Source organism: Cygnus olor, chromosome 20 (assembly GCF_009769625.2).
Source record: "Cygnus olor isolate bCygOlo1 chromosome 20, bCygOlo1.pri.v2, whole genome shotgun sequence".
NCBI lineage: Eukaryota > Metazoa > Chordata > Aves > Anseriformes > Anatidae > Cygnus > Cygnus olor.
The window spans coordinates 3,030,203-3,278,983 of record NC_049188.1 but is presented as its reverse complement, the minus strand read 5'-3'; the positions used below and the strand labels follow the sequence as shown (position 1 = coordinate 3,278,983).

Genomic DNA, 248,781 nt, shown 5'->3' with positions numbered 1-248,781 from the left:
GATTATCTGCTGAATGGGATGCACTCGGTTACAATTAGAAGATGAAGATGCAGATCTTAACACTTAAGCCGCGTTCCTCATTTATTACTTTTCAAAGAGTTTGGTGGTTTTTTTTGTTGTTGTTTGTGTGTTTACAAATCCAATAACAATCCTCATTAAGAGTTGCAAAACATGAAGCCATTTTGATCCCAGGCAGATGGCAGCTAAATGAAGTTTAATTAAAGAATGAGCGCTTTGATTCAAATCATTTTTAAAAAGTATAGTGCAACGAGATGCTAGAGAACAGCATAAACAGCATCTGTGCCTCCATTCAGAGCCCCGAATCCATTTGTGAGCGAACGCTTTGCGAAATGTTGCAGGGAGACGGCGAATGTGTTGCAAACCACTACTGCAGCCACGCCAGAGGTCTTGTTGCTTCCCTACCCCAGATAAGCAGCTCTTTGGTTGTATTTTTATTTATTTATTTATTTTCAATTTTTGAAGAGTTCATTGGGGCGCGCTTTGTGCCGGTGCACAGGACCACGCATGGCAGAAGAAAACCGTTCCCATAGCAAGATGTCCATGGTCCTAACGTGGGTGCTTTCTCCAGGACGCTGACGATTTTTTTGTTAAATGCACATCTGAAACAGCTGCCTTGGACACAAATTAACAGCTCCATGGGGTACAGAGGCAGAGGGATGTGGCCTAACTGAACTCAGGCTAAGATTAATATCTTTTCATCAGTGGGTTTTGGGGAAGGAGGGGGTTAAGTGCAATGAAACCCTGTGATCATTAAAATTTTGTGGTACTTTTTCACTCGGTAAGACCTGGGAGAGAGTCCTCTGAGGTGGGACAGGCCCAGGCTCTGCAGCAGCCTCACCAAGGTGGCTCCACGGCCCTCGTGGTGGGACTGGGACCTGCACATGGGACCGGGACTGGGACATGGCCGGCTCGGCGCCAGGCAGCCCTTGCCTTGCTTTGCCATTGGGAAAGGGGCAGAAAGACTGCCAGACAGTCTTTCTGTGTAGCAACTGTGTGCCACAGGAGGGCAACGAGGCTCCTCGTTAACCTGCATGTTAATAGCCCTCTGGGAAGGGCTGAGGCAGGAGGTTTCTGAGGGGTGTGGAGGTGCTTGCTCCTCAAGGATCATCTTGGGTAGCGACAAAGGGTGTTGTGGAAAGCCTGTGAGCTCAAGGGGAGGCTGGAGAAGCCTGGCAGCAAGATCTGCTGAGGACTACCAGGCTGGTAAGGCCCATGGGGACAGAAACCTCCTGGGAGAGTGTCTGGGGAAAGCATTGCGTGTGCTTGTCCTGCTCTGCACAACCACTGTGGTGTCCCCTGTGCTGCTGGCTGGCCCCCTAGGCTGTGCTTGTGTAACCCAGGGCTCACCCTGGGCAGGGAGGCTTGTTTCATGGCAGCTTCCTGCTCTTCTCCATCTTCCAGCTCTAAAAAGCACCTGCAGGTGTGCCCGGCTGCCCTGCTCCAGGGGCTTGAGCTGGGGGGGACGCAGGTGGCCTGTGCTGGGGGAGGCAACGTGGGCGCCTTTGGTTGTGCCTCTGTTTGTGCTGGTCCTACTGAACCCGAGCTGAGGAGTCAGAGCTGCTCTGGGCCCATTGCTCTGATTCTCTTGGGTCCTGTGTTGGGTGAGCACCGAGGGATCACTTCCAGCCCTTGCGTGGGGCTGTGCAGCACCAGTGCTGCTCGCTGGGGCCTGGCTGTCACTGGGAGCCCTGCGGTTGGGTGCCTCGTGATGGTGGCCTCTCCTGTCCCACTTCAGCTTCTCCAAAACGTCCTTTCCCCTTATCCCTGACTGAATCAATGCGATCCATTTGGAAATTAATGAGGGAATTAAGAAAACAGCCACAGGCAGCACCATCGCTGCTTTGCCATGGGGTGGCACAGGACTTCTCTCACAAAGCCCCGCGTAGGCTGGGCCGGAGCAGTGTTGGTCTGGGGGAGCTGACCGCGAGCTCTGAGGCTGAGATAAGATCCTCAGCAAAGACCTCATCTGCAGCCATCAGCCTGACCGTTGCTCTAATGATGTTAACGACTCATTTTAAGCTGCTGTTTGTCCTGCTGATGTCTGCGTCAGTAGATCAGTCTTCTACTGCAGCCAGAACAAAATAAAGTAAAATAAAATGCCAGTCTTCTTCACACCCAAATGTCGATAGAGTGCAGACTAATTGGCAATAAGGATGCACTAAGTCAGTGATGTTCAGAAGTGCCAACGGATCGGCAGGCGGGTAAGTAATAGTGACAGCCGAGCACGTTCAGCCCAAAACTAAATAAAGGGGTTTGCCTGGGGAAGGCACCGAGGCAGGTGGCACTGACACCGCTGTAGGAGCGTCCACTCTGCGCTTGGTCCTAAGCTGCTTCACCTCTGCATCGGGTGGGCTCAGCTCCCTTGGGAGGAGACGTGGGGAGGGGAGAAGGCCCAGGTAGAGCAGCACTACCGAGGTGTCAGGGAGCCCAAGAGGTGACCCCAATGGCAGCCAGGCTGCCATCCCCATCCCTGTGAGCTCATAAAGCAGGAACATGCATGGGGAAGAAGGGCTGAAATAACAAACTGGATGCACGTGGCTCCTGAAGTTGTTTGTTGGTTTTGTTGTTATTTATTTGTCTTTGGTGTAAGTGCATATACATAAACATACATATTACAGTTTAGCAACAAAATAGTTCTGTAATATATATATAAAAAAAAAAAAAAAGCTCCCAAAGTCCTTCTTCCTAGAAATGGAGGTCATTAGAAAGGTCTTCCTTCCTTTATAGCAAACAAGTGCAAGAATCCCTCTTCCAACTTGGGTGTTGTGGGTTTTTGTATCAAACATGTAGGAGAAAATTGTGGTCTGTTTGTCAGCAGCTTGGGCTAGGCTTCGTGATTCTGCTGGCAAAGGTGGCTTGGTGAGGAGCATGGAGGAGGAAACAACAGGCAAAACAAAAAACAAAAACCAACCTCAGATGATAAAGCCTTGTTGGCAAACTCCCAATCTAATTTCCTCCTAATAACTAAAAAAAAAAAAAGATAAGTAATTTTGTCTCAATAAGTTTGCAGCACCAGCTGAATACGAGGCACAACCACGCGATGTTCACATTTACTGCTGTGCTTATCCAAGCATCTCATTGCACGGATCCGCCATGTATTTCCTGAGAAGAAACTGCTTTTGTGCTTGAAAGAGATGCATTTAGAAGTCCCCAGGACCTATTGCTGGCACCTGCAGTTTCAGACGATGTGTCAAGTTTGGTTATTTTTTGTGAGTTAGTTTTTGCTGTTGTTGTTGTTAATCCTGATATTTAGAGCAGTGCATATTTACTATGACTGTAATCCTCTGTCACAAAAGGCAAATGATTTTAAAATGCTTTCTTCTTTGGAAAGACTGCAGCACAAGAGCCACTGCAGGATTCCTGCCTGCTTGGTGGGCTTTATAGAGACATTAAAACTAATGGCAATGGGAGGCTCCTGAGTTAAGGTCATCACTTTGGAGGGGACAGCAAGGCAGATGTGTTGGAGAGGGACAACCAAGAGCACCCTGGAGTTGGGGTTTGCTGCCCCATCCTTGCTGAACGCCCCAGAGCATCCCTAACTGAGGGCAGAGCAGCAAGCGATCGGAGAAAACTGTCTGTGCTCTTACCATCCAAATATTTGTACTGCCTATGTGTTCATCAGCCTTATTGTGCACACCGTGTTTCAAGTGAAAATACAGGATGTCCTTACTTACTGTTTAACAGAGGAAAAGCTCAGTGAAAGAGAACTGCGAAGGAATCGAGCCAACTGGAGCAAAGGAAAATGAGTAAAGGCACATGGGATGAGCATGCCTGGAGCTCTGCTCTGCAGAGATGTGGCCTGCAGCAGTGCGGCCCCGTTCTGGTCCATCCTGCACCAGTGTTCTCAAATGTAGAGTATGTTGCTGTTTTTGGCTGTTGTGGAGCCATAGTGGTTTTGGAATTGAAATGTAAAAAAATAATAACTTGGGAGAAGAAAAGACATTACATCTAGATGTAACAGAAGCACTGCACAGCGGGGAGCTCTGAACCCTGTGCTCTCAGGGACTGACAGAGAGGCATGGGGTCCAGACAGTGAAGTGATCTTCTGCACAGAGTATAAAAGACAACATAACTCTGCACTGGTTTTGTTCCCTGATGGGCTGAGACTGCCTCCCTCCTCTCCTCTGCCCAAAGGTTATGCTGTGAATCCTGAAACAAAGCTGTTTGGAGAGAAAGATGGCAAAACACCCGGGCTGATAACCTGAGGCAAATAAATGGCAATACCTGTGGAAAGAGTTGGGATCAAATCTGTAACAAACCCCTGAGAAGTTGTGCAGGGCAGAATGCGTCTGCCTGGAGAAGCAGCTCTATGGGGAGCAGCGAGGATCTGGCTGGCTTCTGCTCGCCGTCACACCTCCCCCAGGTTTTAAGGACTCAGTAGTTTCAACAGGCACACACAAAGGTTTTCGGTCTCAGATGCTAGATGTTACGATGTAAGTTGTCAGGAATATTTAGATTTACCCATAGAAATCTGAAGTGTGAGCTGACTGAAATCCCCTACACTCTGCCTAGCTGGAGGTTAAATTTGTAACTCACTGCATGTGTTGAAGCAAAGCCTGCTGATAAAGACAGCCTAACTCTTTTTAGTGTTAAAGAGAATAATGCATGTTTCTGGGGATGAAACAGAATAATTTCCACAACTAATGAGTAAGCTTAAAAAAAAAATCAGCCAATCAAACAAAAACTGTATGTATTGGTCTCAATTTGTTTTCAGAAGGAGACTATGAACTTCAAATAGGATTTTTTTTTTTTTATTTTATCGATGATAAAAATAATTCTAGATTCTACCTCTCTTTTCTAACAGTTTGTTTTTACAGTCTGGCTGCCCTGTTTAAGAGAAATGTTTTTCTTGCCTTGCTGTGTGAAATTCTTGGTCAATCTGTAGTTGAAGCTCAGCTGGTTAACTAGTAGAGGGAAAAGCAAAGTGATACAAAATGCTTTAAACCAAGGAATTTAGACCAAAGTATTTTCTGCCAGAAGACTTGCCTTTGAATTTTAAGCCTGGAAAGTATATCAAGATGAACTGGTCAGATGTTTCTATATAACTATCAATTCAGGAATCTGCCGGTAATAATCCACGGAGGCTGTGTGTTGAGTTCAATGTCTTTTTTTTCAGAAGGAAGCTGCTTGGATTTCCAGGGTCTGAATTGATGGAGAGATTCTTGCGGTCCATGGTAATAAGTTACAGTTGTTAATTACTGTAGCTACTAAAACACACAAGATATTCCTACTCTGAGCATTGATTTACAACATCCAGCGAATGTCTCTGATGGATATGGAAGCCTTAAGGAACTAATTTTTCAGTTAGTCGGCTTGTAACCACAATTGGTAAACATTATTCCAAATAAAGCATGACTCAATTCTCATTATGCATCCCTTTTTTCCTGAAGGGTGCCCAGCCCCACAGCTCATGTGGCTGGGTCAGGTGGTACAGAGAGATACGGAGGAGTGGGAAGGATCCTGTCCCTGAGAAATACCCAATTCCCACTCCCATGAGGGGCCAAGTGGTAGCCAGTGAACCAGGCAGGCAGCAGCTGCCAGCTATCGCTCCCATAATCAGAGAGCGGTTGAGGTTGGAAGGGACCTCTTAGGATATCTAAATCTGTAAGAAATGAGGTGTTACCTGTCAAAATCTCCTGTGCTAGCTAAAATACCTCAGTGCCCAGGTGTACGTTACTGCCTGCAGCTGGGCTGCTGAGCAGATCTCTGTTACTCTGCCCTCTTTCAGGGCAAAGTTGCCAGCATCGGCGTGAAGTAAACCTTTCACAAAAGCAAACGAGCCACAGTCCCGTGTCTCCTCACTGGTCAGGGCTGTGTGTGTAGTGTGGTACGGCTGAGATGCTAACATGTGCTCACCCTGGAGTAATGGCTACCTCTAATAAGGACATTGCAAGTGGAAAGAGAGCTGATGCATTCCCTCAGAAAATAGTTGTGGCAGTTTAGGAAGTTATTCCTGCCCTCCTGATTACAGTCCTTCGCCAGAGATTATGCCCTTCCCTGCACAAGAGCTGAAAAAGGAACCACCCCAGTGCCGCAGGGCAAAATCTTCTGGTTTAGGTTCAGGTGGTGATGAAAGCGGTGGTTTGCCTGTGGGTTGTGATTTTTTTTTATTGTTGTCAGGCCGCTGCACATGCTTCTGTCCGCTTCCCCACACCATAAATTGTTAGAGCGTTGGCAAGGAACCGCTGAGAGCCACGACGCCTCCAGCCACTGCGTGCTGTGGGTCGGCACTGGCGGACTTGCTGCGTGCAGCCTGAAGCCATAACGGGCTGGTGAGATCCCAAAATCTGAGTGTTTGGGGCTGCTCGTGACCAACCACAACAAAAAGTGTTAGCATTTCCAAAGTGCTGCTAGCTTTATATACACAACAGCCGTACTTATTAGAAGAAAGTAACAAAAACGTCAGCATTTAGGAGAATTTGAGGTAAAAGCTGACAGCGGGGCTGAGGCACGACGGGGACAGCCTGAGGGGCCGCGCCGGGCCCCGCCGTCAGCACCAGCACCCCCCCGCCATCTTCCCCCCAGACCCCTCCGCGCTGCCCGCTCGAGCGGCCGGCGCCGCGCTCCCCCTGGGGGCGCTGGGGTCGGGCCGGCCCTCCCCGCGCGGGGCACGCCGGGAGCTGTAGTCCTCCGCCGTGCCCACCGCCCTGCGTGGTGACGGGCGGCACGTACGAAGAAGAACTACAACTCTCAGCGGCCCCCGCGCGGCTTGCGCATGCGCAGCGTGGGCAAGTCGAACAAAAAAACCTGCCCCCCCCATCTCCGCTCCCCTCCCCCGGAGCGGCGCTGGGCTCAGCCCGACACCGTGAGGGGGACGCGCGGGGCCGGGCCCTGCCAGCGCCTCGCCGCCGCCTCCCGGGACGACAGCCCGCTGGCCTCGGCCTCCTCGCTTCCAGCCGGCGGGGCCGGGACCGGGACCGGCAGCAGGAGCGGGCTGCCCGAGCCCGGCAGCGGTGAGGGGACCGCGAGCGAGGGGGCGGTGAGGGGCTCGGGGCGGTGTGGGGGGGTGTGAGGGGCCGTGGTGCCGCGGCTCCCTGCGGGGAGAGGCCGCCCCCTGCCTGCGGGGGCACCGGGCGCTGCTGGGGAGGGGCCGCGGCCTCCCCGTCCTCCTCCTCCTCCTCCTCCTCCTCCCCCCCCTCAGCGCCCCCCTCAGCGCCGCTCGCGGGGGCGGAGCTCCGCGCCCGCCCCCCCCCCCTCCCCGAGGACCCATTGGCTGGCGGGGGGGCGCGCACGTGCCGGGGCTGCGCGAGGGGAGGTGGTGATTGGGTGAGGGCGGGGGGTACGCAAATGAAGGGCGGGGGCGGGGCTATGCAAATGAGATGTGACATGCAAATGAGGCGGGGCGGGGGGGGCTCCTGGTGGTAGGGCTGGGGGGAAATGGCCGCAGGTTGTGTTGGGGAGGTTCAGGGGGAATGGCCTCAGGTTGCGCCAGGGGAGGCTCAGGTTGGAAATGAGGAGACGTTTCCGCTCAGAAAGAGCGGTCAGGCGTTGGGACGGGTTGCCCGGGGAGGTGGTGGAGTCACCGTCCCTGGGGGTGTTCAAGGGAAGGTTGGACGTGGTGCTTGGGGACGTGGTTTGGTGGGTGACAGTGGTGTATGGGGGTGGTTGGACCAGAGGATCTTGGATCCAGCCTTAATGATTCTAGGATCCTTTCTAATCACCTGCCTGTGCTGCTGCCCATGTGTATAAACCTTGGGGTCAATACCTTGCCATAAGGAGCAGCTTTAGGCTGTTCTAACACACCTGTTTGTGCTCATCCGCACTTAACTCTGCCACCAAAATAAAATACGTGCATAGAACACTTAATAAAAAACATCAGTGATTCTATTAAGTAAATTAGATGGCATAGGAGTTTGTCCCCTGCACATCCCAGTAACAGGCTGCCAGTTGTTCTCTGACTTGCCAGGACACGAGCGGCTCTGCAGGGGTCTGGCCAAACCACCCACCGCTCTGGGAGGGCTGCACGTGCATCATCTCCTGGCAGAAAGCTGCTGGCGTTCCCGAGCTCTTCCTTGTGGCACTGACCTTTATTCCTGGCCTCAGATCCTGTCAGCAAGGCGAGGAGAGATTTCCAACAGCATTGACACACGTGCTTTGTTTAGGGGAAGGGCAAATGTCATCAGTCCCATGGAAATCGGCGTTCAGTTAAATACAGTAACAGGAATGAGGGGGAGACACAGGGGGAACTGATGGCCAGGCGGAGGGGACTGGTTGTTGCCGTGTGATGGTGAGCTTCATGTGCTGCTGTCAGCTAATTCCAGTTCCTTACAAGGTGTTAAAGCCCAGCTGGGTGTGTTGTGTTGGTTAACTCTTTGTGGGAGTCCCAAGAGTTAAAGGGGTTTTTGGTTTGCCCTGAAATTATTTTGGGGCTTTTGCTTACAGTGCAACACAGAAATCCCAAGGGCCAGCCTGCTGTAGTGAGCACACCCGCTTCTCGCTCTAGAAAACATGCCAGCACCACCTTTGTTATAACGCCATTGGAGTTCAGACTAATTAACTTCCCAGATGTTACGTGGTGTTAGTGTTGGTGGACACGGGGAGCTAAAGCAGTAGTTATTTAGCATCATCATCATGTTTCCTAAATACAGTAAAATGGGTAAAGACAGGAATTATCAGACGGTCAGGCCTGCTGTGATTAATATTTCATGTTGTTTACATGGCTTAGCTGTAATTCACGAGCGCCTGCGTGCTGCTGTAGGACATCGCATACCTAAAGACAAAATAACTGTTCCCTGGGCCTGGCTTTAATACGGAAATGAGCCTGATGTTTGTGGTTTCCTAACACCTCCAAACCCAGTAATGTGCCTGCCTGTGAGCAGTGGGGTTAGGTGCTGCTTCTTCATTTCGTCTGAAACTTCACGGTTACATGTTGGTCTATAGCAGAATCTCCAGAAGTGGTGAAAATCAAGGTTAAGTATCTTTTTTCAGGCTTGTGAATGAGAGGGATCAGAGGTGCAGTTAAAGTACGCGGTGTTGGAGTTGGTTCATTTTTCAATGGCTCTCGAGTAGCGGAGGCAGCAGGCCTCCTGGGCTGGTAAAACGCCATCACGCGTGGCTGGGTGTCATCAAAGTACCCGGAAAAGTGGAAATTAATTCCTGGTGGTTTTGGTGGGGGGGTTGGAGCTGTGTAACGAAGCACGTCTCCATCCCAGCCCCAGCAAAACACTGCTGGCACTTGGAGAGCTGGCTGCGCTCAGCACCCGGTGTTTCCCCTGGGGAACTGTTCGGGGCTCTAATGTTACTCTGCCCTTCTGCTGCCTCAGAGGAGGGGAAACAAAAACTTAAATCCCTGAAGGCCCCAGCAGGGATTTGGGGCAGCGTGTGGGTTTCCAGCAAGCTGATATTTCCGAGCGGCGTGACTCTGAGCAGCGCCGTTACCTGCAGCAGGATGCGGTGCTGCCAGCAGTGCTGTGGGGCTGGCTTGGGGTGAGCCCGGATGCAAAGCTCTCGGCGCTGCGTCCCAGCGGTCCTGCTGCCGTGGGTTAAATCCCCGTGGGGGAGGCGGATTGAGATGGCGACAGCGAGTGTCCTGGCTGCTGTGTTCAGTGGGTCGGCGTTGCTGAGCTCCGAATGGTGTCGTGCGCGAACAGTGATCGCAGGTTTACCAAGAAGCCCACTCCTTGGGCAGAACTGGCCGGTGCTGGGGCTGTGTCTGTGCTCCAGGACAGGCAGCAGCGTGGCAGAGGGGTAAGCGCACTTAATTTTAGTGAGCAAAAGGAGTGTAAGAAGGGTGATTGTAACCACCACGTGCAGGCTCTTCCTGTAGCAGCTGCTCCAGATAAGAGGCTGGGGGGAAAAGCAACAGGGAGCGGAGCCTCTCTGGCACGTTAAGGCTGCTAGGCTCTGCTTGAGAGTGATGTATTTATTTTATTTATTTATTTTTAGGGCAGTTAATAGCCTGGGCTCAATGTTAGCTAAGAGCTGACGGTGTGTATTTACCTGGTGCTGCTCTTTACCTGCTGCCCCAGGGCTGTGCCTCCAAGGGAGCCAACCTCTGTCTGGAGAGGCCAGTGGTAAGCCCGAGCAGGTGCACCCTGCTGGGTGTGGGGTGCCCACATCCTTCCCTCCTGCTCCTGCTGGATTATGGCTGGTGGAAATAGTTCCTTCCAAAAACCAGTGGTGTACCTGAAGGGCGAGGTGTCGCGCAGGCTGGCTGTTCTTCTGTTGTTTGTTGTTTCCAGTCCGCATGAGGAGCGGTCTAGTGGCTGCAATTAACCCAAACCTCTTGCTTATAGAGTATCTCTATAATTTTAAGATGATTAATGACATAAGAAAGAGAGGTCATCGTAACTGGTTGGCGTAGGTCAGAGAACCTTCTCACCCATGGGTGCTGCAGCGAGGGTGGATGTCACCTGGGAAGCTGCATGCAAAGGGGAGGCAGCAGCTTACATCCTGGTGGTTTCTTTGCTAGGTTATCTCAGAAACATCAGGCTTAACTTCTTCTGAAACAGGATCACTGAACCATATTGTAGGGAAAAATATCAGATTGGTTTTTTTTTTTTTTTGGGCCAAGTTCTGTTTAACAAGATTCATTTGCGCTTAACAGCTCGTGAGCGTTAATCTGTGCAGTTACGAGACGGAGCCTCCTGCCCTTCCTCTGCAGGCGGGTGTTCGGGCAGGTCAGCGTGCTGCGCTGACTCCTCGGCCCAGAAGGCAGAGAAGCCAGGGGATAGATATCAGTGAGAGCCAAGCAGCAGCCTGGCTTCCAGTTAGATTTGTAATGTATGCTTTGTGTTCCTTCTCGTTCTAGCTTTGGAATGAAATGCGTGCTCTTGTACTAGAAATAATTCTTTCAATATCGAGCAGCCCGCGGTGAGGCAGCAGAAGCCGGGCTGCTTTCCCCAAGGGAGCCCCGGGTCTTCGGCAGCCATGCATAAGGATGCGTTCAGCAGGCTCGTGCCCAGCTGTGTTTTGGGGTTCGGTGCCTCCCCGTCGGGGCAGTGGGGTTTGTTTCAGTGCTCCTGCTGGGGTACGGGAGGGGGGAGGCTGCTTGGCTTCCACGGCTGCTTTTCCAGAGAGCAGCAGACAACACACAGATGGATTGCTTTGGGAATATCCGTGTGCATTACGTCTGGTGAAAAGTAAAAATGCTTCTGAAAAACATATTTTGGGCTCATATTTCCATTATTCTCCGTGTATATTCTTTATATCCTTAAATAATAATTTTTCTTCATAAAGCTCAACTTTTTGTTTTTTGTGTGCTGTGTGTTTGGCAAGCAACTAGTAGAGAGAGTATCCGTTACTGGTGGCTTTAACAAGATTGGCACGTGTGCCTCTGTGTGAGCACAGGGAAGATGGAAATCGGCTTGTGGTTTTGCTCTTTCTTGCCCTGAGTATTCCTAATTTTTGGCTCTCAAAAGTAGAAGCCAGCAGGAAGCACGTGGAGCGGGATGCGTGTTGGTTTGATTTGGCTTCCTGAAAGCTACTGGGTTTAGTCTGTCTTTTTCGTGGTGAAATGAAAACATGGGTTTATTTGCTCTGTGTCACGGTGACCCTCTCATTGGGCAGGAATGGCTAAATGCTACATCCTTGGTACTCTACCAGTGTGTTTTGTAATGATTTGCTCGTTTTTACAGGCCTTGATTTGGACAGGGGTTCATCTTGGCACCGTAAAGCCAAAGGATTTAGGGGCAATTATACCAATATTAAAAAAAAAATCTTCCAGAGCAGCTAGTAATACGTGATTAATAGGTGCATTACATAGGAGTGCTCAGGCAGCCAGCTTCTGGCTGCTCAAATGGTGTTTAAATTGGCCTTTTTGTGTCGTACACGTGTAACACCTCGCTCAGTACCAACCCCAAAGCGTTTGCATGGGGTGCCACGAGCTGTGAGGATCCAAGCTTGGAAACGCAGCCAGGTTTGTTCGGGGTGCTGAACCACAGCCCGCTCCGTGTAACCGCAATAATCGGCGTCCCCTTGTGCGGCTGCGGCCCGGGAGTGATCCCGGGAACTTCTTTGGCCTCTCGTCTGGAGCGGTGCCTGTGCACAGCGGGAAGGAGCTTGTCCTTGGTTGTGCCCAGCCTGAGTTCTCCCATGCAGGAGGGGCTAGGTGCGTGTGTGCGTGCCCCTGCTGGCTTAGGGGCTGTTAAAGGGACCAGAACAACCGCATCAGGCCGCGAGTTGGCATGGGAGAAGGGCAAGGCAGACTTGTGTTCTGCTTCATCTTTTATATTGGATTGTTGCTATATCGTCAAAAATCTACCATGGTGTACAAAATCCTATTAACATGCTAACCCCAAAGAGTTCTGAAGATGAGCTTGGGAACTCTGTTGGGTCCCAAACTCCGTGAAGACAGATTTTGATGTCACATCAGTCTCCCTTTCAGCTCTGACAGTCCCTAGGCCATCCCTCAGCGGCTCCCCCTCCTCTGGCGGGCGGTAATCCCGTCTGCCTCCACATCCCCAGCCCCGCTGGCCTGCCCACAGCTCCTGGCAGCTTTCCCTGGTCATCGGGGTGATCAGCGTTGGTCTTCCTTTGCGTTCGGTCCCCAAGTTCAGCTCTTTTGCCTCAGGCAGGACCTGTTGTCAGCTCCGGGCTGTGAGAGGTGCCAGCATTTCTCTTTCCTTGCAGACGTCCTCAGACAGCTGCAGGTTACCTGGCTGCAGTTCATCCCCAGCTGTGAAGCCGTTTAAACCTCGCTGGCCGGTCTGGAGAGTCAGAGGGCTGCTGGATGTCTGCTGGGATCACAGAATCATTTAGGTTGGAAGAGACCTCCAAGATCACCTAGTCCAACCTGTTATCTTGTGCCGTTGGTGCTGCAGGGTCCCCCACCCCCTAATTTCTGTTCTGAAGCGCTCTGAGTCCTCTCAAAGGAACAGCTCGATGCCATTTTTCCAATGTGTACACGTATTATCACCTGCAGTGGTTGTTATTCGTGCTGCCCTGACATGCCTGCACACTTCACAGCATGCACATCACCTTGGAGAACCCGAGCTGTGCTGCGAGCCCAGGTTCTGCAGGAGCAGCAAGGTGCTGTCAGCCTCTTGTGAAATGTCTCGTTTATCTCACTTTGACTTCTAGGTGATTTTCTCAAGGTGCATGGAGCTGAGCAGAGCTCCACGCTGCGACTTCTCTCCTCCTGCAGGCATGTCAGCTTATTGCATTAGGTACATGTAAACATCGGTTGCACCATTCCAACAGCAAAACGTGCTCTTAGCAGCTGTCAAAACTTCCTTCTCAATATGTTCATTGCTGTCTATAGACAGTTCTGCCAGCAAAAGCATAAACGAGTCCTGATTATTACTCAACTAAGTTGAAAGTCCTGACTGCTGTACATAAAATAGGTTTAAATCTTTTTTGTCACTCCTGAAATTTGGTTTTTAATTTTAGCACTTTAATTGGGACTTCTTAGCTATGACATTAATCCTGCAACTGATGAATACACAAATAAAATGTCCTGTTCTGGTTGCTAATACTGTAGTTTGAGGCCGTGATTTTGGGGCAGGGGGTTGTTTTGAGTGAGACAGTGATGAACTTGTACTGAAAATTACAGGGGAGTTGTTCTAATACCTGTGCCACAACTGTTTTTTTGTCGTTCCTTTTATCACACCGTTAATTCCAATGTTTTTCGTCTCTGGCTATTTGACTGAATTTACACTGATTTTTCTTTCTAAGCACGTCTGTAACTCTCGCAGTCCAATCAGTTAATATGTGTCTTTCTAGGCACAAAAGGTGTTTGGTCTAGGCATGGCACAGCATTTTAACTTTCAGATGTTTAGCTTCCACTTTGGATGAAACAGCAGAAAGTATAAAAGAACAGAAGAGCGAACACTTGATCCTGTTACTTTACCTGCATATTTGCTCATGGGGGTGGTTCTGGGTTTTCGAATATATAAATATATTTCTTCTCTTGCATGAGGGAGGGCTTAGATTTCTTGCACAGCTCTGTGTATCTGAACAGGTTTTATGTTTGATTTTATAGGAGGAGAATGGCCCAAGCTACAGCCCCAGCAGTGTCCATCCACGATGAGGACTCCTCTGAAAGCAGGATGGTGGTTACGTTCCTCATGTCGGCACTTGAGTCAATGGTTAGTAGGCGGGCTGAGCAGCTGTGTCACAGCTCTGTCTAGGCACGTGCAAGATTACAGCAATATCTTGCCTCCCCCCAGGGAGCTGGAGTGTAATGTTATATCTGTTCCTTAGCGTGTGCTATCCAGCTTCCTGTGGCTCTGCTTGCTTGTGGAAGCTCATGCTAGCAGTCGTCTTGTTTTTTGTTGCGTGGTGTTTCTTGTTTCTTCTTAGCAATAAAACTTTGAATGGGATCTGTATAAGAGAATTGGTTTCAAACCCCCTTTTCCCAAGGGGTATAATCAGCTCCTAAAGGTTTTGCCGCTTCATCTCATGCAGCAACTACCGTGTCTTTCTAGGTTATAGCAAACTCTGAGTTCCTAGGAAAAGCTGACTTTTTATGATCACTTCTTGATGATTACCCTAACTTTCTCAGGATCTTGCTGTCTCCTTGCACTGTAAGTTTCCTGACTTCCTTGCCAGCGGTTTCTCCCAGCAGCACACACCTACACGTGTGCAGGGAGGGTGTGATCTTTCCCTTGCTCTGGAGGAATCCACCTGAGCCAGAGCACCGCCGGCAGGACAAAGACTGTGGGCAGCCTTCCTGCTTGCAACTAAAACAGCACAACTTGCGTTAAGTGTGCTGTGAAAGAACGAGACTCCTGTACACTCTGCTGAAAGCTGGAGTTGGTATAAGACAATATGATTGTTTAGTGGTGAAGTAATAATTTCCAAGAGAGACTAAATCATTTTAATTAGAAACAGTGCAATCTCTGGGTCTAGATGAAGCTAATTTCGCTAATGTATCTACAGTGCTTTTCAGATTCCTTGTGGAAAGTACTCCAAACGTATAAATTATCCTTTGCTGATGGTTGATGTGATGTTACTTGCAGCATCTTTTGAGATGTGAATGCTGGCAGCAGAAGTAATAACTGTTTTAAATGATTCCGCATATGTTCTATTGACTATACTTTATTATTATAAACATTTTTTTTTTCTTTTTACAGTGCAAAGAACTTGCCAAGTCCAAGGCAGAAGTGGCCTGTATTGCTGTATATGAAACAGACGTGTTTGTAGTTGGAACTGAGAGAGGAAGAGCCTTTGTCAACTCTAGGAAAGATTTTCAGAAGGATTTTGTTAAATACTGTAAGTTTCAACATTGTATCTTTGCATTTCACAAGCTGCTTAATGTTTATTGCATGATACTAATATCTTCTGAGAGCAAAGTTCTGTATGTCATGGCTGCATCTTATAACTGCTGGCTGGGGCGAAACCAGATCCTAAAAAGTCATCAGTGACAGTGGTCTTCAGTGCTATTTCAGCTGTGACTGACTTTTTTTTTTTTTTAGAAGTATGACAAACTAGCAAACAATAGGAAGTGCTATCCAGCCTTACAACATTTTCTGTATTTTGTAGTTCGTGCTAGTTTTCCTTTGTATCCCCCTCCACTAGGTGTGTTTTCCCCTCTCATGAAGTTTAGTCAGGGCACAGAAAAGGTCAGGGACTGTTTCAGTCTACTTGGATGATCCCTGTTCTTCAGATCACTTTGTTTCTCTAAAGCAGATGTGAATTTTTGACAAAAAATTTACATACCTTTCTTGTATCACTATAAATCACTATACTATAGATGCATAAAATTACGTCTGCATTACTTTTGTTCTTTACATCTGTGGGAGGGTGTTTTTTGGTTAATTTCATTTTTATAGTGAAATGGTGGAACTTTTGTTTATAAAACATGTTCCATTGTGTACAGGGCAATATTTTGAGTTCACTAGTTCACTTTGAAAGATTCAGTGACTCTTTGGGGATTGTTTGTGCTCGTTTAGCAAAGGGTTGTTGATGGGCACTGCTTAATCAATAACACAGTACCTTTATCTGCCTAAGGGAAGGGAGACAATGCAGGTCGAGAGGAGGATATGAAAGAAGAATCAGTCTGTGAGGGAATTTAGAAACAACAGCTGTAAAATGTTCTGGCTTGACTAATTAAATACTGCTTGCAAAGCAACTATCTTTAATCTGTAACAGAAACATTTACTCCTAAAAATGCTTTTGCTGCTAGCTAAAACACTCCTGAAGGGTTTGTCTGAAGAATTCATTTGTTTTTGCTGGAGCGCTGGATTTGCAGCGGTCACACGCACTTGGACAGTGACTTTCTGTGGGCATAAGTATATTTACTCTAAGGAAAGTTGCTGTAATGTTGGACTGTAATAAAGATATGAACTGATATGAAGATGCAGAATTAGGACCTCAGTGAGGAATCAAAGATAAGATAAATCCATTCCTTTTTGTTTGCCATTTTTGCAGGGTTAGCAGTCTCATACTGGTATTTATGAAAACTTTTAGCTGAGTAACGGAGGGAAGTTCAGTTTTTTCACCTGTTTTTTTGTTTTCAAAGGGTTTCCCTGAGATTTCAGATACTTTGTTTTATCGCCAGTACAGCGGTATCGTAGGCCCTGCAGTGCTGGGGACTCGGCATGCTGTGCACATCTGGTAGAGGAGTAACTGGGTTCTGATGCTCGATCTCTCTGGCTAGATCTGTATTTCTGGTTCTGTACCATGAGGAGCACTGCCTGCTCATCCGTGCTCGTGTGGCTGTACTAGCTGTGGTTTCTATAGAGGTGCATGTGTTTATTTAAATCTTACGTAAGTTTGATAATCCTGATCCTTCGCTTTATTCCAGTTACAAGATATTCGTACTTGTGCAGCGTGTTTATACTGTCAGGTAGTCAAGATTAAACAATATCCACTTTGAAAACAGGGTGTTCGTTATGCTTCCCCCCAAACATTATGGGGTAGATCTGTGTGAATAAAGCCAACCAAACCTCGGTCATTGCGTTTGTGGTTTTAAGTGCAAGTCCCCCATAGTTTCTGGGGATCTTAGTGAGGGAGATATTCTCCTGTTGACAAAAGTGTTGATAATTCCAGAAAACCTGACTTCAAAACACCAGTTTTTAGGAATAGTAGCATTACATATTCCTGGTGATGCTGATTCCATCACCCCCTTTCACAACTTCAAAGACCTCATGAAGTTTATAGTATAGGATTGGTTGGTCTAAGACATAAAACTGTGGAGGCAACAGTTCTACAGTGTGAGTTTCCCCTCACACCTTTGTTTCTTCAGTTAAATATGAAATTTAGCAATAGATGATGATGGTTTCAATTTTATTGTTTTTTTCAGAAAAATCCAGGAAGGCTGTGGTTCTGTGTTCTTTTAATAAGCTATAGTGATGCCCTTGTTCTTTTGTGATTAATACAAAGGCTTCCAAGAGGTTTTTTAGGTTGCTGTTAAAGTTAAACCTGTATAATTTCAGCTGTGATGTCATTCTCAATATTGACAGCAACACATGTTCCAAGGACTTGGTATCGAATTGTCTGGATCTTTCTTCTTAAGTATGGAAGCAAATGTAGTTACTAAGCTATGTCTGACTTCTCTTCGGTGACAAGCCACTGTGTGCATCTCAGAACTGCTTCATTTCCACTTTTCCCATAGTTCCTTTGTGTAGTTCATGTAAATACGAAGAGTTTTAGAATTTGGAAGGATGAGGCTTCAAACCTGCTGCGTACTTTTTGGTAATGAGTATAACTTAGTGGGCCAAACTGAGAGACGTATGAGGGTTGTGAAGGAAGCAGCATCAGTATTCTCTAGCAGTCTGGGACTGGCTAAAAACCAGTGGTTCATTGAGCAGCAGAGCTGGAGTTTGGTTTCCTGTGGCTGTCATTCACAAAGACTTTCATCCACATGGATTCCCTAATGCTTAGTGGCAGGGGAAGGAGGAAACCCCATGCATACCTCATGTACCTTGTTACCTTAAGAACATGTGTTAGAAACAGACTATAGCAGTGCTTCCTTTAATATTAGTATATGTCGTGTACTAAATGTTGAAGAACCAGACAAGAGGCATTAGTTATTTAAGATGGGGTCAGATAGTACTCTTCCAAACTGTGCTTAACTAAGATGGCTGTAAACCCTGTGTTTCAGTGAAATCAGATGTTTCAGTTGTGCCTCCTACTGTAGAACTGTATGTGCTTGTATGTGTAACATGTAACATGGGTAACCTGCGGTGTCAGTTATTCTAAGCCAATGTAAGTTTGTTGTGCATAAAAAGGAGATATTCTTGGAGTGCCTGCTCGTACAGAATCTGGACAAGCATGGTACTTATGCACTGTAAGCACCCAAGCTCATACACCTCTTGCCCTAGCAGTACCTCTTTGTTCTAGTTGCTGTTTCCTGCTGAAGTGTATTGCACGGCCTATGGCAAGATGAAATGCCTGATTGCTTGGAGCTCTGGGTTATCAGCCATCCTGAACAGAAGCCTGGGGTGCCTCAGGAGTGCTGCTCCCTTCCTGTGTTCATCTTTGTCATCTTGGCAATTTCCCTTGAGGCTTGGTCAAGGTTTGGCACCGGCTCTGTGGAATTCATTCTCATTCAAATGGAGCTGGTGGGGGGTTAAAAAACAAAAGGAGGGGAGAGCAGAAGAGGCCTCAGCTCATCCCTGGGTTGTGTTCGCCTGTCAGAGCGGACTTTGAGAAGAGCTTGTTGACTCAAACACCCTTTTGGTCATCTGCTCTGCACTTGGAAAGAAACAACAAAGCGCTGTGTGATCCATCCCACCTGCCAAGGAGCTGGTTGTTCTCCAGGAGTCCCAGCGGCCTCTGCTAGCATACCACTGGTACCGGCCGTTGCCCTGTTGGTACGTAGGGTGCATGGAAGCATAGCCCTGCTAGGTCTGCAGCTTTCTGTCAGCTGTCCCCATCATGCTGCTTTTCCCCCTTTGGTGCTAGGGCTTTGGCTCTCTTTTGGCTCACTTGCCTGTGGTGGGGCCGTCTCGCACCTGTGGATTGCTCATCCTGAATGAGAAGTCCTTTACTCTTAGGAGCCTTGGTTTTTCTTCCCGGTGACCCCACGATTCCGTGCTGATCTTAACGCATCTGGTGTGGGCCAGAGTCCTGCTTTGGGTCCTGCTGGAGGCTTTGGCCTAGCCACTCTCCTTACCTGTACCTCCATGTCCATCTAGCCACAGGTTGCAAGAGCTCCTTGTAGCTTCAAGAACGATCAGAATCTGAATGATTTTAGTGGGCACAGCTGTTTCTCCTGCTTGTGATGAATGAATGCCCCACGATGCTCCAAAGACCTTACAAGAAAGATTGCTCAGCTTTTGCTCACCACTATCTGTGGTATGTGGATTACTGTTCCCTCTTGGATATCCATCATCTTCTCTAGGCAAGTAAAATGACTTGTTCCATAAGTTAGGCTATTGTGGACCTACATGAAGATCTGTGGCACCCGTCTCATAGAATCTGCAGTCTCTGAGTGAATAGAACGCATCAGGTTTTCCAGGGAATTGTTTTCTGACATTGTGCTCTCTTGCTGCTTTGACTTTATAACTAATTTAAAACATCAGCAGTTTAAAGTGTGTGTGTGGGGGGGGGGAAGTAAACTAACAGAACCATGGAAAGCTAGATCTTAATGTTTTTTTGTTTTGTTTTTTTAAATAAAACTGGCAAGTTTCCAACTGGATTGTCAACTGTTGGACTTAAGGGGCCTGCTGTGATTTCCATCTGAGTAACTGAAATTAGCATACCTGGGCTATGTAGTAACTTGCCCCTATAGTCCAAGGAGAATTAAGCACACCTGGCTGAAGTTACACCATGTTGGGGTTCTTGTAGTAGAAGCTGCTGGCTTCCTATCCTGTAGCTGCAGTTACGGGCATGCAGGGACTGCCGTAATTTGAGGGTTTGGCTTCTACAGAAGCTGCTGTTCCCTGTGCAGGATCTCCCCTCTACAGAGAATGAGCTTTTTATCTTTGTCTAAGAAGGCGGCTAATGCATGAAAATGCTGTAGAGCAATCTTTCGATCTTCAAGGATGGCTGTGCAAAGCTGGACTGCGAGTAGTCGGTTTGTACATCACGCCTACACCGGAGAGCATTGGTCTATGTCATCCCTAGCTGTTCATCCCCACAGGCTGGAGATTCCTGTGCAGCATTAAAGCAAACCTGTTACCGCCCTGACCTTGTGTTCCAGGCAGTGTCATCCTAGCTCTGCCCAGGAGGTACAGCTCACTTCTGTCTCTGCATTCTGTGTTCCCTTTAAGTTCGCTAGGCTGGGTGCTGTCTGTACTGGACACCAGAGAGTAAAAGTATTGCGACTCTTATCTCAGTTCTTCCTCCCCTCTTTACTTGCTTTCCCGATCTGTTTGTAGGGCTTCTTCTCTAGAAATTCTACTCTTGCTGTTTGTTCTGAGTGACAGACATAGTTTGCCCCTATATTCAGTGTTCAGATTAAATCACCCAGGACAAAGTTACTCAGGTGCTCCAGGAGGCTGCCATGTGTCCCTAGCTGTGATACCCGCAGCAGAGTGGCAGTGCTCAGTGAGCAGAGCGCGCTTCACCAGGGCTTGGGCCAGTGTCTTGCTATCACGGATGCAGTGCCAAGATCCTGGACAGCCGGAAGGTGATCTTAATGCTCCAGATACGCTTTTGTCACAAATGGTGGCACGGCTCCCTTCAAGAGACCTCAGCAGCAGTGAGTAGGAGCTCCGTAGCTGCTCTCTGTGCGAGGACTTTCCTACAGAGGATTCTGTGGCACTGGCTGAAGTCGTGTCCCGTGGAAACTGCAGATGGACGGTACAGCCCCGAGTCCCACTGTTTGGGATGCAGCAGCTTCCTTCTGCCATTCGTTTGCCTGTTGTTATTTGTCCTCCACTGTTTCTTAGTGACAAGAGGCACAAGTACTCCAAATTGCCTGGCTACTGTTCTCTTTTCAAGCTATAAGTATTGTGTGAAAGACAATAGTCAATACTTGCAATTGAGGTTTAAAACATGTCAATATTGTTCATTATATCACAGTCATTGCAATTACTTCTAATAATGGCAATAAAAAAAGGCAATGCTAGCAACAGAGCCAGATTTACAAAGCAGTGTAGCTGCTTAAAAAATCTGGAGTAGTGCTTTTGAAAGTTTCCATGCCATCTACCTGTAGGCATCTAAATAGCTCATAAATCAGTATTTTTGTCTTGTTTTTTTTCCTTTGTAGCTGATATTCAAAAAGCATGGCGTAAAAAATCACAACTTCATTTTTTTAACCAAGCACAGCGAAGTGTATGGGATACTGGTATAAATAAAAGCCTCAAACATGCTAAAGCTCCGACTGGCATGCTTTGCTGCTGTCTTTCAGTTTCTAATGAAGAAGCTAGTTACATGCTTGATCCAATCTGTGCATCGATATGTACCTTCAGTGTAAGCAGTGCTGAACAGACTGATGATACTGCAGAGCTGAGGACAGCATGCACAGCGCTTGTATTTAGGAGATGATGGGTGGGAGTCAGGCTACGGCAGCGTGAACATTTATTAACTCAGTAGCTCTGGGTTAATTTTAGCCCTGTGCTTACAGATCTTTAATGAAACCTACCGAGGGTGTCTCTGATCCTGCAGCTTGCTGCTGGGTGTGTGTAACGCTGTCAGGCTGGGCACAGTCCTTCTGTGGGTCTCTATCTGGGTGCTCCAGCAACGATGGAAGCCATGTATGAATACAGCTGACCTGTGTCTTCCGTACCGTTGTGATTACCCCTGGTTATGTTCTGTTAGGATATATATTTCTTGCTTGTTGTGACTGTGTGAATTCAGAAATGGTCTCTGAATGGGACGGTTAGCTTTTCAGCCACGAAGCAAAATGTTTGCAGTACAGACTGGATCCCCTGACGTGTATGCAAAGAGCCTAATACATTTTTTCAGCATTCCTCTAACAGTAGAGATTATTAGTGGCTCTAACTGCTAATGATCATACCTGTTATAAAATCTAAAGGATAATCGTCTGTGTGCCAGGGCAAATAGTGGAAATAGCGTGCTGTAACTGGCTGACATCTTTCTGTGTTGCTCAGAGGCTAATCCCTTGACACTAATGCAGCTAATGTAAAAATACCAGTTCTTTTTTGATGGTGATGCGCCAGTGGGGGAACTGGTTTCCCACAGTTGTTTTCTTTGGCCCTAAGCTATTCTGTGGTCAGCTGAGACTTCCCTGGCTTTTGCTGCTCCTGAAGCTACAGAATCTTTTGGAAGAGAAAAGAATCATTAAATCTTAGGCTTAAATAGCAAGTGAAAGAAAAGCAGTAAGAGCTGGGCTGAGGATTAATCCTGACAAAACACTTGGGGAGCTACATGCATGCCATCCCTAATCTGTTACCTGCTGTAAATGCAGGTTTTGGGGCTGGGTCTGCTAGGGTTCTTGCCTTTTCTAGTATGCTTCAAAGAAAGCATAGCAGCAGAAAAGGATGTTGGAATAGAATTTTAAGGCTGTACTTATCGGGATGTTTCCTATTACCCCACTAGAGCTGTTTTACACCTCTGTAGCGCTTGACCTCTTTTTTTTTTTTCATGCCAGATTTCTTTTCAGCAATGTGGGAGTGGCCTCTTCAAAACAACCTCTGCTGAATGCTTATTCTGCTCGGATATCTGCTGGAACAGGCAATTCCCAGTCAGTCTTAATGGGAGCTCATTCATTTGCGACTCTCGGTTGTGTCCTTGAGTTTTCCTTCTCCCCCCCCTTTATTTTTCCTCAGCAGCTGACTTGGAATAATTTCCACTTTGCAAATTGCGAGAAGGGAGGAGACTGACAGCTGCTCCTGGCCACGCTGGCTGTAGCCTGTCCCCATTTCCCAGCCCAACCACAATGGTGCTGGTTAATGATACCATATTTACTCCTGCGTGGCTGCCACCTTGGAGCTGAGACCTCACTTCCCTGCTCGTGGAGGGGACCACGTGAGTGCTCCCCTGTCCGTTTCGTGCTCTGTGAGCCAGGTTGCGTCATGCCTTTTTGCATTATGCTTTCTTAGTGGTGTTTTGCTAACCTGGCTGGCTCTGTCTGGAGGTAATTAGGGAACGGTTTCATAATCTTTTTGCTTGAGAGGTGTGGGCATGATAACTGCTCGCTTCCTCTTGTATATTTCCTTTTCCTGCTCTGTGCAGCTCTCTGCTAAGATGCGCTTTTGCTTTGTGCCCAGGGAGGCCTCTATGATTGTAGAACGTTAGCACTGTGGTTTAGTTCTGGGGTGCCTGTCTCCCAAGGAGGTGAACATGATACACGGAGTGTCCTGATTGCTAAAGGTTATGTGGTACGGTCTCCTTTTCATTTTTGATTAAAAAGCATGAAACCTTATGTTCCTCCTAGGAAGGTGAGATGCCTTCCTGCAGGCATCTTGGCTACTTCCAGCACTCCGGGCTTCTGCTTTCCCAGTCTCTTGAGTTTTTACATCATACTCTTTCACCCCTGCCCCTGTTATTTGGGGGAGTTGCAGTTGTAACCACTTTATAAACTAGCAGAACTGCGTTCAATCTTGGAATCCCCAAGAGCTTTTTTAGAGACTTGTTTCAATCACTTTGTTTTGTATTTTCAGATTGTAGCTGTGAGTTAGAGCATCCAACTCTGAAGACTTGATCAGTTTATTCACAATAAATCACGCGCTACCAGATTAGTTTATTTAAAGATAACATTCCCCTAGCACTTACTGCTTGTAACTGCAACTGTTGGGTGACAATAAAACCCAAAGTAATCATCCCCTGTCTTACTGAGAGCTGCTATTTTGCCACTGCTGCCTGCATTTCAGATTACTTAAATGGTTTGGCTCACAGTCCCCTTCTGTCTAACCTTTTTTGAAACACACGTAATGTAATTCTTGAGCTGTCCCATGCTGCACATCTCCTAAACGTTGGTGTGTTCATTAGCTGAACTCTGCGTTAATAATCCAGGTTTTTGTGAAAGGCATGGAACCCGTCCTCATACCTTTTTAGCTTTGCCTTGTGGCCAGCCTTACTGTTTTACTTTTCTCCTTTGTGGTTCTCCTTCTCTTCCTATTTCCCCCCAACTCCCCACGTTGGCAGAAGGGCTTTACCTGAAGAGGATGAGTGCCTGTCCTGGCCAGCTCTGCATTTTCTGATTATCTCCTTTGTAGCCTCCCCACTTCCCTCCATAGTATTAGGGATTACTGTTTTTACTAAGCTTTACATTACTGGCAGTTTCCCTCAATTTAAAAAATAGTTTATGCCTTTTCGCAAATTCTTAAAATAAAAATAACTTGTGTCTAATTATCTTAAATGTTTCAAAAATGTATTTTTGTTTTAAAAGATCGCAGGCAGCCCGGATGCCTTTTCTTTCCCCCACCTTCGGCTGTAGCGGTGCCCTAGCCAGCCCTGAGCTCTGTGCTGGTTTACTGGGTTTGTTCAGCGCTTGGCTGGTCTCCTTTGTATCCTTATTAGAGCTGGGGTGATTGGCAGAAGCCTTTCATGCTTCTTTCTGGCTAGCCAGTTGAAGCTTATGAAGCTAGTAACTACTCTTTTTCTCTAAAACAAAATAATAAAAAAAAAAAAAAAGCTGCTAAAAGTGCAACCACACTTTGGTGGGGACCACCCATCTTGTTGCCTCTAGATGCAAACAAACGAAGTCACTGTAGATAGCTGATCTCTTTCATATTCCCTGGCTCCTAAATTCTGCCTCAGGTGATCTGCTTTTCTTGTGGTTGAAGTGATCCTTTGATAAACATGAAATGATTTTTCTTTAATTGGAGGTTATTGTCCAATTTCCTGAACTGTAGAACTGGCTGGGTTTAAAAAGCTCCCACATGAACTGGGTGGATGAAAGGAAGCAAAATGCTTTTAGCTACGTATACGCGCTTTCCCTTTGCTTGTTTGGAGTTACTTTTGGAGCACAACTTTCTAATAAAATACAATTTTCCTTCAGCACCACCACTAAAATACACGTCCCTGAGTGTCATTACAAGGCAGTGGTTGGCCTTAAGTTGCCTCTCGGGCTGTCTGCACGTGGATGACATTCATCTTCTTACAGCCATTTCCTGGTTTCCCGTACTTGAGGGATTAAAATCCTCCTGCCGTTACAAGATGCCTTAAATACCATAGGGCTGATTGCCCCTTTGCTGGAGAAGTGTTAAGCTCCATCAGCTCCCAGTAGCAAAAAAAAAAAAAAAAAAAAAAAGAGATCTTATCATTTTGAATATTCTGTTTGTTGCTCTGTCACAAAAAAAGGAGGGCTTTTCTTTCAAAGCAGCCTATTCAGCCCTTAAAATAAATAAATATATATATATATTATATATTCTCCTTATGAGGGTGGAGACAGCTGCATGCTGCTTGGGTGCTGTCTTTGCCAGCCCTGTGGCAGGCTGGGCAGGTTGTTCTGTCTAACAAACACCTGGGTAATGCAAGGAGATAAGAGGCACTCAGCCATGTGCAGATGCTTAGTGCAAAATGAGGATTACTGTACTTAGATCAGTGTAGTCCTGCTGAACTTTGCAGAGTAACGTGACTAATCCCACTGTATGCTCCCAGCTGGGAAGAATAAAATTCTTCCACTATATGTCCTTCCCCACTCTTACGGAGCCTTTTACTTTACAAATTTAGCTGGCCCATCCACCTTCCCTTCCAAGTCCTGTTCCAGGCATCCCCTCTCCCAAATCTAGCCCGAAACCTCCTTTGTGCCTTAGTAATTTTGGTAAGAGCTGCAGAGCCTTTTTTAGCTTGTGCAGCCTCTGACCTGCGGAGGTGCCCCTGCCAGCGCTGCCAACTGCCAGGAGGAGGCAAATGGCTAGTGGGTTTCTAAAACTTGCTGTCTTTTGAGACCTGATGAAAGTTTGTCTTTTTTTCTTTTTAATTTTCATGGGAATGTGAGCAGTGTTGTCATTTTTGTTTTGCTTATTATTTTTTGAAGGTGTGAGTACACTTTAAAGAGCTACTGACAACGAAGGCATTTCAGTGGATCAGTCGTTATATGAAAAAAGCCAAAAAGCCATGCTGCCTGGAAACTAAGACCTTTAATCCCTTAGTCCACAGGCAAACCTTATAAACTGTTGTTAATTAAGCCCTTGTGTTATGGGTGAATAATAATATTCTACTCCCGCGTTATTTTTGTTACACTAGGCCCTGTCACATCTCAGAGAAGGCAAAAGTTGGGCCTGAAGTGCTGATCTGCTGCTCAGTGTCCCATGGGGATGGGTTTCCAGGGCACAGGATCTGGCCTGTACAGGAAGGAATCGATTCTTTTTTAAACGAAGAAATGAGTTTTCAAGATGACAAATGCATTTTTACCATGGAAGTGTTGCCAGTTCATTTCACAACCGTTTATGCTCAGTTCAAAGCGCTGTTTGTTTGTCCCTGTTCACGAGATCACTGCGAGCAGTGCTGGTGGTGCAGGTCCCAACGCTTCACGTCCTTGCTCACGGTGAAATCATGATGCAGTTTCAGCGTTGATTGCACCTAGGAACATAGATCTGTGTCTGTTGCATGTGGGGACATAGATCTTCCTCGCTTTCTCTTCCATCACAGAATCTATCTGTTGTTTCCCCCTCTTTTTGCTGGGTGATTCTCGGTAAAACATTGCAGCAATAAGAAGGGGAGGCTGCAGCCTAAAACAGATCGCTTCTGTTTAAGATCAAAGAGTTGTTATTCTCCTGCTCCTTTTGCAATGACTTTCTCAGAAAACGGAACAAGGTTCAGGACTGAAATCTCCTTTTTATCTGTTCCGTTGGTGGCAGCTTGTTTGCAGCTCCTCCCATCCAGCAGTAAGAGATGTGCTTAGATGTCTTGTGGCAGGTGGAAGAGCTGCGCTGCACAGGAGCTCTTGTGTCAAAAGCCAGATCCCTTCTATAAAAGATCCAGTTAAGCACATAACAGCATAAACAAACAGGTTATAACACAGCTGCTGAATGAGACATCAAGCATGGTGCTAGAGAGCTATGAGACTCCACACAGACATTTTAAATATTCCTTGGTGACTGTATCAGTCCTTTTTTTCTTGGCATTTTTGCCTTTTCTTTCTACTGTATTACACTCTCCTGGGATTTGTAATGTTTTCTGCATCTGCATTCCAAAAAAGGCCTACTCAGTTGTGTCTCTAAATCATTCTTATACCGCAGAGGGTGATATTTACAAAGGTTGTAGGGAAAATAAAATCATTTTGGTGTAAGTTTAAATTACCTGTTGCTTGTGTGCACAGGTAAGTGCATTTGCCTCTAAGGTGAAGAAGTTCTTACAGCTTCCCAGCAGGAATCACTCTGAAGTGTCTGTAGTCTAAACCGGAGGGACTTGGTACTGGGTTTTTTTTTAGTAACTTACTATTTTATTTTGTCTCATTTGTATAAATAAACTTTAGGTGTTACAGAAGAGGAGAGAGCTGCAGAGCTGCAGAAAACAAAGACTGTACCACCTGTAAACAGGCTGACAGTGGATATCATGGAACTGGAAGCTCTCAGAAAGTCTGTGGAGGACTTCTTCTGCTTTTGCTATGGTGGGTGCTTTAAAGTCTTCAAAATACCTGTTCTGGATTTCTAAATTTTTATTCCAGTTGGGAAGGAGGTACTGTACAGTCTTAAACTTTCATCTGTACTGCTGTTAAGGTAATAAGCCTCATTTTTACTAGCTGATTCCAAAGCGTACACATACTTTGGGTAGTGGTTTATTTTTTTAATGTTTTGCAGGTTATGATTTTGGATTATTGCACAGTACAGCCCCTTTAGTTTTGTTTTAAGAAAGCCTCTGTACCTTGGTGGGTTCCAGTGAACGTTGGTGTGTGCAGTACTTGGTTTCCTGCAGAGATTTGCATCTGCATCTTGTTTTCTCTCCGGTCCTCTCCAAAGTAGTGGGTTTTATGAGGCACAGGTCCTTTTGCTAACTTGCACCCTTCTGACCTTGTAACAATCTCATTTTATTTTTAGGTAAAGCTTTAGGAAAGTCAACAGTAGTACCTGTGCCATACGAGAAGATTCAGAGAGACCAGTCTGCTGTGGTAGTGCAGGGCCTGCCTGAGGGACTCGCGTTTAAACATCCAGCGAATTATGATGTTTCAACCCTGAAGTGGATTTTGGAAAACAAGTCAGGGATCTCATTTATCATCAAAAGGTTATTTGCTGCCTCCTCTTTTCAGTGTGTCCATTAAGTTATTGTACTTAAATTTGCGTTCATTTTTTAATTAAATACATTGCAGCCTGTTTTGCTTAAGCAGAAGTGTTGCCTTTTTAATTTTATACTCTGCTGTAAATATTGATGTCTTTGCTAAAGCTATGTGTTTTGTTTGTTTGTTTTTCCCTTTATTTCCATACAGGCCATTCCTAGAGCCAAAGAAACACCTAGGTAAGTTATTACTTATTCAGACTCAAAAATAGCTTAAAATTCTACTTTCAAAAAGGCAACATCATTTTCTCCAGTACTTGGCAGGACAGCAGTGTAGATGCAAGATTTGGTCATTTGGAGAAAGGGGCAAACTGTGGAAATTCCTAGACTGTGAGTTGCCTCACTCACTTTCGGAACTATAACCTTTTCCTTTATGCTTTCTGCTAGGAGCAACTAATTAGAGATAAATTTGTTCTGTTGTGTTCTTTGTCCTTTTACTCAATTTAAATTTAATGTGAATTGGATAGTATCCTAGGGAAAAGAGAAATGAACCGATGAAAGTCTGTGCATTGCATTTTTAGAAGATGCCTAGTCTTTGCTGTGCTCTGTGTTCCAATATGTAGCTGATTTTGGCATTTATATCTCATTTTAAAAATTGATTTAATCTTCTGAAGTGGTTAGGTGTTGCAGTTCCTATGAAAGCCTATACATTTTAAAAAATCTGAGCTAGCGTAGTTTTTTTTTTTAAGAACTCTGTGAAGATTCATTTCTAGCTTTGAAGAAGCCCCTTCCCCTGTTCCAGCTGTGAAATTATTTTGCTTTACTTGCAAGATGTACATGTGAGGATTTGTTTTATGAAGAGGATAAAGCATGTTGTTTACCAGAATCTCTATAGGAATGTAGTCAAAAAAGAAAAATTTCACTTTCTGATGTGCAACAGCTAGAAACTGAAGCTTGATTAGTAAAATCAGAAATGTGTTGCCTGTGCCTAGTAAGAAAACTAGAGAGTAGGGAATTACAGAGATTCCAGTAATTAAATATTTATATTGATAAAGCAAGGTAGGTTTCAGTGAGTGAATGACTTATTGAAAACAGAACCCATTTGTGTAGCTGTAATTTAGGAATAAACTGGAATCTCTATAAAACTATCCTCCTCCTTTTAGCAGTTTAGATGAGGGATTTGCTTAGCTTTGTTTCCCAAGATTTTCACTTCAAATCGTGAAAGAGAGCAGTGAGAAGCATACTGATAGGCACATTTGAAGTAATTTTATATCGGTGTTAAATGCAGTTTAATGAGATCCATCCTTCATATCTGTGTATAGAGAACATATGCACATACCTGCCAAATTTGAACAGGTTTTTGCTTCGTGAAATCAATGTTACATTTTCAATTTGTGTTTAAGGTGAATGGAGTACAGGAAATTCAAAGGTTGTCTTTTAACTTTCAGGAGCTCATATGACAGATCCTTCACATTCAATTATACCTCCAGGTGGAAGGTGAATTTAAAATAATGTAGTTTTTTTGCCTGTCTTTAAATATTTCATCTACTGAGAAACAGACGAGCTTGTGTAGTGTGATTTGATGTTGGTACCAACTGCGTGTTTTCATATAGTTTATCTTAATGTGCCTTCTCTGTCCAACTGACCTTTGGATAACTTTTGCTTGCATGGGATTATAAAAAGCATGAAGTTGAATTTTCTCTTTCTTTTGACCAATATTTGTGGGGAAGCTGTTACGAATTAAACAGATGGCAAAGTTTCCCCTCAGTTTAATTAGCCCAGCGAGTGTTCTTAATTCACGGTCTGTCAGTCAGGGATGTTTGTCCTGTTGTGTGCTGCCGCAGTGATGGGGAACAGCTGTAATGCTCCTGCCTTCCCCTCCTCAGTTAAAAACCCAATACATATATATTTGTTCTTCAATGAAGAGATTATATGTGGAATAAATCAAAAGTTGGTTAATGTGAAAACAGAGCAAAATGGCAAATGTTTCTGTGGCTCTGAGTGCACTTTTCATTAAATAGTGAACACTCCTGAATATTGTGCACATCCTGAGAATGTAGGGACGGGAGATTCCTCCCCATGCCCTAGAGATAATTCAGATAAGCCAAGATGCAATGTTTTTTACTTCTGTTTTTCTAGTTTGAAAACAATACAGTGAGGTTGATTTTACTAGACAGCTTGTAAAGCTGAAGGAACTTTCCAGAAATGTGATTTTTTTTTATAATGTCAGTGTTTGTTTTGTTTATTTTTATAGTTGTCCTCCTATTCAAGTGAAAACGGAACCAAATGAGGATTCTGGTATGTTCAAAATTTTGTCCTCATTTGCAAAAAATGAACAATCAGCTTCTGTTCAGAAGGTTCTATTAAGGAGTGATAGGAACATCCAATAAAAGCAGCAAAGAGCCATCACGTGTGAAAAAGAAAAACTTTACTTAAAAATGCCTACTTTCCAGTTGCAGTTTATATATATATATATATATATATTTTTTTTTATTTTTTCTTTACCTTAGCTAAAGTTTTCCGTTTCTAGATGGAGGAGATTTGTAATATTTTGTAGACTAAAATCATTTCTTTGTAAATACTTGGAAGTGGAGAAGAGGAAGATCCTCAGGTCTTTATTTAGTCCTTATTCAAGACCATTTTATCCCTAATGTGAAGAGAAAAACTTTGTTTATATACAATAATATTACCAGAATATCAAAAATTACAGAATATTGAATGTCATTTTCTAGCTAAGATGGAAATAAATAGCCAGATGTGTTTATTGTTTAAAAAAAAAAATAAATAAAGCAATCCTAAGTTACCCTGCTCTTAGGACAGGCTGCTGCAAGGCAGAGTGGTCTGCTGCAGAGCAATGTTTAAGTGTGTGCTTTGAGATAACCACGAATGATCCCAGGGAGGCTACCAGTCTGCTTGCAGATAAGCTTGTGACCTTCTGCTTTGTTAGGTTGGGCTACACTGCTTGGCATTTTGCACAAAACCAAGATTTTTTGTTTAGTCCAGTATTTTGGTTTAGTTCTGTTTGCTTCATAACTTGGTGTTGAGTACCCCTTAATGGTTAATATTTAGCTTAACGCAACTGAAGAGTCAACTTGAGCTTTTTGCCAGTCTCTTTCCAGTGCTGCTTTCAAGACATTTGAAGTAATTCTTTTGCCTGAATGTGTTGAAAGCATTTTAGGGAATGGGGAGAAGGCATACAGAGGAAATAGTTTGCTTTGATGAAGCCAAGAGCAGTTGAGGCCTGTCGGTGTTGCTGCCTTGAGCAGCACAATTTAGACTTTATCTGAAACTAGGGATACAGAGGGGTGAGCTTGGAGTAGGTCTAGAAGTACTTGAAGTACTTTTAGCACAAGAGATTAAAAAAACTTTTTTTTTCCTTTTTTTTTTTTTCCACTGGTAGTGGGCAAAAAGGAAGGAGACCATTCTTTGTAATTCTTCAGATCTGAGATAGCAGTTTGCAGGGATGCCTGTTTGTAGGGAAACCTTTCATACTGAGTCACTTCTGATGATAACCACCCAGACACAAGAAACCTGAAGCATCAGCATATCACTTTGTTACGGTTGTTTTAGCTCAACAATTATTTACTTCATCAGTACTTGAATTTTCTTTTTCTTTTTTTGGACTAGAGACCAGCTAGAATCTTGGTGATGTTGTGATTTTTTTTTTTTAATTTCTTTATTAGTTTTTAAGAATTTGGTTATCAGTAGTTTCCTTATTTGATTCCTTTGTTGCTTCTACAGGAATTTCACTGGAAATGTCAACAGTAACAGTGAAGGAGGAATCAGAGGATCCTGACTACTATCAGTATAATATTCCAGGTAATGATGCTAACTTTTGTACCTGCTTATCTCCTGAATGGGTGGATTGCTTAAGTCTTGCTCTCTCTGTACCTCTCTTTTCCCATATCAGTGGCTGTTAAACATGTAACTGCTCAGCTCTGTTAGTATACAACATTTCTATGCTGGCTTCCATTTAAGTTGTACTTCAGGTCTTCCAGTATTCTTCCAGTACAATGTTGGCACAACAATATAAGTGTGTTTGGGGCTTAAGGAGAAGTTCTGGGTGTTTGTTATCTTCCTGGAAGTCCAATATGCAGACTAAGTCCACTGACCTCTTTAAACAGGAAAGAAATTGTCATGTTACTGTTCAGAGCACTGCTTGAATCTTTACAGTTTCACTAAATTGTATAGTGTATCAATCACTTTCCTTGTATAGAAGGACTAATATGTGTCAAAAATGTTTTGAAAGTTATAAGATATATTTCTGTCCACAAAGAATAGCAACATCTGTGAGGTCCATGACTGGGCTTGAAAACTGTGTGTTTTTAAATATTTCTCAGTTGCTTTGCCTCACCTATACATATCTAGTTAAAACAGTGCACATTAATCTCTAAGTGAATAAAGAAAATCATAAGAAATTATTTCTGTAGCTTGAAATAAAACAGTAAGAAGACCTAAATATAAATGGCAATATAAAATAAGTAGAACCCTGAATGTATTATTTCAGCTTGCTTGCATCTACTGTTAGGTTAATTGTCTGAGCAATAAAAAAAAAAAAAAAAAAGAAAAAAAAAAACACAGGAAAGCTGTCATGTGTCTCTGAAAGATAACTGTATGTTCAACAGCAAAGCGCAAAACAGCACATCCTTTCATTTTGTAATAATATTTATTATTGAGACAGCATTTTTGTGTGTTTAGACACAAAAATTCTTGAGATTATTTTAATACGTGTTTTAATAACTAATTACAGGATTGTAGAATCGATGTTCTCCTATTGGCATGTCTTAAGTAATGTAGGAACAAACATTGCTCAGAAAGATCTTAACCATATGGCGTACCAAAATATCACTACTCTGGTGCGGAATTTGAAAGGTGAATTCTCTGGGGTTAGGATTATCTTTTCTTTGTGTTTGTAAATTGCCTCGCCTCAGAGGTCTGTGGGTTTACAGGCATTATATAATGCAATAATAATAGATGCCTTTTTGGAGACATCCTAATCACTGTTACTTCCAAAGCCAAGCCCTGTCATCTCTTTTGCTTTTCAGCCCCTTGTGGCTTTCCATTTCATGCATAAAAACAATGTCAGAATTTGGCCAGTAGCCTGAAATGTAATCCGACCCTGTTTGAGAAGAGTCTGTGCTGAAACCACTTACTTACAGCGCAGTAACCCATTGTCGTTCAGCACGCTGGAACTAAAAAATTCCATTTGTACAATATGGTTCCATAGCAAAGCCTAAGCAATGTGGATTTCTTGGGGGATTTCTCTTGTCTTTCTCTACCTATCTCTAAATTTAATCGTTCTGATTGGTGGAAAGTAATATGGATTTTTTTCAGATAGACACATAACATCATACCTGCTTAATTAATAAATCCCTCTATGCTCACTCCCAATCTCGCATTTAAAAGAAGACTAAACAGAATGTGCTGTTAGAAAGGATGGGGGTGCTGTGAGCCGGGAGAGGTATTACAGTGTTGTGTTGTGTTGCCTTCCCCTGAAGGAAAGGAGCTTCCCCTTTGTTTCTTTGAACTTTAAGGTTCGAGCCAGAGGTTGTACAAAGTGCAGAAAGATAAAACTTCAAGAGGGATGTAGGGGCTCAAGTGTGCATGAAGATGCTGTGCAAAGAAGTAAACCGTAGAAAAGTACAATTATAGTAAGGTGTGCCTTTGAAGGAAGGGGTCTGTCTGCCCAAGCATTTCCTTTGTAGACACATGCTGCAGAAAGAAAGGGAAATAGTCAGGGTCATAGTTATTTCTAAAAATACCCTCCAGCAAAAGCTGGCTTTATCGATTTATGAGAACAAACAACTTGACTGTTAGAGAACAGCAATGTGCCAGGGGTCTCCTGGAGTATATGATTTCCTGGTGAAATTTCACAGTTATTGTTTTTCTCTGAGTGTTTGCTTCTTCCCACAAACCCGGGATGCTCACCAAAGGCCTGTGTGCTTTGGTGGCACGCACAAGTTGCCAGTTAATCAAAGGGGGCAAAGATAGAGCTGGGGACGGGCGCTCTCTTCATCTCTTATCATCTGCTAATCCCCTGCAGCATTTGGATGTTGCCATGAGTTAATGCTGAATTACTAAATTTAGAGATGTGTTAGCAGCACGCAGTAAGAAGGGTAGGAAATGGGAACTTCTAACCACCAGAAATTTCATGTGGGTGTTCTGATATGGTATGGGGGCAATTTTCCATCGGTAGGCAGTAGCAGTGTGGCAGTGGGTGGTTGTGGTCCAGTATTTTGGGCAAATGTGAAGGTCACTGCAGTACTAAATGGTTTGTCTGACATCAGAGACAAACTGTTTTGGGAGAAAGGTCCAGATTTTGACTGACTAAATGAGGAAAAGGACAGTAAAAAAAAAATAAAAATTCAGGACTAAATAAAGCATGCGGGAGCATTCCAAATATAACATTCCTGTATATACCTGATCTGTAAGTACCATTTTTTAAGGCCCTTCTGAAAGGGGGTGTTAGTTAAAATGCTGTTCTTAGTTTAGTGTCCTTGAAACAAGTACATACATCTGTGTCCATGCCCATTTCCTTGCGTTCAGGAGGCTGTTTAGCTGATGTGTAAATGTATTGGTCAGTAAAAAGCCCAGACCTTTTACTAGAAGGCTATCCACAAGATCCAAGCTGTCTTGAAATCTTTTCGTTGAAAAGAACGGGGTCAAGATACTGTCAGTGCCAAAAGGAGAACAGCTCTGAAGCAATTAACAGAGCAGAATTGAGCTTCCATTTTTCTTTTTTCCAAAGAAGCAGGGGTATAGTAAGAAAATTACTCAGGCTCTTCATCAGCACAGACTGAAACAAGGCTTTTTGGAGGCGTGGCCCTTATAGCACTAAGCAATTTGCTGACTTAAGTACCAAGCACTTCATGACAGAAGCATGATGTCTGATGAATTTTATGGATGCAAGTCTTCAGGTGCCTTGAAGTTCGTAGGATCACAGAACGGTTTGGGTTGGAAGGGACCTTCAAGACCATCTAATTCCAGCCCCCTGCCATGGGCAGGGATGCCTCGCAGTAGGGCAGGTTATTCAAAGCCCCATCCAGCCTGGCCTTGGAAAGTGAAAACAAAGACAATGAGAAGCAGGAAAAGGCTCGCAAAATACCTAGTTTTAGTCTGAGCGGTAAAGAATTTGTAAGCCTCTGTGTTGCACAGGAGAGTTGCTGTTAGCTGGTAAGTGTGCTTGGCACTTCTTCTGGTACAAGGCAATACTACGTGGCTCTGCCTACAAATCAGATGGTTTAGGCTCCTAAGACTTTACTGCAGGATTTTACTTCTAGTGTAACTGCTTCCTGGGGTTTTAGCAATTAAGTTTTGCACCTTTGTGACCATCTTTCCTCCACTGTCCTTGCGGCACTGGAATTAAATTCTTATCTCTTGAGTTTTCTTCTTTATTCGTTTTTGTGATTTCCTCCTACTTCTCTTCCTAGATGGAACCCTTTTTGATCTCATTATCGCCCTACTTGGTTTTGGCTTTTCTAGCAATGGGAAAAGCTCTTCAAGTTCCATAAAATAATCTGTGTTGGTCACATTCTAAAAAACCTGAGTTATAGAATAAACACAGAAATGTATGCTTTTGCCTGTAATGGGATGCATGCTTTCATGTCAGTGCATTATGAAATACAACAATTGTATATTCAAGAAGAGCTCTTAGGAAGTGACATACTTGTCTGCCTGCATACACTAACTGTGTTTGGTCAAACAAAAGCAAATTTAGGCCACGGAGACATACTCCAGCACATCCAGTGAGTGCAGGATCTATTCCTGCTTCCCCCTAACAGTTGCAAGTCCCACTCTTTTGATGAGAATTTCTTGTCTTGTGTCTTTGAGCACCAGCAGTGTACTCCAGCTTCTTTCTTACTTTTTTTTCATCGTATGTCATAGTATTTAATATTGTATATGTACTTTCAGTAGACTGAAATATTCATTGTCTGATTGTGGCAGCAGTCTTTTCTAGCTTTTCTCACTGTGTGGATGAAATAGAGTTTAAAATAGTTCACTTGCCTTGTGAGTTAACAGTAGCCTTTCCTGCTAAACTATTAATGTTGATTGCTGGTATCCTTTTAGACCTACCTGTAAATGGCCACCATTTCTGGGGAGCTGTACGATGCTCTGCAGACTGTATTTGCAAACTAACGCAGAAGTGATTCAGTTTATGAGAACAATTATTCCAAATCCTTCCAGTTAGTCCTAGGATGGTATTCCTGTCTGCCACACTTAGGCTAGTTTTATACACCTATGCTGTGTCTGTGGTAGGAAATGATCTCTTGCTCAGTCGGTGGGTCCCTCTTGCAGTCTAGATGCAGTAGTGCCAACGCATTAAGCAGTAGGGGTTTGGTGGTGGTAATTTTACCTTCTGGGCTTCTGCAGCAGCTTTTGTAAAGCAGTCTGTACGTGGAGTCAAAAGAGCTGTTGTGATTAAAAGCAGAAAAACTTGTAGTGCTGTAAATGTTTTCAATCTTTCTGATTTTGTCTATTTAATGTAGGTAGAAATTTTAGAGTCAGAAAGGACTTGCTGGGAAAATAAATTTTAGCACATAGGGAAAAGATCGAGCTAATTAAAAGGTAATTGGAAAAAAATCAGAGCCATCAGCATTTGATGTTTTAAAATTAGTTTAGTTTATTAACACAAATACAAAAACTGAAAACCTGCTTTTCTATGTGAGTCTTTCTGACTGTTTAGTAGTGCAGGAAATGCAAGCACCTTCCATTAGCCTCTCAAATTTTTATTTTGCTAAACTGAACGAGTAAAGACTTAGAGGTTGTTGTTATTTCACAGACTTTTTCCTAAGTTAACTTTACAGAAAGTATGAAATGAGCATATGATATGTGAAGATAAGAGTTATTTGGCAAATTCCTCTATGGACTGGGAAAATGCGTTTGTTGTGAGAGACAATTTAAAAGGCATTCTCTTTGTTCCCAAGCAGGCCCTTCCGAAACATCAGAGATGGATGAAAAAATTGCTCTTGCAAAAAGTTACACAGGTAGGCCTTACAGTTCTATTTTTTTCTCACAAAAATCTTGTAAGTTCATTATGTGAGTTTTGCTTTTCAGGGCTCTGCCTCTTTGATTTGAAGAGCTAGGGTGTTGAAATTTAAACTTTAAAACAGAATTGAAATTTTCAGATGCCTTTATTTTCAGGTATCCAAGTAAAGAGACATACAAAAAGGAATCTTATTTCTGTTATTTCTTTTCTAAAATCGAAAAGGAGCATCAGGTTGACCACTCTAAAGCAGTAGTAATTTATTAAAGCGCGACTGTATGTTTCTCATGAAATTCAGTCTGTTTCATAATTAGTTAAAAAATTCAGTGAGCCTCTGCTTATGTATTGTGAATAGAACTTGATCATTTCTTTCATTTAGCTGGGTGTGAAGTGAGCAGACGCATACACAACCAAGCATACAGAAAGTTTGTGTTTAGGGGAAGCAGTTCCTTGCTGACTCTCAACAATATCTGAAATGAGTTTACTTAATTATTTTTTTCCAGCTTTTCCGGTTTGAATTAAAAATACTGTTTTGCCCATTTGCTGACATTAGAAAAAACTAATCTGTGTTTCAAGCTATGACATTCCTCATATGGTCGGAGTAGTCATGCTGTCATGAATTTTTGAGATTCAGAAGTTGAGTCGTCTTTAGGTTTTCATGTGAACATTATAATTCTGGATTTTTGGCTTCTGAAAATCCTTGCTTTGAATACTCAATGTTTTTTTTTTTTTTAAAAAAAAAAAGGTTTTTTGTTATGGTATGTTTTTACTTTATATTTGTCTAAAGGAAGCCACCAGGGTTCTGTTTGCAGTGAAGGAACAGATGTGGAAATACTGGTAGAAGGTTAGAGATACAAAATATTTTTCATGAAAATAAATAACATCATTGGATTTTTCTTTTTACAGAAATACTTGGAAAGATGGCACCTTAATTAGAGCTGTACCTCTTCTCCAGCCATTCTCTTTCCACATGGTTGTCTTTTTTTCTATTTTTTTTAATCTCGTAAACCTTGCCACTCTGTGGCTTACTACAGGCAAGTTGGGATGGAGTTGTCATTCTTGTAAATCATAAATTGCATTGTGAGGTGCCTGTCACCCACCATTTAATGCTTTGATGTGACATTAAGAGTACATCATTCTGCAGCTAGTTTCATTCTAAGCACCTGGCCCTCGAACCTGAGGCATGATATTTTTTTTGGACGTTTAGGCCACGTTGTGCTAGCAGCAGTGCTCATTCTTGCAAATCTCATTATTTTTGCTTTGAAGATAAGTATTGCCATAGTTAAGGGTACCATTACATGAAATTCAAAAGCATTTCTCTTGATAAAGGGGAATAAAGTTCTTTGCTCTTGCTGACTTCACAACTAGCACTACTTTTTTGGAAAAGAAATAAAAAAAATCTAGGTGCTTTGTTTTCCTAAGCATAATGCCATGAGCCAATGTGTCTGGTTATGAAGAGAGAGCCTGAGGGAAGTGTTATATAAAATGACCGAAACTCTTGACTTTGCTTTTGTTTTTGCCTCTGTAGAATTTTATAGCTGTAGATGCTGAGTGTGGCCCTTTGTGTCACAATATGTTTTTTCCTACATTCTTTCCTCAAATCTGTTCTGCTTTGCAAGCTTCTGTAAAAAGATACGCTGAAAGTTATACCCTGATTTTGCTACATAGAATAAATCTGTTGTTTGTGAGGGTTGGTGTTTATCAGAAGATCTGTGGGCAGTTACAAAAATTGCACCTAACAGTCCAACTTAGTTTTCATTTTTCCTTTAATAGGCATACAGTGTAGACAGTCTTGCCTGGATTCTGTAAAATAAAACTAAATGTTTATTGTTGCTCCTCACAAACAGGAGTAAGGAATTAAAATCAATGAATGTGTTTGGATTTCATGAAGTCTTTGACAAATACCCTGCTAACTATTATTAAAGAAGTGTAGATAATAGGCATTGAAAGTTCTTCCAAAAGTTGCCCTGAAAATTGGGCTGTGATGTAGCAGATGTGCAGAAGGTACTGTTTTCTGCATAGCAAAAAAAAAATAGTGAAAAAATACCTAGCGATGATAATACTTTGCTTAAAAAGTACTTCAGTGTTTAAACTAGTTGGTTTAATATGGTTTAAGAAGAAACATCTGCTCCGGGAGTTTCCTTCCAGAGCTTTGTTACCATCTGGTTTGATATTTTTGCATGTTTCTTTTAACTGGGACTAGTTCTCAGGGATTTGGTACTGCACTAAATGGCCCATTTTCAGTCTTCATGGCTGTTTTTAAACTTCCACAAAATTTATCCATTGTATTTCTTTTTCAAATATATATATATTTACTTTTCTGATGCTTCCAAGAAAGGTTCTATGCAATCAAAAGACATGAAATTATTTTTATGATACTTCATGTTCACACGTAGTAAGAGAACATTGCCTATTAATTCATTCTGTTTGTTGTGGTTTGCGTTTGCGAGTTATCTACCAAGCACTCAGTCTGAATTAGATCAAAATACCATAGTGTGTTTTCCATGAACCTGATGATAGTCGACACGATTTGAATGTACTCCAACTGCGGTATCTCACTAGGTGTTTCTGAATCTCTGCCATACATGGCATCATGTGAAGAGCAGTGAAAAGGGGACATTCCTTCAGACTTGCTCCCCAAGTGATATACAGTGATAGAGCTTAAAGAAACCTGAAAGAAGTCATTCTTCAAAGTGTACACAGAACTGTTTGAATATATTGCCAGAATAATTATTTTCCTTCATACATTTCTACTTAATTTTGAAATAGTTTCCAATATAATTGGCTTCACTTTTTTAAACTTTATTGGAGTTAAATTCAAATTGCTCTTTCTCCTACAGGGTACAGATAGGCCTAATCCTGTTTATTGTATTGGTGCAGACTGCCCCAACACAAGCATTGTGATTATGCATTTCCCTTTCATTTTTTACTGTTGGCCTTGCAGCCTGTCAGGGAAATCATGGCAGCGCAACAACTATAAGTCTGTATAAATGATGAAGAAATATATCATCTGTAGGGGCACGCAGCCTTTGTTTATGTTTTCAGTAATCCTTGATAACAAAGAGAAAAATATTTATGATTCTATTAATCCTATTAAGCCAAGAATAAAGAATTTCCTACTGTCATTAATGCCAACTCTCTGCACTGCTGCACACGCAATTTAGCATGTATAATCCCCACCTCCTTACCCGTGTCTAGAGTTGCTTAAAGGCTTAGGGTAAGATGTCTTTGCTTCTGTTTTTGTTGCACACTGTGAATGCAAAATGTTTTGTTGAGCCAGAGCGCTTCTTTGACAGGTGTTAGTTAAAATACAAAATCATTGAGCATTTGCTTAAAAATCTTTTCTGTGCCAGTCATTCACCATTCACCAGTTGTGTTTCTGTTCCTTCAGATTCCTCCCAGCACACCCCTTCAGAAACAAGTGAGGATCCTGAGGTCGAGGTCACCATCGAAGGTGAGTTATCCAGTTCCTTTATTTCAGTCCATTGGGCATTTTTAGGTCAAAAAAATGCTGTACCCCTGCCTGTATTAGCACTGAATAAATAGGATTATGAACCAGCCTTTGGCTGCAGTTTGCATTGTGCACTGCTTGGTAAACATCCCTATTCTGGTTGTTTTATAAGAAAAACTACAGCATGCTGAATCATATTGGACTTACTGGGTCAGTCTGGAAATAATGCCTAATAGAGATGTGTTTTTCATATATTTTTCAAGTATTAATAACATAGAGTACTCATTATTTAACAGCCATTAATTTAGATTTTAAAAAGCTTTTACAACATTCATTCTGAAGAGCATATTCTTTTCTAAGCACATAGTAGTTATATCCAATTTGTAGTTAACGCCAGCTGCTGGGAAGAATTGCACCATACCGGAAGTGATTTTTGCAGGTGTTTTTAAGTGAAACTTCAATTTACGGGTCTGATACTGATAACCATGAGATAAAAACCTTTATACTTACCATTTCCCTTTTTCATCAATATGTCCAGCAGTATAGCTGTAATGAAAATAGCACTAAAGCCACTAACTAGTATCCAAGTTTCTTTCATGCTAGGATATTGCCTGGAAGTCAGCTGTATTTCTTATATTTGTGAGTTACATATTCTATCTATAATTGCATTAAGACACTTCTCAGATTGACTTTGGCTTGGCATTGCTTGCTTTTGGAATAGGTAAGATTAAGACCACCAAATTAGCAACTTAGAAATTAGGCAATACATTTTAGGACAGAGCTCTCACTTGTTGGGATTACTTTTATCTTTTTATAATATGGCAATGAGAAAATTCTTACATGACTTCAACAGAAGAGGTAGTTAGAATAGTCATTAAATTCTGTGTCTATGTAAATTACTTTACCACAAAGTAATACAACTGTACAGGTGCAAGAGATGTCAGCATGTAATGTTATACTTCCTAAGTCAACATTATGCCTGGTGACCTCGGCATGAGGTATTCTGTATGGGAAATTAACATCTTTGTATGATATAACCATTTATTTTCTCTAAGAATGGAAGTACTGGTGATCAAACAGTTTTCTTAAACTTGTAAATTAGCAGGGAAACTAGTATTTTGGATTGGGAATTGACTGGCTGAGTAACATCTCACTAAAAATGACCCTGAGGGTTGCAGGTCTGCACTCCATCTACTTGTATGTCTTTGAGATAAGGCAGACCTTCTGTTAGATTAATATCAGTTAAGTACATCAGTTTTACATTGATTTGAAATTATTTTTAGCACCTTTGAGCTCTTCAAGATCAAACTTAGGTATTGTGTTTCAAGACTTACTAGTGGAAGATTACTTACAATTAGATACAAAATTTAGTCTGTCTACACAGTATATTTTCTTTTGCTGTTGTATAGTCATTTTGTGATCATGAGATGACTAGTTGCATTTCAGAACACAGTATTGTTTTCCTTAGGAAGTGCAGAAGAAGCTTTGATTTTTTGCTTTGTTCTGCTTTGTGCTGGTGTGCTTCACACAAACTGTTAGTACACAGGCCAGTAGCTTTCTAAAGTTACTCAGATCAGTAGTTTGTTGCAAAATTTGAAGCTCTTACCGATGATTGATGCTTGCAGAACTTGAAATTCAAACAATTCCAATATTGCTTGTCAGTTCTCTGGACATTTAAAATAGTGATATCTTCATGTTTCTTTCAGATGATGAAGACTACTTGCCCCCTAACAAGAGACCGAAGAACACTGAGTCAGCAAATGAAGCTGCCAATACTGGGAGAAGAAAAGTGAGAGAATTCAATTTTGGTAAGATAAAAATTAAAGGTGATTTCTTCTCTCTGCTTTGTTTTTTAAAAAAGGTATTAGACAATTTCACACTTCCAGAGTAAGTATGCACAAGTGCATATATTCATTTGAGAGCCCAGGGCTATTTGCAGACGTATTGCAGCAGTATAATCATCTTTAGGCTACCTCTGTTTTTCATTAGTCAAAGTGGCCACCAAATATAGACACTGTAAATAATTTAATAAAAATAACTCCTTTATCAGCTGATTTCTTGGGCAAGAAAATCAGACCAAATTCACTAGTGTATTCAGCTATAGCAAGCCTTAGACCAGGAGCCTGTCTTGCTGGTCTTTCTTGATACGTGGTGTGAACAATGAAGATGTGCTGAGAAGAGCCACTCTTGAGAAAGTAACCAGTGACTCCATTCTGCTGAGTAGCATGCCTTCATCCTTGTGGATATACAAAAAGTTGAGGTGGGTTTGGTAGTGTTCTTCCATGATAAAGTTCTCACTGTAGAAATGCATCCACACACTGTAGTTATTCTCCTCTAAGGTACTTCGTATGTAATTTGTCACAGTCCTGTACCTCTCCTTTATCTTCTTGATTTGGGTGGGTTTCTGGGCAGATATCCCATGAGTCTGTGTACTTCTGTAAGGTTCTGCACAATCAGGAATATGCCATTTGACACAGTGTTTAAGATGATGATTAGGAATGCTGGGATTTGGTGTCAATTGAGAAATCTCCATAGAATCTCCTGCGACATCTGTTTTGTGTGAAACATGCTATTTCATGCTGCTTTCAGTGAAAATGAAAAAAAAAAAAGCTGTATGCTCAAAGATCATTGATGTGAATAGGCAGTTCCACATGTAGCATCAGTTAGTTTTGGTCAGATCAAGAGAACACAATGGCAAAGTTCAAGAAGAAAATTGAGCAGTTAATACCACAGAAGCTTTTGCTAGAATATATTCCCTTACTAGAAAACAGTATCTAACCTTGGCAGGCCAGCAGTGTTTGAAGGGAATAAACAGTGAGGTTGACTAGACACGGAGAGCAAAGGTAGAAAAATAATTGGGTGATAAAAGCTTGAGTGGACCTTGCATTGTTGGAACACCACAAAACGAACGTGCGAAGCTTCAGAGGAATAAACTGCTATATATAGACTTGCTACATTGAAAAGAGGAGCAACTGTTGGTGGTTGTAGCACTGGCATTTGGACATTTCAGAGGATTTTGCATTTTTGTCTAATGAAGTCTCAGACAATTCAGTCAGACAGGAGAAAGGTGGTGTTTAATTACACCACGAGTAGCTGCAGAATGACGATGGCGTGTGCACTCAGCAGACTAGAAAGGAGGTACAGATGCTTGAGAGAGTAGTCTGTCTTATCTGATCAGGGCTTTCAGTATTTTACATAACGTTGATGAGTTCCAGATGTCTGATAACTGTGAGCTGGAGACATTTCCTGTATGTCTTGATTGAGCCAGAGATCAGGTACCCCAAGAGGCCAGAGAAGCAGGGTGAATGATTTGCTGTGCTCTTGGTTTCATGCAAACAGGAAGCTGGTGGAAAACAAGATAATTGTAACCAGAGGGAGGATGAAAAGTGTCTGGTAAGATGCTTGGTGGAAATTGATGATCTTTAGGAAGGAAGGTTGGATTTCAAAAATATTTCTTAACCAACCACTAAAAGTTAAAAATATCTTTGCTGAAAGGAACTGTCATTGTCAGTAAAAATATCTTCCCACAACATTTTTGCTTTCTGGGAGACTCAATCAAAAGCTCAGAAGCTTAAAGACCCAAAACGTCAGTGCAGTTGTGTCATAGCATTTTAGGGGAAAAATAAGTCCCCATAGCTGTTGTCTCAAGGTGATGTCTATGACACTGATGGAAACTGTGTGTAGCTCTTCCCCATGCTGACATGCTGTTGAACATGGATTTTCTCAGACTACAGCATGCTTCAAGTGGCTGCCTGTTGGCCATTTTATTTCTCCACGGCATGTTGATGGGAGTAGGAATGTGCTCAGTATGTGAGTGATTTTGCGCGCACTGTGCGGGTTGCCCCCAGTCTGTTGGATGTTACCTGGAGCCTGTCTCCAAGTGGCAGAGAGTAGGCTAAACTGAATAGACTGTGGGCAGGCTGGGGAAATTGTCGGGATTGTTATTTCCTTAGGGTGTTGTTCCAAGGTCTCAGAAGGTATTTACAGGGATAGAAGGAAACCACTACCTATCTAGGTAGCTGCAGAATACCTAAACTACTTGGCAGAGTGTTTACCAAAGCAGAATGTGAGCTTAGGTTTGAGGTAGGTCTTCAGCCTTCCTATGTGGGCATGAAGTGTGTGACAAAATGTTTCTACAGTAATTGGTCCAAATCCAAGGGGTTAATAATGCTGACAATTTGCTTAAAAACGATGCCAGCTATCTGATAGCCCTTCCGAATTTTGAAATGACTCTGCAGCCTAATATGGCAATTTACTCATAAAATACAGAAGTACCTAAAAGATCAGTGTGCTGATCAAAATGTGAGCCAGATATTTTTTTCAGTTGCTTATTTTTTCTGCATCCAGCATTCTGAGTAAGCATGCCCATATTGAAATATATTTGATTATTAATCTTTGTAAGGTTTATGTTGAAGAGAGAAGGGCATGGAGGTAGTTGATTGACAAGATCCGCATGGAATATTTGGACAGTGATTGTGGGATTTGATAACTGAAAAAAAATGAACCCTTGACAACTTAATGGCTCACGTAAGAGTGCTCTCTTGAGCGTGCTAATGAGCAAAGGGAGACAAGTCTGGGTGGGAGCAGCCTCTCCTAAAACTGCAGTAATAACCAATATTCAAAACAATATAATTTAAATACTTTTATATAGTTGTTTTGTAATGCAGCATTACATTCTTGCTGGCTGTTCTCCCTCTGAAGAAAACCAGATTGAATTTTAGAGGTCTTTTGCTGAGTCAGCCTCAGACCTTGATGAACTTGAAGGGAGCTCAACTCTGTGACAGTTTCCCCCCGGGTTGCAATCTAGAATTGTGTAAGTGCCTTTCAAAACCCTTGTCCCAGGACTGTCTGTGTGTGTTCACCAGCTCTGTGCAGTGAAGCAGGGTTTCCCCTTCAGCCCAGTAAATTCAGACTCGGATCTTCCTGACTTACTGGTAGAGCTGCTGCTAATCCACTGTTCTGTAGGTCAACAAAAATGCTGTAAGGGGTTGTGTTGGAATCAGAAAGAAGTCTAGCTGGCTATGCATCTGTGGTTAAAGGGGGAGATATTATATGGTCAAAGTGACACTGGAGTGGAGAATATTGTGCTGGAGACATTTAACAGCTAAGAATCTGTGCACTACAGAGTAGCAGTAAAAAGGGCAGCAGAAGCAATTATGTCAATTTATCTACAAGCATGCAATTTTAAAATACAAACAGGTTAGTTTATGTAAATGATTTGCTAGTTAACTAGAATAAAGAGTTTATATGGATGCAAGGCAGCATGCCAAAACAGTCTTTCCTTAGGTCTTATTCTTGCCCACATCTGAAGTATGCTGTCCTCTTGATGTCTACAAAATTACATTTAAAACTTCAGGCTTAAAAATGGTGATCAAAGTTGTATACATTGGTCTGAGAATGAATATTTAAAATTCTTTTGATATGGACTCACAATTCTTCCGTTTCGTCTGATACAAAAGCTTTTTGACAACAGGAAGTGTAGTAGGTTGAATGGCCTCATATTTTGACCTCTGCAGTTACTAGACTCAAATCTTTGGTGTAAGAAATAAGCTGCAGGTAAACTTGCTTATTAACTCATTTTTAAAGGCCAGCAAGCATCTGGTACCATCTACAAAAGACTTGTGGCATTTTCCTTAAAGCATAGAGATGGTACAAAAAGCTGTGAAAATGTGTGCTCTCTGTCACAGGCAGAAAATAAGATGTTAAAATATTGCCAATTAATCCAGTTCTCCAGGGAATACACAATTGAAGTAGGATAACTTCTGTCTTGCAACCTGCATCTTACTTCAGAAGTGGGATTTATGTGGATATCTTGCAAAATCAGGATTTGGGAAAATGCTGGATTAAGGAAGAGGATGGCATGATGCCTCCTGTTCCATATAGTTGTACAGATTTACACAAAAAGATGATCGTGTACTCACTGTAAGCTTTATGAAGCTTTTCAGGCCCTGGCTTCGGACAGCTATCACCAGCAGCTCAAATTGCCTTTTCCCTTGATGGTAGTGAGAGCTGCATCAAAGAGAAACCAGTTTTGGGCAGACTTTAGCCTGGTTTTTGTCCTTTTATGGTTTTTAAACTTGATTTTACATCTGCACAAGTTTGGGAGGCAATCTGAAACATTTTAATCTGTGCTTTTTCTTTCTGAATGTACCAATATATTTCGAGGTATAGGCTATGCCATACTCCCCAGGCATCTGCGTGCAAGCGAGCAATAAAAACAGTGTGTATTTCAGTTAGTAGTTACAGATTTAACAAGATTCTCAGTTTCATCTGTAGTCTGACATGTCCTCTTCTTTTCTTTGCAGAGAAATGGAATGCTCGAATTACGGACTTGAGAAAGCAAGTTGAAGAACTGTTTGAGAGAAAATATGGTATGTGTTATGCTCCTTTCCAAACAATTGGCTCTAGTCCTTTGACTCTGGAAACCCCAGCATTTTGGCATGCATCTTGTTGTGGGCTCTGGAGCAGACCAGGATTGACAGCACCAAAGGGTTAAATGTTGTTAGAAGGCTTAAGACTGGGAGCAGGAGCTTTTTGATGAGCAGAGTGATTTTGAAATTGGGTGACTGTGTTTGGCATCTTAGTGCAAAACTTGATTTCATTTTTCAGTTGTGCTCAGTGTCCTGGAGCTTCAGTCTGCTCATGTCTTGGGCAAGCACATTTGAGTAGTTGGCATTTTTCCTGTAATTACATTGAGTTCTTAAGTGAAATAATCTTAGGAAATGTCTTTGGGGAGAGGTTACCAATGATTGATTGTTGCTTTCTGATTATGATTGATTTGCAGTGAAGCAGCAATTACATTTTAGTGGTTCCTGGAGAGAAAAAGAAACACGCGTGTTAGACTCCGGAATGTCTCCAGATGTTGCACCTAGACATATTTTGTGACCACATGTCAGAGTAAAATAGCATCAGTAAAAATTTCAAAATACATAGTGGTGCTCCTCTGCCATCAGAAGTGGAGGCATCCTTGGAATGGAGCTTACGATATGTTAAAGCCATTAGAAGTTTCAAGTGTGACTATCAGCTGACATTTAAATAGCCCACTGAAAGCAACTCACACCAAATAAAAGCAGCTCAGAATCTGATTCACGGTATTTATTTCTTTCTTTCTCTTGAAAGGAGCATCATTGAATTCTGAGAATTACTTTAATTTTGGTTTTGTTGTTTACACATAGCCAGTCTAGAAATCTGTGGAGTCTGTCTGAAAGAGCTATTCCTGACTTTCTGTAGAATGTCAAACAGTATTAAACCACCCCTTTTTCCCTGTGGATGACAACATATCATTAATTCATAAACCAACCCATATCTGATTCCAGTTCTTTCTATTTGTATGGGCATGCAATTTCCTATTTCCTGAAATTAGTTATGGATGTCCAGAATTCTCAGAGTGCTTCTCTTGAAAATACATTGATTTTAGTGTTTAGATGTAAACTAATGGAATTATTTTTTTATGGTGTAAATACAAGAGAGGATCTCACAGATATAGGCAAATTTATAAAAATAAAATCTATATCCAAAGAAATTTCTAAGCAAAAACTTGTAAATCCAAGACATCTCAGTGCAGACTGTATTGCTGATTGTGTACCTTGTCTGAAGAGTATTTGCTAAAACATTTCCTGGTTTAGGTGAAATAAAGACTCTCGCTTGTTTAAAAAAAAAAAACAACTTGTTGTTAGGTATTTATTTATTTAAATGGGATTTTTGTTACTCTGAAGCTCTGGAATGGTCTAGATTTTAGTGATGTACTTGATTTTTGCCCCCTGGCCAGTTGTTGTTCCCAAACAGTTCTTTCCATCTGAAACTCGGCTGCTGGATTTGTTACGCTTTTTACTACTCACCACAACAGCCTCCAGGGCTGCAAGTTTTGTTTGAATTTCTTGGAAGAGGTATATGACTGCAATAAAAATCTACTTTAGCGAAGGACTAGTACGATACACAACAGCTCATTCGGTGATTGTCCTGTCTCTGACAGTCGTGTTTGGACAGGTTTTCTTAGTCTGTTTGCTAAGAGACATCTTCAAGTCATGTCCCTCTCTTTGTACATATATATTCTGTCTCTAGTTTTGGCCGTGTTATACGTAGCAGTTGGAATCAAGCTGGTTGAAACAATTCTCACAGTTTTATACATTTTTATATGTAATGCTCATCAGAATATAAGACAAAGATACATGCGGTATCTTCAAAGCTTCACTTTTTAGAATCATAGAGTCACAGAATCATTAAGGTCGGAAAAGACCTCCAAGATCCTCTGGTCCAACCACCTTCTACACCAATGTCACCCACTAAACCATGTCCCTAAGCACCACATCCAGTCTTTCCTTGAACACACCCAGGGACGGTGACTCCACTCCCTGGGCAACCTGTCCCGATGCCTGACTACTCTATCTGAGAAGAAATGTCTCCTCATTTCCAACCTGAACCTCCCCTGGCACAACTTGAGGCTGTTCCCTCTAGTCCTATCACTACTTACCTGTTAGAAGAGGCCGACCTCCAGCTCCCCACACCTTAATTTCAGGGAGTTGTGGAGAGCAATAAGGTCTCCCCTGAGTCTCCTCTTCTCCAGACTAAACAACCCCAGCTCCCTCAGCCGCTCCTCACAGGACTTGTGTTCCAGGCCCTTCACCAGCATTGTGGCCCTTCTCTGGACATGCTCCAGTGCCTCGATGTCCTTCTTGTAGTGAGGGGCCCAAAACTGAACACAGCACTTGAGGTGTGGCCTTATGTGATAAACACACCTAGAACCAGTCTGTTTCCACATGGTGGATAGTGTTATCCAAATGCCTTTAAAACCTAAATTGTTGTATTGCTTTTAAGAATCTGGGAGTTAATGTGAGCATTTTGCGTATACCAGTGTCTGAACCACTGTCTATGTGTGGCTTGAAGAATTGCCTCGAGTAGTTTCGCTTTCAGAAATTGCGCGACACATCACTGTATTATTCTGGTTTGGCCTACCTCGGGTTGCTCCACTTGGCATTTAACTCTGTGATCATGTTAGATCATGATGTTAGACCTCACCTGGACTGTCCTTCAGTGCCTTGCAGAATGTCCAGCGTGAGAACATTTCTGTATGTGGGGTTTCACAGTGCGGGGTCAGTATGGGGAGCCCAGCCCATGCCTGGGCCGTGCCCTCACAGGCTTCTCCCCATACAAGCCTGGCCTTCCCCAAGAGCTGGAGGAGCTGAGTTAGACACCTGGAATAAATTGCTGGAAACTTAGTTATGACCACACTGTTCTTGTTAATTTAAAAATCCTTGAGAAACTTTTTTATTGCTCCAGTTGGCTGAATATCTTGCAGTGCTGGTGAAATCAGTGCACTGTCCTTGTGAGCTTTAAAGGCCAAATGCTGCCCCTCAGATCCATAATTACATTCAACAAGTTGCATTGAGGGCACCTCTTTGATCTGTTAAAATGTTTTTCTCCTCAACTCATTTCTTGCATTTAATTTCCATAGCAAAACAACAGAACGTAGCACACTGTTTGCGGGCTGGTCAGATGCTAATAGAGAATTCTTGTTGCATGGCCTACAAAATTAACATGCTCTTGTAAGTATAAAGAAATTAGCCCTCGGTATTTGCAAACCATCCTGCTGTTCTCCAAGGTTTGCCAGCATGATAGGTGTATTAATATATGATTAAGGTCCTCATAACTTAAAGGAATACATTGATTTTTTTTTTTCCCGGCTGTGTGTGAATCTGTTGTTTGCTTTTCATTTGCTCCAAAGATTTCATTAGTAGGGCCTTACTTTTCTGGATTGTGTTAGAGGTGTACTGTTGAGTTTATTGGTGATTTCTTGCATTTCTAAAACACACCAAAGCTTTAGGAATTCACTCAAAAGAATGGATATGTGTCCCCCCCAGGCATCGATGACGTTTGTAAACCATTGAAAGTAACAAATGATGATAACAAGAGCTAATGAACTGAAACATGTTTGGTGTATCATTAAGTCTAGATAATTTCATATTTCAAATCATGTTTTTAAACAAAACTAAAATATTGTGAAACTTCATTCTAACAAGTGCAGTGTCTGTTATTAAACGTTTACAGAGTAAATGCAAAAGAAGAAATCTGCATATGCATGCATATGTATGCAGGTCTCCACCTTCTCTACTGTAAATTAGAGTGATTTGCTGGGGGGGGGGGGAACCACAAATATGAATGCTTTCATGTTTAAAATTGCTGAGAGGTTGATCGCCTGTCTGCTAATTTTAATGTTTTTCAGAGTGGTATCAAGCTTGGATAGAGCCACAAGCTAGTCTAATGATTTGATTTTCCTTTTCTCTTAAAGCTCAAGCTATAAAAGCTAAAGGTCCGGTGTCTATCCCATACCCACTCTTCCAGTCACACATGGAAGACCTTTATGTGGAAGGTCTGCCAGAAGGAATTCCCTTCCGAAGGCCATCCACGTATGGCATTCCCCGTCTTGAGAGGATACTTCTAGCGAAGGAGCGGATCCGGTTTGTGATTAAAAAGTAAGGAATTTGTCATTTTTGTCCCTTTTTTACACGTTGGTTTCTTCGGGGTCTGCTCTGCTTGATTTTATCTTCAATCAAACTGATTTCTACAGAGGCATTCTACTGCTGTGCTGATGGGTATGTTTTATTTCAGGTTCACTTGTTGATAAATTCAGTTTCTCACATCACCAGAGCACCACGGTGGTGGCTAAGATCTGCATACATCTCTTCAGTATTACAGACTTTTTATCACGGGCAGATCTCTTTGTAATATTTTAATCTCAACGGCTGTAATGTGTGTTGAAAGCCATTGACCTTGGCACATGTTAGGCTATCTGAGGATCCTGGCCTACATTTCAGCTTGTGCTTTTATTTGTCTCTTGCTGGAATGGTGTAGATGTGTCTATGGTGTTATCTGTATATCATATCACCCAGGACAGGCTTGAGGCCAAAACAGCAACTGGTTCTTATGATTTAGTTGCGTGTGTCCCCTTGGGGTTGTCTTGATCAGATAGCTTCCGTGAGGGAAGACCTTAGATGTGCTTAGAAACTGTTTGCCTGCCCTATGGCCCTGGCAATGTATCATCTGTCTTTAAAGTGAGGATGTGAGACTTACACGATGTGCTGGGCTTCTTTCTTTCTCTTCTTCTCATCTCTGGCCTCAGTGTCTTTTCTAGAAGAACTCTGACATTACTTGCTACAAAGACAGGTGGGATTTGAAGGGAGCCTGAACCTAGTGTGAATTCAGGATACACATGGAGAAATGGTAGAGATGCTGAGTGCTGGATCTCAGAGCTGCAGAGCACTTCCAGATGTTAGCAATGTGGGTTCCACTTCGGTAGACTGATAAGCAGATTTGGCAGTGTGGATATTTATCTTTTGAAATTTGTTGCTTCACTTTAGGCAGATGTGTTGTTTCACACCACAGATGGGCATTTACAGTTTAAATGAAGCTACTGTTAGTAACAGCTGACTTTTTCCTATTGTGCAGGAGTGTAGGGCCTAATCCATGAACTTTTGAAGTGGATAGGAATCTGCTGATTGCAGTGGTCAGGCTCAGCATCAGTGAAAGTGACAGCCTTTGTCTGTGCATGCCACCTTTAGCAATGATGGTGGTTTTTGACATTTGAGGAGTTACATGTTCCAGTTTCTATCATCCTAAAGTTTGCAGATAATCAGAAAAGAGGGAGAGGTGTAGATCTACCTTTTGTCTCATCTAAAATCAGACACTATGCATGGATTTTAATATTAATGTAATGCTAACACTGGCTCTTGTCAAATTTCTCTTAGTTGCTAACAATAACTCATTTATGTTGTTCATCAGTCTTGCAATCTGTGGTAACGAGAATAGCTCAAAAACTAGTTCATCTCTGTGAGAGTTGTCAGAATTTCAAAATTTGTCTTTATTCTAGTATGGATAAAACCAGATGTATTTGGAAAACAGAAATACCTGTTTTTATGTTTGTTTTTAATGGTTAAATTTTCAATTTGGATCTCTGTTTCTGATGGTGGTTTGGCTGGGAAGTGCATTTAGCCCCAGAGATAATTTTAGTGAAATGTATGTGTTACCACGAAATGTTATGGCTCACGTGAATATGAGTATCAGGGACGAAAAATGTTTTTGTCAGGAGGGTTCCAACCAGTTTTTATAATACTTGGGTATTAAGTGGAATTTAATATCATGAATCTCGACATCCCTTGTTTGTTGGTTGTTTTCTTTTTTTCTTTTTTTCTTTTGATCCTTCAGTGATAACTTGTATTTGGTAGGTGTGTTTGCTACAGAGGCTGTAACTATGGGCTCTGACTTCTGGTTTATCAAAGTCTGTCACTGTTGAAGCATGTATCTTAAATCTCCTAGGCATGAGCTTTTGAATTCGACAAGAGAAGATGTACCCTTGGACAAACCAGTTGCAGGAGGTAGGTCTTCAAATGTGTGAGTTGAGTACAGGATGATTTCCTGTTTGTCTGTCAATCTTAGTGATGACTACCATCTGCTTTTACTAATAACACACTGCAAATAATTCCTGGTGTTTTGAATTTTCTTTAGCTACAAAGAAATTGACAGCAATTTTCCAGTAAAATCTTTGGATCCTGGAAACAATTTGGAAATCTAGTAATTTTTCCCCAATGTTTGTTCTTTATTCAAGAGTACAATTCTTTTCTAAGTTAATATAGTTAGACTTAGGGTGATATAAAATTTTTCTGATGATACGCTGTCCCAAAATGTATGAACTGGCAAATGTTAATCAATGCCATATGTAAAATTTTAAATGTTTGAGTGGGAACAGGCACATTTTAAAGTACCTTGTAATGTGCTTTGATCTGCTGTTTGGAAGTGTTATGTAAAAATTAGGTGTTACTTTTTTTTATTTTGAAAACAGGAATACAGCAAGGAAACCTTTTTCAAGAGTTTAAGAAGAAAATCAGGAAGGTCAGGTTAGGATGTGAAAAGTAACACTGTCTATCCAAGATTTTTTATCTTTTAAAAATATAACACTAATGCTAACACTGCCATCTGTTTTGATTCATCTGGCCAGAAAGAAAAATAATGAGCTAAGTGCTAGTCTGTTGAAATATAGAGAAATGCCAATAGTTCCTATAGTTGATACGGTTTAATGGCTAGGGAACTGTCTGTATCAAGGAATATTTGCTTACATGTGGTATTTGCCAAAATTAGATTAACTTGAATGCAGTAATGAATGTACTGGTTATAGAGACAGAATAGCCACGTGACTTGCTCGGATGTGACTTGCTCGGATGATGGGACTTTGCTTTCTAGTAGTAGTGTAGTGGCAAAGCATTCTAACCACCCGAGTCTTTTGCCATCAGCAGATGCCTGCTCTTAGATGTTTTGTCCATTGAGCACCCACCCAAAGATAACAAAAATGGATGTGTAAAAACAAAACTGCAAGAAAAGATTTTTGTTCCAGTTGAGGCCACCAGTCCATTTCCCCACAAGCTGGGAGGGAAAAAAAAAAAAAAAAAAAAAAGAGTATGGAAAAAATGAAGTTTTGAAAGAATTGTGCCTTTGCAAAGGCAATAATTGGTAAAGTAACTTGCCTGGACTTGATTTCCTTCTCGGTTGTATTTCACTGTCTCTTGGGCTTCAAGGCTTTTTTTTTAATTGTCCAAGTAAGCCAAGTGTTGAAAGCTTGTATGCATGAACCAATGGTAACAAACAAATCGCTCCCAACCCCAAAATGCTTACTGGCTGGCAACCTCAGCCTGGCTGAACTGTGATTTTTTTTAGTAATACCAGAGCAATTCCGAGTTCAGACGGGGACACAGCATGTAAATGGTGGTATCTGCACTGCTGCAGCACCATTATATTGTATTACATACTCGTAGTCCTCTGTTATAAAAAGCATATCAAGGACTGTACTTAAAATGAACATTGAGGATCTAAATTAAGCAAAGAAATTATGTCTGAAGGATGTCTCTTTAACACATGCAGAAATTAAAGCTTTTCTGCAGTATAAGTTAACCTAGTGTTTTGAGTCTTAATAACCTACTGTTCCTTTGAGCACCAAATTTGACTATAAAATAGTAGGTAGGCTAATGACTGAGTCTTAAACCTAACTGTCCTTTTATGTGGGTTTCTGAATTAGCCCTTTTCTCTGTTGTTTTTAATATGGTTATTATGAAGACAAAGCAGGTACATTACGTATCCTGTAAAAGCCCTGTAGCTAAGAAAACCAGTGGCAATCCGTTTGGATTGCAGTGCTATGAGCAGTCCTGTTAAGGTGCCTGTCTTCACAAATCTGTAATGATGCTGATATCCACGTGTGACCTCGGTGTTACTTCTGAGAGGAGAGAACATCTGTGAAAGCTGCTGAAAACATCTCAGGGATCCCACCTCAGCACACAGCAGTCTGACCCTCATTTCCCTCGGTTTTCTCCCTGTTTGGATCCCCCCTTTCACAGTAGGTCAGCATCCCCTCAGCCACGTGCTGCTCCGTGCCTGCATAGCCCTGCTAGCTGTGTCCCCAGCAGGAGGGGAACGGGGTGGGTATGGAAGGCGTGTTTATGACTGGCAGGAGGAAGATGATTGGCATTTGTGTTCCTGGGGGAAATAGGCTGGTCAGGAAGGTTCTTAAAATAGCCTCAGCCCTGAAGCCCTGAGAAGACTGATTTGGCTCAGGAAGTGAGTGAAGTGTGAACAGGTGCCTCTGAAGATAACGCAGCATGGTGCAATGCAGTTATGCAACAGAAGTTGTTGTTTGTGCATGCTAAAAACCAAAGCCACAGCACGGCAGCTGTCTGGTTTCTTGGTAAAAACAGAGTTACCTGTGCTTTGATCCCCGATGACAAGCACACATGACAAAACACGAACAAAAGCTGTTACCATTCCTGCTACCAGTCAGACAGAAATAACATCATCATTGTGCTCTGTTGGTCTGCTGGAGCACCAAATCTGAAGCATTCAGGTACAAAACTTCGATGGACTCTACTGAAGATGCATATGTATCAACAAATGAGCAAAGAAGCTCAAGTGATAAAATGATGAAAAATTGCTTTATTTCCCCAGGATATGCTACTCTACATAGCTGCCACATGCTGGGTTGTGCCTAAATTATGACTTAACTCATGTCTTAAGTATCGTAAGGGAACATTTCAGAGAGTTGGAACTGAGCTGCTTGTCGTTCCAAGTTGAGTAACAAAATCACTGGAGTCATTTGGTATAGCTGTTAGGGACCATTTAATAAGCATTGTGCACAAATAATGGGAGGAATAGATGCGGGCAGTTCAGCATGAATATACGGCAAGGAGCAAACTGATACTGCACCTATTGTAAAAGCTTGCTTAGGGATTTTCAGTGCTTAGTGAAAATTCTATGAAAACAAGTGTTCATACCATATGCTCGCTCAATTCTGCACAGAGTATCAAGATAATGTTTTAGGAGATGAAACTGGCAAAAAAAATTAATCCCATCTACAAAAGGGATTTACAGATTGAAGGCAGATAAAAGCATTGCAGTTTTTGATGCCAATTTGCTGTGTGTGTTTTCTAGCAAGGGCAAGTCTCTGGTTCAGTGGATATTTGTACAGCTTTAATATTCTGTCATTTTTGATAAGCAATTTTCGTAATTGGGGATTGAATCCATACTTCCCCAGCAGAGTATTTTCTGGGTTACCTGATAATGCATCATGGTTATGCCTACTATAAACTATGCAAGTGAAAATATAACCAAAATAATTAGGGAATGTTATCTTTGTTTTGTGTTACTCTCAAATACAGTGAAAGAGGAGTGGTATGCTAGAATCACCAAGCTGAGGAAGATGGTAGATCAACTCTTCTGTAAGAAGTTTGGTGAGCACAGAATTATTCTTTTATTTTGTTTTATGGCTTTGTATTTCTTGAGGGTTGATTTCATTATTTCCTTTGAATGTCGACATGAATGACACCTTTGATCGTCATCTTTTTAAAAAATAAAAAATAAAAAATCCTGGCAGTTGACTGAAAAAAAAGTATTTACTGTTTATACAAGTTACATTCATAGTAAAAGAAGGATATATAAATCTTAAATGTATAGTTCTTCTAATTGCTTTTAAATCCTTACTATTTTTTGGTTGTTGTTTTTGTTTTCCACCTTTGATGGTGAATAAAACAACCATTTACTTATTTATATCCATTGCACTACCATAAAATTAGTATCAGAACATTTCTGGGTTTGGTGAATTTTTATGTTCTCTCCAAAATAAAAAATGGTCAGCTTCATAAGAGCTTGAATAAAACGTTGCATGTTGCTCAACGATAGTTTTAAAAATTTGGATAAAACCACTGCATTATGCCCAGGGAAGAATCCATTAACAAAGTGCAGTAATATGACTGCCCACTGTCAGCATGCCACAGTATGATAAATGCTTGTGTTCTTGATGTGCTGAGTCTTTAAACTCTTTTGGATTTAGGTATCCTGCATTGTCCCGGGTTCTAAGATCATGCTTGTAATAGCATGGAGATTTTGTGGCTTCTAATAAAGCTAGTTTTGAATAGAGAGATGGCCAAACTGTCCAGTTACTGGATTTGTTTTGTTTTAACAGCCGAGGCATTGGGGAGCACCGAGCCTAAAGCTGTCCCATACCAGAAATTTGAGGCCCATCCAACTGACCTCTATGTTGAAGGTCTGCCAGAGAACATTCCCTTTAGGAGTCCATCCTGGTATGGGATCCCTCGCCTTGAAAAAATAATTCAAGTGGGCAACAGAATAAAATTTGTAATCAAAAGGTAAGCATTTGCTTTAGTACCTAATTTTTTTTTTTAAAGAGGCCAAACAAACACCATTTGTGTAATCAAGCACTCGGTTTCATTAAGTCATGAAACATTCAGTCTTTATTTACTCAACAGGCAATATTAAATATTCTGCATTTTAAAGTGGGTATTTGCAATCCACACAAGTCTTCCAAAATATCGTTGTATCTTCCAAAATATCTTTGTAGCGTTTTCACAAGTGTGAAATGCACAATAGAAAAATCCAAACTTTTCACTTCATGCAATAAAAAGTATGTATTATGTATTTAGTTTGAAGCGTTGGCAGATTATTTGCTTTGTGTTTGCAGGCCGGAGCTACTAACCCTCAGTTCAACCGAAGTTATTCAACCCAGGACAAACACACCAGGTAAGACAGGTGCTGTCGCCAAGTGGCAATGTAAGGGATCGGTGCAGAAACAAATTTGGATCAATACAACATTATTCAAGAAGTGATCCTTCTGTGATGAGTGTCATGACATGATTTTCATGAGTTTTTAACAAAATAAATAAATCATCAAGAAAATGGGTGGATTTCTGTATTGCGGTGCAGTCTGAATAACTAGGATGGATCGTATTCACAGCCCGGGAGAACTAGAACTGCTATCCTGGTCTGATACCAGGCTCGGGCGTTTGCATTTCATAGCTCATTTTGTTGGACTTTTTTCAGGCCTCTGTTTGTAAGGAATTTTAATGACTTCTTGAAAGTACAAAGTACCTTTAAAACAGGAGAAGGATCCAGATTAATTTAGCTTTTTATTTCCTGAGACAATAGAATGCTCTTTTCTTGCTACAGAAGTGTATAGTCCAAATCTTTTTCTTTTTTTTTTTTTTTTAAGTGTGGATTGGCTTGTAGTAATAACACAAACTGAGACTCGGGTTCATAGGTTTTTCCCACATATTTCACCGGATAAACGAACTGTGACTTCAAGAAACAATTGTATTGAGTTCTCTGCAGGAAAAAAGGGCAAAGAACATGATTCAATAATCATGTAAGCAGTAGTCTTCTTGTATAGTCACTAAGTATTGTGGATTTTGTTTGAATTTTGAGGGGAAGGCTCTTATTCCACAAGAGGGTAGCTCAGTAGAAAAGACTGTTCAGTGTGGAACAGAAGTATAAGGTAGCACTGAGTTTTGTTTTGTTACCAAAATCCTGTTTATTGTCAAATTTGACAGTATAACTAACACTTTGACAATAGAATAATAACAGCAGATAAAAACTACAGCAGTAAAAAAAAAAAAAACAGCTAATAAAATCCTCTTTTTGAGAGAACTGACATGCAATGGTCATGATTCTTAAAATGCATAAATAAATAAATAAAAATCCAAAAATATGGTTGGACATCTGATTCGGAAATAAATGAAAAAAATCTCTTTAGAATTCTTTATGCGTGCTTTCTACGACTCTGAATGGTATTCACTGCTCAGTAACAGTTAATTGCTATTTGTGGGTTATGATGAGAAGTAATGAATTATGCTGTTTGTCAGTAAAGGAATGCATTTTATTGCTGCTAGAGCATCCTTTGCTCTCTACCTAAGCTACAAATTGTCAGCTCTAGCTAGCATTCCTGTAATTGACTATTTGTAATACAAAATAGGATTGAAGGTTATTTTTTAAGCCAAGTAAAATTTTTAGTGGAGCACTTTTTAAATCTGTGTCTTCTGTTCTAAAGGGTGTTATCCTTATGCACTGGAATTAATTAATTCTAACTTTGTAAAAGCCACTGGAATGATTCCTTCCTGCATCTAAAGGCTCTGAAGTACAAGTTCTCCTACCTGGGAAAATGTTTGACATTTCTAACCACATTTAAACAGATTTTCCATTACAAAAAGGGAATTACGTGTATCATTTAAGTTGCCATTGTCATTACTTATTGCATGTCCCTGCCTACTCATACTTGGTTGTGTTCATAGTTTACAAGTTCTTTTGCTGAAAAATAATGTGTTCAAATGTATCTCTATCTAGAACTGGGTAATAGTTTATCTATTTCTTGTTTTCAGTGAAAGAAGATTGGAATGTTAGGATCACAAAGCTAAGAAAGCAAGTAGAAGAGATATTTAATATGAAATTTGGTAAGTTAAATGTTAAATTAACTGTCATATAATGCTGCTGTGTTTTAAAACAATTTTGTAAAAAGAGTTTTAATTTTTACTGCACTTATTTAGGCATCAGAAATGTACTAGGACAGATGGAAATCTTGACTTCTCTTACCTGCTTTTTACTGATTCTTCCCTATAACTGATATGAATGACTTTATAGCAACATCCTAGGCCATAGTTTATCCAATTGTATGACATAGATAATTTTCCAATTGTATGACAAATGTACAGAAAGCTTTTGGATGAAAGAATTTCTCAGAAAAACGTATTAGATACAGCAGGCTTAGGTAACAGATGTTATCTATCTGTAGCAAGAGGGACAAAGTCCCCACTTGAAAATACTCTACAGAAAATAATAGAAAATCTATTTAAATATTTCTCTTGGGGTTTTTTTGGTATCTCTGAGTAGAAGAGCTTCTGTACGCCAAGCTTCTTAAAATCACTTGAGATAAAATACCACCCATTTGAGTGTGTAAACTGTCATTAAATCTTTATTTTCAGCCCAAGCTCTGGGGCTTTCAGAGGCAGTGAAGGTTCCCTATCCTGTATTTGAATCAAACCCCGAGTACTTGTACGTCGAAGGCTTGCCAGAAGGAATCCCCTTCCGGAGTCCCACATGGTTTGGAATTCCACGCCTTGAAAGAATTGTCCGTGGGAGTGGCAAAATCAAATTTGTTGTTAAAAAGTATGTTTGTAATTTAGTTATTTTTACTCATGATTTTGAAGTTAATTAATTTTGTTCCCAGCAACTTTAGGTTTTAAATGCTAGCTAAATTCTGTTTCCATGAAACAGAAAGAATATTTTGCACATAAGTTTATCTCATAAAAGAATGTAACTTCCTTATAAATTTTAAATGCATAATTTGTGTGTTCTGTGCATCATGGATTTAGGGAAAAAATGGCCTTGTATCTGGAAGCTTTATTGCTTCTGTTTTCTTTTTTTCCTTTTTTTTTTTTTGAAGTAAACTCAGAAGAAAATTACACAACAGAATATGTAGCTTTGCTTTCTAACTTTTTCTTGTTATAGTAGGTGGTGAGTCACACATGCTTCTAGCAGGATTTTATTATAGAGAGATGATATTTTGTAAATTTGAACCTGACTTAACTCCAAGAAATGTGTGATATTTTGCATATGTAATTGATGGAATTGTATTCTGTTCAATTTTTAGGCCTGAGCTTGTCACTTCCTATTTGCCACCAGGACTGGCTAGTAAAGTAAACACTAAAGGTAAACAATTAAGTATTATTTGCTGCCATCAATTCATACATACTTTGGGTTGGAAGACTTCTGTGGTTCAAAAACACAGGTGTTGCAATCAAAATGTATTACTTAAGGTAAATTAGTATGGTGGAGTCTGAACCTGATATTATTAAGTTACTCAAATTTACTTTTTTTCTTTTACTTAAGACTATTCCAATAGAGAAAATGGAATTTACCCAAGTTCTAAAACTTTTATTTTGCTACTAACAGTCTAAAATATGTTCAACATACAGCTTTAACATGAAGTAAATAACAATGAAGATTCTTAAGAAAATAATAAAAACGTCTTTTAAGTTAGTTGTCTATAAACAAGAAAATTATCAGCTTCTGATTTTTTTTTGATAATAAAAAGTGCAGAAGCCTTCCCTCACACTTAGAAACAAAAACGTCTTCTGTCCTAAAATAATGGAGCGAAACTTTAGGTATGATACCTGCCTGGTTCAAGAGTACTAAACCTGCTTTTTAAGGACATGAGCTTCACTATATTGTTCAGATTTTACAATGTAGACTGTACTTAGTACAGGCACAGGTTATTCAGTCTGTTAGAATTTTCAGAATACAGTGAGGTTTTTTGTTAGCTTTGCAAGCTATGCATTGTAGAGTGTGCATTACAGCTTTTACTATATTACTTTCTAGCAATGAGTCCAAAGAGTTCAAAAAGATCACGGAGTCCTGCAAGCAATTCAAAGGTCCCGGAGATAGAAGTTACTGTTGATGAAGGTACGGAAGAAATATTAAATACTCTTCTTACCTTTTTCTATTCTTCTAATGTTTTATTCTATTCTTCTATGTTTTCATACCCTATAATTAACTTCTATGCGCACCTCATGTGCCAAACAGTTTCATTTCAGGGCTGCAGATACATTTCAATATGGAAACAGTTTTATCTTTCATTTCTGAATAATACTGGATTCTGTGCGGATGATGGTTATATAAAATGTTCAAGTTTGACAGCTTGCTTGGGCCTTTTATTCCAAGCAGAGATGTGGGAAATGATGTAGTCCTGAGCAGAGAAATGATAGATGTGAGCAATTGTATCAAATGCTTAATTACAATCCTTGAAGAAGTTCTAAAAGACTTTTTTTTTGATTCAGAAGTTAAGCTTTCTCTAGTAATCAAGTTTGATTTGTTGTTTTTTTTTGTGTGTGATGGCTTACTTCTGATCTCTGTATGTAATATCTTTTTACAGGTCTCAATAAACCACAAGCAACAGATGTTCGAACTAATTCTCAAACCAATGGGTCCAATGTGAGTTTCAAGCCACGAGGAAGAGAATTTTCTTTCGGTAAATATTGTGGGAACTAGCATGCATACGTTCTATTAATGTTGGTATTGAAAGTTCTGGTGATTTCACATCAGGGATATTTTGAATTCATTCTTTATTCTAAAGGTAAGAAATGACTGAACTACTTATTTTCATGTACATTCAGTTCTCAGTCACTTAGAATAATATGCCTCAGAGATATCGTGGGTGATTTTTGGAGAATGCTGTACAAATGCATCATGGATCCATTAAAATCTTATTAACCTACTTTCAGAATCAAACCCTCCAGACTTTTGCTGGTCTGCTATTTCATAGTACAGCAGACTTGGATTTGTTGTCCGGTGCACGGTACCATGAGGGTGTTTAAACTGAGCTGAGATCTTACATTGTGCATAAGCTTAATAAGTCCTCCACGAACCTCAAATACTGAACCTCACTGTGCAGAGAGGGATACATGAGGAGTACGTAGGAACTAGGATGGATCTGAACTAACATTAGTGAGCCATGCTCTGTCAGAGCTGATTTTGCAAGATCAGCTTTAGACCTCTCCAGGGTTGCCAATTCCGGAAAATCATTAAAGGCCAGACAGGACTGGAAGTGACATCAAGAAGGACATGTGTCTTAGGGTTATTTCACTGAATGTATGAAGAGTTTTCTGCCACTATTTTGGGTGTTGGTTGAGATGAGTAATTCTTTGCTGGGTATTGTAAATTTTGATCACTCTGGGATTAATTTCAATCGTAATGACATTACTTAATAAATATCCTTCAAGGACTGATTCACTGTGTGAGTGTTGATTTAATTTTTCCCATTTCCTTCTGACAGAGGCATGGAATGCCAAAATTACTGATCTAAAGCAAAAAGTTGAAAATCTTTTTAATGAAAAATGTGGTAAGTTTATTAATTCCTTTTTACTGAGATGTCTTTCTTATGTACGTACATACAGTTAGGCATATGACAGATATGTTCACTCGTGTCTTCCAAAGGTCCTACAATCCTTGCATATCTAGGCAGTTTTTAGTTCATTCACATGTAGGTTAATTGCAGTTCTGTGTCTCATTTCCACTAGTGATTTTATTTGGGTTTGGAAATGGAGAAGTTGTGGTTTGGATACTGCTTCTTTAATGACCCAGAGAGACAGTGATTCGACATCCTGCCACATCTTTTTGAGCATTCTTCACCCTCATTATGAATGGGAATTTGTATGACTTCAGCCTCTGCGTGACTTGATATGTTATGGGTGATATTTGGAGAGGTGTGTGCCCATCATATCCCAGTATTTCTTTTAGCGAGGGTCGTTTAGAATCTGAAGTCATTAGTCTTACCAGTGCAATTCTTGGAACAAGAGCACTAATGTCACTTGCCATTGGTGCTACTCTCTAGGAAAGACAGAGACAGAATATATTGCCTGTAACAAAGTGGGGAGTACAAAGGATAGTCTCATATGCAGGCCAAGCCAGTGGCATAAGCTGTCTATAAAAGCTAGTATTTTCAACTGCTAATTGTGATCTGATCTACTGCAAGAGAATGAGTTATGTTTGCGACTGTTTTTCTTCTTGCCTACTTATAGCTGTCACCAAAAAAATCAAAGCCTGCTTCTTCCACCTAATCTAGTATGTATGTGCCAACTATTATATGCTATTTGTACCTGAGGTGTTTTCCACTCTATAAACACATCAGTTGCCTAGCTGGTAGATTACAGGCTCTGTTGCATTTCAGGGGAAGCGCTGGGGCTGAGTGAACCAGTGAAGGTGCCGTTTGCGTTATTTGAATCCTTCCCGGAGGTTTTCTATGTGGAAGGCCTACCAGAGGGAGTGCCATTCCGACGACCTTCTACTTTTGGAATTCCAAGACTAGAGAAGATCCTGAGAAACAAATCTAAGATAAAATTCGTTATTAAAAAGTAAGACTCCCACATCTCTTTGATAATCCAGTCTTTTAGAAAGGAATTGTAGACTGAAAAATAAACTTATGATGCCAAGTTACTGAATTACTCTCACCAGTCTCATATACACACTGGAATATTTGTAGTAAATGAGCAAATATTCAGAAAGCTCTTGTGGAGGTGGAGCGTGTTATAGTCAGCTCTTTTTGTTCTGACTCGACCTGTTTAGGGAGGAAGAGCAAGTCCAGATTTCTTAGCCCATTTCAGTGCTCACATCACTGTTTTAGTTCCTGTTGACTTACGACTTAGCCAGAGCTAAAATTTATCAGCAGTGCACTAAAGGCTGAGAATTGGGGATTTATACTGGGTGTTGTAACAATTGATTTTTCTTACCTGGGATAGATTCAGATATCCATGTGCCAGTGTAGAAACAAGCAGGGGAAGTTTTGGAGCCTCTCAGCCATTGCATTCCTGTCTGTCTGTTTGACCTAAAGAAATACAGCGTTTATGATATCAGCTAGTTCGCGTCTTTAAAAAATGAATACTAGAAAATGGCCTTTAATACTGATGAAATGAATGTAATTTTAATGTTGCACATGAAATCTTCAATCTGTTTGCAGGCCTGAGATGTTTGAGGCGGCAGTTAAGGAAAGTTCTGCTAAAAGTCCCCAGAGTGAGTTTCACATCTGCTTAATGTCCTAGATAAGTCTCTTTCAAGGATTGAATACAAATCAAGAATGCTGCTTGGTGTTAATGAATTCCTGAAAGACTCATTCTATAATGTGGTTGGTTGGTTTTTAACTTAAAAGGAAAGTGTTATCTAAGCTGAATTTGAGGCCCAGCCTAAAGTACTGTGCCACTGGTCCATACCCACAGTAGATCTCTTTCTCTCTATCCCCACCCCCCTCACACCTTTCCAAACTATTGTATTTCTTGTTTTCTGCATGGTTCACTAATTCTTGCATTATTTCATCTTCTGGCGTGTCTTTTTCTGGTTTTCTGAGCAGCTATTTGTAACCGAACACCTTAAAAGCATTAGATACATAGGTTATGTTATATAAAGCATGTTACAGTGCTTTCTCTTCAGCAAAAGAATATGGTATTTCAAAACTCTTGGCTTCTGGATTGCCCTGATGAGATGGGAAAAACATTTAGAAGCTACCCTTTGAATATAGCTTTAGGAAGAGTATTAAAACCTTCTGTGTTATCCACAATAAAATTATCATGCCTAATCCGTGCTTTATTGCCTTTCATCAGAATGTAACAGGTGATGTGCAATTCACAGAAGTAGTTCAGCTTTAGAGATAAATTAATTGCTCCTGATATGTAAGTCATTCCAAATGAGAAGTTGTGGTTTTACTCAGCTGGGCAGCCAAGCTCCACCACAACCTCTCTCTCACCCCCCCATCCTCAAAGGGAAAGAGGGAGAAAATACGATGCAAAGGGCTCGAGGGTTGAGATGAGGACAGGGAGATCACTCAACAATGGGGGTCCACGTGGGGTCCCTCCCACGGGATGCCGTCCTTCCCGAACTCAGCCTGCGGGGGCTGCCCACAGGCTGCAGCTCTTCAAGAACTGCTCCCACATGGCTCCGTAACAGGGCCCATCCATCAGGAGCAAACTGCTCCAGCACGGGTCCCCAATGGGCACCTCCTGCCCTCCTTCTGCACTCACCTTGGGGACTGCAGGGCTGTGTCTTACTCCTCACTCTCCCAGGTGCTGTTGCACGGCAGTTTTTTTTCCCCTTTCTTAAATCTGCTCTCACAGAGGTGCAAACAACATGGCTTACTGGCTCGGGTCTGGCCAGCAGCGGGTCAGTTTGGGGCTGGCTGAAACTGGCCCTTACCTGACAAGGGGCAGCTGCTGGGCTCTGTTCACAGAGGCCACCCCTGCAGCCCCCCGCTACCAAAACCTTGCCACGTAAACCCAATACAGAAGTGTTCCACAGATGATGTGCACAGATAGCCAGCAGGAAATTGTCAGAGTTGGTTTGACTAACTCCACTGAGCTAGTCAAACTGTGCTAGTTTGTGCCACAGGACCATGTGGCTCCCAAATACAACTGCAAGAGATTTGTTTTGTGAATGCATGGATCAGTAGGTGTTAACTGAATTAACTGCAAGTACTGCAATTTTTCTGTTAATACAAATAACAAAATACATGTTCCATGTAGTCTTTTTTTTTTCTTAATAGTCTTTTATAAAACCCACTAGGTAAAGATTAACAATTTGTAATGTAGTCCTTTCTCCTCTTGGGTTTGTAATTGGAAAGACAGAGTAGTGTGCATCTTCAATAAGTATGTCTCATTGGAAGATGGCCTCATTTTGGAAATGAGATTGGATCTGCTTTGAAAACTTCGCAAATATCTGTTATTTTGCAGTATTTGCTTTATATATAACATTGAATATTTTGGGCTCTACAACTGTTTTTTGAATCTCTTTCAGGGAAAAATAATTCATCTAATATAGCCAATACAGCAAGCTCCACAACGAATACAGTGGTAAACACAGCTGCAGGTGTTGAAGATCTCAACATCATTCAAGTAACTATACCAGGTGTGTATACTGTCTCGTTTCATATCACACTCCTTGTGCTTACGTTCTTCATGACACTTGTTTCATCCGTTGGAGTTTTTCTACAGTCTAGCTGGTTCACAGTGACACAAGTACAGTCTACAAAGAGCATAATTTTGTATTCTGTTTCTACTGAGATGTTAAATGTTTTCTAACTTTTATGAGTATCTATTCAGTGACATCTTTAGAATATTCTTGGTCCAGCCCGTAGTCAAGAAGTATCCTCATTTTTCCCTTTTTATCTCATGTAATAAATTAAATACTGATTTGCAACTTCCTTGGCAACTTCAAGAGATCCAAACTTGAAGTAAATTGAATAACCATACAGACCGAACTGGTTTGTCTTAAACAACACTGATGACTGCTTTCTCAGGCATATACTGCATTCATTAGAAACAAGTAACATGGCATGCTATGGCCATGTATTGGATCTGACTTTGCTTTTAACTTTCCATCACCATCATATGCAATGTAAGAAAATAAAACACTATTTTTTTTAGATTAGGTTTACAAAATCATCTCTAAATAATAAATCTAACATTGGTCATGTAAATATGTAGAAGCTTCTCATGGATTTCTTCACAACCATCCATTTTTGCATATTTGTACAATTCTGTGGTACTGCTAAAACTAAGAACAAGACATGGTCTGTTTTTGAAGCACTTGGATATGCCTGCTTTGAGTAAACATGCTCAAAAAAAAATCTGCTCAATTCTAATGCTTTTCTAACAATTTCTTTCAGATGATGAAAGTGAGCGGCTTTCAAAAGTAGAAAAGGCCAGACAATTGAGAGAGCAAGTAAACGATCTGTTTAGCCGGAAATTTGGTAATTGCTTCTTAGTCCCATTTTTACATAGGTGTGAATGGAACAAATGTTGTTCATGGGGATGCTACTGAATCATCACTTTCAGTGGATGATATATATTATCATTAAAATGAAGAAATTTGAGAATTGTGTATGAGAGTTGTGCTCTGACCTCAAAAAGAATTTATTATAAGGGAAGTGGGTTGCTTGGTGTTTTGAACAAAAAATCCCAAGAGCATAGATAACTTTGTTCCCCCCACATCCTGTTTCTTTCTGTGTAAACATGGATGAAATAGTTACTTTGTTTGCAAACCATGATTCTTGTTAGGGCTTCATGGTCCCGAGCTATTAATACTTGAAACTAAAGTAATTTTTAACATGCAACTTACCCTTTTGCTCTACATAGTTTTCTTTATTTTTTCTGTGTATGTGCACTGTACAATAATGACCTGAGCTTCTTTATCTTAAATTCCTTTGCTAGTGCTGTGTTGAATTGCCTTTTGTGGGCATTGCAGGAAATTATTATTTTTTGTCACGTAGTTACTTTCTTAGATAGCCTGTTCTATACCTTTTTTAGGAAAAAAAGAGAATCTGAGTTCTTTATATGGTGAGCTGTCAGACTTGGAGTTTAAATAATCTTGTAGTAATGTTCATGAGTGTAATCTAAAACATCTGTTTCTGTCACTGTAATGATTTAATAGTCAAGTGGATTTTCAGTTTCAGATCCAATAGAAAGCTTGCGTTTGCATTTAGTTTCTTAATCATCTGTGTTTTCTTTTCCTTCAACGTAATCATAAATGTATAAGCTTGAAAACAAACATGACCTCTCTCACTTAGGTGAAGCCATTGGTATGAGTTTTCCTGTGAAGGTCCCGTACAGGAAAATCACCATCAACCCTGGCTGTGTGGTGGTGGATGGGATGCCTCCTGGCGTGGCATTTAAAGCTCCCAGTTATCTGGAAATCAGCTCAATGAGGAAGATTTTGGAATCATCGGAGTTTATCAAGTTTACTGTCATTCGGTACGTAGTTGTCACTGATTAGATTGTACAGACATTGTAAGGACAGCCCCGTAGCTTTAATAAATTCAGATTGAAAGAGTAGAATTTGCAGTGCATCTTTAAATAGTGGAAGATACGGCTCTTTGGATAACAGCACATCAGGTCAAATGAAGCCCAGATGTTCATAGCAGTGGGACAGAGGGCATATTATTACTACTGCATATTAAAGCAAGCTGTCTTCTGAGATGCAGTCTATTCCTACGATATAATGGAGTCCTAAAGTGCTGTGGGCCTTGCTGTCCCATTTGTAAGATCAAGCTCTGAGACAGTTTCCTGGTCTGAAATTTGTTGGCTCATGGCAGTAAATAGTATGTTTGTGGTAGTATTACTATTTTTGAAGTATTTTGGTTGTACTAAGATTCCTGAGTTAAGGTAAGCTTTTTCATAAATATTTTTTTCCTATAAAATGACTTTGTCTACAACATTTTTAAAATACAGTATTATACAATTACAATATAAGTGAATTTTAATTTATATGTATATTCATATAGACACATACATGTGTACGCAAAGTATATTTGTCTGTGTGAAGCAGAACAGATGAAATGTGGAAATCATACTAAGAAGAGGTTTAGGAACTAAAACCAAAAACGTATTAATTTTTATCATTTCTCAAATCATAGTTTGCTTCACAAGAAACAGAAAACTTCAGTTTCTTTAGAGAAAGATTTCTTAAATATTACTAAGGAGTCTGAATTCTTGACCGTTAACCAAGAAGAGTTCTAAACTGAAAGGACTCTTGCTAGATACGTTCTGCTTAACTGAGCTCTGATGAAGAGATGATTTCCCTGTTGATTAGTCATGACTGGGGGAAGGATTTCGATTTTTTGGTGTATGTTGTTTCTCAAAATGCTAGTGAACAAGCCACTGTGCTCAAGAGATGTTCCTCCTGTTTTGCTCTACTTTCTGTTAGAGCGTGTGATCTCTGTTACCAAATTGCTGGGTGAGGAAGTCTTGAGAGAGAGACCCCATGCAGTATGTTTTAGAATCAGCATGTTTTGTGTTCTTTTGTCTTTTTTTACAGACCATTTCCAGGACTTGTGATTAACAACCGTAAGTAATTATGTGACACTGATAGCAAATGTATTTTTGTAACATACCAAGATCAGCTTTCTACATTTTGGCTTTGTGGCAGGAGGCCCCATCATGGTTAAGTTCTACGTACAGCTCTCTTGTCTCTGTCATTAAAATTGAAATTCCTGGCTAAAAATGCGTGTGCAATTAACATAAGAGCAGTGTGATGAATTTACAGACTAGTGTAAGATTGGCGTTAACTTTGATATGAAAATGCAAGGTACTGATTTTGTATTTTTCAGCTGCAGAGTCCCAAAGAGATTTAGGACCCTGACTGTGCAACAGACTTAGATGGGAGTGTCTGCATTTTAGGTTCGGATCCGTCACAGTACCAGCTACTAAACAAGAACTTTCCAATAGCTGCAGAACCATGTTCCAGTGAAAAACTCTACATTCTGCTGAAGTTGTAACAGCTTAGAGAGGCAGAGTGTAATTACCAGATGTGCATTTTGACAATGATGCTTGAATCTTATTTGAAAAATAAGTCTTAGTATTTTCAGTTCTCTATAATAGTTGTCACCTTGTTTTTTAACATCTTATTTAAGAGAAAAAACAAACAGCAAAACACTGTCATTACCCTTGTGTCATGTTCTCTCTGAGCCAATGTCAGATTAGAAATTCAGAGGCCAGGTAACTCCGTCATTAGTTTGGCCTTACCCAGGCTGAGCCTTACCAACCCAGTACTCACTCACTTGCATTCAGCCACCAGTATATTCCAGCTAACGTGCTAAGGTCTGTGAGTGGCAAGGACAAAGTGTTCTCAGGAAGATGTTATAGTTAGTAACTCATATTGACCTGTCCACCAGTCCTAAGTACACCTTAGCTGGGAAAGAGATCCTTTTGTATTAGGGAACCTTCCAGGCAGATAAATATTTAATAGCATTTCCAGAGAATTGACTTAGAAATGAAAGAATCCATTTAACTGTTCTCTGCAAAACTTTTAGCATGTGATGGGATTGACACTAGCTAATTAGCTGAGTAAGAACAACATATATACCTGATCATATTCCATCACTGGAGCAGGAAGCTGGTTACTGAACGTGTGATTTTTATGCAGTATCTATGTCCATTAATTATGATTAAAATGAACTGATATTGATAGGTATCGAGGTGAATTATTGGAAGCCTCTGAGCCTACTGCAGGTGTGATACATTATTCTCGCTCTGAAGAACACGTGAGAACTTAGGAGGAAATTTTTGGTGCTTGCAGATAGGGAATACCTTTTCTGTAACAAAAAATACTGAACTGCAGCTTGATTACAGTGAGTGTTTAGTAACCTGTTAATACAACAAGTTTTAGGATTTGCAGATAGAAGAGGTAAAATCGCCCTTGTGTTTACATGTGGGACCATTTCTGTTGTAAAGTTAAACAGTGATCATGTCTAATCTTAGAGCTGATGGAAAAAGCTGAAGCAGAAGCACCACCACCACCAGCAGCACCCGTGCTACCAGGTGATGCAGAGTGTGCCACGTGTCCTTGCAGAAGGGGTAGGGCATGCAGTTCGAGATCTTACTGACAGATGGTATTAGTAGTTATGTCCTGGGTACACGCTGCTTATGATGAGCCATTTTATTGTGACGTGGCCTGCAATGGTGACATTTATAGCTATTAAATATTAATAAATCGATAGAACCATTGCGTCCTTCAATATGTGTCATTGGCATGTTCCTTAATTTGATTTTTGCACTTGATGAATGAGCTGAAAAGAAGGATCAATAGGGGCAATATATAAAGCCAGTTCAGTATCAATTTATTGATGTCTGCTTAACTCCAAGTGTGTGGCTGTGCCAGATTGTGTTCAGCCAAGTCAAGTTTGTGTAACATACAAGAGCCTAGAACAGAAGTTCTGATGGAATTTCTGTCCCCTGCATACAGCACTGAACCCCTGCTAGCCGGTGTCCAGACTGCACGCACCTCAGCTCTTCCAGTCTGAACAAATAACTTAGCGTTATGCTCCAAGTTGCTGAAGTAAATGTGATTACACAGCTTCCTTTTGACACAGTGTAGTTTCTCAGTGTTCGCAGACCTTCTAAAAATGCGCCTATCAAGTTGTCTGCAGTGCAGGCAAGATTTTTGCAATTGACTGGACAGGCTGTTGCTCAAAGAAACTGACAAACTGAGAGAAAACATTCAATAAACATTTCAAAGTAAGGGGCACTTCTGTGGTGGGCAGAAAAGAACCCATTGCCTCCTCTGCTTACATTTGGAAGTGCTGGGAGGAAGAAAAACAGAGAAAAGGAAGAAAAAACTAAACTTCTGTTCAGTGAAGTTGCTGTAGTATATCTCTCCTTAACTCACCCGCACTGTTAAAAGGGTTATACACCTTCCCAACACCTATCCATCTATAATCCATCAATACAGACCATAGAAAAATCATTCTGGAAGTAAAATGTACTTTTTGCCCTGTAGTCTCCAGCTTCTCCCTCTCTGCCTAAGTACACGTACTCACCACTGAGAACAATATTCACCAGAAGCAGTGACATCTATTTGCAGTCCAGATTTATGTTCAAGTAGTTTGAATTAAGTTGGTCCCAACTTGGTATATTCTGTGCAAGTGCATGTTATGTTCAGCTATGTTCAGTGATATGTCTGCTACAGTAACCAATCCTCTGAAGAGAAAGTGTTAATTATGTAATGTAATAAATGTTTGGGTACTTTTTATACTTTGCTATAGAGTTTATAGAAAGTTGCAGACCTTTATCTGAGACAAAGATAATTTAGTTTGATTAGAAGAGGAAAAAATGAGGCCTTTTTTTTTTTTTAAGAGTAAACTTAATTTCCCTAACTTTTGCTAAGGTACTTTTCTGTTTCATATTGTTGAAACTGTATGCGTATTCATTAGACTATATTTTTTTCATTTAAGAGCCAGCTGAACCAAGCCAAATAGAAGTATCTGTAGGAGGTGAGTGTTTGTCTTCAGTTACTATCAACAAATATTTTTAAGTCATTTTGAAAGAAGCTGCATCTTTTTTCTTTTTTTTAAAGAAGGCAAGTCAATCAAAACAACAAAAAAGGCATTTATTGGTTCCCAGGAAGTTTTTTTTCATCTGTATTAATATCATGCTGCATTGCGTGAAAGATAGTCTGCAGCAAAAGTTATTATTCAAATAATTTTACAAAAGAGTTTTATGAATTGTTGTTCTGGGGTGGTGAGTCACGACTATATATAGGCTTTGAATGATTGCTCATATCCTGAGCGATGCATCTAGTTATTCTACGCGGTCCTTTTCACAATTTATGCAAGTGAATGATTGCCATCATCAGGAAATTTGAACAGCATACTGGGTTGAATATACTTTTCCGGTTTTCTGGGGGATTTTTGTCGTTCCTCCAGAACTTCACCTGTGAGAAGTGTCAGACTTTCCTGTTGTCCAAGAACAGACCTGAGCTGTATTTTTTGGACAATGACCTGTGTGAGACCAAGGAGGCTGTAGGACTTCTAGCCCCCTTACGCTTTTGTGTATGGTCTTGGAGCATTAAGAGTACAGAACTGACCTGACAATTTGGATGCTGTTGTCTGTCGTGAATGGTCCATTAAATGCTGCCCCTGCTAGCCCCAGCTTTCAGCATGACCACAGGCGGCTGCCCTGTGAGTGTCAGAAGTGATGGGAATGTGCTGTGACAGCTGAAGGACAGCTGCCTGTGTGCCAGGCAGTGCTGAGCGGGGCGCTCTGATGTAGGAGCAGCAGAGCCTGCAGCACTGGGAGGGAGCTGGCTGCACATCGGCACTTGTGTTAAAGCTCTTGAGCTCATTCTCTAATCCTGCTGAGATTCCCCAAAACAGAGAGCGGCAAACCTCAGCACTTCCGTTCTTCTGTACCTTTCCAGTCTCCATTGCCTCAGTTTCCCTGGCAATGTCACTGAACTCAGAGACTATCCAACATACAGGTCCAGAGGAGGCCAAGAAGATGCTCAGAGGGCTGGAGCACCTCGCCTATGGAGACAGGCTGAGGGAGCTGGGGTTTTCAGCCTGGAGAGGAGAAGGCCCTGGGGAGACCTTACAGTGGCCTGCCAGGGCCTAAAGGGGGCTGCAGGAAAGCTGGGGAGGGACTCTATGTCAGGGGGTGTAGGGATAGGACAAGGAGGAATGGCTTTAAACTAAAAAAGGTAGGTTTAGGTTAGATGCAAGTAGGAAATTCTTTACCCGGAGGGTGGTGAGGCCCTGGAACAGGGTGCCCAGAGAAGCTGTGGCTGCCCCATCCCTGGAGGTGCTCAAGGCCAGGCTGGATGGGGCTTTGGGCAGCCTGGTGTGGTGGGACATGTCCTGCCCATGGCAGGGGCTGGAATTAGATGGTCTTGAAGGTCCCTTCCAAGCCAAACCATTCTGTGATTCTAGTATGCTCAGCCAAAACTGGCATTACGAGCTCAGTTACAGGTACACCCTGAGTGCTGTGAGTAGGAGTCTAGATGAATCCTTTTGTAACCAGCAAGAGGAAAAAATATCTGTGAAAAAGAAGAGAAGCGTGAGAGCTGTAGAAGAGCTGAGCTGCAGACTTTAAGCACGCAGTTACTGAAAGCTGAAATATCAAATGTCTTTATGATGCCAAAACTATGTGGGATTGCTGAAATTGTCAGATGGAGTGGGACACTTGTTTCTGAATGCTCCTCAAGGGGGAAGTCTAGCTATGGGTCCTTCAGGAGATTGTTTAAAAGAAATAGACGAATGTGGTTTTGAATTTGCCATCCAAAACTGCATTCAGATCCAGTTACCGGAGAAATGATCTTGAGACAAGGCTGAAGAACACACAATCACTTCAGAACCAGGCTGGGAGGTGATCAAGTGGTGAAACAGCTCAGCTTTGCTGTGGAATTACCCTAGCCCCAAACCTTGCAAACAGCTTCAGTGAAAAACGAATTTCCTTCCAACATCATCGTCTCTGTTTATGAAAAGAACAAAATCAGGCTCCGGGTCATATAGGCAGTACTATAAAGACACACAATTTCTTTGATTTACCTTCAAGCATCCCTGTGAACAAAAAAAGCAAAGATTTTGTAATGAAGTCTCCTGGAATTGAAAAAAAATCTGTATGAAAAGATGATGAATGCTTTACCTGACAAGATCAAATTTCTTTTTTTTTTTTTAAGCATCTAATAATGCCTTCCTGTGTAATACATTGAAGAAGAAAAATTAGATGAGGTCAAAATTTCTTTTGGATAAGACTGAAATATAATAATGTCTGTATGTAGTTTAGAAGAGCAGCAGTTTTATAGATGGGAACAAAAAATGGTCAGTGCTGTGAAAACAAGTCTGTGCGATGAATGTTAGTTGGGTAACTGTCACAGAAGGCATGACTTGAGCTCAGGTATGGTCAGATGTTAGCTTTTAGACAGCATTTTAAAAATTGTGAAGCAGCGGTCATGCCCTAACACTTTGGGTAAAGGAAGCCATCCACGAGGCTGTCTCTGAAGCCGTGGGCTGCAGACTTACTTGTGAGCACTGGGAAAGCTTCACCCGGCGTCAGCAAGGTGGGCTGAGGGAAGAATGGTGCTGGGGATTGACAGAGGGAGCAGGACTGGAGGGTAGGATTCAGACCAAAACAGTGATATATCTGACGTATGTTCACTGATTGTGTGGTTTCTTTTTGGATTAAGTTATAGAATCCTAGAATCATTAAGGTTGGAAAAGATCTCCAAGATCCTCTGGTCCAACTATCCCCGCTACAACCAATGTCCCCCACTAAAAAACAAAGAAAGTTCCTTTCTTACCAAGGTTTTGAGCTACATAAAAAGCATTTTGAAGTTTCATACGCTTCTAATACCAATTTTTGTGCCTTAAAAAATAAGAGTTCTCTAAGATCTCAGGCTGTTTTACGTTCAAGTGGATATGCTAATTTCCACCAAATCAGATTATTGTAAATATGTTATTTGCTGTTAATAGTTTAAAAGGATAAATGAATGCTTTTCATATTTTTGTAATTTTTTACTTACTAACTACAATAATTATGACAAAATTGGTTGACTAGTTTTTTTCATTCGTTACTGCTTTTTCAACAGATGTTACAGAAACAGAGGAAAGTTCTCAAATAAAGCAAGAACCAGACCCAACGTGGTAGACCTCATCAGTACTATGGTAAAATAATCTAGTGTTTCTTGAAGGCAGTGTTTGTCAAGGAATAAACACTTGTCAAGGAATAATACTTTTATAATTTGGAGTGAGGAGAAGCAGGCTAAGATAGAGGGCTGAATGCCAGAAGGTGCCAGTCCTTTACTTGACTTCTGAATTATTTCGTCTCAGTTTTCATCTATATAATGTAGGACGTTTTCGGTACCTCATCAGAATACAATGTAAAGCAGACTGCGTTCTAATTTGTGTGGCAGTCATTCCTAGGAAAATGTGGGCTGTAACAGCCTATAAATAAAAATGGGTGATGGTAATTACATACCTCAGAGGCAGAGTAAATGAAAGCTTAGGGAATTAGTGTTTACAAAGAGCTCTGACATGGTTGTGTGAAAGAGCATTATTCTTGGTAAAGCCTATGTATTTCCAAATCGTAATGGGGCAGGAAGGCTCTCCACTGTGATTGCAATATTGTCTAAGCTCAAGACAATTGCTAAAATGTTAGCCATGATGACAAACCAACTAACTTGAGAAGTTTTGCTTCTTTTCTGTTAACTTTATGTAAAGCTTAGTTTAACTCACAGCGCAGAAATGTCTGAATCTTTTTTCTTAACCTATTTTTTAACTTCGCTTACTCCTAAAATGGCATTTTGGTGGTGGTGGAGAGCAGTGCTAGCAATGTTGTTATGTCACCAAATGTAAAGGGGCTGACCCACACACATGTGAGTTTGTATGCTTCATTCAAAGAAAAAGGCAATTTTAAGCCATCGCAGATCTTTACTACTTTTTCTAATTTCAATTTTTTGGTACCAAATGCGTTCCTCATTATGTAGTTTTTGATACTTCAGTAATTGGATTGGATAGACATAAAATGGGATGTATTTGTGTGGTATGCTCAAGTTGCAATCTGTCTAGTTTTAGTAAGAAAAAGACATTTTATTCATTACAGAGAAGAAAATTCTGCATACTATTCCAGCTCTGAGGGCACAGACAGGCAATCAGCAAAACCAAGCCGTGGCTGTTCACCATTAATTTCTGCTGGCCTGAGCAGATGAGACTGGTAATGCATTCGCCAGCTCGCATGAAGCAGTGGCTGGGGGAGCCTGTGGATATCACTCCTGGCACCATCTGGCTTTTTGGAGACAAGGACAGCCAAGGCCATGGCCCTCTGTCAGTGCAGCGCAAACACAGACTGATGGAGGCAATGATGCTCCCTGTTGGACGCTGTGTTTCTGTTCTTGGTCCTTCTAGCATTTCAGGTGCTCAGGGGAAGGTTGTGCATATAGGGACGTCCCCGGTGATGGGTTTCAGCATGGAGAAAGCAGCTTTGTTCTCTCTGGTGCTCTAGACGTGGTGAATGTTAAGATTTGACTGGACAGGGCCAACCTAAACTATCGCTAGCTGTAGTCCTTAGGGAGGGAGGCTGGACTGTGTGACTTCCAGGGTCGCCTGCAACCAGCATTTCTGTGCTTCTGTAGGGTCTGCTCCATCCCTTGTGGCAGTGACCTTGGACAGCCTGGCTCCAGAGTTAAGAGGTCCCTGTCTCCTTTGTAAAGGAGCTTCAAAGCTAGCTGCAGGCGTGGTCTTCGCTGCCAGTTGTTTGACCATGGACTCGTGTTCTTTGCCTTGGTAGTTTCCGTAGCATTTTGGCCTGGGTACTTAATACTTGGCGCTGCAGGACGTGCAGCCCAGGACAAGCTTCATTCCTAAACAAGGGCAGTGCTTTTGGCTGGAGCAGACAGGCCGTTTATTGAAGGGAAGATACCATGGCTTGTAAAGTTTGAGGGAAGAATACAAAGATGTCTCAAGAGTACACAAGTGAGGAACAAGAGAGCCTAACCCTGACCTGCTCAATAAACAAAAAAAACATTTTCATACAAACAAGTAGAAAATGTAGCCTTTATCACTGAAGATGATAAGGAGGCCCCAAAAAAATCATTCACAAATGGATTAGGGAAGTTCCTATTTATTTTGTGTCTATTAAGCATAAAAGTCAGATTTGGCCTCTGGCTCAGAAGGTCGCTAAACAGCTGGAAACTTGGAGGAAGGAGCAGGGCTGTATCACCAAGATCCTCATGCTTGGAGCGCTGAGTCTTTGGAAGGCGGGTGGGTGGTATGGCTGCTTCCAGGGGTTAGCAAAGAGCTAGCACGTGTAGAGCTGCTGAATGCGCTGCGATGACGTAGTGAAGGGACAAATCCAGAAAAGAATTGGTAGGAACTGGCAGAGATTGACATATCAACGTATCAACCATCTGTGCCCTGAGAACTTGAAGTACAGCAGTAGTCTTTCTAACAAATTGCTGAATTGTACTTTGGAAATGTTTGTCATAAAGCTGAGCACGTCATTAGAAAATATATCATATTATTTTTTTTTTAATTTTTAGTGGGGAGCACTTCACCTAATAGAGATATAAAAAGACATCTCATTTGTCCATTAAAGGTCATGGAAATTTTGTCTGAGCAGTGACTACACAGCTTGCTGCTGCACTGCTCTGGATTTTTGGGTACTGTAGACCATCTACTAGCTAGAGAACGTGTACTAAAGCAAATATTCCATCTAAACTTTTACAGAGTGTATCCAAGCATACATTTAATCTCTCATTTATGGAAAGCAATGTTCACCTTCTGCATGCTTTCTAATTCTAAGCCTAAGGAACTCAAAAAAAAAAAAATCTACTAGTATTTGTGATAAGATGTAGAGCTGCAATGAAACTAACTCACTTCTGTAATTTTTTTTGTCTAGTCAGAAGCACCCAGTTCTGTGAAGAGCTTGTCAGGCCTGTCCTGATCTGTGTAATATAACTGTATAAGAGAAGTACCTTCTATACAAACCCTTTTTGTACTTTTAGATAGAAATGTCTACTTTTTCAGCAGTTCTGTGAATTGACTTAATGCAAAGAATGACTGTAGATTTGGAATGGCTGGTTTTACTTTGGAATATATCGTGAGGACTAAATATGATGCAGCAATGCTGGGGAGATGACAACGATTAAAATCAACAGGGACTTAACAGAGGCTGTCTGCGTTTCCCAATAAAGCTGAACTTCACTGTACCTGAATGCATCTCAGCTTTTCTAATGAAGAAAAAAATCCTTCAAGTAGTTCAGTTTGTTAGTTTTACTTTGAGAAAACAAATCACTAATTTTTAGTTATCACTCCTTTAATGGCTGCTTGGACAATAGTATCTGTATATTTGAACTAATTTTTCCTATACCTACCACAATTCATATGTTTTTCATAAATAAAAGATGAACTGGTTCACTTGACCGTTAGTATGCATTAATGAGGTGGACAGTATTTCAGCGTATGGATTAGGAACCAATTGAACCCTTCTGTAGTTTGTTCTGTTAACTCGAAGTAGCAACTGCATGTTTTATCAGAGTATCATGGTTTGTGTATGAAGGGTCTGGTCCTGCAGTCCCGATATAGGCAAAACTCACGTGGACCTGTGCAAGAGCTTTTCTCCCGAAGGCTGGGGGGTAAAGCCTTGCTGTTCATCTAGAGCTAGTTATGGAACCTTACACTACAAGCTGCTCCAAGTCCTCCTGTGTCAAAAGTTAAGTCCCCTACAGTCCTGGTTACGCCGCACATGATGTAAGAGACTCATGTATGCATTTTTTTTGAAGTTTCACAAACCATAAATTTGTAAGGTTCTGGCTATATGATACTCTCTATAGAGAAGATAGAGATTATTGTAAAGGTTTCTCTTTCATTGGCATGAGTTTGGGATGACTACATTATGCACAAATACTAAACCTTATTCACTCATTAAGAAATAAAGACATTTCTGATGGTTTTCACGACTGTCCGTGCAGTATACGTTTATATGTGAAGTCCTAGCAGTAATTTTGTCGGCAGGTAGAATACACTACAGCGTAGCTACTAATTCCAGTGAAGAAAGTAAGTTCCTGTCATGTCCTTCAGACAGAAAAGCAGCTCTGGGTGGGTGAGGTTGTTGCATCTAAAAGAAAAACTTTGAAGACTTGAATGCAGTTGGACATGGTGTCTGTTCCCAGGAACACACAGCAGGAGCAAGCTGAAACTTGGCAGATCAGTTCAGAGCAGCTCCTACTCTGCCATTCTAGAGGCAAGGGAGAGCTACAGCCCACGTGCAGGTGCTCTCACGTTTGCTTGGGGTAGGTCTCGGTGCTCCCACTGAAATATTGGATGTTGTGCTGTTGGTGGCAGCAGCAGCAGGGTTAGCTCCACGCTGAACCATTACTTTACCAGACACTCTCAGTTACGTACCTCCAGAAATAGGTTGTTAATGGAGTGACAGCCAGTTTCACGATTGCTGCTAAAAATTTTTAGAGTGGGGAAATGAGTTCATGCAGCCTTCCTTGGGCTCCCGACTTCCCCTGTTGAAAAAGCAGAAGGATGGTCCGTCCCTTCTTCACTCTCAGCCCTCTTCGGGAGGCACTCTGCACAGCTGCCTGCCCAGCAAGGCTAAATATTGCTAACAGAGCCGCCAGTGCTGCCACAAATGGAGGGAGAGGCATCAGAACAAAAGAACTGAGAATTAAGGAGTTCAGACTGCTGCCTTGCATGGATGTCCTGCAGATGTATCATGTACTGTGCGTATGAGAGCTTAAAAAATGAAGCGAAAACTGATGACAGTGGTTTAACTGGAAGTACTGGAGTAATTCCGTGATGCTGGGAGCTCGGGTAGTGCTGTGCCTCGTGTCCGTCCCGCTGGGGGGTTTCGATTAGTGCCGATGTGCACATCAGCATCAACACTGAAGTCTCTTTTTGGTCTCAGACATTTTGAGTTATAACCAGTAGAGAGAAATTAGACTGACAAAATAATTGCACCAATATTTATACCTTCTAAATATCAATTTTATATTAAAAATGATATATCTCTATATATAGTCCTAACAGGTAGCAGACTTTTAAGATGTTGACCTTGTATGAAAATCACACTCGTTTCCAAACTAGTAATACATGAGGTTTGTCACTCTTCGGGCATTGACTGATAATGCCCTAAAAAGCCTTGGCTGTACTAATTAACAAGCAAATAAATAAAATTGCAACAACTTAACCAGAGCTCTGGATATTTTTTCTTCCAGTAGAGAAACCTTGTGGCGATGAAGTAGCAGACAAGCCTCTCTCCTCCCTGTATTGCTGAACCTAAAAATCCTGTCCTGCTCCTTGGACCAGTTCCTTTCTCTCAAATGGGAGTTTGGGTTCCAAGAGGCGTAGGGCTCGAGGCGTTGACCTTGGAGCGTGGTGTCCCGCGGGTAGGGCACCACAGTTTCATTAAGCAGTAACCACTAGGTGTCAGATGAGGTCCAGCACGGTCCTTGTGCAGCCATTGGCCAGTGCTTTTCCTTCGATATGAAGCTTTCCACATACAGTTTCGTTTCTTTCCGTATGCCTTATCTAAGGGAGGGGACAGACTTGCATCTCACTTTCCTGATTTCGCAGCAACTGCTAGAGCATTTAATACTGTTCAGACATGCAGCAGTTTGCTATCAGTGACATCAACGTGGCCTCCCTTGACTTGAATTAAGCTTAAATTATTAACAATTAGATTTTGAACAAAATGAGGGTGGCCTTCCATTCATCAGATTTTAATTTCTAGGAGGCTTTGGTACTGCTTGTGGGTGGAGCACAGAAAAGAGTGACACTGTTGCTGTCACCCCTGAGGCCAGTGGAAGCTCTCAGCACCTCTCAAAAATCAGGTCCTGCCTTCAGGTGCCAGCCTTCTTTTCCGGATCTGAAAACCTGGATCATCTCATGAACTCCATAAATCAGCTTATTTCTCAGCTGGGTCATTATTCTTCCAAGAATTTTCCTCTAAAATTATGTTTCTTCCTTTGTAGTAACTATAGGGCAGTTAGTGGAAACACTGAACAACGTGTCATACCGCGTTACGTGCTGCATCACGTTGTAAGCTAACTGGCACCAGCAGTAAAATCTACAAAATCCATTTCTCACATCACAAGATGAAAAATGAGGAAACAAGAAACATCCGAATTAAGTGTTTCCAGTAATGCGCTGCCTGTAACTCCGTTTTAAATTTAGTACAAGCATCATTATGAAATGAGCTTTCAAGCAAATGTTGCTGATGGTTCTGCATATGAAACAGAATCCAAACAGCCCTGGGTGTGGGGTTTTTATATATAGATCACTTGTTGCATAATTTTGCCCTGTGCAGGGAAGTCCTTATCTAAATGAAAAAAATCTGCTCGGTGCTGGGAAGGGCTGGACTGTACGGGCAGGGTGCTCACCTTGCTCGGCTTCTGTGAGGATTCCTGTTTGTCTGTGCAGGACACAGCCCTGGATCCCGCGTGGAGGCTGTCACCAATCCCTTTGATTGATTACAATCCCTTTGATCGATTGAATCAATCGATCCCTCTGCAGCCCCGTCTCCTGCTCTCTCCTCAGGCCCCCATTTGCTGGTCAGCCTCAAGGGCCACTCGAGAGCCCTTTGCCAGCAGCTTTTTGGGGAAGCTGCAGGTGGCGGAAAGGCAATGCTGAGACAAGGGCAGGAACTCTTGCACGGCAGCTTGTGGCCACCCAGTCCTGCCTGCGCCATGCCCCAGCTTCCCCAGAGAGTGCCCAGGAGGACAGTGCTGCTGTCCCTGGGCTCGGGGAGCTCCACGCGGCACCTTCAGCTCTGCAGGGCAGCAGGGAAAGGCTCCTGCTCCCACTGCCATTGCCGGGGCACTTGTCCTGCCCGTGGCTGCTGCAACAAGGGCACTGCAGTGCCTGTGCATCACGGGGCAGCGGTGGCGGGGACACTTGGCTGGTGGAGGGGACACTGGGCACCACCTCCCTGCTTCCCCTCTCCCCGGCGCCACCGAGGGGGCTCGACTGGAGACTCCCAGCGGGAAGCACCCGGCTCAGTACAAACCACAGCGGGTAAACAATTACAGGCGCGATTGCAGCGCTGCTTCCGCTTTCCCAGGGGTTTTAACAGCGAACGAGCGCGGGGCGAGGGCAGAGGGGAGGAGAGGCCGAGGAGGCACAAGGGGAGGCAGGAGCACGGTGCAGAGCTGCAGCAGCCATGGGGGACACCTTCATCCGGCACATCAAGCTGCTGGGCTACGAGAAGAGGTTTTTCCCCAGCCAGCACTACGTAAGTACGCCGCGAATACCTGGCAAGTTGAGCAGCGAGGACTGGCAGGGGCAGGAGCCTGGCCAAGGCATTTCTTGAGATAAATTTGATGAGGGCTTAAGAGCATCCCTTTTTTTGGGGAGGAGAGGTCATGGCTGGTGGTATGAGCTGGCAGCAGCCAGAGGTTGAAATGTCTTAAACACACAAGATTTTGGGCACCACCTTTTCAAGTTCTTGGTTGCTTCTCAGGTTTGGAAAGGGCTTTTTGTGGCTCTGCCCTCTGATCCCCACCCAACCTCGTGTTTCTGTCCCCTCTCTGTTCCTGCCGCGTGTCCCCAGCTCCCAGCTCACCCGCTGCCTGCGCAGAGCTACTCCTGTGCAGGGGGGAGCAGACAGAAAATACACAGTTTAAAACAAAGCATCTGCGGGACGCCCCGGGGGCTCAGGCCGCAGCAGGGTTTGGGGGTCCCGGCTGCCCCTGGAGCTGCAGCACCTCTGCTCTAACCCTGCAGGTCTACATGTTCCTGGTGAAGTGGAATGACCTCACCGAAAAGCTCGTCTACCGCCGGTTTACTGAGATTTACGAGTTCCATGTGAGTGGCCCTGGGGTGGGCACCAGCCCCTGTCCCGGTGCACTGGGGCTGGCAGGGGGAAAAAGAGGAAAAGGAAGAAAGCAAATTACAGCTGAAATTCCCACAAAACAAACCTGGCTCAAGAGAGGCTCCTGGGTCCCAGCGTTTCAATCTCCTTCACGCCTTGAAGGGGGGAGCTGCCGGCCCTATGCCCCCCAGGGAGGTTTCTCCTGGTGTCGATCCATGGGGTGCAGCCGGGAGGGGGCGAGCAGCAGTCAGGGTGCCATGGGGGGGGGTCCCTGCACCATCCTCACGGCCCTGCCTGGCCCTGCTCTGCAGAAAGCGCTGAAGGAGATGTTCCCCATCGAATCCGGCGACATCAATGCGGAGAACCGGATCATCCCGCACTTGCCAGGTGAGGGGCAGAGCGCTGGGGGCTGAGGCTGGGACAGAAACTGCCGCTGGCTGGGAAAGTCCCCACCGGCCGCGCTCTGTGGGTGCCTTTGTGCAGGTGCTCGCTGCAATTTCTGTTCCTGCCTTCTGGGCTTGAAACCAAAACCCCAGCAGGGGCTGCCTGAATGGCGGCTGCTTCCCCCAGCAGAGGCTGGCCGCAGACCCCATCCATCCTCCCTGATATCGGGTGCCCCAGGAACGTGTCCCTGAGTGTTGGCTCCATCCCCAGGTCAATGCAAAAGGGAAAGTGGCTTTGGGCAGCCTCAGCTGAGCAGAGCTCTCCTTCGGTGACCCATTCCCAGGATGGCTTTTTGTGCCCTTACGGCAACACAGATACTGTACGAGAGGAAGTGAAGCAGTGTGAGTTCAAGGAGAGGGAATAAATTGATCCAAAGAGCTGGTGGTTTGTACCCAGGCAAGGTGTGGTTCAGCAAACATCCCTCTTCTGGAATTTCCTGCTTCAAATGGGGCAAGAAGGAGCATGAAAAATAGCCATGGCTTGTGACCCACTGGAGCAGTGAACCCGCAGCTCACAGCAGGGTAGCTGCTCCCCATGGGGCCGGACATCCCCACCGTGCTGGGACCCTTCTGTCCTACTGCCGCCGTGCCAGGCTGCTCAGAGCCTCCTCTTGGGGCACAGGGCCGGCCTGGCGCAGCGCTCCGCTGTGTTTGGGGAACTGAAAGCACTGGGGGTGGAAGGAGACAGGGGTGGGACAGCTGCAGGGGCCGGGTGAGCCACGCACACGCACACCCTGATGCGGGGTTCAACGCTGAGCCATGGGTTGGGACTGCCGGTGGTGTTTTGGGGCCCTGGAGCTACCAGGGGCTGCAGTGGGACACGCGCTGTGGCCACTGCCTTGGTCATGGCTGGTGGGACGGAGGGACGTCCGTGTGCCCCGCAGCTGTGGGCTGGTCCCCTGAGCCCCTCCTTGTGCCCCGCAGGGTGGAGAGCTCTTGGTGCAGCTGGGCTTGGTGAGAGAATGGACGTGGAGGTTATCCCATAGCTGAAATGGAGTCTAATGGGGTCTTTTCAGGGCTTGTAAGAGCTTCACAAGGGCTGCAGGCTGCAGGGTTGAGCCTGGCCACACAAGCTCTCCTCCAGCTGCCTGTGGCCCTGGGGCCGCACTCACGTCCCCAGCCGCACAGAGCCAAAATGAGGAAGGGGCGGCTGCAGCACTTTGCAAACAGGCCGCAGCCTGCAGCAAGCTTCCCTGCAGCTCCTTCGGCTCCCCATGTGCCCCACGTGTGCCCCACGTGTGCTGGCCACAAGGAAGGAGGCTGGGACATGTCCCTGGAGAGCTTCACCTTATGGGCACCACGCACCAGCCTGGAGCCAAACCCGCTTGTTTTCAGGGCAGCATTAACGATGCAGAGCAGCCTGCTCGAGAAAGCGACAAAAGCAAGGCTCTCACCTGCTTGTCCTGTCTCCTTTCTCCTCTCCACCAGCCCCGAAGTGGTTCGACGGCCAGCGGTCGACCCAGAGCAGGCAGGGCACGCTGGCCGAGTACTGCTACGCGCTGGTGAACCTGCCCCACAAGATCTCCCGCTGCCTGCACGTGGTCAACTTCTTCAAGGTGCGGCCCGACGACATGAGCCCCGTCACCGACAGCCAGTGAGTACGGCTGCAGCAGGGCACATTCTGCATCTCCAGCCCCGGGTGCTGGCACCTGGCATTGCTGAAGTGGTGCAGCACCAATTAGTCACCAGATGATTAGCCCTCGGGACCCACTGTGAGGTTAGGTGGGCAGGGGCGTGTGTGGGTTTTACATCCTGCTCCCCCTGGCTCAATGCTGAGGACGGCACCGCCGCTGTGTCCAGGGGCTGCCAGCACTGAGCTGCCTTTGCTCTCACCCGTCTAGGATCAAGAAGCCCGAGGTGTTCCTCCTGCCAAAGGATGCCAAGAAAAACGCCAGTGGTAAGAGTCCTCGGAGGGATGTAGGTGGATTTTGCTTTAGGCTGTCCTGGAGCTTGGCTGAAATAGGGTATTTCTGGGCTGGGACGGAACGTCTCTCTCCTCCCCCGCAGACATCACGGGCCCCATCATCCTGCAGACGTACCGAGCCATCGCCGACTACGAGAAGAGCTCCAAGTCCGAGATGGCTCTCAAAGCTGGGGACATGGTGGACATCGTGGAGAAGAGCGAGAGCGGTAAGTGTCCGTCCCTCTGAGGGCCAGCCCCATCCTGGCCACCACCTCAGCAGGGCTGGGGCCAGCCTTTGCATCTCGTGTCTGAACACAGCACCCCACAGCATCCCTGGGGCGTTCCTTAGAGCAGCGTGTTGGCAGAGGGGTGGGAGGCTGGCTCGGGGGTCTCCTGATGGAGAGCAGAAGCTCAGCACTGAACCCCGCAGCCCTCCCTGCCCCGCTGGGGTACGATTCACTTTCACATGGAGCCACATGACGGTCGGTTTGGGCCGGGGAGGGTGTGAGGCAATCCTAGAAAAGCCTGCAAACTCCCCGCACGCCTCCGCCTGTGAGGTTTCCTGCCCATGAGGAAGCAGGGTGAGCTGGCCGGGCTCCCCGGTCACAGCACAAAAACAAACCGTCCAGCCAGGGGACACAGCCGGTGCCGGCCGTCCCTGCGGTCCCTGCTCTTGCCCACTCTGCTTTCATTGCAGGCTGGTGGTTTTGCCAGTTGAAGAATAAACGGGGCTGGGTGCCAGCTGCATATCTGGAGCCGATGGATGGTCCCGATGAATCTGAAGAGCAGGAGCCCAACTATGCAGGTAAAACGTTCAGAAAACCACGGCGTCCCCAAGAGCACCGCCTGTCCCCAGGCTGGTTCATGGCAAGGCAGGACTGACAGTTGCTGTAGGAGCTGCCAGGAGGGATAAAGCTCATGGTTCAGTGCCTCATGTTTGACATCAGAAGCCTCCCATGACCTGCAGCTCAGCACTCTAAGCTGGTTTTGGCTCATCAGAGATGCACATCGTCATCCAGTGCCCATCCTGAGCTAGGGGGATGCCTGCTGAGCTGCTGGGTTAGCCAACGAGCTCAGTGCAGCACCCGAGCCGAGGCGCAGGCTGTTCCTCACACTGAGCTCCTGCGCTCCCCTTACCAGCCCTCTGCGTCGCCTTGCAGCCAGAGCGGGTCCGCACCACTCTGAGCAGGGAGGCATCCTGCACACTCATGCTGGTTGCTCTCAGGACTTTGTGGCTTTCAAAACACTGCAACGGACTCTATTAGCACAACACTTCCTTGTTCCTCATTTAGTCACCCAAGTTATAAACATGTTCTTCACCAAAGAAGGATATCCTTCCACTTGTTCTTGCCAGCTTTCTCCTGCAGAGGTGCTGGAGGGGCCTGGATGAGCCATAGGCACGGGTAGGGCTGGGGAAGTCTCAGCCCAGGCTTGGAGACCTGAAGCCCCCTGGGTCTTGCCAGAAATTTTTGGGTTGGTGCTCTGGTGCCTCCGGGGCTCAGTGGAAGGGGACACCGAGCCCCATTGCTGGGGGGTGACGCACAACCCACCCGTCAAACGTCCCCATTTCACATGTACAGGTGAGCAGTACGTGGTCCAGAAAAGCTACACAGCCGTGGAGGAGGACGAGCTGACGCTGACAGAGGGCGACACCATCGAAGTCATCCACAAGCTGCTCGATGGCTGGTGGGTCGTCAGGTGAGAGATGCCGAGAAGAAACCAGGCAAAGGGCCACGGGCAGAGGGAAGGGATGAAGCAGAGGCCTCCCCATCAGGGCTGTGAAATCTACGGACCGTTTGGTGCCGCTGCCCAACACTTCCTTTTGCAGGACTGTTTCTAGTAGCCTTGTGGCTTTGCAAAGTGCAACCACATTGCAGCTGGGGCTTCCTCTGCTGGGCGCCTCAGAAATATCCAAGAAGGCGTCAGGTGGAAAAAATGTGTCCGTTATTCAGCATTCTGGCACACTCTGACTTGCACAACCTCAGCTTTCATCCCAGCCTTGGCCTGCTCTGTGGTCTTGGACTTTCCCAGGGGGAACCCAGTGGCATTTGTGCTCTGGGGATTCACAGACTGTGCCTTCGCAGCAGGGACACGTGGTAGCTACAAACCCTGGGAGGAGGCCCTGGCCGATGCATCACAAGCAAAAAACAAAACAAAACAGGAGATAATAGAGATAATACAAGCTGGTGAGACCTGGAAAACTGTGAGGCTTTGCTCTGTCTGCTGCCTACTTGGTGTTGGGACTCAGGCCCCAGTTTCAGGGAGAGCCCCACGCAGACATGGTGGGGGGACAGTCAAAGCTCCCACCCCTGCAAGCAGCATGAGACACCCGGCATCAGGCTGCTGGGGACAGGTGCGAGGAGGTGGTGGCCACAGAGTCACAAACTCAAGCCATGTTGCCTTGTGTCACCCTGCAGGAAGGATGAAAGCACGGGTTATTACCCCTCCATGTACCTGCAGAGATCAGGGGAGGCGAACACCCCCAAGAAGAGCGAGCTGAGGAACCGGAGCGTTCCCCCCCGCAGGTAGGAGAAGAGCCACAGGAGGGAGGGAGGAGGGTGAAAGCTGTTCTTCGAGGGGGGTGAAATGAAACCAGACAGTGGTTTTGTGGTGTCCCCTGCTTGGCCTGGCGATGAGGAACTGCCCAGGAGAGACGTGAGCAGGGCAGAGAAAGAGCAGGAGGCAGATCCTGCAGGGCTGCAGCAAAAATAGTGCTCCTGACTTCCACGGGCAGCTGGCACTTCTGCTGCAGCGCAGCCTCCAGTCAGGCACATTTCTCCTTGTCCTTCTGCAAAGTTTCTTTTCTGGGCTAATCTCGTTTAATTTTCAAATTAGATTTTTTTTCCTAAGTGCATCCACTGAATCTTTGAGAAGCGAGGAGAGATTTGACTAATCAGAGTTGCCAAATGGCCTAATCTGATGGGAGGATTTGAGCTAATGGAAGGGATTTTATATTGATTAAAGAGATAAAAAGCAATAATAGCTCATTAATTCTGATGCAATGACAATGGCTAGGAAGGGCAGAGCTTGCCTGGATCTTTTCTTCCCTACAAGAAAACAAGGCGGCCTTCTATAAAATTTCTCAAAATCCAGCTCAGCTGGAGCATGGTTGAAGGTGAGCCAGTGTAAAATAGCACAAATCTACTTATCTGGGTGCAGTGACACTGCCTGATACCTTTGGGGAGGTGAGGCAGTGAGGACAGTGACTTGCTCCTGTGGCAAATGCCATCCCTGTGGCACTGCTGATGGCAGCAGGCAGCAGCAGAAGAAGATGGAGGCTGGGGTGGTGCTTGCCAGGGAGCGGCCAAAGCATGAATTTGGGCTCAGAGCACCCCCATTTCAAAGGCTGTGATCTGCCCTTGCCGGGAAGAGCTTGGCTACGAAATGGGGCACTTGTTGAAACCAGGGAGGGGCTGAAGGCAGCTGGGCACTGCAGAGTGCTGCAGGTGCCTCCAGCGGAGCAGGACGATGCCGTGGGCGGTTGAAGCCACCTCTTTCATGCTGGTAAAGATGACAAAGAGGTGGCTCTGTCCACCTGCCTGGGGACGGTCCTGCACGCTGGGACTTTCCCACAGCAGCATGGCTCTGCATCGCCCCAGGGCCTGGCCTTTCACTTCTCTCTGTAGTTTCTCTGTTGCTGGCATAGTGCCGCACAAACGGCTGCACAGGCACCTGTCCCAAGCTCTGTCCCCCAAAACCCCACACCAGGGAGCTTAGTACTGCAGCCAGGAGAGATGCCATATGCATGTATCCATCCATCTGTGAGCAAACCCCTACATCGCTTCCAAGGCTGTCTTGAACTCCAGGGAAAACCTGATGCATATCTCGCCCTTTCAGCATTATGCCTGATCTCTCTTGCCATCCCCATCTCCACCTCCCAGGCTTCTGCTCAGGCTTCACCCACCAGTGCCTGCTTCCAAAGCACCTCTCTAGCTGCCTCTGTACATGGCAGCTCACCCGCAAGGGCTGGCATTCACCTGCTGCCTTGTGCCAAGCAAAAAGGCAAAGCAGGTACAGGTGTTCTGGCGAGGCAGAGGGGGAAGCACAGCATCCAGCTGCAGTGGGGCTGGGAGAGGCAGGGCCAGGGACATCCTCAGCAAGAAAGTGATGGAGTGAGAGTTGCCATCGTGAAAACTGAACATTTCATTTCTGACTCACTGCAGATCCACCATCCGCAATGCTAAGAGCATCCACAAGCAGAGCCGGAAGCAGATCAGCCAGGAGACCTACAGGAGGAATAGCAGGAAGTATATCCAGAGCCGGAGGAACATGAAGGCCAATTTGCAGAACAAGGCCAACATCATCTGTAAGTTTCAGTGGGGCCTTTGCCCCAGATGCGTTTGAAGTTCTGCAGACATGGCCCGTGACCCCAGCAGTGGTTGCTGGAGATGTGGTGTGAGCAAACAAACCTGGGAATCTCTATGCCACACTGAAAGATCTGTGGGAAGAGAAGGAAACAAGTCTTTTCTCCAAAATCCTCTGCACTTCATGCCCCAAGCCTTGGGCTGTCATTACAAGGTAGAACGGCCTCCAGCCTCTGCCCCATCACAGGAGGGCAATGATTCAGTAGGACAACCCATGCGGGTAGTCATTGCCTGTCCACCCTTCTCCTGCTATGGGGAAATTGTGTGCAGGGAGGCGTTTCTTTTCAACAAATTTTCTCACCCCTGGTTATAGGTCTCACAGAGAAGGAGCATGAAGGAAAGTGGTGGCATTTCTGCCCTCAGTAGGTCCTAGTGGGAGGTCAGCCCACTGTTAGGACCACTGCTTTCCTCTGTGCACTCCTATCATTGCCCATATTGCTGTTACTGTTACTGTGCATGTTAACTGCAGGACGATTTGTGGTCCTTCCATAGGAAGCCTTTGAACTTGTCCATAGAGGTTTGGGGTGGTGCAGAGCTCTGACCCGTCTCTACATCTGCTTTACCCATAGCTGAGAAAAATGAGCAAGAGGAGAACAAGTCCAAGGCTCAACCTGCTGTTCCTCCCCGGCCCAGCAAAGACCTCATCATGAACCGCTGTACAGAGAGCACCAGGAGAAAGATCATGTGAGGCCCTCAGTCCCCAAAACCAAGCGAGCAGATGCTTTATCTCCACCAGCTCCTATGCAGTGGGGACACAGAGACAGACTGGGGGATCCGCATGGATCCCACAGCAGCTGAGAGCCTGGGGAGATGCAGCCTGGGGCCCCATGTTAATTCCATGGCACAGCAAGTCCAAGATGTGCTGGTGAAGCCCTGAGGAGCGATGTGAGCACCTTCCATCAGCATCTTTGGGGGATGAGCATTCCCATGGCCTGCTGAAGATTCCTCATCACTAGGTCCCCTTTTGTACCATATTTGTATTCTGAATGATTTTATGGATTTCATCAATAACCGGCATTGTGTACAGTGTGTTTTGAGGGCTTCAATTATTGTGGGAAAACCTTAACATGTAAACAATGTGTACAAAGACCAGTGTAGCACAAAGAGGCACTTTATGTATGGATTTCACGGCTTTCACACTGTCTGCATGGCTGATCAATAAACTCATCAGCAGAAATTTCTGCATTTCTGCACTGTCTCCCATGCGTTGCATGATGGCGTTTCTCCTCATGCTTCCAACCTGCTCTGGCCAGAGGGACAGGGCCTCATCTTGTACAAGATGTCGATGTGTAGGAAATTTGTTGGGGAGGTTAAACAACAGCAGCTCTCTGATGAAAGCTTTCTTCTCTGCTCCCTCTAGTGGGAAACCAGGGCGGGGGGTGCAGGTGTGATATTTGCTGGGGCAAGCCAAGCCTTGAAGGAGGCCGTGAGGTGGGGTGGCCATGAGGCAGGGAGGTCATGAGATGAAGAGGCCATGAGGTGAGGAGGCCATGAGATGAGGAGGCCCCAAATGATGGTGGTGTGTGAGGGGAATAGGGTGACGCACGGTACTGCCAGTGGAGCAGGACTGCAGGGCTCCCCACAGCCACTGGTACTGCTCAGCAGCGCCCAGCCCATCTCTCTGTCTGCTTCACAGCCCAAGGGCCACCATGCCGGGAGGCCGGCAGCCATCATAGGGCGGCCTGACAGTGCAGGGAACAGTGCTGGGACAGCACTGCCACACCACATGGAGAACAACACTAGGACTATGCGCGGGTGACACCGCACCCAGCCGTGCCAGCTGTGTTGAGCTTGGGTTTGCATTTCATTTGGGATTCCCATTTATGCTGGGGGGCTGTATGACGGGTCTTGCTCTCCACAACTCCCTGAAATTAAGGTGTGGGGAGCTGGGGGTCGGCCTCCTCTCACAGATAACCAGTGATAGGACACGAGGGATGGCCTCAAGTTGTGCCAGGGGAGGTTCAGGTTGGAAATGAGGAGACATTTCTTCTCAGAAAGAGCAGTCAGGTGTTGGGACGGGTTGCCCGGGGAGGTGGTGGAGTCACCGTCCCTGGGGGTGTTCAAGGGAAGGTTGGACGTGGTGCTTGGGGACATGGTTTGGTGGGTGACAGTGGTGTATGGGGGTGGTTGCACCAGACGATTTTAAAGCTCTTTTCCAACCCTAATGATTCTGTGACTCCATGAAGGGCCGGCATTGCCGCTTTAAGACAGGCATCGCCTCCATAGGGCGGGACAGCGCCGCGCATGGCGCACGCGCAGAGGGGCGGTGGGTGAGGGGGCGACAAAATGGCGGCGGGCGCGTGAGGCGGCGATGGCGGCGCTGAGGCGGGCGCTGAGCGGGGCCTGGCGGCCGCCGCCGCCACCCTCTCACCGCGGCTTTGCCCGGCCGGCGGGGCCGCCGAGCTCCCGGCAGCTGCGGGAGGCCGACGAGGCCGCCCCGGTGTTCCAGTACGCGGGGAAGGCGGCGCGGCGCCGGGGGCGCGTTTTCGTCTGGGGCTTCTGCCTGGCGGGCGCCCTGGGCGTCCCCAGCTTCGTGAGGCCGGACGCGGGCTGGAAGAGGCCGCGGCGGGTGCAGCCGACGCCGTACCGGCTGGAGACGGACGGGAAGGTGCCTGCGGGGGGGGGGCACTCTGTCGCGACAGGCGATAGAGGTGTGGGTGGGCGTGTGTTCTCCCGACAGGCCCCTGACAGCAGGAGGGGGGTTGGTTATCGCAGCAGGAGTGGACGGTTTCAATACCTTTTTGGGGTTCTTTGAGGGAAAATAGAAGCTTCTGCTAGAAATCGTATTTCTTGCCTCCGTGCGTCAGGCCTCGTGCTCTGCTCACCGACTTGAGGCAGGGCAGAACGGCTGGGCCTCCTCGGGCAAAAAGAGCAAAACGGGGCTGTTACTCCCTTAATATCTTCCCTTTTTTATTATTTAAATCCACTGATGTGGGTCAGCAAATAGGTTTTGCTGCTGTGTCTGAATGGGTCCAAAAGCAACTGTACAAACACAAAAGCAAAACATGAAAGCAGTAACGTTAGGCTTGTGGTTAGCACAATGGTGTAAACACTAAACGTTATTTTTGATTGTTTTCCCAAAGATTATGAATTTGGGCTACATTTGGACATGGCTTAAAGAGTTGCTAGTGACGAAACAGTCTGGAGTGGAACCTATTTTTATAAACAGTATTTTATTACTGAATGTTGTGCTTCTTTTTTGCCTTCAAAGATAACCTCTGCTGCCTGTGGTTATGGATTCACGCTGCTGTCTTCTAACACCACTGACATCACCAAAGTGTGGGGCATGGGGCTGAACAAGGACTCCCAGCTTGGATTTCAGAGGAGCATAAGAGACAGAAGTAAGGATCGAGGTCTTGTAAAGACTGACGGGGCAGCACTGCGGGATACGTGTGGTATGGGTTGGGGGCATGGAAATGTACTGGTTGCCCTGATGCAGATCACAGGGCCTCACTTCTTTTTAAATATATATATATATATATATATATATATATATATATACACATATATATTTTAATGTGGCTGTTGTTTTCACTATAACTGTTTGAGAGATCCATCTGTTCTATATGCTGCACTTGCGTCCTTACCTGTATATAACTAAAGTGGAAGCAACTGGTTATTCTGCAGAAGCCCATGTTTGTTGGTTAGGGTGCTGCTTTGGGTCTGTAGTTTGATAGTGCATAGTGTAGTGGGCTCATTAATAAAATGGTTTTGGCAAGATGATTTGCTCACTTCTGTTGCTTTTGCATCTCTGAACTAACTCTCTCCCACAGAATTCTTCTGGCAAAGTCAATGGAGGCTTTTGTGAAGCTGTAGGTTTTCTTTTTTGTTTTAATACAAAATCGCATTTTGTAGGAAAAACACTTTATTCAATCATTTGGTCTTATCATAAACTTTCAAATATATGTAAGAAGATGGTTTCTGTGCAGAAAACCACTTATTTCCTCTTCATGCCTTGTAAGAGCCTAATCCATCAAGGTATGGTGTACCTTTTATAGGCAAAAGGTTAAATGTTGTGGCAAACCAAAAGAAAATGATTGCTGCTATGGAGAATGCTGAAGTTTACAGTGGAACTCTTGTGTATTGCTGCTAGAATCTGGTATAGAGCTCTAAGAGTTCGTGTGCGCAGCAGGTGTGTGTGCTTAAACAGCAACTGGAAAATGATGGGACCACAGAAGCCTCCATTCACCTTTTGCTTTTAAAGGTGTCAGCTGTTACTCTGAGTTCTGTAACTGCTCACATCTCAGGTGTGTCCTGTCTTTTTCTTGGTTTTTCTCCGATAAATCAATTATTTCTGCTAGAGGATACAGAAACAGGTTAAATAACTATGCAGTTAAAGCCCAAAGTAAGGGAGTGTACAGTGTTTGGGGAGATCTGCTGAAAATGATGTGCAGAGTAGTGAGATTGCTGCTACTCTGTATTTAACTTCACTCAGACAAGCTTCCTTTTGGATAAGTTGCTTGTTACTTGGTTTATTACCTGCTTGTTCCAATGCCATGTCTGTGTAGAGCTGTTTCCAGGAGAACTTACAACCTGCCAGCTTCCAGGTCGTTGTATTTCATGGTCTAACTTCAGCTGTTTCTAAGCTAAACTACTTACATTTTACGCTAGCCATTCCCTGCCTTAGCTACCTTGTTGTTTCTCTTCCTCCAAGATCCTTCAGATATCGTCAGTGATGGCACTGAGTTCATTACCACAGATTCCAGTAGCTTGCTGGCTCAACTGGAAGGAACATGGGGGGAGGGAGAGAGAGAGAGAGAAGGAAAAGTTCTCTTGCTTTGTGATGTCCATGTCTCTTTAGACACATACAGACCTTGCTGTCTTTCCTTCCCTGCTGCGTTGTGTGCCAGGCTACTTGCAAACAGCCGGTTGTGACCCCTCTCCTCGCATCAAGTAGTGTCTTACTGTAAGAGTAGTGTAGGTGTTCTGTTTCTTTTTCTAATCGAAGGCAGTGAGAACTAGTTAAAATGCTGCTACATGGGAGCAGAATGCTGCGTCAGGTCTTCTGGGATTTGCTTTCACTTGTTCAAGTGGTTTTCTTTGATACCAAAGCTTTTTATCTCACCTTAACCTTTTGCTGAGTACTGATTATGTTTTGCTGTTTTTTTTCCCCAGTTGACCATAACTGATTGCATATTCTTCAGGTTACTAAATCTGTTTGGAGTAGTCTGTCATTTTCTTTCTTAAACCTTAGATCTCTTATCCCTCATGGAGCCCTGCTTGTTGATGTTTCTTACATGCCTATTTCTGAAAGGGTCTTTAATCTGCTCTTCTTTAAATATGAAGCCCTAAGATTTTTTGTTTGCCTTTCATGCTGTCTTTTTGTAGTTGCTGATATTATACCTTGTTTGCAATATCCCCAGTTGTACAGAGCACGTTAGTTTGTGCTTAGCGTTAGGCTTTCTAGTAATCCAGCTTTATTCACCAAAGTGGTTGAACATGTCTGAAAGCCTCAGTTTCCCAGTTGTGGCCACCTGAAGCCTTAATATTGTTCAGTCTCTAGGATTTTTGATTAGGCTATGATTCTTGGCTTCAGTCATCACTGTTTCTTTTAATCTCTTCCTCCCAGTGGTGAATATCAGTTGCCATTTTATTTCGTTTAGCATCCTGGCTTTCTAAAATATGTCTGCTTTTGTAACAAAATAGGGATCAGTTTGTGTGTGCACGATGTAATCAACAAATATTTGATGAATTTGTTTTATAGAATCCACTGACTTTCTAATTTTTCTCTGTTCCTTAAGCTAAAGGCTACGAATATGTCTTGGAACCATCTCCAATTCCGTTACCACTGGAGAAGCCACAGCAAACTCGAGTCTTGCAGGTGTCCTGCGGCAGAGCCCATTCCCTGATCCTGACGGACAGCGAAGGAGGTATGGTATTGCCTGCTCTGGTGACAAGGGATGCCTGACTATGCTTTCATTTAAAAAAATCTGAGAAGGATTGCCTTATATCCTGGAGAACTAGACCCCAGATGGGCTGTTGCACTGTAAATGTAGTGCAGGTAGCTGCTGGCCTTCATGGGATTGCTCCCAGGAGGGAGAGGCCTCAGCTGATAACCAGGTGTCGAGTTCTGCGTGCTGTTTGGCTCAAGCTGTAAATGCGTCGGATGCTTTTTCGCTACAAGTATTGCAAAATACGGTTTGTTTATTTAGCCCCAGGCCTTGTTGAAGTGTAGGCTATTTGTCTCGTTCAGGCAGGTGTGTTTTTGAATTCCGTTTTGGATGGCTATGCCAATAGTTGTGTGTTACTTTCCCCATGGAGCCCCTGAGTGCTGCATTTATAAAAGCCATGAATTAATAGGCCTTCATACAGAAGATCTGCTTTGTGAATTGGCTTTCCATGTCTCTGGTAACTCTGGTGTAGTGGCTTCAGCGCCGCACAGAGCAATCCAGTGCTGCTTATCGCTGGGTGAGCTGGCGGACTGAATGCTCCTGTGGGAGGCTGATCTATTTCGGAGTCTCCTTGGCAACGGCAGGATGAACGAGGCAATTAGTGAAAAACAGCCACTGGGCTCCAGGTACTGCCTCGTGCCTGCAGCACTACCAGCAACATATTGGTGGCTAAAATGGCTTTGGGCACTTGGATTTACGTGGACTTGCTTTGAAGAAAGCTTATGCCAATTTTTACAGTACCGTGTTTGACCTTTTGTGCTGAGGACCTCATGAAAATATTCTGTGTACCTGCAAAGAAGCTTTCATGAGGCTGGGCAATAATAAAACTCGTGCATTTTGTTGTTGTTTTTCAGTCTTCACCATGGGAAACAATTCTTATGGACAGTGTGGTCGGAAGATTGTTGAAGATGAAATTTACAGGTGAGAATCCAAAGAATCTGAGCTTTCTTAATGTTAAAAACATTATTGCATGAAAATAACCCTTCAGTAAAACCTGGAGGTAGGAAAAGTCTGGTGGTACAAGGGTACTGTTCAAGATTAAAGAGTCTGAGAACAGGCTTTTATGCTGCAGACATCATAAAAAGGGTCTGGCTTTAAACCCAAGCTGGGCACGAGTGCTCTTTGACCATGTTCATAAAATAGAAAAAGCTGTCGGCATCTGACAGCTTTCACAGGGCATGGTGAGGAAAACCCAACCTTTGTAACTAGCCCGAGGTAATCAGTGTTAGCGGTCCTTTTTCCCTTTAGCCTCTCAGAGGGGTGTGCAAGTGCTGTTTCTGAGGGTGTTAGAAATGCCATGTAATCATGAAAGAGAGATCTTTTTATTGAGTCTCTTTGCTGTAACTGCGTTTGAGTCTCTACAGCTCTTCCTTTGTAGTGTTTTTGTGGACTGCACCAAAGCATATGCTCAAAATACTTGATAAGACACTAGTGATGTAAGTGGGTAGTGGGAATATGTTGAAAGTTACCGATTCCCTGGCAGGGCCTATAGGAGATCTTGCTGATTGCTCTTAGATCCACAGGACTTGGCCTCTGGAGTTTAAGAAAATAGCTGTAATTTAACTAGCTCTCTTTCACCTGGATACTGGAATTTAGTCATGGGATTGTTCAGAACTCCTATTTTTATGGAAGAATAAAACGAATGCTAACACTGCATGCTCTGGGGTTTAAATGTGGTCAGTCTGTAATTAAGCGTAGCGTTGTATAGGTGCTGCAGTATTAACAAATGTCTGTGCTCATCCCAGGCTAGGGAAGGTGTTTGAGAACTGCTCTAACCCCCAATTCCAATAAAAGATTATATTTAAGTAGTGACAGTTCTTAACTTCTTAAAGAGGAGAATGAATTTTAGAGTGGAACTGTGCTTTCTGAACATATAAGAATGTGAAAGAATCTCTCTTGTCCTGGCGAAGGGGCTTTCAGTAGAGGCAGGTCTACCTTCACACTTACCAGTTGCAGTCCTCTGAATTCTGCTGTGTTGCCTTTTCTCTTTTCGGTTGTTGCTTGGTGGTGTCCAGTGAAAGCCATTTAATTCACCAGCTGAATGATTTCGACAGCAGAGTTGTCCAGGTAAGAGGATCTTCTGAACGTAGTTCTGAAGGTGGGTTGAAAACTGGCTGAACGGCTGGTCCAGAGGGCGGTGGTCAGAGGCACAAAGCCCAGCGGGAGGCCGATAATCCCCGTGTACCTGGGGTCAGTACTGGGCCCTGTCCTGTGCAGCAGCTTCGTTAATGATCTGGAGGGGTGGGGTGTGCCTTCTGCAAGTTTGTAGATGATGCCAAGATGGGAGAAGCACCAGAGGTTGTGTTGCCATCCAGATGGCCACGGACAAGCTGGAGAAATGGGCTGACAGTGGCCTCCTGCAGTCCTGCAGGGAAGGTGCTGGGTCCTACCCCTGGGGAGGAACAGCCCTGGGCACCGGGACATGCTGGGGCTGGCTGGCTGGGGAGCAGCTTGGCAGAGAAGGCTGTGGGAGTCCTGGTCACTTGGGAACTGCCTTATCTTGAGTTTTGTCTTCCCCATATCAAAGGTGAGCTGCGAGATCTGCCTAGGGACTGCAGAGCAGTGTATGTGACACCGATTCTTTGCACCGCTGCAGCATTCCCAGGCATGGGAGACGTTCACTAGTATGGCTGTGCGGCTGTAACTGTACTTTGTGTGTATGTTTTTCCTGGCCCAGGCAGTGTCCTCAAAGGCAAGGATCATTTAGGTCAGCGGTATGAGAGTCCACCGTGGTACATCCTAATTAAGTCTTGATTTAGGCTCATAAACTTGTGTTTATGCTCTTCATAATTTTTTTGAAGGGAGTTGAGTAAGTGATTCCTGTTTGTACTTTTGCAGCACCTACATGCTTAAAATTATTGGTAGTCAATTTCTTAATTTGTGGGTTAAATCCCTTTAATCTTTGGCTAATTTTTAGGCTCTGTTTTTTGAAGACATTGGCTTTAACTTAGGCCAGGCCTATGCCAGACATGATTGCTGATTCAACATAAATGTCAGTTTGAGAACAGATGTGTTCTTAGAGCGCACTCATGGCAGGGGATCAATGGCAGTTTGTAGCTGGCACTGGGAGCCACGTGGTAGCACTCTGGGAAGGGAGAGCTCTTTTTTACTGCTCTGTTACGTTGCGCTGCTGAATTGAGCTTTCTGTTAACTAAGCCTTGTTTTGGATCTGAGACCAAGTCAGCTGCAGCAACGCTTTCCACGAAGAAAATTCTGTTTCTTGTGCTGTCTCATGCTGTTCGTAGCTTTCCCTGTCTGTGGAGCCACTGGATGTGCAGGGAAAGGTCAAAATCTGTGCTGCTGGGCATTGTAGGGGTTCATTGCTCCATTTGTCTGCCTGTAATGCTTCATTAAATCAATCTTGAACACGGGACCTTTCCTGACCAGCTCTGGCTTCTTGTTTGTGTGCAGGTTGTGTGTGGCCAGGACCACAGTCTGTTTAGAACCAAGAAAGGCACGGTCTTTGCGTGCGGTTGGGGAGCTGATGGACAAACAGGTAGGAGCTGAGCTCAGCTTGCATTCTAGTGACTGACTATAACGAGCTGTCCTTATCCAGAGCTCGTGATGGATGTTGGTCTCCGTGTGTGGATGCAAAGGAGCTGGTGTGTTTCCAGCTGTGTGCAGATGTTCCTAATGCTCTTGGGTTACCACATTGGCATCCTAAAAATGAACTGGTTTGTCTCATACTGGCAACCCAGGCATGCAGCTTGAGGAGAACGTGTTTACTGTCTGAATGGAGAGGGGATGTGGAAATGGCACGTGAAAGTTAGCTCCCTGGTTCTGTGCATATCTTGCTTCATGATGCTCATTTCAGGGTCTGTTTTGCTTCCTGCTCCTTTTGAACTGACAGAGACCTTTGGTGTGGCTGCTGCTGTCTTAGTATGGGATCTTTGGCCTGGCTCTTGCTGTCAGAGGACTTTATCTGAGCATTTCCTACTGTTTAGTCCTGCTGCTGCTCCTGAAGCTGGATTCTTCCTGTGGTTTTCTCCTGCAGGCATACTGCAGCCCATCCTGTTTGTCATCTGCTTTCTGGCTTCTTGTCCAGGCAGCTGTCATGCAGTGTGCTTGCTTCCCAGCATCTTTTGCTACTTCACCTGTTGTTGTCTAAAATGATTGCAGAGTGTGCTGTCGCTCATGGTTGTCCTCGCAGAAGACACAGTGCAGCAGCTTTATGGAAGTCTGCCTCTCTCAGGGTAACTGCCCGGATTGGTTAGTGCTCTCAAACGCTTGCAGACGAGTGCCCAGAGCCTAGACTGGTTTCCAGGTGTGATTGTGTAAAATTACTTTGTACTCTAGAGAGCTAGCTTTGGTTAGCAGAGCTGGTGTTTGGGGCTGGTTGTTACGGACAAAGATGAGTGGTCTGTAACATGACAAAATGGTCCGATGTGGGCATTAAAGTATGTCTGGGGAAAAAAAAATGTTGATCACCTCTCTCCTCTTTTCCTTTCAGGCCTTGGGCACTACAATATCACCAGTATTCCTACGAAGCTAGGTGGTGACATCGCCGGAGTGAACATTATCCAGGTCTCTTCCTATGGGGACTGTTGTCTGGCTGTCTCAGATGAGGGAGACCTCTTTGGCTGGGGGAATTCTGAATACTTGCAGCTGGCGTCTGTCACTGAAACCACGCAGGTCAGTTGGCTGGGGGGGGGGTTTACATGTTTGTTACGCTGCAGTTAAAAATTACACATTTCTCCCAGCTATGCGTGTTTTTTTAATTTGACAGCAGTGTAAATCAATATAAACTAACACCAGTAGCAGGCTGATTTTTCCCAGTGCTTATAAAGCCAACCTGTCTGAAATGGTTGTTTAGCTTTAGGGCAGTATGTTAGCTAGCGACAGGCAGAGAAGTTTGGGTTACCTCACGCCAGTTTGTCTGTCTCTTACAAAGGAAGAGCACGCCCTGTGACCTCATCCCCAGTCTGCTGACTTCTCACCAAGTGAGATCCAGTTTGAGCGTTTGTGCTGGTTTCTGGACAGAAGAAGCAGGATTTTTGGCTGGTTAATCAAGAATTTTGAATGGCCCTGCTTTGAGCAGGGTTTTGGTCCAGGTGACCCTTGGAGGTGCCTTCCAATCAGCCCTGGTGGGATTATTCCCTCTTTAGGGACTGTGTGGTTCTCTTTAGAGTCTGACACAGTAAAGGAGCACCTGAACTCCTTCCCCACCCCAGAAAGCAGCTGGTGATAAAAAGGAAGGTGATAAAACAAGACATCTTTGAAAGTGTGCTTCACAGCAGCATTCATTCCCAGTACCTTCTGCCTTAAATAATGCTGTCATTGTAGCCACCGACTTACAATTTGAGGTATAAAGGCACCTTGCTAAATAGCCAGCCCCAGAAGTGTAGTAACTTGATTTTTGAGGTTGAAACCCCACGGACTGGATTGGTTCTCACTCACTGTCAACATTGAGTGGGAAATTCATTGAGAGTTTATAAACTGGTTCTGTGGCTGTTTGTCGTAGTTTCTTGGGCACTTACGATGAATATTAAAGGGAAGTAAAGGGGAATTGCCTTTTGATTTTTCAGATTTTTGATGTTTTTTTGTGACCGGCAGGATGGAATATTGGGCTGTTGGCTAGTGTACATGGGGACTACAATCTTGCTACTTGTAAATTTTGAACAGAGATTTTTGCGGCACTCTTAAGATCTGTAGAAAGAAGAAAGTATATTGCAGAAGAATCCATTGAAGGCACTGTACGCAGAGGGTCTTGCTAGGTCTTCAGCTGCTTTAATAAACTCTAATCAAGGTTTTGTTGAGACACGTATAATACAGCAGAGAAGCTGCTTTCTGTAATTACATACTTCATAATGTTGAGCTCTATGCTCTGGGCCTGAATTTCTCACCAGCTACTTCAGTAGGTTTATAGCTGACTCCTAAACAAATCCCAGTGTTTTGAAGATACAAGTTGTGTTTTTTTTTTTTTTGGAGCAAGCTTACATGGGGAAAGAATATAGTGCTGACTCAACGCTAAGTGTTGCAGTACTGAGGTCATCAGGCAGTTGGTCTCCTAGAGGTAGTGCAGAAAACAGTCAGGGAATTCATAATACTCAATATAATACTCAATATTCATGGCAGAAGGCTAAGAGCAGGCAATTGCATTAGCGTGGCTTTTATTAAATAGGTACCTTTGTGTCCCCTGCTACTCCTGACCTACCCTTACTGCAGGGCTAATTGCCGGGACCCGGGAGGCCTGAGGACAGTGGCTGGGTTAAGTAGCGTAGCACCTTCCTGGATGCGTGCTCCTGACTGAGGTCGGAGAGGTGTGAGGCAGATGAGTGGCACGCCTGCCAAAGCTGGAGTTCTAGATACCACATAAATAACATCCAGATTGTGAAATTGCAGAGCTGGGTGTTACCTGTGATGTCTGAGGTCAGTGACACCTGGCAAGCTCTGTAGGTTTCTGCTGTACCAAACCCTACTGAATAAGACTGATATTCTTTGGGTGGTTTTCCTTTGTGTGTTCAGAAATGCCGCTGCAGAGCATTTCGGTGACTTTGCCCACTGGGAGGCCTTGGCAGGGTGCTCACGTACTGACATTGGTGCTCTGTGACCTGCAGAGCTGGGGATACCAGCAGGCCTTAAGTGCTCCCAGCTTTGCTGCCCCGTGTAGGCTTTGTGCTGGGTAGCTATTTCTGGTATGTCTGCGCTCTCAACCTTAATGAATTTCATGTAGTTCTTTTAGTCTTGGGACTTGCATTCGTTCTGTTATTCAGGCAGCAAAGGCTGTCTGCATTTAAGTTGTCAGTGTATGCAAGCTCTAACCAGAACCAGAGAACAAGTTAAAAATGTATGTCTTGTTTCCAGTTTAGTACTTTGTAACGACTCTTTGCAACCTCAGGTCAGCGTTCCCAGACACTTGCCATTCAAGATTGGGAAGATAAAGGAGGCGGCGTGTGGAGGGACGGGCAATGTTGTGCTGACAGGTCAGGTCACTTCCACAATTGTCCTCCTTAATGCAGGGCCCTGCAGTGGGTGGGCTGTAACTTACTGGAGCGGGCATCTTGTTCGCTGGAAGCAGGGCTCGCCCTCTGTGTGAGGAGAGCTGGGAGACTGAGAACACTGTGGTTGAAAACGTTCTGGAGAGGCTCTGCATGAACCATGGAGCATCTCTTCTAGCCTGTGCTGCTGGGAAGCGTGTGTGTGGTGGTGGTGGTGCTTGTGCCAGCTAGGAGAGCACGGTCACTGCCTGCTGCTCTGATCCCTTGTTTTCTCATCACGTGGGCCATGTGTGGCCTGTGTGAAGATGAATATAGGAAGGAAGGCAATGCTTGAGAGGGAGAACATCCCTTCAGACTCCGTATAAGTCTGACATGTAAATAAACCCTGATAAACCAGGTTGGAAAGCAGAGTTCTGAGGACAGTGAAACTGCAGCAGGTTTCTTACGGAATAGTTTTGGGGATTGCCAGTGGTGCACAGCTTGAAAGTCGCTCAATAAGGGATTGAGGGAAAGGATCATCTTGATGAAGAGGTTCCTATATATATACGGTGCTGTTGCTGGGATGACATGGGAGCTGCTAGCATGAAGGCGGTGGAGCTGGCAGTCGTAGCAGCTTATTCTGTCTTACGCTGTCCAACTGCTGCCTTTCCCAGGCACCCAGCTTGAGGCAGAACGCCAGGCAGGGCCACCAACCTGCCGCTGCTTTGGCTGTGCCTCAAAGGAGAAAGCAGTGATGATAACTCAGCTTTTAGCTGAAGTATTTTACCCAGTCTGCACTATGTCGTCACTTTTCCCCCATGAAGCTTGACTGGCTTACACAGCTTAGGAAAAAAATAAGGCATCCGGATGGAGATGCATTGTTTGCTACTTCTAAATGTTCAAAAGGAGTTAGTCTGCTGTAGGAGGCAGAATTAGCATACCTTTTGGATCAGATGAACTTTTGGTCATGGTGTGAATTTCACAAGCGCAGACTTCGTTACAGAATGTGTTCTTATTGTGATGCAGAAGAAGGAAATGTTTTTGTCTGGGGATATGGAATTCTTGGGAAAGGACCAAACCTAACAGAAACAGCGGTGCCAGAGATGATCCCGTCCAGCCTCTTTGGCTGGTCAGACTTGAATCCGGACGTCCGCGTTGCTCATGTTCGCTGTGGACTCAGCCAATTTGCAGCACTTACAAGTAAGTTTCTACTTCTACTGTCAGGAGAAAGTCATGTGGCTATATTATTGGCAGCTTTGAAAGCTAAAAAGTCTTCCTTAAACCACACTGGAACGCAGCAGGAGGGACAGACAGCATGTTCACAGTTCTCAGCGTGGTCTCTAAGCATAGGTACTGCTGCGACAGAGCCTGTTACAAGGTGAATGTAGGGCTGTTACCTACTTGTCACTTCTAGGGCTGACTTAGAAGAATAACGCTTTCTTAAATAAACCCTAATACAAAAAAAAAAAACTCAAACAGGAAACCCAGGAAGGTTTTTTAATTTCCTTGTACAGAGTAAGTCAGTCAGTTACACTTCAGCAGCAAAAGGAGTACATGCGATAAATGGGCAAGGTAAAAATGAGTCTAAATCAGAGGGAGATGTCGGGGTTTCTTGCCCCTTCTTACCAATTCAGTTAGCAGGCTCAGGTGGAAAGGCCTACACTTCTAGTATGCTAAAGTTAGGACAGTCTGGAATGTGCACGGTGTATTTGCCTGTCTTTAAAGGGAAGTTCTGAAGGTGAAGGTCACTTAAAAATGGGCAGCAGGGGGCAGCAACACAGAACCTGTGTGCTCGTCAGCAAAAGTAATAGCTTACTCATGAAAAGTGCTCGGTGCTGATGTGCTTGGTCCTTGTCGGGAAAGTTGTGGGTGTGACACTGAGTCTGGTCATAGGGTGCTTGTAACTGCTGTCTGCCGTTAGCCAGGAAGAGTTACACACTAGGTGGTACTGGTGGTGTTTTAGGTTTAGTTGTCTGTGCTGTGGAGCTGACTTCTGAGATCTGTGTGCTGAGAAGCTTAAAAAATGGTCTCTCTCCAATACAGCTGAATACAAGCGTTTTTCTTTTCCCTGTTACCATTAGAAGGTCACTTCTGTCAGGCAGGTGATGGCTTGGGGCGGATTTCACTGCCTTGTTTACCCCCGTTTGCTGTGCTGATAGCTCGTGGGGGTCAGCTGTAATTGTTTAACTTCCAGTGCAGTTGATTCACTTCACTACAAATGATTCCCTGGAATCTCTTCTGCTGCATTCTTTCTTCAAATAAAATTCCAAAGCAAGAGCTGTAAGAAGGGAAGGCAAAGGCAGAGTTGTGCCCAGAGCTTGCTACTTGTCCTGCTCGTTAGGCATCGCTTTTCCCAAGCACAAGCACATTTATTGTGGTTGGAACTGAACTTTAGGGCTTTCACGCTGCATGTATAACCCTTTATACTCCCAGCAGCGCTGTAGTCACACTTGCCAACATCACAAATAGACCACTCTCATTAAAAAAAAAAGAACTATTTTTATTCTTTTTTTTCCCCTCTTCTCTCTACATAGACAGAGGAGAACTCTTTGTATGGGGCAAGAACCTAAGAGGGTGCCTGGGAATTGGAAGAATGGAAGACCAGTATTTCCCATGGAGGGTAAGGATTAAGACCCAGAGTGTACTTTTTAGCTAGCCTTTGTTATTGTGAGGCCAAGAAACATTTGCTGCATAGTTTGAAGTAATTTTGGAAGAAGTAGAAACCTCAGATAACTGTAGGACTGCTTTCTTTTCCAGAGATCCTTGCCTAGTGTGCTCTAGGGGTGGAGGTGTTCAGTAAATCTGAGTCTTCTGGTTCTGCTCTTTCAGTATAGATTTCAGATCCCAAAGCAGGACCTGGTGCTGTGCCATCACTCCTGAACCACAGGAATGGCATCTTCCTCATGTCTGCAGCCTTACTGCCTCTTCCCTTCCCCTCTAACCTGCGCTTCATTTCTATGCATACTGCAAAGAAAACCGCCAGCATTGGTCACCTGTGAGCCGTAAGACTTGTTTCACATCTAACTAGGTGAATGTTTTGGTCGTGGCAGTCAGGCTGTGCTGGCAGCAGGACCAAATAGCAGTGGGCTGCCTGGCCCTGCTCCTTTTCCAAGCCAAGCATCTGTGGCAGTGGGTCACTGGGCTGGCTGTAGTTACAGCAGGAGGCGCTGAGCCACTGAGTTGTTTTCGTAGCTGGTTCACGGTTCCGCTCCCTTCTCTCGGTTGGCTTTGAGAGCTAGACTGGGGGTGTAGAAAAGCTTGGCTCTGGAGTTCAGCGCTCAGCCCAACAGATGTTCCCAGTCTCCACCAGGGGCCACGTAAGAGAGGAGGGAGGCGACCAGTTGGACCACCCTGCAGTCCCTTTCTGTGTGCCTGAACTCGCAGTGGATGTTTCTTTGGCATGTGTTCTCCTCCTTTTAAAAAGGAACCCCAAAAACCATCTCTGGAGCATCTGACTGAAATCACACCGCTGTGGCTGAGTGGGGTCTCTGAATGCACCAAGCGTGGAGTGTCCACGTTTCCCTAGGTGGACGCTGACGGTAGTTCTCCCTCCAACAGCCAGCTCCTACAGGAGATACCGAAGTATCATGGTACAGTGGTGTAACAGAAACAAGGGCAGTTACCAGGCTTTTTGCCTGTCACATTCTACTCCAGAGCTAGCCATCTCTACATTCCCTTAGCTCAGAGGAAAAGCTTGCATCTTGCCCTTTGTAGCTTCAGCTTTCCTTGAGCTGTAAGTATACTTAAAGTGGAAGAACTGAAACTGTACTGGTGGGTGAGCTGGGTCTGCTTAGCATCAAAGCAAAGACTGCCTGAGGCAAAGCCGAGCTCTTGCATCTCTCCTGTCCTTGCTGATGAGAGAAGAGGCTAATCCTTGTGGGGCTTGGGCAGGCCCTCTTCCTCTTGTCTGCATTATGCTCTGGTTGGTCATGCTGCTGCTGAGCAGATGGGCTGAGGCTTTGTTCTCCTCACTGGCTGCTACTGGGATGGTGCTTTCTGTCCTTCCAAAGCTTTGTGCCCTCCTGGGAGGGGAAAAGGGGAATATTTGGCAGCTTGATGCACAAGCACGTCTGGTGCTGGATCTTGCTTTCTCTGGGTTCTCAAGATGACTAGTCTGTTGATACAAGTTCCTGTAAAAGCAGCTGGTATATGAAGCACAAGGAAGAATGAGAAATAGGAAATATTGGGTGCAAGATACCAGCTTGAGAAATAATCTGCTCTTGTGCTCTGATCCAGGTGACTGTGCCCGGTGAGGTGGTGGACGTTGCGTGTGGCGTGGATCACATGGTAAGCATGGTTAAATCTTTCACCTAGCAATGCTGCTGGGCCTCAGCGCTGCGCTTTGAAGACGGGGGAGCTCGGTGATGAGCTTCTGGGAAAGGAAGACTCGCTCCATGGAACCGGGCAAGAAGTGACTGTGAGCAGGGACAGCCCTAGCAGTGCCTGGGTGTGCTCTCATCTCTGCATTGTTGAAATGCTCCGGCCTGGCTGCAGGAGGGAAGGATGCTCCCTGAGGAGGGCAGCAGTGCACGGAGTGCTCTGGCTGCTTCCTGACAAACTCCCAAAGAGGCTGAGGCCCAGCCCGCAGCTGGTGCGTCCTGTGCCTAAGGATGAAGAGATCTCCCTCAGGGAAGACTGGTGTGAGGTGAAATCTGTAGCACAGGGCATTCGTTGACGGGTGCTTTCCTTGTCACCAGCTCTGGGGTGTCAGCATTGGACTGAGCCAAGCTATTTCCCCAGGGAAAGCTTTGTAGTTACTAGTTTTTTATGCAGAAGAAAACTCATTCTGGCTGTTGGAGTCCAGCACAGCTGTGCTCGGTGTCCCCTACCAGCTGTGCTCTGCCCAGGCCCCTGTTCTCTGCAGAAGCTGGATGTGGCCAGGGGCCTGCAGGCAGGTGGCGTGCCCGTGGCCCGGGCTGTCACAGGCTCTGCGTGCGCTCTGAAGACTGAACAGCCAAGGAACATCCAGGGAACACGTTTGTTAGACTGGGAGAGTGAGAATTTGTCTGCAGGGGGAAAGTGCTGCTGAATAAGACCACAGGGAAAGATAAATATGCTGCTGCTGTGGAAGCACAGGCCGAAGGGCAGTGGCCAGCCCAGCCTGTTTATGGAAGTAGGCTGGAAACAAAGGTCCCTCCAAACTGCACGTAGGGCTGATGTTCAGGCAGTGGAAATAAGCAGCACTCACTGTTTGTCACGTAGTGGTCTCCGTGTGCTGATCACAAACCGCTGCCTTTGATTTTTGGGGAGTCCTGGCAGTCCTTCTCGTCCCTGGGGTTACGGTGGCTCTGAGTTGCAAAGAGTCCTCTTGGCTTAGCCTGGCTTTCCTGCAGTGCGTGAGCCTTAGCGGGCAGTAAGCACAGCCTTGTTTCTTGGTGCCTTCTTAGCAGAGAAGTTGCGTTAAGCGCATTTAGGATGCAGTAAGCTAAAGGAGATGGGAAGCAGCAGCTGGATGTGCCTGTAGCAGGCATTCAGCAAATCTCACACAGAAGTGTGGGAAAGTTCCTTGTGAAATGCTCCCAACCTCAGGCATAGCTGTGTCATTTATGTATGGGATACTCCTGCTTTGTCAAGGAAAAAAATTAATTTTATTATTTAAAAAAAAAGTTATTTTTGCAAAATCCAAGCAATTGTTTTAAATAAAGCGAGTGTTAAGTCTTTGAATCTTTGTTTCTTAATAATGGAAATGTTACTTGACTTCACACGGGCTGCTCTGTCTTGCAGTCTGCATTTAAACTTTGGCATTTTGGTATGGAGTGGTGTGGCAGGAAACTTCTGTCACCTGAGACAGGAGGAGCCCTGCACCAGGAGGAGCCCTACTGCTTGTGTAGCCCTGCCCCTGAGGACACCACGTACTTAGGTTTAGCTCCATTAGCCGGAATTCTGTACCAAATTGGTTTTGTCTTAGCCCGATCAGAGCTTGGCGCCAAGCTCTATGCTAAGGCAATAACTTATGGAGGGCTTTGCATAAACTGTAGGGAAGGTGAAACAAAGTATGCAAACAACCCTCTGTACGTGCTGCTCTTAACATCACTGTGTACCTTGTGTTGTGGTGGTGGGCTGAGGCAGAGCAATCAGCGAGTGAATGTTAAATTGTGACAGAACTTCGCTGCTGTGCCTTCCCATTAAGTGAGCCTTGATTTATACCTTCTGCATTGGGCAGGAGCTGCCCAAACATGTTGTGTTGGCCTCCTGGGAGCGGCTGTGCCCTGTTTACATGAGGAAGCTTATTATGGCATTGGAAATAAATACAAAAAAGGGTGGCAGGAAAGGTGTTTGTAGCAACTCCCTGGGGCATACTGCTGTTTGATGGGGCTGCAGGATTGCAGGTCGGTGCCTGGGCCCTCTGCAGGCCTGCAGCTGCTCTGCCAGCAGCGCTGCTCGGGCCTCTTGGACAGCTGGGCTGGGGCCTTGTGCCATGTCCTACCTGCTTGTCTTGCAGTCTTGCTGTGCAAAGACAGAGTTTGCAAATTGCAAATTTGCAATATAAATTGCAAAGTCTGTGTGTTAATCAAATGCCAGCAAGGTCTTCAGCCCTAAATAGAAGTGTTACACGGCTTAATGCACTGGGGAGGGTTGCAATTTCATTGCAGTGGCCATGGGCATTTGCTAATGCACAGCGTGGTGGGAATGGAGTTCGTGGCACTGACCTGTGGTCTGGCAAATACCACCCCAACCCGTTTTGGTTAGAGGGGGCATTGCTGAAGTGTTTAGAGCCCTGAGATCAGGCTAGAACTTTTCAGAGCCGCTAGCCTGGATGTGGCACCTGTCACTTTGTTATTCAGCATCTTGCACTGCCTGCAAAATCAGGGGTTGGCTTAGAGACCCGGGACCAACCCCAGTTCCCCTTGTACTTGCCAGTGAAATACTGCACTTGCTTGGCAGTTCATGCACCGTGGTCTGCGGCCGAACGGCTGCCCGCAGGATGCGTGCAGGGGTTGCTCTCCCGCCCTGCCTCCAGCTACCTCGGCATGTCCCACGTCAGGCCCGAAGTGCTGAGGGAAGGGATGAGCTGAGCTCCCGGGCTGCTCATCACACCCCTTGTCCTAACAGCTGCTGAAAGCTGTGATGGCAGCACTGGGCTGAGGCTGAGCCCCTTCTCCTCTGGCTGCTGGGGAAATAAATCCAGGTGGCAGGAGGCTACTCAGGCTGATAATGGAAAGCAGAATGGGGCTCCTGTCTGCAGCGCTGCAATTCCTCATTACCAGCAGGCCTCTGTGAATGTCAAAGCGCAGGTGGGAGAGGGGTTGGTGGTGTTCGCAGCACAGCTCCTGCCCCTCGTGTCCTGCAGCCCAAAGGTGTGGAAAGAAGCCCCCCTGCTCCCTGCCAGCCTGCAGCGTGACACTGAGGACACCAAAATCCATCCAGCCCCTACAAGCAGCAGTCACAGGGAGGGCAGCGTTCAGCTGGTGTCTTTGCGCCTGCCCAGCGTGTGGCATGGTCAGCGTGGTGTCTGCCCGAGGACACACACAGGCCTGGCACTAGCGAGCAGCATCCTCATAAACCAGCAGCAACCTTCCCTGCACTGGTTTTCTACTGAGAAAGTAATAAAAACAAACATATTAAAATAAAAAAGATGCAAATAATAGAAAAATAATCACTTTCGCCCCCCCGGTCAAAGGAAGCTATGTCCTGAGGGGTTTATGCCGCCCCCAAGATAGGTCAGGGCCGTGTCCGAGTGCTGCCAAGGCACAAGGCCCCCTTTGGGGAGCCGGGAGCGATGAGCTGGGAGGCAACTTTACACCATTTCGTCCTGCAGAGCCGCAGACGAGCCAGCCCTAAATATACATACCTGCAGCAAGGGGTGGGCGCAGGACACGCACGGGGAGCAGCTCAAATCAGAGCTAAAATAACCTCCTTGATTTTGCATTGATTAGCAAGAGTAATTCGCCCTCCAAACACCATTGCGCTGTCAGTTCGGGCTTAAAATAGCCTGAAAGCAGCCTGGGACGAGCCTTGAGCAGAGCCGTGCACGTACCATCCCGAGCACCCTGGTGGGCTGCAGCAGGGCAGGGCGAGGGACTCACACCCGAATTTCCACGCCATAGCCAGCCTGGCAATGGGACACATCAGAGCCCCCGAAACCAAAGTTATTTTAGGCACCAGCTACGTTACGGTGAGCTCTTTTCTCCACAGGATCCTTCAAAAACAAGTGACTCAGAGAACTAATAATTAGCCTGGGGTGTTCAAAACACCGCTGGAACGATGTTACTTTGGCGTGACTCATCACACTCCAGATTTTGTGGTGTTTTTTTATGGTGTGCTGGGCCACCCCCCAGCGTCTGTGCCTCTTTGGGTAAAGGCAGACAACCACTGATGATAAGGCACCGTCAGCACACGCAGTCTTAGGAGTCTAAGCTCCAGTTCTACAGCCAAAATCGTGCACATTTACCCCGCCCCCAACCCCAGTCTCTTCTGTGGGTAGCCACGGACCAGGGAGACCATGAGCTTGCACAGCAGCGTGGGAGCTGGTTTTCTGTTGCAATGGCTTTTTCTCAAAGCAAAGTATTAAGGTTGCATGTCACAAACACCTGGTGCTTGCTGCCAGATGAAAATTTTCCAGATTAACGATCCCAGACTAAATTCTGGGATGGAGCAAGCTCGGGGCTCCCCGAGAGCAGCCTGGGGCATGGAGAAGCCCTCGGGGCTGAAGCACACCCTGAGGTTGGTCCCATGGGACGCCGAGAGCCCCAGACTCCGAATACAGCCCAGTGCAACCAGGGGTTGAAAAAAAAGCGAGCTACATCTTATAAAGACAATGCCAAGCTCTGCTTTATTTTCATCAGTTTGATCAGTACAAAAGCAGACAGCGTATGTTTCATTTTTTTTTTCTTTTTCATTTTAATTAACACTTTACAAAGTACAAAATATACTGTCATTTGTTTTGGAACATTGTTTTTTTTTTTTTTCCTGTGTATGTTTTGTGTGTGTTTTTTTTTTTTTTTCCCCATACAGTACATAAATCTCAGCTTTTCAGCATAAGACCAGCAAAGAAAAGAAGCGTGTGCACTCGCTGGGAAAGCAAAGCATCCACTTCTCAGCTCCACGCATCGCACCCGGGGCACCATGCTGGCCGCAGACCGGTCCCCTTGAGCAGTGGCGGGCACGAAGGTGTTGATGCACCAGGGGCCGCCTGTGCCACGTGCCCCCCACCCTCCCCCGGTCTTCCTGCGGCTCAGGGTGAGCCCCTGCCTTGGTTTGCATCAGTCTGGTAGTTAAAGGGGGGGAAAAAAATAAAAATGCTTTTTTTTTTGTACTGTACCAAAGGAAAGGGTCCTGAGCAGGGCTGCGGGAGGTCGAGGGTGTCCGCGTCCCCAGCCTCTGCCAGGCAGGTGGGTGTTGGGGGTTGGGAGTGGGATCTCGCTCACTTACAGAGACAGTGGTACCTAAACAAGGGGTTTTAAGGTCCCCAAGGTCTGTGCGCCCTTGGGGCTGCCCTGCTGGGCCACCCGAAGCAGCGAGGGGCAGGCCCTGGGTCACACTGGGCAGATGCTGCACCAGGAGCCCCTCTGCTTGCTGGAAATTTGGGGCAATGCTATGACTATGGGCAATCCTGGGCGTTTGGGGAAAATCCGGGCTGCTTCTCAAGTCCGAAAGAAGCGGGGGGAGAGATGCTGAGTGCTGCTGAAGCCAGGTGAGACACCAAGGGGGTGGCGGTGCCCTACGGCCGCTGACCTGCGCCCATCCAGTGTGATGGTGCCGGGTGCGGCACAGCTGCAGCGTGAGCCCAGAATTACCCCAGGGCTGACAACACAGTGCATGTCAGCCCTGGGAACCAACCCAAAATCTGTCCCTAAGCACCGATGCGGATGATTAGGTTCCTCCATTCAACACCATCCCCCAAATTAACCCTCCTGGGTGCATTACGGTGCCCTAAGAGCAGGAGACAAGCAACAGGAGCAAGTGAGGGCCTCGCACCCCCTGGTTTAGTGGGAAAAAAACATGGGGAGAACAGGCGGGTGCACGGCTAATGGAGGTGGAAGGAGACAGATGGCTTGTCCAGAGGCTTAATCAGGGCAGCCACACCGGGGCCCTGCTGCAGATCCCTGTCAGGCCACCCCTTGCCTGTCCCAGCCCCACTTAACGCCATCCTCACAGCCCCACTGCCCACAGCCACGGGGCTGGCACTGGGGTGTCAGCAGCAGCAAGGTTTTGGGGTTTCCAAATGCGGACCAGGGCTGGCCTCAGCACCACATGTGCCCCAGGAGGGAAACCACAGACGTTCACTCCCAAAAGGAGCTGTTCAAACCCCAGCGGGTTCTCCAGCACCAAGACTGACCGAACAGACCAGAACCGCTTGTTCCCCCGCGACACCACCCAGGTGTCCTGCCCCCAGCAGCCTTGCAGCTGTAGCAAAACTCATTGGGTCACTTTGCTGATCTCAACAATTCAAAAACAATCACAAGCCAGGCATCAAAACTAATTACAAGAGATAATGAAGGGCAGTGGGGTTTTTCTCCTAGGCCCTAAGAACACAGCTCCCCACCTCTTCCTTCGGCTCTGCACAGTGAATGCTCGCCGCCTTCTCCCACCAGTGGAGCACTCCTGCTGCCAGCAGCTGCGCTGGGACAGCAGCGGCATTCCCACAAAGGGCAGGGTACTCGGAAAATTAATTTTTTTCAAGTCACAAAAGAGCTGGCAGGAATCCTTGGGGGGAAAAGAAAAGGCTTATCACTGCCATCGCAGAAGGGTTCAGGTCCTCGAGGCGCTGAGATGGCAGCAGGGAGGTGGGGGGAAGCAGGGCCCCAACTCCAACTCCCTCCCAAATGCGCCATGCAAGTGACATCACCTCTGCCACATCTGCACCGGGGGAAAACCAATCGAGCCCCAAAATGAAGGAGGAAGAGAGCCACATTTTGGCATCAGGGTGGGGAGGGCACTGGCACAGCTACTGGAGAGGGACCTGCAGCACCCCATGGGCTCTCAAACCAACAGCCCTGCCATGCTGACCCCAGCCACGCCGTCCGTCCCCAGTCCCAAATCCACCCCCAGGTCATTTAGAAAACAGAGGGGATTACAGAGTGGGGGAAGGCTATGACTTGTGGTCTGAAGGTAGCCTTCAGTCCCAGCCCTCAGCATAGGAGTTAGCTTCCCAACCAGGAGAAATAGCTGGTGCTGTCTAGAGAGACCAAGAGAGGGACTTCTTGGCTATATGTGTTCCAAAGAGGTATGTTTCCCTGCACATTCACACCCTAAAATTACAATACACTTTGCTTGATACATACTTCATTTGATTTCCCCTGCCAAAAACAGGGTCTGTGCATTGCTCCACGTTCACCAGAGCTTCTGCAGGGGCAGCTGCAGCATGAGCAGCCTCCAGTGCTTGTGCTGTATTGCAAACACTTTTCTTCCCCTGTGCTAATTAGAGCTGGTATTTAAACCGAGTTGTGCTTAATGAAGATTAAGTGAAGGAGGCAGCAGGGAGATGGAAAGGGGCTGAAGGCAGCAGAGGAACTCAGGATTCACAGTCAGGGTCCCCCAGCCCATGCTGGGAGAATCACCCCGAGCGTTTCCACCTGGACTCAGAGCCCCCACAATGCCCACAGGGTAATGTCGGCCCCAACATGAACAGCCCATGGGGGGATGGACAGACGGACAGATGAATGTGTGGGGAGGAGGTATCTAAGTCTGCGAGGCAGATCTGCACATCTCGGCCAATGTAAACACACCCCAGCACGCATGGTACGACGTAAATACTATTTGGCAAAAGGCTTACTGGGTTTTACTCTCTAGCAGGTAATAAAAGTTTAATCCAGTCCGGCATTTGCAGTCAGGATGGAACAGGTAAGTGAGATGCCTTAAGCTGCTTACTGGAGATGTCCACAGCAGCAGTAATAACAGAAGAAAAGAAATCCTCATCAGGGAACGATTTCTTGTCCATCACCGAATGCTGCAGCAAGACACTTTTGCTCAGGAGCTAGCAGCTGCTGCTCAGGCTCGGGCTGAACCAAGAACTCCTCCCATGTCGCCATCAGAAAATGGCGATCACCCAGCAACAGGGCAGGAGCTGCTCACATTGAAGCAGTGTGAAAGGAGCACCGACATGGGACCCGGCACCCTTCACCAAGGATCTGCTGCCTCTGAGCACGCAGGGACCCGCAGAGGCTCTCCCCAAGGCAGAGGCTGCACATTGGAGGATTTCTGAGGACCGGGGCTTTGGGAGGGCCCCTGGCACCGTGGCTGGGACCGGGACGAAGGTGCCCCCAGGGAATGAGAGGGGAGCTGGGCAGGGAAAGGAACTCTGCTTGGTTCAAATTGGAGAAAGAAGAAAAATGGTTTTGTGCTCACAACAAACGAGCAAAACCGCATACCTTCATATTTGCTCAAGTACAAAGGAAATGACAAATGCCCTTTGCACCAGTTGGTGCCCCAGCCGTCCCCTCCCATCCTCCCACGGGGAAACAGCCCTGGGGCTGCTGCGGGTCAGCTTGGACCAAGAACGTGGCCCCAGGGCAGGCAGGACAGTAACGGGAAAGGGTCCAACACTGACAGACCTGTGTTAGGGGCCAGGGTCGGTTCATCTCCCCCCAGCAGCGTTCCCCACCCATGCCCGTGGTGCTGGTAACACTGAGCTTGGAGTTCAAAGCTAGCTTGGAAGCAGCAGCACGGCGTTTACACGATGAATGCCCTTTATAAACAGCGTTGCCAGTAAGTCAGTCTCAGTGCTAATGTCACCCACTGCAGGAGCCACAGTCTGCTCCAGCCAAATCCAAATGCTTCTACTAAAGCCTCCCATGCAAGGATTATCGCACGCCACTCAGAGCACCGAAACTCCATCACCTGCAAACCAAACTGACTTCAGTGTCCAAGAAGAAACAGAAAGCTGCACAAGGCTGCTGAAGCGTGCAGTTATGGGACAGTGACCTGGAGGAGCCGAAGGGCAAGCGGCCAGGAAGCATTTGGTGCAGTGTGACTGCGGGACGATGGTTGGGGTGAGAGCCTTTTCCCACACAGAGCCTTCTCAAAGCACTCCTGGCCAGCAGGGAAGGCTGATGACGAGATGCAAAGCCCACGCATTTCCAGTTACCGAGTTCAGGCAGTCTCTGTTACTCGTAATGGGAGAAGACCCTCCTCCACGTCCATCTATTAAAAAATAACCCACTGAGTTAATAACCCACCAATTTAAAGCTCCTCAGGTCAACAAACACAAGCTACCCAATAAATACCAGACATCCGTAGTGACAATGGGTTGCCTTCAGGCCACCAACCAACCAAAACCTACACCTCCTCTGCCCAAACTGCCCTCTAGATGAAAAACAGGAACCCCAGATCAGCCAGGCATTTGCGGAACAGGCACGGGCAGCCCCACACGGAGATGCTGACGCATTCAGGACAGCAACTAAAAACCAAAAAGGAGCATTTTTTTCTGAAGTCTTTGTGCCTGAGGCACTGAACTGAAGAGGAACCGGGTGTTTCCAAAGCAGGCAGGGAAACCCAGTGCTGCGGCTGCACCGCGCTGCGCATCGGGGTTGGGCTCTGCCCGCCTGCGGCAAGCGGAGGAGCCGCAGCCTTGCTCTGAGGGGGCTTTGCCGCTGCTCTTTGCTAGAAACGTGTCAAGAAATCCAGAGTATAACTAAGTATTTGTATTGCCTATATACTTGAATTAAAAATATATGTTGAGTAAATGTGTGTATACGGCACTTACTGCGTCTGCCCAGAGTACACACACACATACTCATGTGGTATATATTAACCTATATTGCTCAAGTATATATGCTATGTACAGTATACAGCCATACGAACATAAAACACAGGCATTTCTACATGTGTACAACAGGGACATACTATTCCTACAGAAACACTACACACTTCTATGAACATACGCGCACTCTTGCACAGTAGAAAGGAACTTGCAGCCAAAATCTAACCGTGCGGAGAAAGACAAAGAACCCCAGGCAGTAACACGCAGCATGAGAAAAGTTTCAATTGCTAAGAAACGAAGGCCTCGGAGAAGCAAGGAGGGTGAGCGAGGGCTGCTTCCTCCTCCCCTGCCCACCCCTCCTTGCAGGGCTGGAAATGCGCTTTGCATTGTGCCGTTCGGTGAAGTTTTGTGCACCGAGAGGAACCCCGGGGGCACGGGGCGGTCCTGCGGGGTTGAGGGGTCCCTGATCAGCAGCAACCATGGCCGTAAAGAGAGAATACTCCAAGATGATGAGCACGGGGCTTGAACACAGCGCGGGCAGCTGGCACCTAACCTGGGTTTTCAGCGCTGCAGATGCCCAGACGTAGTCTGTGCCACGGGAACATTTTCTTCCTTTTATCCAGAGTGGCAAAGAACCATCACAATGCCAGGGATGCACAGAGACATGAGTATCGTAAGGCATTACAAAAGAAAAAGACCCTTCCATTTTCCCCCACCCCAAAGTGCTGGCGAGGAGGAGCTGTCAGACAGCTTGAAGAGCCACTGCTTTGAACTCATTAAGTGTGCTCATTAAATGTGATATTATTATTTTTTTTTAACAAAGCCCCCACAGCCCCTGTCTTGCCTTACCCTCGTATCAATACTCTCACAAGTAATACCAGATCCCAAGTTGGTGCTGATCTGAACCACACGCAGGGTCAGCCCCGTTCCCAGCACCGCAGTGAGGCAGGGAGCACCAGAGGGAATCGCCCCTCGTCACCTAGAACCATCTACTTGGTTATCAAGACAGAAAGAGAGAGGAAATAAAAATGTGAGTCCGAGGATGACGGTGGACACAGGAAGGCCCCCAAGGGGTTTTCCAGCTTGTGACATTGTCAGGGCGGGACATCAACCTGCTTTGTGACATTTTGAAGCACCCCGGAGACATCCACAGATTTCACAGATTTAAGGCTGACTCCCTCACGGAAAGAAGAGGAAAATGTAAATGAAAAAAAAACACCCTCTAGAATAGCCTGAGTGCAAAATTTTAAAAAATAAAATAAAAACTAAATTTTTTTGCTTTCTCTTAAGGCTCAGTAAAGCTGCTGCTCATTTCAAGTAATCCCTTAGTGTTAATGTCACGGCCCTCAGCAAGCGGCAGTGGCACACGGGGAGGCCAACGCACGCCGCTCTCTGATGCACAAAGGGGCCAAATGCCCATTTTTTCAGTGGCTGGCAGAGCCCAGGAGTGCACACAGGACCTGTCCCCCTGGCACTGTCCTTACACGCAGGGAAAGCTCAGGCTCAACTTGGCTGACCAGAAAGCTCGGGTGGCTTTCCAGAGCTGCAGACCAAGCAGCGATGTTCTGGCTTCCATCTTCAGAACAACTGCATGACCCCACAAACAACCTGCCACCCCAAGGAGAAACCCTTCAATGTTTTATGTGGTGAAAAGCTACTGAGCACCCCACTGCAACCTTCAGCACAGCTCACGGCTGCTGACGCCACGCAGACTCACGTAAAACATCTCTGTTTTTGTTTTTGTTTTCTAATATTGCACCACACGGCCTGTGCCAGCATCCTCACGGCATGTGGCAGGAAACCGAAGCATCGTTCTGAGCAAACATCCATGGTGCCACACCGGGAATATACCTTTAGTCCAGAACTCTGGAGTGAATGTTAGGTATCACACGGCAACTCTGAAAACCCATGTAACGGAACAGCGAAACACACTGCTGGGTAAAGCATTAAACGTGCCCAAGTGCTCCTCAGCCGGGATGCTTTAATGCAGTTGGGGCCTAGAAATAAAAGTTACCCATGATTCTGTTTGTGGATGCTCCGATTCCCTGCCCAGCTGCCACACAACACCACACTGATCAGAAAACAAAGGGATTTGAAGCTCAATGTCTGGGTCCAGCAGCACCAGAAAGCACAAATATAACTCAAATGTATCTCAGCCCTCCAATGCCACGAAGGGGGAACTAACCAGTGAGCCGTACGCCAGGGTGAGCGCCTGCATGTCCTGCACCCTGCTATAAACCTGGCTGCTTGTCCTACACACCAACACAAACCATGCCCACAGCGCAATCCCAAGAGCTTGCGTACTGCCTGCAGCTTAATGCAAAACCCTGCGAGATGCAGCCTCACGAAATCCATGCTAGAGGCTGTCTCTTCAGTAAGTCCTCATTAAAACTCTGAGACTGCTACTTCTTCATGTCAAAGACAGGAAGAAGCCCAGGAACACAAGAAATACTCGGGCTCCTTGCTGTAGAAGCAGAGGCCTGCAGGTGGCCTCCCCTCTCTCTGCTCGGGGTGCCATTTGCTCTCCCGGTGCTGGTCACCGCTGTCCCCCGTGGCACCTCAGCACTTTGGCCCTGCCACCTTGTAGCTGTGACATGAGGCAGACACAAACATGCCCCAGGGGAAGAGCCATGTCACCTGCCTGTGGCGGGGCCAGACAAAACACCTTGCTTTTCAGGAGCGTTCAGCACCGTGTGGCTTTCAAAGGCCTGAACCCAATGGAAAGACCCTGGGAATCGAGTCCCCAGGCAGCAGCAATTTCCACCCTGGTGATGAACGAGCTGATAAAACCCACCGAAGGGTCCTGGCAGGGTTTGGGCACCCTCCTGGCCCTGCAGGGGACAACCTGCTGTGGGTCTTGGACAAGATGGCCCAGGCTGTGCGGGGTAGGGGAGGAGCAGCTACTGAGGGGCCCTGGGCAATGCTTCATGCCCCCATGAATGTCCAAAAATAGGATGGGAAAGGAACGGAGGGGATGTGAGAAGAGAAGCCTCCCTCCTCCTCTTCTGGCCCTGGGGGACAAGGGGACAGCTGTGACGTGGGGTGAGGGGACAACAGCTGCCCCAGCACAGGGGACACACTGGGAGGACACCGAGGGTGGCTGGGGAAAACTGAACTAGAATGGCCGGGTTTCGAAGCAGACAAAGAGGTGGTGGCACCACCTGGGAGGCAGGCCAGAGCAACATGTCCACCCCGGGCTTACTCCAGGCAGCCAGGCTTTGACTGCGAGGAGAAAGGAAAGAAGGGGACAACTCAGACAACAGGATACTCTCCCCTTTTCCAACGCCAAAGAGTTTTGTCAGGGGAAACAGAACCCAGTCCCCATCCTATCTCAACATATGCAACGACAGACGGTCCTCAGAGAAAGGCTGATGTGAGGAGACAAGCCAGCACTATGCGACGTCTTTTCCGTTTAATTCCATATTTCGTAGTGTTTATGGCCCCTCTGCTCTGGCCGTGCCACCAAGCCCTTGGCAGAGCGCCCGCAGCCGTGCCGCCACATTTCAGGGAGACACCGGTGTCCCCGGGGCGCTCCTTCCACACCGCCAAAGGTCGCCCTTTGCCTTGGGGCTGGGCCTCAGGAAACTGTCTGAACTCCCTTTCCTCCTGCCCCTCATTCATAAAGAAATTCAATAAAATAACAATAATAATAATAATAATAATAATTAAAACAAAGGCTTATTGGAGCTGTTTCTGCTCAACTTTCCACAGTCTCTTTTCATGTCACTCTCTGGAATCAGATTTTTTTCGAGAAATACTGTGAGAAAAAAAGAATAATAATAATAATAATAATAATAATAATAAAAAGCATCTGGAACCAGCTCAGAAGATTTCTAATGCTTTTCAGCTTGACTGACTTGGAGTGCATTGACCACACCGTTTATATTTTCTTCAGGTACCTGCAAGAAAACAGAAAAAGAGAAAGGTCAGGCTCTAGCAAAAGCCAGGGTCGGATGATAAGGAAGAGAGAGGCAGGAGACAAAGCCAGAAGAGCCCCAGGGTGCCAGGTGGGATGCTGGACACCTGAGCTCCACTGAGAAAGGGCTTCGTCTACAAGAGACACCCTCCGGCGCGAAAGTGCTGATGTGTAGCTCCCGTAGGAGCAAGTTTTTCAAGTGAGAGCTGGCTATTTGCTGTCTGCTGGTGGGGAGACGACAGTTTTGGGCCTTTCCTTGCCTTCTCTTCTCCCTCTCCCCTCTCTTCCCTTGCTGTTGTTGGCAAAGCACCATGCTGGGGCGAGCAATGCTGCCCCTGGCAGGAGGGTGAGCAGCTGCTCCCCACCCAGGACTGCAGAAAACACACCACCACCTTTGGTGCTGCCACTGCTCCAGCATTGGGTCTGGCTCAGGAGAGCCACTTTCTGCCCCAAAACCACCTCAAACCTTGCAATTCCGTGTATGGATTTCACAGGTGGGAGGAAAGGGGTAAAGCTCCGAGCCCTCGTGGCTCATTTATCCCGGAGACTTGCTTTATGCGTGTGTATGCCGGGAGCTCACTCGCACATGGTGCCTGCCTGATGGATTTATATACCTGCCTGAGAGCCCATGAGGCTCTCCAGGGCATCCTACAGGTTTGGGATACATGAGCGTGGGTGGGGAGACCACATCAGGTGATGAAGGGACCGTTTGTCCAAAGAAGAAGAGGCCTGCCCATCTGTTTGTGGTGGGGGTCCCAGATGGTGCAGCACAGCACCTGAGAGTTCTTACTCCGATCTTGTGATGAAACTTAACCACAGAAGTCCACACACAATATTATTAGTGGGTGTCTGTTCACACTTGGTGCAGGAAGAATCCCTTGTAACAGAAGATGCAAAAGATCTTGGAGTGATTGTCATCAGTAGAAAAGAATATCACAAGTAAAGTTACGTGAGACAGAAAAGAGGCGTCTGACCGTTACATAAACCACGGATGACACTCAGGGGACAGGCAGCTAACAGCTCCTGGAAAGTGGAGAGGGGACTGAGGGAAAAATAAATTATCTGTGAGCTGCTGCAAGAAGCCAAAATAATTCACGTTAAGTAAGTTGAAGAAGGGACTGCTTCGTCTGTGAGGTATTTGAGTCCTTGGCCAGGAGCACAATACCTGGATTCATTGGAGACCCTTCAGAGCTCAGACAGTGGAAATAAAACTGGGCTGTGATTTTCTGCAGGGCTTTTAACAAAACTGAGAAAAATTAAAAAAAAATAAAAAGCCATGAGAAATAACAAGAAAAGCATTCAATTTTCCAGTGGGAAGATGGAACATGAGCTGCTAACTCTGATGATGTGTGAACGAAGGTCAGCTGGGAAAGGAAGAAAATAATCTTAAAACAACCATATAGCTATTTTTTCTGGGTTTGGAAGAAAACTCCAGCAAACATCCACCGCATGAAATAGGACTATGAGACAGGACTCTCCTCTGCTTCTCTTTCATTTTTTTCCCCTGTACATTGAATACTGCAGTGGGAGATGCTGTGTGGCTCTTTGCTTCTCCAGAAGATAATGAGAAAAGACACAGGAACCGAGTTTGCAGAACACATTTCCTTAGCCAGACCCAGCAGAGGATCAGGATCTCTCCATGTGCTCCTTTAGGGCAGTACAGAAGCAGCAGGAAGCAGAGCTGGCTTTGACCTGCACCTCCTTGTTTAATTAAACTCAGCAGGCTGAACCTTCACTCACTGCAAAATGCTTGACGCCCTTAATGTCAAGGAAATATCAATCATACCACGAAGGTTTCGGCTTGATTTTCTCCAGGACAGATGTGCAAACAGTTTTGATTTGTAGGCAAACATCCTGGTTTGCCACCAGTGGAGAAGTCCTACCCCTCTCTGCCCCTTAGAAGAGATCCCTAAACCAGGGCAACTGGTGTAGCACGTTCACTTGTCAGCCAGAGGGCAGATCAAAGCATCCACGAAAGGCAGAGCAAAGCTCTAAACTACCTCCCAGACATTGCTTCAGCCTCATCGGATGCAAAATGCTGGTGAAGAGCAAGACACCTCCCAGCATGAGGCAATGAGAGCAGAGCACCTGGAAAAGCTAAAAGGGACCCTTCTCACTTGCTCTCTCTAGACATACCCTAGAGGGAGCTGGAAACCATAGCTCTCTCCAGCCCAAAGGGACCTCTTCTGAAGCACAGCTCCTGGTTTCCAGAGCACACTTCTACTGCTCCAGCAATGCAGGGAGACCTAAGTATTAACAGCCAGGTCAAATAAAAAAATAAGCAACAAAAAACACCTTAAGATGGACAGGAGGATAAAGATCAGGTCTAGGGGAACAACATTTTTTTATAAAGCACTCTAAATTGTTGACAGCAAATACTGAATGACCTTAAATAAAGAAAGAGAGGATGCAGAGAAAGGATTCAGGATGCTCTTAGACCTTGAGAAATGCCACTAGAAGTCAAGGTGTTTGCGTAGCAAAAAAAATAGTTTAAAGTTAGGGAAAGCATGCCAGAATCTAGGTGAGGTTCTTGGCTAACCAAACCAGCCTAGAGCCAGAAAGCACACAGCCCAGCCACTGCTTCTTGAGCAAAGTCAAGCAAAGGAGGGCTTGAAATACACCAGCATCCAACATGTTTTGGTGAAAGGTTTTGACAGCTAGAATAGCACCATCCAGATGAAAAGGCTTTTAAAACTGTAAGAAAAAAATCAACAAGTAGCAAGAAAAAGGATAAAATACTGATTTGAGGAAGGGATATCTGCAAGACCTTAATGCACGGCCAAAATTAACACCTTGTCAGCTGCTCAGAGGCAGGGAGCTGCTGGGCTTGGATGCAGCAGGGAGAGATGCTTTTAAAAGGCGGAGCTGCTGCAGAGTCATCACAATTGTATGGCACAAGTTTTAAGTGAAAAATCTATTTTCAGCAGCAGGGTTTAGCTCTCCAGATATCGCTTGACAATTAGAAGCACTGTGCACCCTGTGCCCTGCACAGAAAGCATGCTCCTGTGGCCACAACAACAGGTAGGAATGTGAGGCAAAGCTAACAGTATTGATTTTAAAATGGTGTTTTATTAGCTTATCTTATCAGCACAGTTAATATTCAAGAAAATAAGACAAGCATATATAACACTCTGACCTTTGCTATCTAGAATAATATTTACCTTTTACTCTTTACACATATGACCTACGGGCTGCAAATGGTTCGTGCCAGCTGTGAAAAACCAAAGTAATTAGCTGAAGGAAAAACAGTGCAAAAAAAACCCCTTGAACTCCTTGGAGCTTCTACAGGTCAAAAGTAGGACCTGGACAGTGAATTTACACTGATAAAAGGAGAAGTATAATGCAATAAAGGGCATATTTAAGAAAACAAAAAGCACAAAACAGCAGAGTTTTGTTAGTTTTGTTAGTGCATAGGCTACTGACTCCCTCCCTAAATACTTGAGGAACAGGCTCCAAGTGAAATGCCATCCTGTTCGCAGGCACAGGTGTAGCAATCTTCCCTTTTCAGGGAAATTCCTCATTTTTGAGGGTGTCCTATAAAGCCGAAGGAAGGAGCAGAGGTAGGCCCAATGCCTAAAAGGTAAAGTATCTGCTGATATAAAAGAGAAGAGAGCCAGAGCCCCACACGAACGACAAGACAATGCCTGCACTGCAACTGCTACAGATGCTCACAAAAACACGTCCTCAAAATCACCTGCCCTTGCCCGGCTGCCAATTATTACTCCCTACGAAAGGTCTACACCAGGAGGACAGAGCAGGAAGAGCAGAGCTAACTCTGACTCACAGACAGATCTCAAACCGCAGAGGTTAGGGCCATGCAGGCACCACGAGATGAAGGCAGCAGGGTGCTGTTGGTGCAGGACGGTTCCCCCACAAATGCACCATGCTCCAGAGAGTCTGCAGCCTCTGACCATGACTGCAGGAAAATGGAGTGGGTCGGTGGCTGTTTCTAACAAAGGACAGTGATGCACTGGAAGAGACTGGGAAGATCACGAAGTCTCCATGATTCTCCAAGAATGACAATCCCTAATGAGGTTTTACCTTGGAGTAGGGCTGAGCTTGGTTCAGGAGCCTGTGACACAGGGCCGCTGCATCACAGAAAAGGCCCCTCAATGAGTTCTCCGGACGGGAAATGTTATTCTCTTCGTGGTTTTTCTCCCACGGAAAAAGACCAAAAGACCTCCCTTACCCCAAAGATGCTTCCTTAAGACTCACCAACGCGTGATCAAACTTAAAAGTACTGATGTAGTAGGCTGGGATGTCGGCCGCGGCCAAAGGCTCAGAAATCTGAGCGACAATTCCACATTCATCTGTAGGGGAGATAAAAAAATGAATGATTGTTCATTTCACTGATACAAATTAAACACCTCAAGTGGATTCTAAGCTAACATATTAAAATATTGCATACTTAGGGGACTGGCAGGCTCTATCAATTAAATATGCTGGGCCATTTCTACATATTTTGCCTCTGAGGTGCATTAAAAGAAGGTGCATGAAAATTTCCTTCTTGCATCATTTTTTTTGTCTGGTGTAGAAGAAAGTACTAAATAGTACCAAAAAAAAAAAAAAAAGAAATTTTCAGAAGTTTTCTTGAAGCCTGTATTTTGGAACTGTTACAGAAACTATGGGATGGAGCCCCAGTGTTTTCTGACTATCATGTCTTTATTGCAGAACTCAGATTGGACTCCTTTATAATTGCAGGAGACATGAAAATAACACGAATACTTCTGCAGATGTGAGGTATTTGCTCTGTGCTACTTAGGCCCAATACTCTTTTCAGTAGAGAAAACGTTTGCAGCACTGGAAGTGAAACAGGCCTGTGAACAAGACCCTTGCTTGGGCTGCTATAACTCAATACTCAACCTAAGGCCCCAGAGTTTTCCAAGGATTGCACTGGACTACAACAGTGCTTTCTGACTGCTGCTTTCAGTACCTACAATGCGTTCCCATGCTGCCTTTTTGTCCATTTTTAATTTTTAAACAGACCTAGCTGTATCTACCTCCAAAGACCAGCAGATGAATGTAATTTAGATGGAGCTGTCAAGCAGGTAGCACTTTCAATAGTATACCTGGAAGTCTGACTTATCAGGTAGGAGTCAGGCTCTACCTATTTGAAAACCTCAGCTTGCAAAGTCAAGTTAAGCTGCTGGCTCTCAAAAAGCCTCAGTCAGATGGATTTTTCCATCACCTTTGAAGGCCCTGAGGCAAGTGACTACCTGTGCACCAACTGATCCCCCAAATGTTTACCTACCGAAGCCAAGAGGCTGCCCACCAATCCGCACCATCTTCCAGAGTTCGCCAGATGCACTTGTAAACAACAAATTATTAGGAAATCTGCAAAAGAAAAGGAACACCAAATGCGGCAATTAAAACACAGCGGTGTGCCGGATTCTGCCTGCGGGTATGCTGCTGTTCCTGTATCCCTTCCCTGCTTGAAGCCAGCAATAGCAGCAGCAGCAGCAGCTCGGTGAAACTGAGAAAAGTCAGGGCAAACGGCACAGGTGCACCTGCCTGCCCCTCCAGATGTCCTACACTAAATAAGCATCTGATGCTGGAAGTGTGCACAGGCACTCAGTGAGGCACAGAAAAAAAAATCCTAAGCAACAGGCCATGCCCCAGCTTTAAAAACCTTAAGACTTTTAATACAAATGCTTGACTTGAGCTGTGTTTTGAAGCACCTAGAGGTGGCAGATGCTTCTAGACACACTCTCTTTGGTATGTGACAGTGCCCAATGTTTTTGTGTCTGAGCATCACCAGTGCTTTTTTCCATACCATCCCTGGGAGGCCCCTGAGAGCCCTGCAAAGATCCCAGTTCTGTAGTGAGGAAAGAAGGCTGGTTGGTGGCTACGTGACTTGCCCGAGGTCAAGCAGGCGGTGCGTGACAGAGAAGGAACTGGCCACCCCGGTTCCCCAAGCACCAGGCTGCTGCTCCAAGCCTCAGGCCTCTCTTGAAGGCAGACAGAGGTTTACCCCAATTAAGGTCGAAGAAACTTTCAAGAGGGCAATTAATAGTTTGCAAAACAAGTCCCTAGGGCAGGCAAGAATCAAACCAAGCACTGCACTGTGTGTCAAAAGCAAACCTATGCATCACATCTCAGTGCAGCATGCTGTCTAGCCTCTAGACCTCAGAGACTCCTGTGACGTGGAGCTGCAGAAGTACACACACACAAACAGGCTGATATTCGTTCCCTAGCTGACTTTTTGCCTTGCCAGACAAACGAGCCATGGGCTCCCGCTGCACAGGGATGACTCAGTACATTATCATCACAACCAGACTCTGCACCAAGCCCAGCCATGTGTGAAAGTGAAGTGGGAGGACAGTGCCACTGAAGTCCCCACCCCACTCTCAGTTTTTGGCAGTAAATCTTCAACCACATACACCAGATTTTTTTGGTTTTTGCTCTTAAAATTACAAGTAATGAACAATGGAATAAAAATGTCAAAACCACTTTGCTCCAGTGTCCCTCTTTCGAAAGTGAGACAGCTCTTGGGATCCTACATTACACTGGCTTGTTACTTCACCAAGGGCTTGGACAGACAAGGCCAAAATTCTGGACCTGGATCAACATGCCAGACTGCACTCAGTAAAGTGACAGGATGCACAGGCATGTGACAGCCACACAATGAGGCTCCCCAGAATTAACATGTAGGAGCTTAAACGACTTCCTGCTCCTTTAAGAACATCACAGGTGTTTTTTGGGAGCTCAGGAGACCCTAAGACCAAAGCTCACCTCTGCTGTGTCTGGACATCCATGACCAAGGAGATGTAACCCTCAATGAGAGAAAAGGAGAAAAAGCGAATGTGTCCCGAGTCTTCGTTGCCGACCACTGAGTCTTTTACTCTGAACACACAGAAAAGAACAACATTAGCTGTGGCTAGAAGAGCACAGGAAGGCTTTTAAAGTAGATACAGCCACTGAAACCAGAGATGTTCATACACTGACTTAGGGAAATGACAGTGAGTACTGACACATCACACTGCTTTTCATTCTTTTGATTTTGCAGGGGAAAAAATGCCAGTCCCCGCAACTGACAAAACTCTCCCACCCCTGCCACAAGCCCCTCCTGCAGGAGAGCAGTGGGCCAGGAGCTGCAGGCACCAGAAGGGTGCAGCATAACCAGCCGTATACCCTTGGGATCCATATGGATTTGCAGCACATGGATCAGGTTGCTACTCTTAGCTTAAGTCTGAAAACACTCACCTTTGCAAAGCCAAAAAAAAAAAAAAAAAGCCAAAGTCTTTGGGCAACCTCAATCTCCTGCTCGCCTTCCACCTGTCAGGACAACCCTCCTGAGCCTGTAAAACCTCCCTCCTCTCTCTCCCTAAATGCAAGACACCAAAACAGCGTAAGCAGATCCCAAAGCATCCCAGAGGAGCAATGTAAATTTGTGTCTCTGCACACCACCCATACCTCCCTGGGGAGCCTGTCTCCCTGCCACGACCTACCCATTGGAGTAAAACATGACATCCATTAGGAGTGTAGCAACAGTGGGAAGGGTATCTGGATCCAGGCTGGTGACGCAGAACATATTACTCGGACTGGAAAGGGGATGAATGACAGGCCTCTGAACTGGAAAAGACACACAGACACACACAGCTATGAAGCCACACCTGCAGCAGGCTCACATCCCACAAGACATTATCCATGCACACACAGAGAAAACTGGCAGTGTTTTCAAGGTAAAAGCAGAAACTTTCTCATTACTGAAGCCCTGCGGGCTCTCAGACAGAGACCAAGGAGCCTGGGGACAACCTCCTCTTGCAGCATCCTCCCTGAGGTGTGGGCTGAGGGCATCCCAAGTACTCTGCCCTGCATGGAGCACAAGTCAGCTCAGAGGGGCTTTCAGGCCACTGGAGTACACTCACAGGAGACCAGGGGCAGCTAAAGGTGGCAAGATAAACTGTACAGCAGAAATAAATTCAGGCTTCCACCATTCAAAAGGACTATGGAGGACATTTCTCTGGCTGTGATTGCTGGCAGTACACCCTCTTTTCCCTCCTTTCTCAAGGCCTATTTTGCTGTAACACTGACAAAAATTAAAAACCAGCTGACACGCAGCAGCTTGGCAAACACACTTGCAGCCAGTGGCTACGGGGCAGCCAGTAGTTAGACATTAAACTGTTAAACACAGCAAAACAGCAAATTGCACACCTGTGCATGCTGTTCACTGTGCCCTTCCTTCATGCTTTTTGTATAAGGCTCATTTTCTTAAGAAGATGATCTACAGCTTTCGAGTGATGAGGCTGAGTGGCACGTCAAAATAAATGATCCCTGCTTTGTTTGGTTGTGGGCATAAAACTGCACACAGGTGTGTATGTAGACATATGTATTTAAGGAGTTCCTTTTCCTGATTGTGCCCTTTGCTTGATGCTTGTTCCTGTACACTGGAAACATCCCAACGTTTTGTACGGCCTAGGGCTCACTCTGGCCTTGATCCTGAGCGGTACTGAAGTGCGAAAGTTGAACAACAACATTCTCTATGTACCAACTGCTCCAGTGCATAAACAAGCCTCTATATAAGCTGTTTTCCTTTGAAATGTTAAAACATGAAGTATGGGCTACAGACAATGTCATTTTTGCAACTGAAATGAATTGTTTTAACCTTCTGTCCTACAAGAGGCATGTCTCCTCTAGAGACATTAAACTAGCATTAAAAGCCTCAAATTCAGCAAAGCTCATCAGCATTGCTCAGAAAGTTAAGCACCTACTCAAATCCTTGGTCAAACTGGGATAGATTCAGGCATGTGTTAAGATGGTTTATTACCTTACAACAGGATAACCATCCGCCAAAACGCTGAAGGCAGCTAGGAGGCAGACTCCTCACCCCCACAGAGACAAACTCCCCAGCAGGTTGGGCCTGCGCTGGTCCTTACCCAGTTTTGGTTTGACAAATCCATTTGTTATCCCAAGGTCATCGGCAGCCACCGTCTCCCCGTTCACTACCCTGAGGATGGTGAACTCGGCAGCCAGCGTGTGCATGACGAAGGGCAGGTCTCGCTCACGTACCTGAAGGTGACAACAGGGTTAGCTTGTGATGGCATGCACCAGAAATGAGAGCGTGCTGCAGTGGAGGCTACGCACTCTCAGGGCACAGAAGTGTGGACACATCATTCTGGTTTGAGCCAGAAGGTGCATCAGGATAATTGCCATCTAGATCTGTGTCTAGGGAAGCATTTTTGGTGCTTTTACTGCAAATATCAGTAGGATTAAACACCATGGTGTTCAGGTCTGTGAAAAGCCTGTGGAATTCTACAAGCTTGAAGCAGCTTGCAGTGACTAAGAGGGAGATGTTTCACCTCTTTTCCAGCATCCCTTCAAGAATTTAGCGCTGCTTGTTCTTCAGCCTTGTTCCCTAAGGAAACAGATCTTATGTGGTTGTGCCCTGTGTGCGTGCACACACATGCACACATGTGAGGCAGAGTCTGCTCATCTCCAAAACAACTTCGGAGCCTCTTGTCCATCACCAGGCAACCTGACAGCAAATATGTTCCTATAATGCAGAAAACCAAAGTCAGAGGGAAGGTGGAAAATGCTGCCAGTGCCTCCAGTAAGGGAAGGACCACTCTCATTAGAGACCAGATAACCCATACCAACAAATGCCTCATGGCTTTTTGGGAATGGGAAAAGCTTCTGAGATGCCAGAGAGCCCAACGGCATGGCACAGAGCTCTGGGGAAAGCAGGCTTTGGTGTTCCTGCTGCTCCTCAAACAACTTGTTGCCAATAAAACTCTGCCCAAGTGAACTTTCATTTGGTGGCAGGTGCCTGCCCAGTTCTCTCGTGTCCTCTTACCAGGATGAAGTCCGTCTGATAGGTGGAGAGCATGAACACTGAGATGTTTTGGTCAGCTAGTGGTGCTATTACTGACTTGGCAATTTTGGTCACACCGATGGGCTGGGAGCCAGAGAAGCCACCTCCACCAGACACCACGTTGAGGGCAAGCCATGTCGCATCGGCCACGCTCAAGTGTTCTGAGGACGGGAGCTCTGCAAAGAGACAGAAGGGGAGGACAGAGGTTTGTTTTAGCAGCAGAGAGAGCCATGTCCACTATCTGATTTGTACGTGGTTAGCATAGACCTCAGTGCAAGGAATGAGATGAGCCCACTTATCCAGCCAGCCTCCTGGGCACCCTACACTGCTTCACAGCCTGGTGCTGTGCTGCTTCTTAGATAAACCAACCACACCAACTTCACTGCAGGATTCACACAGATTTCCAGGGATGACAGAGGGCATTACATGAGCCTCAGCTGTTTGCTTGGATGCTGGTGACCCACACTGCTGACATCCACGCATGGAAACAGCCTGAGGTCTTTGACTTCGGTCTCCTCTACCACCCTATTTCTCCAGCTGCTTTACTCAAGCTTTTCTCCCTTTTTCTTTCTTCTTCGTTTTTTTTTTTTTCAATTTACTTTTCGTGCTCTAAACCCTTTTTGTTTCCTCCTGGACTTGATACGGAGGTTGATGGAGGAGCCTGGGTGCCAGGGCAAGGCGTGGGAGGTGCAGAGCAGGACCCCTGTGCATCTGCAGTCTGCTGCCTCCATCTCTAATGCAGAAGCCAGGAACCCCACAGCTCTAAGGGACGGATGGTGTAACACACGCACTAGAGATTACAAGGTGATAACACACTGAGGTAAAGGAAATCGTTTTAAGAATAACCCCAGTTCCATTCCATTTGCTTCTAGTCTATTGTCATTAAGGTGCTCAAAATTTGTACTTAAACCACTTAATACAAATTTCTAACTGTTTTAAAGAAACCTTAATGTATTAACTGCCTGTAAAACCAGACACGGACTCTGGAATGAAGGTATAACCTTCTCTAAGATTGTCTGGACTTTGGATTTTGGTTTGGCAAATTGCAGAAACAAACAGTTCAGAGCCAGAGCCAGACTCACAAATGCATAATCCCAGTTAAATCTCCTTGGCTTAAGGAACTTGACCTCAGATGCAGATTCAGCCAGCAAAGACTCAACGGAGGTCCCAGCGGAAAGCTACACACTTTGCTAGAGGTTAGAGCAGCCCAGCAGTCTGAAAACATAAATTGCAGTACTGCTCCTCTTGCACTCAACCCTCAACACCACAGGCACACTGCCCCATGTCCGTACCCACGTCTCCTACTCCATCCACCCACTCCTGGCTCCTCCATGCTGTATCCTTTCCTTCTCCTTCAGTGAGGCCTCTGGGAGCTGTTTCTGTACAGCTCCACACACCATGTAATAAATTCATAACCTCACACCCCCTGAATCCCCAGGCACCGTTGCTCTGAGACAAGGATAGTGCTGAAAACCCAAAAAGAACTGAATAACAAACACTGTTCATTTTGCCCTCCTCAATAACCTCAGTTGTGTGTGGCATGAAAATAACCCTGAGCAAACACACTGCAAACAGTGGGGACACTGAGGGTTCTGCTTTTGCATTTTGATGTTTAGCTTCATAGGCCGATGTTTCTTTTTTACTGAATAATCAGAGCTTGCACGGAATGAAAACTGGGCACCAGGGAGATTGGGTAAGTTTGTGCATTAATCAACAGCATGTTACCTCGGAGAGACCACTGCAAGTTGCTTGCAGAAAATTATGGCAGCAAAATACCATTTGGTGATCAGATCGCTCTTCACATCAGGAAGGTACCCCCAAAACAAAGCTTACTACATCAACTGGCATGGAGTAGCTAGGGCTCAAAACAACTGCTACTGATCTAATAAGCAGCTGACACCTTTTTTCTTTTATTCCCAGCTCTACTCCTTGCCTGAGAAACAAATAAAAAGGAGAGAAAAAAAAAAGAAAAAAGATGTGTTCCTTCTTTGGACATGTATTTGCTCCCTGGCACCACGGAGCAGGCAAGTGCAGGAAAGGCACCTGCATGTCATCAGTATTTACACTTCCATTTCCCGCATCCCAGAGCCATTAAAGCAGGCAGGCATCTAAACCACCACAGGGCCAAGTGGCACCTCTCCTCTCTGCAAAATCACCCCCAAAGCAGCGGGCAGGGTGGTTGCCCCAGTCCCTGCACTCCATGGCCTGTCCCACCCACAGCCGGCATGTCCCCAGCACGCCCAATTCTCCGAGCAATTTGCCACCAGCAGCGAGAAGAGATCACAGCTCATTTTTCCTGCTGTGCATGGGTGACGTGATTACAGCCCGTTAAATACCAGTAAGCTATTTTGGGTTGGGGATGCGATGGCAGATGCAGCATTGCTCGGTGGACGGAGGCATTACTGCAATTCCCTCCGGCAGCTGTGGTGCTGGAGGACTGCCCCAAGAAGACCTCGTCGACCTGTTCATTACGGGGCAGGGAGGCCAATTTGCCAGTTGCATTTGTAATTGCTGGGCAGTGTTGATCATGTTTGTTTTTATGGGTTTAACAGGCCCTGGGAAGTGTGACAGGGTCATTTTGTTCGTTTAAGTAACCTGCTTCTCATAATTCAATTAATTGTGCAAAAGCTATATAGTGACTGAAAGCATCACCTCTGGACACTGTTCCCACTAGGCAGCCAGATGGAAAGGTACAGCCCAAACTTTATTGAAACAAACCCAGGCTAGAAGCTCAACAAATTCATCTAAATAGCACTGAATAAGCCACGTGGGAAGGTGCTTTGCCCAGGAAGCTGTTAAAGGCACCAAGCATAAGGGGAGCTGAAAACACCAAACGAACATTCACGCAGACTCAGTGAGGCAGATGAAGGTAATAAATAAAGAGCAAAACGAGGAACTGTCCATGATTCAGCCCCAACTCACCAAATCCACCACCTCCATCATCTCCCCCATCTCCTGATGCCCTGTGGCTTTGGCACCGAGGCATTCCCCATACAGGACCGGCGCACAGATCCCTCCATCGGGCTCTCAAGATCCCCTCACTGCTGGCTCATCACTCCTGCTTCTGACCAGAGGGGACACCTCACCTGGGGCTGAGAAGGACCTCTACAAAGTCAGGGTTGAGCTCTGTTAATTACGAGCAGGGTTTTGGAGCCTGATGTGGAGCGAAGCCTTTTGGTTTTGGTGTTTCGGCTGTGTAACACTTCACAAGCCTGCTGCCAGAAGGCCCACAGGAGCGGTTCTGCTCCTGTAGGCTCCATCGTCACTATTTTCTGCCTGCCACCACAACCACCACTGGCAGGTCACACACTCCAGCTGCCATTTCACCCACCTTAGCTGGCTTCCAACCCCACCAACCTACGCAAGCTGTGATCATCCAGAATCTCGCTGGCCCATTTGGCAGGCGCAGCTGAAGGAAAGCAGCCTCCGTGGCACACGCCACGCTGGGCCGCGAGCTGGTTAGTGTCGTACCAGCCATAATTGGCTCCTGAGCACAAATAATCAATACCATTTCCAGTGAGGACAACAAACCTTGGCCGAGACCCAAGCAAGGATTGAGCAGCTGCCTCCAGAGCACTAGGAAATGCTGTAAGCACAGCGAGCCGGGCTCCCCGTGGCACTCTGAAAATACCTTTGGGAGGACGCCGGGCAGGATGATGAGCTTCCAGCTCGTAGGGAAAGCAGGGAAGGAGTATCCTTGCTTACAGCTGTGGGAGAACAACAATGTTTTGTGCTTTCCTGTCCTGTTTCCTGGGACCCTTAAGCCTTGTGCACCCTGTGGGGCAGGACGTAAAGAGCTGGGAGAGCCCTCCTGCCGGAAAATGGGCAAAATGCTCTGAAAGCACATCACCACCAGAACTCGTCTTCCTGCACCTCATTTAAATGGATTCAATTTACTCAAAGGGCTTAAATTAAGGGGCCACGACAGTAACTGGAAAATGAAGGGTTCCACAGTGCAAATGCACCTCCCCATTTCCTGCAGAGTTTGTTCCAACTTAACAGCAATCAGATACGCACTTGAGGACACCTATTAGCTTTCAAATGAAACCATAGATATATGATGGATTTATTGTGGTGCTTGGAGGGAAATGAAGGTGCTAAGCTGGTTTGTTTCTTTGGTGTGATACGTTGGATCATTTCCTAAGCACCTACCTTCTTCACTCGGTACAAAAATTTTCGCATTATAGCAGAGTACTCTGGGTGAAACAATTGCTCATTCAATTCATCATTATAGGGCTTATGTTTTCAGCCATGGCCAACTCTGAATGTTGAAAAATAATGAAATTAAAAATTACTGTGCCTTTTTTTTTTTTTAGCAGCCTTCTGGCTTTAGATCCCTTACACTGTACTTATTTCACCTTTTATAGCCTCCCTCTGCAAAAATGACAGCTAGAGTCCTGCTTGCATTAAAAAGATAAAAGGAAAAAGCTCCTGCAATAGTAGGACTCCAATGGTCAGGCATTAAAAATAAAAGTGCTGCCAACTGCAAAATTCATGATAAATTGGGAGAGCTGTCACCCATGCCTCTATGTGGCAGCACAGTTTATGTACATATATTTTTAATATGACTTTTATGTTTATTAAAAGGTTCTCTTCCCGCTGCCCAGTGGAAGCTGTCCATTGCTCCGCAGTTTTAAAATCCTATCTTATAATGAAGCGAGGGATTATCTCGGGTCGTAAAGCCTGATCCAAAGCCCGGGCATCTCTCTGACTTCTCGATCAGCTTTGTCACGCAGTCACCGAGGAGGGGATGAGATGCCACCAGGCGCTGCAGCTGGGTGCTGCCAAGATGAGCACACAGTAGCCAGAGCATCAACGAGCCCATGGGGAGCCAGGATGCCCAGGGTGGGTTTCCAGCACCCACTGGCCTGGTTTCCCTGATACCTAACACAGTGTATGTGTTTAAACTGGATGTCCCTGCTCAGAAAACCTCTCAGAGGCTTCTTATTCTTGAGAACACCATGGAAACTGGCCACACGAGCTCTTGAGAGTGGGAAGAGGATAAACACCTGAGACTCACATTTTTGGAGAGATTATGCAAAGTAATACTCCTTTAACGCTAAGAAATGGGGTGCTTTGTTTCTCTCACTTCCAGAAAGCAACGCAAATGGGTTGAAATTGGGGTAGAGATGTCATTTTATCAGTTTCTGTGGTGTGCTAAAATCCAGAAACAGCTCTGGAGCCAGTGCAATGCCCAGCTCCTTGTGTCCCAGTCCTCACCACCCCAGAATCACCTGGGTTATTGCTGCAGTACACCCCATTCCTCGCTTTGCTCTGCCACAAGCCGAAGTGATCCACTGCTGAGCTTCCCCTACAGGGACCCCACCAGGGCGAAGAAGTGTCTTGGAGATGTTACAGTGCCAATCATAACCTGTCAGAGGATGCAAATATCCTTTTTTTTGCATCTAGGCACGTGCACCGCCAGCTTCACACTTAATAACTGGGAGCAAAGGCAGTGTCGTCGCCACACCAACTCTCAATAAGCCCCGCAGGCGTTTCCAGCACGGTGCGAGATGGCTGCCAGGCAGAAAGTCCTCTGAGTCGGTTTGATTCGAGTGCCACGGAGTGCTCTCACAGCGAGGGACTTAGCAGAGCACAATAGCCGGGTGAGATGAAAGCGCATCGCCTGGCTTTGTGCTGGGAAACAAGGTGATTAGGTCCAAAAAGTTAATGCTTCTGTGCAGGAGAGAAGGAAGAAAATCGCACAGCTCTGATTCAGCTGAAATCATTCAATGAGTCTGAGCTCGTCCTGGGAAGAGGTCGGCATGCTTGCAACCAAGCAGCTTTTGCAAATTTTTTTTCTCCTTTTATGTTAGTGGTTTGGTCAACTGCCACCCTCTTCAGAGGGTGATGCTGGAGATGATGGGTGCCAGAAGCAGGCAGAGGAGAAAGTCCTGCCAGCACGAGTCACATCACAAGGAATGTGATGCCTCCAGACCCACACGTGCTCTGGGTCATCCCTGGAGGCACAAGCTGGCAGCGATATGTCTGATCCTGCAGGACATCAGGGATCTTTTAAGTGCTGGTTGCTCCAAGCATTTATTAGATACCACATGCTACCAGGGAATGGGATGGCAGATTTCTCCAGGACCACAGTGGACCAGAAAACTTCAACTTTTGTCTCTTTTATTACTCTTCTTTGCCCCATATTTTCTCCTGATGGGATGCCCAGGCACCTCTGCAGGGCTGCATCGACAGCCGGGGATCCTCACCATCTCCAACTGCCTGCTTCTGTGTTTTTGACATTTTTATCTAACAGAACATGCAGAACTGAGTTTCTTATTCCAAACTCCCTCAATAGGGAAGCTGTGAAACCCGTCATCTCATTTTCCTATTTAGGTATTATCCCACTCACAAAACTGTCAAAAGAACATTGTTAGGTTCATAAACTCAAACACTCTGCAGTGAGGAAATGACAGCTTGACATTTTATATATTTAACCTCAATGCTTCTGTGCCTCAGTTTCCTACCTATAAAGTGGGTACAAAAAATAACATTTCCTCTAAGCCTTGCTCTCAAGAAACAGCTGACCTGTTTAGCTGGGGTTTGTACACATCTCACCATCAAAGCATTTCACAGTTAATGCAAAAATCAGCACTATGGAGAAAAACAGCATGGAAAATTTCTGCCCAGAAAGGGAATTTGGCAAAGATTGAAGTGTCTGAAAACAGAATAAGAATGGGAAGAACGGGGAAGCATTGCTCTGGCCTCTTTTGAAGATTCTTCCAGGGTGATGTGCTTTCTCACTGCTGTGGGAGGAAGCTGTTGGTGCTAGTGCTATTCTGGGGTTATTAAGGTAGGTTTGAAAGGCAAAGGTCTCTCACTTTCCACTATCAAGACCATGAAAGGCAGACAAAGGGAAAGGACGAAAAGAAGACAAGGAAGGGAAAACAAGCTGCCAGAGCCTGGCAAAGTCTCCGTCCCCAAGCCCCAGGCAGCTGAAGCTTGCAAAGCACTCAGCCCAGCCCAGCTCTGCCCAGGTCTGCACCTCCTGTGAGCACTCCCGAAGCACGTCAAGCCATGCAGCCACTTCCCACGTGTGATTTATCTTCTCCTGGTCCCTGCCTGCCGTTATGAGTTTTCCTTCAACTACGGATTAACTCAATCTAAAAGGCCGTTCGTGGGTTTACACCAGAATGGATGAACATACCCAGTGCAATTTTCTTGTGTTTTCCTGGCAGTTCCATCAAACTCTACCCAGTGTAATGACCAGTTTGAATTTCACACTACTTGTGCGAACAGGACAAATCGCACACACAGGGGATTGCACACAGTGACTCCAGGTCCCATGTCCATCTGACAAACTACTGTTATTACTCAAAGGAAGACAGCTATCCATGCCCTTCACTGGAGAGGAATTACAAACATTCTCATCCCCCCTTTACTTTCTAAAAATCGGGATACCTGGCTCCCTGCCTCCCAGATCACCTTGCTCACCCAGGGCAATCCTTCAGGCACAGTGAGGAGTAGCTCCTAGCCAGAGGCAGCAGCTGAGTTAATACAGAATATTTTTCAGGAGCAACTGGAAAGAGACTGTGTCAGCTCAGCAATAAGCACCAAAGCTTCACTGTCCCCATAAACAATTTGCAGGGGCACTTGAGTATTCTGAATTTTCAAACAACAGGGATGTTTTTTTGTAAAGCATCTCTGGCTGCAGCCAGAGAGTGGTGGTCACTGTCTCCATGTCGTGGAGGCTGGTGACAGGTGGTGTCCCTCAGGGTCTGTCCTGGGACTGGTGCTGTTTATTATCTCTATCAATGACATCGGCAGTGGGATCAAGTGCACCCTCAGCAAGTTTGCAGATGACACCAAGCCGAGTGGTGCAGTCGATACAACAGAAGGAAGGGAAGCCATCCACAGGGACCTGGACAAGCTTGAGAAGTGGGCCCACGTGAACCTAACGAGGTTCAACAAGTGCAAGGGGCTGCACCTGGGTTGGGGCAATCCAGATATGAGCACAGACTGGGAGAAGAACTCACTGAGAGCAGCCCTGCAGAGAAGGACTTGGGGGTTCTGGTGGACAAAGAGATCAACATGAGCCAGCAGTGTGTGCCTGCAGCCCAGAAGGGCAACTGCATCCTGGGCTGCATCAACAGAGGAGGGGAGGGAGGGGATTGTGCCCCTCTGCTCTGCCCTTGTGATCAGAGGGCTGGAGCACTTCTCCCGAGCAGACAGGCTGAGAGAGCTGGGGATGTTCAGCCTGGAGAAGAAAAGGCTCCGGAAGACCTCCTTGCACCTTTTCAATACTTAACAGGGCTTATAGAAAAGATGGAGAGGGACTTTTCACATGGACAGATGGTAAAAGGACAAGGGGGAATAGCTTTAAACTAAAAGATGGGAGATTTAGATTAGAGGTTAGGAGGAAATTCTTCACTCAGAGGGTGGTGAGGCACTGGCACAGGCTGCCCAGAGAGGTTGTGGATGCCCCATCTCTGGAGGTGTTCAAGGCCAGGCTGGACGAGGCCCTGGGCAGCCTGGTGTTGTGGGTGGCATCCCTGCCCTTGGCAGGGGGTTGGAACTGGATGACCTTTAGGCCCCTTCCAACCCAAGCCGTTCTGTGGTTCTACGATCTCTATGACCTAATAACCTAACCAACCCCATCCACTGGCACGTGAAACACAACTGCTTCTGCAGGCGCTACAGCTGAGCAGCTCTTGAGCAAGACCTTTGTAAGAGTTTGTTGGGAAGGGGGGATGTAACGCTGTGCAGCTTCTCACTGCTCCAGATCTGCCCACGTATCCGCATGCAGTAAGTGGGAACGTCGTTTGACAGCACTGGAGATGTCATGCTCAAAGGCAGAGAAGTCAGTGTATTTTTACCACTTACGTACCGTTACCAAAACACATCCCGGGTACAACTTCCATGCCATGGATGATGGAAGAGGACAGTTTATTGCTGCTTCTCTTTGCCTATCTGGAAGACACGTGTCCCTTTTTCAGCAGATGCCAAAGTGATCTTCACCTCTGCGTACGTGGCCACGGCCCACGTGGATTTTGAGGAATGAGATGAGGTACGTGCTGGTGCAGCACCTTCCTGGAAAGTTCCCTAGCTAGGCTGCTGAAAGCAGCAGAAGTGGCGATGTATTTACACTAGTCACGGAGCCTGGGAAGGAGTACGTGCTAATTAAAATTATTCTTTCTGCTCAGCGTGTCCTCAGCTGCGTTTGTACAGAGCAGAGATGACGCCATGTGGCTGACTGATCTATTTACACCTCTGGAGTCCCCTGCTCATCCCCATCCCTGTTTCCCAATTAAGGGTGCAGACAGGAGTCTGGGCTAGTTCCAGCAATCAAATACTCCTGGCTCACCGCTGGGGCTGAGGAGACAAGCCAGTGACTTTTACCCACCCCAAGCCATTCAGGATCTCTCTGCTGCCTGAAAACAGCAAGCAGAGGAACCTGGAAAGCCCATTCCTGGGAAAGAGATAAAATAAACTGGATATTGTTATCAGACGCTGCCATGTATGTAAAAAGCCTCCAAAAGCCAGGTTAAAAATGTCTGCGCTTTTCCTTCCTTTAAAAAGTAGAGGCAGAAAGATTCATCTTCACACCCGTGCTGCATTCCTCTGCCAACAAACGGAGCACGCAGAGCAAGCAGTCCCAGCTACAGCTGGACCGAGGCGCACAGCCGGCATCACACGCTGCTGGGCTGGGTCTCGCAGTGCTCTCGTTTGAAGCCCAGCGCTGCCGCAGCGTGCTGCACCCAGAAATGCTCCCGATACCTCCAGTTCATGATATGCATGTGCTTGAGCACTCATCAGTTATCACCTGGCACCACTGGGCCAGAACTGGAGTGCCCCATTGCCTGGCAATGCTCGCCCACTGTGCACAGCCCCGGCCAGCTGCAAGCCTGTGTTCCCCCACCGTAATGAAGGTACCTTAACGTTTGCAAAGACTTCTGCTCCTGTTAAAAGAGACGGTGTGGCTAAGAGTGTACAGACTCATAGAATCTTCGAGGTTGGTAAAGATCTTCAAGATCACCAAGTGCAACCATCAACCTGACCTACCCAATCTCATCACCAAACCACGTTCCTTAGTGCCACGTCCACGTCTCTTAAATACCTCCAGGGATGGGGATGCCACCACTTCCCTGGGCAGCCTGTTCCAAGGCTTGATCGCCCTCTCCAGAAAGAAATTCTTCCTGATATCCTACCCAAAACTCCCCAGGAGGCTGTTGCCTCAAAAACTATCATTTGTCACCTGTAAAAAGAGACCAGCGCCCTGAATGATCCAATTCAACATTGCACTGCAGATAGAGAGAAGAAAGCATCTGGCAGACGTGCCTTCACTGGGCACATTGGCACCTCAGGGCTTTTGCTGGCTCCCCACTGAAACACCAGCGGCTGCAAGAGAGATCCTGGCACTCTGCTTTCTTCTTGCAGGGATGGGGCTGTATCTCTGCACCTCAGGCCTCTCAGCACGGGCTGCACTTCTGCTGCCTGCTTGGCACAGTGATCCAGCAAGCAAAGCGAGGATTAAAGAGCAGCTGGCCACCAAGGTGGTGAAGAGTAAGCACAGGGGATGAAAGTCTCCTGCTGCACTCTGCCTTGCTGCTTTTGACCTCGAAGACGTAGGTGCTGGCAGATGCCCTTCCAAGCTGGAGATGTGGGTCCCATCCTGCCCGCAGTGCCCTGCAGACGAGGTGTTTGCAGGAGCTGCTGAGGGCAGGGATTCCTCCAGCAGAACACAGCTCACCTGTACAGCTGCATGCCTGGGTTTGGTGACCATCCAAATTGCCACCAAACAGCAGGCAGATATTCGTACAAGTTCATGGAAGCTTCTTATGGGAGAAGGGTGCACTGATGAATACAGTACTCTTCAGGTAGGAAGACTTTTTGTCACTGAAAATGTGTAATGAAATGCTGAGGGGCCCACGTAATTTCATCAATATTCAGATAAATAATTAAAATGCATTCCTCCTCAACCCCGTTGCTTATTTCTCTTTTAAATACAAGGGATTTGGAATACACATCACCCACGTGCTGGAAAAGATGAAGCTTTGCTGACTTCCTGCAGCCTTTGGTGTTCACTGGAGGAACCAGTTTTCAAGATGAATGCTCTCCTGGCTGCAGCAGCAGAGTCTCTCTCTGTCTCCCGGACTCCGATGCTCTCTGATGCTGAGGGCTGCAGGATGTTCTGCAGGTGCTGTGGCCCTGCAGGACAGGGGCGGGCCGGGCGCAGGGACGCTGGGGCAGTAGCAGGGGTCAAGGTGTAGCAGAGGTTTTGGTTTCCCAAAGCCACCTGTGTCCACAGTGCCGGGGCACTTGGAGCCATCCCCAGCAGTGCCCGCACCACTGAGCTGAGGGGTCTCCGTGCCTTCTTTCACTCTGAAACAGGAAAAACAGCAACAGCTGCAGAAATCCAATCAGTTGCTTTCTTCTCCCTCTGTTAGGCTCCAACCTACAAGCAAAACAAGTGACTCCTTTGGTCTGCATCTGGAGTGCAGCTGGACCGTCTTGCAGCAATGAAAGGCCAGGATTTCCCAGGGGAGAAAAGAATGAGTTTGCAACGCAAGGAGAGAGATCTTCAGCCATGTGAAGCAAGATACATTTGCTCTCAAACCTGCAAATATTCTTCCCAGTCTCAGCTTCCCCATCTTCTAGCATCTCTGTGTTGATGTGACGGAGAGCTGAACTCCACTACTGCTGAGCACTACGCTGCAGCCTTCCAGGTGCTGCAGGCAGAGGCCAGGAACGCTGCCTGGGGTCTCCTCATGTCCCACACCAACCACTGGCATGCCTGAACGGTGATGTGTTCTGCTGCACACCTACCAGACCTGCTGCACCTCGAGCAGCTTCACCGGAAGCATCCGGCACAAACCTTCAGACCCACGTGAGCTCATGTGCTCAGCCCTCTCCCTTTGCTGGCTCAGGAGTTTGTACCTGAGGAGTCTCGCAGGGACCTTGCTGCGAGCATCGATGTTTCCTGGCCTCGAGGAAGCCCCCAGGCTGACCAGTCCTTCCCCCAGCCTGGAGTGAAGGCTGTGGCAAGAAGCAGAGCCTAGTGTAGCTCAGCTCCCTGCGGGTGCAAGGGATGAGTGTTCCTGGACGTGCTGCTGTGGTGCTGTGATCTGCCACCCCATGAAACAGGAGGAGAACACTTGTGTCATCTCAGGTTGTGTCCAGAGCTACAGACAAGGCTACGGCAGTGAAATGAATGAGGGAGGCCATTTGTAACGTTCAGGTGGGTCTCTGATACACAGCAGTGTTAGAGCAAGTCTCTGCAGAGTAAATCTGTTTACATGAAATTTCCAAGCTCTCTGACCTTTGGAGTTGTTTTTCTAAATGCCTCCACCCCTTGTTCCAGTTAGCGGATGTGGAAGAGAAGAAATCTTTCTTGGAGATGTTTTGGATCCACACCAATGGCCACACTGAGTCAGGCCAGAGGCAGTGTCAGTAGTGTCCAAGTGACAGAGGATCACACAGGTCTGCTGTTTGGGTGTTCCCGTCTCACTCTGAGACTGCAGAATGGCTCCAGAACACTTCTCAAGAACTTACACCAGTTCAAAAACAAATTTTGGGACAGCACTGACATACCTGCACATCTGTGGGTGAACCAGAGAGAAACAGGGGAGTGCTTGCTACCCAGCCCACTGTCCCGAGGATGACACCTGCTCACCACTTGCCATCTGAAGCCATCACTGCAAAAATCAAAGACCGGGGGGGGCCACCAGCCACACAGACCAGCTGAGCTCTGCTCCATCCATGTCTCCTGCCAGCAGCAGGCATGCAGGTGACATAAGACAGTGCTGGGAAGGGGCTTCGCAGCAGCTCAGTCTCCATTTTGTGAGTTGTTTCTTTCTTTCTACCTCCCATGTCCTGTTTTATTTGTGGACAGACAGAGGGGGTATGTCACTATTTTGTTTGAAGTGAGAAAATCTTTCCTTGGCTGGGAGGTGCTGAAGTGTTCTAGAGGTGTCACCAGTCCTTGCCGCTTCTGGAAAGCTGAATACACAGGTGTGAGGGCTGCATACACTCACTCATGCAGATGGTTTTGAAAAAGCAGCACAAGAAATTTTCCAATTGTTGGTGAAATCCTTAAAGCTATGGTTTGGTGCATAAGCCAGCTTCCCTTCCCTGCAAGGGCATGGTGTGACACACTGCTGGCGTGAACCTTCCCTTCCGACAGATCTGTCCCTGGCAGGCGCTCACCAGGCAGCCTGGCAAGAGGCCGGGAGCACACACGGTGCCACCACCTCCCTGCTCCCACCTCCTTATGTGCACAGCCGGGAGCTGTCCTTCAACTCTGCCCAGCTGGCTGGGGTAGACGACTGCTGTTCACTGCTGCCTACACACGCACACCACCCGCAGGCAGGGCTGATGCAGAATCAGATGCAAAGTTTGCTCCACAAGTTGCTGATGGAGGTGGATGTCCCAGAGGGGTGCAGGGGTGCTCGTCCCCGTGCACAGCCCCACCAGCACCATCCTGCGTGCGTTCCGCTCCCCATCGCCACCCTGGCCCAGGGCTGCAGCACCAGCCTTGCCCTCCTCCCTGCTCAGCAGAACCACCACCCATTTTATTTAAAAGGTACGAGGGCAAATCCTGCAGGCAAATTGAACCTGCGCCTGCGAGACAGGGAGAGAAACGGCTGCCGATGGGTTTATTTTTGCACAGCCTCCTGCTTGCAGAGCACCGGGAATTGCTCACATTACATCATCTGCACACCCCCGCCCCTCCACGGCTCAAACCCTGCAAGCACACAGCGCAACCAGCACCACAACCTTCAGCACAACCAGCACAACCTTCGGCACAAGGCTTCTGCTGGCGACTGGTAGCAACAGCTACAGGAAAATTAACTCTTTGCCACACAGGGTGCATGCTGTGTTCTCCAGGGGCTGGTAGCCAGCCCTCTTCTGTTGTGGCCAGCTGCCGCAGCAGGGATGTCAGAGTCCTCAGGGATGAGCAAGCTTTGCTCCAAGGATTTAGCTAACAGAACAAGTATTTAGTTAACAGGACAACACGTCTGAGATGCTCCCAGCCTTTCCAAAGGCTGGGCCAATGATGAGCAAGAGCAGCCACTTGATACCCCGCGGAGCAGAGCGCAGTTCTGACGGAGGGACGTGACCGATCAGGACTTCCAACTCGCGCCCACAGACCTCGGTTTCACAAGGAACGCGCACTGTCAGTGTCCATTTTCCTCGAGACCCACGTGCCCTGACGGAGCAGCCGCTGAAACAGAGGCACAGGCATCTTGTCAAGAGCAACACAAAAGCTTTTCTTTGCAGGAAATTAAAAACAAGGAAACAAACACCAGCGCTTGCGTAAGCCCCAGGCTGGCTCTGAGAGAAAATTACCTCGAGACTGTTTGTGTTCCAGATCAATGCATCAGCTGCAGCGTGGGGCAATTAGCACCTTGAAATTATTCAGCAAGCTGAGGGGTGGGAGTTTTAGGGGAGGGTGGTGAGGGAAGGCTGACAGCAAGCAGGAACAACGACAGATCTTCCTGGGTACTGAAGTCAGCGGTGGGCTCCAGCCGAGCCCAAGTTCGGATACAGGCCCAGCTGGCCGATGTTTCTGTGAGGCAAAAGGGGTGCAGCTGACACTGCTCCCATGCAGCAGGGCACAGCACGAACAAGGAGAGCAGCAACAAGCAGACTGGGACTGGCTGGGGCTAAAGATACCTGCCCAGTTACACCAGAGACCAAAGCTTCAGCCTTCTCTGCTGTATCCAGCACTCCAAGCAAAGTAAAGGTACCTCATAAGCAGCCCCGACTGTGCTGGGTACGTGCATGGGCACGAGGTGTGGTCTGGCCACAAAGCCAAGGTCCCAAGCAAGTGCCAGCCTGCTTAGGGCTAGGCCCAGGCCCACGACAAGGCTCAGGACCGGTCCCTTTTGGAGGAGCGAGTGTCCTTGCAGAGGCTGCGGCCTTTGCTGCAGGACATGGGGCTTCCGCCACCGCTCCTAAACATGAGCCTGCAGAAAAGGCAGGTACCAGAGACACAGCAAGGATTAAAGCAGCCACTTGAGAAAGCCCTGCTCCTCGCTAACAGGTCTCCATGCTTCTATTATTCATCTAGGATGAAAGGAAAACCACCTCTGTCCAAACGGTTTTCTATTATCAAGAATGTGTTTGCATCTAATCTGAATGGGGGAGGCCGAGGCAAGCTGACTGCAAAACTCTTTCAGGCACTGATGCTCTTAACACTTTGAAATCATGCTAATCTGGTAAGGCACTGAGGGAATTATGCAAGTAAACAAAGCCAGGCCCCGATAAGGAGCATTACAGATCACACACACCACTTATTTAGCACTCGAAGGGAGGGAGGTGGCCGTGGTTTGCACAGTTCCCTGCAGCCTGGTGCAAGAGAAGCTGCGGCGGCCAACTGCCCTAACCACTGATCCCTGTAGCCCACGACAAGCAAAATTAAACAGCAGGATGTGAGCGCTGCTGCTCACAGCAAGGTTTTCCTGAGCATTAACATTTGATCACAGCACTTCCTTCGCCAGGATACAGAGAGATGCAGGAGGGCAGGCTAGAAACCAGGAATACAAATGGCCAGAACGTAAGGGTTAGCTGCAGACAAAGCTCGGGCAGGAGACAGCAGTTTTCCCTCTTGCCTCTGCATGGCTGGTTGATGTTCGGCAGAACTTGAGCCCTCTCTTCATTCCAGGTTGCTTCATGCTTTGTGAGAATGATGCAGGAAGGCTTCAAACTGCTGCCCATCCTCCCATGGCGCTGGCTTCGCTGGGAGCTCTCCCATGATCTCCCTGCCAAGTCCCCCAGACAAACAAGCCTCGCAGTTGGAGGAAAACTGATCTAACTCCTAAATCAACTTTCTAATTCAGGGGCAATTTTTCAAAAGCCTCTCCCCGCTCCAGGACACGCAGAGCCTGACTTTGCACAAGCACTCCTCTCACCTCGGAAATAGCAAGGCTGCAAATGAAGCCCCCCAGCAGTCCCCCGGGGCTGCAGACACTTTCTGCAAAGCTCTGTTGCTATCTTCTTTGTCTCCCTTTCCTTATTTCTACAATGGGGATATGAACCCTGTCGTTTCAGGAATGCTGATGAGTGACTAATAGCTGCAAAGCATTTGGAAGGTAAAATGGTCTGGGTAATTATTACCCTGAGTGACAAAGAACAAGACAGTTCAAGAGTACACACTGGTGGATTGCAACACCCCGCAACGAGGGAGCACCCAAAATCTCCCAGCAAAGCCTGCTCAGGTGACCAGGCCCAATGCTGTACCTTGGGAGAGGCGCTATGGTGTGTTCACCTCATCTGCAGCATTTGATTCTGTTATCATGAAGGTAATTGCCAGTGGATAAAAGGGATGAATGCGTGAAGATAAGGGGAAGGCTGGCTCCAAGAGGGGCCTCTGCCAAATTTGGCTGAAACCAGCCAAAAGAGACGCTCATTCAGTGCATGTGTGCAAATCTCGCTTTCTTACGGAGAACATTGGTGTTCCTGAGACAGCCAGGCTTTGGGGTAATCCAGCACTGAATTCCACCAAACGGCAACTTTAGGTGCAATTAAAAAAGAGATGCTTTCCACGGCAGGCTGTATACTCTGGAGGCAGCCAGTTCACCCAAACAAGACAGCTCAGGATTTTACTTTTTTATTTCTACTCCCATAACCATGAGATCAATGTAGCCAGACATAGAAGAAATAGGCACAAAATTCACTTACGCTGAGATGGGTCTCATGCTAAAACATAGTTTTCCCCTATTTCTCCAGAACATTCAGGACAAATACAAATATGGAACAGGACTGACACTGGAAAGCAAACAGCATTTAGTCACCCACACAGACCTCTAACAAGCACTTTACTGCGTAAGTGAAAATCCTCTGCAAAGCAGAGTTAGTTCAGGGGAAGGAAACCTTTAGGAGAGTGGTAGGAGAACTCCCTGACTGCCCATTTGTGGGAAATTAGAGGTAAAAACAAAACATAAGAGGGAAACCAGAATGGTTTAAGCAGGAAACCTCCAAACTGAGGAAGCAGTAGGGCTGTGGTGGCCTGCTAGCAGGCATATATAAAGTGTTTGTGTGCATGTACATCCATACGCCTATATATAACACACAAACATGCCAGCTTCTGCACGCACTGCAAGGCTCTCCCCTCCCAACCAGTCCCATTTTCAGGCAGTATCAGGCTCACAGGACAGGCAATTTGTCTTCAGGCCACACATATGAGCTGGCATCAGGAGAATTTGTCCCCTTCTTGACCCCAGCATGTTGGTTCGTTCTATTTCTGTATTTTTGATCTGTAACCCATGACAGAGGTTTTTGGCACTGTTGCTGGAAGGTCAGGAAGGACCACGGAAGAGCAAGTCCCAGGCACGGAGCTCTCACAGAGCATGAACCGTCAGCTGCCCCGCCAGGAATTTGCTGTGCTTTGAATTCAAAGAATCTCTTCCAAAAACAAACAAACAAAACACAATGCTCAGGCCTCTATGCCAGGATAGTAAGCTGGTGGCAGAGCCCAGGGAGCATCCCACGCTCAGATGGGGCAGCTGACCTTGGGGAGATGCTTGGCCACAAGCTTGTGAGAAGGGACGAGGTGAGATGGAAAAAGCAGATTCCTGCAGGAGGGAAGCCCTCTGGGAGCTCCTGCCCAGCACTAAGTGTGCTGTTGGCCAGCTGGTTTATTAGTGTTGCCCAAAGCAGAAGAAAGTGTCTGCAGAACTGCTGAAGACCTAAGAACCGTTCTGTGGATTCCCTTCTCCCTTCAAGGACTATAAAGGATGCTTTGTAATGTAGATACTACTACGATAGGTGCAGGTGAACATCTGCTGATGATTTCTAGTGTTGTCTTGTTGAAGGCTTCAACAACGGAGTCCAACCCGTGCCAAAGAGGACAGCAGGTTTGGCCAGGAGGAAGACTTTGGTCCCAGGTTCTTGTGAACCAGAGAAGCCAGGCTGAGGAACTGGAGACAACTGTGAGAAAGAGCCATGTACATCAACAGCGTGGCGATAACTACGCCAGGATGAACCTACCAAATGCACGACCTCTTCATGAGTTCCCAAGCAAACTGATGTATACACATGTTAAAGGTCCTAGAGGAAGACATCCAAAGGGAAAAACAAATCAAAGAAAAAAAAAAAGAAAGCTATGGGGGCTGTGTTTTCAAATGATAAAAGACCACAGATCTTGAAGAAATGGCACTTTGTCGTTTCTACAGCCCCAATTCCCATGTCTGAAGGTCTCAAAAAGAAGGTGGACACAGGTCAGGTGCTTCCCCTTGCACAAGGCAGGCATGTATCTAAATAGGTGAAAGCAGGGAACAGGTGGGTTCTACATTCCCTACTGGAGACAAACCACAGCATCCTGTTTTTCAGTGCTCACGTTTAAAAAAATCCTCAAACTTGACAGTTCTCACCCCTCGGTCTAACGACACGGTACCAGAGGACTTTGTTACTGCAGATGCTCCATCATAGGATCGCCATTCCTGCAGCTCCGTGCACCACGCATGGCCCACAGCCCTTGCTGGACAGGGACAGTCCCTGCAGGATGAGGGCATTTCATGGACTGAGCACACATTCCCACTGCCTCTCCAGCTTCTCAAAATATGTTTTTCCCTGGGTGGAAAACAGCATCTTCCCCCCTCCAAAGGCCCACCTCCGGTATCAGCATCCAGGTGCTCCCCCGGCCACGGCGGGTGCATCGTCACTGCTCACCCACTCGGGCTCTGGCACGTGAGTTTTCTGTTTAATAAACTTTCCTGCAGTTTGTGCTCCTCGGTAACCCCGCGGCAGTAGTCATGGCGACAAAACCGGGGGCCTTGGCAACACACCAATGATGCTGCAAATCTACGATGACTAATCCTAAAAGCCTAATTTGTAGGACTCATTTAAATGCTTAAAGATATGCAGGTCACCACAGGGGTCGGCTTAATGGCTATGGCATATCTGGTGGTGAGGCAGTTGTTACGGGAGGAGCAGCCAGGGCATCTTCTGGTCATAAAATCAAGTGGGTTTTTAATGCAAGATGCAGACTAAAGAGATTAAATGGAAAGCAGAATTTAAACGTAGGCACGATAACAAACCCAGCTGATTCCCAATCAAAGAGCTGGTCAGAGCTTCCAAATGAAACGCTCTTTTAAATAACAATCCGACACAACAATACCGCTGATACAGTACTGCCTGGTTTATTTCTGCCTATTCAGAACGTAATCAATGCTCTTCTCAGCACATCTTGCCCAGGAGCTCGCGAACCCGTGGCGCAGCAGTGCCGGTGACCCCGCTGGAGGCATGCAGCGGGTGCAGAGGCACCGGCACAGCGCTTCCCAGCTCCACCAGCACAGCTCAGGCACCCAGCACCTGCCCCGTGCATCTCCCCCGGGGGAGCATGCACAGAGCAGTGGCTCTCGTTACCTATTCAACGTTTCAGACTTTCAGCTCTTTGCTGGCACTAAAAAATTCATGGCCACATCTCCAGTTAATACGCTGATGACGCCAGCGAGGGAAGGGAGCCAAAGTAAGTATATTGCTCGAGCTGCACCCGGCTGGGCCAGCGGGGCAGCGCCAGAGCCATTGGCTCTTTTTTTCCACAGCTTTTGCATCTCTCCTCTCCAACTGTCTGCCACCTGGCATTTAACACACATAGGCACAGGGAGAGTGGCCTCTGCTAACACACACATCAGCAAGACCCACTCTGCACAGGCTCCCTGTCCCTCTTTATACAAATAAGGCAGTAAGCAGGCATGCTCTAGGCAATATCTTACCCCACGGAAAGCAAATCACACTGGCCTGAGGCTCGGAGTCCTAACTATAGTGCTAAATAATCATCACTCATCTGATTTATTGTGGTTTTGAATAAGCACTCACATCACTCTCTTTAACCCCCTGCCCTTCCCACGTGGGCATCTTCCAGGAGAAAGATGTCTTTCATCTGGCCAGGAGCTGGGACATGAAGCACATCCACAGGGCAGAAAGGAGGCAGCATTAGTTAAAAGCAAGCAGATAAAAAAAATATTTGGCTGGCAAAATCCTAGTTCCACTTATCAGGACTTTCCCCTCTTTAAAACTGGATGCAACGTAATTGCACTTGCCGTTGTGGCTGACACTGAGCCAACTCAAGTGCAAAGCACCGCTGGTTCCCTTCATTAGTTTGTCAACATTTCTGTTCCTGCAGAGGAAATTAAGTTTAACCAGGAGTTATCTCCACTCATACTTCATTATATTGCTGTAATAAAGCAATAGCAACAACAATAATTATTATGGGTACTAATGACTCCTACTGCACCTTCAACAGCAAAACTTGCCACATATATATAATGCTTGCTTGGACACAATCATGGCTCTTCTTGGGTTAATCCTCACAAAACAAAGGCTCTGTAAGTCCTGAAGATGGACTCAGCCTCTGCTCTTCTGAAAAAGAAAAATCTTTGCTGACCTCACTGGGGGCTGAACCAGTGATCCCAGAGCACTCGGGCAGTTCGATGGCATCTCCAGTCACCTATAAGAGCACCTCTGGCTGCTGCCGTGGCACCACCAGTGTCACTGACCACAGAGGTGCAATACAGCATTAACAAGATGCATCTGCTACAGCAAAAAGCCTGAATACAGATTTGTACCATCAGCGTTGATATCCTGGTCCTAGTGCCTGGGTACAGAAAGGCACGACTCTGTTTTCTGTGATCAGGAACAGAAACGGCAGCGTCATACACTGACTGCCACAAAGGATGGGAGCCCAAACTCCACTGTCCGAATCCCTGTGTGACCCAACAGAACTTGCATCAACCACGGCTCCACTTCCCAGTGGTGATAACAGGTCTGGGTACCCTCTCCTCAGTACTACTGTGAGGCTTTAACTAGAGCATCTGTGACATTTTGTGATAAGTAGTGTCATAAACCTCTATGCTGACTGAAACCCTGGATATGTGGATGTAAAGAGGGCTTTTGCTCATGGCTTTTTCAGCCAGGGCTATTTGAACTTTTCTTGTCCAAACAACAAACTCTGCAGGGTCCCCACCAGCAGCGCAGCTCACCGCTGCTGCCTGCGTCACCTCCCACGGCCCTGCGTGTCCCCTTGTCCAGGGACCAGGGGTGATGCTTTCCCAGGGGTGATGCTTCTTGTCCTGCCCCTGAGGCTGCCACTGTCCCAAGCCCTGGCCAAGGCACGGCCACCTCGTGGCACTGCCCTGCTGCTGGGAATGCTGCTCCAGGTCTGGCACAGCCAGCACCATGACAGTGTTTTGCTGCAGACCACAGCTCATGCTGCACCTCTCCAGCACTGGGCACGAGCACCGTGGGGTTTTACTCCATTTCTGTAGTTGCATCTGCCTGGGCATCTGGGTACTGGCCTCAGGTCCTGCGGGCAGCTCACAGGGGGCTTGGGATGGAGCAGGCAGCGCCCTTCTAGCTGCAGCCCAGCTGCAGGAGATGAGCTCCCTATAAAACAGCCCATGAAGCTGTCGAGCGTTCGATGGCTGCTGCATAAGCAATTGCAAAATCTATTCACTGCTAGGCTTTATACTCGCCTCCTGAAAACGCAGTATATACCGTGGACATTTAAGGCTCAGCCCAAAAACGCATTAGAAAAGGGGCCGTGAGGACCGATGGCATGGTCAGTGGAACGTGCAATCAGCAGAGGTGTCTGAAAAGGCATTTACCATTGCTAAAGCTTCGGGTAGAAGAGAGAAACAAGACTGGAGAAAGAGGGACAGGAGACAGAACAGGTTGCTGTGAGGTCTAGGGGACTTGTGAGCCCTTCTCAACATCTGCAGGACGGTCTGAATCCAGAACAAGAAACCCTGGGATGACGCTAGTTAAATGCTTCAATGAATTGGAAGTTATCTTCCAGTATATTTTTAGTTGGCACCAACAGGCATTACATAATGGCTATTATATAACAGCACTACAGCTACAAATACTCTCGTTTGGGCTTTTTGTTTGTTTCTTCTTTCTCCCTCGTCTTTTTCTTTTTCTATTTTTTTAAAATCTTCTTCCTAGCGGAAAATTGATCAATAATTGCACTTTCTATCAAATGAGGGAGGCAAATCCTTAGGAGAAAAAATCAACTGGAGTAAAAATATTGTTACTAAGCCTGTGTGCGTTTCTCTCTTGCCCAACCTCAAACAGAATTAACTATTCCCAGAATAGAAATTCCACTAAGGCTTATCTGTAGTTTAAAGGGACAGGCTGTGATTCTGTGTAGACACTAAATTTCCCCATACTGGAAGGTTGTTGTTTATCTTTTTTTCTTTTTTTTTTTTTTAATCTCTTACTGATGATAGCTCAGAAGATAAAAATAAAGGAGGGGAGCACGACGCAGAAGATGCTGAGGAGAAGCTGACGGAAATTTGTTTTATCTGCCAGCAAGATCAATGCCAGTTGGTGCCCCTTTAAAATCTTTCCCTGGCATATATATATGTTTTTAATCTTTTCTTCTGAACAGCCGTACTGGCAGAGCAACAGAGACTTTTGCTTCCAAACTAGGTGCTGCATGAAAAAAAATGAAAGTTTCCAAAAGCTGGAAATATTTCTTTTCCTTTATTTCATATCTCTGGACCTAAAAAGAGCCAAGGTGGGTGTTCTGCCTCTGAAGGCAAAAATAAAAATCAGTTCAGTGGCACAACACGAGCTCCCGCATCACGCTGCCCTGTGGGCTTAGGCAAGGGCTCGCTTTGCTTTTGTTATCCCAGCACAGAGCCTAACAAACAGCACCCTCAGTAACTCTGCCTTTTTTCAGGCTGGTCCTCTTTGAAACAAATGAGCTGATTGCAGAAAGAGCAGAAGACATCCGCTGACATAACCACTTTGCTAGCTAGCTGCTCCCCTCTGCCGTTTCACTCTCCCACCTCCCCAGATCTGGTAAGGCCACCGATGCTCTCCCGACTTGCACCAGCTTTATAAATACACCCAAACCAGGGCTACCTAGATGGGAAGGCATCGTGCTGAGCACATCGCTGGGTGCCACACACAGGAACAAAAACAACCCTGAGAGAGCAGAGAGGGAACAAATACAAATGCAGCTGCTTGGAGTGCACTGAGTAAATTCAGAGAGGCTTTCTGCCCTTAAAAGCTTTTGTGGCACAGAGCAGACCCCACTACTGAGAGTGGCTCTGGAGGCAGCAATTGCAGCCCAGTGTAGAAGGAAAGCCTGGCAGGGCTGGTCACGTAAATGCAAGTGAAAGAAAAATAAGAATAGAGGACAAAGCGGGAGCAGAAGGGATAAAAATGAGTTAGCTGGCATGACGATGCTAGGTTTGGGCTAAAATGTGGTTAGGGGACGATGGAATAGCTTACAAAAACCTTATCAAATGTAGTGAGGTATATTACTGCATGACGAATACTGCCTTGCTCTGGTTTGTGGACTTTTGACACTTAGGTATTATGGTCTTGAGTAATTAAGTTGAGAAAAAAGCAATTTGCTGGAAAAGCTGGCTCAAGAAGTTGGAGCTGGGAAGCTATGAATGCACGGGAGTCCTGCTCCGCAGTGCTTTGCAAGTGGTCCTCAGCAACCACAAAGAATACAGCCATTTGTCATTTAGGACAGAAAATATTAGAGAAAGTAGTATCAAAACAAGCAAAAGCAGCAAGTTTGCTTGCATTTGTCATGGTTTTCTTCTCTTCTATAAAAACCATTAAGGGATTTTACAATAACTGATCACTTGCAGCACTGGGAAACAGCAGAAACAAGCTTAACAGAGACAAATGTTCCCGGTTCTCAGGAGAAATGCTCCTAATTCATTTCAAAGAACCCTGCCCTGCCGAGCCTCCAGCCCCAGGTGCTCAGGATAAAGGCTTTTGATACCGGTTTGGATGCAGAATTGCTTCTGCTGCTGAGTGCCCTTCCCAAGATCAAAGCGCTGCAGGTACACACGGCACAGCAGCTAACTCCCTTGTTAACGAATCCTTCTACGTGGTTGTACGCAGGTACCGGCAGCTTGTTCATGCATGTATGCAAATGGGGGAGGAAAAAAAAGAGACGTCCTCAGGAACCAGCAGCTGAGGATAGGGCCGGGTGCTGTTTATCGAGCAGACGTGTGCAGTTGCTGCTGCAGCACTTGGTTTGAGCCGGCAGCAAACAGCCCGGCCCCAAGCAGAGTGGCCACAATGGGAACGCGCCTGGGGGTCTTCCTGCCATGTGGGCTCACTGGGGGGCAATAAAAAAGGATGTTTAATTTAAAAGGAAGGGATGCAGTGTGCAGACTGTGTGAACTTTTAAAAATCAGGTTTCACTCTGACGTACTCAAGGTTGGGCCAAAGAAAACTGCTGGACTCTCTGAGGACAGAGGACAGCCCTTCTCCACCAGGAGCTTCCTTTGTCCAGCTCCCAGCATGCCAGCCAGCGGGGGAACGAAGAGCTGCTTAAGAAGGGCTCCACGTGCAACTCCTGCGCTCAGGGATCAGCCACTGCAAGCAGCCTGTCAGGAGAGCAGCTGCAGAAAGGACCCCTGGGTTTTACCCCTGCTCTGCGACAAGCGTGTGCTCACGCCTGAGCCCAAAGCACTGAGCCCACCAGCCCGGTGCCCAGGAGGTGACACAGGGCAGCAGCTAACACCTCCCTACTGGCCTGCTCATCTCCATATCTCAGCACACTACAGCTCCCTTCCCCACCCAGCCCCTCTGCAGACACCTTTGCATCGATCCCCCCTGACACGTCAATCCCCTCTCCCGTGAGAGCAGCAGTTATCCCTCAACACCTCGAGGCACGATGCACTGAGGTTCAGCCTGGTGGTTGTTGAGAGCTCGCTGGTTTCTTACTTTTACAAGACTTCTGGGGAAGTGCATGCAGCAGGGGTGCAAAAAATCCCAACTAACCAGCTGCAGTCCCAAGCACAAGCCTCCACAAACATGCTGCTGCCAGGTGAAAACGCCAACCTCACTGTAGAAATTGTTTCACCGTATTTAAGATGGAATTAAAACATATTTAACTCTTATAAATGATATGTAATAAATCTAAGAATAAAATAAAAAGCCTCAGATCTGCGAAATATGGACCATTAATCAAACAGACACTCTGAAAGACCTCACTGTGAAGTCTCCAGTGATTAGCTATGGGCACCCAGCCAAAGAGGTCTGCAAGCTCTGTTTCACTGACATGTATTTTTAAACTAGCTCCAGCAAAGAGAGGGCCATTTAGAGCACAGAATATCGGTTTGGGGGGCTGAGACAAGGCCCTGCCACAGATTATCTTGCAGAGCATCTCTCCGTACATTGGTTCTCCCCCTCTAATACTGGGCTAACATGCCATCTCCTAATGCCTGCCTGGTTTTTAAGACCAAATCTGCAGAGCATGGACCACCTCTTCCTACATTTATACAGTACGTGACGTGATTCTCTCCCTGTTTGGTGCTGAGAGGTGCGTACATCTATAATGTACACAATATGAAATGTAAAAAGGCAAGGCTGAACGATCATCAGGCATAACAGCCGGTCTCTGGTGATGCCATTACCTGTAGATCCTTCCCAATTCCATTTAACGCATTCTTTTAAACCACCCAGCGATAGAGAGTCTATGGCCTCTTTAATAGCACATTGATTAAAGGCACTGCCACAGGCTCTTGACACCAACTACCAGAAGCACCTCTCAGACTGCATCAGTGTCCCCTGAGTCCCAGGTACGCCGAAACCTGCCTGGGCTGGGGCAGGAGAGCTGGCAGCTCATCAAGCCAGTGCATTCTGCTGACTCGTGCTGAGCAAAATATCTATAAACTTCTCACAGGTTGCAAATTGCCCAGAATGCTACAGGGACAAAAGGTTACGCTGGTAACAAATACAGAATTAAGCTGACAGATTTGGAAGATTAGTAAAATGTTGCTTTCCATTCAAAATAAAAAAAAATAAAAAAAAACAGATTACTTACAAAAAAAACCCACAACTCTCCCCACAGTGTTTACTCTCCTGAGATGCAGCAAGAGATTATTTGCATTACTGCAGATCATCACGTAGAGAAAAGCAAATGTTTAACAAAAGGGAGAAGAATTGAGAGGTTTGGAAAATAATGCCAGTTAAGAGGTTTTCAAATTGGTCTGCCTGAAAGAAGATGGGTAAACAGTGCTCATCTGAGCTCTCTAAAAGCAGCAACCACTTAGCGGGTGCAGAAGACCTGCAGACTGGTCAGCACAGGGGCCCGGGGGATCACGGTTCCCAGCGTTAGTCCCACGGCAGTTCCTGGATCCAGCTGTAGGTGCTACTCAGCTGGACACAGCCAGAGCCTGCTCCTGTTATGGCCACAGCCCCACTCTTTGAAAGCCAAGGTGGGCATTCAGACTCGCAGTAACTGCTGCAGCTTCTGGAGATCCTCCAAAAAGCAAGGTTTGTAACCCAGGGGGGCTCTGAGGGCGGATTCCTGAGCGGGCACCACTGCTCCTATCTGCTCACCCCGCAGGGAAGGGAAACCCTGCATGGGGAGGTGCTAATTAAAAAAAAAAAAAACACAAAAAAACAGTGCAAGCAGAAAAGCAGACATTGGTATCTTCAGCATGCTCCGCCAGCTGGGAGCAATTTGATTTATCACACAGTTTTGTTTTAAAGGCTTGTACCACCTAAGTTTTTAATACAAGTTTTAATAAAAGTTTTAATACAGCGGATGAGACGCCACCAGGAAAAGCCATGTGCTTGTTTCAGAAAGACGGTTCTTGCCCCCAAGAGTTTACATTTCAATCTGACACAGGAAGACAAAGCACATAAGCAAACTGCATTCTGGCTGCTTTTACAGCACTAGAAGTGTTAGGAGAGTAAAAGAGGTAAGCACAGACAAGAATATTTTAAATTCATTTCTGCAGACATGATCAGAGAAGTGCAAAGTGGAATTTCTCTGTGCATTGCAGGGAATCAAAAGCCAAATAAAGTCCCATGACAGGACTTAGCAGAAGCTCAGTGCAAGCTGTTGAGCAAAGAAATAAAACAGGCATCTTCATATAAACGCAGGTCCTGAAAGAGCCGATCGAGAGAGATGACGGATGCCCCAGACACGGAGGCTTACAGGCACTGCAGACTGAAACATTTGCTCCGCAGCTTTACCCTCCTGTCTCAAACAAGTTCATCGGTGGAGACGGGCACACAGCCCTGCTGGCAACCCTGCTGCTCGGCATGCTCTTCGGCTGAGGCACTTGCCTTTTTTCGGGCTACCCCCTTCAAGCCTGTTTCATAAGCGCTACCCTGGAGCAGCTAAACACTGATTTGTATGGAGCAACAACAATCTTGGGTCCTAAAAATATAAATAAGAGGATAGCTAACTTCTTTAGCTCTGCTGTGCCTTGTTGTTGTTGTGAAGCGCCACGGGACAGCGCGGTATGAAAGAGGGCATAGAAGCAAAGCGTCCCACAGAACAAAGCCGTTGTGTCTGCCGTGGACTCACATGACCTCTTCCTTAGGGTAAACAAATCTGGACTTCTTCTGAACCTGACACAGTCAGAGATGACTCTCCAGTCCCAAGACTCCCAACTGATCCTGAACATGAAAGAAAACCTTAAACGCTGGGCTGTCACAGCACAGACGGCCCTTTATATAGGTGATAGAGATGCCTTGACCTGCTGGACTCATCGTGTTCGTCATCGATAACTAATAAACTTATCATTTATTAACCTTTCAAAACTTTCCTATAAACATGTCTTTAATGAAAAGGGTGATCTTTCTTCTCAATATAGCTGGTCATCATCTGCGGAGCTTCTCTGTATGGACAATTTACTCCTGAATCCCACGATGGCCTGAAATTTGGGGGAATATTACCTATGCTTGGGAAGCAATGCATTCCCTGATGCTCAGGGATCTCACCACACAGCTCGCAGCCAGTCCCCAGCGGGACAGCTCAGCCCGCAAGGACACTGCACAACCAGTGAAGCACAGACAGACATGCCCAAGTCCCGCTGACCTCAGTGGGGATTCAACACCCGCTCAGCACCTGGAACTAAAAACAGGGGGTCCTCGCAAAAGGCTGTTCACAAACCATCACCCTGGAGCCTGCATGACTTCAGCCTACTCCAGCACAGCGGCTGAGGATTTATATTGCACATAAAAATGTTGTTTACAGTGGTGCAATACTGAGCGCTCTGAAGGAAGGAGACAGCCCAGCAGCGGTTATCATCAGCTGACAGGGTCACCATCCTATCTACCATGAAACCACTCTTTCTTTTCCTGCCATTTCCTTTATTTAGTCTCCAACTTGCAGCAGCCTCCGTCACCACCTGAGCCAGACGCCACCCCAGCGTGGGAGCTTTGGGCACTCCGGGATTGGGGCTGCAAGCAGCAGCCTCTAAGGTTGCAACTGAGCATCTGCATAATGGAGAAGACACAAGGGGAGGTATACCATCCCAGGCCAACTGAATTTTGGCATCATCCCTATTAATAATACCAGGTGCTTTTAATATTAAACAAAATGCCCAGGAACAAAACCAGTGTAAGCACTGGCCTACACACAGAAAACTGCTGAAGAACTGCAACTGCATCGGAGCTTCACTGCTCCTTAGAGCCAGCCCATTTAGATCCACTGCTGTGAGCACTGCCACTGTAGCTGTGGCCTCTTCCACTACCCAAAGCTAGGGAATGGGTCCCATGCCCCATTCCCCCCAGTGCCAGATCCCCCCCAGCAGCAGCGTGTCCTCATCTCCATCACTGCTGCTCTCACTCTCAGCTTCCAATCCCACTCACCTGACCCTACACCCCCACTGTTTATAACTTTCTTCTGTCTCTGCATTACGATGCTAACAGCAGGGCCAGAAACCTCCCTTACCACCACCCCAAGGGTCCCTGCTCCCCCCAGCAGCACAGAGGCAGGGGCACAAAGCTGGCTTTCCTCTCACCTCTCCCAAACCCAGGGGTACAGCAGGCACGATCTGCACTACGGTCTGTGAAAACATACCCCAGACTCAGTGTCATTTCAGACACTTTGAAAAACTCCGGAGTGCAAAACTCTGCACCAGGGCTGAACAGTTTTAACAAGGAAGGCGAAGGTGTCTTCGGGTGCACAGACACCTCCCCTGCCACAGCACAGGAGCTCTTCAAAGAAAAGGCTGTCAGTGTTCTGCAGCATTTCCTTCCAAGATGCTCCCAAGAATGGTTTAAATTAAAAAACAGAACAAAGTCAGGTCCTCTTGCTGGACAATCCAATCCCAGGTAACCAAATCCAGCAGGGAATCAGGCAAAGGCCTCGGGCGTTTTACTGGAAGCATTGGGCGCAGTTCGCACAAGGCGGTACGATCGGCTCTACCTATAACAAGTTTTCAACTTTTGCTGACACAGTTCATTATCTTACAAAACAAATTGCTCCAAGTGAACTGTGACATTAGTGTGTGCGATTCTCCAGTCACTCAGGCTATTAATGTTTAAGATGTAATTAGAAGTAAGGGTAGAAAATAGCCTTTGCAGAATATTTTTCAGACCATTAGTTGAAAGAATTTTCCACGCGATTTCTCTCTGGCATTTTTGAGTACAAGGGCCTCCTCTCTACCAAGTGCTCCCCACCCCGCTAAACACTACGTGTCTGCGGCAGTCACACCAGCTCCCTCCCAACGTGCAGCAGCATCTCCAGCTCTTATCCCACTCCTTGGCCAAAGCGGAGAAGACCAGGTCAAATCAGACATAGGCTGGCAAGGGGCTGCCTGGTTATACTCGCCTCCATTGAAAAAGGCCAAATCAAGCTTACTCTTTGACCTGTGAGTCCCTCCTGGTAGCCAGGCTGTTGAAGAATTGAAGAAGCAAGCTGGGAGAAAAAATACAATATATCACAGCACACCTATCTTCTGTAGAAATATGCATTGTTACTATCCAGCAATAGAGACTGTCTGCTCATTAACGTACTGTTCATTAAACCAGCACTTTTCTATATGGGAAATCCCTCACATTAAGCCCCTGCCATGTGCTCAACTTGGAAATAAGGTACCTTCTGTGCTCTTTTAAAAACCCTTCTTGCCACCTAGAACATTCTGCAATGGCTGCTTGGAAAAACCTACTTGCTGAGCACGTGAGTATTTCAGCTTGTTGCTCCCTGGACCACATTGCTGTTATTATTTACGCTGTAGCAGAGGCTAGGAGACCTGGTCGTGGACCAGAGCCCAGCTGCCTCAAGCTCACTAGGGAAAAGAAATCAGAAAAATTCAAAAGCAGGAAAAGCAGCAGATGAAAAGCAGTGTCTAATTCGTTTTCTTTTCCCAATTTTCCACTGAGTGCTTTTCAAGCATCATCTTTCCATTCTCAAATGAGGAAGCAGGCTGCGTCCCATGCCAGCAGCCCAACTAATCAAAACTGACAACAGCGTCCTCACTTAGGGCAACCCATCAAAAACATACCAAACTCAACCACAGGAATCTCTATAGAATAGTGCTTTTTGTTGTTTTTTTTTTTTTTTCATTCTACATTTCCCTCCAGAAACTTTCTGAATGAGTCCTGGGGAAGGACTGAGGGTTGGCACCAAGCACAACCTGAAACACCACGGGGGCTATCGGAGCCCTGCACAAGCACTCCAGCACGTGCCTCCTCTGCTGTACGGAAAAGCCCTGTCTGAAATCCAGTTTTGCCCCACCAACAGGCCATCAATTCCCCCTGCTATGTAATCCAAGCCAGACATATTCAAGCAATGAGGTTTTTACGCAAGTAAAACTGCCCATGCCATCCTCCTCCCCATCATGAAGAGCTGGGCTCCCTCCAACCCCCTTCCCTTCCTCCAAAGCCACACTTTTCTGTGGGGCTGCACATGTAGGGGCCCTGATGTTTCGGATATTTCATCCACATTTGGCTTCGGCACACAAATGACTCTCTAAGCCCCAGTGGCAGAACATACGTGCTTAATATGCTTAAAATTAAGCAGGTGCACATGCCTTAAAGGTGCAGCCACTGCTCCACCAAGAGCATTGATATTAAACCTCCTGTTCTCAGCAGTGTTTTTTGTTGGGGTTGGTGAAGTATACTCTGCAGCTGCTTTGAACTTCGTGTTTATGAGACGCAGGTTGTACTTTTGAAAACAAACTGGTTTCAGTTTGTGGTTTCCTTTCATCCAGCTGGGAGGCAATCTGAGAAGCTGGCATGGATTGTCCTTGATTCTTGGACACACAAATACATTTCCTTGTAAAGGTACGTACAAGCCACTCAACCAGGCACATTGTGGCACGCTGCAATATTCATCTAGGTCAAGAATTTGTTTACACAAATTCTAAAAATGAATTTGTCTGGGGGGAAAATGATCTCTGTTTAGAGCATAGAGACATGGTAAACATCCATCAGAGCAGGCACTCCTGTCTGCTGCAAACAGCAGAGAGCTTGTTTGAGAGCCTGTTTTATTTTCGTGTTCACTGGTTGAAATGCCAAAACAGATATCCACCAGGGGCTGATCCACACCATGACCCACCTAAGTCCTCATCCCAGATCTCCAAATGCTCAGGTCTAGCTTTAAAAAACAAACAAAAAAAAACAAGCAAACATACAAACCAACCCCTAATTCACCCAACTGAAAACCTGCTATCAGTGGGGATTTCAGTGGTCTGAGAGCAGTACTCGGGCAGCTCCAGGGGATGCCCTCCTCCCTTGGACTGTTCTCACCTATGGATGTTTATGTCTGGTATTGTGAGCTATTTAATTCACCAACTAAGGAAAACTTTGCGTTGATCCTGGACCGCTAGATCCTGGCAGATGCTCTCAGTAGATATATCAAAGCTTGAAATTCCAATATATATTGCAGTTTTAAGCTAGAGTTTAAGGACAGGTTTCTTTAAAAGAGCAGCTTAAATAATTTCACTGAATCCCCTTCTATAGCCCTGTAGAAATATATACACATAAATGCACAAATATAGGTATATACACACAGGCATTATATAAATTGGCAACTCTTATATAAAATAAGAGTTTTATATAAATCTATATAAATTGGCAACTCTTAAATACACAAGTTCAGCCCAAAGTGCTTCAGTAAATAAACACTTTACCCAAGCCTGGAGAAGCAGAAGAGAAAAACAACTGTGAAATAAATACCTCGCAGACATGGTTACTTCAGCAGGACTCCAGAGATTACCGTTTATTTAGTGCTTACAATCTGCTCAGCAATGTACAATATACAAAAATAAAGAAATCAGGTTTTTGGGGACCCTCCAAGGGCATGTCAGCCACACACCCGGTGCTCCTGGCACCTCTGACCCTTGCAAAGCCACCTCTCGTGTTATGGAACTCTTCAATTTCACATACTCCACAAACAACTCAAAATAAATGCAGTCTGACTGTGGCGATATGGTTCATTCCAGCTTTAGAAACGCGATAAATATGGAAGTGGGGAAGCTGGAACTGAAGAGGGATCGGTAAGTCTTGCAAAATAAAAACGAAAATGTTTCGGTAGAACATTGCAAGAGCAAACCCAGGAGAAAACGGACAAAACTGATGCAAAGAAAACTAGTAACATGTCTACCATCTTTTGCCTAGATGGTATGCAAAGAGCTAGGAGAGGGATTATGGAAGAAAAGGGAAAATAACTTGTTTTTTTCTGATACTCTGAAGGAAGTCAGCTGCTGCCAACCACATCTTACACCTCAATGAGGTTTGTTGAGTCAGGAGGTTGGCTTTTTAAAACGCTGTGATTCAGACTGACATACATATACTTGTTGTATATACTTGAATAAATCCAGATCTATTGTGATTCTTTCTGTTTATCTTCTGGGGCTGCAGCATTAAGTGTTCTTATTTATATGAACTTACTAGGGAAGGGAGGATAGGAACCTCCTGGCTCATCTCCTATCCTTGCAGACATCACGCAGAGGGCATCCATCCCATGGGCAATGCTCTTGTAGCCAAAAGTGAACCTGAGCTGACACCCCCAGTTTTCTGAGATGCATCAGTGTCTCAACAGAACAGGATAAGTGCAGATTAACATAGACAACAGGTTTTCACTGTTATTATACATTGCAGTTGATGTGGCAATTCCTCTCTCATCACATTATTGTGCCTGAGTAGGGCACCTAAAAGGAAATGGACATACAGAATCCATACCAGAAGCCCCCTTCAAAAAGAGCCCTCTGGTTCGTGGTGTAGGACGTAGGTGTAAAGACTGCGCAGCTGAAAGCTCTGACTGCAGATTAGTAAGCAACTCATTAAAATTGCAAGACTTAAATAGGTATCCAATACATCAGGAATTGCAATTTCGCATCATGGTTATTTAAATGGCAGCTTAAAATGCTTACAGGACTGCAACGATGAGGACTTGGTTTGGGAATTATCAGAATTTCAAGCTCTGGAATGACTTAGAATAGAGTAAAAACAGTGAAAAAGAAAAAAAAATCTTTTGGATTCAAGACTTCAAGATAATCTTAAGAGTTAGAGGACTCCTGAACAAACACTATCACAGGGAAGAATTCAGAAAACATCAATTTGTACAGCTTACTGCATAAAGCTTCTGTAAGCACAAATCATGATTCAGGATCTAATTAACATATCCTGACGCTAACACCCTTTCCAAATTGAATAAATGATTTGGAAGAAGAGTTGACTTGTATGTTTATTTCTATTATTGCCTAATTGTGTACTAAGTGCGTGAGCCATGAAAGCAACATATGGGGAACTCTGCACTGTGATATAACCCCCAAGAAGCTACAGCCTTCCACTACAGGTAAATCTCACATGCTTTCTTGTTGCCTGTGTGTCCCTAAAATGCTCCACATCCTCAGCTGTGCAAGTCCTGTTAGTCTTGCTGTGCTGATAAAACATATTTCTGGAAGGTGGTTGCAGCTGAAAGACAGATTTACTGATGACACAGTCCAAAAAGATGAGAAGTGTTTTAACCACAGGGGTAGAAGAAGAGCGGGCATGCCTTTAGCATTATGCACTGAGTATCACAAGATAGACAAGTCTCTGCCAAGGGAAGCTGGAAATGCAACTTGTTCAACTTTCTCATGTGTAAGCTGCATGCAAAATATTAGTGCCATGGTCAAATAAAACATTCTACCATTTTAGGCACATTGCCTAATTAGAGGCTATTGTTATCTGAGAACACTGTTTTTGCAGCTGTCAGGAAATTAAATAACCCAAGGGTAACTTGGAATTAAATGAAGCTGTACAAACACAGAGCCCAGCTCTAAAATCCTGACTCTGACAAGTAGCTTCTCTGCTTTCCAAGGGACTGAACATCTAACTAGGGCATGCAACTATCCTTTTCTATCATGCCACAGGATAACATGATACTGGTCCTTCTGGAGTGGCTGATGTCATAACTGTTTAGAGACTGGGAACTTGTGAATCCATATGTATGCACAGACACTGTCTTCTCTCCACTTAAATAATCAGCACGTCCTGAGGAAAGACCTTCAGTACAAGTGTCCACTAAGAGCAGTCGAGGACTGATAAAAGGAAATGCTTACACAGAAACCCCTGCTTTGGTCTCATTTTCAATCAGTTCTCCTCTTGCAATCCCTGTAACTTTAAACTTTGACAGCAATCTAAAAACTAAGCTGGTTATACTTTCGTAGCGGCTTTTTAAAAAATTAAACACAAAGGAGGAATGCATTTCCAATGGGACTGGCAATATCAGATGAAACGCACAGAAACGTCCATTTGGAAAACGTGTGTATGGTGGCCTCCTTTCCCAGCTCTCTGCCTGTGATTTCTGCCATGAGAAACAACTGTGATAGCAGCAGAAGAGCAAGGAGGCCTGGCCAGGCCAGACATGGATTTTGCAACAAATGGCACTGCACGAGGAAACTGAGTCATAATGCAGGGTGGTTATGATGTGGTAGCACCCTTCCCACCTGGCTGCAAGCAGGGGAGGGGTAAGTGACTTGCTACAGACTGCTGGGAGGGTTGCTGGAAAATCAAGTTTTTACAGCAGTGTCTTAGAAGAGATACTCAAGTCTTTCGGATACAGTGGTAGGTGATGTCCAATTTTAAAATACAGACACCTGAAAGGAAATCTGTGCTCGAAGTTCAGGCAAAAACTGAACTGTCCCACAAAATGTATATGTTAAACAAGTCGCTCAGTCTCCTTTGTGTATCAGTTTCCTCATATGCGGGGGAAAATTCTTACCTCACAGGGGTATCATAAGACGGGAAGTATGAATGCACTCTAAAAACAAAGCATCATTATTATGTTTGGCTAAAAGTGCAGAACATGGCAAGGTGGATTCCAAAAATAATCATTATGTCCACTCTTGCTGGAGAACCGAGTTAGGAAGACAAATCCAGGTTAGGCTCCAGCCTGCTCTCAGGAAATCAGGCTGCCCTCTTCCTTCCTCTTCACGGGATAATGCACCACTAATAATGAGCAAACCTGGAAAATCAAAACCAGATCCAAGCTCCACGAGCTGGAGTCTGCTTGTGAGAAGGAAGAAGGGAGAAGAAATTAGCTTTTTTTTAATGGTAAGCAATGAAAGACGAAAAAGTTTGGCTCTAAATGTGTCCAGAGCATGGACACGAGTCTATCTGCCCCCCGCCCAGGACTCTCTCCTAAGTGCACTTTGATGCCTCCTCTGTGCCATGACCAAGGTGTCCGCAACCTGCCGAGCACGGCTCTCTGCTCCCAGCCACGAGGCCACCAGCCTGCCCGCAGCGCTCGGTGGTTTCACGAGCACACAGGCTCCAGGGGCTGAAAGACCCGAGGACTTTGTCTCTGGCAATTGGGCTACAGGAACTGCAGAAATCAGCACATTTCCCACTTCCTGACAAAAAAAAAAAATAAAAAAAAATCCCTGTATTTCAAAATCTCTTGGCAAGGGCTTTGCTCACAGAATCTGCGAGCCAGGGGTGGGGAGGACCCAGCCCTGACACATGCGGAGGGCTCAGGTTCCCACCAGTACGGGGAAGCAAGCAGTGCCTGCTGCTGAAAAACCAAGAATTTAGAAAGAAAAGACGACCAAAAAAAAGGAAACCAATGTGGATAGACTCATGTTTTCAATTCTTTTCTATTTTCAAGTAAAACAGCACAAGGAGTTTTTTTTTTCCTTCCTTTTTTAAATTGCATTTCAGATGATATTTCACCGGGCTGACAGAGCAGTGCAAATAATTACATTTCAAACAAGACTGGAAGATGTAGCCACGAATTCCTAACAGTTGTATGACTGTAACCTTGAGGCTGTATGACTTAATCCTGAGCAAGATTAAACACTAGAATACAAGATTTTAAAAAGATTATGGAACTTTTTTTTTTCATAAAAGGGTGCTTTTTCCACCATAATCTCCAATCTGTTCCACTGTGGGGATGATTTATTCAGCAGGTCTGCAAGTGTACCCATTGTAAAAGGCTTTGTGAATCCTTTGGGACAGAAGCTACCTCAATTATTATTTATCACGGCCCTTGCCTGTTACACTATCAAAGCATTTCCACATGTTTACTAATTAATCTTTATAAAGCCTGTTACGAGGTGATTTAATAGGATTATCCCTATTTTTCAGATTAGGAAACTGAGACACAATGAGAGACTTGTCCAAGGTCAAAGAGAGAAGCCTGCACCAGACCTGGGGACTTGAGCTCCAACTCCTTGTCCCTTCACCCTGCAACTGCAACAGCAAAGTCTCTCACCGCAGAAAGGTTTGTTTCCCCAGTGGGCAGCCCTTCCACAAACCCTGAAGACACAGGACTTTGGCCTGACAGACACAGGGCAAAGATGATGGCTGGCCAATGTGTTGCTGTCAGCTCAACATGGAAAAGAAAGACCATCCCCTCTTTATGTGTTTTAGGATGGTTAGTGTAGGCTCATCGTTTCTAGATTAAGGTCACAGCACTTATGAAGGGGATGCCAAGGTGGGGAAGTCCAGTTCCTCATCAGGTGATGAACCTGAGAGAAGTGAGGCTTGAAACTTATGGTGTGGTCTAACTTACTAGCAGAGTTTGGGAACTGAGGGTTGGATGCTTTCAGCCTTGGGAAAAGGAGTTTATTTCACTGCCGTATCAATGATCCCTCTTGGGAAAGATGCTCAGCTCTCCCTGCGCTTCAGTTCCTGACCTGTGGTGGGGGGTAACAGCACTTCCTCATCTCTCACAGGGTGTTCTATAAAAAAAAAACACTTAGGAAGCACAGAAAAAAAATGACAAATTGCAGTTTTACCAATATTTCAATATACAAATGCTCAAAAAGTTTTACAGGGTAAATTCAGCCTTGTCCCTTCCTGGCCATGGCGTGCACCATTTGCTGCCCTGGCTTGTCTCCACCAAGCCCCTTAAGTCCTGCCTAAAATCTCTCTCTCTCTCTCTCTCTCTCTCTCTCATATATATATATATATATATATATATATATATATAATATAAATCCACTGGTGGAAACAGCATGCAAATGGCCAAATGCTCTCCAGCAGAAACAAATAAGCGGGGCTGCTACATCTCTGTTGAGCTGTATCTTGCTTTTAGAGATCGGCCTAAAATTTCAGTGAATCATTCCATTGTTTCAGCCAGAAAAGCATTTTTTACGTCCTGCATTTATAAGAGTGGCTTGATAAGAGCAAGCCATGGTATCTATCTACTCATCTGTCTCAGATTGGAAAGTGTTAGGAAGCAGCCAAGATGTAATAAATTTAAAGGAGGAAATCATGGCCAGTCAAGTGGTTCAGGAAGAAATGTCTGGGCTTTCTCACCACGGGCTGTGAAACAAAAATAGATATTGATACACACCCATGTGCAGGAAGAAACAGTGAAAAATATGTCTTATTTATGCAGCATTTCTTTAAATAGGAGCAGAGAAACTGGACCAAAAGTCTTTACGTGGCAGGCTACAAACATAAGGAATAATATGTGCGATCAAGATTTGCAAACCCACTCGCATGTCAGCACTAAGGAGAAGCTGAAGTGCTCCTTTACCCAGGTGACACAAACCAGACCTTGGAATATTACAGATTTCTCATCTTCCCTTCCCCTAAAAGATTTAAGTATCAAACCTTACTGCCTCTCAGGAGGGGGTCAGAAATCCCACATCATCACAGCTCCCCAACATGCATATTGATCTACACTGACACACATGCATTGCAGCAAAAACCCTTCTGAGCAAGCACATATCCCTCATTAGCCCGTAGTCAAATCCCCGTGTTTTTGATTTGTATTTAGGTCATTAATACCACATTACTTAAAAAAAAAACTGAAAACCACAGACACAGTATAGTCTGGCCAATACAGAGATCCAAAGGAGAGTGATTGTGCACGTGTTTAATAGAGAAAAACATCTTCTGCCTAGCAACCAGCCGGCTCTCCTGGCGGTCCAGGGGAAGGAATTCAGCGCTATAAATGTCAGCAAGCAAATTAAGCCACCGTGCCTGAGATACAAAGACCTAGTCATTGGGCAATACAAAATTAAAGGAGAAATAGTTACAGGAGAAATATTCAAAAAAACCCAGATGCATCTAATAGCTTGCTTCCCCGAGTATCTTTAAATAAAGTTACAGATTGCTCTCAGCTAGATGGGTTCTGTGCTTGCACTTATTTATAAGCTGATTTCTTGCCCATTTTATATACAGGATGAGAGAGAGGATACTGAAAGCAATTTACCATTTTGATGTTATTGAAAAAGGGACTCAACGTGGTACTAAAGTATATGATGGTCCTGAGTCCAAGGTCAGATAGGGAACAGGTTGTCTGAAGATGATGGTTATCAAAACAAAGCACTGCCAGCAGGGGGGCTTTTTTTCTTTTTATCCTTTCTTTTTATTAGAATGAGGTCAACGTTTTAAGAATTCTGACAAAATCTCTGCCACTCTAACTAGTCAAGGCTTTTCAAATAGTTCCATTATTCTTAACTTACTGGGCAATTTACTGTGAGGTCTGAGATTAGTAGCCTCCTCCTTCTGGAAGCTGTGTAAATACACGGATTTCTGGCCTTAGGGAAGTCACCACCCATATTAGGCAGCCCAAGAAGGTTAAAGGAAGGACTGCCACCTCCACTTTGAGATGAACCCACGTGTGGAGAGACCGACAGCCTTGCTCTACATTTACACAGGGGATCTGCACCAAAGGAGATGTTTCCCCCTGCTGCCTCAGTACTGAAATCCAAGTACCCTTGCCCTGCTTCCCATCCAGAAGAGATCAGTCGGGACCTACGTCTGCTACTGGCAGTGGCCAACATGAAATGGGCTGGCTGGTTCTGGGAGACAGAAGCCCAGAGTACAAAGTGCTGCATTCCCCTACTCACCCTCCGTTCCCTTAAACTGGAAGAAGCATGTTTGCCAGCCCAGAAACCACAGAGATTCACTCCTCCCTTAACCTCAGCATTTGATTTCTTTTCCCCCTCTCTGATACTTCTTAAGTTCATTGCCTGCAGAGAAAAACTGCATGGAAGGGCCTCCAGCCCAATGCCAAGGCTGGGCAGGCAGCGTGCTTGCCTAGCAAGAGGCTGCTTTACACTGTTCAGGACAGCTTCACCTGGGTGACAGACTGTCACAAAACCCTTTTATGCAGACGTTCATGGAGCAACTCAGCAGCTGCCAAGGTCACAGAGGAGGCTGGGTCAAGCCAGCAACAGGCTCAGTGCTCTCCCTGCAATGGGGAAAGACGCCTTCAAACTCCAGATGCTGCCCTTAAAGAGGTGTCAAAAAGGGGGACTTCTTTTTCCATCATGAATGGGGCAGAAACTCAGAAACTAGAGCTTGTTGCCTTCTAGGTGCAGTGACTATCTTGCCCCAGAGATGTTGTTATAGAGGACCTCCTTCTGCCCTAGCACAGAGCCAGGGCCCTGTGGTGGTCATTCTGAGAAAGTCTTTGCAAACCCCCCAGCTTTGTTTCAAGCAGATGCAAGAGATACAGAAAAAATAAATAATCTGAAGGTAAACCATAGACATCTCTCACATCCACGCAACTGGACCAACTTATACAGGTGACACTGGGTGGGCTCTTCCTTCATATGGCTTATAGAGAATGCAGGTGGCTGAGGGAGAGCATTAATTCTTCCTTTCACACTGTGCTGTACAATTAGAGAAACAATGTAAAACGGGGGGCTAGATGAATGGCTCTTCGCTGAGCTACCCAAGCAGAACTATCGCTAAACCTAGAAGTGGACTTCCAGGGGAAGAAAAAAAAATGGAAGAACACAACTGCAAACAAACCAGCTGAAGACACCAGGATCAGAAAAGAGATGAGTATAACAAACCACACACCCAAAATGCCCTTTTCCCCCCAGTAAAAGGTCCTCTGGATACATGGTAGAGATGCTGGACATGACAGCTGCTAGGAATGCCACTGGATGAACGCTGCCACACCATCATCCTCCCAAACCCACCATTTTATCCAGATGGCACCTCCAGGATAGCACCACAATGCCAGCAACTGTTTCCCAGTGCACGTACAGAGGGTTTCAGAGAGCACGGCTATCTCCAGGAGTGCTTTGCTTTCACTGTGTGAGACAACTAAAACCCGTGATGATGGAGGGAGGCTGGAAGAGGGACAGACTGTGCAGGGAGCACAGGGGCTGTGATAATATCTGCACCATGCACAGGTAGCTCCTGCTTTCGGCCAAACCTTGGGAAAAAAAGCAAATGAAACTCAAATATTCCTGTACGTCAGGAAGCAGCAGCCACTTGACTTTTCTGCCACGTGCTGGCTGCACAGCAGGTGATAAACGCAAGAATTTTACATGGCTGTCCACGCAGCCCAGCAGCCGAGCCACTTGTCCTCACACAGGAGGGCCAACGGCCAAGCTCCTTCTGCTAATTCATCTCGGCATCAGCCAGGAAAAGAGCCTTCTGTGCACGGTCCCCCTGTGTCATTTTGCTGAATAAAATTCTTCCCCATTAACAGGCCAAAGCCCAAGAAACGGTGCCTGGAACAAACAAGGTTCTGTGCAGATCTAATCCCCACCTCAGCGCCAGGGAATTAAAGCAAAGAATTAGGCTGTGGCCATTCCCTTCCAGCATGATGAATGCTTAAGCAGGTTACGGCTTTGCACTGCAGACGTTTTCTGGGGAGAAGTAATGACTTCTTTCCCAGCCCAGCTCACTTGCTTCTCTCAGGGAAACAAGCCTGAGGATTATTTTTTGACAAAACAGTTAAGAATGATTACTGCATGTCAGTATGCTTGAAGTGTTAACCTCAAGGATTGCTGAAAGTGCCAGTATTTCTCCAGCCTATTCTTCTCCCCGCAGTACTGTTTGTGCCGTGCAGGACGAGGGGCCTGGCTAACTCAAGGTTCCAGGGCAATCCTCTCGCTGCTGCCACAGCAAAAAAATCGTATCAGTGCCTGAGAGAGAAAAGCCCCAACTTTCCTCACAGAAATGCCTACCTTTCAGAAACTTGCATCAAGTTTGTTAAGCCTTGCAAGAAGAAAAATTACCTGGAGAGGAAAAAAAAAAAAAAAAAAAAAAAAAAACTTGCTGATGGACTTGCAGCCGACACTGCTCACCAAAGGTGAACTTGCCCTGCAATCCTGGAGCTGAACCCAGTGCCTCTCTAGTGAGACCAAGAGGCAGCTGATCCGCTTGAGGCAGGGATGATTCGTACTGCTCTGCAAGGAGGTGGGAGGCTGCAGCTCATACAGGTTTGGATCCTCCCTGAGTCCATGGGCTGATTGCACTTTTTATGTGAAGGCCGAGTGAGATTCCTCCTCCTTGGAGGCTTATAGCCACCGGGTGAGGGGAAGCAGGGAGCGAAGCAAAACTCTTTCGCACTTAGGTCCTGAATTCCTCCAGACCATGGAAAACTTTGCAGCACGTGGAAATTAGAAACAGGGATGAAGCAACAGTGGGGATATCCCAGCAGGGCTAACCCTGAGACAGCAGCTTTGGATGGGGTGGTGACAATTCAGAAAGAAGAGGTTTGGCTGGACACAGTCCCTAAGGGGAACGGGGTTGTGTCCTCTGCATCATTCAAACTCTCCTAACACAAGCCTTGCCAGCAGAAGTCTTTCACTTACCAGCAAAGGTAAGGTGATGAAGCTGCCAGTTCTGTGACACTACTACTCATGCTGAGTTTTGCACCTGACTTCAATGCCCTGCTGAAGCAGAGGATCACCTTCATGTGCCCCTTCCTTCCCTCCTTCCCCTGCATTGCCTGTAAGATGACCATTACCCCTGCAAATCTCCGCTTTAACACCCCAGCTGCACACCATGCATTTGACAAAAGGGATGCTACATGCTGTCAAAACCATAAGCCAACAGAAGCTACATGGGTACTGTAACTACCAGCAATAAATTCTCATGCACATGAGAACCAAGGTAGCAAAGTCAAAAGGGTGCAAGCAGAGAGGACTGCTGCTTTGGAGTGCGGCAGCACTGTCTGGTTCACAGAGAAAAGCTGGGACAGCAGCAGGACATGCAGTTCCTCGAGGACACAGGATTGGCTGGACCCAGGATTTGCTCTAAGTACAACCACTGGCACACAGTGCAACACAATCCCCCACTACTGATGAGCAAAACCTCTGTTTGAGCTTACCTTTGTTTCAAGCCGGAATCATTTCCAGAGAGACAAACAGCAGCATGGCCTGGTAACGTTAGAGGCTGCGCAGGGGTGGTGGCAATACAGATTTGCCACCAGTGATTGAACTGAGGGATCTACCTTGTGCCAGCTGGGCAGAGAAGTGAGCCCCACGGATATCACAGCATTAATATGACACTGGGGGTGAGCAAATCCACATGGACAGCACAGGTTCAGTGATGCAGACTCCCTCCTGAAAAGGGGAATCTCTAGATTTCTTGCTCTGCCACATGCTGCAGTCCTTGGGAAAAAATTTCTCCTCCTTTGGTGACTTCTCTCTCATAATTAAGCTCTTAGAGGTAGGTTTTGCATTCTACTATAATAGGGAGACCAAATTTGAATTCATCTCACCCAGCTAACACCCATAATAGAAAAGCCACTACCATCAATAGTAGCAATAAAACGTTCATGCATATGCCACCTGAACAAATACAACAAGGGACATTCTGGCAGCAGGATCGTAAGTCACCACATCATTTGGGAACAAAACCAGAACACATGACTTCCACTTCCAAGCAAACCCCACAACTCCCAAACTACAAAACAGCAATAGCTGTCAAGATCCATCCACCTATTGTCAACATAATGATTATTTTAGGAAAATGTTTAAGCCACCATTATAGTATTCCAAAACGTAATAATTTATTGTATGTTTATGAGTACTCCTGAAACAGAAGGGGGAATAATTCAGCAATGGTATTGATTATAAAACATTGAATCTGTACTAAGTAAAGATGGTATAGTTCCTAATTTTCTCTTTAGGACCTGGGTATCACAGAACCATTGAATATTACAGTGTCGCAAGTAGCTACTTGGCAGTTAATTCCTATTCAGGAATGAAATCCTTCCTTTTCATATTTTAATGAATTTTCTCCAAACCGGTAAAATGTGTAGACTTTGAATTCCAACCACAGAAAGCAGCAATTGAACAAAAATAATAATAGCTGCACAACACTTCCTCATTCCACTACCTCAATAACACTGCTACAAACAAAACCTCCCCACATGATAAATGTTATTACAAACTATTTCCATCCGCAAAGCCAAACTATTCTCTCCATCCACACTTGCCCAACACCAAGCATCTGCAGCTCCCAAGCGCCTTCTTTGGCGCACAACCACCTGGCTCCACTTTGGATGTGGGCAGAGAGAGACCTTCAGCCACCGTGGGCATTGGTGGCACACAGTCTGGACAGAGATGGGTGTGAGAAGAGGGATAAATCACAGCTTTCAGCAATCAGCCAAAGGAGCTGATTCGCAACTCCGCGGCACTGCGATGGGTATGGGGCTGATACCAAGCGCTCATCCTCAACTGCTCCTTTTAAAGAGAGAGGTTGGAGGAACAAGCTGGAGGTGCAAGATGTGGTGTGCTCGCAGAGGCTTGGGAACAAAGGCCAGCTCATTTTAACATAATATGCAGATGGTTTTGCTTTTTCAGATATGCTTAAGCTGCTCTTTAAGACTTGTGTGTCCTCTTCTCCTGGCATTAAAGCACATTCACATTCTGCGTGCGAGACGCCTTGTACAGCACAGCAGCACAGACAGCGTGCTTAAGTGATCAAAGCACCTTCTGTAGCTGCACCACGAGCAGTGACAAACAGAGCTGTTTTACAAACACTCTTCCTTATGATCTCGCCAAGAACTGACACATCCTCCTCCTCCCCGCGGGTCGGGTGCCGGAGCGGTGCACGCTGACACCTACCTAGGAAGCCCTCTTCATCCACGATGATGGTGTAGTCCTCTGGGGTTTCCGTGAGGCTGAAGAACTTGCACCTGGCAAAGGCAAACAGCAGAACAGGATTAGCCTTTGAGCTGAGGTCTTCCAGATAAAGCGGAGGCCTTCCAGCTAAAGCAGAGGCCCTTTCCCTCCCCAACCTCTGCTGGAGAAAAGAGCCACAGCCTGGTGCGTACAGAGTGGCCCAGGGCATTAACAGACGTAGACTTTACTCCTGGCTCAGCCACTCACGCTGCGTGACCCACATTCCCTGCTGCCTGCCCATACACCATGGAGCTGGTAAAACACATATTATTTTTATGACTTAGTTATTAGCTACTTTTCTTAATTACCGTACCCCTTAAGGCTCTCCATCACAGCCCACGACCTGCTGTGTTGCCCCAACACAGAGCAAAAGGCTCTGCTTACCCACTGATCGCTCCGACCTACTCCAAACGCCTCCCCATGGTTCACATGTGAACCCCTCTTGCCATTTAGCCCCTGAAGTTTCTTGCCACATCAATGTTTGAAGGCTGATCTCTCAAACAAAGCCCCTGCACCTCTTCCTACTGCTTCAGAGCCTCTTCCCAGGAGCAGACAGCATCCCAAATCCCGCTGCTGATCCCTGCAGGAAGCCTCCCTCCCTGGGGGGGCTGCAGGTGAAGAGACAAAGGGCAGCAAGCCGTGCACCCAAGCCCAAGGGCACGCTTCCCTCCTCTCCATCCTCTGCTGCCTCCGCTCTGCCCCACGCCCATCTCCTCACACCTCAGGCCACGCGAGGCACGGCCTCTCCATCTCCTTCAACACTGAGCCCAATGTCACCCCTAACACGAGACACAAAATAGAAGTGACGTGAGGTTCTCAAGCTGTAGACAAACAAACAAGAAAAGCCTCAGCCTTAAGGTTTAATGCCACGGAGAGCTGAAGGATTTTATTTTCCCCTGTCACACACCAACCTACGTACAGCAAAGTCTACTTGAAAAAAGACCTCCTCCACCTCTGTTCCTCTACCCTTGGTCCCCAGCAGCACGCCAGAGTGCCCAGACCGCATCTGCAGCCGAAGTCACTGGAGAGGTGGCAAAGAGCAGGATTTTGAAACTGCACTTTGTAATGTTATCAGATTTATCTGAGGCCAGCTATAGAAAATATTTAAATGTTGGCAAAATATGGATTTTTCTTAAGGTCCCCAAATTTCACAGTGCATTTACAGTGTAATTTCTGTACGCCGTACAACTCAGCAGGACTCACCAAGCACACACTACCAGGGCTTCTCAGCACCTGTGTCCCAAAGTCTTCAGGTCTTGTGGAAGCCAGGTACCCCACAATGGTGGCCCCACATCAGAAAACAGAGGCATCCACTTGATTAGAGGATCAGACTAAGAACTGGCGTAGGCTGTCTTTTGACTGGCTGAAAAGAACAAAGATTGCAGCTATCCCCTCCAAAAACAACAGGCAGGAAAACGAGATGGCTGCTGCCCTCCCCATCACCTCAGCAGGAAAACCAAAGAAACAACACGCAGCTCTATTAGCGATCTGCCACGCAACCTACAGGACTTCATGTAAATGGAAAATACCGGACAACCTGCCTCTACAGACTTGTCCTGCTTTCCTAGAAGCATCTGTCAGGACAATGAAGCATGACATTCTCCCTCCTAGCACAGATGTATCACTATAAAATACAGCAGTGGCCCCACCACAACAGAAACCACAACTTAATTATTTTGTGTCATTGGTAATAGCTACCGTGACAGCCACATTTACTAACTCAACTCTCTCCAGGAATAGTGCCAAGAGAAGCAGAAAACAGTAGCAGCCCCAATTTTTTATTCTCACTTCTTAACTGCACAAGGATGCTACCTGTGATGGGTGATCTACGGTGGGTAAAAGGGACTTCTGGTATGCTGCTCCAGGTGGCTCCCAGGAGGTATCAATATTTATTATTTAGCAGATGAATTCCCTGGAGAAGTCACTGAAATAAAATTATTTGCAACTAACAGGCCGCCTACCCACATGCATGCTGACAAGGGAGAACCTAGTGGTCTTAAAGGAGGAAACGTTAATATTAAAAAAAAACAAAGCAACAAAAACAACACCAGCTTTCTCTGGTCTGCGATGAGATTTACAGAGAAATTTTGTTCCACAATGGTAATGAACGTATGTGTGCACACACTGACCCAGCAGAAAAAGCATGAATGTTGACAGATGCCATTTTCTTAGCACACATCTAAAAGTGATGATATTTAAAGGATACGTACAGATGAAATCCCATAATTGCTGGCTCAGAAAGCATGTCAAAACCTCACATCTTCATATCCCAGCTCCACACCCAATCCCCACCTCACAGCGTTTCTGCAAAAGGTCAGCAGCGCAGAGCTATTTGACTTTAAAAGCAGTCTTTTTACCAGCCCACAAAAGACCAGTAGTTCTTGGGGTATATATTTGCTTTGTTCAAGCCAACCGTGCATTTTTTCTTAGGGAAAAGCTAAAAATGAAAAATTGGAATTGCAAACATTGTGTAATAAATATATGGCACAGGAAAATTTATTACCGTCGCATCTATTTCCACTGAGTGAAACTCAAATTGTCTTGAGGCATCAGAGACAGAAGGAGCCCAATATCGTATTTCTTTGTGTGCCATACTACACGTGCCTCTTCCATTCAAGCTATTCCAGCCATTTCTCTTCCCTCTTACACCAGTCCTAGAAAATCTGAATGCCACCAGCATCTTGTATTCTCACACCACAGCCAAGAAAGGAAAGGAAATGTCCTTTAATCGCTTTGAGACATCAGGCAAGCAGCATTTCTCTAACTACGTATGGAAAGCATATATATGTAAAGAAGAAAATATTTTTAGTTCCCTAATAGCCAAACCTTGGATAGATTCTTCTGGATTTCTGCCTTCTTCATGTTTCAGCACATTTCCACTTCAGCACTGTTGCTGACTTCGACTGCCTGACAACATATGTCTTTTTCTGGCAACGCAGCAAATGTAGACCAATCTATTATTAGATTAGATCTTTGAAACTGCAAAGCTTACACTGTGTATGGAAGTAATACCCGAGCTTGCACAGAGCCGGAAAGCATGTGTAGGATGCAGCAAAACCATCGTTTCAGTTTGCAAACAGCCTGTAAGCCTCCCCGGGAGAGGCAAGCGGGCAGGAGAGCATCCCCATTGGCCTCACTTGCAGGTTGGCACCAGAAGCATCTCCTCCAGACATTTGCTCCCCAGACCTGCCTGGATCACAAGGAATCGACACAACTTCCCTGGGTCTGGTCATACACACAAGGACGTGTCTGAGGGGACACTGCTAGGGGTTATTGGGAAGTTCAGCACAGATGATAGGCTTTAAGGAAACCACAAGTCCCATCTTCTCATTTATAAGGAAATCACTCAATTAATTGTTGCCTAGGCAGGGTAAAGGGTTGCAAAGCTGTTTGTTTTATGGAAAAAGACCCTTCCCAGAAGCAGGTGGGCATCCGGCCTCCCCACAATTCAGAAAGCACAGCTGAGTACCATTCAAAAGCGACATAATGGCTAAAAGGCATTCAAATGCAAAGTTTGGAGGTAACCCAAAAGTCTGCAAAGAAGCAGTTGATCTGAATGGGAGTTAAGAAGTAGCAGCAGAAAGCTGATCCGAGTGAATATGGAAAAACATAATTTGTTGGGTTTTATTCCAGGCTGTCTTCTTGTTTTAGTTGAGAAAGGATTTATATGCTTCACTCTGTACATTATTATGATAATATATATTCTTAGCATAGAAAGACAGTCTCATGCTAATCATTTCTATCCTGGTGATCTTAACTTCTTTGCAGTTTTATAAATAATGACAAGAGGTGAATTCTAGTACGACATATTGTGAAACGCATCTAGGAAAGCAGTAAAGAACACTTGTGCTGTTAATGCGTTTTGACATATTTGTGTAACATGTTAAGTACTTTACACCATCTAATTACAAGACTATACAGTCAAATAGCACTGAAAATTGCAAACAGTGAAATGGCTGGTGTTTTCTAAACAGTCTATCTGTTTGTTAGCCAAAAGACTTTGCCATCTTTTTGGTGAGACTCGAAGTACAGCTTAGCTGAACTCCAAAGACAAAAATGCCCCTTGCAGTAGTTGCCTGTTCGCTTTCTACTCAACGTCAATGTCAGAAAGCAATAGATCCACCTTTCTTACGGTAACGTAGTTCTGAAGTTTGGTATGAGAAGGCTACTACCCTGTTAAAAGGAGCACTATTTTTTGTATGAACTGTGTAAAACTCTGCATGACCACCCATGCCAAGGGCAACTCTGAAGATAGCACAGCACCCTTAGAAACGGTCAAAGGACGGTGGTGACATTCCTCCCCGTCGTTAGCTGTGCTCGGATCTGAGACACAGACATCAGCAAATACATTCAGAGACTGCCTACAGAGCCACTGTGATAGCAGAGTTTGGTTCATTACAGAAAGTTAATCATTTTCAAAATCAACAGAACAAAACTAACAGATTTGTGGCCAAGGAAAGCAAGTACTCACAAACAGACGAATTCTGGGAAGTCCTACAGCCTGTGCTATGCCAAGACTTCCAACACGATAACCATGACGGTCTTGTCTAATCCGTAATAATAATGACAGTTTAAACTACAGATTACATTGTGTACAGTTGAAAAGGGGGACCTTCAGTCAACCCCTCCCCTTGCCACTTTTCTGTAGCTGGGGAAGTTATCTAAAGCCTTTATTTAGACCTTGAGACAACTGGGAATAGAATAATTGAAGAATGATCTGCATTATTGAAAGAATGCAAATCAAGATCAAACACAAAAAGGATGCCTGCAATACAGAAAACAGGAAAGAAAAAAAAGGGGGGGGGAAGGATGTGGATGTGCTCAAAAAAATACTGATTTTAAGTACAGATTACTGATGAAGCCAGGACACACAGAAAAAATGTCAGCTGGGTGCCTACTGTACTTGCCTTCATTAAAGCAGTATCAAACCGTGGTTCATATCTTCATCAGAACAGTTCCATGTGGTCTGGACTGCAAGAGCCCATGCAAATCAAATTACTGCTGTAAATGAAAGATTAGCAGTAGCTTGGAACAATATTGACTAGTAACTCTGGTATGACTTCCATTTTTCTGGAGACAGACTTGGTCAGTCCAGACTTCCCAAGCTGCGGATTTAACAAAGCTATGATATTCAGGAGTTATCTTGCAACACAACCTCAGGAGATTTTTTTTGTTGTTGTTCTATAAACCCACACTTGGGAGTTTATTTTGTATGACTAGCAAAGTCTAAGTCATGATGCTTTCAGTAGTCAAAGCACGAAGTTTGCAGTATTGCTTTCTAAAACTGTTACTTTAGAAACTAAAACAATTTTTTCTTTCATTTGTCATGATAGCATTGATTTTTTTTAATATTTCCTAAAAAAACAATTAGAAAGCAACATGCAACTTGGCCGGCTTATTTTCCCCCCCTTCAATACACTTCCACCATCATATTTAGAAAGATTCTGTAAGAAAATCTGTTTTATCTCGACTTATGTGTAGAAATAAATTCTTGCCAAAAGCAAAGTAATACACTGAAGTAGGAGTAAGAATACACCATGTGAAGAAACGCATATTACGTGCTGGAACAGAGTGGAAAACTCAGCTTAGTGAAGGAGACTCTAAGGGAGATGAAAGGTCCGAGTCCCCCCAAGTGCAGCTCCCTCATTAAACCACTCTACCTGATGAATGTGACCGTGCTGGTTTCCCATCCCAGCACGACTGCGAACAGGAAAAAAGCCTGCGGTGCTCAGCAGAGATGTACTGCAGGAAATATAAATGCAGTTTAAGACCATGCAAGTGTTACTGCGCTCATCTGTTATTTGTCCACTAAGGGGCTAAATATAGAGAATTTTTCTTGAACTTCACGAGAACGATGCACAAAACAGTGACTTTAGGTGTGGACGTAGTGAAGTTAACGCATCTCTTACACCCTAGGCTCATCCTGGGCATGGATCTGCAGAATAATTTACTGACCTGATGTAATTAAAAGTTATTCTTAGCACAGATTTTTCTTCCCGGGTCATAAATTATTTCAACTGAGCTCTGCTATGCAGTTTTTACTTAGAACATCACTATTCACCACCTATATTAGTGCACGGGGCTGAATGAAAAACCTGGATCTGAACCTTACTGCTGTGGCCGGTGCTCAGATGATGAATGAGCCAGGTGCTTGGCAGCAGTTCCTCCTCCCATACATCGAGGAAAGTCACCCCGCTATCTGCAAATGGTTCATCTGCTCTTTGGGACTCCAGTCTGCAAGGCACCATGCAAGCATCCACAACAAAAAATGTGCTGCAGGGGGCAAAGCACAAGGACAGAGCCTGCAGCAGATCTGCACCCACACTGCACCTCGCCTCATCCAAGCACAAGGCTTCACTCAAGGTTTTAGCATTCCTACTGGATTTTTAGTGATACTAGATACGGGTGTTCACAGGGGTTTGGCAGATCCAATGTGTCTGAAAGCCTATTTGGTGCTCAGACAGGAAGCGGCTCTGAACATCAGGGTTTAAAAATCAGTTGTAGCACCAAATTACAAATTTCCTGGGGTAACAAAAAAAAAATATATTGCAAATGGGATTACCCCACCTCTATTTCTCATTCATCATTTTCTTTTCTTCTCTCCCACCTCACTTCCCAAAAAGGGGCAAGAGGAGTTAAGGGAGTAAGTTCTTGATAAATCAAAACTAGGAAATCACTTCTGGTAGTTTCACGTTGAAACACTTCCTTTGGTTTTTAAATGATATAAAAAACTTCATGCCAGCAACAAACGCTTCATGGAAGGCACTATTCCAATTTGACATGACTGAGCCCCTCAAATCTTCATTCCATAAATAATCTCAACTGGTGAATGCCTTCTGCTTGGGAAGCATTCATTTATCTTGGTGCAGCAGAGGACAAGGGGGGACAGAGGAAACCAGCAGCCATGGCTCAGATTTGCAGACAGGAACAAGATCCCCCACTAACTTTAAAGATAAGAAGACATTAGAATCAAACAGCACTCTGGTAGGTATACACTTAGGTTTCTGCTCCTACACTCGCATCTCAGGCCTTTGAAACCACGTTTCACAGCACGTATGGCTGCCACACTACCATGCTCATGCTCAACCTGGAACCACATGGTTATTTCTCTGCCTTACGCACGTTGCGTGCTCTGCAAACGCTGCTGTTGGAGCAGGTTTAACAATCCCGTGGCAGCAAGTGAGCCAGGACAGACCCCAGCTCCCTCTCCTGCAGCCATACGTGAGTTGCACAGCATGGTGTTGGCTTTTCCCTGTCTCGGAAAAGCCATTTTTATCACCTGCCTAAGTGGGGAACACAGTAAATCAAGACTGAGGGCTGGAGGGGAGGGGAAATGAGAGGGAGGCAACGCGTTCAGTTAGGTTTCACTATCCCAAATACTACTTGGACTTCCTAGATTACAGGAAAAAATGCAGGTGTCAGACCACTGATGGAACTGGCTGCTTTTCTTCCTGAAAGCAGACATCTCTCCATGCTCTAACTACTGAGGACAGAAAACAGAAGAAAATTACTAGGTCATTAATCTTCTGTTACAAACTTCAAGACATGTTGCTTAATGCTGCCTGCAAGGTGCTAGTTTTCTCCTGTCATCACACAGTAATTCTGAGCCCAAATTCATCAGCATACACATGAACATGAACTGAGGGAACTATACATCTTTGTCCCTTACCTGCACAGAAAGCATCAGCATGCCTGCTCATAGGGGAACAGAGCCAGACAGTCAATAACAGGTGCTCCTCCACACTCCAAAATGATTTCCCATGTTTCTCATAACATGAATTTGGCAACTTCAAGTCCCCCAGTATCAGTACTACTAATAATAATAATTAGAGCTAATATCAGTATTAGCTGATTTTCCCTGCCTGTCTAGAAATCAAAATCACCAGGGAGCTCAGGTAAGGGCATGCAGCAGGCAAGGTGAAGGCCACAGCTTCCCTCCCGCCTTGGGATTTCTCGGTGTGGTGACACAAGCTGGGGGCTTGGACACTCAACCCTCACCAGGTTGGCGTTCATCTTGTGTTGCCCCTTTTTACCAAACGGTGCATGCATTTCTACTGACTCAGACCATCTGAGATTGCCATGCTACCAGCTACCAGCTCAGAGCTTTCTGCTGGCCGTGCCGGAGAAGTATCTAAAGCACATGTGGAACAGAGGCTGGCACTACAGACCAGGGCTATCCCTCATCTAGCAGCCCATCCTGCCAGCTTGCAAGTGCTCCCAGGATCTGTTTTCCCACCTGCTAACAGAAGTAGCAGCTGATGTTGAGCTTTCACCAGGAGGAGCCTCCCTTGGCTTGACTACAGCCCTGCTTGCAACTTAAGGAGTCCTATGTGCAATAAAAGGGGAAATTAAGTGTATTAAGGCAAGCAATTTAGTGATGTCTATCTTCATGAGTTCCCACTTTTCTAGTTACTGAGATACATAAGCAAAACCCCTTTGCAGGAATAGAAGGATCTTGCTTAAGTTGGTTTTGGATCACTAAAGATACAATATTCCTCAACAACAAAGTGTGCAAAGAAGGCATATTCTTTGTTCTGAACACTGAAAACATGGATGAGAAAGTCCTCTTCTTCCAGCCCTCACTGTTGGTTGACCTGTATCATGTTACAGAAACTCAACTTAAAAAGTGAACTTTCAGGGAGAGTCACTGTAATGCAAATTCCTAATTTTGGAGGGGGAGGAAAGAAAACAACATACAAAAAGACAACAACAAGCTTTCAAAGTTCACCGAAATACAACAGAAAAAAAAAGCCCAGAAATTATTAGCATGGTTTTCTGAGCTAAAAAGTAGCCACAAAAAAAATGTGTTTTTTTTTTCTTTTTTCTCTTCTCTGTGCCATTCACTGAACATAACCCAGTTAGTGGCTTGCACCAACTCTCTTCCCAACCCTCCTGACTTTCATCAAATCCAATGGTAGCTTTATTCAATACAAAACGGACAAAGGGCAAAAGCAGAGGACATTTTTCTTTATAGAAATCTGCCTTTAACACTATTATCTGGAAGAACAGCAGAACTGTGTCTCTGTGTTGCACAGAACTCCAATTAGGACCGTCTAGCTCTATCTGTATTTAGCTTTACACTGCGGGCTCCAGGCACGTTTCTGCAGCTCCTGCCAGTGTGGTGCTGAGCCATGGACTACCGGGGAGTGGTACAACCCCACAAAGCCAGGAAAGTGGTGTAAAGAAAACAAACAAACAAAAAAACTATTCACAACTCTTCATGTCCAAGTAAAGTACCTGGAGACCTTGTAGTAGATGAAATGAATGAAAGTTGTGCTAAGGCAGCAGGTGAGGCACAGCACAAGGGGAAATACCAGACCCACATCAGGCAGAGGGTCTCTCCAGCTTGGCACTGCCAGCAGTGAAATCCAGAGCCTTGAAAGCAGACCCAACACGTCCACTAGGGTGCTGTCTGTGCAATGCTGATGTGCTATAACCATTAGCAGGAACCTTTATAACCATTAACGTGCAGGAGGAGCAAAGATGCTCTTGTTTTGCTTTAAGCATAGCAGAAAACTGCCTGTACAGACTCTGCATGTTCTCCTCTGTTAACCAAAACCGTCTATTTAAACCGATCCTCCCCTCTTTCCCTCCCCCCAAAAGTTATTGGGAACAACCATGAGAAGGGACTAAGACCCTTGCAGCATGAACAACAGTGTCACAGCCCTCGGGCCCAAGAGACGTGACAGCAGCTGATAATAGAAATATTCAAAAGATAAAGTAGCCTTAGATAAGGCGTTCCTCCAGCCCCAGCTACGTGAGGACAGTCACAAAACAGGCTGTGATCACCAACCCGATCCTGTTTTAGAAGTGAAAGCACCCCGGCACAGCTGCCTTTCCAGCTCCTGCCTGCTGTGAAGGTGGGCGGTAACGTGCCTCCGGGCTTATGGGGTCTGGTCCCAAGGGCTGCAGGCATCGCTACTGTCCTGAGCCTACAGAGCAGTAGGGGAGGCTCTGTTCCCTTTAGGAGAGCCCGTAAATTACATCAGAAATCATTTTAGTCCACTGATTTTGACTGCAATGTCTTTGGAGTTACAAATGGAAAAATGAGACCAAGTTCTTAGCCACTTTTTAAAAACGATAAACCAAAGAACATCACCACCACCACCACCACCAAACCTATCAGACTTATGCTATCATCTCCAGAGAGACTAACCTTGCCCCACACGGGTCCTGTGGGCTGGGCTATGACTCAGTTCCCATTTACAAAGCAGGTCTGCAAGCATCCCTGTTGAGCACAGCATGGTATATAAAACCACACCAAACCTCATCATACTCTCATTTAGTGTGCTATTGGGGATTAAATGAGCATCTCAGGCATCGCTTCGCTTATGTTTTATTGTTGTTCTTCCTCCAGCTTTATTTTCTGAACAAGCATCTGAAATAAAGCAATAGAGCAACAGCAAAGTGTTTGAATCCCCAAACTTTCAAAAATCATAAACTTATTTTCAGAGTTAAAACTATCATCTGACGTGCTGTGCAGTGCTGCCTGTACTAATTTCCTTCTCCTAGGATGATGACAATAGTGCACATCACTTCTCATTCAAGTGCTTTAATTTGTTCTTTTTGGCTTGATTCTCCCCCAAAGCATCTTTAACAATATTGTTTACAGTTTTATCATTGTTAATGACAGGGAAGTCATTCTTCAAATCTCCATAGAGGGTCAATGAATGTTTACACTGAAAAGGCAAGATCTCTCTGCTTTGGGAGAGAATGCTGCAATGAAATCTCTGAACGGGAAGCTGGAACAACAAATGAAAAGGAAGCTCAGTTTGTGTGCATTGGAAAAGGACTCATTTATTATCTAACAATTAACCAATTGATCCAGACACACCTTTTCCTCTTCTCTCTTCGCTATTCCTGCCTGCCAGCACTGTTAAAAGGCCATCTACTGAGAGCCAGCTCACCTGCATAAGAGATGCAAAAGCTATTCTTTCCACTGGAAACAGTCCATCATTTATTTAAGCAGAAAGTAACTATGCTTTAAAAACTTTTTCTTTACAGCAGCAACAGTATTCTCAGATCAACGCTTCGCTATTGGATCTGAACTTCATTTCAGCAAAGAAAGGTGGAGTACAACAGAGTTTTCCTTAACCACAAAATTATCTTCTACAAATCAGCAACTGTGTTGAGAAACGCATTACAGATGTGGGTGTGGGACCTAAGGTTTACAGTTGAAAACAAAGCATGATTTAATGCACAACAAAGGCTCATGAATACATTTTACTGAATGGATCCAGAAAGATTATCCGACGAGGACAATGCAAATGCTGAGAACAACAACAGCAACAGCGCAAGCCCTGCTTCCCTTCCAATTCAGACACTATACATCAGCACTGGCAAGTCTGATTCTCCCTTCGGTTACTCCTCCAATGCCCTCTGCTGCAGAATACTGACTTTGAAATTCTATCAGCAATAAAACAGAACTGACTTTTTCTAAGTGGAGTGCTACTGCACATCCAAACCCAAATATTTGGGGTACATAGTAGCTATTATTGTGTTCAGCCAAAACCCAATGATTATTGTGTGGGCAACACTGAAAAAGAGACTGCAGAGCATGTGCTTTTTATTTCAGACAGGAGAAACCCAGGCTCAACCCAACAGGGGCAAGAGGTTCTTACGATACTGCTCCAAGATACAAAGAAGGGAGGAAGAAACTGCAAAACTGTTGTGGACTGGAATTGATGAACTTGTTTCCCTGCAGGAACCATAAACACTATTTTCCCAGCATGGGACATAATAGTTCTCCCACAAATTACTAAAATATATTTCCAGCGCTCAATATAGAAAGCTAGATGCACAAGAAATGTTTGCAGCTTCAATGCAGGCAGTAATTGGGAACATGTGTGGCAGGGGGATTGGAGGGGGAGGAGGGAGCAAGCTATGCTTCATCGAAACAGAGTGGCGGGAGAAACACATTTCAGTCCTCATCATTTTCAAAGAGCTTCCATTTTTGAGCGGGTCCAAAACCCCACGATATAACCCCATCCAAGGGGGAACGCTGTGAGCCTGCACGTCAAACCTAAATTTAATGCACATTAACAATTTCAGAGATGTTGTTGAGCCTGAATAATAATAAAAAAATGGTCATTTACTTTCCCTTCTGCACAGACAGTGGGTTTAGTTTCTTGAATGAATTAAGGACACATTTACAGGAAAAGCTACCTCTGACTCCTCTCATTCTCCCAAGCTCCATTTCCAGGTCCTGTGGCACAGGGATATTAACCAGCCCAGCTATGGATGAGAAAAGCAATACTCCTGCATATCCTAGCTGGCATTTTGTGCAAGATAGCATTGTAGATGTGCCAGCAGCCAGCCTTCCACGAACCAGTTCAGCAGTTAAGGTGTTGACTGAATTTGCAGCACTCAGAGGAGCTGAAAGGAAGCTTCATTTACTTCCTTGCTAATAAAGCGAAAGGAAACTGCTCTCACACCAATTCACTGTTTTTTTGGATAACGAATTCCTATAAATATAAGCAAAGGGGCAAAATGTATTCCAAGAATTTATTTATTTTTAATAAGTCAGTATTGACAACCCACAAGTTTCAGCCTTGAAAATGTAAAATGTCAGCCAGTATTATTTTTAAAAACGCTTTTCCAAAACGCTCTAAAACAGTCTCGTCAGGCTGCGAAGGAAGGACCCACGGAAAGGTAGGCCAGCATCGAAATTCTTCCCAGGCCACCAGGCCCAAGAAAAACATGAGTAATTATTCAGCAAGTGAGCATGACATGAGCTCAGACTGAAGTCTGCCCTTTCTGAATATTGCCCCTTAAATACAGCTGCCAGACCAACACCCAAAACAAAAGCCAGAGCTCTGCGAGAAACGAAGCCTGCTGATAATGTGGAGCGGGTCACTCTTTGGGTCAGAAGAGAGGTTATGGCTAGTTTTCCATAATCCCATGCACATTTTTGTGTTGCTCTGTCACTGAGGGAACATTTCGGCCACTCCACAGGGCTTAACCTCACTGGCTATGCTTTGGACCCCTGCAGGGCCAGCAATGTAGGCCGCTCAAATCGGGGCCTCAAACAAGCTGGAAGGTCGCTCAGATCGGGGCCTAAAATCAATGTGGCAGAAGTTAGTTAGCCCTTCCCTCTCTGGGGTCTGGAGAGGTTTGCTGGCTACCTCAACTGGCTGCACTGTACCTGCAGAGCCTTCAGATTTTTGTCTTTTGATCCCTTCAGTTTCAGCACAACTCTTGCTTGTGGTCTGTACAGCACCTAGCACAACGGGGCTCAGACATTTCAAGGAGCATTAACCCAAGTGACATGAAGGCCTGCATTAGGAATACTGCAAATTTTGTAATGCTGTTCAGCCTAAAAAGTTTGCCAGATTATGAGAAAACAGCTGCTTAGAGCCAAAGATTTATAAACTCCACCTAAAGATCTTATAATGCCTGCTGACTGAGTAATAAGATGGCAGGTGAAATACAAAGTCAATAAAGGGAAATTAATGCATACAGGGGGAAAATAATTTTAATTCTGAATGAAGAATGACAGGCTCTAAATGAGCTATTACCACTCAGGAAAGAGATTTTGAAGTCACTATGGGCTGTTCTCCAAAAGGTTCAGCGACTTTCAAAGGGGCCATGAGAACACCAGTAACCAGGGAGGGAGGTGAGAATATCTCCTTGCCCCAGTGCACAAATCCAGCACATACCCAGCTGCCAAGTACTTCATGATCTGACCATCCCAAGGCTACCAGTGGGCTGAAACTGAATTGTAAGAAACACACAGAAGGGGCCTAAGGGGAAACCAAGGCATGGAAAACTGAACAGACGCGGGCGATTCCACTGCAAGAAGAGATGGGTCAGCACTGGGATTACAGGAGAAGTTACTATGGCCAAGGTGGTTAAAGAAGAATTATTCATTGTCTCACGATGTGTGAAACAGGGGATGCAACAAAGTGATCTGAGAGTACAAAGTTTTCCATTTAAAAATGATTGTGGATGAGAGGGGCACGGCCAGAAAGTAGTGCAGAAGACAGTATGTACAAGGAAGCAACGGGTTCCAGGAAGAAGAGTTCACTGGTGAACATGGTGCCCCAGGTGACATCTTCTGTTTAGGATACCTCTTATGCTTTGGGCTCTGGGAGGATACAGCAGGGTACATATGCAGGCCCTGTTTTGCTTCCCTGAGCAGCAGAGTCAGCACAGGCTCCTTGCTCTGACCAACCCCATGTGCTCAACACAGGAGTAGGTCAGGACAGGCAGATACCGTGAAATAAAAACCTGATTGCTCCAACTCTTTTTATTTTTTTTTCCCCTTTAGGAAGCACTTGTGGTGTTCTGGTGTCCTCCAACATCTGCCAGGTACCTAGCTGGAGGGTCAGTGGATGACCCGAGATGCAGGCAGTAGCAGAGCAAAGGCCTGTCTGCATCACTGCACCCTCCCTGTGTTTGGGAATGAACCCTAGAGGGACTTAATGCTGAGCTGCCACCTTGGGAGAAATCTGTCAGCCCTCTCTCAGGGTGGGGAGGAGAGAACATCAGAGTTAAACTCCTCCGCAGTTAAGTTTCTGGTCCTGTGGTGGTTTTACTCGGGTCGGCAGCCAAGCTCCACCACAACCGCTCTCTCACTCCCCCTCCTCAAAGAGGAACGAGGAGAAAATACAATGAAAAGGGCTCAAGGGTTGAGATAAGGACGAGGAGATCGCGCAGTAATTATCATGACGGGCAAAACAGGCTCAGCATAGGGAGATAGTAAGATTTATTGCTTACTACTAACAAGTTCGAGAAGTGAGAAACAAAGGAAAGAAACCAAAAGCACCTTCCCCCCTATCCACCTTCTTCCACCTACTCCCCCCAGGTGGCGCAGGGGAACGGGGGAATGGGGGTTATGGTCAGTCTATAGCACTACTTCTCCACCCCTCCTTCTCAGTCACTCTCGTCCCCTGTGCTGTGGGGTCCCTCCCATGGGATGCAGTCCTTGCCGAACTGATCTGGCGTGGGCTTCCCATAGGCAGCAGCTCTTAAAGAACTGCTTCAGATATGGGTCCGTACCACAGGGTCCATCCCTCAGGAGCAAACTGCTCCAACCTGGGTGCCCCACGGGTAGCAGCTGCTGCCAGGTCACCTACTCCTGCATGGTCTCCTCTCCACGGGCTACAGGTCTGGCCCAGAATCTGCTCCGGCAAGGGTCCTCCACGGGTCGCAGTCTCCGTTGGTGCAGGTCCACTTGCTCCACCATGGTCTCCTCCATGGGCTGCAGCGTGGAACCCTGCTCCACCATGGTACTCCATGGGCTGCAGGGGGACAACCTGCTTGACCATGGTCCTCGCCACAGGGGACTTCTGCTCTGGCACCTGGAGCACCTCTCCCCCTCCTACTTCACTGACCTTGGCACCTGTAAGGCTGTTCCTCACTCCTCTCACTCTCCCAGCTGCTGTGTGGCGCAGCATTTTTTTTTTTTCCGTCTTAAATATGCTTGCACAGAGGCATAAAACAACATCGCTTATTGGCTCGACTCTGGTCAGCAGTGGGGCCCTTACCTAACATGGGGCAGCTTCTAGATTCTTCTCACAGAAGCCACCCCTATGGCCCCCTGCTACCAAAACCTTGCCACGTAAACCCACTACAGGTCCTGATAAATCACAGCCCACAGCCTCAGATACAATCACAAGTTTCAAATTCAGACTCAAATTCAGACTTCCAAGCCTATATGTTTCAGAATGGGTAAAAGGAGAGTTTTAGCCAGAAGCCAGGTAAAGCCCATGATCAAGATATATTCTCTCCTGGCATAGCTTTCATGGTTACTAAACTCATAAAAGCTTTTTTTAAGCAAGACAAACTGTGCTGGGGAAGGGGGATTGGACAGAACTGTATCAGGAAAAAGGCTGGCATTTTAGTAATGGTTCAGAGGTTTCAGCTACCAGAGATCAGTGCTAGCTGTCATCTTCGTCAAATTAAAAAGCTTCTAAACAGCAGTGGGCTGTGTGTTTTAAAGAGGCCTTTAAAGTCTATGGGAACGAATACAACACAGTTAACATGCTGGGAAAACCTTTCCACAAGCAGACAGGAAGAAGTTCAAGTAGTTCTAAGTAAGAGCCTGAAGGCACAGACATCATCTTTCCATTTCCAATTGTCTTGGACAGGATAGGAATTTTGGAAGTGAAAGGAAATGCTGTGCCGCAGGCAGGTTTTAATACCTGAACTAACAGATTTGCCCCTGCCCTACCCTCTTTGCTTTAAAATGGAGATGAATCAAACGCAGAACCATTTTAAATACCACTTCACACGAAATTCTAATCACCATTTCAGTTTATGTTCTACTGCATTGTTCACTCCCTGCTTCCCCGTGGAGAAGAGGAGGAAAAGAGAAGGGAAGAAGAGCTGTTTAGTAACCAGCAAAGTCCATGAATGTGTTCTATGGAAACATTCTAAGATTGCAAAACAGTCAGGCCTCATGAAAACCCAACAGGCTGTAATCATCTACTTGTGTCCTGTCCTCACCAAGTGCTGTGCAGGATAAGTATTAAAATTGATTAAAAAAAATTAAAGTTTGCTGTCAAGGATTTACAGAAAATTAAAATTGTGAAATCACTAGTTGGGATGAAAAAACATAAGAAAACTACACAACCTTCCACTTTTAAGGGCTTGGGGAAGAACAAATACTCTCAGAGTAATACAAGGCCCACCCCCAAAAGTGACCAGGGTAAGGCTGGGCGCTATCAGTACCACCTCCATCCCTGACTTCATCCTTCCTTTCAAGCAGTAAGTGGCCAAGTTGAGAGAACAAAAAATACATGGTCAGATGACGCTTTTACCTTTCATCAACAAAGAAGCTTAAATGCTCTGATGACTCAGAAAGGGAATATACAACACCTCCAGAGAGGTCCTGAGACTCCTCAGGCACCCGTTCCGCCTGTGGGCTCTGACCCACGGCTGAGGAGCTCCAAAGGGATCGTTCCCCTTGGTGTCACAACCAGCACAGGTGCCCAACAGCTCAGGCCTGCACCATCAGCAGCACCCAACTCCGAAAGGAAACGAGCCAAAGTCTCGTTATCTGAGACTTTAACACAAAAGGCTCTTCTGTCACCTCAGCTCTGCTCTTACTTTTTAACTTAAGCTTTGCAGCAGTTCCAGGATAACAAATCCACGTAGAACACAAGTGTCCATAGCTGTAAGGAAAGCACAGTTCTGTGAACTGAGAGATATCCCTGAGGTACATCAGCAATCCACTCCCACTCCAGTCAGGATTTAAAACACACTTTATGGGTACAGATGAGGCTTCACATTCGCCACCTGTGAGAGCCCTGTCTGCCAGCTGTATTTCAAGCACGATCATAAGACAGGCTGAAGTGGTTCAGTTGGGTGCTAAATACAGCATAATGCTTCCTGAAGAGTGAAATGAAAAGTATTCTTTTCAGGATGAATGACAAGAACTTCAGGTGAAATGCAGCCCAGGACTTTAGGTAGTATAGCACAAGACACGAAGACACTAACGAGAGTTATAGCCTCACCCACACAACACAATTCTTGTTCTCCAGGGCCAGCAAATACTTGTGATTAGCACCATCAGAAAAAACTCTCTTTAAAATGCATTTAGATCACAGAAAACACTAAAATATCCTCAGAGAAGATTTAAAAACAAAACAAAACAAACAAAACCAAACCAGAAAAACAAGTACAATGTTGAATAACAACAATCACAGGTAGAAAAAAACTAGAGAACATGGGTTATTGCTAGGCTATGAGTGGGCCTGGTAGGGAATCACTAAATTACCCTTGTCGAGGAACATGAGAAAAAAAGACTCTTAGAAAGGCACAATCCCACCTGGCTCCTATTTGCTGCTTTTCACAAACAGACCTCAAAGCACTTTCTAAAGAAAGTCAGTATCAATATCAGCTTTTATTGCATCTCAGCTTTGCAGGACAAAGCACAAGGTAGTAATTCTCTCCAGCCTCACATAACTCAGACAGGTCTGAACATTTAGTGCTCTTCCAGCAAGTCCGCTAGCAGAATGAACAGTTCGTAACAGTTAAGGAACATTTTAAACCTATGCTGAGGATAAAGCGAGCATAGCCTTTGGCAATATACAAGACTTTGCTTTCAAGCCAAGACTTTCCTTTATTCACAGCAGAAAGAAACAGAACAAAACCACCAGGTATTGCTGTCTGTGTGCTCTACAGGATGAGAAAGCAGCGAGATCAGAAAGAAGCAATGTCCCACAGGACAGCAGGGTTTGACCCAAACCACCAACAGCCCGACATCCTCGTTCACAGCTTAAGTCAACTAATGGTCTAAAAGCTGGAAAAGGAAGTAATGACCTGAACTACAAAATTCAGCCCCATTCAGAGGATGAATATGAATTACATTTTTTAAGCATGGCTAGGGAATTACACGTAATTGCATCTGACGTGGTTCACAGGTCCCCAGCAGAACCTCGCCTCCAGTCACCAGCTGTCTCCAGCAGCAGCAGCCGTTCTCCAGCAGTTGTCTCAGGAGGCTTCCGCAAAACACAGGCTGCCTCTGCTCCTTTCTGTGCATCACCTGAAGGATTTATAGGAAAACTGTCTGGAACTGGTACTTCACTGCTGGGGGATGGAGAAAAGAGCACAGGATGGTCTGGGAAAGATAGATCTCCACTGCAATATGGACTTCGTTGTTCTGCTGAGCCCTACGCTTTACCGTCAAGCTCATGCTTTAAGATAAGGTCTGCAGGCTTTGTTCTGGTAACAATTAAATGGCTTAGTCACCATTTTTTTTCCTGCTGTCATTGACCTATGTCAGTAAGTAAGCAATATGTTTGGTTTTTTTGATCAGACAAAGAGCGAGGGGGTGGAACCTGCTCAAAGAACAGAAAACAATCATAAATGAACCTCTGATCTCAGGAGCTATTATAAATCAAGAAGGGGAGCAACAGAGAAGGTGCTAGGAAACCCACTGGTTATTGCACAAGCTTTTCTTCACCCAACGCCAAGACTCAAATCCCACTGGAAGGTTAGGAACAAAACTGCCTTCTCCACAGCTATGACAGTGTGCCCAGTTTCCAGTCCGGGAGTCTTCTTTGTTTTTCCAGTTCAAAATACTGCATTGATGCACTTATATTATCACAGACAAGACCTCAGATTCTAGTATGTACATCTTAGTCCAAGTCTAGAGCATTTGCTATTATTCTCAATGCAGAATACCTCAATACACAATTCTGGTCTGTTCTATTGATGTACCTTCTCCCAAGGGCAAGCGGAGCTCTGCTCTCTGAGGACAGTGACAGGGCCTGAGGGAATAGCATGGAGCTGGGACAGCGGAGGGTCAGGCTGGGTGTTAGGGAAAGGTTCTGCACCCAGAGGGTGGTTAGGCACTGGGACAGGCTGCCCAGGGATGTGGTCACGGCACCGAGGCTGCTGGAGTTCAAGGAGCACTTGGACAAGGCTCTCAGACACGTTGTCTGATTTTTGTGTGGTCCTGTGTGGAGCCAGAGGTTGGACTCGATGGTCCTTGTCGGTCCCCTTTAACTTGAGATCTTCCATGATTCTATTCTATGAATCACTGCTCAAATTATGCTGAGCAGTCTTCTTCCTCACCACCTTCGCTGTGGGGATGACAAGCTGCACGGGGCATGGAGGCCGCTGAGGAAGACAAGAAGCCCCATGCTTCAGATTCAACATCACTGGGGCAAGCGCTATCTGTACACCACAGCAGGATCCTGTTCCATAATTAAACCCATCTGATCCTGTCACAGCAAGAGATATCAACTTGAAATATAACGAAACAGTGATTAAAATTCAGACATGGCTGAAGTCGCAGTAGTTTGGGGGTGATGAATGTCACACAAGGGGTGTTTTTCAAGGGATGAACTAACTTATTTTTCATAAGTCTGAATGATTAAAATTTCCTTAAGTAGTAACACAAGAAAAAACAACAAAAACATAATTGAGTAGTCATGTATTAAATGAACTACACCATGTTGTATTTTTCCCTCTAGGTTATTTCAAGATCCTCTTACACAGCCCTTCATAAAGGCCTGCTGAAAACATCAATCAAGCTTCCTAATGCAGAATGACCGATTTCTTTGGCCATCAAGAACACATTTATATCTCAAAGAACTGAACAAATCCAACAGAGGGAAGTTACCATTCATTTATTAGCCAGCAAGTTCTTTGCCATTTTGCCTTTTGCTCCTCTGCTAAAATGAGTACTTTGATGAATCGCAGAATGATCCTCTGACATATGAAGCAGCCAATTCCTATCACACCAAAGAGTCAGTCCAAACAGTATTTTGCTCTTCAAACAGTGACTTCACTCGTGGATTTAGGTTGTACTCACTGTGACTGTAGGATGAAGAGTCTGGTCCATGGTGGAGCTGTGAGAAGGTGTCTATGCACTGCTGTCTTGTGCAGATCTGGCACTGCAATATGCATGTTTGGGGAATGTGAATTTTTAATTGCTCTCTTCCCTATAACTACATTGCACTGTTTAACCTCACTACAGGGTTGAGATACCTTGGAAGCATTTGTAGAAACTGTGCATGCACACTAGCAGACGAAGCACGATGCAGGGTCACCCACCTAGATGTTCCTCGGTTACATGGCAGCTGCCAGCAGGGGTGAGCTGACCACAAGCCAGGCAGCCATCATTCAGGGCAACGAGGCCAAGCCACTAGTCACCTAACCTGCCTGGCATGGAAGAGCAACTGTGATGTACTGAAGGAGCTAAGGTCTTGCTGAGATGAGAAGCTCTGCTTGTTTTGTCGCTTTCCCATTACTCAGCAGCAAGGGGAGCATGGAGGAGATGACTGCGCTCTTCCCACAGTCAGGGCAGGGAAGGTTTGGGAAAGAATTACTGACAGATCCCCTACTTCGGGACTAGCTTTAAAGGGAAAGATGATTTATGCAGTCACACTATCCAATCTGTCCCCTGCATATATGTTTTTGAACTGTTTTCAATAAACATCAGAGTTGGAGATTTCAAAAGGTACTAAACAGAAATAAGGTCCATTCAAATGGGTGCTAGAAGGAAGAGGAAAGCCTGCCTGCAGCAGTGCTGAGGAAAAGGCCGTAACACAAGCGTGGACCTCATTAAACACCGATGAATCCAAGAGGGGCACATCCCAGCCACAAGAAACCTCGCTGCTCCCGTTGTGCCAGACTCCAGGGAGCCTCGCTGCAGGAGAAAGCGAGAGGAAACCAGCTCTGCTAGTTTGGCTGCTCATTTTCATCAGAGACGTGCAGCCCAGGCATGCAGAGCCCTATTTGTTTTACAGATCCTGCATAAGCTGCCGTGTTTCTTTACATCGACTGCCTGAAGGGGCTGGAAAACCTGGTGGTTAGCATCTCCAGCTGAGGGAAGCGGATGTGGACCGCTGTGCTGGAGAGTGCCAGCAGCTGTTCCAGTGCCTGGGCCAAGGACACAAACACAATAAAGCTTCCACCTAAAATGGGAACCAGACCTGACCCAAGCCCAGCTGCCTACAGAGGCACCTGGATGCCCACAGGAGAGAGAGGGTCTGCCCTGGGGAGGCTCTCATGGCCGAGGGGCATCTCTGGCAACCCTCACAGCAGGCCCTGCTGGCATGAGTCAGGCACAGCAGGCCCCGCTGCCCTCCTGGAGCAGCTCCTTCATCTCAGAAGCAGCTCTTCTCTGCTAAGAAGCAGTGACACCCACAACCAGCTCTGTGATTTTGGAGAAGAGAAATACAAGCCTGAATAGTACAAGCTTTTTTTTTTTTTTTAAAAAAAAAAAAAAGCTGAGGACTGGCAAACTTTCATTTAAGCAGTCTAAAAGTTTTCAGTTACCTCAACATATGCCTGTAAAAATATAACATTTCTCTCAAAGTCAACAGTGGTCTGTTTTTATCTTCGCAGTCCTTTGATGTCATCGCCCAGAGCGCTGGAAATGCTACTTAGCAGCATCACCACAAAAGCGTAGGTAGCAGGATCTTCTGCATCAATAGCCGATGACTCAGGACTCCAATATAATTCAGCCTTCACTTTTGGCTGTTTCCGTTACCTGGGTATTCACCACACTGCAAAACCTGTACAGAGAGCTTAGTATCTTCTCCTTGGAAATGGCTGTCTGTTTACCCTGACATGGCTGAGTTAATTTCAGGTTTCAGCATTGGCCATTAGCTATAAGCCATGGGGCAAACAGGAGAAGCCCCCAGAAGTTAGGCTGGGGAAAGGTATGTTTTAGTCATTGATATAAGGGGAAAATCAACTTAGAGCTGCTTTCGCCTCACCAACAGCAGCACTTTTCCACAGTTACTTGCCAGCCAGCCAACTTCCAAACTAAAACCCAGCAGCCAGACTTTCAAAGGGGTTGCTAACAGTGCAGACTGTGAGGTTTCCAAAGCGTCCACCCCTTCAAGAGATGGAAAAGGAGGCAGGCACTTCAGTGCCTCTGAAAATCCATACGAGTAACCACATCTCAAAATGAACTAAATGCCTTCGCACACTCAGTGCCTTGTCTCAGCCTCTAAGTGTGGGGTTCTTCTGCCTCCCACCCCAGGGGCTGCCATACCACAGGGTCTCTCTTTTCCAGGAAGATGAGATGGGACGTCATTAGGAGCTGCATCATTTCCACTCCCAGTGAATCACTGAGTACTGGCAGCAGGCTGGGGGAACCCCATCTAAGCAATTCTTGCTGTCACAAAAGTTAAGTTAGATAAACCCTGAGACAGCCAGAGATCATTCATGTTGTGTTAATCTAGCTAAGGCACAGCTCCAGCTCTCTTCCAGGCTGGTAGGAGGCAGAAGACACAACAAGTGAGATCAAAATGAGCTCGTGGTGCCAAACACTTTCATGATACACATGGAACAGAACGTCATCCTGCACTAATTTGTGCTACGCTTTCTTATTCATTCCTCTGCATCGGTTTCAGATACACTCAAGCTGCAGATCTTTAAATGGACACGCTAAATATAAGCTATGGAGTTGACTGACAGTTTTATTTTTGGCTTTTAAAGACATGACTGAATCTAGTATTGCTAGTTTTCTCTCTGTACCCATGGAAATTCCACTCCATAGCAGGTAAGAGAGGTAGGGGAAATTTCACTCATCTTTATAAGACAAGCAGTTATCTTGGATAAGTGTCATTTACATCTTCCTATATACATTTACATCTGCATCACTACATATAAATATACCAGTGAAACTAACACAAAAGAAATGATTTATGATCTTCCTCTGGTTTTCACTGGTCTCTAACATCACCTGTATCTGATCAGCCCTTTAGTAAAACCCAGAAAATCCCACTCCCAAGAAAGCACACCATCCTCTAAGCACTCACGGGCAGTATTGCAAGCTCAAGGCACTAGGAATTACATGTGCAAGGCATCGGCCACATCAGTCTCGACAGTTTATCTTTTTACTCCACTGGACTGAAGGAATACAAACCCTTTCCAAGGGAGGTGCATCCATTTGAATAGGAAGCTACCATGCTTCAAGGAGCACTCATGATGAAACTCAAAGGAACAACAGAAAACGTTTTCACTTAGTGGTGCACGTGCTTCACCCCATGTATCACAGAGGAGCTACAGGACTTAACTGCTTTGTCAACACAGGCCAGCATCCACTTCTGCTATCTGCTGCAACCAGACAGATATGTTTTGGGTCTTACTTAGAGCAGTTTTACCTTCCCAGCTATGCATCTCAAAGACAAAAACAGTCTCAAAAAACACTTTCACAAATGCCAGCCCTCCGAAAACAGGTTTTGAGGGACAAAAGGAGACATTGTCCAGACTGATCTTCATCCTAGTGCAAGCCACAGATTTTGACACTAAGTCTGTAACTTGCATATAAAGCAGAACCTCAAGTGTGGGAAAACAACTGTACATACAGGTGCTGAGTCCTCTGGAACAAAGTCCTGTGGTTTTAGCAAAGAAAGCCAAAAAAGGTACTTTTCCATTTTAACGTGCTTTAGTGTGTGTGAGGGCTCTTGTTCTCAAGAGGTGAATGCGAAGGGCAGCGTTGTTCCCTTGGGAAAAGGCCAGCTCCTCTAGTCTAAGACAACGTCCCCGCAAAATAAGAATGCAGCACTCACTCCTGCATTCCTCCCTGTCTCTCTTTATGTCTATGATTGAAAAGGCTTTTTTCTCTCAAGCACAGGAGCAGGCAAATTACTACCTTCGGTTTCAGCCTAGATAAAAAGAACGTGCCTGAAAAAGCTGGAGTGAAAACCAAAACATCCACATGAGTAGGAAAGGGTATGAGTGCACATGGTCATTTGAACTGCCAGGATGAGCCTGGATCCTCAATCTCTACCTGCAAGCAACAGTGGAATCTAATGGAAGTGGCAGCACTGGGACTCGGGGATCTTAGGTGCAGCTCATGGCTTCAACAGGGATTTACTGCAGTATTTTGGGCTGGCAGCCCCAAATCCTCTTCCCCATACTTCTTCCAGTGAAGAAAGCACAGAAAGCAACTTCTCGAGTAACCTCTGAGCTTACCAGCTATGGGGATGCACTATAATTCATAAGGATGTCTTTCACCCCGCTTCAGTAGAGGAGCCAATTTATTTTATTTTTCATATGATAGTTCAGTAGATACGGGAAACCATTAAAATCATGGAGAAAAGCCAGAAAATATAAAACGCGTGCAATTGGGGGTAACATAACGGCTTCTGTTATGTTCTTCTATACTGCTTGGGTAGGAGTTTATGACAATCCAACTATTCAGGACTTGAACCCAGCTCTCATGAAGTTTGTAACCATCCTTAAAATTCATTAAAACAAGTGCATTGAAGTGCCAAGGCAGAGATAAAGAGAGAAGAATTCAACAATGGGCATATAAGTGCTTACGTACATACTCTATTGGTTTGCATACCTGTCCCTCAAATTACAACTTCTTTACATTCATCTGTCATTTTGCTGGGAATTATAGAACACTCCATTTTGAAACACAAGCAGTTGCCAATGCATATTAATGAATATTAGCACTGACAGTGTGCTACCATACTGTCAAAATGGGTAGCTGTGCAACTTGCTGATTTTCATGAATTTTGAAGCACATAGAAGTAGGTGGGTTTGTGCACATATTGTTCCGCTGCCCAAGGAGAAGGAACAAACAACCCATTGTGTCCATCTGAGAAAGAAAAAAAAACAACCTGCTGTGGTGAAGACAAATCAGTTTTAAGTAATGCTGCCGGGGACACTGTTGATGACAAATGCTGAATTCTGGCTTGAATGTGTGGGGTGGGAAGATTAAACGTGCTCTGCCATTTAATAAACTTTACACTAAGCTCTGTTTTTTTCTGCCTTGATCTCTTATCAAAAGAATGAAGCAAGTTATCAGATGTTTCCAGGCATGCTTCATGTATTATTACCAACTTAAATAGTATCAGCTGCCTCTGCTGCTAGAAAAAGAAATAAACAGTGTGACATAGGTCAGAAGCCCAGAGTTTGGACCAAGTACTGTCCACCTGTGTCACCAAGTTAACTCCTTTTGTTATGAAACCAAAGGCAAGATGGAACATAAAGGGTTATTTTTAAGGCACCAGACGATTTCAACAGCATAGAGGCAGGAGAACCAAAGCTTTGGTGTGTTATTAAACCAGAACCAGATACAAAGAAATCCAGTTAGTCACAGAGATTGCTGCCACCTTATTGCCCCTGTGCCCATGCAGTCTCTATCTTGTACCAATGGCTCAGAAGTTGCTGACATCAGCATAAAAGTGTCCCTAGCCACAGAAAGCAGTACCCCCAAAACACCTTCACCAAGCTGCAGGAAATTGTTCTTGTTCTTGTATTTGTTTCTTGCTGCCAAATTTGCATGGTTTTCTGACTGTCAAATCTTATGACTTCTAGATATATTAGCAAGGCAACAGATGAAGTTTTCATGTAATCCTGTGTTCTTAAAAAAAGAGCCCTTTAGAATGAAGCAGCTCATCTAGCCCTTGCAGGTGTGGAGGAAGGTCTGAAGCATTCACTCGCCACTCAAAAACAGGATGCCAAAATACGTGCCTACATGGAGATCTGATGCATCTTGAATTCTGGATTGACATTTGCAATTTGCATAAATTCACATCTTCCCAAGAAGATATTGAGACACCAGCCACAAAGCAGAAGGGGGGGCAGAGGGGGAGAAGCATATAACTGGACCAATATTCAGGTAGCAACCAAAACCACAAACTAGAGTAAGATGACCACAAACTGGAGTAAGATACTGACTTCATAGGAACAGTATCAGCGGTACCCCAGAAATGCTCCTCTTCTTTTCATCAAGGACTGCTTCTTGTTTACATTCAACATGAATCCAATCGAGAGTTGGACAGCCCTAATTCTCATCTTACATCAAAGAGAAAGGAGGGGAGACAGCAAACACTAACAAGCCCCTACAAAACAACTACCACTTTCCCCCTGCCTGGCCGCCTGTGAACACTGCCACGTCCATAACACTGCTTTTATCATTTACCAAGTGAGCTCTCATTTTCTTTCAGAGGGTAATTCCTTGAGCGAAGGAATTTTTTGGCAGAGGAGACTTGGAAAAGCGCTTGAAGATGTCTCTTCCCTTTAAATGATGTGGAGATCATTTGAAGAAGGGGACTCTCGATGAAAGCAACAGATCCATGTGAGCCAAATGATTTCCCCAGTTAAGAGAAGTCTGATGGCCAGACCAACTCACATCTGCCTGCACTGAAAAAAAGTTTGCAGAGAGAATTAAGCAGTTGTGCACATAAAGGAGAGCAAGTGGCAAAAAATAAACGAGGTGTGGGAAGGGAAGAAAAGGATGCAATAGGTGGAATAAGGGTTTCAAAGAACCTTTAGTTATGGCTTTAAAATATAAATACTGCATACTCTTGCACAGAAACGCTAACACTAATGCACTATAGCATACTGTCAGACTCAGCCTCCACACAAAGCAGCACCATCTTGTGCTCCCAATACGTCCATTCTTCCCCTCTGGTCTTACACAGGAGGAGGAATAAGAGCAGGACACATACTAGGGCATTTCTGAGCATACTGCTGCTTCAGTACAAAGCTTATTACGTTATCAAGTGCTCACCTGTACACTTAATCTTAAAGCTCCCTCCTGCTATCGGATAAGAACTGCTAGGTGCAGGCAGCGCTCTTTAAGATCTCCTGCTAGCCCCATCTTGGTAATATTTGCCCCTGTGCTGGGACATCTGATGCACCCGAGAGGGCAAGTACCAAGGCAGTATTACTGGGAGGAGCTTCGCTCCTTTTTATGCATGCTTGCTATTTCACAAAGCAGTGGAAAAGGTTCAATCTCCTCCAAGACCACAACTGTCCCATTCCTGGTTGACAATAACTTTTCCCTGGATTTTTCTCCAGATAGATTCATCAGGGATGCTGGACTAGAACAGTCCTGACACAGGGACCAAAAGTCCCTGTCCTCTAGTGCAAACTCCATCAGAGCAGTCCTGGCAGGATAACACAACGGCAGGAAAATGTGCATCTTCAGCAACTTTACCGTGCACACAGGGAACGAGAATTTTGCCACCAATTAGCCAAAGGAGGAGGATTAAGCCATTGTGGGCGGGGGAAATCAGAAGCAAGAGCTTGTGATTCACTGGGCTGGAACAATCCTATCAAACGAGATCAATGCAACACAAAGCCCAGCTATGAGCCAACCACACACTTAACTCCTGAGCACTGAGTCACCATTACTGGTTTGACACCACTGGTACTCACATCTGCTGACTTACTACCCCAGGAACAGCTAGGGAGGAAGAGTTCATCTCCCATAAAACTTTTCTCTTGGTTGGCTACCAGGAACTGGCTCCTCTCTCTGCCCAGCATCGTTTCTTGCTACTCTTACCTCCTCTGCCATGCAAACTCAAGCCTGCACTTTCAGCCTTGCTGCCTACACCATCAAGTACCCCAGCGGCTCCAGGAGAGCCGAGCCACTGCAATTCCTGCTGGCATCAACTGGAGCTGCAGCAGCTCAGTGCCTCCGCACGGGAACAACCTGCTCAGCGCTTCACTGCAGATGTGGCGATTTGAACACTTCCACATCAAAATTTTGTTCCTGAATTTAAACATTCTTGTAAGTAAAGGCAAAACAGCATGTGTCCATTGCAAAGTGAGCCACAGGTGGCCTTGGACTCCCTTGGTTATCAGTGTTCCCGAGTAACCCTGCACATAGAGCCAAGACTGATTAACAAGTCATCTAATTGTGTTCGTGCTCCTGTTATCCCAAGGCTTTTATAAGCATGGTTTAGTTACAGCACTGTTCGAAGCACTACAGTAGATCCCCTACAACATGCTCATACTTAAGGAAAAAAAGGCTGCTTAACAAAGCCTCCCTCCCCACCAATTACCTCCTAATATTTCATACAGTCCTTTTCAACATCTCGGATGTGGAAATCAAGCTATACTTACTGAGTAAGCAGAAAACCTCAAGGCAAGTATAACCCCCCCAAATTTCCTCTCTGAAGACAGTTTGGGCTGTGTGCTTGTGGCAGTACCCTCAAACAAAACACACCCTAAGAACAACCGACCACTTACCCACCCTACAGACCACACAAGGCGTTTGGAGCCTTTGACATGACACAAATCTGGGGAACCTCTTTGTATTACAGTAGCCACCCCCAGTCTGAAATACAACGCATTTACATGGGCATCAGAACTGTAATATCTTACTTTCTCAACTGTCTTTGCCGCATTTACACTTAGAAGACTGTGAAGTAGGGCGATTTTTTTTCTCCATGTTTCACAGATCAAATTTGAGAATTCAAAGCCACCTCCTGCACAGTCATTGTAGGTTTCTTGTGTGATTTTAGGGCAGCCTCTTTGCTCTGTGAGCTGCCCCTTCCCTTGTACCTCAAAAAAAAAAAAAAAGAGGTTTGAGGAGGACTGGCATTATGACACTGCCAAAGAGCCCAGAAGGTCTCGTGCAAACCGAGTATGCTGAGCCCTTTCTACGATGGAGTCAGCATAGAGCACAGTCACTAGAAAGTAATTAGAAGACTGTGAAGTGTGATTAAAAGAAAAGGGAAGGAGACTGCACTACAGAGCAGCACATCAGTACTGCTGGGCTCAGCCCACGTTAACAGCCCCTAACAGCTTGTGGGTTTTTTCGTTGCTTTTTCTTTAACATGAAAAATTGCAGGGATGCCAGACAAAGGACAGCATCATGTGCCAATACACTCAGACCAGAGAAAAATCTTTAAAATTACTCAGAAGTCTAACTTAAACAAAACCCTAGCATGGCAATACAGCCCCCTTCCCCAGCCCCAGCCCAGCCCGTGGAGCAGAACCAAGCCCTCCACAGCGTCATCCCACTGCCCTCCCCATTGCAAGGGAACGGGGTGAAAAACAGGTGCCTGAACCCCACTAGCAAAACACCCCAAAGCCAGAGCTACTGCCCAGCTCTATGTAACCGGGCGCGTGCCCCACATGCTCACCTTTCACAGCTAAGGTCACTGCTTTAAGGAATAACACTGCCAAAGCATCAAAATCCAGACTAGGCACTATCATGCACAGGAAAAAAAAGTTCGTGCGTTTCCATGGGGATAGCGGTGATTACATATTTAGCGGCCGTACGATAAGGCAGCATGCATGATCAGCACACCGATTTCCTGGATGGCAGAAGAGCCACAACACCTAAATGCCGGGACAGCCACAGAACGACAGACCACAGGTTTCCATCCAGGCTCAAACATCGAGGCAGGGTTTTCCGCAGAGCGGGAGCTGGTGGAGAAGGCTCCTGCTAATTCATGCCTTGAGATCAGACAAGAGATGCCTTAACTCCTCCCCGGATCTGCTGGTTATAGAAATCCCAGCGGAGAGGCCTGCCACATCTAAAGCAGTGCAAGTCCCACGACTCCTCCCTTCCAGTTTTGGAGTGCCAGGAAGCACCTTCGGGGCTCACAGCTCACATGGGGGAAGAAGGGGCAAAACGCAGGGGCCATCAGCCTGGACACCACAGGGTCTCGATGCTGACACAGGAGCATGGAGGAAGGGGGGCATGGTGGGGAGCAGGCACTGTGTTGCAGAGGGCTCCCTGCAGCACAAAGCTCTGGTTTTCTGCTCCACAGCCCCACACGCCAGACCCCAGATCAGGCTGACACCTGCACAGCCAGCAGGCAAGCTCCCCGTCTGGCAACTGCGCAAAATGGAGCTGGAAAGCCCTAAAGGGAGATGAAGCAAGAGTTTCTTGCTGACCACAAGACCCAAGGAGGCTGCAGTGCAGTCCTGCAGGGCAACAAACACCTCCCCTGTACCAGCCAGCACTGCAGCAACATCCCGAGGAGCCACTAAAACCTGGATCATGTTGGACCCCCTGTCTTTTAATGCTCAGAAGTAGAATGAGACAAAGGACTGCAGCAGAATTAATCAAAACATAAAACTTTTCTACCAGCTAGAATACTCGGAGGCCACTTCTGCACATGTTTATGTCAATATTTTCGCACCCTAACCAGCACGGGGCAGGGATCGGGGATTGTTCCTTACACAGCTGCACTTTTGTGCTAATTCCTTTATGAAAGCAAACAAGCCATTTATAGGCAACCCAAATGCACACAGACACAAAGCAAAAGCATGCAGTTATAGCAGGCTTGATAAAATTAAACTCCCCAATGAATTTCAATTATATTCCTTCAACAGCTTAATAAATGGCAAGCTTAAACTACTGGCAAAAACAAAGTCATTTGACTGGTCACTGAAGTATGTTTCTATGGCTTATGTAATTATACCCCTGTGGCAAAGCTGTAGCATTTGAAGTCCTGTTTAAAGAAAGGGAAGAAATTAAAAAACGACCAATTACTGTATGCCAGCCCAGAGATTTCGGTACAAAGCCACATGCTGGCAAACAGCCTGCAATCACCAGAGCCGGGGATAATTTGCGTCTAATGCTGCCAGGGAAAAACAAGGCTTGGAAGGCCGACACCGCCGGGACCGACATGGGAATAAGGATGCAGTGTCCAGCACCAGTCACTGGGCTTTTCAAAAGCCCATTTCACATTAATGCCTGGTACTTGGCAATTCAGGACGTGCTGAAGATGCAAATGTATTTTACCAACATACCTTCACATCTCCCTGAAGCAAACAGGTGTAAATTGTCATTAACTTCATCACTTTCATCTCTGCACATGGAAGCAGGGGTGAAACCCACTTCCAGAGCCTCAATCACAGCTGAGTTTAGCATTAACCTAGATGTCCCTCCTGTGCACAGCTCAGACACCCAACCCCTTCACTCCCATATCTGCACCACGCAGAGCCTACTGCTCCCGCCATGCCCCTGCACTCCCACAGCTGGAAATGGAAACTAGAAGCAGATATCAAGCAAATTTAAGAGCTCCTGAATTAGAGCAGTGACCCCTGAAAAGAGAGTCATGAGAGCGTGAATCTGCTTTAAAAGATAAAACAGGCTTGACTGCAGGATCAAGAGGCAAATCATTAGTGAACTCCGAACTTTAAGGCCAAAATCAACACTGCGTCACTCAGTCCAGGTCCCTTTTGATGTCAGCATCACACCAGAGCTGGGCTTCAGGGAACAGAGCATGAAGGACTCTGCACAAGCAGCATTTCCAGGACCACCTTCAGATGCTTTCCCAGACCCAGCATATAGCTGTGAAGCCAGCATATCCCAAAATCCTCAAAAACATGTAAGGGAAAACCATGAAACTTGGACTGACACACAGCAGGCGATGCAGGTCTGGGAGTCAAGACAACATCTATCCAAGAACTGCCCCAGCATTCATTCTTGAGCATTTCACTATGACAGATCCTGTTCCTGGAATGTGTCCTTCTCAGAAATTCAGTTATTTGCCAAGGCAACAGGTAGCTCCTGCCACCAAAACCTGGCAAGTGCTTTTTCTAGGAGGACTTTTAGGGGGCTACCTCACAGGTAACTCCAAGCAACCTTTCAAGCCCACTGAAGGCAACGGCTGCACAGCTCCATCCCAGCCGGCAGCAGCCCTCTGCTGACAAGCAGCCAAGGCACAATGCGGTTGTCAGCTGCAGAGCTGTCATTCATCGCTTTCCTTCCCAGACTACAGCTGTTGAGTAGTAAATATCAGCATAATTAGAAAGAAGTGGAAAACACACAAACAAATCTAACAGACCAGGCGACAACAGCAGCACTGCGAGGACCCGGTCCTGAAGCTACCTTTATTCCTGGCTTGCTGCTGGTGTCCCCAGGCTGCCCTGATGGATGACAACCTGGCAAAATGGGAGATGTCCCACATGTCCCCCCACAAAGCTATGACTGCACCACCAGCTATCTCCTTATCTAGTCAGACACAGCAAGAAAGGGTAGAAAAGGAAGGACATTCATCCTGCTTTGCAAATAGGGAAGGGAGATGGAGAAGCTGAGGCTAGAAACAGCAATGCTTGGCTTCAGGAAGGTTTTACTGCCCATCAGTAGGCTGCTGCTCTTGAAACCCATCAGGCAGCTACAGTGACAGCACAGAAATGCAAGAGCAGGGTCCAAGCCACAGCCCAAAGAGTAACTCGAGTCCTGCCTGTATAGCCTACAGAAACACTTGCAAGTCCCTGTTTCACAGCCACCCTGCTCCAGACTGCGCCGCCTGCCGTGCTGGAAGGAAACGCTGCAAGACACAGCCGCAGGGATCTCGGGGCTGCCTTCCCACCTCCAAATCAAAGTTACAATGGGAGAAAATGGCTACTTGCTAGTACAAAATTATTTAGTTATGACAATAAATCCCAGCTGAGCCATAGAGGAGACACATAAGGAAAGCAATTTTTCCTACCTGTGCAGTGAATGAACTGTGTAATTCCCCGCTCCCCCCCAACAGATGTGTTGTTATACATTTCAGCAATGTTGCTGCATTACAGTGATTAGGGCTCAAATACAGTACTTGCATCTATTGGTGTACTTCCAAAAGTTGCACTCTACCCTGATAGAGACACCAAAACCTGTTTTGTGATCCTGCGGACACAGCCAGCTTTCCCCTTGAGCAGCCCACGGGTCTGGAATTGCAGCAGATCCAATGGCCACATGCCACTTTGAAGCTCTGCATTACGCATTACTAGAAGTCAGCGCCTGCTGCCATAGACCGCTTGGGCTGAAGACGGAGAACATAACACCATAGCAAAGGGAAGCAATCATTTCTTAAAATGATCTAGCTGCCACTCATTCAGTCAGCCCGCATACTAGAAGGGACTTCCAGCTCTCATCTGTGATGCATCTGTCAGCTTGTGCTTAACACCCCCCGGCACGGTAATAAATACAACTGCACAGTAACCCAAGTTTTCTTGCAACCTGATCTATAAAAAGCAGCTGGCTTCCCATCCCTCTCCCAACACTACCTTGGGTTTCCTGATACTCTTGGAAACCTAACAGGGTTTTTATTGAGCAAGTTGGCATTGGGTAGCTATAAACTTGAGTTCTAACCCTGCCTCTCTAAATATTACTTATAAGGCCAACACCTCTCATCTACCCTTCATCCTGCCCTCCAAAACAAACAACAAACACAAACTTTCTTTAGCCCCTCTGAGCTTCTGGAAGCTACCAAGCATAAAATTAAGATACCACCTAGTTGTGTAGTCTGCTTAAATGCCTTCGGCTGCCAGTGAAGAAAGTCATACTCAGAGGCACCTGAATGCAGACTAAGTAAATAAGGATAAACCTCCTACTTGCAACCAAACAGGGAGCAGAACAACATGGCAAATTCTTGTTCGCAGACACATCCTTACCCTCTCTCCACCTCCGCTGAAATGTTGCTTAGAAGACTAGATAATCGAGGGCATCCATTTTAGAAATTCCAACACACAGCGCCGCCATTTTAGTAAGCCTCACCCTGTCTGCAGTGACAGCATGGGATGCCAGAGTGGGATCAGGCACACCTCAGCCCTGTACCTTACTGCCATCAGACCATGAGACTGACTAAACCTGACAGAAACAAGGACAGAAGAAAAGGAGAATCCTGCAGCAAGCAGATATGAGGGCAGGACTAGCCTAAGGCTAGTTCTGTTTTCTGGGGAACAAGGAGGAAAGGGTAAAGGTCTCAGTACCCAAATGCCTTGCTATGGCTCAGTTCTGCCCCGCACCGTGATGCTCTGCAAATTTTAACACTCTCACTCTGAAGGGGAAAGAAATCCCACTGCAATGGCACAGAAGATGTTTACACATCTGGTCTCAGTTTCCCAGATTTTGCTGTGCTTCTGTCCATTGTTGTGAGCCTCTTTTTTCCCTGGACCTTCAAACCTCCTCTGGTTTAAGCCACTCTGCAGTTTGGCGCCATCTTCTACACTCAGGCCAAGACTTCATGTAGAGAGCCACAGAATCCCCTTAAAGCCCTCTAAAGCTGTATTTTGCTAAGAAAACATATGATTCCTCCCTGCACTATGGGGATAACATTCACTCTTCATAAAACGATCAGTAATGAAAGAGCCAAGTCCTGTTTCTCCACTCTGACATCCTTACACCAGAACACCACTCCACGTAGGGTATGAGGTCACTGTATGTCCCAGGCCAGACTTCTGTCCCATGTCACCCTTCAAGAGCCTGGCAGCAAGATCCACGTAAGTGCTGCTCTGCAGTGTGTTTGACCCCCCCACATCTGGTGGTTGTCTTGCTTTAAAAAGTACAAAACTGCTTGTGCAGTGTTGTTTTGCTGCAGAATTAGTTTTATTATTTATGGCATGTTTTTTCAGGGAAATATATATTCAAGCTTGGGTATAACCTTAAAAGTAGGCTGAGAGTACATCAGGGAGTAAGAACGAGTTGAGCTAATGACTTGCTCAGACTCAACCTCTGCTTTCTGCACCGTTTACTGAGGGAAAGAGCTGCTCCTATGACACAACTCACTATCAGAGCATTTAACCTGTACGCGTTGTCTCCTCCCTGTAGTCCACACACAAGTGTTCTGGGGTCTGCACATGGCTATAATAGGAAGCAATTCATCAATTCATCTCCTTCCTGGGTCCTCAAGGAGTATTTACCCAACTCTCAGGTAAATGAGGCAAGACAGAGCACGTCTTGTTCCCAGAACCAGCCCCTCTCTATCAAGTGTTAGACAAATTTGCTGAAAAACAAATTAGAGCATGTTAAAACACTTCACTTAATTAAAAATAATCCTAACAGTATCACAAAGGTAAAAGTAATTCAATGTTTTGGTTAAACACTGAAAACAGAACCGAAGTCTGTGAGATCACTCTGTGCATACTAAATAATGCTTTATTTTTAAAGCATACTAATGGAGCAAGAAGAAAAGTGATTTGAATTGCCTTTTAAGTCACACACTTTATGCTGTAGGGAGCCATCAAAAACAGCTGGACATGGGGAAAGGTCAGTATAGAAAGCAGATTTTTCTCCCAGTGTTAAAAAATGTTAGCATATCACCAGTATTTTGAATCTAAATGAAAAAAAAAAATTAACAGAAAACTTCAGATTTCTTCCCTCCTCCAGGGCCTGCCTTTTCTCCAGCTCTACAAACAATACCTTGAATAGATACCTAGCTCCCTGCACAAGCACGACACAAACCCACTGCCTTTTACAAAACGTGGATGAACTGTTAGTGTGACCCAGAGCTCCTCTCAACTCTAACTTGCAATGTCCCCCAGCATCACGGAGGCGGTAGGCCACGTCTTCCCCCCAGTGAGAAGGAACAGCCTTCAGCTCCCCGCTGAAGTCAGACCACGGTCTGTCAGAGATTTCTGCGCTTCTCCACCAGGCAGTTCATAAGAAATGAATCTGTCTGGCAAGCCAACTTTTGGCTATGAAAAACTGGAGGAAAAAAAACACACAAAAGAAAGAAGGGAAGAAAAATATGGGTGGAAATTTGCAGTGAGCCTCCTTCATTCAAAATAAAATGTGGCAGAATAATCCACCACCACAACCTTTTTTTTTTTTTTTTTTTGGTAATTGTTTTTTTCTTTCAATCCCCTTCCCGGTGCCTTCAAAGAGAAAGCAATGTACATCTTAACTTTTCCAGCACTATGTTTTAGTTCAGACTTCCTTACGAAAATACATCAAAAGTTATTTAAAAGAATGAAAAAGCAACAAAAATGCAAATTACTCATTGCTTGGCATTCAGATAGTAGGAACGCTCTAGGGAGATAAAAGCAAAACTTCAGTTTTTACAGTAATGTATGTCTGCTTAAGAAGACAAAGTCCATTGCTCTGGACAGTTTTTATTCATTTCATTTTTACTGTTACTGCTTGATGCCAAAATACATTCTTCCTGAAAATTTATGGACTGGCATTGCTAAAGTCAACCGCATTTTCATCACCAAGTGCAATGAAAGCAGGATCTAGGCTGCAGTGCCGAGCGTATCTATGTCCAGCTATTTTGAGAACATAAATTAACGCTGAAGCATCCATCTGGCATAACAGATTGGTTGGTGTACTCTGTCCCCTGCTAATTAATCGATTAGCTCTACTCAGTAACAAGAGATTTCCCCCCTGGTTGACCAGTTTGGGAGAACAGACTGGCTAACCGCAAAAGCAAGGGCTCACACCGGTTCTGGGTCTCCCTGGCTTTTTAAAGACCTTTCCACGAAACTACAGCTGGAAGGAAATTCCTCGGACAAGACGTATTTTGGAGAGGAGAGATGGTGAAGTGTATCGATTAAAAACTGTCCTTGTGTGAAGGGACATTGGGTGTCAAAGCTCTTCCAGTTTGACAGTCTGGAGAAAAAGGGGAGGAAAAAAAAAATTTCTGACAATCCCCCCAAACCAGCATAGGCACCACAGCAGAATGCAGCAGGTAAACACTGGTTGCCAGACCCAGCTGTGGAGCCCCAGGCTAGCTCACCTGGCAGCAGAGGACAGAGCTACCTGAAGGCAGGGATGGGGACAGCCACCCTCCTCCTGGCCCCAGGAGACCCCAGCCCTCTTCTGCTGCAGTGCTGGGAGCTTCTCAGGGCCTCCAGCTTGCAAAGTCCACCCTTGTCCCCAGATGTATGCTCATGAGAAGTAACACCCTCACCTGGGATGGCGGTGATCACACTGCAAGTGCAGAGTGATCAGCTTGGGGCTGCAGGAGGGACAAGGACATCCCTGCTCTAACCTTGCTCCTCATCCAAGCCATCACCTTGAGCTGTAGGAATGCAGCTGAAAACAGACTTACTCGACTCTGAAAGTGCAGAAAACTTAGGGGATTTGCTTGAACCATCTACATATGCGATATATTCTGGGAAGCACTTTGGAAACTGTACAGCTTTAGCAGCAAGAACACAACAGAAGATAGGCTCTGTTTAAGCTCTCTCAACAGTTTATGTCCTGCAGTTTTGCTGGATTTAACTACAGCTAGCTGTTTAACTACACTTTTTTTCAATTGCAGACTTGTGCTGCTGAAGGAGCAGACACGGCCCCGGGGCAGCCACTAACAAGCAGCGTGCGGCCCCGCTGCCCGGACTCGCTGGGTGCTCGAACCTACCCGCACCCACTGCGGCGCCGGGGCTCAAGCCAGAGCCTTCCAAACAAGCCCAGGAAGTCAAAAGTGCTTATGTCAGGAACTAAGGGCTTAACTTACCTGAGACATTAACAAAGGAGAATTATTGCAGGTTTACATGCTCTCTAAACTCCTTTTTGTAGCTCGGTTCAGCAACTTAAAGGGCAACGATGGTTTCATTCCTCTGGCTGAACTGGCCTGTTCGTGTAAGCTAACAAGTGAAAACTCGGAACAGGCTTCAGGAATAATGATTTTTCCTCAGAATCTGCCCATGTCATAAAAAGATTCCATATACACTGAATATGACTTTCTGGGAAACTGCTCTTCCAAGTTACATTCATCTCCTTGTCAAAAATCACATGCTAGGACAGGCCTTGGAGATCTGTGTAAGCTCCTTAGGGCTGAACCCATCCGTCCAAGTCCAGGGCTGGGAAGCTCCTTCTCACAATTGATGGCAGTACAGCAGAAAACACACAAGTGCAAGTGCCTGGAAAAGAGGTGTCTTACAAGCCAATGAGATACTCATCAAAATAGAAAGCTGACTCAACACTTCAACAATTCAGTAAACAGCCTGGTTCTTTGCTACAGGGCCACAGCTTCATTGTGTTGGGTTTGACTGCTAGGAGGTCGTGTAAAAATAGTCAGTTTTTGAGAAAAAGAGATGCTTTACATACCTACAAACGATTTTAAAAAGACTTGATGTCAAAAACCAAGGACTTTCAGTCCCTAGAATCACCACTAAGCTGCCTCAGACAGGCCAACAGGAAGTTCGTGTCGTGAAAGTTGTAGGGAAGAGGAAATATTTGGGTTATATGCTCACAAATGACATAAAAATTCGAATACTTTTTAAGTCTCTCCTATGGGGTGTGAAATTGTAGAAGGGAGCTATTCTGAAATCAGAAGTATGCCTCAGTTAGGCCTCTCACAGTGAAAAACTGGGACCTATGCTCATAAGTCAGGGTCTTGAACTTCCCACCTGGAAGAACTAAGCAAGGTTACAAGGGAGAGGACTTATGTCCCATGTGCTGGCTCAGTCAACATGTCTGGGATGTGATGCGGAAGCTGCCAGAAGGATTGAATGTGACTTGAAAATAAAAGCCTGTCACAAGGAAAACAACTGGAGAACAAAATGCATTCACCAACCAACCACCCTGCCTACCCCGACCACGCAGCCGTCCCTCAGCCACCTCCATGCTGGGACATGTTCCATGCTTCTGCTGCCAATGGGGTCTGTTCAAGCAACACCCAGCCACAAAATAACGCCTTCATGAATGATCAAACACTACTGACACACAACAGTGGCCCTCACTTCCCTCACCAAGTATTAATTTAGATAACAAGGCCCATTCTACCTCTGTACCCTGACTTCCGCAGCTTTTCGGTTATATTTTTCCCCCCTGCTCACAGATTCCTCACACATCCTCTGGCAAACACCGAGGGAACATAGGCTTCATTGCGCTGTAACACAGCAGCATCGCAGCTCGGAAGGCACGGAGACGAGATCAGTCATTCTCCTACAAAGAGATGGAAATCATGGCTCTCCCTGTGCTGAAGCAGGACAAGCCTCCAGTGACTGCAGTGTGAAACCTCCTGGAAGATGGAAACATGAAGATCAAGGACAGGAAGAAGAAAGCAGGTATTGTAGAAGGTCCCCCTAGCAGCTCCTGAGGCTTTCTGTAAGAAACCACAGATGTATCACGCACGCAGTCGCCCACGGGCTGGCCAAGACCCTGGTTCTGGTCAGAGAAGCCAGCCCTGCCCCTGTCCTGGTGCCTACGGGAGCTGATGTTGAGCAGCTCCGTACACCTCACTGAATATTTATCTGCAAGGCTCAGCTTGGGAGCTCTTACAAACAGGGATTTCATGGAAGTCACTGTGCTGGGAGCTCTACTGATCCAAAGGTGTGTGGCCATTTATCCATCTAAGCACAAGCGGTATAGCTGGAGTAGTTATTACCCTTCAACTGCACGGGCTCAAAACTTGCAAGGGTGGCTATTTCAAATGCAAAACAGTAAAATGGAATCTCATTCCTCCTTAATTTCCTTCCTTGTTTTAGTTTCTTCTGCTTGTCAGCCAGGGTCTGGTACCATTCTTCCAGGAAGTTTCCAACCGATGCCCTTTGCTCAACACATTGATCAAATACCAAGACGACATATCCCTACAGTCTCACGTGCAGGAAATTCCAGGCTTTGTCATAACTTGGCTTGAGACAAGAAATAAAAACTCTACATGTTCAGAAGTCTTCTGAGCACCACCACTTATACAGCCATAAGTATTTAGTTTAAACCTCTATCACAAGAGCCACATGTTTATTATTTCTATCTCAAAGTCAACTAATCAGTCCTCCTCCTCCTCCAAAGCCTCCCTATCCGTTTTCTTTAGAAACATATTTACACCCAGAGTTAACACCAAGGTCTTTGGGGTAGAGGGGTTGGGAGAACTATTTTCTGCAAAGGCAGCGGATCACATTCAAACAAATTATCTTCATGAATCAAGAGAGGTTGGGAACTGCCATGGTACTGCAGCTGTGGAGCACACCACTCACCTCTTCCAGCCTCCTGCACAACACTGGGCCATCATTCATTGCCATGTGGTTACAAAGCAGGTGGCTTTCCCTGAATCTCTACCTAGAATAGCATGATTGAGCAAGACCAAACATAAAAAATAAATAAATAGGTTCATGCTTGTTTGCTGACAAATCTAAACCAAAAGCCTGGCTACTAATCAGAGAAAGAAATACATATTGAATATTTTTAAATAAAACACACCTTTTAAAGCTTTTATAACAGTCTTCCTATTTGTTGGGGCCCAACCTCCTGTTTTTTTGGGATATCTGGATATGATGATGCTGAAAATGGAATGCCCAACCCACACCTACCTCACACAGGTGTTCTGTGGCTTAACCATTCTTAATGAAACGCTGCTGATCTTTTGACAGCTATCACTACTCAGAATTTGTGGTAACGCTGCTCCTAAAATAGCTGGCTACGAGAGGTCTCCAAGCAGCGTCTTCTCAAATTGTGCCTGGCTACCACACAGCACTCACCTCATGTACCCAGGCTCGGAGCAACCAAGCAGAAGCCAGGAGAGCCCACAAGCAGAGTCAGCTTTCTGCACATCTTCCAAACTCAGACGCCACACAGCAATAATCAAGACAAGATCCTTTACTGTAGCAACCTGGAGAAGCAACTCCAACAAGCCCACTACATCACACTCTTTCCATTTGGCCTCTGGCAAGACTCTGCCTGTTTGAACAGATGCCATCAAGTGCTTGTCCACGTTGTGCTGTGCTGTTTTTTTTTCCAATTTATTTCACCCTTCTTCTGCTTAAAAGAACAAACCAGCCTTTACAACCTGCATGTCCACCTGATGGCAAAAGATGACTAAACATTAAACCAGAACAATTTGCCATCCAGATCCCTACATACAGTTCTACATTTAAATGTTGTCTCCAACACAATTGACACTACACAAACATATTCCTGAAGTCAATGTCAGCTGTTAGAACAGTGCTAAGAGGTGATGTTGAACAAAGCGGCCCTTTACTGGGAATAAGAGTACAGACTTTCTCTTCAGAAATACAACCCCAACTCCAAACTCTGGCTGAGAATTATCTGAGAAGCCCTACACAGGCTCAAGACAGACTCAATCACTCTGAGCAAGATCTGAACCAATTTTTTAACTGAAGATATAGTTAGACATTCATCATGCCTTTTTTTTTTTTTTTTTAAGAAAAAAAAGTTTCCTTATCTTTTCTTTAGCTTTCCAGCTTCCAATTACCAAATGCATATAACTGCTTGGGATTCTACTTGGAATAAAATCGAGTACTGCTAATCTTTTTGTCTTACTGTCACTGATCCCATAGTATGAGTTTTTGTTGTTTTGCTTTTTTAACTCCAGGTTATAAAAATAAATCATCAAGAATATGTCTTTTAAACATCTGAGTTAGAAAAAGATGATACATGTGTAACTAAAGAGGCTCAGTCTGGAATGAAGTAAGAATACCTCAATTCTTATTTTAAAAAATTAAGATTTCAATGTCATTGTTTTTGGATGAGTGGCTGTGTATGTATAGTTGATCTGCATGAAAATGTTTAAAGCCAACTATCTTGCATTTTTTAAACTCTACATTCCAAAGAAAATGGCCACAGGCATGAGTAGGTTGTACAAACTCCCTTGCTACAAAGCTTGTACTACTGATTTTATTATTTTTTAATATATCCTCTATGTATCTTGCTGGAAAAGTCTAGAGAAGTATAATAAGCACTTAAAGAAAGTTACTATCTATCTCTGTAAAGTACTCAATGAATTCTAATCTATATCAAATGCTAAAGAGGGTTCACACAGACATCAACAAAGTGTTGTCCTCAATGACACTCTACAGAACTCAGTTGCTTTTTAAAGAACTCTTCTGCTTTTATCACCTTTGAATCCCACAAGGCTGCCTCCAAAAGAACCACTCGACTCTTCTTCTGCCAAAAGGAGGGTACACACTTTGAAAAAGTTAATGAGTAGAGCTTGGAAGCAAACAAATCTTCCAATTACACCACCACAGATGGGGTTGCGGCCAGGCGAGAGAATTGGGGAACAGCCCCCCCACTCCCTACTTATAACTCGCATTCCCCATTTATCAAGTTATTTAATCACATACCTAGCTAATAAATTTTAATGGAGTGACTCATGTGCTTGAAGTCAGGCATGCCTGCAGGCCTCCTGATGAAACAGGGATAGAGGGAGCGATGCATGTTGACCCTGCAGAAAAAACAACCCATCTAATATAAAACAATGTGGTTTTTTGTTTTGAAAAAAAAAATAAAAAAAAAATCCACCTTCCTCTGTTGAGGCCACTGCTTTCAGAGAAACATCACCCAAGCTATCTGGTGTTTACTCTATATTGTGGAGTTCCAAAATTCCCTAAAAATTGGCCTTCAAAAAAAAAAAAAGCCATTTTCTAATACATGCCTTCAGTCACTGCATACAGATAACTGGCTAGACCATTAATGGAAATTTTAGATACCAGCTTAACAACGACTACTTTGATCAGAGGTGAAATGATTCCTGTCAGCTACGTCAGTCTTGCATTACATGAGCGATCCCAAGAGTTGATGCTCCCGTGCACCAATAACCTTTCTCTTGCCAAACTGCCTAGGCAGCAAGTTGCCCTTTAATCAGCATCTCCATAAAACACTGTCACACGTTCCTACTGAAACAATTTACAAACGCTCTTAAGTTTCCCACCGTAGTTTTCCCCTCTCTTATCAAATCAAGGTAAGAGAGAGCATAAGAAAATATGACAGGGAGAAAATATACAGCTTAATTACCTGGAAGGCTATGGATAATCAAAGCAAGTCCCTGGGGCCAAAACAGGCCAAATACGTTCTGACTTTTCTATAAACATTAAATATCCACAGTATACCCCTAATTACTAAAAGTACTCAATGCAGACTAAATTGTAACTGCATAATTACTCAGTGAGCACAAAAAATGAACAGAAAACTGTGTTCACACAGAGCTATGGAGGCTGGAGCTCAGCTCCTCGTGTATTAGCATTATGAAAAATAAATTCAAATCTAGGGACTTACCAAAGACTTCCATGCACTTAAAAACAATAAAATCTTCCTCGTTATTCTCTTTTGTAAAAGATTAAGTCCCAAGTTTTCTTACAGAGAGGATGCAAGAAGGAAGTAATTAGCCTTCATATCAAGCTTGAAAACAAAGCCCTAAATCATATGATACTATAGTGTCAGCAAAAGGAAATGAACATGAAACAAAAAAAAACAAAAAAAAGATTTCTTTATGGCTGAAAACACAGTAAAAATATGAGCCACCCTGTCTGTGAGCAAGCTTTAGTCAAAATTCTAAAAGCTTAAACTCCACAACTTGGTCAGCACTGGGCTACAACTGAGCCTATCTTACTGTGCTTGTCCAGGGCAGTACCTGGAAAGCAGGGAAAAGGTTTTCTCCTGGCTCTTTTTCCAATACCCATTTTGCTAGGGAAGAAATTTCCTGCTCTTCTGGGGTGAAAAGCACTCGGGGCTGCCACCCTGTCTGCAAGGGAAGGTGTAAGAGGACTGGAAGCTGGGATAAGAGAACTGGAAACTCGCACCTACTTCTGAGCCCTCCAACTCACCCCCAGACATCCCAGACTTTACACTCAGGGGCCACTGGTACCCTCAGGCAGATCGGCAGCAAGCTGGCTCCTTCCAAGAGCCTTCCCTTCCAGGGGAACCCACAGCAGGGATCTAGCAACTGGTGGAGGAAGAGAGCAGACAGGAAAGCAAGCGGTTCCTGTACAGTGAGGATGAGAAAATATGTTGGAATAAATTGAGGGAACCTCATTAACGAAGTGTATTTAAAGTACAGGCTCTCCAATGTAGCTCCCAGCTAACTCAAAGCCACCTTCCAGCTGCTGGCTATGGCTGCCGGTGCTCTTTGCACCCTCAGCCCCGCAGGCTCCCAGGACTGGCTTGCTATAAGGGTCAGGACAACATTTTAATTCACTGGGGAAAGAGGAAAAGGAGGATGCCACCCCAGCCTGAGAGGCACAGGAAGTAATAGTTCTGCTCTTCTGCCTCTTACTTCACCTACATAACTTATTTATCACAGACTGCCCACTTCAAAGCCCTGTTAGTCAAGTATATGTAAGCACTGGGACATACCCAACCCTTCACAGGCAAAAGCGTGAAGTGCTGCTACACGGACAAATCTTTCCTAAAAAATAGAAAATAAACCACTGCCGAGCTCAGGGTTTTCAAGCATACATTTACAGTGAGACCATGCTTCCTCTAGCACCCATCAGCTGCACAAATGACAAAAAAATCAAGCAGTGTTTTTTTTTTTTCTGGCTGATCCCCTACTGAAAAGCCTGCTAACAGATTTCTGCCAATAGCTCCGTAGATTAATCCATCTCTGTCCCTGCACCAGGAAAATAAAGCCTCGCACAGACCAGCAGGGCAAGATGCTGCACTCGGCAGATACCAGAACCACACAGCTACAAGATACAGCTCAAGCAGATGCAGAGGTAAAATTTTTGCACATTACAGTATCTTGTTTTGTTGTGCCCTTTTATCTTCTAAGATACTCCAGAAATTAACTCCTAGCCCAGAATGTTTTTAACTCCATTCCACTTAAGATTGCAGCTCAGATTTTCTTAAAGCAAAAACACCATACAAAAAAAAAAAACAACATTCCTATTCGCCTCTTCAAAGGGGTGGGAAATTAATTTAAGGCCAATAAAAGCAGAATTCACTGCAGATAATAATTTCTAACTCTCTGAATTTATTGACAGCCGTATAACTCCTCGACTTCTAGCCGAGCCAGTAGCACAAAGAGAAGCAGCAGCACTTATCCTGGCACACAAAGCAAACGAGCAAGGTCCACGCTACAATGACCTTGCCGTCTGGACATGTGGCGAGCCCAGTGCAGAGGCATTTCCAGCATTATCCTCTATAATCATGTAAAACTGTATTCTGATGAGAGGAGCCAAAAACCCACGCTCCAAAGGCCCAGCTGATAACTGCAATCCATCAGTCCCCGTTATGGAAGCCAGGTCTCTCACATCACACAGAGATGCCCATGTTATCTCTTCACAAACAAATTGTCACACTTTCTGCATAAAGATGATGTTTTTCATTCCCCTAATCGTACTGAGTGAGAGGAGAACAGCAGGTAAGAAGCTGATCCTATGTCCCCAGTGAAAAAACTGGAAGGACTTTGTTCGGGGCTGCTGTATGTTCAGGATTAGGCCTGAACGGTTTGTGAGAGGCTCTGCAATGAAGTGGTTACTGAGCTGGGAAATAAAAGAATAAAAGCTGTGAATGCTGGTTCCCAGTTCTGTACCCGCTACAAAAGGGCTTCCAAAGGGCACAACCTGGTGGTTGGTGCTCAGCCTCTGCAACCACTGCCTTCACCGTGCTGGTCACTGGGGCACACAACGGGGCTCAGCACCAGGACACATTGCCCTTGGGACGCCTTACTCAGGAATCCTCCAGCAGCTACACCGAAAAGGCCCTGTGCTGGAAACTATGAAACAGCTGTAGCTTCAGCTCCCACTTCAGTATTACACACCAGTGTTATCAGCCTCCATCTTCGTGCCAGGAATTCTGCAGGAATTTGCTCTCTGTAGACTAAGAGAAAGAAGAACAACAAAAAAGATTAAGGGGGGTGGTGGGGAAGAGGGAGAGAGAAGATAAAAGGCTTTTTAATTATAGTTTGACCTTCTGCAAAACAGGCTGAAAAACCTGATGTAATAATTCCTATATCAACCCTGTAACTTGTACCAAGTCTTTCTGTGCAGCACTCATCCTGCCCGCTGTCCTACCTGCTGTATTGCAGCAGCTTCCAGCCTCCATTCAGGCATCTCACACAAACAGGCTCTGCCCCAAGGAGCTCACTTAGCTGCGTCAGACAAATCCCATTGCTCCAGCAGCAGCAAAGGCTTTAGCCAGCTGAGCACAAGTGGCATTTCTTCGAAACAGCACATTTTTGGAAGAACCTAACACCTCCAAGGCCTGAGATGCAAAAGACTATGGGTTCAGGAGGAGATCCTCCAACAACAAAAATACATACAACCCCTTCCCACACTCTTACATAACATGACTTTATAGGGGTAGAGAGAGCAAGTATAACAGTTGTGATATGTTGAAGCGAGTAACGTCACTCACTTTTTGCCTTGTACAACAGATTGACGGATTGCCAGTGCAGAACTTTCAGACGATTTCTAAAGGCAGCAAGCTGAAGACAAACTGTCAGTGGAAGGGCCAAGATCTTTTTTTGAAAATGAATAAACACAATCCTTGAATCCCCAAGCACTCTGGACTGTTATTAAAACAAAAGCACAATCCAAAAGAACAAATCCTGATATGAGCCCACAGAGGAGAACAGTCTGTCTTCTGCTTAGAAAAGATGAAAACTGCTTTCATGAAAGATGTCATTATTTATGTATCAGCAATCCAGACCAAGAAAAACAGGTTGATTCTGGAAGAAAATCAGAGAGCATTATGGGGTTTTCAGAAACCCAGCAATGAATCAGCTAACCAGAAAATCAGATATTTCCACTGAAGCCAGTCTCCCACGCTGACTCTTCACAATTCTGGGCACAGCCATGACATCCACTTGTTTGGAGAAGTACACAAGAAAATATGTTAATAAAATGACACTGATCATTCCACATGGCATCAAGAATGAAACGTGCTCCCTGTCTGTCATCTGCAGAACATGAAAGCTGCTCCACAGATACATATATTTCAGGAGTAGGTGCCACAAAGGTACACAGATCCATAGGATAAAATGGCTTTATAGAGCTCGTTGCTTCAAACCTGTCAGTGTGCAAGCCTGTACCAAAGTCTACCACCAGTTTAACAGCAATGTTGCATGTAGCGAAGAAGGTAGGCCAAGATGAAGCAGTTTTTAAAGGTTTCCTGGAAAGCTGCTGTGCCAGACTACTCTCTGTGGGAAGGGAGTTGTCTTCACAGCAGTCCTAAGAAAAGCTGAAACTCAATTCACTGGATTTCTGTAAAATAAGCTTCAGTTTCATCTGATGCCAAATAAGCAAAGTTGCAACTGCTGTGGAGTTTCAGTTGACACACAAAGCTTTATTCTGGAGCTGTGTGTACAGTAGGCAGCATCTACTACTCAAAGGGCCGTAAAGAACTGAACGTAAGCGTGCTGCAATAAAGAAAGTACCACTCAAATCTATCAACAAATAGGGACAAAGTCTGTCCCTTTCAATTATCGTCAACATAGCCACTGCATGTGATGGGCCTGTAACACAACCACACAGCATTCCTGAAAAAAGGTCCAAACAAGGCACCAAAATTATAACGAAGACAGAGAGATGGTGAAGAGAAACTGCAGGTTTTAACCAGAATTATTTAAGCACTACAAACTTCAAATTTTCCTGTTCTAAGCAAAGCAGGAGTAAAGAGTTCGGCAATACTGTGACCTGTACCCAACAGATGAATCTCTTCACCTAAGCTTGTACAACAGATGTGTAGAAAGGACATTAAGGTCATTCCTCTCAATTTTCCAAGCAAAACTTGACCAAAACAAAAAATTACATGCAAGTTTTCCTAGACGCTTGGTCAAGTCTAACACCTTTTCTTCCTTGCACCCTCTCTCTCCCAGCACAGCATCCAACTCCTGCCTAGCAGTCTGAGATGCTCTGAAGTGTTGTGGACTATTCTTGATATCGCATCCTGCTCTGGAACAGCTATGAGAGCTGGAAACAAAACATCTATGACAGAGTTCTGAGGCTGCAGACCCTCGTAGCAGCATCTCCATGCTCACCACAATGCACAACAGCTTCAGACTATGGTGGAGCTGCTGAGCAACAGGACAGGAGCACTGCAAACATCAGTTATGCAGAACGAAGGGACGGATGGAAGAGCCTTGGCAAAATAAAACTAAGTAGCAGAAATCATACGAATGAGCCTGGACCAGGCTGGGGGGTGGAAGAACAGGCAGCAATCCTGTTGCCTGCTGAGATTCCTGAGCCGGGAAATGGACGATGCAACGCCAGCAGAAGGCAGCACGCTGTTTTCAGTCTGCTCATCCAGATCCAGACTGGGTGTGTTTCTGCCCTCTTCGTACAGGAACTTCACCATTTACATAATTTACCCGGAGATAATCAAGAGCTGGCTTGAATATTGCATGAATTAATCCAAGAATCCTTATGCATGCTACACCCAGGAAAATGGTTTATTTTCCCAGACACCTCAGCTGTATTGCTGTCCAGGTTTCGTGAACTGGAGTCTGCAGAAAAATTCCCCCTCACATCAGATTTTCAGCGTGGGCTCTACCTCGCTGAAATCAATGAAAAGAAACCTGTTGTCTTCGCCAGGTATGAACTGGGCTATCAGGGCATTCCAAGCAGATTTGTAATGAAGTAATTGCCTTGAATAGTGATATTTATACTCTTGTACCTGTAGGCATGATGAAGAAAAAAATACCTCTTGCACAAGAAATCTCTAGTCAAGCATAACTCGAGAGTCAGCTGTTTTTCAATACAAACAGTAAGGTAACTTATTAGGCAGTGGTTACGCTATTTTAAAGTACACGCTGGCATTATTTCATACCAGCCTTTAGGCTTTACTATTCAATCTATTTCTAGTTTTCACCTTGCTGTGCTTTTTAACTTAGTACAATGCAAAATACAGTTAAATGGTACCACCTTGGAACTTAGGCCTAATGCCATTTGTTGGTCCTACAGCAACTGGAGCCAAAAAAACAGGACTTATTTGCAGGAGAAACAACCTGAACAACATCAGTTTGTTTTTGAAGGAAGACAGCAAACTCCTGGATAAGTGGGAAACATTCCCATGGAAGAGAAAGACACACCTGTAAGCTTCAGGTATTTCCTTATTATGAAAACTGATCTTGGGGACGAGAGCTATTTAACTCAGCATTTTTCTCACTTCTTGCTACCAGAAAGAGTGGATTCATCCACAGCACACACAAAACTAAGTCTCTATAGGGACTGTCATTTCACAACAACCTGATCTTTTCTGTTTATTAGCAGAGGCTTGACTTAAATTTTTCAATACTGTATACACAGACCTATATCACATGAGCTAAAAGAATACCCCAATAATTGACAAGATTAGGTGCGGCCAAATGTTTTTCTCATGCGGTTCAGAGATATCGTAGTCAGGCAGCATTGTCTCAAAACATAACAAAAGATGACACTTCATCAGACAACATAGATGTGCCAGGCAATAAATCTTGCAGCAGAAGGCTCCTTCCTATTTTAATTCTAGTCGACACCGATGGATAGATACAACTGTCTTTCTCAAGCTACGACAGACAGGAGAGAAATGAAGCCAGAGCAAACACCCCAAACAACAGAAAAAAAAAAAAACAACACAACACACTGAAATACTCAGGATTTCATTTAAATCCCAGTGCACTCATTCTGGTCTAATAAAAATAGCCCACCCCACTGTTTGCACAATCCCTGAGATCAGTAGATATTATCCTACAGCTGCCTGCACTACTCAGAACCGTACGGAGGCTTGCTTCAGTGGGGCACATCCATCTGTCTCCCCCTCCCTTTATCGGATGCTTCATTTCAGCCCCGAGCACGAAACTGGTGGGAGATCTCCCCTGCCGTGACTTGCAAATCTGTGCCCTGCTGACCACAAAAAGGTGTCCCTAAAGCTTTGACATTTTGCACTGTTCTAGGATCTGCCATCTAAAGGTTAGCAAATAAAGCTGTTTTGCAGTACTCCACAGGAGTGTTTTTTTTTTTTTTATTTGGCATCTGACCATGGTGGTTGTCAGCACACGCAGAAAGGGCTCTCATGTGTAGCAGCACAGACCATCACAGACTACAAAAATCCACCTAAGAACAGGGTAAACGTGGCCGCAGTTATCCCATGCCAGGTTGTGCTGCACTGGTTACAGCACTGGATTTGTCCAAGCCACCTAGCCTAAAGCTCTAGCTATGGTACTGCGCCGTGGGTTGGTCCTGAGGTAGGAAGCGTTCACTTTCCATCCCCAGCCACAAAACCAGGCAACAACAAAGTACAAAATGAAATCTCAGCACCTCGTCCCCCTTCCTGCACTCCAGCCGTGCACAACAGCCAGGCGGGTAAGGAAAAAAGCAGCAGTGGCAGCAGTAAGAGTCAGAGCCAGAAGAGTTTAAAACATTACCTCTTAAAGAGAAGATTTAGATATATTATCTAGTGAAGTCTATTCGTGTATCAGTGGCCACTTCTCCTTCAGAACAAATGATCAGAAATAGCTCCTTCAGTACTAGCAGCTCAGCGCTCACAAATAACCCTTTGACAAGAATCCAGAGTGCGCTCAGGGAGGATATACGGCCCGCCGGGACCAGGACTCAAACCAGCTTGCTTCTCCTTCTTCCTCTCCTTCTTGTTGTCCAGCTCCCTGCATGCCTGTGGATAAATCACTCAAGCTTCCCGTGCCTAAATCCCACATTTGTGTAACAGGGATAATCGCTCTTTGCTGCCACAGAGAGCCATTGTCAGATCACATTGACTAGTGATTGACAGGAGCCTAGGTACTACAGACAGCACCACTGAAAATTGCCCCTCTGCCCCAAAATGCTTGATGAGAAACAAATGTTCATTAAAGAAAAGAAAAAAGATTTCAGATTCAGTTCCCTAGTAGCTACCACGATGTCCTTTCAAGATCAGGCTTTTAACCTGACATTAAAAAAACCTACATGCACAATCACATATGATAAACTTAATGACAAAACTACAGAACAAAGAATGTGGACAATACTGTTCGTTCTAGCTTAAAAAAAATTACAGCGCACTCAATTTGCCAGTTTTATAGGTGATGTGACAGGTCCTCAGTTCATCTTTGGACAATGTGAGAACAGAATGATTAGCAGTGTATGATGACAGTGATCGCTAGCTGGTTCCTGGAGAGCTGATAAGTTATTAAGCTAAACAATGCATCACTATTATGAGCAAGTCAGTGCACTAACTGTAATTTCCTTGAAAGCTGAGCGGTGCATGATTATACTTGTCCACTCAGACTCCCTGCTGGCAGCTCCGTATTCTGCTATTGTTCAGAGCTCCACAGCCTCCCCGGTACCCAGGATACAGCCGCCTGAAAATGTATTCTTCACATCCAGCCCCCGTCGTGGCAGCTGTCATCTGAAGGGTACCGGGAAGAGAGACATTCTCTATCCTGAAGCACAGCTATTAGAGCCCCTGAAAACATGTGTTTTTGTTTGTCAGCACAAGCTACCTCTCATTTCTCGTCGAGGCAATTTCCATTTCAAGAGTGCTCTGACTTCAGAATGACATATATACATATATATTATATACATACATTTATACGTGTTTGTGTGTGTGCATTCAAAAACACACACGCACACAAGTACATCCCTGGCTATTTTCTTTATGACGCTCAGGAAGACTGCTGTTATTACTGGAAGCTCGAATGGACATCTTGCAACCCTACTTACGTTTCTCTCTCAAGGCATAAGCAAAGAAGACAGAGCATACCTTCAGTAACGAACCTCAGAGAAGCAGGAACAGAAAACGCAAAAGAGAAGGAAAGCCCAGCAGTCAGATAACAGGGATTTCAAGTGGCTAATGCAAACACGGACTGGAAACATGGCTCTTGTCTATCCTACCAGAAAGAGGCAGTTTAGCAGTGGTGTTGGTGCAGGGAATGGAAAAAAGAGTCAGGCTCCTACTACAGAGCTGCTCTGTGAGGTGAGCAGGTCGCTCACCCCCTCTACGTGCCTCAGTTTCTCCCTCCACACAGAAAGCCAGCCATGTCTCCCAGCTCTCAGAGATGCAGCCAAAATGCACCAAGATGGGTGACCCCTGAGCACCCAGCGGCTGCAGGGATTGCAGCTGCACAGAGGGGCAGTGCGGGGGCCTGATGCTGCACTGCTGGAAAAACGGAGTAAAGCGAGTCCCTAACCCACATGGTTATGGGGTAATAGGCGCACAGAGATCCCCATTTTGATTCCCTGAACTAATTCTCAGCAATGCATCTTCACTCCTTCCTGCATGAAGTTACACTAAGCCTCCCCCCCCGCCTTGGTACACTTTCACCATGCTTTTGTCCTGAAAGGTTGTCAGCAAGCCTGTCCAGGAGGCAATTTTTTTCTTAAAACCCCCTAAGCGTTTTTCCCTCCCACAGTAACAGACATTTCAGAGTCTAAGCCCCATTGGCTTCTAATGAGCCTTGGGGTGCCAAGTGCTTAAGCCATTTTTTTTAAATGGGACTTAGGTGATTCTGAAAATATTATCATGTACCTCACATTAGATTTGATATAAAGTGAACATTAAGTGGGAAGAAAACCTGACACTGAGAACATTTGACAAGTGCTTAAAAGGTAGAGTCTAATTCATTTCAAACTTTGTTTTATGTAAGACTCTTTTAAGGAGCACCATGAAATTCTCTCATTGTCCTTTTCTCTGTGCTGATCCTGCAAGGAATATATAAACAGTAATACGTTTAAACAAGCCAAGGAAAATGTACCACTCTATTTTGAATCCGGGAACTGCTCTATTCCTGTCATTGAGTGTTCTGTTTTTTTTTTTCCAAATGCAAGTAAGAGGGGAAAATCGTTATTGTTGGAATTAAAAATACAAAAGGAGCAAATGTAATACGCAAAACATGATACTAGTGATACACAGAAGACGTGCTTATCCTATAGTTCGGAAAAACGGTAAAAACCACCCCTGTTCATGTATCTCATACTTCACAAGTAAGTTATTTCTATCCCTACAATAAGATCTAATCATCTGACCACTCTCCTGCCCAGTAAAGAAGGGCTAAGAAGTCAAACAATCATTTGTACCCTGACTCCAAAATTAGCCATCCCACAGCTGCACTACAGCAGCTGTCTGTGAGCCCGTGCCATACACATAACCAAAATGATTTGGCTTCAAAGGTGCCTTTTTTTTCCCCACTGAACCTGGATCACGCTCGGCAAGCTGACAACAACCTCCACAACAGCGGAGGTGGGAGCTGCTGACTCGGGGCCAGGAATCTCAACTGCTTGGCTACGATCCTCCAACTGCACCCGCAGCTATCCAGCCAACAGGGGCTGCACCTAAAGATAGAGTCAGGAACTGTTTTAAGTGCTGGGGTCATCTACAAATCCGTAAGAAAATGCATGGTTATGTTCCAGTCAGGGAGAGCTCAAAAGGAGATGCACTGCAGTAACATGCCACAGAAGGCTATCAAGCATAGATTAACAGCCAAGGATGTACTGACTCAAAGGCTTGCTGATATACTACTAACATAATAGAAAATTAATTTAAAGCATATACTGATGTACATCTCCAAAGGCCACCAATGTTACAGGAGGCATTTTACACACACGTGCACACACACTTTGTCATTTCTGACTTTTTTCCTGTTTTATTTCCCCACCAAGAAGTAGGTCATTACCACTTGTACACTTCCACAACGAGATACCCATTGAAAACACGCTGCTTCACAAGCTCATTAAAAGCTAATAGATAACCATATTGTTTTGAGACTATTTCATATTTAAATCATTGCCTGAGATTACAATCCAGCCACCATCTGAACGAACAAAGCCATTCAGATGGGTACAGGACGCACAAAGTCTTTTTACATTAGTCATTCCAGGCTGATTTCACAGTGCTGCGCGAAGGAAAAGTATTTATTTCCCTTATGCTGCGACACCAGAAGAGCTACCATGGGACAACTCAGTGATTCGGCACAATCCCTTCCCTTCGAGACCTCTCTCCTTGCCCAGATGCATGGCGTCGGTCCTCGCTAGCACGGAGCGCCTGTCCTGGGGTCAAGCCCCGGCGGCCCCCGAATTACAGCACTGCGATGGGTAATGTGGCAAGGCACAAAGCCAAGGAAGTGACTGTGTGCACAGGAATTATGAGAACCACTCAGAAAGGCAGGGCGTTGGAGTAATTTGATACGGGTATGAGGGCTATAGAGAAAACTCTTCCATATAGTGTGGTTTCATTGCATGATGACTATTGCAGATGGATTTCAGGAGCTGTGCAATAACCAAAGCACCAGTTTTCCTGCAGGCCATCCACCACACAGTGCTGTGTGCTAAAGTCAAACCGAGCACCATTTGGACTCCATGCCATTCTAATACTCTCTCTTACCTGTGTCGAGGACATAAATAAAACTTTCATGTCGAGGGCTGGGGTTGAAGTGGCTTCATTAGTCTTGTACATCCATCTAACAGTCCTACAAATTGTAATTCAGCTGCCTGCACTGATACAAAAGTGAGTACATGCCCTTTCCCAAGGCCAGCTTTGCTCTTATCCAGCTATGGAATTTTTTGGCTTCTACTTTGTTTAAATTAGAGCAGCCTCGAGGCTGCTCTAACTTCAGCTCCTTTTTTTCTTTAAACAATGTGCAGCCAATAAGCAGTTTCACATGAAATGCTCACGAAAAAACATAAAGGACCGATAAATTAATGCAACAGACAGTTCCCCTTCCATACTGAGGGACCTCTCCAAAGCTAAGAGGTCATATAACCCCACTATTACCTTCAAAAACCACCTCGTCCTGTTTAAATGAAACATTAAATCACAAGTTATACTAGAATAGGGAAAGCAGTGCCAAACAGAACAAAGTTATAATGTCGGGAAGGTCAACAACACCTCAACTCATAGAACAGCAAAGCCACGTGCAGGGCTTTAAGTACAGGATTCACCTGGCCAAAACCCTGCGGGACCATCTCTACTCAACTGTGCCTTAGCTGGGGGGGGCAGTCGGACCAGATGATGGCCAGAGATCCTTCCCAACCTCAACCACTCCATGAAGATGTGCTGTTTTCTACTTCTGTAACAGCACTGTACCAGGCTTGGACTGAAAACAACACAAAAAGGTTAAGGTCCTACTACAGCATTAACCAGCCTAAGTCCCACAAGAGGCTACCATGTGGTTATGAGACTTCAGTCACCAAGCCAACCTTGTGCTTTGTCGTTCTTCTCCCCCGTTGAAGAAAACCCTAACGCTTGCTTTGGTCAAGCTGAATTCTTGCAAACCTCTGCTTTGCTCAGCCAAAATCATTCTGGTCTAGCAAAGAGGTCCCCGCTGGCCATCAAAATGCTGAGACACCTGTGTGCCAGGGACACTGAAAAGAAAGTAAACGTTAAACCAAAAATCTCCATGTTAAAAGCAATGCTCTGTTCTCAAGGAATCCCATCATTTTATCCATTTCTAACTACCATTGCCTCATCTGCAGTGCCAGTAACTCAAATCCATTTCATTTTCCAGAATAACGTATTAATTTTATTTGCACAGAAATCTCTACAGACAGTCTACACTGCTGAGTTTTGCCTGAAAAAAGACCTCTTAACAAAAACAACGATCTATCTTGATTTGTGTGCCCTAGCCCACAGAAGATAAGCATTGCAGGACACACGGCCCCACCACTTGCTGCAGAAACCCATTCACCAACTGTTCTAAAACCCGTGGTGAGCTCGAGAGAAGGAGCCACAAGCGCGTATGGTTTAACACCTTGCTACCTCGGCACACGCAAACAAGTCATGCACAGTAAAACTCTGCCTGGCTGATGAAAACACCAAATGGGTGATAACATGCACCTCAAAACACATCATCTCAGTATTTTACAGTCTGTCCCAAATTTATCTCCGCAGCAATGAGAGGTGAATTCTACCTTGCCCATTTTGCAGCCCGGTAGTTAGTACATGAAAACAATTAAAAGTACAATTTTATTTTAACATTATAAAATCTGATCTAAAGATTCCAGATACCTGAAATCATTTTTCAAGTGATGGCATCTTACGCGTAAGGAAGATTATTTAAATAAGAATTAACTATCAAAGGAAGTATGTTTGTTGCTGAAACTCCAAAGCAAATTTAACAAGTCAATTGAGGAGAAATTGGTGACAAAGCAACTGGAACCAGTCCATTTACGCAATAAGCCAGATTTTAATAGCAACAGCATCTTCTGCAAGAAGAGTAATTTGAAATGAGGAAAATATTCTCTCAGTTTAGTTAGAATGATCACTAGTTCATTCCAGGTTGAGACACAAATTAGGAACTGAAAAAGCAAGTAAATTTGTTTTTTCTTTTTTTTTTTTTTTTCCCCTCCAGTCTGCAAACAAGAAGTAGGTGTGGGAGGCTGAGATCTACTAGCTCTAATCTCTTGACAGGCATAGTCTCACGTCACCATCAATTCAGTTTGTTTTATACAGATCAGAACAAGTTGCTTAGTTGCATACACAAAATAGGTTCGTACTTTTTCTAAATACTCAGCACATTTAATGTTGTTTATTATTAAAAAACAGCAAATGAAAATGCTTGTTTGCCACGTTATAACCAAACTCCAATTTCCACCCAAAAGCAGCGTGAAGAAGATCACAACTGGAAGATTAATCATGTAATAAATAAGTCATCCATCATTTTCAAAAAAGCATAAAAATAAAGACTGAGTAAATCTATGTAAATGTATACAGTTGCTTAGATGCATACAAAGTATATCCTTCTCATTACTAAGAACAACCTTTTTTCTTGTTGCCGAGACCACATTTATTTGCAAGTGAGTGCCTTAGAGGCTATCAGCAGAGGAGAGTCAATCGCTCTTTAGGAAAAGAAATAAAAACTACAAATGTTAAACGAGAATAACATGGGCCATTTCCATCAAGGTCTCTGACTTGTCAACTTCAGCCAACTTGCCCTGTAAAACAGGATATATTCTGTAGCATAATAAAGGGTTGAATGCTGATCTTTTAATCACAGAACTAGGATAAATATTCAGGTATCACTAAAACCAGAGCATATCATTACCCAGATCCTCTGACACACAATATTTCTAAAAGTCTGAACAGAAAAAAAGACAGGAAAAGAGAGTCACACCTACGTTTTAACTGTTCTACCCATGTCAAAACTTGTAAATTTTCCCCTCCCAGCTTTAGAAATTGCCGCAGCATCATTTAAAAAAAAAATCCACCGATTTGAATACTTTTATATAATGCTTCAAGGTTGCATTTTTACTTTAAATTTGTGTAGTTTGCAATACCTTATGACATCTCTGGTATCCTTTGTAATGAGGATGCTAAAACTGTGGATTAAGAAAAGGAACGTTTCCTATACAGTTACGTCTGCATCAAACACATTCACACTTATGAAGCAGTTGGGTTCCTTCTTTACAAACAATTTCTACTAAAAAAATTTGGGCTAAGGATAGCCGACTGGCAACTACAAGCTACATCTCCCTACAACTACTGGACAGTAATAGCACAAGTATCTTAAAAAACACTTATTCCATCACATTAATGAAACTGAATTGGACCAGAAAGGTCTGAAAAGCAATTGCTTTGTCAACTGAGCCATCCACACAATAGCGCGTCTCAAAGTCCTCCAAAGATTACCAATGGTTTGCTGCCACCAAACAAACTCGCTTGTCTTTTCCTCGTGCCAATGTTGTGCTAAACAGCAACTCCAATAGCTCAGCGTTAATGCTGTGAGCCCTCTGAAGTAGGCTGCAGTTCAGAAGGACTTTTTTATTTTAATCTCCAGTTAAGAATATTTAACCAAAGTAAGGAAGCCAGTTCTGGTTGGTGAGGAAGTTTAGGCATTCATCGCTTTCTTTTGGTTGTGAAAATAAAACTTTATCAACCAGTACAAAATATTTATGATATATCAGACCACAAAAATGAGATCTGATTCTCTGTTTCCATGGGCAGCACAGTAAAACTTAGTGCAGTAAGTCTGAAACTAACGGGACTGTATAGTCATGAAAAAGGCTTTATCAATCTTTATTTCCTTTGTTCCCTAATAAAACATTTTTGTCTGTTGTTTTCTCAACAACTGTACCTTATAGTTAGTTATACAAAACCAAGCTGAGCTCAGGGGGAGGAGAGATCTTTTTACTTTGAAATGATAACTGCAACTTACAGGCTTTGCTCTGCTGATTCTGAACTGCAATGAATGGAGTTATTTCCTCACATTCCTGTTGTATAATTCTTCCTTCACCAGCCTTCACCTATCAGCAGATCAGAGCTGGAGTTTACTCTGGAGTTGGCAGTAAACAAAAGAACAAATCTGCACTGTTTCCTCTGAAAAAGAAATTGTAGCCCTTGTCCAAATACATTAAAAAAATCGAAACACGCAGGATGATTAAGAAGTTGTGTATTAGATAAATGAGGTACTGTGCTCATCAGATATAAAAAAAAAAAAAAAAAAAGAGTAGAATTAAGTGAAAAGATCTACATATTTATAGAGGACAAACAAGGCACTGTCAAATAGTTCCAGCTATCAAACGGGGCCTAATTTAAGTTATAACTCAGTGGCAGGAATAGACTGTGGATTCAAGCTATTGTGTTAATGAACAACTCAACTGTTACTTCTTGATGACAAATGCACAACAGTCGTGCGTTCCTAAGCAGACCTGCAGCGCTGAAGCAGAGGAGCACCCAGCTTGCAGAGGGAGCCATCTAGGAACTAACAAAAGCCACATTTTTCATTTAAATATTGACTTTCATCTGAAAGTAATAAACAAATATTCAGCTGAAGGGAGTTTTAACAATTTACATGGCAAAAGATAAATATTTTTTTCCTCTTTTTTATTTCTCAGCTCAACATCAGTGGGCACCAGTGCTGCTTCCTCTGCATGACTGAACTTGTACCGTATCCCCAGATGATGGATTGAGTCTGTGCAACAGCTCTGCCCATGGACAGCAGCAGTTCAGCACGGGAAATGAGGAATAACAACCACCCCACGACAAGCTACAGCCAGGTGTTTGTTTATTTAAAAGGCAAATGTCCAAGTTCAGATGGGGGGTGGGAGAGGAAAGGGAGGAAATCTTAAAAAATGAACAGTTCTGTTACAACGGCCAACATCTAAACCAAACATTTCTCCAGCTACAAGGCGCTGTGGGTTTGGTCCAGAACTGCTTCTTTGGTCCAGATTCTGCCTTCTGAATCCCATTTATTTTCTAAGTGCTCCTGACAGCTTCTGACCGGGCACCAGCCTTAGGGCAGGCTGTGGACACAGGGACACTTGCCAGGCAGAGACAGGAGTAAACCAGGGCAGTGTCAGAGCAGAAAAGAAAGGAAAATCACAACGTTTGAAGATAAGCAGTAAGAGACTACCAGGAAGGAAACCTACTCTTTACAAGGTTTAATGTATTAAAATACCACAGAATGTCCTCACATCCCAGTGGTAGCTGGGACGCCCAGCAGCCCTGAACAGAGCCATGACATTCACAATTAAAGAGCTGATGTCCTTCGTTAGGCTCAAACAAACATCTATTTGCTCTCCCTCTCATTTGTTTGATTCTCCCAAGTTCTCGCTGGTCCCGACCATGCACCAGCAAGCTCAGCACCACACAGGGACAAGGGAAGGCAGTCAGGAAGGCCGAGTGCTTTTGGGAAGGGCAGGCAGGTGGCTTCGGCCACTAGGCTCCCCATCGCTCCAGCCTTCTGTGGCGACTGGACATCAACGTTTGGGTCCCTCCATAACTGGTGGTCAGCCAGCCAGGCTGAAAAAGGAGTCCCCAGACCTCAGATACCACACACCAGAAAGAAAAAACAGAGCCTTTGCCACACCAAAAGAAAACAAGAGCAACCTGTTTCGGTGAGTCAACACCGCAGAAGCCTCCATTCAGTGGTCTTCCTGGGACATCCCGGGTGGCAGAAGCCAAGAGCAAAAGGTTTTAACAACAGGAGTAACTTATCCTTGCCAGAAGATCACCCAATGCTGCAGACTGGTCTGTACTTTATAAAAGGGACATAAATGCCCCTCGTTTGTCTAAGTTTATACCAAAGGAATGGACTACTGATCTCCTGAACTCCCTCAAATGATACACATTTTAAGATATATTTCAAGCACTTGTTCATCCTATTATGTTTTGAAATCCAAAATAGATCTTTTATTACAGTATCTCCAATTTCAGGACACCTAAACAGTAAACAAGTGATGAGGGAATGAAAAACACATATTAATAGCAACAACACATTGCTTATAAGTAGGGGTGTCGATTATTACTAAGCAAAAGGGACACATCACCAAAGAAACTATCACAAAGTTAGCAAAAATAACAAACCTAGCTTCACAGCTTATTCACATATGAAAGAGAAGCCAGTTTATTCCACACAGCTTATCGTTGTTTACTTCTCACTACACTTTGATTGGAATGAACATTTTTAAGCACCTCTCTGAGAACCTTTCCTGCCTCCGAGCGTCCCCTGGCAGAGGCAGAGTGACAGCAGTGCTGAGCATGGGGCAGAGCCCAGCCTGGCTCCTACAGCCCTCCCGGCTCCTCTGGGAAGCATCTCTTCTCTCTCGCACGCCCAGCCCCGTGGATCTAGTGCCAGATCTCAAATCTGAACCTTGCAAAGTGCCTGTGATTCTGCTTGAAGCCACCGGTGTGCACAGACTGCACCTCTAGAAGGTGACCTGGGAGCCTTGCAGAAAAAAACAAGATGCTTTAGAAATGGCTGCCTTAAACACTCCTGTGATTGAGGTCTCACCCTTCACAAATGGAGAACTTGTTCCTTCTCTTTAGCACACTGAAATAACAAGGACCACCACAAACTAAACGCTATCAGAAAACTCTCAATTAGAGATTTTACGATTTTCGATGCTAGGCACAGGACCTACTATTATTTTAACTGCGCAGCTCTATGAACAAACCAACCTCTCAACTTCATCCTAATTATAACTTAATATCATTAGAATTTAAATAATACCTTTCTCCCTCAACCACTTCAGTTCTCTGTTTACCACCAAACCTTTATATTAGGTACTGGGACCCAGAGAGGAAAGGCTACTTGTTAACTCATTGACTCCAGATGTTCAAGGGTCTATCCCAGCACTACTCAGAAATCAGCAAGCAAAGGCCAGTTCCTTTATACAGACACAGTGCTTGGAAAAACCCTGACCCCACTTGATTCTCCAGGACTTGAACTCTCCGTATATATTTTTATAAACTCAAAAGACAAGGTCAATCTCACTTTTCCCTATTGCATGCACTAGTGGCTCAGTGCAGGCGTTATCCAAGACTTGGAACTGCCCTTCCTCCCCCTCCATCCAGATTTAATTCCTATGCTGTAGAGGGAGACGTACTTAGAAGTGTGCTGCAAGCAGGACGAAGATCAAGACTGGAGTGTGGTAACACAGCAGGATGTCTATCAAGTCCTCAAGCAGGTTATTTGGGGCACATCACCCAATAGCATGAGATGTTTCAACCCTGCAGAAAGGAGATGCTTAATTTTGGTGGATGGGAAGCTGTTCTTCTTGCAGCACTACAGGTGGGAAGGATGAGCACAGTTCTCTGCCCCTGAGAACGAACATTTACAGGGGCACGTACAAAAGCAAAAGGATGCAGTGTTAAAACCAGGCACAGTTACATTTTCATACACAAACACAAGGCACACCTTCTGAGTAGGTGAAGATCCTCGGCACCAAGGAACCCGTGAGCCAAATGCAGACAGGTCATGATCAGTAAAACACTAGGATGATGACGTTGAGAGCAACAGCAAAGAGATGAGGTACATGCAAATCTTCAGTATGCAACTAAACATTACAGGGACCTGATCCTCCACTAGGGTGCCTGGCAGAGCTCAGGTGAAGTCAATGGGTCTGCACTTATTTACACAAGCAGAGCACCAAAAGCACATTGCTCAGCATAACCAATTCGAGGTTTCATTATTAGTTATCATTTGACTATCTGTCTCAATGCATCTCTGCATAAAATATCTCATACCTAACAAAGTTATGATTAATAGTGTTTGTCTTTCAGCTCAGTTCAGCCCACTGTTTTATTCACTACTGGTCTCACCTCTTCACCTCGTTAACTGCTTTCTTGCTTCTGGCCATCGGAATAGTTCCAAAATTGCTGTTCTTTGTTCAAAAAAAATACTGCTATTGTAACAAGCTAAATTAAAAGACTCATGACATGAACAAGGGCAGACAAAGTGGCAAAGGCCAACTAACGAAAGGGAGATTTGTTACTTTTCCTTCCCAAGAGGATTAAGAAAAACGTACAAGATTTGAAAAATTGTTCCAGCCCTATTCCCTAGTGCGCGAGACTGTGAAAGATATTCCAATACTCCCTCCAGATCACTTCTCAGAAGTAAGAGCCTATGTAAAACTGGAGTTTCTTGCGTTACCAACATAAGGATACTGGTGATGTCATTGCCACCTCTATGGATCACATCTGTCCCTCAAGTCATTATTTCTCACTGGCAGCCTTGCAGCACAGGTAAGAGCTCTGTTTAAGGTCTCAATGGGAAAAAGATAGGTAGTAAAAGTAACGGGCATCTTTATTATCTCATCAGAAAAGATCAGCAGAGATGTAGGCCACCTTCTGCTTTCACCCCCCACGTGGTCCTTCCCTGGTGGGGTGGTTGGGGGGACATTTGTCTTGAACATGAATAAAAAGTTGTCGTCTCCTGGGTGCATTCACTACTCAGAGAAGTGAGAATAAGCCAGCAGGACCATAAATTCAGTTACATCTCTCAGAGACTTTCGCTTCTCACGCACACACATCCATCAGAGCAGAAGATCCATGGGGCAGGGGTCTTGGGTGCAGCAACCCAGAGGAGAAAGAGCAACATCTCAGCACTATCGGCTGTCTCAAGAACGACACAGGCAAGCTTTCCCTTCTCTCCCCTACATCTCTACTCTCTGCAAAAACAACAAAACAAAAGGGAAATAAATAGAAGTTCCCCATGCCAAACAAAACCTTTCCACAAACAGCTTTCTTCCTGACCAGCGAGGTTCCACGGAAGCGTTATTGATACTCACTGTGCATGGAAAGGGCCAGACACCAGTGGCCAGAGGAATTCCAAACTTCCCAGTGCTGCACCCCAACGCGGGACCAGGTATCGCACCCCAGGGCAAAGGGCACACTTGCTGTCCAAGCCTTTCACACCTCTCTATGTACATATATGAAATTTAGCATAAAGCAAGAAGAAAACAGGACCATCCCTTGCACTTAAATACGTAAATAAATCAGTAACCCCCAACCCCCAGACTATGCATTAGAAGTGACAGGTTTGAAGATTTCATTGCTGACGCCGATAGCGACACTTTGTCAGCGGGGGGAGCAACGCCCCCCCCCCCCCCAAATCAGCAACCGCTTTCAATTAGCAATGAAATAACACATGAAAAATAGAAATTTAAGATTTAAGAGCCTTTAATACCCCGCTGGGTATTCAGGGACAGCAGTAAACAAGGTGCTGATGTGCATTACGCTGCAAACAACGTTAGAGCTGAGCCAAATGGGATGAGCCCCAAATCAGAGTGAGATTTCAATGCATGAAGTTTAACTGTGAGATAAGGGACTGTAATCAAATTACACCACAAATAGGTCCATTCATCCGTAAGCATTATTGCAGAGAGAGGATTGAATTACAGCTTGGAATAAAACAATTTAAGAAATAAAAAGCAAATTTATTATCTATTTATTATTGTCCTACTGCCAAAGAAAATTTCCCACCTTCATTACAAGAATGCTATCTAAGATGAATCTGAGGAGAAAGCTGAAATACCAATTATCAGGCTGGAAAAACAAGAAGAGTTTGAGTCGTGCTATTTACATTCCCATTCCTCTTTCTGAATAGAGCAACAAAGTCAACAAGCGAAGTGAAGACATAAGAATATGCATTTGCAATTCAAGTTGTTTTGCTGTGAAAGGCCTAGGCAGCGAGGCACACTCGGTAATACCAGCCAGAGCGTTTTCTTTCCTTCCCCTAAGAAAAAAATAAAATTCTTCACGGTGCCTTCCATTACAGTTTTTTTTTTTCTCCTCCAGAAAGCTATCACAATCCCTATTACTCAACACCACGATTTTTAAAGAGCACCAAGTGCAAGGCGAGCATTCCCCCTGCCCTCCTGCAATCCGGCAGCACCAAAAAAACACCTTTTAGCGCAAACCTTTGGACGAGCCGCCCCGCCAGCGAGCGACAACAACCGGGAGGGGAGGAAAAAAAAAAAAAAAAAAAAGAAGAGCGAGAGAAAAAAATAAAAAAGAGCAAAAGGGAAAAAAAAAAAAAAAAAGCAAGAGGGGAAAAAAACACCAGCACCAAGCACTCCTCCTCCTCCTGCCGCTGCCTTTGTTGTCCGGCGGTGGCCCCGAGCCTGCCCCCCCGGCCCCCACCTGTTCCCGTTGCGCTGCCCCAGGACCTTTTGGGGGGGGGACCCCAAACTCCGGCCCTCTCAGCTTGGGATGGGGCTGGAGAACTGTAGGGGGGACACCCCTGTCCCCCCAAAACCACCCCTCTGGGGGGCAAGGTGTGCCCCAGGGCCAGCACCCCGGCTCCTAGCGAGGAGGGTGCCCCCCCAAAAAACGCAGCACCCCCGGGTGCCCCCACCCCTGGCAGCAGCACCCCGGGTGCAGAACGGCCGGGGGGTGTCCCCCGAGCTGGGTGCCCCCAAACTCCCCCCCCCCCGCCCGGGGGCGAGGAGGGGGCTCCCCCCAAACCCCGTCCCCTTTTGGGGGGAGCAGGGGGGGTCCCCGGCACCCACCTGGTCTTGGAGGAGAGGAAGGCAAGTTTGATCAATCCGTAGGTGAAGAGCTGGATGCTCTCCTTGGCTATGCTGGCCACCCGGAGCCTGTGCTCTAGGATGTGCAGTTCCATCTTTTCCTCTTTCTCATTTGTAGTTCATCTAGCCCCGGCGTTAATGGGGGGGCTGGGAGGGGGGGGCTGTTACTGCTGGCGCCCCGGGCTCGCTTTTTGTGTTGCCGTTGCTTTTATTATTATTTTTTTTTCCATCCCCCTCCTCTCTCTCCCTCCTTCCCTCCTTCCCTCCTTCCCTCCTCCTCCTCCTCCTCCTCCTCCTCCTCCTCCTCCTCGCCCGGCTCCTCTCCCCCTGCCCGGCTCCGGGGGCGGGGACGAAGGTGCAAAAGTTGCGCGGGGGGGCGCGGAGCGGGGCGGGCCGGGACCGGGGCCGGGGCCGGGGCAGGGAGCGGAGCCGAGCGGGGCCGAGCCGAGCCGAGCGGGGCCGGCCGCACAAACAAGTTGCCACTCACGGCCCGCGCCTGCGCAGCGCCCCGCCGCACGCCGGGCCTTGGAGTCCGCGCAGCCACCGCCGGGTGGGCGCCGGCAGCCCCCGAGCCCCCCCGGTGTCCCCGCTGGGGTGGTTCGGAGAGAAAGCCGGGGTCCTGCCTGCGAGCCCCCGGCCCGTTCCTTTTTATTTTAAAAAATTTCATTTATTTTATTTTTATTTTATTTTAATTTACCTTATTTTACTTCATCTTAATTTTATATTATTATATTTTAATTTACTTTATTTTATTTTACTTTATTTTATCCTTATTTAAAATTATTTTTATCTTTATTTATCTCTATCTTATTTTATCTTTATAATATCTTATATTTTATCTTTCCCTTGTTTTACTTTATCTTTACCTTACTTTACTTTTTCTTTACTATTTTTCTTTATTTTTCTTTCGTTTTCTTTATTTTCCTTTATTTTAATTTACTTTATTATTATTTATTTTTCTTTATTTTTCTTTTATTTTATCATGTGGCTCAGGAGGCACGCAGCGCAATCCTTCAGGAGCCAAGAGCCAGCAGAAAAGAGAAGCTTCAGAAGTTTTCAATAATAAAGGAAATACTCCTATCTTACCCCAGTTATTGTCCTATACAGAAATACTCCCATCTTACCCCGTTTGTTCTCCTATACAACCGATGCACAGCCCGCATCACTTTCCCCACAAAGCAAAACCAAAGCGAACAAACCACCCCAATGTGCACCCAGGTGTTACAAAAGGAGAGCTGCGGTCGGTAGGAAGGCCAAAGCAGCCGTGTGAGGATGAGGATGGCGGTGGCCGTGCTGCCAGGGAAGGACGGGTCGGGGCTCCACACCAGCACCCCACTGGTGGGGCAGCTCCCACACTCTGGCCTGACTGTGCCAAGGGTGGGGGATCTCAGAACCGGGACCAAAAATTGGGGTTTTAACCTTCCATGTGGAAGGGTTCACTCTGGCTTTGGACCACGCTGATTCTGCTGTGAATAAGAGCAATACCCACACTGCTGCGTCACTTTTCATTGCTAGATCACAAACCGACTTTGTAAAGACCATCGGTTACAGCCCTTGTGCTCTGCATGTGGGGAAACTGAGGCACGGGCTGTGTGCAAGGGGCAAGACACAGCTCGGTGGGCTAAGCCCCTCTCCGGGCCACTCTTCTGCTTGAGATGAGCTTCCACAGTTCAATAACCTTTCAGGGCCTGTGTTCCTGTGGCAGAAATCCCTTGAATCCAGGCCTGCTGCAAGCTTCAGAAACTAGAATTTCCAAATCCTTTCTGCTCTGTTAATTCCCGCCGGATGGCTGTATTTCCCCTACTGGACATGTCCATTCTTCCCCTGCCCATGGCCATACTTCTGAGAGGCTGTCTAAATTCTGTTATATCCCAAAAGGAAAACCTTGAAATTAGAGGCATTCGTATCGATAGTTTGAAATCATTTGGAGGAAAGGAAACAAAATATTGAATCTCTCGTACATTTTTAAAAGCCTTTAAAAACCTAGGGGTTATTTTCATTCGTTGCCTCACGCATAAGTCCTGATGACTGTAGGCGTTGCATTTTAGGAAGCTGAAGAGGGTTTTTAATCTGCTTCCACTGCTAGTTCAAGGTCTTGGTCTTCAAAGCTCTGGCTGTATCTGTGCCCAGCTACAGAAAGTGCCTGCACCTGCATCTGCAAATCACAGAGATAGCTGTGTTCCTGCGGGACAATGCAGGCCACAGAGTCCAGAAGGAAGCAGCCAGGGACAAAATACTTGCCGTCAAGGTTGCTGTGAGCTTCCAGAGGAAATCAGACAAATGTAGCCTGAATTGCTTCTAGGAAATGCAGCAAAACTTTCCTCTTTTAAAAGATTTTCCATCATAATCAGGACAGCATTCACAATATCAACTCTTTGCCTCCCCACTCAGAGACAAAATATGCTGCCCCCAAGCAGAGCTTTCTCAACCCAGAGAGGGCAGGCACTCCAGGAGGGCCACCAGGGAATATGCTTTTACCAGCCTAATTACCACAGAAAATGCTTACATGAAACAATGAGAGATGGTAGAACAGACCCAAAGGTAAAATCAGTGGGACCTTTTGAAGCAAGCAAATCATCAGAGACTTTTGTTCCGCCTGCAGGGAAGGAGAAAAGAGGCCCTGAGTTAGTCATCTGGATCTACTAAAAAAAGAAGAATCGAGCAAACAAGCAAAAAAAAAATCCCCCCAAACCCACAAAACACAGAAATACTTCTTCATTTTTTAAGTTTATATCTGCTCCTCTCCAAAATTGCAATTTCTTTTCTGGGTCTGACCAGCTGCTCCAAGCCTTTCCAAGAAGGCCCGAAGGCCTTGCGGGGCAGCGAGCGCAGCCCTCGTGGCTACGTGAACCTTCGCACAGCTGACTGTAGGAAGCATTAGGAAAATATTGAACTCTACCAACACCCAACCCAATTTTCTCCACTTGAAAAAAAAAATATGCCTAGCTCAGCACAGGCATATTTTTCAAGAGCAGGCAACCTGGCAATTAGCCAAAATACTATTAGGTGCCCCCTCCTCCAGTTGCCATTAGTATTCAGATCTCTCTCTCCCTCGTTGCCAGGTGTACCTGGGAGTTTCCGTGCAGGGAGCAGACTGGAATGCGTTGTTATTACATACAACATGCTGTAATATCATTTAATTATTGCAATTCCTAGTTTTTCATATTTTTTGCAGCTCGAAAGGACTCTCTTGGCCCAGCCACAGAGCAGGGACCTGTTGTGCAAGATGATGTAACCACACTTTTTTTTTTTTTTTAATTAAAAACAAAACCCATTCGCTGCCCACACAGCTTCCAATGTCAGTTACCACAGCACATGCTGGGCAGACAGAACAAAGAAATGGGGAGAACGGACAAGAAAACAGGAAGATGAGATAGCAGCCAAACAAATCTCAGTATGAGGACCAGGCACCATGACTCACCTCCTGCCTGGAGGGGGAGCAGAGCCCTTAAAAGCCATCACAAGTAGAAGAGATTTCTGAGTGCCCTAGGTCGGGGACCACCGATAACACTTAGCAAACTCTGGGCTTTGAAGCCCCAAGGGCAGAAGCGGCGGGGTTTCCCTGTAGAAGTGCAGACCAGATGGGCAGTTTTCAGATATTTCAGCTTCTGCTCATGTTCACCTGGACCTTCTTACTGCGAGCAGGGCAAGAGCCATCTCCTGTTCGCCCCCAGGCACCATTTATCTAGAAGTGAGGTCCTCTGAAGGAATGCAGTGTTTTATGATAACCCTAAGTTCAAGAAGATAGTCTGTATTGTGCCTTGAACCTTTGCCTCAGCAGCCAGGTATGGGTCAACAACAGTCCTCTGGGAGACTCCAGCTCTCCTGAGTCTTTTGTCCCAATGCTAAATTTCTCATAAACCACACCGCAGCCCAACACCCGAGTCTCTGCATACAGATTGCTTCCACTCAAACCGAGACACTCGAGAACAATCAGTGTTGCAGGAAAAAAAAATGGGAAACGTAGAAACAGTTTAGGTGAAAGGAATGTAATTACGCACTGTGATGAACAGTTCACCAAGAGCAGCACTGTGCACAGAGGAAAAATAAAAGAGAATTTCTAATCACGTGAGTCATCATGTTTTATGCAGCTACTCCAAACTACAGCAGGATATTTTAGTATTATTTTAGTTAGCTGGTGGAAGGAAGTTCTTGTATCATTTGTGGTCTCTTCTGATACCATAAAAAAGCCCCAAATTACTCTATTCATTTCTCAAAGATGAGGCTATGGTTGCCTTTTACAGATAGATTTTTAACATGCAGTATCTAAATTCTTGGCAATAAAACCTCATTTTCAAAAAGAAAAAAGAAATATAGTTTAAATTCTCTCACATGATTTGTCTGACATGGCACTGCTGCAAATCTAACATTACTCTGCTGTTGGCAGAATTATGCTTTTCTTTCAGAAACATCTGAAGTTCAACAGCATCTTGACCTCTGACTAGGGCTCGTACCAGCTTCTAAGATGTGAAACAGCAGATAATACCAGTCCCAATGTGAATGACGTAATGGCAATATCCTGGATAAATATGCCCAAGGCAAGATGAATCCAGTGTCGCAGTTGTTTATACTAGCGTTTGCTTTTCTGCAGTAGACAGAGCATATGAAGTTCTTAGCACGTCTGTAGCTCTGGTGTGAAACTGGGGTCAGTGTGCATTTCTGGGGTCCCCTTCAGGCTCAGTACACAAGGGACACAATCTGTTCCAGTCTCGGGGAGCACTTTCTGAATGCAGACTGTGTTCAAAGCTTTGAGGACTGGAGGTATCTTCAGGTCAGTCTCAGGTTTTGACCAAAAGGGAAGCCATCACATTTCTTAACCAGTTTATTTGGGGATGAAAGTTACTTAGTAACTATAATTATCCAGGAACCCTTAGCTTAAGTTAAACAGGCCTTTCTGACCCAGGGAGGGTAACACCTCTTTACACAAACCGGTGAGCAGAGGCACAGAAAGACAGGCAAAAAACAAAGCTGTACCATCAGCTACTGCCATTTTGGATGAACAATTCACAGGACACTGCCTGGCCATGGGACCCCTGTGAGGTTGTTGGAGGCAGACAGACAGGATGGCTTTACAGGCTGTTGTCTTACACTTCCAGTGACAATTAGTCTCTCTCAATAAGTTCTTTAAGAAAAATCATGTAAAAAATAAAAAAGCAAAGGGAAAAAAAATAAAAAATAATAATAAAAAAAAAAACCTTCCCAAATGATAGCTTCTGGGCTTGCTTGTGAAAAATTACCCATTTGTTTAATTGAAAAGAGCAATTTATCAAGCTAATTTCCTTCTAGCAACCAGAGACCTTTCAAAACTTGATTGCAGTTAATGTGCCAGTGTTTCAAAGCATTTTATTCAACTATCAAATAAGCTAATGAAGACCTTTAATTTACTGTTGAAGTACAAAGTGGGCTGAGCAGGTCAGGCATTTCATGCTCCCAGGGCAGCAGAGGTGCCGATGAGCCACTACCATTGCACCAGCCCCTGCGAGGAGCCCAGATGTCCAGCAGGAGTGTTACAACCACATACCTTGCTCAGGGAGGGGAGATATATACCTTACCCCCTGGTTCCCAGCTATGTCCTATGCTTTGGTGACATTTAACAGCTACTGTCCCTGCAGAACAGGAAACAACAGGACTCCCAGTCCTGGGCTAGCGAAAGCAAGCTTTGGCACTTGTAATCAGCATTACATAGCTTCTGAAGCAGCAAGTACAGGTTGCATATAGCTGGACATACCAACCTCCAACGGCCGTACCAACAAAAACTTAGCACTCCAGAAAGCAACAGGCTAATGCTGTGCCCATCTAAGGCAACCAGAATTTGCTCAACCTTGGCCTGTGAGGAGCCTAGTACAGGTATTTGGTGTTTCATTCCAATCCCTTGTTCTCCTAGCTACTGGCTGACAAAGCCTGTCCACATCCTTTAATGTTCAATGGATACAGCCACTCCTACGAATCTCTCATTTGCAGTAACACACACATGTATTAATGAGTTGCACCTACAACTCTACTGGAAACATAATGTCTGGGAGGGAACATGATTATTAACAAAAAGAGGAAAAGTTGTGCATGTGTTGCTGAACCAAAACATTACCCGACATAGAATCTGAAAGTTTCCTAGCCACGATGCTGATCACACACTGGTTACTGATTAGGTGAGCTACTTTGACCTGTTGGCTGCAACCATCAGCACTGAGACAGATCCAGCTCAGCTCACTGGCTCCACATGAAGCCAGGTGAAATGGCCAAAGTCATGTCCACATCATGATGGCTGAAAATCATCACTGACGCAGAACTGAGACAAGCATGGCTCAGGCTGTGGGAGGGACATCACAGCTACCGGGAGGCGTTAAAGATGACCTCATCTTCTTTTGCTTCTGGTATTGAAACAGGCGATTAAAGAAAATGTTCCCCCCTCCTCCTGCCAGCCTCCTAAAGAGCAACACATCTGCAAACACATTCTGCAAACCTAAGGGAAGAAAGCCAGATTGTAGCCTGCCTTATCTCTTCTGACTTGCTAAATGTATTTCAGGCCTCGAGCATCACATGACTGCACATAACGTGTGGGTACAATAACTAATGTGGCTTTCATAACGGATCAGCAGGGATCAGCAATGTTGAACAAACACCCTTATTCGCAAAACCACCTTCCCAGCCCATGAAGCAGATGACCTTGTCTCCCAAGGGTTACAGTTTGAAGTTAATGATCCACAAATTAAGGATTTGGAGCTTGTGCGATATTTATCCACAGCTCCCCCTTCACCTCACTGTTTTACATAGAGTCAGACACTGTCTCTGCTCCACAGAAACCTGGTGCAACAAGCGGCCAACTCCTGACATCACAGGAGGCAGTGAACAGTTCATTTTCTGCAAAAAGTTGCCTACGGTGGGGACAGGACTTTTTTTTTCATGGGAAAGCATTGATCAGCGTCTTGCTGAACACCCTTAGTTATACTCCCAAGTGAAGAATGAATGCCTCCTCCTGACTGCAACACCCATGGGAGATGCTCAGGGAGTGGCCGGCTCCAGAGCAATCCTGGGACTCCTCCCAAAGACCAAATCAAAATATAAGCTACTAAAGTTTTCCAGAACAGTTTTCTACACTCTGGAAAGATCCCATTGCACAGGAGGAAATCCTTTATGCTCTACTGAAACACAGGATTCATGCGTCTACAAGATTTAATTCTGGATGAAATACCACATGGAAAAATTCCCTGCCTGTCACCTCTCACCTTCTCAAGAAATTATATTCCACATCTAGATGGTGAGAACTCCTTATTTGCCCGTATATTTATAGAGAAATGTTCACAGAAGGCAATTTACTTTTGGTCACACTACATTTCTTTTACAACTGGTATAGCTAAGTCAGGCTCACAGGGTTTTGTTTAGGACTTGCCCTTTACACCTGCAGACCTCTTAAATCTCTTGGTATAACCGAACCTCAGTTGGTATAACCTCCGGATGAGTCCTGTAGCCTCATTAACTTTGTGGGCCTGTGACTGCCATGCTCTTTACTTGCTAGGGAATTTCTGGCTGTGGCAACGCATTTACTGCTGTTGAAGCTGGCTTTAGAAGTTGCAGCTTGCCCTAAGGGACTAATTCCTACACATTTGCTGTGCTAGTCAAAGCTTTTGTCTGGCTGCAGGACGGCCAGGGAGCTCCTGTGTCAGAAAATTAGCAAAGAAATGCAGACAGGGGAACAGCCTGCCCCCTTTGAGGGAAGCTGTGCAAGCCGGCTGAATCCCAGCCAGGCACGAGGCCCTGCTGTGACAAAGCAGGGCCTGTTGGTCACTCGTCAGTAAGAGGCATGCCCAGGCCTCTCCAGGCACGAGCTTGGTCTCTCGAGCAGCTTCCATGTCCCCTGGCACGTTATCATGTCCTTTCCTCCTTTCAATCCTGTTTGTCTTCTGCAGCAGGGTCTTTTTTACATGATTACTTTGATACAAGTGATGCCTCCTGGAGTGATTTGGAGGATAAAACCAGTTGTTCCTATAGTCTGTAACGTGGAGTCTTCTTTCAGATATCTCAACCCTCGATTCCAGACAGTGCATTCCAGCAAATACTTGAAAACACTCTCCTCCTCTTGCCTCTCATGCCAGGCAAGACTTTAACCCATTGCTAACCCCTGTAAACAGGATACAGCAGCATGCACAACAACTACTCTCGTGCACTTCATGGATTTTAGTACTAGAGACAGACTAAAAGCAAAATGAAGGATGGAGTAAGAAGACATGAAAATCACTTCACAATTAGTAAATGCACACCTCTTTACCTACACAAGGCCTGCTTCTACAACACTTGGGAGTCAGGTATAATTGCTTCAGGTTCCAGTGTGCAAGTGCAAAAATCACAGAAACGCCTCATCTATGCACAGGGTACCTCTGCAGAGAAACAGACATGAGTTTTTGCATCTTTGGATTGTGTGTTCCTTCAAGATGACCAGGGAATACTTTCAACTTGGTTTATACACCATATTTGTAGATTCATAGATGCTACAGGGGAGGAGTTGCCAAAATAAATTCAGTGATGAACATAAAGAGCTGCAGAACTGGACCATCTTGCCTTGAATCCTGTTTCTGACAGTAGCAAACACTGATAGCAGAATGCAAGAATAAGACACTTTTGTAGCCTCCTCTGCTGCACCCTGTCTAGTATCTAACTGGTAAAAAAAATCACATTCTTCAAACTACTCTTTGGACCTTGAACCTTTACCTTAAGAGCAAAAGTTTAGTAGTAATAATGAGTGCTCTGAGGAAAAAAAGCTGAACCAAGGAACAAAGGGATTTTAAGACAGCAGAGAAAAAGTCATAGAAATAGTTTAAAATGGAACACCACAAACACTGAAAACAAGCAGACTAAAGAAATGGGACAGATCCACACACAAGGGAGCAAGTAGAAGGAGGCTGTCAGCTGCATTTAACAGCATAGAAAGTTTGCCGTATATAAAACATTCCCCATGCCGAGGCTTAAATCACAGCTTTCCTCTGCCACTGGCCCCAGTAAAAAACAACATGAAAAATGTCCCAGCTTCAGGGATCAAGGGAGGAATTTATGTGCTGGGTGCTACAATACGGTCACAGATATCCCCCTCCCAACTGCTTTCTCGCCCCTTGTTGTAAGCACCCATGTCTTTGTCTGGTGAGCTGACAGGTTTAAATAGAGCATATAAAACTGGCTGTTTGCAAGACCCCATTTCTGCCTGTCACAGACAGCATGCAATAGACTTCTTTACACTCAGAATCACTTTTTCAAATTTCAGTTTTGATTACTTCAGGGCTATGTTTCATGCTATGCTGTTATTTATCTTAATGAACTCTGCCTACTCTATCATTTGGTTCAAACTAGGAGATCTCTGGAGCTGTTATGCTATGCACAAATTCAGGATGATACAGCAAAGTAACCTAAATGGAATGAGGCCAAACAACATGTAATCATGTCTAACAAGGAGGGAGGGTAGAGAGAGCGGAGGGGGATGGGTGGAGAGAAGTGGAGCTGTAACAAACACCATGCACAGAAAACCACCGCCTCTTACTACATGCACAAACACAAGGGAGGACAGGTCTCGGTGAGAGGAGTGAGTGAGATATTGGCAGTCAGGTGGATGGGCAGCAAAAGCCATTTTCTGAACTCCAAGCTGATTGTTTGTAGCGGCTTATTTTGCATTGCTGTTCATCACTACCAGAAAGCAGAGAAGAAAAAAGCAAAGTTACACAGAGAAGAGAGACTCCAGACAGATACCTGCTTCCTAAGCTGCTTATTACCTGAAGACCTCTTTAGTTCTTGACATTACCTGTGGCCTTCCTTCCCCCCCTTTCCACATTAACTCCCAGTTCATTCCTGCTCTGCTTACCCTTGCTGTGGAATAGGCAGTGCTTACCTGATCTGCTCCTTGGGCAGAGCTAGAAATGGGATAAACTTCTGAGACAGAGATAACACTTTAAATGGGTCCATGGGTTTGCAGAACAAATCGATGAGTTGAAGGTAAGGCAACACATTCACCAGAATATTATTTCACTGCTTCTGTTCCCACAGGGTGAGTAGCAGAAAGGTGTCTGCATTGGAGTAACTTGTCCCAAGGGGAAATGCGAATGGAGTACACTAGTACACAGTATCTGCTTAATGCAGGAGTGTGCAAAAACAAAAGTAGGAGATAATGAAGCCTATGGAAGAACAGAAATCCTAGGGTTTTTTCTTCATTTCACATACACCAACCACACTCATGGAAGCACTTCGCAACGTCCTGCAAATTCTTGGACCTGAACCTATAACTAAGCATACCAGAACTCCCCCTACTGAGGAGCTACCACAACCACAACTAAATATTTGGGGAATTTCTTTGGCAAAACACTTCTCCATTGGAAAGTGCTGATTTGTTGAAACCAAAGCTTTCTGTGGAAAAACATCAGCTTCAATGAAATACTGGTTGGGAAGCAGTTCTTGTGCTCACAGTACAATTGCTTGGCAAAACCAGATACAGCATTCCTTCTGGGGTTCTTCTGCACTGCCATATACTGCAGTCAGACAGACCAGCAGACAGACATAAATACAAACCAGAAGGGGCAACCTCTAATGTGGAAGGCAAGATTTAAAAAATGTGTTTGAACCTGACCTTTCCCACTGGGCTACCACCATATGGGAAGGGTGCTGATTCCTGTCTCAGAATCCTTTTTCAAGATAACGGGTTCAGGCACTTCGGTTTTCTGTTTCAAAAAAGAAGAAAGAAAGAAAGAAAGACAAAAAACAAACAAACAAACAAAACATTAACTTTTCATGAAACAGCACTTGGTTCCCACTCTCTAGTTTTAACATAAATGATATCATTGTATTCACAGTAGGGATTTGGTAATTATTTTGGCTCAAGAAAACTAAACAAACAAGAACAAAACCTTGCAACTC

At 45.3% G+C, this 248,781-nt stretch overlaps 4 protein-coding genes across 41 annotated transcripts; 3 read left to right on the top strand and 1 right to left on the bottom strand.

Annotated features, from left to right (window-relative positions):
* Positions 1–6,684: 6,684 nt before the first annotated feature.
* On the top strand, positions 6,685–78,179 carry GTF2I (general transcription factor IIi). Of its 36 annotated transcripts, none has more exons than XM_040533027.1 (35): positions 6,763–6,974; positions 12,592–12,720; positions 13,943–14,048; positions 15,036–15,174; positions 27,179–27,313; positions 27,741–27,924; positions 28,127–28,155; positions 29,364–29,412; positions 30,170–30,213; positions 31,657–31,734; positions 36,840–36,899; positions 40,290–40,352; positions 42,056–42,157; positions 46,655–46,720; positions 50,635–50,818; positions 52,659–52,717; positions 56,039–56,110; positions 56,842–57,025; positions 57,358–57,416; positions 59,048–59,119; positions 59,648–59,831; positions 60,316–60,374; positions 61,044–61,127; positions 61,597–61,692; positions 62,497–62,562; positions 63,391–63,574; positions 64,177–64,229; positions 66,000–66,110; positions 66,871–66,954; positions 67,771–67,954; positions 69,018–69,046; positions 70,460–70,555; positions 71,932–71,970; positions 75,063–75,138; positions 77,870–78,179. In XM_040533027.1, exons 2-34 carry the CDS (start codon positions 12,692–12,694, stop codon positions 75,119–75,121), a joined length of 3,042 nt encoding a protein of 1,013 aa, XP_040388961.1. In that variant the 5' UTR covers positions 6,763–6,974; positions 12,592–12,691; the 3' UTR covers positions 75,122–75,138; positions 77,870–78,179. The 36 variants fall into 36 exon arrangements, with proteins under 36 accessions (XP_040388981.1, XP_040388973.1, XP_040388964.1 ...); XM_040533029.1 differs by having other exon boundaries at positions 12,592–12,990; positions 36,843–36,899; positions 70,460–70,519; XM_040533031.1 differs by lacking the exon at positions 12,592–12,720 and adding an exon at positions 9,907–10,034.
* A 2,077-nt stretch (positions 78,180–80,256) lies between these two features.
* On the top strand, positions 80,257–90,697 carry NCF1 (neutrophil cytosolic factor 1). 2 transcript variants are annotated; one of them, XM_040533064.1, is made up of 11 exons: positions 81,277–82,210; positions 82,702–82,782; positions 83,101–83,176; positions 84,661–84,826; positions 85,074–85,129; positions 85,240–85,362; positions 85,833–85,940; positions 86,716–86,833; positions 87,553–87,660; positions 89,299–89,441; positions 90,069–90,697. In XM_040533064.1, the coding sequence occupies exons 1-11, from the start codon at positions 82,139–82,141 to the stop codon at positions 90,185–90,187; spliced, it is 1,170 nt and encodes a 389-aa protein (XP_040388998.1). In that variant the 5' UTR covers positions 81,277–82,138; the 3' UTR covers positions 90,188–90,697. The 2 variants fall into 2 exon arrangements, with proteins under 2 accessions (XP_040388997.1, XP_040388998.1); XM_040533063.1 differs by having other exon boundaries at positions 80,257–82,210; positions 82,702–83,176.
* A 1,063-nt stretch (positions 90,698–91,760) lies between these two features.
* On the top strand, positions 91,761–107,965 carry RCC1L (RCC1 like). Its single transcript, XM_040533022.1, has 11 exons — positions 91,761–92,107; positions 92,711–92,840; positions 95,241–95,369; positions 96,245–96,311; positions 97,406–97,457; positions 98,802–98,886; positions 99,841–100,022; positions 102,229–102,313; positions 103,334–103,507; positions 104,842–104,927; positions 106,544–107,965. The coding sequence occupies exons 1-11, from the start codon at positions 91,811–91,813 to the stop codon at positions 106,619–106,621; spliced, it is 1,365 nt and encodes a 454-aa protein (XP_040388956.1). The 5' UTR covers positions 91,761–91,810; the 3' UTR covers positions 106,622–107,965.
* Positions 107,966–117,678: 9,713 nt separating this feature from the next.
* Positions 117,679–238,226, bottom strand: CASTOR2 (cytosolic arginine sensor for mTORC1 subunit 2). Of its 2 annotated transcripts, XM_040532116.1 has the most exons (9): positions 237,877–238,226; positions 173,614–173,684; positions 129,659–129,852; positions 128,742–128,874; positions 127,314–127,437; positions 126,598–126,708; positions 125,117–125,199; positions 124,081–124,175; positions 117,679–119,848 (listed from the first exon to the last, which is right to left on the bottom strand). In XM_040532116.1, the coding sequence occupies exons 1-9, from the start codon at positions 237,987–237,989 to the stop codon at positions 119,783–119,785; spliced, it is 990 nt and encodes a 329-aa protein (XP_040388050.1). In that variant the 5' UTR covers positions 237,990–238,226; the 3' UTR covers positions 117,679–119,782. The 2 variants fall into 2 exon arrangements, with proteins under 2 accessions (XP_040388050.1, XP_040388052.1); XM_040532118.1 differs by lacking the exons at positions 173,614–173,684; positions 237,877–238,226 and adding an exon at positions 148,233–148,293.
* Positions 238,227–248,781: the final 10,555 nt, after the last annotated feature.

Coding starts and splice junctions, on each gene's coding strand:
- GTF2I (XM_040533024.1), top strand. CDS start 12,929: ATGCACATCACCTTGGAGAACCCGAGCTGTGCTGCGAGCCCAGGTTCT. Junction 12,991..13,942: donor GGTTCTGCAGGAGCAGCAAG/GTGCTGTCAGCC, acceptor TTGATTTTATAG/GAGGAGAATGGCCCAAGCTA. Junction 31,735..36,839: donor CTATCAGTATAATATTCCAG/GTAATGATGCTA, acceptor TTTGTTCCCAAG/CAGGCCCTTCCGAAACATCA.
- NCF1 (XM_040533063.1), top strand. CDS start 82,139: ATGGGGGACACCTTCATCCGGCACATCAAGCTGCTGGGCTACGAGAAG. Junction 83,177..84,660: donor GATCATCCCGCACTTGCCAG/GTGAGGGGCAGA, acceptor CCTCTCCACCAG/CCCCGAAGTGGTTCGACGGC. Junction 85,130..85,239: donor TGCCAAGAAAAACGCCAGTG/GTAAGAGTCCTC, acceptor CCTCCCCCGCAG/ACATCACGGGCCCCATCATC.
- RCC1L (XM_040533022.1), top strand. CDS start 91,811: ATGGCGGCGCTGAGGCGGGCGCTGAGCGGGGCCTGGCGGCCGCCGCCG. Junction 92,841..95,240: donor GAGGAGCATAAGAGACAGAA/GTAAGGATCGAG, acceptor CTGTTCCTTAAG/CTAAAGGCTACGAATATGTC. Junction 104,928..106,543: donor ACCAGTATTTCCCATGGAGG/GTAAGGATTAAG, acceptor GCTCTGATCCAG/GTGACTGTGCCCGGTGAGGT.
- CASTOR2 (XM_040532116.1), bottom strand. CDS start 237,989: ATGGAACTGCACATCCTAGAGCACAGGCTCCGGGTGGCCAGCATAGCC. Junction 129,853..173,613: donor GGATGAAGAGGGCTTCCTAG/GTAGGTGTCAGC, acceptor GTCTCTTTGCAG/AGCTCCCGTCCTCAGAACAC. Junction 119,849..124,080: donor TTAAGTTTGATCACGCGTTG/GTGAGTCTTAAG, acceptor GTTTTCTTGCAG/GTACCTGAAGAAAATATAAA.